Raw genomic sequence first — 243,226 nt, forward strand, 5'->3', positions numbered from 1 at the left:
TTAGAAATGCGCCAGGAAAAGTCTGTTTTCCAGACAGTTCATGTACTAACTAAAGGGAAGTAACTCTTTTTGATCAAGGAGTTACTTCTCTTATGCCGACTAATTCTTCAATGAATCTAAATAAAGGAAAATTGTCTGTGCGTGTGTGTGTGTGTTGAGAGAGAGGAATAGAGTTGGCAGATTAAGGAGAGGGATTTAGAGAAAGAAAGAGACATATAAATAGAGATTGAAGTTTTAATAGAAATATGTTACACTCTTGCCCCAGATGACGTTATGTATCCTTGCTAATTATAAATAAATGTTTGTAGGTACAAAATCTTTAAAATGACATTAAATAGTTCAAATCATTTTTATATATTTATAAACTTCTGAGGAATGTCTTTTGTGAACCCTCATTCATGAAGAAGACATTCAATAATCAATTACATCTGAAAAATAAATTTTCAAAGTTCAAATGTTGCTGGATGCTAAAGGAAAATAATGGTTTAGGTTAATTTGTGAAGATAAAAAAAATGAAATAAAAAAAAAATAAAAAAATGGTAAAAAGTAAACACAGCAACCTAGACAGAAAACGCCTGCTGAGTTTTTAGAACAAGTCTTTGTAAATGATTTTTATTACAATGATTTCATGTGGACTGAAGAAATAACTATATTCCAACATGCCATGAAGCTGTCTGACAATTTCAAAATGATTAAATGGATTAACAAGCATCGATTAATAATCAATTCTTAAAGGTGTGAAATCTTCAACTGATATGTACATTAAACCATTATTCGCAATAAATTGATGGTTGGAGATTAAAATAAGTAAACTTTCCTTATTAACAATTAACTTTATAATTTGTATGATAGAGTGACGACTTCTTTCAGTTTAAATTTTTAAATAAAACTCGACATTGGCAGCCATTTTCTTTCTCTGTGTCTATGCATTATCAAAAAGATATTAAGTTATGTAAACAGTGTTGGAACTCGTATTATTTGGATTCATCAGACTACTGTTCTCATCTTGAGTGTGATTTTTCACAACGTTTTTGTCGATGTAAGGAACCAGTGGTTAGAGTACTTGGAAAAATCAATTGTAAATATAATATTCTACTGAAGATTGAAGGTTCAGTTCTCAGTTTGGGTGACCAAAAAATACAATGGTGAATTATTTAGGACCTTTATCCAATCATGGCTGATGGAGCAAGAGTATGCTATCCCCATGAAGTAAATAAAGGATTCCGTTCGAAATTCAATCCAAATTCCCTGGGTTTGACAGAAAAATTCCCGAGTTTAACAAGATACACCTGAAGATCAGAGGTTAGATTGACCGAAACGTGAAAATAACACTCAAGATGAGAACAGTAGTCCGATTAATCCAAATAATACAAATAACCAATCCTCATCTCAAAAATTCAGAAACATGTTGAAACTTGCCTTAAAAAAATGTAGTTTATAACAAAACTTTGAATGTTCCAATACTCTTTATAGAATTCAAATTTTGTTTTTGGATTATTCAAATAACTACTCTTATCTTTGGTCCTGGATATGACCTTAAACTATATCCAGTGGTGAGGCCCCAGCTTGCGGGCTTTGGGGGAGTGTGGGGCCACCCTTTAATTACCATTGCTCCCAGGTCCACTCTGACCCGGAGTGGTAGTACCTGTTAGGGTCCCAACTATGGGTTAAATAGAAACTGACTTGAAAACAACAAATATTCTATTAAAAAAATCTTTCTTCAAAATCTTTGGGTTCGGCATTAAATAACCTGAAAAGGGTTGATATGCCGTAAAACAAAAACAACCAACCAACTCTTATCTTTGTTATTATATTTACAACGTTTTAAATTCTTTTCAAACTCATTTGAACTGAATGAATATTTAAACTGAATCATTTACTTAATCCATTGGGGGGTGTAGATTATCATTAAGGAGAAGTCTTAAGTGGCACAACGGATAAAGGCGTTGATTGAGAATAATCTACCCCCATGGATCATATAAAAGGGTCAGTTTGAAATTACGTATCGGTTCTAGAATTCATAAAGATACACAGGAACAAGGTTGTAGGTTGCATCAAGAGGCTAACAGGTGCCACACCTTGCTCAAGGGTGATCTGAAATTGCAATCAGAGATATTCATTTTCTAGAGTTACTTGCTTACTTGAATACATACAGCGCTTAGTATTCCCAAATGGTGACCCATCTGGTACTGGCCAGGCTCAATGTCGCTAAGTTAACTTCAGTGATCTAACGAGAACCAGTGTATCACCGTGATATCCGTATATGATTTTTAATGTCACCATTATTTGTCATTTACTAGGTTCTGTTGGTTGATTAGTCTATCTCTATTTACTTCCCTTTTCATGCAGTGGCAAGGCTACAGTTAGATACAAAATCGGTGTTTAATGTGAGGAAAATCCAGCTCTCCAAAAAGAGTAACCTTTGATTAGAACAAAAATAAAAATTACTTCATTCTAGAAGAACCACCTGCTTCACTGAGGACAGAACAAATACTACACTATGAATGTAAAATTTGCAAAAATATTCAAATACGAGACGCATTAAAAAAATAATGCTTTCTATATTTTTATTCTGCCCAAATGGATGAGAGGGGATTACAAATTGCATTGTTATGATGAATGAACTCGTGTATTGATGATCTGAAAGTTTCTTCTCTATATTGCAAATATCAGCTGTGTGAGACTCTAACAAAGCAGCCCTGTCATGGACGTGCGTCAGAAGCAGAAATGTCTCATTGAATTCCGCCATGTAGAAAAATTGAACAAATTAATATTCACTGGCGCCTGTTGAACGTTTACGAAGCCAATGCAGTTGATGTTGGCACAGTTAGGAGATGGGTTTGTCGATTTCAGAATAGCGAAAGAGATATGAGTGACAAAGCGCACTCCAGACGCCCATGCACAGCCACCACCCCATAGCTGAGAATGATTGTGATTATATAGAAAAATAAATTCTAGAGCACAAAAGGTCGCCTGTTTTAATAGTACTACTTCCGGTTCTGTAGGTCTTTAATTTTTTGTTAAAAAATACGATGCATTACTTTTGAAATGGCTCTTTTGTACATCTAAACAAAGTAAACTAAAAGCCATCAAAAGGGGACAGGAGGGAGAGGGTCGCGGTCATCTTTTGTCCATCCTGTTCTTACCTAAAATCATTGCAGTCACTACAATACCACATTTACTCTAGGCACTATCCTACTTAAGCTATCTCAAGTTGTTGAAATTGTATTTTATTTATAAATAGTGCATCAAATGGATACCATAATCCTTAGTTTGTTGCACGTTATGATAACACAGATTCAGTACAACATTTCGTCCAGAACTGCCCAGTTGTTTCCAGCAAAATTTCTAGAGTAAATGTGATATTGTGGTGACTAATTCTTATTAATTCTTAACTATGCATCAAACGGATACCATAATACTTAGTTCATTGCAAAGGTCTATACAAAATTTCAATTTCAGCCAGATCGGCCTAGAAAAACTAGGACAGACAGACTAAGAGAAATATGATATAGATATGTACCAAAATTCATTGATTTTGGTTAGTCAATCTGTCATGCTTTAGTTTAAAATTTCCATCTATAAATAAGTTTCATTTTTAGTCAAGTCTGTGTATCTCATTAAGAGGCTCTGTCTGTTCGTCTGTTATGAATAAATTTAAAACAGAATTTTTATCAATAAATATGCTGACTGAATGAACGCATTTTTAGAATGTATTTATTTAATTTTCATGGAATGTCTATCTTTATCTTTTTCAGGAAAATTACGAGAAATGCCAACATATTCGATTAACCAAATGGCGACTGGTTTTCTCACTTTTGGTGGTCTTTTAATGGGTTATGGTGGCTTTGGAGATATGATCTACCGGTCAGAAAGACAGCGTTGGCTTGGTATTATGAGATATCCAGGTAAAGAAATGTTAAAGCTATTATTTTATTTATTTTTTTTTTTATTACATTTTCACCCCAAACAAGGCACATTGCCACTTTGTTGTAGAGGGCTACTATCAGGGACATACGCATCAGGGGTACTGTGTAGGAAGTTGGGCAGCAAGATGTCGGTTCACGTTACACTTGAACTTCATGTCAGTACAGTTGGGGAAGCAGGGACCCGGAAGAGAATTCCAAAGTCTAGCTGTTCTGGGGAAGAAACTACTGGAGTAGAAGGCTCTCTTGCATCTACGGATCTCTACTGTGAAGGGGTGGGATTTAGCTGCTTGTCAGGTTTGTCGGGGGTATTTATGTCGAGGGGGCACAAGTGCTTGCAGTTCGTCAGAGCATTCACCGTTAAAGTACTTGTAGAACAGGCAGATGTGACAGAGGCTGAAGTTTAGCTGACAGTTCAGGACCTATCAGATTGGTGACTCTCTTTTGAACCTTGTCTAGGAGCGAGAGACTAGTGGCAGATGCACCAGCCCAAATATGACAACAATACTCCATACATGGGCGAATGGTGGCCTTATAGAGGTATAGGATACTTTCAGGCGTTAATAGCTTTCTAGCACGCTAGCAAGAAACCACCTTCTTTGCAGCAGTCCTGGCAATGTTCTCAATGTAATTGCTCCAACTCATGTTTCCTGTGAACGTTAGGCCGAGGAGTTTAAAAGATGTACTTTCAGATAAAGAGTCATTGGCCATTGCTATTGGCGGTAGGGAAGGTTTCTTGTAATTATTGAAGGAAACAAGTCTTGGCAGCATTGAAGGTGACCATCCATTTTTGTCCCCATTCCACTACGGATCGGTCTTCATCTAGTGTTTCTGCCATTTTTTTAGATATGTGTTCATTTGTTTGCCTGTTGTGTCTGTTATAGAGCATGGTGTCATCAGCATATATACCCATCTCACAGACAATTTTGTTAGGGAGGTCATTTATGAATATTAGGAATAACAGAGGTCCAAGGATAGACTCCTGAGGCACTCCCACATTTATATCATATTGTTTAGATGTACGATCGTCAAGGACAACCTGAATTTTTCTCTTATCTAAGAAGGATCTAATTATGTTATGTATTCTTCCAGTGATGCCGTATGATCTGATTTTCTTGAGAAGACCCTCATGCCATACCTTGTCAAAAGCCTTAGATATATCTAGAGCTACCGCTCTACCCTCCCCCGCTTTGTCCAGTGAATGGTATATACTTTCTGAGATTAGTTAGGATGTCTGCTGTGGAACGAGCTTGCCTAAATCCATATTGTTGGTCGGTCAGAAGTTTAGCATCTGTAAGGTGATGGACTAGAGCTTGGTTAATTATGATCTCATATATTTTGGTGAAAAGTGGAAGGAGGCTTATGGGGCGATAATTTATTGGGTCAGTTCTTTCGCCAGAATTCTTAAAAACTGGCACTACAGAAGCAGTTTTCCAGCAGGCAGGAAAGCAAGATTCATTAAGGCATTTGTTGTAGAGTTTGGAGATAACTGGAGCTACTTCCCTTTCCATGCGCAACATGGCGCTACAAACATCCCGATATTATACAAATGTTGATGGAGCAGCTGCTCTAAGCGCTACCAAAGAGTTAGGGCTCCTGTACAACCAGTCGGGAACAGCAGCCAGGAACTGTCTATCTGGTACCCTCAACCCTCAGATGATGGTCAACCCAATCTGCTTGCACTGGCATTATGTTATTCAAGCACTCCCAAGTGTCCAGTTTAAGAGATGGGATGTGCCAGGAGTGGGGAAAAACAGTGTTCATTACCCTAGTCAGGAAACAAGATTGACCACAGAGTGTTTCTGTCGACTCCCAATGGTTCGACCTCTAAGCCTGGCTAATAGACAAAGAAGGAGTATAGAAGCCAGGCGATAGTGCCTTAAGCAGTTTAGGTTTGCAGACCGGTAATTTGCTTGAGTCACCAGCTCTAGGAAGGTTGTCATCCAAGACTGAAGAGGCCTTCCTCCCCTTAAGTTTAGCTTCAGAGTTTTCCTTCTCCTAGACGGATGACCTGGGAAGATCTACAGGTCCATCAGTACCGAGAGGGCTTGCCCTGTGCCTGGGTCCTAATCTAGGTATTTCTGTGACCCCGTGTGGGTGGTTAGTGTTGTTACTGGGTTAGTTTATAAAGGTTATATATCTACTGAGAAATTATACTCCTCAAAGTGATTACGGGACAATGCTATTTCATTGTTTGTTACTGGAGGAGGGGGTGAGTAAGAGTTCATGCAGTGGAAGCAGCTATATTTGTAAACAGGTTTGTTGGAAGGAGTTAATATGGCTTAATGTTTTTTTCCTTTAAATTTATAATTGAGGAAAAAATAAATAAATAAATAAATAAATAAAAAATAAAAGTAAAATAAAATAAATTTTCCTTCCTTAAACATATTTATTTATATTTTATTCCTAACACATATTTATTCACTTTAGTATTAATTAACTTCATGTTATCACTACACAATTTTATTCCTATTAACTACTTGTAATCATTGAAACGGAACTAACTGATAAGAAAAAGTAAGATGAAGTTAATGCTATTACAAATCAAACTAGGCATACATATGTTCACTTTTATTGTTTAGATTACTTGCTGAAACTCTCATCTATGCAAAGTAATATATTATAACAAAAGACAAAATTAAAATTGTCAGTTTTAAGTTGGAATGTAATGTAATACATGTTTGCACACGGGACCCAACACGTTGTAGCAGAGTATGTCGCAAGAAATAGAAGACAAGTAATAACTCAAGTAAGTTTTTTTCTTTTGTAACAACGGCATTTATTTCGTGGTACTTACCTGAATAAAACGTGAACATCTTCTCTCGCGTGATTGTGCTTATTTTTTCTGACCTCTGCCCTCTCTAATGTCATCCATGTCTCGAACGTGCTCTCATATGTGCTCCCAAACATTCTCCTCTGTCTGTTGCACATGTTCTTTTTTATAGTCTTTTTCTTTATCGTCATACGTATGCATTTGTATACATGCTCTGTTACAATAATGAAAAAGGTATTTATCAAAAGAGAAATGCTAACCCATACATGATACATTAATTTCACCTCTTGATTCAAGAAATAATAGAAATGTGTTAGTAATTAAGAGGTCAAATATTCATGTGTCTTAATGGAGAAACTGAATGTTAAATTTGTTGGTACGGCCATTTTGAAACGACAATAGTGTCTTTGTGCAATGCCAAGAACCACAACAGCAATTAATATAAATTGTTACAGCGAAAGAAGAATATGAAAGCATGCATGCATAATAAAATGTGTATTTTTGGATGTCATTGTTTTTTTTTTCTTTCCCTTTGCAAAACTCAACCATGTTCTGCAATGTTAAAAACAAAATCAACAATTTTCCTCTTCAAAACAACCGAATATCATGAATAAATATTTGAAAATATAAACAACTTGAAGCATAAAAACTTTTTTCAATATTACTGAATTCCGCATTAAATAACCTTAAAAGGGTTGATATGCTATAAAATAAAACAATCAAACCAAACGCTATAAATAAATATTTGAAGATACAAAGAACTTGTAAAGCATAATAACTTTTCCAAAATCATTGAATTCGCCATTAAATAACCTGAAAAGGGTTAATATTCTGTAAAACAAAAGAACTAAACCTAAACACCAAAACTGAATGAAGAAAAGGATATATCGTGCTGAAATCGAATCCAAAGACTTCTATCAAGAATTGAGTTAAGAATTGTCATAATAAAAGAAAGAAGCATTATTATAAAAACTTTTAATATATTTTTACCTACTTCTGTATATATCTATGTATATACGAGGGGTGTGCAATAAGTAATGCCCCTGACAACTTCCCATAGCAGTAGAGCAACGAAACGTGGCACAGTTATTAGTTTTTCTCTACATAGAAACCACCCAGAGTTATGCATTTCTCCCATCGTTTGATGCAGCTCTGGAGACTGTTTTTGTAGAACACCCCAGGTTGGTCCTCCAACCACGACGTGACTTCAGAAATCAAGGCTGCATCATCTGGGAAACACTTTCCTTTCAAAAACAACTTAATGGCTGGGAAGAGGTAAAAGTCAGAGGGTGCAAGGTCAGGAGAGTAGGGAGTATGGGGCAGGATTTCATAACCACACACCGTGCTTCTGATCTGGCAACATGCGAGTTGTGGACCGGGTAACTTTGCTGATCTTGCCCCGCCTCTTGATTTTTATAGCTTCCCTTCATTTCCTCAAAAGTGAAGCATAATAGGCTCCCGTAATTGTGGTACCCTTTGCCAGGAAATCTGTCATTACTACTCCGTCCTGGTGCCAGAAGATTGTGAGCATGACCTTGCCAGCGGAGGGCTGCACCCTTGCCTTCTTTGGAGGTAGTGAGTCCAAGTGCTTCCACTGCATTGACTGGGCTTTGGTCTCTGGATCATAGTGATGGACCCAGGTTTCATCCTGTGCAATCAGTCTTTTGAAAAACTTTGATTCCTCTTCTTGGCACATCTCCAAATTCATCCTCGAGCACTTGACGCATTCTTGCTTCTGGAATGGTATGAGCAACCTGGGAATCCATCTGGCAGACACCTTATACATATGCAAATGGTCATGAATGATAGTTTCCTCAGACCCTGTACTAATCTTGACATCTTGGGCTATTTGGCGAATAGTAATGCGCTGATCTTCCAAAATGGCAGCCTCAACTTGACGGACAGATGCCTCATCAATGGCAGATGCCTCATCAAAAGTCTCCTGCGGTGTGCATCCTTTCAAATACAAAAACCGGATCACTGCTCGACATTCAACAGGCTCCATTTCACACATGACTCAGTTCAAACAAACACCTGTAAAACAGAAACTACAATTAGTTCAGGGCTGTAATTTGCCACATAACCCGTAGAGATATAAAACATTGCACATGCAAAATTTCAGTTAGATCAGACAACTGGAAGTGGGTCAGGGGCATTACTTATTGCACGCCCCTCGTATTTTACAAGGTTAATTTATTGAAATGAAAGTACATTGAATAATCTCTTTCTTTTTCAATATCAAGCAAATACACAAATAATGAGCATTGTAGTCATCAGACGATTTTTTACTTGTGTGTCACTGCTTATCAAAGGTCAAAAGGTCACTCAAGGATAAAAGTTTACGAGTATCAGATGGCTACTGACAACACTGTGATTATCGGTAGTGGTAGAAATTGTCTAGAATTTGATTATTTAAGAGCGCGATTCAACAAAAACTTGTTTATGTTAGGCTTGAAACCAACCATGTTATAGTAAGCTAGAAAGCAACCCTGTGGTATTGTGTTCCACAGACGGGCAAGTCTAGAAGAGAAATTTTGTTCATGGAATTTTGATTTAGTTTTAGGTACAGATAGAGAGGAGACATTGTTGACAGTGTTTGTAGGTAGACAATTGTTTGTTGTGAATCTTTTACAAGAGGGTGTGGGACCAAAGATTGAAACTCAGTTGAGCACGTGATATGAAAATAACGATAGAGCTACATCTCTTCTATAAGAAAGAGGTAGTAGGGAGAAGAGAACGACATCACCAACTAGATTTCGAAGCCAGTTTTGTAACTTATCAAGGCAGGAAGAGATGCTCTGAAAAGCTCCTCCCAGATTTGTCAATATCCACACAAAGAGGCTTAAAAGAATAAAAGCATTAAAATAAATGAATTCGAAGGTTGATTAAGTGTATTTTCTCATTCAAAATTAATTTTCAATTTTTTTTTTTTTTTTTTTCTGTAGTTTTTTTGGTGAGTGGAATATTTACCCTGCGAAAATTTGATGCTGAAATCGAATACAAGGAGTTCTACCAGGAAGCAACACCAGAAGAGGCAGAACAAGAACAGAGAGAACAGGAAATAGAAGAGGAGGAACATGAAGGGGAAGAAGAAATTAAACAGAAAGACAAAGAAAAGGCCAAAAAATACAAAGAGAAAGAGAAAGATGCCAAAAAAGCAAATAAAGCACAAGAAAAGGCAGAACGGAAAAAGTAAGACATTTTTTCTTTTCAATCTTTTTTATATATAAAACTACTTTTTTGTTTTTCATTTCTTTTTTAGTTATTAAGGATTAGATGGCCTCTCCCACTTGCTATCGAATTTATTTAAGTTCTATTCACTGCTTAAAATCATTAGAACGAAACTAATCAATAAGAAAAAATAAAACTAATCAATAACAAAATACAAAACTAATTAATAAGAAAAGGACAAGCTAATCTTTGCTCATAAAAATTAAATTTGTATGCATGATTATTCTTTCCTTTTATATTATCCGTTATTTTAAAGATTAAGCCTCCTATTTTTTGTCTCATAAAATGAAATTTGCATACATGATTATTCATATCATGAGGCAAACCGGGCACATATTTGCTTTTATCATAAATATTTTTTTTTTTTTTTTTGCAAATCGAAATAAAACTTTTTGTCATTGTTCATTATCCCTCATTCTTTTATTTCTTTGTTCTTTTATTCCTTTGTTCCTTTGTTCTTACTCCCTCATTCTTATAACGTCGTTCTTTTTCACTTTAATCCTTCATTTGTCAATCCTTCATTCTTATATTCCATTCATTTTTTCCATCATTCTTTTATTCCATTCGTTTTTCCATTATGCTTTTATTCCATTTTTCTTCTGATTCTTTCAAATTGCTTCATTACTTTTGCACATTTTTTTTTGTTTTTGTTGCTGTCTGTTATTTTATAATACACAGCACTCCTCACACTTTAATATGCTTTTAAGAAGACAAGCAAAGAAGTAGCGTGTGAACCACCTGACATCCGGTCATAAGAGTCTGCTTAGATAGCCATTAGCATTACATAACCAAATATAAAACTCCATTCTTTTGTCTTATAATTTTCTCAGAATTGGTTCATTAATTTTTTAGAAAATTTTGCATATTATAGTTATAGAACAATAAATGCAAAAAATGATTTTTACAGAAAATTTTAGTATTGAAAACTAAAATATTTTAAAATAGCAAAAAATGTAATTTTTTGCCAATTTTTCATGAAATTTTCTTTTAGTTTTTGCTCAAAATCCACTAAAAATTGAGATTAATGGTTATTTTCCTGAAACAAGTACTGATAATGCCAGGAGAACGTTTATTTTTAAAAAAAGTCCGTTGAATAACCAAAATTTCACTTTTTCATAAATATCTAAATTTTGTATTAGTTAACTCCCTTTAGCTAATCCCTTTAGACTAACATTAGCCTGATTATCTGCCTTTTATTATCAACAACTTCCTGTAAGGTTGGCAATCAATAAACAACCCTATAACACGGCTCTATGTTTTCAACATATCTATCCAAGCAATTCTAGTGAACTAACGTCATATATCATAACAATGCTTATTGAATTTTCCCCCAAAAAATGAACAAAATTTTTGATTGATTGTTATTCACATTATTTAAATAGTAGTCATCACAGGAGAAGACAACTCATGTTTTACTCGTTTTTAAGTTAAAATCACAAATTTAAATGTTTTATTTCAATATTTCGATTTGGAAATAATAGGCAATCCTATGTTAAGCAATTGAGTTAAAATTTTGTTAATTCTTTTTTTATTGCCATGCAAATGATTACACTTAATTATAAAGAAATTGATTGAAAATTCAGCAGTTCACTTGTCACAGCTATCATAAAAAGTATTCTCACGTCAGTGTTGTGTGTGAGAGCTGGTTATTTAGTTACAAAAACAAACAATTCATGTCGCGGTCATTCTCATTGGATTTATAATTATGATTCCAATAAAAATTACTGGCTCTACCAGATAAAGTTATTTGAGCATATGTGTTTCCTGACCTAAAAATTTACCAAACATTGAGGATTTTTTTCCTTCCCCTTTGCAAACCTCAATCATGCTCTGCAAAGTCAAAAACAAAAACAATTTTATTTTACAAAACAACCAAACAAAACACCATGAATAAATATTTGAAGATATAAAGAACTTGAAGCTGAAGTGTTAAAATTAAAGTTTTCCTTTTAACTGCCGAAAACTGTTAAATATTCTTGCAAAAAAAAAAGCTTTTCTTCTTCATCTTCAACGTTCTTGGCACACACAACAAACGACAATCCTTTTTTTCTTCTCGCTTTGACGTTCGTAGAAAATCTGTGTTTATTTCTTCCTGCTGACATGCAACTTAACCGTGCTTTCAAAACAAACAATCTTCCCTAACGAAAGAAATAATGGCTTTTTATATGCTCATGCATTTTAATTTGCATATGTCACCTTTTCGTTTCCTATCAGTCAGGTTTCGAGTTTGAGTGTCGGTGACTTTTCACAATACGCACACGCCACCTTTGGATGCTTGTTTTATATGACAATTGTTATAGAAGCATAACATGTTTTAACAAAATGATTTGATTCAACAGCAAATAAGATGAAAAGAGTTGATATGCTGTAAAACAAAACAACCAAACCAAATTTAATAAAAAGCTGATCTTCTTTCTGACATCTGAAACATTCTCATTTGCAAGAATAAGAAAAGTTAAGACTAATAAACATGAATTGAAATCCAAAGTTTTAGATTTTTCCATCATGTTTTATTTGTAATTTTCTTATTCATATTATTTGAATATTTTGATCTGTTGTCTTCATCTTGATTCATTAAAATGTTGCTTAAGAGATATTCTACAGTAAGGTTATAAGTTTAATCCCTGATTCAGATACGGCACTAATTTTTTTCTTTTCTCGATTTCAGAGACATATTGGATTAAGTGTTTTATTGAACTAAAGAGTATGAAACATATTCCCACACTTATACCAGGTTCTTTTACTCAAAAATGTAGAAATTCATAAACAGACCAAAAGATTGTTTTACATATACTGGGAGACCTAGTATAGAATTTAATACAATATGGGAACTATTAATTATAAAAACTGGATAAAGTTACAATTAAAAAAAGTGTGTATATAAACCCTGTGTATCGCTTTATTGCGGGTCAATATTTTTTTTAATTTTGAAATTGCTGTGAAATGCAGAGAATTGTTATTTCTCTGAGTTTTGTGGAATTTGAAAAAGTATTTTGAAAATTATGCTAATTTCTCTATTTTCCAAAATGCCTAGAAAGGGTCGCTTGACAGCTAGTGAAAAGGAACGTGTTGTTGCAGGCCTTGCAGAAGGTTTATCTCTCTTAAATCTAGCCAAGAAGCTTGGAAGCGATCGAAGAACATTGTCTTCATTCGTTGAAAATCCAAACATCAAATCAAGGAAGGACAAAAACACAAAAAAGTCAGTTTCTTCTCGTGATGTTAGAAAAATTTGCTGTCAACTTATCAAGCAGCCAGGCAGCAACAGTGCTGCTATATTTGACAAGGCTGGAATACCTTCCTTGTTCAGAAAGACATGCTGCAATGTCTTAAACGAAATTGCAAGAAGCATTAAGCCCATAGCAAGACCTGTTTTAAACCAAACTTATAAGAAAAAATATTTGGCTTCGGCTCAGAAATACATGAAAACCAGCTTTGAAAATGTTCCTTTCACCGATGAGACCAGAGCAATCCTTGATGGACCAGATGGGTGGGCCAAAGTTTCTCTTGGATTTCTTACCCCTCATCGAGTCTGTCATCAACAGGGAGGTGGAGGTGTCATGTTTTGGACTGAAATAATCTATGATGAACTAATTGAACCATTTTGAGTGTTAGAAAGTGTCAAACTGACAAGCCAGTCTCATATTTTATTTTTAAATGAGCATTTGTCGCAATGGCTTGATGACCTTCCATTGACACATTGATTTTTATGCACGACAATGCACCATCCAATTCAGCCAAGGCTATGACATCCTACCTTAAGTTATTAGGCATCAGTGGAGAAAATTTGATGACATGGCCACCTTGTTCTCCGGATATAAACCCAATTGAGCATCTCTGGTCAATAATAAAGATGAAAGTTTATGAAGGAGATGTTCAATTTTCGTCAAAGGATGAAATTTGGAGGAAGATTTTGGAAGTTTCCTATAGCATCACATCATCTCAAATCCGCCAATTGACATCATCAGTTGACAAGAGGCTATTCAAAATGATTTTGAAGCATGGGAGTTATGTTGATAAATAAATGTTTCCTTAAACAAAATAATGTGAAATTCGTTCTTGTTTTTTGTTAATATTGTTACTGGATATGTTCTTTATTTATAAATAGAAATATGAAGTTAGAATATTGTTTTGTTACTGAAAATATACATTTTAGACACTTAAAGTGATACACACTTAAAGTTACCAGAAAATTAAAAAAATCAGCATAACTTTCAAAATATTTATTCAAATTCCACAAAAATCAGGGAAATAAGGTACTTTGTTAAAATATTCTAGTGTACCAAATTTCACTTCTCTGCATTTCATAGCCATTTCAAAATTAAAAAAATATTGACCTGCAATAAAGCGATACACAGGGTTATATATATAAGTTAAAAGAATAAAGTGTAAAGTTACATAGGAACTTTCTGGAATTATCAAATCAATAAGGGTTACAGTAAAGGAAATAGGAGAGAATCCTTTTTAGGCCATGAAATTTCAAAGCTAAACGCTTCTCATCAGAATAGGATAAAATGTCGGCATCATACAAAGATAAAGGTAAAAAAACAACACTGACTTTAAAAACATTCAGATTAGAAATGGAAAAATTATAATTTGTGGGGTAATATTATGGAGACAAAAGAAAGAAGAGTATGAAAGAAACAATAAAAAAACATTTTTTTAATTTGAAGCAAATTTTTTTCCAAAAAATTAAATTTTTTTTTTTTTGCTCCTCTTAATAGGATAGTTTTTTTTATCCTGATAGGTTCAACTTATTGCAAATTTATTTTTCAGTTCAATTTTATTACTATATATGTGTGTGTGTGCGTATGTGATATATAGTTATAAATAATAATATTGGGCATCTAAAAAGCAGAATTGATTTAATGCTCTCATAATTCATACTAGAATTGCCTGTAAAGGCCCATGGCTTAATTGATAAAGTGTTTAGTAAAATTTAGTTGTAAGTGAAACTCTTTTGTAAGTTGAAGGTTTAATCCAGTATGGACGATGGTCAGAATACAGTCAAGAACATGCTCCTCCCATGAATTAAATAAAGGGTTCCGTTCAAATTCCTTACAGATTTTCAAGTTCGACGCAGATTCCCAAGGTCACTAAAATATATCTGGAGAATGTCAGTGGTTACATCGGTCGACACATTGTGAAAATAGCACTCAAAATGGGAACAATAGTTCGAATAATCAAAATGATATGGAAAATTAAATATTAGTCTTAGTTTTGAATAGGAAGCCATGTTTAATTTCAGAAAAGTTTCTGATGGGTAGCTAATCTGTACAAGTTCTGGAGATGAAAAAGAGTTTTTGATGGGTTGTTGATCTGTATAAGCCTTTGACTTTAAAATTTTGCAAGCAAAACGCAAAGATCGTATGTGAACATAAAAAATTATATGAGCAGGAATTCAAATGATCCAATATTTTTATGGAGAAATTCCGGTTTCTGATTGGTTGCTAGCAGTTCCAATCGCCAGTGTCTATAATAGAATCTTCGAATTTTCTTTAATAAGTCATTTAATAAAAAAAAAATATTGAAACTAAGTATATCTTTACAGCAGTGGGAGTAAAACATTTTAGAGGTATTAACCCACAATTTTTATTTCCTTATTTCAGAAAATTGTCAAGGATTGTTTCTCACTTTCACAGCAAAGTGGTTGGTTATTGTATGCGATAATATGTATTTGTATGGGATAATATGTATTTGTATGCGATAATATGTATTTGTATGTGATAATATGTATTTGTATGTGATAATATGTATTTGTATGTGATAATATGTATTTGTATGTGATAATATGTATTTGTATTTGATAATATGTATTTGTATGTGATAATATGTATTCATATGTAATAATATGTATTTGTATGCGATAATATGTATTTGTATGCAATAATATGTATTTGCATTTGATAATATGTATTCATATGTGATAATAAGTATTTGTATATGATAATATGTATTTGTATGTGATAATGTGTATTTGTATGTGATAATGTGTATTTGTATGTGATAATGTGTATTTGTATTTGATAATATGTATTCATATGTGATAATATGTATTTGTATTTGATAATGTGTATTTGTATTTGATAATGTGTATTTGTATTTGATAATGTGTATTTGTATGTGATAATGTGTATTTGTATTTGATAATGTGTATTTGTATTTGATAATGTGTATTTGTATTTGATATTTATTCGTATTTGATAATATGTATTCGTATTTGATAATATGTATTCGTATTTGATAATATGTATTCGTATTTGATAATATGTATTCATATGTGATAATATGTATTTGTATATGATAATATGTATTTGCATGCGATAATATGTATTTGCATGCGATAATATGTATTTGTATGCGATAATCTGTATTCGTATTTGATAATATGTATTCGTATTTGATAATATGTATTCGTATTTGATATGTATTCATATGTGATGATATGTATTTGCATGCGATAATATGTATTTGTATGCGATAAAATGTATTCATATGTGATAATACATAATAAGCAGATGGAAGAGTTTTGCTTAAATTATATCTTAAAAAAATTGAAAAGCATTTTATTTTTTTAAATGTTTTAAAATTTTTCATAAAAATTTCTTTGTTTTTATTTAGTGAAGAAAACGGTGTTAAAGATGATATGGTCGCATTACCTGCAGATCCTGGTAAGTAAAATGCTTAATGCTGCATTTAAATACATTACAGACCAGTTATCAGCTCTCTGCACTCCATATTCAAAAAGAATGTGTCTTTTATAGTGTCAGACCTGACTGATAGGTTAATTATCAGTATTTATGAACAACTAGAACACAGATAAGATATGCAGAAAAAGTATCATGACAGAACAGCTTATGATTTACCAGTATTTGCCTTTGGACAATATGTACGTAGACTAGATAACCAAATGGAGAAATGGAAACCAGAAATGGTTGTGGGTAAATATGCAAAACCTATATCATACATCCTTCAACTGTGAAATGAATCTTTAAAAAAACAAAAAAGAGTGTAGATAAGATGGAACATTCACCTGTAAACAGGTTCATTTTAATGATCACATCAGTTCATCACAAACTGGACACACTAATACGAACAATATCTCACTCCAATTAACTCCAAAACAATCAACATATAACACAAGAAGAAGTGACCGTGAAATACATAGGCCCAAAACGATATAAGCAACAAATATTGTACATAAAAATTATCTGAACAATGTTTACTTTTCTATCTGGTAAGAGGGATGTAATAATATCATGTAACTGTAACTCTTTGATGTAGGAAAACCGGTCTTGGGTGCCTGGATATGGGTAAAACAACATGCGTGTTTCATTTTTGTTTGTACGTTAAATAAATCATCAATCTCATAACAATGTATGTGTTACAATTTATCATGCCTCAATAAAACATTATTACAGGGCGTGGCCACAATTGTCTGAACACCAGTTGTATGACTGGGCAAATACGTCCTTCTCCTTCGAAGTTCTGTACAAAAAAAGAGAGAGCAAGACAGAATCAGAAGTCACCTTACATCCTTTCAGTTTTGATATGATCCCCTTTCCCAATTCGGTTGTGGAAAGGGAAGACAACTCGTCCTCTTCCTTAAACATAGTATTCAACATGATTTCCTTCCTAATTTTATACTTTTATAATATTAGAAAAATTAAACCCCTAATACGGTTCACAGATCAACGAATTAAAGAGTCAAACTACCAGCTACAGATTCTTTGGTATTTTGGCTGGTACAAGTTCCCTAAACATGATTCTAAAAGGACTTTAAACATGATTCCCTGGGGAAGTGCAAGAATCCATACTTGTGAAAACTCCTACTGTTAAGGAACAGTCATATGTTCTTGTAAATAAAAATGAGATAAGATAGCCGAGAATTCGAACCTGGAAAGCTAGGTGTGGAATTAAGAATTCCGATCATAAGTTTAAAATAAATAATACAGATATGTTATTGAAAAGGAATGCGTTGTTAGTAATGTTATTGAAAAAAGGAATTTGATGATTCAATTCTGTTTATGAAAATGAAATTAAAATTAGGAATTTAAAACGAAAATGATAAACATATTTGTAAAATAGGTTAGTCGGAAATGAGGTTAGAGAATTTTTCTTTGCAAGCATGTGTGGTCGATGCACGTGTTTTTGGCATGTTTTAAGCAACATGAGGCATGTCAGGCCACGGGATCGATATACACATTGTTTGGTCATGCAATGACGTCATGAGTAAGGGATGAGTTCTCAACATAGTTAGAGCTTTAGGAGAGTCAGAGAAGTCAGACAAGTTCGGACAGACAGAGCTGACATCTGCCTTGGAAGCGAAGGTTAGAAGAAGGAAATAATGTAGAAACTTTGAATTCCTTGATGCAAAGCCATTGACCAGTCGAATGGAATAAATGAACATCATCATATTTTGTAACTGTCGTCTTCATGTTATGTCATTCAACAACAAAGGTATTGTGAATTTGTATTATAAGAACTTTGTGTATAATCTCATCTAAGAATGTGTCTCTATCATCTTAAGAATGTGCCTCCCTCTCCGTATCAATAAATAATGAGTGGTCCTTCATTATGATAAAAGACTGAAAATCCTCATCTCAAAAATATATCTGTTAAAGATAATGTTTATAGAAACACTCCCAGAACTATCAAACAGTATAAATGTCAATCTCTCTTCTATCTATCTCTTCTATCAATCCCCTCTCAATGTGTATTACATGTCACTGTCTGTATTAAATGCACCCTCTTTATATGTACCCTGTCTATGTCTCCAATATTAACAAGCAACAACAAATATAACATACGTCATCCCTTCTAATATAACTCCTATGCAATACTACATCTGGTCTATCATTGCATTTTGCATACTATCCCAACTAAGGTGTTGAACGCCATTGACTACCTATGACATTCTGGAATACAAGTCTCTTTGCCCATTTTAATTCCAACTTATGAAGGACCTCCACATGTATTCTATGTCCATAGGTCTAATTGCATTTATTGTGCCAGAAATAGGTTCCAAAAATTCATTATTTAAGGACTCCACCATTTGACCCTCTATGGTCAGCATTGACATTGACAACACAAGTGACAAAAAAAAACATAAAAAAAGCACAAAACCAACAAAAATAACGCATAAACAAACCAAGCAAAGAAAAAAGGTATCTGTTAGAAGATAACGGTATATCGTGTGTGTGTTTGTGCATTCAGTAAAGGATGAAATTTTCTTTTTTTTTTTTTTTTAATCAGTTCTCTCCTCTTAGACTAATCCAATTTTGGGTGATAATGCATATTTATTTATCCAAACGAATTCCTGTTTTGAAAGTAAATGATGGCGAAAACGAAAGAAGAAATTGGGGAACATAATTTGGCAGGGTTGCCAAATTTGTTGACACCGTTTACTTCATATGACTTTCAAAACAATAATTGTTCAGATAAGTAAATCTGTATTATCCCCCAATTTTGTTTTGTTAAATGCGTTTGTGCATTCTTTCCTTTTGTTTTTCAATATGCCTGTTTCATGCCCTGACTTTGTGTGTCTGTTAATTGTGCACAGGAATGTCTTAGAAAAAGAAATCTTACGTTCTGTATTTTTTCTATAGTAATGTTAAAACTCTTTGCCTCCCTCTCTTGCATTCTCTCTCTTTCTGTTCATCACCCCGCCACTTTTTCTACTACTTATCCTTCTCCACTTTCCCTTTTTTCTCTTTTCCTTTTTTTTTCTCTTTCCATCCGCCTCTTTCTTTTTCTTTAAACCACACACCATGAAAAATTTGTAATGTTGTAGATATAAAATAACAGGTAAAATTGCAGTATAATTAACAATCGAGGATTCGTAAATAAAAAAAAATGAAAACAACTAATTTATAACAAACGAAGTACTTTATTGACTTGTATACTTTTAACATATTGAAACTATAAGTTCTTTTTTATTTATAAATTTTATTTCTATGATAGTTTTATCGACAAGATGGCAACCAAAGTAATTCTTTTACCTTGCTAAACTTAGATAATAAATATAGTTTTATGGGTGTATTTGTTTGGGAAATGGCTAACCACTCTGAATTAAGATTAATAATAGGGGGTACTCGTAAGAAGTGGGGTTTCGGAGGGGGGTACTATGTTTCAGCATAAATTTAACTGAAATAAAGCCACCTTTTGGTATGATAAGATATACGAACATCGAAAAAATTCTGAAATAAAAAAAAACTTAGTTTTAGCATGTTAAAAGTATGCAGGTCAGTAGATAATTAAATTCTACTACATTTGGTGTAAGTTATTTTTATTGTTTACAATTTCTCAACTATACTGCCTTTTTACATAACAAAAAACTTATATTTTAAGACATTTTAAAGACTTTTAATTTAAATCTATTCTTTTATCTTTTTTTAGGCTGGGTGAAATTTGCTGGTAGTTTTGTTGGCATCTTTTTTTTCTCAAGTCTTGAGAACCTTCCACATGAAGATCAATTTTCTGAAGTGTCACTTTGTAATAATACAATGGAAATGCTCAAGCTCGGATTTGAAATGATGAAAAAACTCAAGGTAAGTATGAGTATAATGAATTTTTAAAAAAATCATGCACTCCAACTTAACACAAATTGTTTACGAACCCACCTGTATACCTGCCACTGAGACAGTATGCAAGTCTTCTAGACCTTTTTCTGACAACTTGTTGAGAACTGTGCTCATCTTCCGTTCTGTTTTCATTGAGATCTTCTGATCACTCATTTGTCTCTGTTAAGATAAAAACAAAATGTTTATTTAATAAACTCTTAGATGTACCTCTTCATTGTACACTATATCTATATTCTATTGTTGATTGGGATAACTTCCAAACATTTATATTATTAGCTATATCTCTGCATTCAATATTAAAAAAAAAGTGCCCTCTATAGTATCAGACCTGACAGAATGGTTAATTATCGGTATAGACTGCTTCATACCCTCTAAGAAATTCCAGCAAAATCTTAACAGGCAATTATAGTTCACTCCAGAATGCGCCACTGCCATTGCATATAAAAACCACCTTTTCCATTGCTTTCAACGAAATCGTGAAACTGAAGCCACCTTTAGGACTGCCAGCAACCATTTTAAAAGAGTAATAAAGAATTTGTATGTTCAGTACATCAAGTCAAAAGTAGCTGAACAGCAGCTTGGTTCTCACCAGTTTTGGCAAATAACAAACAGGGTCATGAACAGAGGCATGTTCTTTATCCTAACCGTTATCAATGAACCTGAAATAATTTCGTCAGCATCTCACAAAGCAAAATTCTTTGCCAAGAACTTTGCAGCAAATTCTACCCTTTGTGATCAGGGCTGCTTACCCCTCGTGTTTTCTTCTGTGACTGAGAACACACTATGCAACATATCTTTGCATGATGTTGCATTGCTTATTAAAACTCTTTATTCCAGTAAAGCAACTGGCCCTGATGGCATTCCAATAATAGTACTTAAAAAGCTTCAACCAGAACTAGCCCCCATACTTATGAAGCTGTTTAAGTGTTGCCTTAAAGAGAAATGCTTCCCAACACCCTGGAAAACTTCATCAGTTTGCCCTGATTTAAAAATTCTGGAGATCGATTATCTGCCTTTCAATACAGATCAATCGATCTCCTGTGTGTCATGAGTAAGTTTCTGGAATTGGTGATGAATAAAAAAAAGTGGTCAATTATCTCAGCAAAAATAGCCTGCTCAGTGACATGCAATATGGTTTCTGTTCTGCTAGATCTACAGCTGATGTTCTGACTCTAATATCCCACAGGATTAGCAAATCTCTCGATGAGGGCTTCGTCTCTAGGGACATAGCTCTTGACATATTCAAATTTCCTAAACCATGTAATCTCAAACTTGACATATTCAAATTTCCTAAAACATGTAACCTCAAACTTAAGGGTAGTCATTCCTATGCTCTACCCTGTTCTCTCTTTCTTTTTCTCTTCCTGTTTGCACACTGTATTTTGTGCAATGTGTTGGTGAAGTTGTCTATTTTATTGTTCCAAAAATCCTTTCCCAAAATAGTGTCTTGTAAACATGATACAGTTAAGTAAATTCTGCTTCTTATCAGTTGTAAGAAACTTATCTTGAAACTGCTTTTAAATTCACCGTTTTTACAGATTTTTGTATGAAAATTATTTCTTAATTTCAGGGACATTCCCTGTTTTTCTTGTATTTCTTTTCATTCTTTTTATACTATTTGCTTCTTTTTAACCTCGTTATAAATCTAAGTAATACGCCATATATTAACCTGCTCCCTCCCTCATAAAAATAAATACCTCCTTGGAAATCGATAAAAATTATGTACATGAATGCAATATTCCTTCCAGGTCCCTAATCCTAACAATAAGTAGCATATATATATATATATATATATATATATATATATATATATATAACTGAAATCCGTTACCCATCTTGTACCCTTTCACTTTAATAGACTCTTAGTGAGAAGGATTAAATAAAAATAAAAAGGTTATTTGAATTTATATTAGTAAAATACTTAGTTGTGTATTTTTTATTTTCAATGAAGAGTAGACAACGCATTGTGGATGCATTTTTGGACCCCCGTAACTCTTTCTTCTTCTTTTTTGTCTCTCAATCCTCCTTTACAATGAGCAATATTTCTGATAAAAAGAGAAGAAATAGCTGTACACAGAGCCGGCAGTGTTTTTCCTGAGCAGTTGCTTGAGATGTCTTTATTTTCTCTTCCTATTGCTATCCTTGTGACCATGTCACTAATAAGGGTGCTGGGGGTAAATGTTTTACTTGGGCTGACGTTATCCACCTAATAATCAGGGACCTGATCTTTGGATTAACCCCTAAGGAGGCCTATCAGCAGGTGCAAAATACTGGGGCTACTGTATTGTCATTTGTTGAATGGATTCTGAATCATGCAGTAGCTTCTGGTGGGGCCTCTTGATGCCATATTAGTGAGTAATGTTATGAATTTTCTTCTTCATGGTTGCAAAAAACATTTTTCATTCCTTTTTTTCTCTCTGCTCTTATGTAACAACTCTGCCACGCTTTTCCACATGTTTCAATCCTCAAAAATGAAAAACCACAAGAAACAAAACAAGATTAAAATCAGAATTCCAACTATAGACTCTTCCCCCCCCCCTCTCACTACCAGGCCTCTTTGGTTGAAATCCAATTACAGGAGACTAAACCTGATCTATTGTTCCTGTGCAAAACTGGCATTGGGCCTACTATTTCCCTAGATGAGTTTGCAATTAAAGGATACTCAATCTTTACATAAAAAACCTGCCCCCCCCAAATCGTCATGGACATGGAATATGTGCCTACATTAGAGATAGCTTTTTATGTAGTAGCGACATCTCCAGAGAAGATCCTAATTTGCCTTATATGTGCTTCAAAGTAGCACTTACTCACAGCACAGTGCACATATTTAACCGCTATCGACCCCATAATAGCAGAGTTACTATCATTGAGAGTATTTCTGAAGAAATTGACCACATTCTCCCTCGGCTGACATTTACGTCTGCGGAGACTTCAATGTTCACAATGTTGAATGGCTAGTCCATTCAAACAAGACGAATGATGAGGAGAGGTACTGTCATTATTTTTCGATTGCGTATGACCTAACATAAATTGTTAAAAAACCCATCCGTATGCTTGACTGCGACAGACAATATGCAAGTCTCCTTGACCTTTTTCTTACAACTTGTCCATAACTGTGCACATCCTCCGGCCTGCCTCCTTTGGGATCTTCCAATCACTCAGTTGTCTCGATTAAGATCAAAACAAAATGTAATAAACCCTCAGATGTACCTCTCTATCATACTGTATATCGATACTTTATGACTAATTGGAATAACTTCCGAACATTTATATCAGCTATCCCTCTGCACTCCATATTAAAAAAGAATGCCTCCTCTATAGTATCAAACCTGACTGAATGGTTAATTGTTAGTATAAGGTGGAACGATAAAATTTTTGTCCTCGAAAAAACGACATGATTCCATTTCTGTTTGATGAAAACAGGTTTTCTTTTTTGATGCAGACCATCTACTTGTTGGCCAGTTGTGTACAAATCTCAAGAGCGATAGGAGTCTTCTATCATGTCTGGAAGTGACACAATGTTCAATGAGCGAGATTGGAGATGCACCACTATACAACTCATGCTCTCTACCGATTCAGGTTATGATAACAGAACCATTGTTGGATTACCACGAATAACAGGGATATGCCCAAGAAGATAAAAACAAAGTTTCAGGCCACGGGCATGGTCTTTGGTGTGGTTTCAAGTGAGAGCCACATCATGCCACTTCACATCTTCAAAGTCAGCTTGAAAGTCAACACCAAAGTGTACCTGGATGTGCTGAAGAATGTGGTGATACCCTGGTGCAATCAGGTGACCGCTGGCAGATCCTGGGTATGCCAGCAGGACTCAGTGCTGGCCCACAAATCCAAAGATACCCAGAATTGGCATCAGAAGGAGTGCTATGCCTTTGTACCCTTCTCTCACTGGCCTCCCTCCATGTCCGACCTGAACCGACTAGAGTACTTTGTTTGGTCATACGTTGAGAACATCACAACATAACCTCCCACAATACTAAACCCAGCCTGATTCCACCATCCACCAAGTATTTGCCGAGCTCCTACCATGCTTGTGGAAAAGGCATGCTCCCAGTTCCAAACCCATATCATAGCAGTGATTGAGGCTGAAGACGGCTGCATTGAATAGATGTCAGCTCTACTGCATAATCAAATTACCTGAATTGATTTTTTTAATAAAAGTTTTAAAATAAAGCTGTAATGTTGTTTTCTTTAGGGCGACAATTTTATCGTTCCACCCCATATAGACTGTTTTGGTACTCTTGCATAATTTGACCCGGATTCTCGGGAATTCCTGTCAAGCATTGATTGGGCGAGACCGACAATCATCGGTCCAAGTCAAGGATTGTAACAGATACCGACTAATTAAAAAACAAACAAACCGGGGAAAAAAATACAAATGCAAATAATCGAAAATCAACAAAAAAAAAATACCTTTAAAGGACTGGAAATATTTTTATTTTTTATCTTTTTTTTTGCAAAATATTTATCGACAAAAAGGTTTTTTTTTTCTGTTTTCTTCAAGAAAAGATGAAAGTTTTTTTACCATAAATTGTTAGGTGTAAGTTTTTGGGGGATTTTTTTAAAGACTTTTTGTTCAGTCAAGTTTTTTGGGGGAGGGGGGGGGTCCACAGAAATTTTATATATATTTTTATTTTTAAGAAAATATGTAAAAATATGTTTACGAAAAGTGTAAATTGTTAGATGAAAGTACAGGAAAAATTTAGTTTTTTTTTTTTTTTTTTTCAAGAAAACAATATTTTTATTTCATTTTTGTTTTATGGCTGTTCGTTGGCGGCAGAAGAACTTTCTCAAGATGAGGATATTTCCTAAGGAATCTTTTACTTCAGTTGACTGTTGAATGGCCATTGACTACAAAGAGGAAGGGAAATGAGATGTAAAAGGAAATGGAAGGAAGCTTTCCAAGGACTTGGTAGTTTTCGGAAATGTGACAAAAGGATAGTTTCCAAATTTTTGTCTCCACATAAATTCAAGTAAATATGTACCCAGAAGCTCTCTGTTGGTTAGGGTTAGGGTGTCGCATTCGTGTTTGTTTTGCTGTTTTGCTTCCTTCCCACATCTTCTCGATGTGGTTCGTTGTTGCCTTCATCGTGAGGTCAACAAAATACATACTTATGATTCACTGTCCTTCTCCTCCTATTTTGTTATAGGCCTTCCAACAGTTGGCTATACGACTGTAGTCCCCAGCAGACTATATTTGTTTATTATTGGGTTTTGATGTTTCAATTTGGTACGGTCACCAAAAAACCCTCCTTGTCGGTAATGTAAATAAAACATAAAAAAGTCAGTTTAATGTTTCAACATTGAACAACGCTTGGCTGAAACCGATGATTGCCGGTCTCACCCAGTCCATGCCTGACAGGACTTCTCAAGAATCCAGGTCAAATTATGCAAGAGTACCACCATTTCATACCGTCCAAGAAATTCCAGCAGAAACTCAACAGCCAACCATAGTCCACCCCAGAATGTGCCACTGCCATTGCACACAGAAATCATTTTTTCCATTGCTTTCAATGAAATAGATGTGAAACTAAAGCCACGTTTAAGATTGCCATCAATCATTCGAAAAAGATTGTATTTCTATGCTCAGTATATTAAGTTTAAAATAGCTGAGCAGTGGCTTAGCTACCACCAGTTTTAGCAAATAACAAACAGGATCATGAGCAAAAGTGTTTCCTCTATCCCTACCATTATCAATGAACCTGAGGTAATTTCGTCAGCATCTAACAAAGCAAAACTCTTTGCCAAGAACTTTGCAGCAAATTCTACCCTTTGCGATCAGGGCAGCTTACCTCCCATATTTCCTTCTGTGACTGAAAACACACTATGCGACATAAAAATATCTGTACATGTTGTTGCCAAGCTTATAAAAACTTTGATTCCAGTAAAGCAACTAGCCCTGATGGCATTCCAGTCACAGTGCTCAATAAGCTTCAACCGGAACTAGTTCCCATGCTTGCAAAGCTGCTTAAGCATTGCCTTAAGGAGAAATGTTTCTGGAGATCAGTCATCTCTCTCTCAGTACAGACCAATCAGTTTCCTGGGCGTCATAAGTAAGTTGCTGGAATCTGTGATAAATAGAAAAGTTGTCAGTTACTTCAGCAAAAATAGCCTGCTCAGTAACAATCAATATGGTTTCGGTTCTGCGAATCTACAGTTGATGTGTTAACTCTAACATCACACAGGATTAATGAATCTCTCAATGAAGCTTCGTTTCTTGAGCAATACCTCTTGACATATCAAAAGCTTTTGATAGATTATGGCATAAAGGTCTGCTTCACAAGATTGCTAGCTACATAATAACTGGAACTGTCCTCTCTGTTATTAAATCCTTTTTCTCTTATGGACTTATGAGTTTATAGACAGAAATCAGAAACTCATATTATTAACAGTGGCATCTCTTAAAATTCCATCCTGGGCCCAACTCTTTTCGTGATCTTCATCAATGATCTCCTAAATCAGAATCATTTGTAAACATTTATGCAGATGACATCACAATCAATGACAATACTTAAAAGGCCAGCAATGACCAAGATCTTTCTGATTCTCTCTCTTCTGAGCTTGAGCATGTGGTGCAATGGGGAAAAAGGTGGCTGGTTAATTTTAATGCATCCAAAACCGAGTTTCTCTCTTTTCATCATAATTGCTCTGACCCCCATGAAACCCCAATTGAAATGAATGGTTCTCGTCTTAAAGAAGCTCTATGTCTAGACAAGCTTCTAGGACTGACCTTCACTTCTGATCTGAAACGGAACACATACATGAAATCTGTTGCCAAGATCGCTGGAAAAATGTTAGGTATCTCACTTGTCGTTGGCCTTGATTTGATAAGTAGTGATTCTCTTGTTAAAATAAAACTTACCTTGCCTCAATATGTAAATACACTATTCACTGTACAGAGTAGTAGTACTAGTACAGTGAATAATGTATTTACGTATTGACTCCTCATTGGACAAAATTTTCAAATAGCTATTTCTTGCAGTCAGTCAGAATTCCAGTGCATACTATAAAAAGGTAAACATTTCTTCCTCTTTTGTTCTAGCGACAACAGACACGCACACAACGTAATCTTGCCAATGCTACTTTGTATTCGTCAGAAGTTACTTCACTTGGATTGGAGGAACAACCTTTGGAGAAAAAAAACATGCGTAGTTTAAAAAACATAAGCGACAAATTGCATGTAACGTCGTTGGAACAGCTTTAGTTATACATATGTACTAGCAGGCCACCTGACGTTACCGATTATATTTTAATTAATGCAAATTTTTTATCTATTATAAACAGAAATACAGTTAGTATTAAATAATAATAATAATAATAATAAAGAATCTAAGGAAAAGTTGTAATTGTTACATGGAAGGGGAACGACTCCTAGGAATGTAGAACAATTGTCATTGTTCTTAGAAATAATTAAATATAATAATTGTGTCAGAGTTAGGTATGAACAATGCAAGTTAGAAATTATGATAAACAAATAGGTTAAAAATGGAACACTTCAATTTAGGAATTTCTTTGTTCGCTAAAAGTGTGTTTGGACATACATATGGAAATCCACGTGAGTGGATCACCTGGCAGGCATGCCTTTGACGTCATAAAGAGAATTCCTTATATATGGAGAAGGGGTTCGAATTAGCAAGTCAAGAGGGACAGGCAAGCAATAATCAGAGAGACAGTCTGAGAGTCAGAAGCCCTCTCGGAGGCGAGGGGGGGGGGGAAGATAGGACAATAGAGATCAGAAAGATTTTGAATTCCCGAACATCACCATCCAGATGAGAATAAAACAGATCCATACATTTTGTAAACATAGTCTTTGTTTGTCGCCATTCCACCAAAAGGAAAAGGTAAATGAACATTGTGTAACACTCCTTTCAAGTATTATGTGTCTCCATCATATCTTTCTCAGATTGTGTTAAAATATGAAATCCCTTCTATGATACACAACATGTCTTTTTGGTGCCATTTAAGTAAAATGGTTAATTGAAATGGAATATGGAGATAAACTTAGTAATTGTGCTACTAGATTAAATATAAGTATTAGAATAAACAGAATAATATATATATGTGTGTGTGTGTATACGTATGTATATGTATATATTGCACACATATACAAGTTATGTAAAAAAAAAAAAAGGCTTATTATCAGGCAGTTTGCATTTAAATTGAGGCTAAGTAATTTCAAAGTTGGAATACTTAAATTTTTCCTTATGTTTGCATTGGAAAAATAGCTCACTCTTTGCATTAATTATATTCTTAGATTGAGGTGATGTTATTATAAGCAGAGGTTACAAAATTTTGAGCCGGGGGTATATGATTTGAATTTACATATGATATCCCACTTAATTGAGAAACGAATATTCTTAGAAGTAAGTTTTTTTAAAGGCGTTCCCTGGTTACTCTCTGGATTATTGTTATTTAAAAATGATGTATGGTTGGATATTCTCAGCTTTATTAAAGTGGAAGTCGAACCGATATACATGTATGTTTTGGGTGCAGTGCAGCTATTATTACTGTTATTAATTGTTCCAAGGTTATTACGTTTAGGGTGAGAGCAGGTTGCATTGTTCGGAATATCGTTGTGGAATTGGTTGTCATGGTTATTGTCATCAGAATTGGCTGGCGAAGGAATGTTCCTATTCGTATTGTAAGTGTTGTTATTTGGTAAGCTTATTGGTTGGGAGGGGTTGTCAAGTTTATTATTATTTGAATTATAGGAGCTTTGCACTTGTGAAATATTAATAGTGATGGTTTGGAGGGATTTAGATGGTAGCTCAGTTACAGCACATGAATAAACCACATTTTATGAATACAGTTATTGGCAAGAGGGCAGTCATTCTTTTTTTGGCAGTTACATTTGGTTTTCTTAGCTAAGAGGAAAGGGATTACCTGTGCATCTTTAATTTTCTTGTTATTAGATGCCATAATAGTCTGGGCTTAATTAGGCATTGTAGAGTAAGCTATATTAACAGTATTTTTATTAATCAAAGTACTCTACCTATGTGAGTACTTAAAAGATTTTTCAACAATATTGAAAAACTCCTATGCGATATTAGTATTTACATTAGAGCTGAAGGGGGGAGTAAACCAAATATTATTTCTTCTCCTCATTCTTTTTCTCTGAGTATATTTATCTATGTTAGATGAATGGCTGGCGTGATTATGAATATTGGGGTAAACGTTAATATTGGTATTACATGTAAACTGGTGTTTTTTTTTTAGTTTGAGACATATTTTGCATAATTAATAAGGATAGTTGGCAGGTTTCTTCCCCATATATCCTGAATTCCTTAGTTTTATTGTAGAACATGAAGTTTTAATCAAAAGTCTTTTTGTTGGTTGGTAGATATTGATGGTTTTAATGATTGAGTAAGCATGATTAGAAAATTTGTGAACATATATCTATAAAAGTGAAATGTACATTTCCCTATTAAACTACTCCGTCAATTTTCAATCTACAAACTCGAGATTTGACATAAGGGGTATTGAGATTTGAGAAACTCTTTTTAATTGGTTTTCGGCCAGAAATTTACCTGTAAAACTTTACCAAACTCCTCCGCTAATTTTGGATCTAAACACTTTAAATTTTAGATTTAGGTTACGTGGACATGGATCAAACTTTTTAATTTAATTTGAGCCCAAAACAATAAATGTTAAGGGATAAAAGTTGGGGTCAAAGTTTTAAAAAATTTGACCGCTGCGGTCTACCAAATTACTCAGCCAATTTTTGGTCTAAGCATTTGAAATTTTACAAAAAGTGTAATCAGACATAGGGCAAGCTTTTTAATCGGTTTTTGGCCAAAAATTTGGCTGCCAAGGAGTCAAAGTTCAAAAGATTTGACCTTTGTAGTTTCTAGCAAACTATTCAGCCAATTTTGGGTCTAAACATTTGAAATTTTACATAAAGGGTATTCAGACATGCAGCAAGCTTTTTAATCAGTTTTTGGGTAAAAATTTGGCTGCCAAGAGGTCAAAGTTGAAAGAGTTGATCTTTGAAGACTCTTCAAACTCCTCCGCTAATTTTGGGTCTTAACACTTGAAATCTTAGATGTAGGTTACTTGGTTATGAGTCAAACTTTTTAATATATATATATATATATATACATATGCACATAAAGTTATGAATAGGGCCCAAGCAAAACCAGGCTTAACTGCTATTATATATATATATATATATATATATATATATATATATATATATATATATATCTTTTTGTTATTTCATGTATATGCACATATAATATAAAATTTGCTGTATTTACACAATGCATTTGCTCAGTATGTGAGTTGAGCTTAGTAGATGTATGAAAATATAATGTCAATTAAACTATACAGAAACGTTCATATTAAATCCTCAAAGGAAATTATCTGATCAAATATTTTAGCCAAGTGATTTCCTTCAGGAATAAATATGAACTTTTCTGTGTCTCTTATATATATATATATATATATATATATATATATATATATATATATATATATATATATACATACTAGCTGGCAGCTCGGTGTTGCCTGGTCGTACAATATGCTTAAACATGATATTTTAATTTATGCAGATTGCATATGCATTATTATAGAATCAATCCTCTATTGGTTATTATATATTACAAGAAATAATTGTTTGTTTACAATTTCATATCAGCTGATATTTGGGTTTGACAATGAATGCTGATATTTCGGAGAAGAAACCTGCCAACTATCCTTATATGCCCTGGAAAAATCACTTCTGATTAATATTTAGTTTTAAAACATGCAAATGAAAAAATGATTTGGAGCGATTTTTAAATGGTTCCTCTACTTTTATTATACATAGAACTCATTTATAAGAAAAGAATTAATATAAAATGATGAGGTACACCCAGGCTTGAACAAGGGATCAATCGGACGGTGTTCAAATGCTCTACCTCTCAGCCATATCTCCAGATTATAATAAATCTGGGTTGTTTTTTTTAAGAAGAAATGATTTGCTAAGATTCTATTATCTTCTATGGCCAGTGTAACATAAAATATTCCCCTTTAAAAATTATTGCTTTTTATCTATAAAAGAGAAAAGCTATTTTTAAGATCAGATTTTTTCGATTTTTGATACTTATCGGATGAATTTCTGTACAAAACATATCTAAGAACACTGCCAGACATAAAAATTATCTTTGTGTGATATTTGCAAAAGATAGGCTCAACCGTTTCGGAACCTTTGAGAAACTGACTTTTATATAATAGTAGAGATATATATACAGATTGAGTCATGGGAAACGGATGTTTTTCGAATGGTATGTACTCTAATTGAGTAAGAGATAGGGAATGCGGAAGTAGTCTTTAAACCTACTTAAGATGCCGTTTAGTTTGTTGTTATTTGTTTATCTTTTATGTTAAATCTTGTTTAAGTTAGTTATTGATTTTGAATTGCTTTTCTTTAGTAAATGTTTTCATGTACATTATGAAATTTTTGCTGAAATATTCGCAGAGTTTTGTCTTCCTTAAAGACATCCGTTTCTGGTGACTCGCCTTGTATATTACGATCATTTATATTCAAATAAACATCTTATTTTTTAAATATTATTTATTTTATGACTATCAATAAAAGTATACCTTGCTCTGTGTATTATTGAGCACTATTATGTAAACAACGTTAAATTCATTGGCTCTTATCTTTGAATATTTTTAATCTGAAATATTTATGGGTGTGTGATAAATTCTATTATGTTATATCTCATACCGTGTAGTATTGTTGAAATAACTTCAATTGCTGATTTTTCCTTTCCAAAAACAAATAAATTTTTCCTGCAACAGTTGCTTCCTGGTAGTGGTTAAACAAAAATCCCTGTAGACTTCATTTCCTTCCTCTCTCCCCTCTTCCATTTCTCACACCATTTTTATCCATTACCCCCCCCCCCCATCACATGATCTGTCAACATGTGACTCGGGTTTGGTATAAAAGCTCAGTCAATCTTCATGGCGTCTCTTTTTCAGATCCCACCTGAAGGTGAGTTCATTATTGTCGTTTTTATGTACAGCCACACAAGGCACTAACACGTGGACGCTTGCTTCTTTGATGACTATCACATTCCCCCTTGATCTCATGATCACAGACTACATTGCGGGGTTAATCTTTTATTCTGCTTGCTCTAGTTTTGGTTCTGCTTCGTCAGACGAACTATAGCCAATACTCTCTGGCAGAAGGGGTTCACTGATCGTGTTTGTCAGCAGCTCATCACATGATGATTCATCGCTCTCCTCTGTAGTTGTGATGTATCTCGGCAGCCAGGCAAAGGTTGCGCACATGGTGTGGGGGTTCAATCAGCTAAGACTTCCTGCTGACTAATCACCCCAGATATTCATCCCTGTTTGAACTTGGTGGTGCACCAGTTTCCTAGAGGTTTTATCCAGACTTGATCCCCTACCCCATATCTGTTGTGTGTTTCCTCGTCGACTGACTGTGTAGTGTCAATTCCCTTTATTCTGAGATGGTATGTGTGTATATCATTGGCAGGCGTTGTTGTAGGCGACTTCCCATCCTTTGGCGTGATGTTATATCAATACGTGGCTTCAGTAATAGCGCAGCAATTCTCTTAATGCTGTGATGACTCCTCTCAGCAATGCCATTTCCTGATGGCACATGAGAACATTGCAATTGTAGTCGGGTGCTCCATTCGTCTAACAGCTGCCAGACTTGTTGGCTGCAAAAAGCAGCATCGTTGTCCATCAAGACATCTTCCAGTGCACCTCACTCAGAAAAGTTGGATGATAATTGGTGAACAACATTTGCTGAGTCCTGTCTGGTCATTTGTCACCATACCGCAAAATGTGTAGGTCCACAATCAATAAGCATTAAAAAGGGCTTACCACTTTAATGGGTAATATCCATCGTCACTCATTGCCATATGTTCTAACTTCCAATCATCCTTTCTGCCATTGCTCTAGTACAGGATCAATAGACTGGCATGCTTTAGAGTGCTTGACAGCCTGCCTGACATCTGCCTTTGTCACTACTGGATCCATGCACCTCGTAAAATACAGGGTTCTCTTGATACCTGGATGTCTGCTCTTTATTTGGCATGGGCTAATTGTACCAACTCCAACTGCAAAAGATCAAACAGTGTGCTCCATGCTCATTTTCACGGCTTCATACCATTTGTGAGGCACATGGGTTAATTGATCAGCACGATTACAGTGTGATGCTACCAGCGTTGCACTCACCGATAGCCCGTACTCAGAGACCAGACTCATCAGCATGTCTAGTCTTCGCCAGATCAACATTTCACTGGCCACCTTAGTACAAATTCTTGTTCATCCTGAAAGTGTCAGACACCAGTAGTAGACTAAGATAGAATCTGTGTACATGCACAATTTTTTGGACTGCGATTATAGCACCAGATTTGTACCTTTTACAACAGCGTCCAATTCTGCCAGGTTGATATGCTGAACATCACTTACGGGTCGCAGTCAACATGCGCCCTCAAACACGTTTCCTTTTTGCTCTAATGAGACTTACACATTTACATCATCACCATCAATGCACCACTCCCCACGAACAAGGTCCTTCTCATTCATTCTCTCCTGAGTTTCTATTATCATTAGATTTAGGAGAGCATCATCAGGTACATGATGCAGACTGTACATCCTCATTGATGTACACATTGTCAATGTAGGCTGATGTTGCGTCTTCAATGGTCTTTCCTGTGACAGCACACATTGGCGTTTCTAAAAAGTGCATGTGTAACCCCCACAGGGCAGCTCAGATGCACAGGCTTGGTGTTGAAATGCAGCTGTAGCCGATACCTGTTGCGTCACCTGTATTTTCGTCTAGTGGTCGAATTCATCTCTGTCACTGTCGTCTGCTCTCTGGTTCTGGTTTGAATCAGCTTCCAAACGGTCACCTGGGCTGTTTGAGAAATATATTGCATTCAACAAATAAATCAAACATCGGCAGTCTATGACTTTATTCTGGCATAGACACGCGTTTTAGTATCCATTCCCCGATGGGGGGGATCATTTTGATTATCCATCAAGAAACAGACGTATTCTGTTTAAAACGACATCAAACCATTATCATCATCATTAGAGTCCAGCCGTGCAAATTGCCCTGAATTTGTGTCAATGGGGCACCCAGACTACAAGCTGTTCTTTAATCAACTAGCAAGATCTCCCGGCAACGGTCCCCATCGGGTCACACATGCACCCATCACATTCAATGACAATTCCCCCCCAGTGCCTTAATTGCATCATAAACTAGAAATAAGTTGAACCCTACCAACACATTAATTTCTGCGGCCGCACCGGACTCCGTATGGATCTTCACGATATGTGAGCAGCCTGAAGGAAAGCTGAGCAAGTTAGAGTTAGGGTTTACCTATAGTCATTGTTGGTTGCGCCTCACATTTTGTCCAGGGAGCAAAGCGGCACTAATGTCTTGTCCCCTAATGCATTTCCCGCACAGTTTGGGACTAGGTATCCAATACTGACGCATTGGAAGCAGTGTGTGCATCCCCGCCCCCTGTCAGAGCAACTTTTAGCAAAATGACCCTGCCGGCTGCAGCAGAAACATCATCCATTGGTCGCAGGGTTCAGGCTAGGAGTTTCCTCTGTATTATTCTGGGCTGTCTGTGCTGCTATCACAACTGATGATTTCTAATGATGGCTCGACTGCGTTCCAGCAAATGTTCCAGGGGTGTTGCTGAAGTGTTGGTGGAGGCTCTTAACAGTTGCTTTACACAGGTTGGAAAGCCGGTTACAAACACATAGGCATATGTCCGTTCTGATACGCCACCATCAAAGGGGATTGCAATTTTTTTCAGCTCTGCAAAAAAAAACATCCACAGTTTCTCCTAACATGAATCTCCTCAAAGCGAATTTCTCATAAGCCATACATGGATCCATGGCAAATGCCTTGTACAGTGCATTTTTAATTGCAATCAAATCAGTCTTCTTGGCAGCACTAAGTTGTTGATATACACTCAAGGCGCCTCCAGTCAATCTCAAGAGAATCACCGTGTGTATCTTCTTTACTTCACAAAGGTTGTACGTCAACTCGATCCTTTCAACCCAGTCAACAACAGACGTGGACCCGTCAAATTCGGGTATCAGCTTCAAATCAAACTTGAATTCAGTCATTGTCTTCTTAAGTGAAGAAAAATAAAATGACTGAAAAAATTCACAGGGAAAGAAAATGGTGCTGTTAGCAACAGTCAGCCAAAAACGACTGAAAAATGGCTGAAAATAGCTTGTTGAGATAACTTCAGTTACTGATTCCCCCCCCCCCCAAAAAAATTAATTAATTCCTGCAACAGTTGTTTCCTGGTAGCGGTTAAACAAAAATCCCTGTAGACTTCATTTCCTTCCTCTCTCCCCTCTTCTGCTTCTCACACCGTTTTTATCTATTTTTTCTCATCACATGACCTGTAAACATGTGACTCGGGTTTGGTATAAAAGCTCAGTCAATCTTCATGGCATCTCTTTTTCAGATCCCTCCTGAAGGTAAGTTCATTATTGTTGTCATTTTTACGTACAGCCACACAAGTCACAAACACATGGAGACTTGCTTCTTTGATGACAGTCACAAGTATATCATAATATGGAATAGTAAAAGAGTATGTTTAACTATATCCTACAAAGTGGTCTGCACATAATGAAAGACTTTCACAGACTATTAAGCATTTACACATTGTTAAGCGAACATTCTTGCATACAAGTATATACTTCTTCATTAAGAAAGCAAGCAGAATTTGTTGAACTACATTTTAGAATTAGGATTATTCGGACTGTTGTTTTCATCTCAAATTCTTAACACTTTTTTTATGCTTGGGTGTCTCTGCTTATCAAGGCCCAAAAGCCACTTTAGGATAAAGTTTAATTATTGTCAGATAGACGGTGAAACAACATCGTTATGATCAGTAATGGTGGAAATTGGATATGGTTTAATTATTTAAGAAGATGGCTCGACAAAACTTATTTATACTAGACTTGAAAACAAACATATTATAGTCAGCTGGAAAACAGTCCCGCGGTATTGTGTTTCATACAGTTCTAAGAAAGAAACATTGCTTATGGAATTTTTGTTTAGTTTTAAGCACAGATAAAGAGTAAGGGAAGTTTTTGACAGTTGTTGTAGTTAAACGAGTATTTGTTACTAAATTTCTACAGCTCAGTTGAGCAACTGGCATGAAAATAATGGTAAAGCAGAGGTAGACTCGTAATGTGAGAAAGACAAAGTAGGAATATGAAATGATCCTCGCCCACTAGATTACAAAGATGGTTTTGTAATATGTCAAGGGAGGAAAGGGTACTCTTAGCAGGTTCTAACCTTCTTCAGGCGCATCTTGTCAAACTCGGGAATCTTTCTGTTGAACTCGCAATGGATAAAAGTGCTAAGTATAATCCATTCTAAATGACAGTCTTCTGAAGGTTGATGGCTCAATCCTTGGTGCGGGCGAGACTAAGAATATAATTATAAATTAGTTAAGATTCTTACTCTGCCATGGCTGATGAAATGAGAGCAAGTAACCTCCATAGATTAAATAAAGCATAAAGTTGGAAATTTTGTACAGATTTCTGAGTTTGATAAAAAGATCTCTGCATTCTGTGCAGATTTTTGAGTTTAGCAGAAAGATGCAGCTAAAGAAGGTCAGAGGTTTCATTAACTGAAACGTTATGAGAACAGTAGTTGAAATAATTCAGGCATGCTATTACATGCACACACACACACACACACACACACACACACACACACACACACATCTTTATATGTCTGTCTGGTAATGTACAGATACGGTGATCTAGAAAGAAAATGGCTGCCAAGTTGGAGTTTATTTAAAAACTGAAAGAAATCCTTACTCCTCATATAAATTATGAAAATAATTGTTCATAAGGAAAGTTTGCTTCACTCAAAAAAAAGAGTTTTTATGTATTGAATGACAAAACCCATCATTTAAATATTTTCACCTCAAACCATCAATGAACGGCAAATAACAGTTTAATGCACATAGTAAATTATAAGTAATGCACCTCCAAAAGTTATCTATTAACCAACATTGGGCGATCCATTAAATAAATGTATTATTGCATTGATTTGTTGTTATTCCCTTTTGTTTCCAGACACCTCCTGATGCTGTTAAGTCCTTCAAAACTCAAAGACTACGTATCAAAATTCTTCGGAAAACGGAGCAGCAGGAATGGAGCAACATGGAATTGTCTTTGAATTGTGATGGTGAATCAATAATCATGACACCTGATCCATGGATTGATATCAGGTAAATAACATTTTTGTTTTCCACAGTTAAATGAAATCAATCGATAGAATTTTTTCTTTTATGGAAATTGCTCCAGACAAGGTATGAAACCACTTGATGTAAGGAATCAAATGAGCTGGAACAAAATAAGCAGGGAAGAAATCAGACAATTCTGAAAAGCACATAGTAATAGTATTTATAGAAAAGACTGAAACGAGCAACATCATATCTGTTATAGAGAGGTTGCAGAAGAAAGTGTGTGGCCAATCAAATTACAGATACGTTTCTACACGTTATTAAGAACCTCCAAATGAGATAGATTGATCAGCCTACATAGTCTGATAGTGGATTTGTAGAGATAGAGAATAGCCCCAGGTGTGGGATATTGTTTAGAATGATAAAGAGAACCGACTTTACAAGAAATAGAAAGAGCAATGGATCTAATATATGAAATCAAAACAAAAGATTTGTTGAGAACGAAAAACCAGGAAATTTCAGTCGTATTTTGTTCTTTAGTCCTCACATTCTGTAAACGGTGTTTAAAACAAAACGGAAAGAATTGCTGTTTTCTAGGTTGGAATCTTTTGTCCTTATCCTCGAGTGGTCTTTAAACCTAGATAAGTGTTAACTTTCTAGTAAAAAGCAAATAATCATAAAGACCAAGTATTTAACCTTCACATGAGTTGATGTACTTGTATTATGTTAGTGTGTACTTTTTCCATTTATCTTAACTACTAGCAGGTCACCTGGTGTTGTCTGGTTGCAAAATATGCTTAAATATATTTTAATTTATGCAGACTTCATATTTATTTTATAGATCTAATACCCTATTGATTATTATATTGTACCCAATATATAGTAGTAGCCTTGTTGGTGGGGCATCGGAATACACTGAATGCTCTCTTGGATAAGGTATAAGTCCCTCAATGGGGCCACCTGTTACCCATGGGTGGCGACGTGATGCTTTAGGATGGGATCTTAGTGGTTGAGGATCTTAGGGGTCAAGGTTAAATACCTTCACTTCCCAACACACCACTTCGGCTCTTACATGGGCTAGATGGACAGTCAGATAAGCCTGATTTGATCAATTGAATGGCCAATTTAAGCCCTAACATCTACTACCAAATGAGCTCCCAATGAGATCAAAAAATAAAACATCAAAAAAGTGAAAGGCTAAATTGAAAATGTTTCTCTCTCAAGAAAAAAGGAAATAAAGCAAACTGTCTGACAACTTAATCAAAAAATAGACATTCAATGTCAATCGTCATGTGGAGAATATATGCCTAAACATGACTGCAAACCAAAACATTTTTTTTTACTAAATATTTGGGTGGTGTAATAAATACGGAGACAGATGCGTTGGGAGTCTCATATGCATAAGTATACTGCTTTGTGTACCCCTGATCTGTCAACGTGAGTGCTATTTCTCCTTGGCAAATCTCAATAACCGGCTCTGGAGTGGTAGGAAGCACTGGCAGTAAAAAAATAAAAAAATAAATTACATGATGCCCCAAAATAATAAGTCCAAATGTGCTCTATCCAATTCAGATAAAATAATGCGGGTCGGAATTCCCCAAATTCTATGTATTAGAATCTAAATCTAAACTATCACTTTTTCTTATTGAAAAAATTCTAATTAATAAAATAAAAACATAACAGTAAAAAAAAAAAAAAACTAAAGATGGAAAGTTTTTGGTAGAAATCGAGACAAAAATTCAAAGTAAGAAAATAGGAAAAATGAAAATTTTTCATGGCATCATCAATATCAAAGTCACACCACATAAAAACGTTAAACTAATCAAAAGTAGTTAGAAGCAGAGAATTATCCCTCGCTAACACTGAAGAAATCTTGTACACAATGAAAAATCAAGGAGTTATTGATCACAAAAGATTATACGTAAAGAAAAACAATGAAAATATTCCCACAAATACACACATTCTTACTTTCAATACTCCTCAAATTTCCCCCCAAATCGAAATAAGATATATTATTGAACCAGTAGAAATATACATCACTGATCCGTAAAATGCTTCCAATGCCAAAAATTTAGGCATCAAAAAGACAACTGCAGAGGTTACCTAGATACGCCAAATGTGGCTCAAAAGAACTAAACTATGATGAAAAAGAATGTCATGAAATGTATTGTTAAGAAACTCACCCAGCTTTCTCCAAAACATGTGAATGATGGAAAAAAGAGAAGGAAATTTTAGGAGTTAAATATAAAAGAAATATTCCATACCCTGAAGCCAAAAATAGTCGAATCATATACTGTAGACAAACTCTATGCAAAAGCAGAAAAATCAAACACCTCCGTTAAATAGATACCTTGAACTTATTGAAAAACTAGAACCAAACGAATATCCTCTCGATTGTCTGCTTCCAATTCATTTTGTAATTTTTGAAAAAATTTAATATTACACCATCAAAAATTAGAGAAAGCAAAAACTGAAACCAAAAAGAATCTAATAAAGTACTAATTACTTCCCAAACCTGAACCAATGTTTCTCTTAAAAACCAATATTTCCAAGTACAAAGCTCTACAAAACCACATATTAAGCCAGAAAAATACTCAACCACTTTAAAGAAAGCAAAACCATCTAAACAAAAAGGTAAAATAACCACTCCAATAGAAAATAAAAAAAAGCAAATTGGGAAGAATATAAACAAAAAAAATGCCACCAAAAACTCTCAGAAGAAAAAAAAACTCAAATAAATCTATTGAATATTTTTCTGAAACATTAATAGTCATCACACCCAAACGTATACCACAAAGAAGAAGAACTAACAAACAGCAAAGACCCTGGTTTAATGATGAATGCAAAAAGCAATTTGCCTATGTAAAACTGCTTTACAAAAATTCAACTCTCAACTAACGAAATACAATCTAAACCTCTTTAAGCAAAAAAAAAAAAAGTAATAACTCGCAAAATCACCAGAACATCAAAGGAAATCATGGAAAAATTACATTAACTCAAACACAAGCCCAAAATAAGTATAGTACATGAGATGGAAAATTTGGGGCAAAAACTTATCCTCACCCTTAAAGCATCTCTTTCAAAACAACATTAAAATAACAGACTTAAAATATAATGAATCTTTTCAACAAAACTTTTCAAAACAATTCCTCTAGCAAAAATTACAGTCAATCCTTCCAAAAGACAAAAAGAAAAAGAGGTCAAAGACTAACCAACAGTATCATGAATAATCGGCAAACGACGTCAAGGCTGGCTCAGACATATCCTAAGATTGGCCAGTGAATTGCCAACTGAGTGCTTCAATAGACTCCTCATGGAAAAAGAGAAAGACCAAAAATGAATTGGAAGCAGACAATCGAGAGAAATTTAATTAAAATGGGAAGAAGCTGGATGGATGCTGTAGATCTGGCTTCAGATTGAAAACGATGACAGACTTTAGCTGCCTCACATGTTGCAGGAAACTTACATGACTTATAATATTGGGTAACCTTGCTGGTTTTAAACCTTCCATGCATGATTTTTTTTACATGAATTCTATATATGTAACTTTTCCTTAAACTATATGTTTTCAAGTTGACCTGACTTCTGAAAAGGTCCATAATGGAGGCAATACATATTCCTCAATACCCCCCCACCAACTCTCACAAAAAGAAATATAATTAGTCAACTAAAAATTTATGATAATTTATGATAATTTTTCTATTAAACAACAGTATGCATGCAATTATTATCTTGTTTATCTTTTTCAGTATTCAGCGAGGCCTCATCCAAGCTTTCTGCTACTGATTCTCCTCATCAAACCTCAGCATGGATGAACACCGCAGTCAATGGTGTCTCAAAGACTTTCCCTTTCTTAAGTACCATAAAAGAATTTCTATCAATGTCTTGTGGCAATATCTAAAACCTGCCACGTCAGAATATTTCGTGGGGGGGGGGGCTATATAGAATTTTACAGGCTATATAGAATTTGTTATTTCTTTCTTTTTTATATGAAAGTAAAAAATCTGTTAAAAAAAACTGACAAACTTATCACCTTTTTTATTTTATTTGTTTTTTTAGAAAAATGGTGGGGAAATTGAAAATAAGCAGGACAAAAATTTTATTTGTTTAAATCATAAAAAATAAGTTTCTTTTATACAACAGGGTTGCATTCGACAATTCATATTTTCCTCTTGTAAAGAGCTACATATGAACCATAATACGTTTGCCTTTAATCTTAAATTCAAGCAAGAAATTGGTTTCTTATACACAATTAAATGGGTCCAAAATCACTTTTGAATTTTGAACAGTGACAAAATAAACAGATTGCAGCCATTTTGTTTCTACTATTATATAAAAGGAACTTTGTGTGTGTAAATTCGTTCTGTATGGACTCCAAACGGCTGGACAGATTTCTTGGAAATGTCACATGAATATATTTGATGTATCTGGAAGTGTTCGTAGGTAGGTTTTGTATCAGAATACATCTGATAATTATTGAAAATTAATAATCGAAACAATCCGATTGAAGAAAATCTGATTTCGACTAAAGTTAACACTTTTATACAGCCTAACATCACAAATGCATTTGAGAAGTTTTATTACTGTACCAGCAGGAGGGATCAACCTATAAATTCAACTCTAGATTCTTTTATAAAACAGAGGCGAGTTCAAAATGAATGTTTATTTTGAGAGCAAAATTGAACCATACTTTACTTTTGTACGTTTAACTTTAATTCAAGTAATTATGTAAAATATTTTTTAAATCAACAGTAGGCTCTTTGATAGGACAGGGGTGCATTTGAAATGAATGTGTCACATCAGAGCACAATTGAACTATGATAATTGACTTTTGCATTTTATACTTTAAATCAAGCCATTATTTAAAGATTTTTTTTATAAAATCAACAGTAGGTTCTCTACATTGCAATGTAGACTACAACATATTGTGAACTAAGTCACTTTCGAGGAGACATGTGAAGACTGCAGAAGGGTGGGGTCTTTAACTAGAGCAGACAATCAATCGATTTGATTTAAAAATGGGCGATTTCACCGATTTCAATAACAAAAGTATGAGAGGGTGGAATATTTGTTAATCTTTATTCATTCCCAGACAACATCGGGCTTTTCTGCTAGTCGATTAATAATGGATAAAATGGCTGACATTTACTAAACTGTCACTGTCCCAAATTTAAAAGCAATTATTGATTATGAAGACAATTTCTAGCTTGAATCAAAGTTAAAGTTAAAATTTAAGTATTATAGTTTATTTTTGCTTCTAAACTAAAACATAATTATCTGTATGCGACCCTAATTTATCAAATGATCATTTTTTTTAAATTTCAAAACACTAAAACCATTTCACCCATGCATTCTTCGTAAATAGTTTAAAAATTGTAACAGTTTTACTTTTAATATTTCTTTATGGAAGTCTGACACAAACGCTGACTCCATGATATTATTTTATCATGTTTAAATCTAAAATCTCATATAAATACTAGCAAGTACAAGCAGCATTGCCTGAGGAAAATTAACTTAAATATAACATTACAGAATAAATGTACTTATATATGCTTTAAAATCACTTTGAATATTGTTTTTCTATCAAATTTTGAAACATGGTTGAAAAAAATGTTTGTAGATCGTAGAAATTCTTTTACTTACAATTTTCAGTTTTTAAATTTATATAAACTAGTAATTCTTTACTTCTATTTTTTTAGTTATTTTATCTAAAGAGAAAAGTCTAAGTTTTGACACTCCATAGAATAAAGAATATATATATATATATATATATATATATATTTGTTTGAACATTTGATGAATGAATAAATATTGAAAATTTTATTTTTCATCATTTCAAGTTGTTACATATATATATACATATATATATGTGTGTGTGTGTACAAGATTCACTCCTAAACTAATTAATCGATTATTATGAATTTTAGAACACAGCTGCTAAGGTCCAAATATGGTTTTATGCAAAGAGGCTGAAAAAATGGCAGAAGTTTTTATTTTTATAAATATTCAATCAACAATCAATTTGTGAAATTTTAACAATTGATATTAGACATCAATTATTAAATATGCCACAAATTTCAGTTTCTTTTAGGTATTTGAAAGGGTTGTTTTGGGGAGTTGGAACCCCCTCCTCCATTCGAACATTCAAATATATCGGATTTGAATTGAATTTAATCCATCATTTAACACTAATTATGTAAGATTATCTGAATTTCAATTTCTTAAGACCCCTTAAGTTTAAAACTTAAATTTTAGACATTTTTTGTAATCAATTGGACTTTGATCAAATTTGGAACAAGAATTCTAGACATAAGGTTTAATAGTATTACATCTTAATTTTTCGTAAGAGGCATAAACCTCTTCTGGTCTGGAAATTGATTTTCTCCATCCTGGGACTGGTATTACTTATATATGAGATTTCCCCTATTTCAATTCATGGAATATGCTAACAAAAAAAAATAAATAAAAATAAACTTCAGTACTTATGCAGAATAAGAGTCATGTTTTTGTCAGAGTTTTCCAGGAAGGTTAAGTAAAATACCGAAATGCCAAGCCAGTGAAATCGCAGCAGTCAACGTCATTTAAAAAAGCATTTATTTGCTATTATTGGTCTATTATTTTAAAAAATAAACAACTAAATATTTATTTTGATTTAAACAAACAAACAAAAAATCACAAAGAAGAAAAAAACCATGAAAATAATCAAACATTTTTGTTTGCTATCAATTGTTTGTTATCCAAAAGTAAAATTTATGATTTTTTTCCCTCAATTTTAATTTTCTTGAAATTCCATAAAAAATTTTCAATAATTATGCATTGTATTTTATTTGTCACAAAAAAATATTGTTTTCATTTTTCAATTAATTTTTTCATTGCATTATCTTTGAAATAACAGAAATAATATATTTTTCATTGAAAAAACTGAGCAGCATTTGTGAAAAAAAAAAATCTAAACTTTCGTTTGGTACCTCCTAGCGTTTTATGTAAACTGCCCAGAAAATTCTGACAGTAGCACAGTCCTTATTCTTTTTCATCATTCATTATCTGTCATTTCTTGGTTTATGTTCTAAAAAAATTAATGCATTTTGTTCTTCTGGTTGTCTACGTAAACATCGAATCTAGTTTTGCAACCCAATCCCCGCAGTCTGGTGAGTGCTTTTAGCATGTAACCAAAGAGTCACCGAATATATCCAATGGAGATTGCAATTATTTTGATTACTAGTTCTGTTTTTTTGTGACACTGAGTACTTTTTGATAGCCACTTTTCGCCAGACTAATTTGTTTAAATTAGTCCAAATATAGATATACAGGGTTGGAAAGTAACTTTAAAGAGAGTACAAAGTGGAGCTTGGGTTTACTTTCATAACTCTTATCTTATTTTGTCTTCACATTTTATGAGTGAGGTTTCTGATAAAAAGGGAGAATTTGTTTTCTGGATTGGAATTTATCCATCTAGCACTTATTGTTGGCTAGTTTAGACCTTTAAATAGTATTTTACTTTTAACTCCTTACATAAAGTGGTGTCATACGTTGTATGGAGCGATTTCCATTTAAAAAAAAACAAAACAAACTCCCTATACTTGAAATTTATTACTGAAATATAATTCTTAACAAGAAATGAATGGGAGAGGATAGTTGTGAGGCTGCCTCTTTATTTTGTCCTTTAGTCCTCACATTCAATGAGTGATACTTTTGATGATAGGAAAGATTGTTGTTTTCTGGGTCAACTGTTGTTTTGAGTTGATGATACACAAAGATTTTAAATCCTCTCATAGTATTTATCATCATTCATTTGTCAATCTATCCATCTCCTTAAGCCTAATCTTCAAATGGGTTTTTAGACTTTATAAATGTTGATTCATTAGTAAAACAAGAAAAAAGTTACTTGTGAAATCATTGGATGCGGTTCCCAGGCGTCTTGAAAAGGTATTATCGAATGCTGGCACTCATATTGAATTCTAAATAAAACGTTATGCTATATAGTTTTTTATTATATCTATTTCTTGTAAGAATTATGTTTCAGTTATAATAAATTCCAAGCACTTATAATACTTCAAATGAATAATTACACATCAAATAAATAGGAAGTTACTTTCCAATCACCCTATATATATACATAGGATTGCCATGTATCCCAATCTTATAGGAAAATGCGCCAGCCATATTAAAAATATGATATCTGAAAAAAGAGATGGCATTTTTTTTTATAAAACTGGCTCTCACAGTGATAATTATATATATTAAAAAAAAGCAGAAATAACACTCCCATACATCTGCCACATATCCAAATGACGTCCAAATGACGTTGTGCACTCAAAATCTCTTTTCGCATCCTTAAGTAAAAATTAATCGTTCAAGCCGATGATTAAGTATTAAAGAACCAGAATTCTCAGCAATCAAATAATTGGGCTAAAAAAACAAACAAAAAAAACAGGAAGTGCTGGCACAATATTAACGATTAGCTTTTTCTGGCCTTTTAGGGCTATGAAGAGCAAATCACAATTCTAAATGTACACACACAAACTGACAAAAAAAACAGCATACGCACAATGCCAAATTCTCTAACATCGTTACAAATACATACATTCACTTCTAACACTGGTAACTTTTCTAAATCTGCATTTTCCACAAAATAAGTGCCCAACATGAAATGAATAATTATTCACATAAAATAACTTGTAATATTGTATGCATGCATAAACATCTATTTTTACTTTTCTTCTATTTTAGTTATCAGTATGGGTCTTAGAACATTTTCTAAGATGCAACAATGGTCTACACCTTATCAAAGCTAAGATTCATGCTTCTATACACACACACATACACACACATGGGCGTAATGCAACAAGGTTTTCTCTGTATAGGTCGTCATTTGTTTTGTTGATATATGAACACCGATGATGGCCTAACAAAGAGGAAAAAAAGCACATATATGGTAAACTTAGTATGTATCTTAGTATGGGCCGAAACAATTGTTTGCTCTAATAAATAATAAAAGCTGATTGTTCGATGAATTCATAACGAGTTGTGTTTCCTGTATTCAAAGTGATTGACATAATAAAAAAGTATTTGTAGCTCTCGCCTTGCACTTTTTAATAGAACTTTGTGGTCCCAGCGATCATCAGACAGCTAAGAACTTCATCAGTGTGCTTGCTGATTTCGCACTTCTCGCTTTTCGGGTTATTTATAAAGTTAAGACTTATAAATAAATAAAAAGTATTTGTGATTTAAAAAGAAAAAAAAAGTTAAAGCAAAAGAAAAAATCCCGGACAACACTGGGTAGGTATAGTTAGAACCGTTGGTAGGAAGAAAAACCAACTCAAAATCTGTAACTTGTAATAAATGAAAATCTTCATATCGGCTTTAAATGTTTAGTAAATTATTTGCGGTGAACTCCCTCCCCTCCATTTAGCCACCCTTGTCTAGCTCTTATTGGTCATCCATACTTCCTAGCGTACTCTGCCCAGTCAACAAAAGTCGTATTCTAGGTTAAATTGATTAGTTATATTACTTGACTTATTCTGAATACTGTCCTCATCTTAAGTGTTATTTGCACAACGTTTCAGTCGATCTAACCTCCGACCTTCTTAAGGCGTATCTTGTCGAACTCAGGAATCTTTCTGTCTGAATCTGCACGGAATTTTGAATGGGATTCTTTATTTAATCCATGGAGGTAGCATGCTCTTGTTCCATTAGTCATGGCTGGCTAAAAGTCCTAAGTAATTTGCAATTGTATTTGAGTGTCACCTGCACTTAGGATTGAACCTTATATCTCCAGAAGGGTGTAACTTACAACTGAGTTAATCAAATACTTTATCCACTATGCCACGAGTCTTTAAATAAATTGATAATCTTGGAGTTTAATTTCTATGTCAAATGGTTCAGCTAGTGTTTTATTTTATGAGTGTTTTGTGAAAATAGTCTAAAGAAAATACATTTTCTCAAAAAGATATGGTAATGTGTTTGGCAAAATAATGATAAAAATGAGCACAAACAATAACATGTTAATTTTTACACTCTCTCTCTCTCTCTCTCTCTCTCTCTCTCTCTCTCTCTCTCTCTCTCTAGATGAAATTGAAAACCGTACTATATGAAGCAACTTTTCTTAAGTAAAATGGTAGAGGAAATCCCATCTGGGTATTAGTTTTTGTTTAAATAATAATATCCTAGGGTTTGTGTTTACGCCAGACATACATTAGGCACCTCCAACGCGCGCCACAGTTTTAACCCCCCTGTATGTCACACGATGTAACTGTAATTAATTTATTATCATCCTAACTTTTTTTACTATTTAAAAGAAGCTTAAAATAAACTGCTAATATTTTTTAAAATTTTTTACAGCTTACAAAAATAATGAAAATCCGAGACAAAAATCGTAGCCTTTTGGCCAAGATCAAAGTGTAGTATCTGACTTCAGACGCTGCACTTCCATTTCTTGTTCTCTTTCGGTGGAGGAGCAGTCCTTACCTTTTCTCCATGTTAAAAAACGACCCTGGTGTCTAACTCTGTCCCGTGGGGAGGCATTGTAAATAGGTACGTTATCGACGCATTAAAACAACGTTCCTATGTAGTAAGTAAGGTGTTTTAAGCCGTTGACACACCTATGTTTTAAAAATCTAGCAAAAATCAAATAATAGTCATATTTACCTGAAATTTTCGATATTTATTCATTGTTAAATAAACTTACATATTAAAAGTAGGTTTCGTTAAATATATTAGAGGATTCTTTTTTTAGGTGTTCTACCCCCCCCCCCCATATTTCATGTTACGAAAACTGAAAAAAATAAATGTAGGTCGATAAAAATTTCAACATTTTTTAAAGCTGGAAAGATCAAATAAATAAAAAATAGTTATATTTATATAAAATTCCATAATTTTTTTTTCATTTACCTCAAATTTGTAAATAAAATTGGACTAAAAATCATTAATATTATGTTAAAAAAAATAAAATTAACAATTTTTCTTGATTTTTTTTTTTTCTCGGTAACATAATTATTTGAATTACAACAAAAAACCGAATTCTAAAAAATAATTATTTTTAAAAAGCTTTAAATGATATTAAATTCAAATATTACGTGATATGAAGTTTAAACCGATTTTTTATATAACAGGTTTCTAATATTAAAAAAAATATATTCACATAATATAATATATGAATCTTGAGATAATAAAAATTGTAAAAGAAAAATCGACCCCCAAAAAATTCGTTTCGATTTGATTATTTAAAATAAGAGGTTGAAATCAAAATTTGCGCTTTTTTTTCAAAAATATACGGTGTTGGAATTTTTTTTGTACCAATAATGGTGCATCCCCCCTGTTTACGTTTATCATTTTTTATCTGGTTCTTATATATGATTTTTTGTGTTTTGTATCCATTATGATTTTTAGTTTCGTATATTTTCGGTTTGTACAAAACTCCCTTTAATTTGGAGAAAAGAGAAATGCTAGCTCTGTAATGACGTCACGAGCTCAGTGCGTATTTCGTTCTCTTTTGAAATTCTGCTGTCATGGAGAGTGAACGTGTTCATTGTCCGGCACTGCAAATGGAGTTTTGACGAGCCCTCCTTCAAAGAAGTAAACCCGGCAAGAAATTAATACCCGGCTGTGACGAGACAGACTTCTGGAAACTATTTACGTGACTACGGTTTTGCACGTATTTATTTTACAAGGAGTGGAATTTAAAGAAAATACCTTTTACATACAAGGTATTATGGAATTTCCTATCCGGACAAGCGACGAGGTCTTGCTCCTGTAATACATGTGTGTCTACGGTTTTCATGCAACATGGATTTTTTTTGCTTAAAGTTCTAAAAGAACTTTAAGCAAAAAAAAGAAAAAGGCACGTGCCTAACTGGCTTTCAATTGTGAGTACGCTCCTAAAATTAATTTCATATGCGAGTGTGATTAGGAGATACTACTATTTTGTATATTCTTGTTGTATTCATTAATAGATACACACAACTTCTCTATAAGAACCAGCAGTGTTGTTATTTTTTCATTACATGCTACTTTTTTCATATGCTACCTTGGCGTTTAAGTTTAATGCCCGCAAAGGGAAAAATTTGCAACTTATTGTAAATAAAGTTCCTTCTTCGTTTCAAATCAAGACCTTTATATTTTATTCTTTATCCCCTCCCCCTATTTTGTTTCATGCTTTTTTTTCAGCTTAGTTACTTTAGCGTCGAATTTATCTGGAAGCAGGATAAATTCCGACATTTTGCAAATTTCTCCCCTTTATGTAGAGGTAGTTGGAAAGTTTCTTCTTTTGTTTGAAAGCATTAGGTAAACTTTGTCCCATATTAAATGCATTAGGCAAATTTATTATTCCCTTTTTTATCGAGATACGCTAGTTCTTTTAGAATTTTCCATCCCTCCATGTTGCATGAAAACCGTAAACACACATGTATTACAGGAGCAAGACCTCGTCGCTTGTCCGGATAGGAAATTCCATAATACCTTGTCACATAAAAGGTATTTTCTTTAAATTCCACTCCTTGTAAAATAAATACGTGCAAAACCGTAGTCACGTAAATAGTTTCCAGAAGTCTGTCTCGTCACAGCCGGGTATTAATTTCTTGCCGGGTTTACTTCTTTGAAGGAGGGCTCGTCAAAACTCCATTTGCAGTGCCGGGCAATGGACACGTTCACTCTCCATGACAGCAGAATTTCAAAAGAGAACGAAATACGTGCTGAGCTCGTGACGTCATTACAGAGCTAGCATTTCTCTTTTCTCCAAATTAAAGGGAGTTTCGTACAAACCGAAAATATACGAAACTAAAAATCATAAAAGATACAAAACACAAAAAATCATATATATAAGAACCAGATAAAAAATAATAAACGTAAACAGGGGGGAATGCACCATTATTGGTACAAAAAAAATTCCAACAACGGAAGCCTGTCAGGACAAGGATTTGTAGACACATGTATCAACAGAACAGGTTAAAATTAATTTGATCGTCTGTCTAGTTCGTTATTAAAAATCTATTTGCTTTACAAAAGGTAAGTTTTATATTATTTTTTATACATTTTTATTGTTGATTTTTTTATTGTATATTTTATTTATTCAGAAATTTTTGATACATTTATAGTTTAATGTATAAATTTTGAATTCTTTGCGAGCTTTTTTCTTATATCTTCAAATCATTAACACGGACTAGTTGTTTTTCGTAATATATGAGAAATTACTTTTTTGTGAACTTATGCACTTATTTCTAATTATTATGCACTTATTTCACTTACCGTTCTAAAATAATAACGATAGTGAAATAACGTTATTTGCAAATAAATTTTATAGTGCTAATGCTCTTCCATAGAAATTACAATAAACACACGAACTGATGACGTCGTGTTTTTTGTTTAGAATGATGACGTAGTACACAACAGTTTGGAGGTACCTACATACATAAACGTCAAAGATGAGTAGTTTTAGTTTCTTTTGTTTTTAACTAAAAATTTAAATATGAATAAAAATGATAAGGTTGGTTTCAAGATTCGGAGCAAAAATGCACAGGTGCTTTTATTTATTCACTTCTGGGTGACACTTTCTCTCTCCCTCTTCTCTTTCTCTTTTTTCTTTCTTCCCCTTCTCTCTCTTCCTCTTTTCTCCCTCTCCCTCTCTTTGCCTTCTTCCTCTTTTTGCCTCTCCTTTGCTTTCTCCCTCTCTTCTCTCTCTCCCTCTTTTTTCCTTCTCTCTCTCTCTCTTCGCGTTCTCCCACTCTCTCTCTTCATGTTCTTCCATTCTCTCTTTCTCTGCCTTCTCCTTCTCTCTTTTTGCTTTATCTCTCTCTTTCTCTCTCTCTTTGCCTTCTCCCTCTCTTTCTCTTTTCCCTCCCTTAGCCTGCTTCCTCTCCCTTTCTTCGCCAATCCCTTTCTCTTTTTCGATAATACCTCTCGATTTTTCGCCTTCTCCTTTCTCTCTCTCTCTTTCTCTCTCTCTTTCACCTTCTCTCTCTATCTCTCTCTCTTTCATATTCTCCTTCTCTTTCTCTCTCTTTTTTACCTTTTCTCTCTTTCGCTTTCTCTCTCTGAAATCTTCTTTCTCTTTTTTAACTTCTCTCTCTTTCGCCTTCTCTCTCTTCGCCCCCTCTTTCTCTTCTCTCTCTTCGCCCCCTCTTTCTCTTTACCTTCTCTCTCTTCGCCCCCTCTTTCTCTTTACCTTCTCTCTCTCTTTCCCATTCTCTAATAAAGCATACTTTAGTAAATTGTCTTGGAAGATCTTAAAAGATGAAAGCGAATCTGTTACAAATATTACAAGAATTTTATTGAATATATAATTTTTGTTATGTTTAATTAATTGAATATGTATGGCATAAGGGTCTACTTCACAAGATTTCCAGCTACGGTATAACTGGAAATGTTTTCTCAATCATTAAATCATTTCTCTCCGATAGGCTCATAAGAGTAGTGGTAGATGGACAAAAATCGGAGGCCTGCAATATAAATGCTGGAGTCCCTCAGGGGTCAATCCTGGGCCCAACTCTCTTCCTGATCTACATCAATGACCTCCCTAAACACATACTTAAATCATTCGTTGACATCTATGCTGATGACACGATCATCTACGGCAACACATCAAAGGCTGTAAATGACAAAGTTCTCTCTGATTCTCTCTCCTCTGATCTCGAGCGCGTGGTTCAGTGGGGGAAGATGTGGCTGGTTACCTTTAATGCATCCAAAACCAAACTCCTATCCTTACATCATCGACGCTCTGATCCCCAGCTGGCATCAATTGTGATGGATGGCTCTCGTCTGGGTGAGGCCCCGTGTTTTGACAAGCTTCTTGGTTTGACCTTTACTCCTGATCTGAAATGGAACATGTACATCAAGTCTGTTGCCAAGGTCGCTGGAAAGATGGTGGGATCCTTCTACCGCTCCAGAAGATATCTCACTACTGATGCAATTCTCAATCTATATAAAAGCCAAGTACGTCCAAGGATGGAATACTGTTGCCATATCTGGGCAGGAGCTGCTAAAAACAGCCTATCCTGCCTTGACAGAGTACAAAATAGACTTTGTGGCTTAGTGGGGGATACCCTTTTCTCTACCCTGCAACCTCTCTCCCACAGAAGAGACGTTGCGAGCCTATCCTTGTTTTATCATTATTTCCATGGCAAGTGCTCGTCTGAACTCCAATCTCTGGTCCCCCCTCGCCAATCTTTCACGAAAAACACCCGTGTAGCTGAATCCACTGTGAAAAATTTCCCCCACTCTATATCTGTGCCTTAATCAAAACACGGATTCCATGAACAAAGCTTCTTTCTTAGAACTGCATGCCTGTGGAACTCTGTTCCGTCTGCTTGCTTCCCTCTGGACTACAACTTGGATGTGTTCAAGTCCAACGTTAACAAATTCCTAATGAACCGCCCCCTTAATTAAACACTTCATCAAATCTCCACACTAACGTAATGTACTTGCAATAACCCTTATCCCTGAGTGGCTTCCGGGCCTTGATAAGTGGTGATCACTGTGTAAAAAAAAAAAAAAGAAAAAAAATTGTAATGTTACTCCTCTGATGAGCGTTACTGAAAATACTTTTTCAGAAAACTAATTTAAATTACTAAATTGAATCTTGGCTTCAATTAGCTACTAGACCACCCATGACATATTGGTTCAATATTTTTATATTAAATATTTAAGAACAGAAAAGTCTATCAGGCACGTGTACACAATATGATTATGTAGGGAAATCAAATCTAGCAATTTAGAGTTGGGGATATGCGTTGCATGAGGAGATATGTTATGAGAATGGTACGATAGGTACTAATGTGAGTCTTAAAGATAAGCTTAAATCTCATAGTATCATAGGTAGATTAAATATAGACAATATAGGAAGATGTGTTCAGAACAGGAGATTTTTTTGGTATGACCATATTAAAAGAATGGATGAGAGTTCTTGGATTAGTAGATGTAGAATAGTTATGCTAGCAGGGTGGGGGGAGATCAAAGAAAACATAGGAAGAAGCATTTGAGAAAGAGGATAAAGGCAGAGATAGGTTAGTTCGGACGTTAATTTTTAAATGCCATCCAACACATGTCAGCATGTAAAACGAACGTTAAACCGAACATGATGATGGTTTAAAGCAAAATTTTGAAATGCCCAAATATTTATGAAATTGTCTTGTGATGTCATAATAGAGCCTCACCCCCTTACCTCTTTCTAGTCTAGTTTAACCTATAAAGGGCAGTTGTCTGTGTGTATGTGTGTCATATCCTTTTACAAGTACAAAACAAAAACCCACAAAGTTGGTATATTCTTGATCGGTGTTGCCTGGGATGAATAATATCTAAAATTTAGAACAGAATTATTCATTCTTTGACTAAACTTGCACAGGATGCATTAGGAAGGGTCAGTTTTTCGGAACGTTCATGTACAAATTAGAGAGAAGTAATTATTTAATTTACGTCACCTAATTCGTCTATGAACCTTTATAAAAGAGAATTGTCTTTTTATATGTCTATGTTTAGAGAGAAGAATAAGCTGGGTGGAAGAAAACGAGGGGGTGGCGAGGTGTGGACAGAGAAAGATAGAGAGAGGTATGATAGAAATTTTAATAGAAATGTTACACTTGTAATAGAGTACATATGAGCGCATATGAAAATATCAGCAGTAGCCCCCCCCAAAAAAAGAACATATGCAAATTAGAAAGTGTGTGTGAGCTGACACAAAAAGAAAAAGGAAAAAAACAGGACACCACATGGTCAAGAAAAGAAAAAAATTGACACCAAAGGAGATGACCGTGTAAAATGAAAGAAGAAAGAGTGCGGTCAAAAAAAAAAAAAATGGATGTATGAGAAATGGCTGTCTACGGTCAGCGTGTACTGGATCAGAAGTGAGTGACTTTTAAGGTGGTGTCGAGACGAGAGAGTAATGACAATAAATCCTTTTTTGTTAAAATAGAAAAAATGCCGGATATTTAGTTATTGTTTGTTTATTCCTGGATGCAACATTACACACATTTGTGCTGAGCAACGCCAAATAGCCTTGCTAGTCTTATATATAACTAGTTATACTTACCTGGTGTTGTCTAAGAGTGTTTTTACTTTTTTTATATAATACTTTTTTTTAACTATGTCGTTTCTTTTGTATCATTTGGATTATTCAGACTACTGTTCTCATCTCATCTTCAGTGAGTTCTTATTGGTGAATGTTGAACATGAAGTCTAATGTCCTTAGCTTTCAAATTTTTCAATTTCTTTAATTGACAAGATTTGACCTTTTTAAATTCTTGCTTATATGATAAATCTAGGTATTCTTAGATGCGGATTTTATCATCAGTCAGTGATAGACTTTCCAGGAAGGGGGCGAGGTCATTTGAGATTTTGATCTGTAATTAATATTTCTTCCAAGATGATAACAGTAATCCAAATAATCCAAATAATATGAACTACCAATCCTCATCTCAAAAATTCAGAAATATAATGTCGTTTCTTTGTTCCAAAGTAATAAGTTATTTTTGGTTAAGCATAATTTTGAAAGTTAAATGCAATTATTTCAGCAGTTTTGTTAATATGTAATTACATTTTAACTGTTTTGTTTAAACTGTCATTTATTTTTTAATAAAGGTTTGCATGATAAATATAATAGTTATAGCATCGTTTGGTAAAAAAAATTAATTAAAAAAAAACCTTAATGATAAGTAGTTATTGTTTATTCACATAGTGTTGTTTTAATCTGTTTAGTCAATAGGAGTTGTAAGAAGTTGATTGTACGAAATGTACGAAAGGGGAGGCCACTCTATATGACCTCGGAATTGCAATATCACATTTAACAGAAAAACGTGTATACTTTTTGTTTCTTTTGTATAAATAACATGAGTTTGAAAGTAGAGGTTTGTAAAAGAAAAAATAATGGACACTAACATTAATATTAAGCAGTTCATAAAATAGTAACCATTTTCAGAAACTAATATTTATTTATTAATCTTGTGGGATTCATTTATTGAGTCTTTTAGCTTATTTGCTTCAGATTACTGGACACCATTTACATACAGATATCAAGTGGCTTAAACATTTCTCTGGGACTTTGACGTTTCAACAATTGATTTCAAACTTTTATTTTCAAGAGTACATGGTCATTTTCTACCATTTTCATGTGGCTATCATGATGGCCATAGAATTTCTGAAACTACTTTCATACTGTCTAATTACTTGTGAATCCTTTTTCCCATGCTCTGTTGATATTGATGTATGCTTAGGAAGCAGTATGTCAGTTTGAACTCCTGAAAGAAAAAAATATACTTAATTATTAAGGACTCAGATTTAAAATTGCATTCTGAAATAAATTATTGGAATTTTATTGAAGAGTAAACATTAATTATTGAGCATGTAAAATTGTAGCAGTATTACAAGCAGCAGCAGCAGCTACAGCCACCATTATGATTTTGAGTCTGTGCTTAATTCTTAACTTCTTTTCTGGCTTGCCCAATCAGAGGCTATCTCAAGAAGCTGAGTAGACAGTGGGTTAATAAAATGGATCATCTGCTAGATTTCTCGTTTTTTTTTTTTTTTTTTTTTTTTTTGCCAGGGCAAGGTACTGTCAACAATTCAGCCTTGCTCAGATCAACACCCCAAACTCTCCTGGAGCTCAACAGAAACCTTACAGTCTTCTGGCCCCGGGTTCAACTTCATTAAGAAGACCTTAAAATCCAATATGGCGACAACCAATACATATGGGCTTAATAACAAACACATATACCTACATAACTGATTACACATGGCTTGACTGGCACACTACAAACATTCCATATATGAACACCTTTCCTTACAAACAGGATATTAATATATATATATATATATATATATATATAAAGTGATGGTTGTGTAGTTCCAACAAGAGAAAAAATGTATATTTAAAAGAGTGTAGCCATCAACAATTGTGGGTTTTTTTTTAAAGGTTTTCATCATATTTTTATTTTAAAATATTTTTATAACGCGTTTCGAGCTTAGGGTGTGCTCTCTTCAGATATTTTCGTAAAAAGTTTTTCTTTAAAATGGGAGTTTGTAGATATGCCTCCGCTGATATTAAATATGTTTTTCATAGTGATGCGATGCGTGTGTTCAGTGTTCAGACGTTCTATCTCCAACTTTAAGTGTTCACAGTGACCGGTCAAAGTTAGTTTCAAAGAGTGTTTTTTAGTCCATATGGTGAAGGTTTTTATGGCTTTTTTAGATTTCTTTTTAAAGACTTTCTTTCCCCATGTATAGCATACACTCACACACAATCACATACGCATACATATACATTCATGTACATGTACACATGCACACGCACACGTACGCAGGCACACACACATACACACACGTACATACATAGAAATATATGTAGGAGCATACATATATACACATATACATACCCACCTACACACCCACACACGTACTCGCATACATCCACCGCTAACAATTATTTTTATTTTTTATTTTATATATATATATATATATATATTCTTTTTTTTTCCCAACCAAAACACGCATGTATATATGCGCTTAATCATTCCGACATACGTACACGCACCCACACACACACAAGTAAGATGGAGAATAGGTAGAAGATATATATACACACACACATACACGCACATACACACATATATGTACACACATATATGTATGTGCACATACACTCACAAACATCCACATACTATGTAGGCACACACACATACACACACACATACACACACACAGACATATGCAGGGGCTCACACATACGCGTATATCCATATCCACACGAACACATTTACCCACTCATACATGTGCATACATATGTATATATATACACATACACACACATACATACGGATGTGTATACACTTATCCACCCATATATATATATATGGGCACATGCACTCACAATCACACACACACATACATATTCATACATTCTACCTTATGTATATATTGGTTGAAGTTTCCTTTCCAATCCATGCACATATGCATACATGGATTCGGTCACCCAAACGTAAGTGCACGTATACATACAAACAAGATGTAGCATAGATAACAGATGATATATAATTATACACACACGCATACACAATCATATGTGCACACCCACGCACACACACATATACACACGCACACACGCGCGCACATACACATACATACGTTTAATTTCTAGTTGTTTGTTTATTTAAGAGAAATGGTACTGTACTGGGTATGGGCGCGCGCACCCGCGAAAGTGTGCGTGTGCCTTATTGTGCTTTTTTGTTGTTTCGTGTGTGAGGGTGCACACCTACCCAAGCATGCATGCATGTAAATGTATTTTGTGTTTTGCCTATTTATGTGTATAATTATGGAGAGATGTTTAAGGCGGGGTTAAACTTTGCTATGAAATTTTTTTCTTGAGTTAGCAAGTAGAAGTAGTTGTCAGTTTGGAAGATGGGCATTATCTCGAATCTGCCTCCACTGCATGTGTGTATATGTTGTGATACATGTAGGTGTCTATTTTCCGCGATTTTGATGTTGGATCGGTGTAGGGCTACTCTATTACTAAGGTTTTTTGTAGCGCCTATGTAGGATTTATCGCATGCTGGACATTTTATTACATAGATCACGTTTTTTGAGGTGCAATCTAGGTTTTTTTTAATTTTGAATGTTTGTATGGGGTTCGTAAATGTGTATGTGTTTCCCTCTAATATTATGTTACAGACTCCACAAGTTAAGAGCTACATAAGGGACGACATCCATTTTCTTACTACCTTACCACATACAGTAGAAAACGGGACACTATTAGTTACATTTGACGTTAGCAGTTTATATAGTAATATACCCCATGAATTAGGAAAAGAAGCAATACTATTTTGGATCAACAGACACGCACAAACACTACATCCCAGATTCACAAAGCAATTCATTATCGATAGTATAGACATAATTCTAAATAATAATTCCTTCGAATTCAACAATACCAACTACATCCAAACACTAGGTACAGCAATGGGAACGAAAATGGCACCGACTTACGCAACCCTTACATTAGCCTACCTAGAAGAAACCTTATATAAAAAAATAGAACAAAAATTTGGCCACAGCACTAAAATACTGTTTGTAGAATCATGGAAAAGGTACTTAGATGACTGCTTCATCCTATGGAAACCCACATGGGGGGACATCACAGACTTACACACCATACTCCAGAACCTACACCCAAAAATTAAATTCACCATAGAACAAAGCTCTACAGAATTACCTTTCCTAGACATACTGATAAAGATTAAAGACAATAACATTATCACAGACATTTACCGCAAACCTACAGACACCCAACAATACCTACACTTTAAAAGTCACCACCCTAAAAGCTGCATAAAATCAATTCCCTACACCCTAGCACGTAGAATCTGCACCATAATCACGGACAATAACCTTCGAAAAATCCGACTCAAGGAACTACGAATTAATTTAAGAAAAAGAAAATACCCATCACAACTTATAGACAAAGGGATCCAACTTGCGACAAATATACCAGTAGAAGATTTGAGAACCCCTAAAGAACGAAACAAAGAACAAATCCTAACATACGTCTCCACACACAACACAAACAACCCAGAGCTTTTCACAGAGATAACGAAAAACCTCGTCCTACTTAACCAAAACAGCAAACTAAACAATTTCCTTAAAACAACAAAAATAATAAAAAGCAAACGCCAACCCAAAAACCTAAAACGCATTCTTACCTCATCCAAACTCAATCAAGACGCAACAAAAGGAGTCACAAAATGCAACAAACAACGATGTGGAGTCTGCAACATAATATTAGAGGGAAACACATACACATTTACGAACCCCATACAAACATTCAAAATTAAAAAAAACCTAGATTGCACCTCAAAAAACGTGATCTATGTAATAAAATGTCCAGCATGCGATAAATCCTACATAGGCGCTACAAAAAACCTTAGTAATAGAGTAGCCCTACACCGATCCAACATCAAAATCGCGGAAAATAGACACCTACATGTATCACAACATATACACACATGCAGTGGAGGCAGATTCGAGATAATGCCCATCTTCCAAACTGACAACTACTTCTACTTGCTAACTCAAGAAAAAAATTTCATAGCAAAGTTTAACCCCGCCTTAAACATCTCTCCATAATTATACACATAAATAGGCAAAACACAAAATACATTTACACGCATGCATGCTTGGGTAGGTGTGCACCCTCACACACGAAACAACAAAAAAGCACAATAAGGCACACGCACACTTTCGCGGGTGCGCGCGCCCATACCCAGTACAGTACCATTTCTCTTAAATAAACAAACAACTAGAAATTAAACGTATGTATGTGTATGTGCGCGCGTGTGTGCGTGTGTATATGTGTGTGTGCGTGGGTGTGCACATATGATTGTGTATGCGTGTGTGTATAATTATATATCATCTGTTATCTATGCTACATCTTGTTTGTATGTATACGTGCACTTACGTTTGGGTGACCGAATCCATGTATGCATATGTGCATGGATTGGAAAGGAAACTTCAACCAATATATACATAAGGTAGAATGTATGAATATGTATGTGTGTGTGTGATTGTGAGTGCATGTGCCCATATATATATATATGGGTGGATAAGTGTATACACATCCGTATGTATGTGTGTGTATGTGTATATATATACATATGTATGCACATGTATGAGTGGGTAAATGTGTTCGTGTGGATATGGATATACGCGTATGTGTGAGCCCCTGCATATGTCTGTGTGTGTGTATGTGTGTGTGCCTACATAGTATGTGGATGTTTGTGAGTGTATGTGCACATACATATATGTGTGTACATATATGTGTGTATGTGCGTGTATGTGTGTGTGTATATATATCTTCTACCTATTCTCCATCTTACTTGTGTGTGTGTGGGTGCGTGTACGTATGTCGGAATGATTAAGTGCATATATACATGCGTGTTTTGGTTGGGGAAAAAAAAAGTATATATATATATATATATATATATATATATAAAATAAAAAATAAAAAATAAAAATAATTGTTAGTGGTGGATGTATGCGAGTACGTGTGTAGGTGGGTATGTATATGTGTATATATGTATGCTCCTACATATATTTCTATGTATGTACGTGTGTGTATGTGTGTGTGCCTGCGTGCGTGTGCATGTGTACATGTACATGAATGTATATGTATGCGTATGTGATTGTGTGTGAGTGTATGCTATACATGGGGAAAGAAAGTCTTTAAAAAGAACCCTAAAAAAGCCATAAAAACCTTCACCATATGGACTAAAAAACACTCTTTGAAACTAACTTTGACCGGTCACTGTGAACACTTAAAGTTGGAGACAGAACGTCTGAACACTGAACACACGCATCGCATCACTATGAAAAACATATTTAATATCAGCGGAGGCATATCTACAAACTCCCATTTTAAAGAAAAACTTTTTACGAAAATATCTGAAGAGAGCACACCCTAAGCTCGAAACGCGTTATAAAAATATTTTAAAATAAAAATATGATGAAAACCTTTAAAAAAAACCCACAATTGTTGATGGCTACACTCTTTTAAATATATATATATATATATATATATATATATATATATAACACTTTTTTCTTCTTAACTAATGGGAGCATTGATTTAACATGGTGTGGACTCTGTTTCCATACTTATGTCCTTTACTAACACCTTTCTCATTCATTTCTTTTATTTACATGTTAACAAAGGCAACTCAATAAAGTTGTTTTAAATGTTAGGATAAAACTTTAAAATCCACTTATTCTATAGAATTTTGAAAAGAAAAAACCTACAAAAATTAGCTTTTTAAAAGTCTAAATATCGGTTAGTATTTCTGAACTATTATATAAATTATATTATATCTACTATTATATAAAGGAAATTTGTCTGTATGTATTTGCATGTCCAGCTAAGTCCCAAACTACTAACAAAAGACTCACAAAGTTTATATTTGATGTTGTCCCAGATGTATAGCATCTAAAAGTAAAACAATTTATCCATTCTTTGTGCGTCAACTGGACCAGGTTTCATCAGGGAGGGGCGACAGTTTTCAGTAATTTTTAATGTTATCTATTATATAAAGGAGAGGTGAACGATGAGTGGGGAAGAGGACTGTGGGAAAACAGGGAAGGAGAAAGAGAAAGATATAGACGGATTGAAAGATCGAAATTTTAATATAAAGAATTTATACACACTTTTCAACCTTTTTATTTTGTTTCTTTATGGCCCTGGTTAATACCGGGTAACCCAGACAGTCATAAATAAATCGTAATAAATATTAAAACCAAAAAAAGTAAGACTAAAATAGTTTTTAATTTAAAAAAATAATCTGTGTAGTTTGGTAGATTTTGCTCTGACCTGATTGTAGAAAGGATTTTTGAATGATATTTGATTCCATGTGGGAGAAATTTGGAAGTTCCATTCGTTGACAGCTTTGGGTGAAGGGTGGGTTCAAATACAGAATTTTCAAACGGATATGATCTTCTAGTAATATTTGTATTCTTTGAACTACTGTTCTCATCTTGAGTGTTATTTTCACAACATTTCAGTCGATATAACTTCCAACCTTTTTCATGTGTATCCTGTTAAACTTGTGAATCTTCAGACTTTTGCATGGAAATTCTGTGCAGATTCCCAAATTTGACTGAAAGATTGTTGAGTTTGAGAAGATACACCTGAAGAAGGTTGGAGGATGCATCAACCAAAACTTTGTGAAAATAACACTCAAGATGAGAATAGTAGTCGGAAGAATCCAAATGATATAAATAATCAAACCTCACTTGAAAAAATTCAGAACCATAATGAGCCTCTGGATTCTGTTAGTGTGTGGATTGTATAGGGGATCAGAAGATCCATGAACAATTGAGAAACTGTATTTGAAGGGGAAGGATTATTTGCCAACTGATACATCTTGTTTTTTTCATTGCCTCCAAAACAACAAAAAACTACAGTAGTGTAAAACTATTACAAGTAAAGATAAATAGGACATCAACAATATGGTATGAATTCGATTTGTTTTAGTGATGCGACATGCAGGAATGTGAAACTTATTGACTTTAAAAGTACATGAAATGTATCAATATCTAAAATAAAGATTGTGTTATTTAGTATTCGTTACAAAATGAATTGTGAATGTTATATATATATATATGCACATAAAGTTATGAACAGTACATAGGGCCTGAGCACAGCTGGGATGAACTGCTATTATATTAAAAAAAAAAAAAAACAACTTAAGTGAAAACTTTTTATGTAAACTTTTGAAATATATTTATTATATATAACCATTCTAAAAAAAAAAATTTATATATATATATATATATATGTATGTATGTTTGACTCATGTCCAGGTAACCTACATCTAAAATTTCAAGTGTTCAGACCCAAAATTGGCGGAGGAGTTTGGTAGAGCCTGCAAAGGTCAACTCTTTCAACTTTGACCTCTTGGCAGCCAAATTTTCACCCAAAAACTCATTAAAAAGCTTGCTGCATGCCGAAATACCCTTATGTAAAATTTCAAATGTTTAGACCCAAAATTTGCTAGAGACAGCAAAGGTCAAATCTTTTGAACTTTGACTCCTTGGTAGCCAAATTTTCGACCAAAAACTGATTAAAAAGCTTGCCTTAGTCTGAATACACTTTATATAAAATTTAAAATGGTTAGAACAAAAATTGGCTGAGGGGTCAAATTTTTTAAACTTTGACTCCAATTTTTACTTCTTAACATTTATTGTTTTGGGCCCCAAAAAAAGTTTGATACATGCCTAAGGAACCTACATCTAAAATTTCAAGTAGTTTTGTAGAATTTTCAAAGGTCAAATCGTTGAACTTTGACTCCTTGACAGCCAAATTTCTGGCCGAAAACCGATTTAAAAAGATTTTCCCAAATCTCAATACCTCTTATATCAAATCTTGAGTCTGTAGACAGAGTAATTTGGCAGAGAAATGTACACACACAGACAGACGCACTCACAGACAATATCACTTTTATAGATATATAGATTGTAATAAAAAATATTTTATAGTATATACATTGAAATGTATTTTAATGAAAAATATTTTTTAAAGATTTCAAATTAAAAATTATATTTTCATTATAAAAATATTTTTTTTTAAATATCAAAAAGTAAACACTATTTTTTATGTAAACTTTAAAAATATATTTTCAAAGTAAAGATTAGTTTTTTTTTATGTAGAGTTTTACCATTAAATTAATATTAAGCAAGTATTAATCAGAAGACTTGGCAAGACTTCTGCTAAACAGAAAGCGAGAGTCAAAAAGAAACTGTTTTATTTAACTTAAATAGATGTTTTGGTGGTCTTTTTAAGAGGGCGGAGGGCATTTGACCAATATAAGAAATGTTGAGAAATATTCAGAAATTGAATGATCTCTACCTGATCACATGACATTCCAGCTGTTTGATAAGGGAATAGAAAGAAATAGATTCTTACATATACAAACTTACATGACATAATTGTTCCTCTTTCCCTGGTCAGAAGAATCTCTACCCAGAAGAATAAAAGAAAATTTGAATGCCTACTGGAGAGAACTTGAATGCCTACTAGACACAATCCTCGAGTGTCTAAGGTCTCTCTGTACAAAGGTTTGTCAAAACCTGACGTGAGGATACTTTTCCCTAGAAGTAAACCCTGACCAAATATTCAAAATCACATTTCGTATTCGCAGTTTAAATAAGATCTCCTTTCTATGGCTAACCCACATTAACTTTTACGAGGAATGGTATACTTTCTCCAAGTGATGTTACCTCAAGTAACAGCACAAAGCTGGATACTCCACCAGACTAGATAAATTCTTGTCCTGGAATTCAGTAAGACCAAGCGACTAAAATAAAAGATATACAACAACGTATGAAAATGGTTAATTGGGAAGAGGAAATTTATGTTCTCAATTTATGTTTTCAGTTTCTTTATTAATTCAGTGTTTGAGAGATAAAGAACTTTAATGGAACATTTGAATATCTATGTATCTCATATAGCGTTCAAGTGTTAGCCCCAAGTAGTGGGCCATTTGATTTCTGAGGACGTCGACAAGTAAAATAAAACAAAAAAGAATGCTAAACTGAATTATTTAATTCCAATGAACGATACTGTTGTTTTGCTTTGGGTGATTTCTTTTGTTGCAAGATGTTCTTGTGTTTGGAAAAGTACATTCGTTTTCTATCATATTAAGACATGCAAAAAACTTAAACATTTTGAATTGAGTTTCAGAAGCTAAAAAAAGTAAAATAAGTTTACATTACTTGTATTCATTGGACTATTGTTCTCATCATGAGTGTTATTTGTGCAACGTTTTGGTTGGTTTGGCCTTCGACCGTCTTCAGGCATGTTAGTTATTGCTTGGAAAAGAAAAGAAAAAAGTTACTGGCTCCATTGATATTTTTGTATTCTTGGAGTTAGTTTCTGTTTTATGGCTGTGGTTTCGTACATGTAAAAAAATTGGTTGATAAAGGGGAGGCAACTCTAATAAAGATCCTTCCATCACCAAAATTTTAAAGGTGTACAGTTTTTTCTACAATTAGAGGCTCTCAAATGCTATTAATTTCTAAGCTTGGTCTGCTTAGTAATTTTTCTTATTTTAGCATATGTTGCCTCTTTGAGTCACCTTGCTCTCATAAAGGGCAATATCCAAAACCTTGCCACGGTGTGCACACCATATATAAAAGGCCTGTCCAAAAAATTTTTTGAAATATGCTGTCCATATGACATCAGATCAATATTCAAGAGTGATTCGACTCTCAAAAACACATAGTATGAGTCAAACCCCCAACCGAAGTTTTATGACAAAAAACTGTATATGAGATTTCATGCAAATGTGGAAAACTATACAAAGGCGAGACTGATTGCCCTCTACAGGTAAGGCTAGAAGAACTCCGTAAAGCTGTGACATGGGGGAGGTCGAAAATCAAGACTAGTTAGTCACATATGAAAAGAAAAAGGAACACACTTCCTTTTTGTGGAACAAGGTCAAAATAATTGACAGGGATACAAGATGGAAAGTCAGGCAACTCAATGAGGCAGCACATATGCTAAAAATTATTTTTTTAAATTATTAAACAGACCCAGCTTAGAAATTAATAGCATTTGGGAGTCTCTAATTGTAGAAGAAACAAAAAGTGTACATCCTTAAAATTTCAGTGATGAAAGGGAGATAATCCCCATATCGATCTTTATTAGATTTACGCCCCCCTTTGTCAACTAATTTTTTCACAAATCTGAAACCACAGCCATAAAACAGAGACTAACTCCAAGAATACAAAAATATCTATGGCATCAGTAACTTTTGTCTTTTCTTTTCTAAACAATAACCCACATGCCCGAAGATGGTCGAAGGCCAAACCGACCGAAATGTTGAAAATAACACTAAAGATGAGAACAATAGTTTGATCAATACAAGTAATACTAACAATCAGCTCTCATGTCCAAATTTCAGAACTTCAAAATAAGTTTGCCCTGCAAAAAATTAAAACAATGTATAAAGGAAAAGAAAATGTCATAATAATAATAATAATAATAATAATATATAAAGATATTTTAACTTAAAAACTAATAATTGATTTTTTAAAATTAGTATTATGTTTTACAGCATATCAACCTTTTCCGGGAGTTTTTAAAAATCCTAAAAAAGTTTATGAATTAGTTGTACTTACTCAGCATTATCTGGGAGTTTTTTTTATTTTATTTTTGCTTTGCTCGTTTTCCAACCGATTTTGTTTTTTTTTTTTAATTTCTTGTAAGAAAATAAGTATAGCTATGGTAAAAGCAATTCAATGAAGGAATGTTACTTAAAAACAATCAGTTTTGCAATGAATGCTAATTGCATAAATATTTAGAATGTTTTTTTTTTTCTTAGCACTAAATTTTTTAAATAAGATGGTCGTAACAAATTAGCCAGCCAGCCAATGAAGAGAGAGAGAGAGAGTCGTAGTTACACCACTTATTAGTCCGTGTTGTTAGAAACAATAAATTTACATTTGATCAATTTCTTAGATTTTCATCTTTTAATCCTGATCCATATTTGATTCTTGAATGAAAAAAAGGAAGTGGAAAGACTCCTCATTCTCTAGTTTATATGTACTCTTCCTCTATTCACATAAATCATATATGAGGAATCATTCGCAATAGGAATAGTATTTTAGCATTAGATAATCCGAAAGTGTTGATATGCTGTAAACTGGATAAATGACTTTAGAGATTAACTTTCTTTTTCATATCTGTTGAAATCTCAAACTATAAAAAAAAACAAAAAACAAATTGGTTGTTTATTTTTTTTATTTGAAGTAAAAAAGGACTGTTTGTTTTTTTGTTTTGTTTTTGTTTTTTCTAGTTTGAGTATAACTCTACTCTGATTTTCGATATCTGACTCTCAATGTTTCAATAACTTGGCCTTCGGGACAAGATCAAAGTGTAGTATCTGTTCTTCAGATGCTGCACTTCAATTTCTTGTTCTCTGTCAGTGGAGGAGAAATCCTTCACGACTGAGATAATTTTTATTTTTGTTCCTTTTCTCCACATTAAAAAACGATCCTGGTGTCTAACTCTGTCCCGTGGGGAGGCATTGTAAATAGGAACTCTTAAGCAATCGACTTGGTTTTTACTATTGCAGGTCTCAATTGGTAGAAAAACATTGGTAATTTCTTGCAGGAATTCTAAAACCTTGATGTACAAATCCATTTCAACCCTATGCCTCACCCTCAACAGTTTTCCGCAAGGAGAATTGTTTTTCATAAATATTTTAAATCTACAGATCTTCAATCTTTATAATTTCTTTCTCGCTTTCCTTCTGTTTATAGGTATTTCATTAACTATGTCATAACATCATATATTATAATGATATTATATTTTTGCATAATATTTTTTTAATAATGAAACAAGGAGAAACCTGGAAACAATTGACAAACAAATAAAAAAATTAATTTCATAAATTCTAACTATTATGACGGTGGCCTTGATTAGTTGTGAATAAGCAGAGATAATCTCAGAAAATCATTATAAAAGAGAAAACAGTACAATTACTAACGTTTGATTTCTTGTCAAGGAACAAAAATGTTTTTGACTGAATAACTAAAAAAACATTTCAGCCTCCAGAAAGCATTAAATATAACCTACTTTTTCACATAACAAAAAGAAGTCCGTCAGATTCTCAAAGTCCTTTATTTTATTATTATTTTTTACACCAAACAAGGTGTATTGCCACTTGTAGGTCAAGGGCTACTAATTGGGATCTTGTCTACATGGGACTATGTGAGGAGTTCAGCAGCGAGATGTCTGTTCACATTACATTTAAACTTCTGTAGCTTGGTACAGTCAGGGAAGCAATAAACAGTGAAGGAATTCCATAGTCTTGCAGTCTGAGGGAAGAAACTATACGAGTAGGTTTTCTAACATCTAGAGACATCAACAGTGAGGGGTGGGATTTTGCTGCTTGTCAGAGGGCATAAGTGCCATAAGTTCATCAGAGTACATTCTATTAAAAACAAGCACGGGGATACAAACAAAATTGTAGCGATAATACAGGAGTTAGAGATTGGTCAATAATGTGGGACCTATTAGATTGAGGACTTTTCCTTTTTTTTTTTTTTTTTTTCTGAACCCTGTCTAAGAGGAAGAGACTAGTGGTAGATGCACCAGCCCAGATGTGGCAACAATGCTCCATACTTGGCGAATAACTTTGAGATATACAATACTCTCACATGTGAGTAATTTTCTAGCACAGTGGAGGGAGCACACTTTCTTTGCAGCAACCTTGGCAATGCCCTCAATGTATTTGTTTGAATATTAAGCCTAGGAGTTTGAGCAATGAGCTCTCAGGTAGTGTTATTAGTCATGGAAATTAATAATTGAGACAATTTCTTGTAATTGTTAAAGGAAAAAAAGCTTAGCCCTAGTAGCAGTAAATATTACCATCCATTTACGTCTCCATTCTACTCTGCCATGACTTTGGATATGAGTACATTCGTTTTCCCCTCATGTCTTCCTTGTTGTTGATGCATTCTCCTCTACAAAATAAATATTTAATTCTGAATAGCCAACCAATTACAAAAAGTATTAGCTGGTGTTATTTACAAAATAAAAGGATATTTCAAGATATTTCATCAATTACATATTCTCTCTGGCCTGATAAACCTTTAAGTAACAGACACTTTTTGAGAGTCACCGTTATTTTTCACCAACAGATATGATTATACAGTTAAATTGTTCTGTTTTTTTTGTTGTTGTTAATTATCAAAAAATAAATAAACAAATTAAAAAAAAAAAAGGTTTTATAAAAATGAAAACAAAAATAAAAGTAAAGACTCCCAGGCAGCACGGCATAGGTACATCTATTCTATTTAATAAAGTTTTGTTTGTCTGTGTGTCCATTCGTCTAAAGTTATTTATTTCTCTTACACAGTAGGATGATATAACACAAGAGTGGGAAAGTGGGATTTTTATTTTGCAAAGGAGTCACCACTTATCAAGGCCTGGAGGCCATTCGAGGATAAGTGTTAATAAGCATACAGTAGATTTGGTAAATTGAATTACTTAAGGGGATGGCTCATCAAAACCTTGTTTACATTGGACTTGAAGACGACCATATTGTATTCAGTTGGAAAGCAGGAAAACGGAACAGAGTTCTATAGGCGTGCAAATCTAAGAAAGACGCTTTGTTTATACAATCTACGTTTAGGTTTAGGCACAGATAAAGATAAGATTTGATTTTGAAAAGCCAATGCCCTAGAAAAAGAGGATGCAGCCCTGTCAACATTCCCTGGCAAGAGTGCCTTAGACGATTAGCAATAAACTAACTCCTCCTATAGAGTGAGAAAGCAAAGCTTGAAATGGTGGGCCTCCTAGGACTGTGCAGGATTAGAATCATACCTCAGCCAACAAAGAATAAGCCATTTCAACAATGGCCTGGACTCTGATTGCTTTGGAGCCGAGGGGAAACCCCCAGCTATGTCCATTTGTCTGAGACCTATGGACACCTAAACAGTTGAACATAGAAAGCTGAAAATTAGTAGGAATTATCTCTTTCCTATGTATATTGTTTGTTATAAATTAATTTCAATGTTATAGTGCATCACCAAAATTAGACCATTTTCAATCGATTTCATCGTACCTGTGAAAGCTTGCTTGCTTTTGGGAGTGACGAAGAAAGCAAATTCCGATGAAGGGGAGAAAAAAAGAGTAGCGATTATAGCCATTTGCTTTTTAGCATTCGTAGGAATCGCTTCATGATTCAGTTGTCACAAGTTCATGTTCAAATATACAAGGTAACCTGGGAGGAAAAAACTAGAAGGAAAAAAAATGAGAAGCCTAAAAATAAGAATGCCTGCAATGGGAGAGCATTTGGGAGCCTTTGTGTGCTATGAAGTGTAAACCAAGGTTCTTGTACTTGAAGTTTACTGCTACTGTATTTACAGTAAACTTAAGCCTTGTCAAAATTTCTTTTATTCGAAACTCCCTACAAAGTAAATGCAGAATGCTTCTTGTCGAATTGTATTATGTAACTTGTACAATAAAACGAAGATTCTTTTTTCTTTCTCTGTTTATTTTTTTTTTTGTCTTTCTTATAATAATAATATATAAATTACATATTCTCATTCATATTTTTTCGTCTAATAATAATACATAAAGTACATAATAATATATAACATTTGAATAACACTGAGCGCCGTGCATTATTAACCGTTGACATTTTTTTTTTTTTATAGTTTAACCATATATTATTAAAGAAGTAAAATTTGACAACGAAAGAAAACCAAAATACACTTCTAAAATATTTTTTCTTTTCTTCTTTAAAAACATAAATTAGACAAAAGGGGGGAAATAACGGGTGGGGTAGAAAAAAATCTGTATTAAGACATCTTTCGGCCGATACTTTTCAAAATGAACGTTGGCAAGGGGGGGGGCATCGCTTAAAAACGTGGTCAAAAGACGATAAATTACTAGCGAGGGGAGGGAAAAAAATTTTTTAAATATTAAATTAAATTTTTTTTTTTAAATAATATATAAATTACATATTCTCTCTGGCCTGATAAATCTTTTATTAACACACACTTTGAGATTTATTGTTATTTTTCAATAATGTTTGTTGTTAAAAATCAACATTCATGAAATTAAACACAACCCTGTTGCATAGTTCACTATCAAAATGAAAACTTGATATTTTTTTTAAAACTAAACTAACTCTTTTTTTTTTATTATTATTTTAGATTATTTTGTGTATGAAAAATGTTTTTTTTTTATTAAAGAAATTAAAATTAATTGATCATGTGTTTTTGTTTTTTTCTTTGGAAATGCAAAGAAAGAAAAATTGAGTCATCATCATTGCAATGAATTTAATGCCAGGTGTTTTTATTTGTTTTGTTTTTTCTTAACCAGCACATTTGGCATAATAGTAAGAATGTTCGTTAATAGGTCGGTGGATGTGGCGACTAGGGTTCAGTCCTCTGTTGAGTCATATTAAAGACATGTAAGGGATTTTCACTAATGCCTGGTATCACAGCCCTGGCATGAGCATAGATAAATATTTCCCAACTCTTCGCAAAAAAATAAAATAAATGGTATCAGTAATTAGTAATATAAAGATCAGTTTCAACATTTAATATAGAAATTTATTGAAGAAAACATCGTTTTATTGGTGTATTTTTTATATGTGTGTGCTGTGTCAACATGACAGAAAAAATTCAGTTATTAAATTATTTACAAGATGTTCATAGTTCTTGGAAATAAATGTTAGATTTTTAGAATCATGCATAGTCGTGAGGATTTAATGTTACATAGAGTCAAATAGAACTTGAGTAAAAGAATTGTAACAACAGATAAAAAGAGAAAACCTCCTCTGACTGAGGAAATCATGTTTTTTTAGATAAAATATTTCTTTTTTTTTTCTTCTTTAGAAAAGGAATTAAAATTTGTTTTATTAGTTAGTTCCAGTAGTGTTGTAATTTTGCTCGATAAATGTAACCGAGTCAATTGTCCAAGTAGTTATTCTTCTTCGCTCGAAAGATGAGTAATGTTGAGCGGCAAAAACATATTGTTCCTTTTAGACGAGTCGCGTGTTTTTGCGCCATGTTGCTGGAACAACAGGCAAAGAGAGAAAAATGCGCAAAGTCATGTTAGTGATTTTACGTCAACGAGACGGGGTCGAACAGTGAGTTGCTCATTCGTGGTACTGCATTCTGAACTGAACTCTGACTCCACTGATATGGATTTAACGTGCCATGTCTTTTATACGCTTCTGGGTGGCTCCCAGCAAAGGCTGTTAGAAAAAGATTTTAGAAAAGTGTTTTCTTCAAGCGTTGATGGAACAGAAAGTGGACACCCTGTCACGTGATATTGCTTTGTCTTACGTCCGCACGAAGAGACACAGTTTTACTTTTTACTTCTACAGAATTTGTGTGGGTGGATACAAAAAATGTACACGTAACTGAAATGTTATTTATCCATCCATTTTAATGTCTCTGGCGTACTTTAAAAAACGGTACTTGATGCCCCCTTGTTCAACATTTAGCATTATAAGAGAAGTGTTAAAGGCAAGTGAAGTAATCCTGTGAATTGAGTAACGCCCTCCCCTACATCTTCAGGTCGCCCTTGATTATAGTCGACCATTTAGCTTTAGCTTTTTTTATGTATATAAAAAAGAAATAGAATAAATTCAAGGAATATATTTAGTCATAAATTATATGGCGACACTCAAATATCACACTTTTCCAAACATCAATGTCGGGTCTGTTTTGTTTGTGTTTTTTTGTTTTTTTAATACATGGAGTCTAGGATCGGCAATGCAGAGGCAAATCGGCCATTTGTTGATTTAGCCACTTGGTCAGAAATATAAAAGGTGATATCATTTGTCCACTGCTAACAGTCTAGAGTGAAAAGCATCTAATGGTTGTTGGTACTCCTGACAAAGGAGGGATTGGACCTAGTAATTCACTCCTGTTCGTCTGCTCGTTTGTTTGCACTTTTCTTAATAACCATGCCTTGGATTTTTTTGGAAATTTTGCATAAATATTAGTCATGGTGAAAATAAATTCTTGCTAGAACAGATTTTCTAGGATAATTCTGATTGCCCCTAAGGGGCCATTATAGGGGGTAAAATTACCCCAAAAATTGTTTGTTTGCACTTTTCTCAATAACCACACCTTGAATTTAAAAATATTTTTTTGCACAAACATTAGTCATGGTGTAAGTAAATTTTCGCCAGAACGGATTTATTCACTCCTGGCGAGGGACCTTGCATGCTCAGTTTGTTCCACCTAAATACATTCTTGACAATCATTGTAACAGAGAGTGGTTATTTTGGTGGCCTCTTTCTCTCCAACTGCAGTGTATGTCTTGAGTAGTCTAAGAAGATCTATCCTCCCTGGCCTTATCTTCCCTTTTTGGGAAGGAGTTAGTTTAATGCTAATTTCCTTAGGCGCTCTTACCAGGGAATGTTGACAGGACCGGCAGGCTATTTTTAGAGGTCAGTCTGGCTCTTCAACTTGGGTGCTAGTTTTCTCCACCCACTTTCAGGCCTTATGCTACATCTTCCTGCCACAGGAAGGAAGGAAGTAGTCCAGACCAATTCTGTTACAAGTAATCGATCTCTGCTCCCTTCTCTCTCTCTCTCTCTTTTTGTCCATGTGACCGAGACAAGATCTCTTCACATATTGATAATCCACTTTTGATATACTCATGCATTAGAAAGTTTGACATGTGTTCTTATTTTTTGACTAGCAGGGAGACTGGACGTTGCCCGGCATTGAATGATATTTTTTGTATTTTTATCGTCATCGGAATTGATGAAATCGCCCATTTTTTTTATCAAATCGACTGATTGCCTTCTCTAGTTGGGCACACATTGTGGTGCACATGATTCCCTGCAGTGACTTAGTTCACAATATATTGTATCTATATTGCACTGTAGAGAACCTATTGTTGATTTTATAAAATTATTTTTATATACAATGGCTTCAATTTAAGTGTAAAATGCAAAAGTCGAGTATCATGCTTCAATTGGCCTCTAAACAAAAACATTCATTTTGAATGCGCCTCTGTCATATCAAAGAACCTACTGTTGATTTTATCGCTTGTTCAGTGATAATGGTTTGAATTTAAGTTTTAAATGAAAGTCAAGTATTATAGTACAATTGTGCTTTAAACAAAAACATTCATTCCAAATGCGCCCGTCATATGAAAAAAGTTATTGTTAATTTTATGCCAGGCCTTTCGGCTTGTGTCGAGACAAAACTTTTCAAATGCACTTGTGATATTAGGCTGTGTAAGGTGTTTACTTTGGTCAAAATGTTCCTTCTTTCATCAGATTATTTCGATTACCGATACTTATTGAAGACATTCTGATAGAAAACCTATCTAAAGTATCTTAAAGTTATACATATTACAAATTACTCCTGACCTGAAATGGAACACATACATCAAGTCTATTGCCAAGGTCGCTGGAAGAATGGTAGGATCCTTCTACCGCTCCAGAAGATATCTCACTGCTGATGCAATTCTCTACTTATATAAAAGTACGTCCAAGGATGGAGTACTGTTGCCACATCTGGGCAGGAGCTGCTAAAAACACTCTATCCTGCCTTGACAGAGTACAAAATAGGCTTTGTGGCTTAGTGGAGGATGCCTTTTTCTCTTCCAACAGCAGAGTCGTTGTGAGCCTGTCTTTGTTTTATCGTTACTTCCATTGCAGGTGCTCGTCTGAGCTCCAATGCCTGGTCCCCCCTTGTCGATCTTTCACAAAAAACACCCGTCTAGCTGAAACCACTGTCAAAAATTTTCCCCACTCTTTATCTGTGCCAAAACCAAAACGTAGATTCCATGAACAAAGCTTCTTTCTTAGAAGTGCACACCTGTGGACCTCTGTTCTGTCTGCCTGTTTCTCACCTGACTACAACTTGGATGTCTTCAAGTCCAACATAAACGAATTCCTGATGAACCGCTCCCTTAAGTAGGCACTTTATCAAATCTTAACATTGACATACTGTACACGCAATAACCCTTATCCCCGAGTGGCTTCTGGACCTTGATAAGTGATGACCACCTTGTAAAAAAAAAAAAAAAAAAAAAAAAATGGAGATTTGATATCTGTATGAAGCCGAAACTATACTATTACTATCATTTTAATGTTTAATTTAGGAGTAGTGTAGTATCTGTTCTGTGGCCGTGATATCCTCCTCCCAGTTTTTATTTTCATTTTACAAGTTAGAAAAGTTATAAATATTCTTACATGGTAGTCATCCACTGAGCTCGGTTTTAATTGTTTTAATTAAGATAAAGTGAGTTTGCAAAGCCAGTTAAATATAAAAGAATAAAAATAAAATCTCAAATTTGTCTCTTTCTGCTCAATTTCTCTTTGTTTTTTTATGCTCCATCTACTCGTTAAATAGTATTATTGCTTGCAGTTATATAACCCTTTTGTTTATAAGAGATTATTCTAGTCTTTGGTCCTGTGTATAAGCTTAAGAGACATCCAGTGGTGATCCCACATTTAGGGATGTGGTTTTACCCCTTAGTTACCATTGCTCCCAAGTCCATTTTGGCTGGAAGTGGTAATACCTGTTAGGACATCTGGTGCTACTACCTATCTGGTTCCGTGCTCAAAAATGCACCAAACATTGATGTTATTGTTTTTTTTTTCTTCCCCTTTTGCAAAACTCAATCATGTTCTGCAAAGTAAAAAAATAATAATAATAATTTTCACTCTACAAAATAATCAAATCAAACACCATAAATATTCTAAGACATAAAGAAACTTGAAGAATAAAACCTTTCCCCAAAATACTGGATTCAGCATTAAGTAACCCGAAAAGAAGTTGATATGCCGTAAAACAACCAAACCAAACTTTTGATTCTTCCATTTATTTATTACTTTTGACAGAGAGAGAGAGAGAGAGAGAGAGAGAGAGAGAGAGAGAAGGGGGTAACAGTGGGTGAAAACTGCAAAAAAATGAGTGGGGAAGAGTCAAACAGTGAGACAGGGTGAGAGTAATAGACTGTAACTTAGTAAGAGACAGGTTACTTGTTTAGTAAATTGCAAATTAGGATTAACAAGGACAATCAAAATAGATCGCTTTAAACATAACTCAATCCAAAAAAACAAGAAACATTCTCACATGTATTTTACATGACTTAAATAATTCAGAAAAATGTCTGATGGAAACAAACGTTGATTAATTCAGATTCATTATTATTGGCTCACAAGGAGCTTTCACACAGGTCATCAAAGATCTCTCCTGGAAAACAGCCTGTGATGTTCCCTGGAAGCTGAGTGACAACAAGTCTCTCCAGATTTTCTATTACTCTCCAACTCTTTCGATAACATTTGCAAATAAATTTGAATTATCGCAACGGCTGCTTGCCATTGAGTTCTCGTTGGCAGCGGCCATTGGTCTTTACTGGAATTTAGTGGCAATAAGCCTTCCCAAGGTCCCAGTTCTCTTCGCACTTATACAGTGGAGGTCTGGTCAGTGCTCACTCCTCAGTCTTTCCTTCCTCCTTGACTACTTGGTTATTCGGTCTCACTCTTTTTTTGGTGGGGGGGGGGCAGTGATGTGGTAATAGGGGGGATGGGGTGGGGTTTGAGAACTTATAGATATGCAGCTTCAATGTTCTTGGTTCCATGTAGCGCTTCATGTTTTGTCTCTGTAGCAGTTTGTCTGCTCGGCGCTTGTGGTTCGTGTGTGTTAGTCTCCACATTCAAGGGTTTTCCTTAATATTTCAGCTGTTTATTATTATTATTTTATAAAAATATACATATGTTTTGTATTTTTTTTATTTCTTATATTATTCTTAAATTTTTGTGTAACATCAGATACAGTTTTAGAGGCAAGATTATTTCCTTTGAAGATAATTGGTTTGACACTGGGGGGCAGTGCAATCGTGTAATTTGGCACTTTTGTGTCTCCCATGTAATTGTGAATTAAAAACTAACCTCCTTCTTGGCATCTTCAAACTAAATAGATATCTTTCTTCACTACTGTTTTTCAGCAGGAGATGAAACTCCAAATACATTTTTTTATTTTATGGAAATCGCTCTAGACAAGGCACGAAACCATTTGATGTAAAGAACTAACAGAACAAAAGATGATTATTGCAAAAACATGAGATACTTATTTGCCACAGCCTTGAAGAAACTAAGACTATAGTTAGGAGAAAGTCAACAGGAGCAGAGTTTCACAGACTGCAGTTCTTGGAAAGAAGTTACTGGAATAGGAAGCTGTATTATGATGAGGTATCAAAACAGCAAATTGATGGAGACCACCAGACTAATATGTCCAACGAACTGGAACAGAAGAAGTCGGGAATAGATCTGACAAGTCTGAATGAAGAACACATGCAAAAAGACTGAGACTAGCAATGTCATGTCTGTGAGAGTTTGCAAACCCTCTGACTGCCAATTCTAAATTCTGTGGATTTGCACATTTTTCAATGGGAGGTCATGGTGGTCAAGTGGTTAAAGGCACAGACTGATGACCTGGGTGTTCCAAGTTCAAATCCAGTTCGCTCCACAAAAATCATTTTCGCTTAGGATGTTGGCAACTTTCTGTAAGTACCCAATGTCCTAAAATAATTCTGACTACAAAAATATCGGGGAAACCAATGCCAACAATAGAATCTTTGGATTCATATGATGCTGCTGCTGCTGATCTTTCAGCAATTGATAATTGCAATAGGACAGATGATGTATTTCTCCATTTAGAATCCATGTTTTTTATTCAATGTTATTTTTATTGCTCACAGATTCATGCATTTTCATTTTTTTAACATAGCTTTGGGTAATGGTGCATATTGTGGACCAAATGTATCTCAGCGTTCGCTTGGCTTTGGCCAGAAGATGCCAAGCAACGGCTCAAGTTTAGCTGCTGTCTGATATAACATGCCAATCAGCTAATTACAATATGAAAAAATATATTTTTGTATAAAAAGTACTTTAAAAAAAAAAAGAAAGAAGGTACTTATGTACTTATGTTACCGTGCTGAAATAGTAACGTTATTATTTAGGAAGCCATTCTTAACATGAGGAGGAGAGAGTGTTTTGTAATTATTTTGTACTTTCACCTAACAATTTAATAAAAAAAAAAAATCATAAAACGTGAATTTAACTCGAAAATACTATTTAAAAAAATAGCATGGTAACATAACTGCATAAGCACCAAAACCAATTTTGTTTCCAGTTTTCCTTGACAAAAAAAAATTTTAAGACAAAAAAAAAATGGCAAAATATATTTAAAAAAACAAAAAACATTTTTCTTTGAATCTTTTTTGAAAACATTTCCATAAAATTATTACCCCTCCACCCCAAATTATTTTTTGCTTCTAACATTTTCTTTGCAGTTATTATATTTAAAAAAAAAATGAATAATAAAACATCAAATTACGGTAGGTCGTTTTCTTTTCTTTTTTTTTTTTGATTATTTTTTTTTTGGTTTCTACATTTTATATTTATTCATGTTGCTATTTTCTTTTACATAGTGTTGTTATGATTTTGTCCGCGACGCTCAGCATAATCCGGCTGTTGACATCATGTTCCGACATCTGTCATATAAAACTGACATAAACATCAAATGTATTTGTTGACAACTGTTTTTTATCACAACATGTGTGTCATATACTGAATATTGTAGAACCCCGGAATACGGTTGCCCCCCCCCCCGGGATACCGTTTTTTAAAGGTTACAATATGGAATAGTTTCTTGTTTTTCTAGCCTCGCCTTACCGTGTTATTAATAATGTTATTTGATTATATACATGTGTATTATATACTGTACTGTGTTTTGTTACTAATTTTTAATATGTACTGCATAAAATTTTGCTTAGGCTCCACTATATGGCGATTTTAACTTACGATCCCAATCCCAGAATGGATTAATGCTGTATCTCAGAGTTCTACTGTCCAATAAATATATAAACATTGTTATAACATGTACAATGGGGAAAGAGGTGGCTTGTTACTTTTAAGGCATCTAAAACCAAGCTTTTATCTTTACATCATCAACGCTCATATCCCCATCTGGCATCAATTGAAATGACTGGCTCTCGTGTTGGGGAGGCCTCATGTTTTGACAAGCTTCTGGGCTTGACCTTTACTCCTGATCTTAAATGGAACACATACATTAAATCCATTGCCAAGGTCACTGGAAAAATGGTGGGATCCTTCTTTCGATTCAGTAGATATCTCACTGCTGATGCAATTCTTAAAAAAAAAAATAAAGGATGGAGTACTGTTGCCACATCTGGGCAGAAGCTGCTAGGAAGGACTTATCCTGCCTTGATAGAATTCAAAATAGACTTTGTAGCCTCTTTCTCACAGAAGAGATGTTGCAAGTTTATCTCTGCTTTATCGTTATTTTCATGGCAGGTGCTCAATTGAGCTCCAATCTATGGTCCTCCTTGCCAAACTTTCACAAGAAACACTCGTCTAGCAGAAAACACTATCAATAATTACCCCCACTCTTTATCTGTATCTAAACCTAAACGTAGATTCCATGAACAAAGCTTCTTTCTTAGTATTGCATGCTTATAGAATTGTCTTCCGTTTTCCTGCTTTCCAGCTGACTACAATATGGCTGTCTTCAAGTCTAATGTAAACAAGTTTTTGATGAGCAGTACCATATAAGTTTACAAACTTACCGAATTTCCATTAATAACGATTTATATATTGTCCAATTCCTACTGTACACGCTTTAACCCTTATTCTCGAGTGGCCTCTTGGCCTTGATAAGTGGTGATGCCTATGTAAAAAAATAAAAAATAAAATAACATGCGAAAGAATAAAATATTCTCAACTTATACTTGCAACTATTTATGAATTAGATGTCAAATATTGACAAGCATAACTGATGACGTCATAAAATATTTGACAAGAAATGTAATTGGGTACTAAGTGCAAAGCAATTTGGTCAATGTGGCCTGGTTGTTCCACTGAAGATTTACCTGCAAAGAATTGCTTTTTAGGGGTATTACCCACAACCTCTCCATGTTAAGAATGGCTTTCGGAATAAACACCCCCATCTTCCCCATGTTAAAAACGGTTTTCGGAATACCCCCCTCCTCATATTGAGGACGGCTTTCAGAATACCTCCTTTGCAGATAAGTTTTCAGTGAGACGAACAGGCCACATTGACCAACAGTTTATTTCAGTTTACTCATGTGTAGGGTTATGACAACAGCATATTTTTATCATTGTTTTGACTCTGGAGTATATATCCGACACAGTTAGACACAGTTAATCAACCAAGAACCACATCACTCTATATAAAAGCATATAAGATATCATCGGATACACACTCGAGAGTCAAAACAATGAAAAGAATATGCTGTCGTCATAGTCCTACTCATGTGTGACATATTTGCATTAAAAACAATTTAAGATTTAATGAATAATAAAAGCATGTAAAATTAATGTTAGGCTTTTTAGGGGTTAGTCATATTTTTAAGTTAAAAGAAAAACATAGCTTTGCTGGACATTGAAGAGTTCCCAGCTCAACCGAGCAGGTTTTATTTATACTTGTGTGGACATCACATCTACTTCCTCCTTTGTATTCACATTGTTTTCTTCTCCTTCCGAACTGCTATTTGCATAACTTCAGGGATTTCTTATTTGATGTTTTATTTATCTTAGCACTATATTCCTTCTCCTTCTTCTCATCGCGTTCTCTCTCATGTTCTACATTTTTCTGCTCACCTCCCTCCTCCTCCTCCCTCCCCATAGATCGTTGTTGAAAGAGAAGTCGTCATTGTTTGGTTGTTAGGGAGTTCTGTCTTTGGAGATTCTTCTATTTGCGATCTGTATCATAAAAAAAATGTGTCACCTTGCGTTATAATTGCGGATTCTCCTCTGCATTCTTTTTCTCGCCATGATGTTGGGTGGTAAACTGGCGTTAGCTTATTGTGTTTACTTTGTTTAAGTAGTATGACATCTCTGGGTTTTGTGTTAGCTTTTTTTTTTTTTTTTTTTTTTTTTTCAGCTTTATTTTTTTTAGATCCGTACAGTTTTTCAATCTGTCTTTTACTTTTTTTTGTCTTTTTACTGTGCTGTTCTCCAGGCTTGGATTTCAGGCCTCTTTTGTAATTTTAGTATGCTGATGTTTACTTCCCTACCCATGAGTAGCTCAGCTAGAGTTTTCCATTCATGACATATAGATTATTTTGGTAATACATTAGGAATTTTCCTAAACATTTTCTCCAGTTCCTTCCTTCTGTGTTCATAACCCAAATTGCTTTCAACATGGTTGTGAAGAACTGCTTGATCTCTTCATTAGCTCGGGGATGATAAGTGGTTACCTTTTGGTGTTAGATACCCCATTCTCCGCAGAAGTGCTTAAATTCTGATGGTATGAACTGTGGTCCATTATCTGAAATTATAATCGCTAAAATGCCACGTGTATAGAAACACCTTTAGATTGTTGATATGATTGTATTAGCCCTAATGGATTTGGTAACAAATATCTCAGACCATCTTAATCCCACATCGATTATTCCAATTACATAATCCCTGGTAGGGAAAGGCCCATAGATGTCTATGTGGAGCATTTCCCAGAGGTCTTTTATTTCGGTCATATGTACCAGGTGTTGGTTTCCCTTTGGATCTAATGTTGTGCATGGGATACATCTGTAACAGAGTGTGGACGTGTGTATGGTGGCTGTATGCAAATCCTGAGCCACTTGCAAAATGACGTCACGATAAGGAAAAAGAAAAAACTATAAAAAGAACATGTGCACAGATTGACAATGACGTTCAAGAGAAAAGAGCACAATCACGTTTAATTCCGGAAAATACCTGAAAATAACGGGGAAAAAAAGTGAGTCAAGTTATTACTTTGCTTGTGTTTCTTGCAACGTACTCTACTACAACATGTTGAGTCCCAATTGTTTACATGCTAATGCATGCGATAAGCCGATGTGTACTACGTTACACATGGGCTTATCGCATCCTCTGTCTTTGTCTCCGTTGTATTAACCAAATGACGATAAAACAAAATGGTGTTAGAAACCCACTCAATAAATGTCACTGTAACATTTCCTGGGTGGTTTTCTAACACCATTTTGTTTTATTTCTTATTTTGAAGTGATTATCAAGTCTTCAAAGACATTGCAGCCATCTTTACTTGTTGACCGCCAGCCTTCAACATTACTCGTTTTCGAACCAAATAAACATTATACATTAAATAAAAACACTAAAAACTTATCCAAAGATAGAAAGTAACTTATTTTGCCTTTGATAACCTTTATTCGTTATATATTTGTTTTTTGACAACTTTTTCGAATCTCTGTGTATAGTAAAACAAACCCGAGTATATTTATAAATTGATGTTTAATGCTTATTGTTTAAATTTCATAAAACTCAGAGGTATAGGAATGTTTACGAAACAGTTCTTTTTTACTCTCAAGTTTAAAAAAAAAAGTAAAAAATGATTTCGTATTCAGGGGAGATAATTCTAACATCTTCTCAGCAAGGAAGGTAATTGCTTCTTGGCGCGCGTCCCTCGTTATTTCAATAATAATAGACTTATATTTGAAGAAACTAAACGATAAAAAAAGGAATGACGAATATTACCACGAAAAGAAGTAAGTAAAAACAAGTTTCTATTTTAGTTTAAAGAGTTGGAGATAATCTTAAAATTTATCATTTTAATCGTGAAATAAATGTAATTTACCACTTCGAAGAAAATTTAAGATTAAAAATGATATGGAAATAAAAATTAATGAAACAATAAGTGTTTAAATAAAATCATATTTTTACAATAGACATTTTAAAATTGAATAAAATATATTTCACTCATTATGTTTGAAATGAAACGCAACGCAATTTTATTATTTTTTTGGCCGGGGGGGGGGTATTCAATCATAGAACTTGTATAGTTTTTAACAGGTGCTTCTGCAGTTTAATTAACCGTTTTTCTGTAAGTAACACGCCGACGTTAACCAAGCAGAAGGACCGTTTAATATTTCATGAAAAGGTACTAGTGCACTTATTGATCCGTGCTGGCTGAAATAATGTTATTATTTAAAAAGCCTCTGGTAAAACTTGCGGAGAATGTTCCGTTTTACGGTTGTTTTAAAAATGAAACGGAACTTAAATTTCGTTACGTTTTAATTTTTAAACGAAAAAAGTCAATTTGGTATACCTTTTTATTATTTTTGGTAAATATTCAAATACGTTACAATAGAACACCGACCACTCTAATTTGGTGTTTTAGGGGTAATCGAGGTCACTGACAACGAATCTGATACTCAAACTGGGGGCAAATTTACCGTTTGTATGGTATTAAACCCTGAACCCACGAACTACTTTCCACCATTTTACAGCTTCCGTTTACGCTACGCGCGTGCGCGACAGCATAAACGACGGCTTACTTCACCTAGCAAACTGCCTTCTCACATGGCTTACCAATCTTCCGCGGAAAATTTAAAATTAGATGAAAAAAAAATGGTAAATATCCAGATCCGCTACTACAGAACACCGACCACTCTAATTTGTTTTTAATAGGTAATTGAGGTCGCTGACAACGAATCTGATAGTCAAACTTGGGGCAAATTTACCGTTTGCATGGTATTAACCCCCGAACCCACGAATAACTTTCCACCATTTTGCAGCTTCCGTTTACAACCGTCCCCCCCCCCCAATGTAAACAGAATTTTTGCGAAATGTTAATCATTACTCTGCTCGATAAATTTCGGCACGTTACTTACGGAAAAACGGTTATGTTTTTGTAAACTGCTCATGAAAATGCCCGCGAAAAATTCCTCCGCAATGTTACAAGTCATTTTACGCTCGTGCGCACGTGAACGCAAGAACCGAATTACGTGAACATGCGATGCGTGCGTTGTGATATTTATTTTTTTACTTACGGAAACTAATAAAATGCTAATTTTAAAAAAGAAAATAAATGATATCTCTTTGGTCTGTGCGCATGATAACTTACGCCATTATAGCTGATTTTATAAAGAAAATAATCCATTGGAAAAATATTAATATCTCCGAAACTATTAATTTGCGACGGATACGGTTTTCAGATTCTTTTTTAGCACACCGAAATCTACAAAACCAATATATTTTTATCTACTAGTTCGAGTTCACGCTTTTTCTAAAATAATATCATTTTCGAATTTTCAAAAATATATTATAGCACTTTTTTGGTGGAAAATTTAAAATTAGCTGAAAAAGAAATAAAACAAAAGGAAAGCACTCCAAGTTGGGGAGGGGGGGGTAATTTAATTGTTTTTTTTTTTTCCTGGAACATAGAATTTTCAAAAAGTAACGCACACCGCACCGCACCGCACCGCACCGACATTTACAAATTAGAACAAATGTTAAATGGTGTTCTAATTGGTAAATGTCGGTGCGTTAGTGCGTTACTTACGGAAAAACGGTTAAATAAACTGATGGATATTTTTTTTTTTTTTTTTTTTTTTTTTTGCCGGAGTTTATGTAATTATTAACAGGACAAATTGGTGAAAAAAACTTTTTTGCCGGATCAAACAAAATGAAAGCAAAATAAAACAATTTTGTGCTTATGCACTTATGTTACCCTTATTTTTTTTTAATGGTTTAAGTGCCTCTGCCTCCCCTAATGTTTGAAGAGTTTCTAATTGTTTTTAAATATTTGGAAACGTGCATAAGCACCAAATTTTTGTTTTGTTTTCATTTTGTTTGTTTGTTAAATCCGGCAAAAAAAAAAAAAAAAGTACAGTTAAAAAAAGGTACTTGTACAGTTTAATCAAGACATAAAAAAAATGAAAATATATAAAAAAAAAAAAAAGGTTGTATTGTACGTAGTGGTGGTGGTGGGACGATTAATCGGAATCGTTAATCGTAAGAATCGTGTATTTTGGGAGGCATCGGAATCGCATCGTTAAAAAATACCTTAATTTTCCGATTCCTTCATTACGATTCTTTTAGTCTGATGTTGAAAAAAAGAAAAAAAATTCCCGATATTTCTAACTGCAAGAGAGAAATGTAGCATGTTATAAAAAGAAACCAAAGAAATTCATTATTAACAGGGCAATGCTTAGTGCCCCCTCCCTTACAAGGTTCATTCATTCATTGTGATCAAAACTACAAAAGAGTTAACTTGAAAAGAAGTATGCAGGGGGGCAGGGCTCTAAATTGCGAGTAAAAATTAAAAAAAAAAAAAACGCTTATCTTTTTGGCGACTGTTTTTTTTACTAACAAATCTTCTAATAGTGAATGAAAATGCTTTTTCAACTTATATTTTCTTAAAACGAGCAAAGTCAAATTATTTAAACAGTAAAAGGTTTAATAGAACAATATACTTTTTGGCACATTTACTGAGTGTGGACCCAAGCAAAAATTTTTTTTTTTGCTTAAGTACGCATGCGCGCAATCGTAAGTCTGCGGCCAAAAAAAAAGTCAAATACACATTGAACACAACAGCGATTTTCTGTAGATGTACCAACAAGTTGAGATTTTTTTTTATCCAAAAAGTGAAAGAAATGTGAAATGAAATTTTTACAAGTCAAATTTTATTTTAAACAATATACCACTGCGATATATGCAGCAACACATTGTCAAAAGCGTCTTTGCCACTTTTTCCGTAAACCTCCCTCCATAAAAATTCGTCCAAATGGGACTCCACTGTACTGGAGTGCACCCCCATCATTGTTTTGAATTTCGTTTTTGCGTTCTTCCAAAAACATTCCACGTTGTTGGTGTGCACGCCTGATACTGGATCGACGAAGTGTTGAGAATGGTTCACTTGTTTGTGGATGTACCTGGGGTGGACATTTATCTGGTCAATTGGAGTATATGCTCTCCAACTGTCGGAATGTATGGTAGTTCCTGGTTTTATGTATTTGGAGTCTTGAAAAAAGTTCCGAGAGATAAAATCGCTGTTGAGGTCAATGTGTATTTGACTGCACTTCCGGTTTTTTGGCCTTTTTTTTTTCCGCAGACTTACAATGGGTACTTGTGCAGTTTGGCCACCACGAGGAATACAAACTTAAAATATATTAAACTGTTTCTTCTTCATTAAATTGATAGATGAAGTATAGTTAATCCCCACCCACCTCATGTTAAATAACACAAAAGTAAACTTTGTGACACAACAGAAAATAAGCTTTTAATTTATAGCTTTAGCAGTATTTGGCGAGTTCCGACAGATAAAATCGCTGTTGAGGTCAATGTGTTCAATGTGTATTTGACTTTTTTTTTGGCCGCAGACTTACGATTGCGCGCATGCGTACTTAAGCAAAAAAAAAATTTTTGCTTGGGTCCACACTCAGTAAAAAGTGCCAGTAGTCGGCTTCTTTTGAAGTTTCAAAAAAACCGACCCCATACCTATCTCCTCCAAACCTAAAGTTATTAAATAACCCCTTCGTTAATTTAAGAGGATATTAATTCAGTTCAGTCAAGTTTTTTTTTTTTTTTTAATTTCATTGAAATAAAATCCATTTTTTAAATTTTTTTCTCCAGAAAGATAAAACCCTGAATTTGATTATATTAAAAGCAGAATAATATAATCTTTTTTCTAGAATTTTAAATTGAAAATTAAAAAAAAAGTGTTTGACGCAGTTTTTTGCCGAACGAAAAAGAAATTAATATATATTTTTTAAAAGGTGTTGTAATCAATTAATTTTTGTCTAAATAATATTTACGATTAATTAAATAATTTAATTTTAAAAAGTATTTATCAATAGAATTTTACTTAAGACTTATAGTTTAGCAATATTGAACCGCATCAACCATGTGTGAATTGAACACAGTCAACCAAAAAAAAAAAAATTCAAAAGATTTGCATTTCATTATGTAAACTTTTATACATTGGTTTCAAAAATTAAATTCTATAAGTTTTTTGTTTTTTTTTGTTAACTACTGGTTGGTACAATTTACCGCTCCATCCCTTTATATTTTTTTCTTTTTGTCTTTTTTAGCGGATTATTTTCAATTAATTATCCAAATAAGTGACTAGCGTTAAAACAAAATTTAATAGTAATTAATTTGTTTACAGATAAACTGAATTTTCTAATATGGCCTCAAAGTCCAAAAAAAGTCTTGCATGGAAACTTTTTGAAGTTGAAGATCATGAGTTGAAAGCCATTTGCAAAGTCTGTCAAATTAAAATATCGCGAGGAACAAAACCATCTAACATTACCACAACCAACATGTTAAAACATTTAACTATGAAGCATCCAAATGAATTGGAGGAGTAAAATAAAAAAGAAAAAGAACAAAAAATTACCAACTAGTCACTCAGAGCAGTTTTATTAGTGAGGGTCGAAATAGCAGTGTCTTTTTTTTTTTTTTTGCCTAAGTCACCAATTTTTTTAACCTTCCTTAACTTCAAAGAGTAAATACAATATATACAACTAAAAAAATAATTTTAAAAAATGCTGATTCTATTCATGAAAAATTCTTTTAACTAGAAATTAAAACTTAGGTAAAGATAGCTGACTGACAGCAACAGGAGCACTAGCGGTGTCAGAAATTTTGTGAAAATAGCGAATAATTCCACCCCATCTTTCCAAGCTTATAACTCCTCGAAAAATGCAATTCAAGCCCTAATTTTTTTTTTCAATTAAAGGAGCAAGGACCAAGATTTCATTAAAAAAAAACAAAAAAAAAAACGTGTTTTCTTTTTTTAAAAAGGTTTTAAACTTCGGACTTTACAGGTAAAATTCTACGAGAACAATATGTTCTTTTTGTTTTAAATTTGAATATATTATGTATTGACCTTTTCTCTTCAATTTGTGAGTAAATAATTATGTACTTAAGCGAGTCTAAATTAATTATTATTAGACATTTACAAAATGGGAGGCGTGAATTATTCGACCCCCTGTCTTTCCAAGCTTATAACTCCTCGAAAAATGTAATTCAAGCCCTAATTTTTTTTTCAATTAAAGGAGCAAGGACCAAGGTTCCATTAAAAAAAAAAAAGAAAAAAACAAATAACGTGGTTTAAAAAAAAGGTTTTAAACTTCAAACTTTACAGGTAAAATTCTAAAAGAACACGATGTCTTTTTTTTTTTTAAATTTGAATATATTATGTATTGACCTTTTCTCTTCAATTTGTGAGTAAAGTAATTATTTACTTTCCAGGTACTAAATTAAGTATTTACTTTTTAATAGACACTTAAAAATTGGGATGGCGGGGGGGGGGGGGTCGTGAATTAAAAAAAAAAAACGTTTGTCTAAAATATTATATTCGATTTATTGGAAAGAACATAAAATTTCACACTGACCCTGAAAATATCGTAAAAATAGAATCAATAGAAAAATTTTGATAGATTTTTAAAGTTTAAAGATTGAAAAATATTGAGTTCGGAAAATTCATTACTGTTTTAAAAAAAAAAAAAAAAAAAATATTTCTATTACTTTTAAAACAACTGTAATAGTTTATTTTGGAAGTATAACCCACTTTTAACAGAGAAATTCCGAGATTTTTATATTGTATTCGCAATTTCGTGTTAGGGGTGTCAAAAATTCCTACAAAAATTCTGATACCGCTACAGGAGCACTGGTTAACTACTGAACCACATGGAAAGGTGTGGGGGAGGAAAAAAGGAAATTAAAGGATGATAATAAATTATGATAACCGTCTTTGAAAGGCACTAAACTCCTAAAATTTACTTCTTTAAAATTTTAGGCCGCATTCCCCGGCGATTTTAAAGCACTCTCTCTCCAAAAAAAAAAAAAAAAAGATTTAATTTTTAAGTTTGGGAAAGATATATTTATTATAACCGAATTACTGTATGAAGACTGGATCTACTTTATTGGACATTAATTTGTGAGATAAGTAATTTTTCAATATTTAATGTTTTTAAAGTTTCAATTATCAATTAAATTTTAATTGCGCTTTTTTTTTTCAATTTATTTATAAAAAAAAAACAGGGTTTAAAATGTATTTTTCAAGGTAACAAGCTTCGAAATAAGTCTAATTAAAAAAAAAATCACTTAATTTTTAATTTCGACAACCCTGAGAATTTAATTATCAAAAAAATATTGAAATGTGACATTTTTTTTATTTAACATTTCTATTAGTTCAATTAATTTTCTTTCAATAATTCATTTCACTCAACAAACTTCACCATTTTTTGTTTTATCTTTTTCTGTAATTTTGGTAACTATTTTTGCTCAATTTTATCTAGTATTTCATTTGTTTTTATAGTGGTATCATTTTTATGTGTTCCTTTGATATACCCTATTTCAAAATTAGTTTGGCTAAACTTATTCTTCACGTTAGAAACAACGTGTAAAAGTAATGAAAAAGTAAGAAAAAACAATAGGTGTTAACTACTCTTTGTGAATTATGGAGGTCTGAAGAACTGCCGTCACAAATACAACTATCAATAGCCAAACAAAAAATCGTTTTTGAAATTCCTTTACTTGTAACTTTTCGCTATACCTACCTTTTGGTATAAAACACAAAAAACTTTTGATTAATGGTATTTCTCAAATATGGTCGTTAACTTTGGAAGGGTTATTTTGTATCTACAGCGCCATGTCACGTGGTATATTGTTTTTTTCATTACGCACGTTCATTTATAAATTATTAAATTAAATATTTATCTTTTTTTATATTTAATTAGTATATATTTTCTTTCTCTTCCGCAATATTTTTTTTATTTAATTCATTAAATCTGTAAATTATGAGGACCAAAATAATGAATCGTGTTAATTTATTCTCTAATTTTCTTGTTTTTGTTCTGTTATATAAATTCTATTTTATTTGTTTTTGCTCTGAAGGATAAATTCTATTTTCTTTGTTTTTTTTCTGTATTCCAATTAAGTAAAATAAATTTTCTCTAAAATAAATTTTGCTAATTTTTCCGTTTAGTTTACTATATAATAATTTTATTTAAACCAAAACACGACGGTATAGACATAAAATATCTCTTCCAAAGTTAGGGAACATATTTGGGAACTACCGACCATAAGTATAAAACTACCTGGTATATTTCAAAACAATAATTCCCTAGGAATCGGAATCGTACTTGGTATCGGAATCGTTAATCAATATTTTCCTGGAATCGGAATCGTATAAAAATTAGGAATCGTCCCAACACTAATGTACGTATCCGTTTTGAACTGAAAATCTCTGGAAAAAAAATTTCACTTAATTTGATCCAGTAGTTTTTTTTTTGTTTTACAGCAGAAAAAACATGTTTTTATGACAGCACGTTGAAGGCGAACATCTTGGAGTCTTTTTTAAATTTTTGTTTGTATTTTATAAACGCCACGGGAAGATAACTCATTTTAAAGCGCCGACAATCCCTCCCCATCTTTAATACTAGCTTTTCTTCCTAAAATTCAAACCTTTTGCTCGGTATCATAAATTGTTTTTTCGCTGTAAAACAAAAACTACTTGATGAAATTAAGTGAAATTTTTTTTCAGGGAACTTCATTCCATAACAGGTACGTACAATTTAAACTTTTTTTTCGGTATTTTCATTTCTTAATGTCTTGATTAAACTGTACAAGTGTAATGTTATGACCTTTTTAGGCTGTGATCATAGCGTAGTATCTGTTAACTGTGGCAAGCGGGGTCAAGGGTCAAAACATTATTGTCATTCTATTATTATTAATTGATTTGAGCGACGGATGGTCGATGAATCAGTTATGATTAGAAGAATAAACAATTAAATTGGGAAGAAATGATTGATATGTGAATCGCAAAAGGAATGTGAAAATAGAGAATATATGTAAACATTATTTTGGGGTTTTGAATAAACAAATAACTAGTTGTGGACATTAGGTTGGTCTGAGACACGTAATTAGGTGACGTAATAGAACACGTGATGTAGTTAGTTTTGGAGAGATTCAGAGAGTTGAGAATTGACCACCAAAGCGGACAGACGTCTAGACAGGGGTGGACAGACAGTTAGGAGCGGGCTGTAAGAATAGAAAATGTAGACGAACTGCAGATCCTGTGAAAGATTTGTCTTTTTCTCTCTTACTTTCCCTCTCTGTCCTGCTCCACGAATCCTAAGACCTCGACATGACAAATCTCAAAAAAAAACAAAAAAAAAAAACACGAATAAACCTAGAACCCCATCCTTCAACGTAGACCCCTACTACCAGGTCTCCTTCTCCAACATCAGGGGTCTACGTTCCAAGAACCTTGATTCCAGTAAAGCAACTGGCCCTGATGGCATTCCAGTTATAGTGCTGAAAAAGCTCCAACCAGAACTTACCCCCATACTTACAAAACTGTTTAAGCGTTGTCTTAAGGAGAAGTGCTTTCCAACACCCTGGAAAACTCATCAGTTTGCCCTGTATTTAAGAATTCAGGTGAAAAGTTATCTCCCTCTCAGTACAGACCAATAAGTCTCCTGTGTGTCATGAGTAAGTTGTTGGAATCCATATTAAATAAAGTAGTCAACCACCTCAACAGAAACAACCTTCTTAGTGACATACAATATGGTTTCTGCTCTGCAAGACTACAGCAGATGTGCTAACGGTTATATCTCATAGGATTAGTGAATCTCTTGACAAAGGCTTCCTTTCCAGGGCAATTGCTCTTGACATATCGAAGGCCTTCGATAAGGTATGGCATAAGGGCCTACTTCACAAGATTTCCAGCTACGGTATCACTGGAAATGTTTTCTCAATCATTAAATCATTTCTCTCCGATAGGTTCATAAGAGTAGTGGTTGATGGGCAGAAATCAGAAGCCCACAGTATTAATGCTGGAGTCCCTCGGGTCCATTCTGGGCCCAACACTCTTCCTGATCTACGTCAATGATCTCCCAAAACACATACTTAAATCATTCATTGATATCTATGCTGATGACACGACCATCTATGGCAACACATCAAAGGCCGTAAATGTCAAAGTTCTCTCTAATTCTCTCTCTTCTGATCTTGAGTGCGTGGTACAGTGGAGGAAGAGGTGGCTGGTCACTTTTAATGCATCCAAAACCAAGCTTCTATCAACGCTCTGATCCCAATCTGGCATCAATTGAAATGAATGGCTCTCGTCTTGAGGAGGCTCCATGTTTTGACAAGCTTTTTGACCTTTACTCCTGATCTGAAATGGAACACGTACATCAGGTCTGTTGCCAAGGACGCTGGGAAAATGGTGGGATCCTTCTACCGCTCCAGAAGATATCTCACTACTGATGCAATTCTCTATCTGTATAAAAGCCAAGTACGTCCAAGGATGGAATACTGCTGCCACATCTAGGCAGGAGCTGCTAAAAACAGCCTATTCTGCCTTGACAGAGTACAAAATAGACTTCGTGGTTTAGTGGGGGATGCCCTTTTCTCTTCCCTGCAATCTCTCTCCCACAGAAGAGACGTTGTGAACCTGTTTTTGTTTTATTATTTCTATGGCAGGTGCTCGTCTAAGCTCCAATCTCTGTTCCCCCCCCTAGCCAATCTTTCACGAGAAACACCCGTCTGGCTTAAATTGCTGTCAATAATTTTCCCCACTCTTTATCTGTGCCTAAATCCAAACATAGATTCCATGAGCAAAGCTTCTTTCTTAGAACTGCACGCCAGTGGAACTCTCTGCCGCTTGCCTGTTTCCCACCTGACTACAACTTGGATGTCTTCAAGTCCAACATAAACAAATTCCTGACAAACCGCCCCCTTAAGTAAGACACTCTATCAAATCTCCAATACTAATGATTACTACAATGCTATCTCATTGATTACTGTACACGCAATGACCCTTATCCCTGAGTGGCCTTAGGGCCTTGATAAGTGGTGACCCCCATGTAAAAAAAACATTTGAGACAACTGTAATAAATTTATATTATAAGAATATAAAGAGTTGTTTTATGGTTTCACAAATAAGAACAGATGTCTCAATTGGATGGTGCTGATCGCTTCATGGTTCATCACAGAGCAGCGGGAAGCTACAGAAGAACTCAAGAAAATGGTATGAAGCATATATTCTTCTTACATATGAACTGTAAAAATATCCCGTGTGATAAGTCTGATACAACATGATTCAGTTTACACGTCAATATCATGTCCTCCTGGCTAAACAACATACATACGATTTATACGGTTATTATCTGTCTGTTAAAAGAACAATATCTCACATCCACTAGATAACTTATGACACGTTTTAATATATCATCTCCTCCAATATAAACCAATATACAACACAAGTACCAAAAAAAAAAAATACCGCAGGTATCGTAAAACTTTAATTAAACTTGAAAATAATATTCACCAATTTTCCTGTTAATAATTACATAAACTCCGGCAAAAAAAAAGAAATATCCATCCAAAAAAAAATACACGCGCAAAAATTCTTTCCCTGTAAAAATAATGATTTCCCTCTCAATCGAACAACGTTCAACATCGGAGCCGATGCGTATTTCACTAGTAGGGTAGTATTCGTGTACGTCGGCCCATTTTTTTTTTTTTTTTTTTTTTTTTTTATTCATAAATTTCTGCGTAAATGATCTTCCATAGAAATTGACCCAAACTTAGTTTTGACCAAACTATGGATAACCTACAAACTATAGTAAACCTACAAAATGATGATGCCACTACTTAATGTGTATAATGATGACGTTCTACACAACGGTTTGGAGATGCCTAATGAATGATTATGAATTTATAAAAAATCCAGTGTTGCTTTCATTACGAAAATGGGGTTTGTATTACTGTACACATAGATTAAAAAAAGTTGTCAAAAAAACAAATATATAACAAATAAATGTTATCAAAAGCAAGATAAGCTATTTTTCTGGTGCCCGTAAAATTTGTCCCTTTTTGCTAGGTAGGAAAACTGATCCCTTAAAAAAAAAATGTCCAAAATTTGACAGAACGACAATAAATGTTGATAATTGATAAAATTATAATTTTAAATAATGCATGGGTGTATTTGGTATGAGAGAAGAAAAAAAAATTAATAGTATTAAAAAACCAAAGCAAAAAAAATTAACAAAGAAGAACCAAATCTCTCCTGGTTTTTAAAAAAAAATAATTTTGTTTTGTTTTTTGTTATATTTTTTTTTATTACTGCAAAAAATATTGTTAAAATAAGAAGAAAAACAAAAATAATTAACTAATAAATAAAAAGCAAAACATTTTTGCTGGGAGAGATGCTGTGTTAAAAATCTCTTGTCAACTCCTTTTTAAACTTTATTTTTACTTCAAAATTGTTAAATCAATCATTAAGAGAAAAAGTAATCAATAAAGAAATTTATTAATCTATTTTATCGAAAACTCTGCTACCGTTTATCAAGAATTTTTTTAATTTCATTTTTTGTTGTTGTTTATCGATTTGTTTTCCGAGGGAGATATAGTTTTTAACCCCCTGCCCTCTCTCTCTAAATTATATTTAAAAAATATTAAAATTTATTTTCTTTTTAAAAGTAAATCTCCCTCAGTATTTTCTTTAATTTTCTAATTTTTTTTTTTTTTAGCGATTATCAAGACCCCTAAGATGTGATACCCTCATGTCGGACATTATTTCTCATTCTCTCACACTCGAAGCTACTTCTTTTTTTTTTTTTTTTTATAGATACTGAATAAACACTTCAAAATAAATTAAACCACTAACTTAGCCAGCTAGGTAGAAAAATCGTTTTGCCCTTTTAAAAACAACAGTAAATAAGTAGAAATATATTATGCGGTCTGTAGTCTCAATTTTGAATGAAATAAACACTTTAAAATAAGTGAAACCATTAACAACTTAGCCAGTTGGACACTTAGAAAATAGATTTTATTTTTTTTAAAAACAACAGTAAACAAGTAAAAATATTTTTTTTAAATATTATGGGGGGGGGTATAGTCTCTTAAAAACAATATCTCCTTCAAGAACGGTCATAAAATGTGTTTTCAATCGATATTTATTACATTAAGGGACCAGTTTTCCTACCTAGCAAAAAGGGACAAGTTTTCCTAAATTCATTTTTCTACCTAACTGAATAACTTTTTAGTGTTTTTATTTAATTTCACATGTTTATTTGGCTTGAAAAACAGTGTTTACCGATGTATTTGAAAAATGCAAATGGCGGCGAACTGTGTTGATTACATAAGTTTGGGAAAATGAGTTAAAATTAAAAAACTGTACAAAATACTGTTAGAAACCCGCCGAATGTTACAGTAACATATATTCATATTCAACACAGTCCGTTGCTATTTGCATTTTTCAAATACATCGGTAGACACTGTATGTTTTTCAAGCCGAATAAACACTTTACATTAAATAAAAACACTAAAAAAATTATCCAGTTAGGTAGAAAAGTAACTTATCTTGCTTTTGATAACATTTATTTGTTATGCATTTGTTTTTTGACAACACCCTTCGAATCTATGTGTATAGCAATACCCCCCCCCCAATTTTTTTAATTAAAATTATATTTCCTTACACAGAGTTTTAAATGTTTTTACAACTAGGCTGGTATTGTTATTGTATCAAAATGTATTAATATTTTTCAATGAGTATTTCCTTATTTATAACTGACATATTTCACATGTGTTTTGTAGATATTTTCTACTGAAGAGCATAGGTTATAAAGAGTTTGCAACTTGTGGTGTTATGATAAATCATGAATGATTACATAAACCCTTTCTGCCTATTCATGTGACTTTTTATAGCCAAGTTAACCAATCAAAGAAGTTTGTAATGACTACCATGAACATGAAAACAGTCAACACTCACAAAGAAACGTTATTTTATTTTTGCTTCTGCAAATAAGTAAAATCTATTCTTTTGTGTTGGGCATCATTTTTTTCTGATATTCTTCCATTCAGTAAAAAACAAAATCAACTACTTGTTGATTTTTGCGCAAGTTCTTGTATCCTATATTGACATCATTCTTGATTGCTGTAGCAACTATTGCAAACCCACTCCTCTTCATCTGGTGGAGCCGCACTGATCCCAACGTATCTAAAATGGAACCAGTTTTCACAGCGGTCGCAACAGATCATATTGGGGAGCTTGATCCTAACATTTTCTTTCCTGTTGTTGAATATAGATCTTGCTTGCGTTCTTGAAGAGAGAGCAAGTAATATTCGTTTGAACTCTTTGAGTAGCTCATCATGATTTCTTAAGGCAGTTCACCATCGCTAACTATTGATATTTCTAACTTGAGAAGTCCAGGGTTTTAATCTGGGTGAAGAAAGTGATTGGGTGCAATTACCTCCAGTTCCAAGCTGCTTGGATTCACATACGTTAAAGTTCTTTGTTTCTTTTTTTTTTTTTTATTACATTTTCACCCCAAACAAGGCACTTTGCCACTTTGGTGTAGGGGGCTACTATCAGGGGTAACATCTACTGGGGTACTATGTAGGGATTTGGGCAGCAAGGTGTCTGTTCACGTTACACTTGAACTTCTGCACGTCAGTACAGTTGGGGAAGCAGGGATCCGGAATGGAATTCCAAAGTCTAGCAGTTCTGGGGAAGAAACTACTGGAATAGAAAGATCTTTTACATCTAGGGATCTCTACTGTGTGGGGGTGAGATTTAGCTTCCTGTCGGGTTTGTCGAGGATGTTTACGTCGTGGGGGCACAAGTGCTTGCAGTTCGTCAGAGCATTCTCCATTAAAATAGTTGTAGAACAGGCAGAGGGGTGTAATATTTCGTCGATGGGACAGAGGCTGAAGCTTAGATGCCAGTTCAGGGCCTATCAGATTGGCGACTCTTTTTTGAACCTTGTCTAGGAGTGAGAGACTAGTAGCAGATGCACCAGCCCAAATATGACAGCAATACTCCATACATGGGCGAATGGTGGCCTTATAGAGGTACAAGATACTTTCGGGTGTTAGTAATTTTCTAGCATGGTAGAGAGAGCCTACCTTCTTTGCAGCGGCCCTGGCAATGCTTTCAATGTAATTGTTCCAACTCATGTTTCCTGTGAACGTTAGGCCAAGGAGTTTAAAAGATGTACTCTCAGATAAAGTGTCGTTGGCCATTGCTATTGATGGTAGAGAAGGTGTCTTTTATTTATTGAAGGAAACTAGTTTAGTCTTGGCGACGTTGAACGTGACCATCCATTTTTGTCCCCATTCCACTACAGATCGGAGGTCATCCTCTAGTGTTTCTGCCATTTCTTTAGATATGTGTTCATTTGTTTTCCTGTAATGCCTGTTATAGAGTGTGGTGTCATCAGCATATATACCCATCTCAGAGGCAATTTTGTCAGGGAGGTCATTTATGAATATTAGGAACAACAGAGGTCCAAGGATAGACCCTTAGGGCACTCCCGCATTTATATCATATTGTTTAGATGTATGACCGTCGAGGACAACCTGGATTTTTCTCTTATCTAAGAAGGATTTAATTATGTTTAGTATTCTACCAGTGATACCGTATGATCTAATTTTCCTGAGGAGACCCTCATGCCATACCCTGTCAAAAGCCTTAGATATATCTAGAGCTACCGCTCTGCCCTCCCCGGTTTTGTCCAGTGAGTGGTATATACGTTCAGAGATTACAGTGAGGATGTCTGCTGTGGAACGGGCTTGTCTAAATCCATATTGTTGGTCAGTCAGAAGTTTAGCATCTGTAAGGTGATGGACTAGAGCATGGTTAATTAAGGTCTCAAATATTTTGGCAAAAAGTGGGAGGAGGCTAATGGGGCGATAATTTAATTGGTCCGTTCTTTCTCCAGAATTCTTGAATACTGGTACCACAGAAGCAGTTTTCCAACAGCCCGGAAAGCAAGATTCATTAAGGCATTTGTTGTATAGTTTGGAGAGAACTGGAGCTACTTCAGCTGAGCACTTTTTTAATAGCACAGCTGGAATGAGATCGGGTCCACATGCCTTTGAAGTGTCAAGGTTTTTTATGATAGCATGCACCTGAGCAGGGGTGATTTTCAGATTGTCTAGCGTAGCGTCTGTCCGCATAGGAAAGTCAGGTAGGGGGTGGTTGAGAGGGTCCAGTGTGGAGTTTGAGGCAAACCGACTGGCAAGCATGTTAGCCTTGTCGGTTGCTGAGCAAACAACCTCATGATTGTTGGTTAGTGGGGGAATTGTTGATTCCCATTATTTACTATACTGTTGTAGATTTTCCAGAAGTCACGAGTTCCTAATTTTTGTGTTTCGATGCGTTTTTTAGTGGTTTCCGTAAATTGTCTTTTAGCTGTCACTATTTCTTTCTTTACGTTACTTCTAGCTTCTATATACTTCTGTCTGTTTGAACTGGACTTATGTCGGTTAAGTCTGCGGTATGCATGCTGCCTTTGAGCAATGGCAGTTGCGCAAGTTGAAGTACACCATTGAGGAGAGTGGGGCTTGCTATAAAATTTCCGCATGAGGGCATGTGCTTCTATTGCAGTTTTGAACCATTCAGTGGTCTCATTTGCGCACTGTTCAGCAGGAAGAGAAAAAATATTTTCCAATGGGGCATCTCTGATAAGATCTCTGATTGCTTCACAGTCAGCCTTTTTATATTATCTCATTGTTTTGAGCACTGGCTCTTCAGTTTTGGGTCTAGAGTTTAGGGTGATTTTAACCATTATCACTGCATGATCAGCGTTCCCAAGTGGGCTATCGGCATTCGTTTTACAATCATCAGGAGCTGTGGTCAAAAATAGATCTAGAAGTGATGCGTATTGTTCTTGCTGGTCAGGGAAATGGGTTGGAAACATAACAATTTGTAATAGGGAGTGAGATATAGAGAAGCAATGTGTTGTGCTGTGTAATTAGAGAATCCAAGCCAGTTTTTGTGGTGAACATTAAAGTCACCAAATACATGTACTTGTGCACTAGTGTCGAGGGAGAGTGCTGTGTTTATGCTGTCAGAGACTTTGTTTATTATGGTGCAGTCCTGGGTCGAGGGAGAGCGGTAGAGAAAATAAAAGTAGCTAATGTTGTGTTTCATGTTAAGTCTAAAGCACATAAAGGCTTGATCGTCCGATTCTAGGTTTGTTTCTCTAGTTAAGGGAAGGGTATTACGAATGTAAACTCCAAGTCCGTGCATATGTCTGTCAGAGTCCTTACGGCAGAGTGGGAAATATCCAGTCATGTTGAAGTAGTTAGAGGGGATGGAGGAGTGTAGGTTAGTCTCACTTAGTGCTAAGATATCCGGGGTATTTGTTAGGAGAAATGCTTCAACATCAGCTAAGTTGTTGTTCACTGCATGTTGGACATCTAAGCTAGCTGTCCACAGCTCAGATTGACTGTAAATGGATCTTCCAATGGTTTTGTAGAGGCACTCCTGAAAAGTCTTTATAATTTGCTCCCAAACTCCTCCGTACCAGGCAGGATGAAGAGGAATTCTGACATGCTTTGTATTGTTCAGAAGACGTCACTTTGTCTGCAGATGTCTTGAACTTCTTGTCTGGCGAGCATGAGTGGTGCAATTCCATTGATTGCCATTTGAACTCTGGCTCGTAGTGGTGACGCCATGTCTTGTCACTAATGATAATAGGGTCCAAGAATCCATCACCTTCAGCTTCGTATTGACTCAACAAGTAATGTCAGTGGTCGCCCCCCCCCCTTCTGCCATTGATGAGGCATCTGTCCAACGCTGGCATTGTGAATTCAAACATGGCCGGAAGTATGTGGAAACAGCTCCCAGACCTGGTCGCCTCCCTTCTGCCATTGATGAGGCATCTGTCTGTCAAGTTGAGGCTGCCATTTTGGAAGATCGGAGCATTACTATTCGTCAAATAGCCCAAGATGTCAAGATTAGTACAGGGTCTGTGGAAACTATCATTCATGACCATATGCATAAGGTGTCTGCCAGATGGATTCTCAGGTTGCTCACACCATTCCAGAAGCGAGAATGCGTCGAGTGCTCGAGGATGAATTTGGAGATGTGCCAAGAAGATCTTTTCAAAAAACTGATTACACAGGATGAAACCTGGGTCCATCATTATGATCCAGAGACCAAAGCCCAGTCAATGCAGTGGAAGCACTTGGACTCACCACCTCCAAAGAAGGCAAGGGTGTAGCCCTCCGCTGGCAAGGTTATGCTCACAGTCTTCTGGGACCAGGACGGAGTAGTGATGATTGATTTCCTGGCAAAGGGTACCACAATTACAGGAGCCTATTATGCTTCACTTTTGAGGAAATTAAGGGAAGCTATCAAAATCAAGAGGTGGGGCAAGATCAGCAAAGGTACCTTCCTCCTGCAGGACAACGCTCCAGTCCACAACTTGCATGTCGCCAGATCAGAAGCACGGGCGTGTGGTTATGAAATCCTACCGCATCCTCCCTACTCTCCTGACCTTGCACCCTCTGACTTTCACCTCTTCCCAGCCATGAAGTTGTTTTTGAAAGGAAAGCGTTTCCCAGATGATGCAGCCTTGATTTCTGAAGTCACGCCGTGGTTGGAGGACCAACCTGGGGTGTTCTACAAAAACGGTCTCCAGAGCTGCATCAAACGATGGAAACAATACATAACTCTGGGTGGTTCCTATGTAAAGAAATACTAATAACTGTGCCAAGTTTCGTTGCTCTACTGCTATGGGAAGTGGGTCAGGGGTATTACTTATTGCACGCCCCAAAGTTCAAAAATGTTCATAACTTTATTTTTAGTCAGATTTAAAAAATTTAAAGATTCTTTCTTAGATCAAACTCTTTGTGTACCATTATTGATATATTTCAATCAGTTTAATTTTTTTTTTTTCATATATATTGTTACAAGAATATGATCACCACAACCACACATTTATTGGTTGCTACAGGAATTATTGCTATCAATCGGAATAGCGGGATCGTTTATCAAAGTTTACTTTTCTGGATTCACCGTATTCTGTCTATGCCTGTGCATGTTAACAGGATTACCTTTTGAAAGGTGTGACTCTTCGCCACATATGGTCATTCGCTATGGAGAAGATGTTGCAAACTGCAAAATGGACTATTTTTATGCATCGGTGCTGAGTGCATAAAAAAGATACAAAAACGACAGACATGCAACTTTGTTTGTATAATTTATATCAACAGCTAAGACATTGAATGATTCATAGCATATTCCCTACTTGGTCCTTTCAAGCTAGGTTTCCTTTTTCAATAAAAACGTTCAGATTAGATTATGTAAAAACAGATGGAAATAGAATAGGGCAAAAATTTTGTTCATTAAAATTTTCCAATAGGATATTTTTTAAAGGAAACATAAAACCCTTTATTACATGCCATGTTTTCTTAAAGATAACTGTTTTTATATGCTTCGAGACATGTAAGACAGTGCATCATTATTATATTTGAAAAGAAAAAAAAAAAGAACAAGTAAGGAATATGTGAAGAAAGAAAAAAAGGACACCTTTCCCTTGACATCGGTTTGACCTTCACAAATTGCACACATTGGCTCTGTAAACAAATATTGCAACAAAGAAAACTTTTTAAACCAAACTTTATATTGCTGTATATGTTTTTGAATAATATTAAAAATGAGTTATATTATTATTATATCACAACTATAAAACTTTTTAAACCAAACTTTAAATTGCTTTTTATTATTTTTTTAAATAATTAAAAAAAAAAAAAAAAAGTTACATTATTATATTGTGACAATAAAACATTTTAAACCAAACTTTATATTGATATATATTTTTTTGATAATAATAAGTTAGGATTACTTTTTTATTATATTATATTATTTACTTGCGGCCAAGATTTTTTTTGCTTTTTTTGTAGAGTGCGTTTATATATTTACATAATTTCTTTATAAAACATTTTGTGGATAAGAGGATTTTCCCTACATTAAAAACTGACGTAAGAATTTAGATGCTGAGTGGAATCCTTGTAAACGGTTTATTAAATCAATATTCAGGTGTGTGATATGTTTAAATATGTTTTGTTTCTTAAATTAAAACTGGCCTTGTATTTAACTTTGCCCTTGTGGGGGAAGCAAAAAATAGCAAAGTTTAAAAAAAAAAAAAAAAAGTTATAAAAAGATTTGTACATTGTGATACTACACATCATCTTTATAAAAATAAGTCATTTGAAAATAATGTAATTTTCAAATCTTGCTTGTTTCTCCTTAACTTACGACTGATAGGAAAGATCAGCGTCTTAAATTTACAAAATTCTTGTGTCAGTTTTTAATGCAGGGAAAATCCTTTTTCCCGACAAAATGTTTTGTAGAAAGTTATGTAAATATATAAACACATTCTAGAAAAAAATCAATCTTGGCCGCAAGTAAATAATATAACTCATTTTAAAGACATCTTGCTGCTCTACTCTGCAACTCCTGTCCCCAATAGTAGCCCCTTACATCAAAGTGGCACTCTGCCGTGTTTGGGGTGAAAACAGAATAAAAATGTTATTTAATAAAAAAGCAATCCAAAGTTTTGTTTAAGTTTTATTGTCACAATGTAATAATATAACTAGTTTTTTATTATTTAAAATATATACCGTATATTTCGGCGTATAAGGCGACCGTCATATAAGACAAAGTACAAAATTGGAGCAAATTTTAATAAATTTATCATAGATCGGTTGTATAAGACGACTGCTAAATCACAAAACCATGTTTGTTTAGTATAGGCTAGAGATTGCAACACCCGGTATCTTATGAAATATTACTTTTTAAAGATGATTTTTTTAACCTTAAGAGTCGTCTGAAATATACAGTATGTCAATACAGTTTGAGAATTTAGGACACTGATCTCTCCTGTCAGCAGTCAGTTAAGCAGAAACAAATGAGATTTCAGAATTACATTATTTTCATGTAACTTTTATTTTTATATAAAGATGTAGTGTAATATCACAATATACAAATCTTTTATTTTCTATAAAGAAAAAAAATCTTTGCTATTTGTTTACCTCCTCACAAGGGCAAAAAAAACTAAAGGTTATAAAAACATTTCTAAATAAAATCATGTATTTTATTAATATTATCGATTATCAGGACACTGATCTTTTCTGTCAGTGGTCAACAAAGAAATCTCTCTACACTGAGGTAATTTTATCAAAATGATATAATAGATAATAAAATATATGATTTTATTTAAAAATGTTTTATAACGTTTAGTTTTTATTTAAAAATAAGAAAAAAAACATTGCTATTTGCTTGCCTCTCCACAAGGGTAAAGTTAAATACAAGGTCAGTTTTTATGTAAGGAACAAAACATATTCAAACAGATATCCCACACCTGAACATTGATTTAATAAGCAGTTTACGGCGATTCCACTTGATGTTCTAAATTCTTACGGCGATTTTTAATGTAGGGAATATCTTCTTACCCACAAAATGTTATGTAAATATATAAACACACTACATTGGCCAAGATCAAAGTGTAGTATCTGTTCTTCAAATGCTGCACTTCCATTTCTTGTTCTCTTTCGGTGGAGGAGCAGTTCTTCACGACTGAGACAATTTTTATTTTTTACCTTTTCTCCACGTTAAAAAACGACCCTGGTGTCTAACTCTGTCCCGTGGGGAGGCATAGTAAATAGGTACAAGTAAATAATATAATAAATAAAAAAAATAATAAAAGTAATCCAAAGTTTGTTTCACAAAGTTTTATTGTCATGAACACGTTTTTATTATTATTTAAAAAAATATATATCAATACAAAGTTTGGTTTAAGTTTTCTTAGTCACAGTATTTGTTTACAGAGCCAATGTGTGTGTGTGTGTGAACTACAAAGGTGAAGGTCAAACCGGTATCAACGGAAGTCTTTTTTTTTTTTTTTTTTTTTTTTTTTTATTCTTTACAGTGAAGTGAGTCAGGTTACATATTCACTACTTGGTACAAAATAAACAAAAAAAACTATTAATAAAAGAGAAATAATTGTACATTTTTAAAGATTAGATATTACATTTTGTTAACATTCAAATTTTATTAAAATAAATCTAAAAAGAATGAATTATTACAAGTTCAAATTGAAGGAAATTTCACTATATCAATTTTTGCTTAAACTTTTGTTGAATTTTTATTTACTTTTTTGCACACTGAATTGTCTGGTTTGTGATCCCTACTTATAGAAATGCTTGGGTTCATCTAAAACCTGTCCTACCATTTTCTAGAATCATCACCTTAATAAACATTATTTCTTTTCAGTCTCCAAACAATGTAATTTCTATTACCGCAAAGGCGACCTGATGCCATATGAAGAAGACTTGAAGCATGAATTTAAGCGTCACACTTCAATGGCGGTTGAGGACCTTCCACCGTGGACACAAGAGTATGGTTCGCGTACTAAAAGATCGATATCTCGTTCCATAAATGCCTTTTTAAATAGCGAGCTTGGTGGCACTGTCTACCTGGGTGTGTCAGATGCAGGTGTTATTAATGGTCTAAAATTAAGTCTTTTTCAAAAAGACCACCTGAGGGTGAATCTGGACAATCTAATGCGGCGTTATAAACCGCCAGTCTCACCTGAACGTTACCAGATCCATTTTGTACCTGTGGTTCCTTCAGATGCATCTGAAGCCGATGCTATCAGAATCTTCTCCAAAGTTCAAAAAGAAGAGCTATCCTCAGATGAGCGTAGATGGCAGAATGGCCACCTTTGTCAGACTTATGAAAACTGTTGGTGCATACCTGAGCGCCAATCTTTGTATGATTCAACCCCATTTCAGGATTACGTGGCAGAGATAGAACTTAAGCCATGGGATCCAGAAAAAATGAAATGGAACTATGTGACCCCAAATGTTAATATTCAACCTTTCTACTCTAATGAAGAAGGGAATGTCTTCATTCGGACACTGGCCAGTAATGTGCTCTGTGATGATCAGGAAATTGTGAAAAGAACTCGCAGAAAAGTTGCTCAGTTCTACAATCTCAGAATTAATTCCATCAAAGAACAAATAAAACAATTAGAATCTTGAATTGTTTTTGCTTTTTAATTTTCTTTTGGCTTTTCCTTATTACTCAGGGTTAGTGGTACGATTTAAGAAAGTTGTTTTTTGTTTTTTTTCTTACTTTTCAGCATGGTACAAAATTTATTTCCCAATACAAAATAAATTTTTGGTTCACAATTTATTTTTAACATGAACAAATGCTTGATTTGTGTGGCTTACATTTTTAGTAGTGCATTCTTCAGAATAAATTTTAACACTAACATACAAGATGGAGGCATCAATCTTGTGTGCAATTGATCAGTAAATATGATAAAGAGTATTTCAAGATACTAAATTTTTTTTTTTTTTTTTTATACATTTCGACCAGATTAAAAGAAATAACTATGACTCAATAAATATGTGGCCTAACATATGTAATGAACTGGGGTTAAGGAGATAGCATTTTAAGAGGTAATTAGATTTAAATTTAATTGCAGATGGTGACGGGAAGTCTTTCTGGAATTTATTTCTCCTTTTCTCATTAAATCATAATTGCATCTTTTATTGACACTATTTGATCACATAACTAGAAAAACAGAATATCTTTTGACAAATTTTAGAATTGAAACACCAATACTTCAATTGCACTTTACTGTAACATGTTTAAACACTCCATTCACAAAAACCACTCAACTATGGCAATCCATTAACAAATAAAGTCTATACAAAGAGTGATGAAAATTATATTTATTACAGAAAAAAAAAGTTTCAAAAATAAAATTACAAACATAAATATACAATGGATCAAACACAGTACACACAAAAATAGGTTCTCTTCATTCTAATAGTAACAAAAGAAACAATGGAAACATTTTTTAATGAAAACTAAAGCAGTAACTGGATTAATAAAAAAATAGTTTAACAATTGAAAATTTATAAATCTGTCCTGGCAGAAAATACTTTTGTTTTGGGCTTTTTTTTTTTTTTTTTAAATTAAAATCTGTATTTTTTAAAAAAGTCGTTTTATTTTTCACGTTCTCATTATTCAGTTGTAGCCGCATCTTCTTCATCTTCCATTGCCTGCATCTGATCTAAAGTCTTCTGACCTCCTTTCAAGCGGATAGGGTCAGGCATTCGGAAGATCTTTGCTGTTGGACACACCACATAACTAAAAGGAAAGAAAAACAGTGTACCTTGAGACAAATTGAAGAAATGCAGCAAAAATCAATTTTTAATGTATCCATTCCTATCAGTTTGAATAGCATGATTCAGTACTACTGTTCAGACGACAACATGGTTAAAAAAAGATGAAGGTAAAAAAAGTGAGGGTAAAGAAGATCACAGAAACTCATGTACGGAATCACATGGTTTTACAAACTAACTCTACTTTCCTCCTCAAAGCAGGCAGCAAGTAGGGACTCTTTCAAACCAATTAGTTTCATTGACTAAAGAGCATTTAACAAAGATTTAATGTTGACAAAGGAATTAGTGTACATGTGATGAAAACAATAACAACTAACCTCATATTTTGAGGCGTGAGGAAAATAAATTGTCTGGCTCTTTGTTCTTTTGCAACTTGCAACATCATGTCCATACACACCCGACGATTCACCATGTCCTGAAAAAAATAAATAAAATTAAATTCTTGAATCAAAATTGGAATAAGGGTTCTAGACATTAGAGATAGTAGCATTGTATGTGCTCTTTATCTTTATAAACTAGCGGGGGTACCCGGCGATGCCTGGGTGTTTTGAGGTGTGTGTGGTTTTGGGTAAATCCAAACTCCCGGGTAGGGGGGGGGGGTGAAAATTAAAAAGATTTGGTAGGTGAGTATGAGGATCGAACCCGAATCCTCGATGCAAAGTTGGAAATTAAAGTGTGAAAAAAAACAAAACGTGCGACGTTAACCATTGGGCCACCGCGACATACAACGGAAACACGTTTGAATTTATTTATTTAACTATTAAAAACAGGTGTCCGCAATAAGTTAACTCTGCGGCTTCGATTTGACCTAATTAAGAAGGTCAAATAGAAGTCACGCAGTTAACTTTTGCTGCGTTTGTTTACCCAAATTTGACTGCCCCCCCCCCAACAAATGTTGGGGAGGGGGAAACCAGTTCCCAATTGTCCAGATAGAATAGCAATTGTCTGATATACAACATTGATCAAAGCTGATTGCTTCTGGACGTTTCCCGGTGCGATTGCTGGGAATACTGCCTTAGGTTTGAATTAGTTTCGCTTTTTATATGAAAAAGCCGAATCAACACACAAGAAGCCAAAATAGCAATAATTTTGTAAAAGTCGACGTAAATAAATCTGGACGCAACGCGCTTTCCCAAATCGTAGATATTATTATCTAGGACCTATATAAACAGTTGTAAGCGATAGTAACGAACCTGGGACCGTGTGCGAGAAAAGCCTTTGCCAGACATACACGAAATGGTCACATACATTTTGCCTTTTATATATATAGACTAGCGGGGGTACCCGGCGTTGCCCGGTAGGATCGAACGCGAAGCCCTAAGGCGAAGTTTGAAAATAAAATCGGCCAGCCAGAATGAGTTACTGAAAGATGTTTGAATTTATTTAAGTAAGAACCAAATTGACAGGTGCGCGCCCGGAAGTCGTCGAGCGTTACGACGACGACGTCAATGACCAGGTTTGTTTGTTATAAGCAAAGTAAAAAAAGAAAACAACGTTAACACTTAAGCGGGGAAAAAAAAACTAACGTAAGGCAAATGAACGATGAAAACAGAAAAACGAACATGTGAAAAATGGCTTAAATAAGCCTGTTTTGATATTAAAATTTAAAAAATTGGTGGGTACCTGGGTATTTTTGGGTGTCACTAAGAATAAGCGAAGTAAAAAAAACAGAAAAACGAACGTTACGTGAAAAATGGCTTAAATAACACTGGTTCAATATTTAAATTTAAAAAATCTCACACCACGATTCGAACCCAAAACGTTTAGATAATGAACCAACGCGTTAATCAACTAACCTAATGCGACGTACATGAAATTTGTTCAGTTTTCAACTATTTAAAGTAAATCAGGTCATGACATCATCTGACGCATGCGTAGAACCGGTTGAGAAAAAACCATTAACCTATGAATTTTAATTTTAATCATATAAATGAAATTAAAAAATTAATCTCCATTTCGACGACGTTAAGTCTCTTCAGAGGTTCAAGATGATTTCACTTATAATAACTCTACATATGTATTACATTGGTTTTGAATGCATATAAAATAAAGAGCATTTAGCTGTTTTTCTCACTACAACTCCAATATTAAGAAAAAAAACACATAAACTCAGCCATGTTTTGTCAAAAAAATAATATCTAATAAACTTTCTATAAGTGAAGATCTTTGCGAATTAAAAAAGACAAGCCTTTTAATAATAACATTAATTAATAATAATAATTAATAATAACATTAATAATAACATTAATAATAATTAATAACATCAATTAATAACAACAACAATAACATTAATTAATAACAATAATTAATAATAATAATTAATAACAACATTAGAAATAAACAAAACAATATGGTATTATTATTGTAATATTTCAAAAGTTAACAAAAATAAAATATTTTGAATCTTAATTCGTTTATTCCTCATGGTTTTTTTTTTATTTAAATAAATAGTAAAATAAATGAAATTGCAAATAATTTCTAAATTAGGTCATTACTGAGAAATTTAATTAAAAAAATTAGTTTAAAGTATAAAACCAGTTATCAATAGCATCAACTAAAAGGGCCATAAAAAAATAAAATAGAAGATATCAAATAGTGTGTGTAACATTTGTGCTTCCAAAGCAAACACTGAACATAACGCACCTTACTCGCCTCTAGAAGAAAAATTTCTGTCTTTTTTTTATGTAATTTCATTTTGGGTTACTACCTGCTCTATGCAGCATATTGAACACTATAGATTATGGCTCTAATGCAACATCAACAAAAAGACAGCTTTTTTTTATCCCAGGCAACACTTAAAAATTAAGGAAACTTCCAGAGCACTACTAAAACCAAGTCCCACCTCTAGAATAGAAAACAAACAAAAATATAAAATTAAAGAGGATGCCATTAGCTGGAATTGAAACTAAAATCAGCAGTCATTCATTCTACCAACTGAGCTAATTGCAACAATCATTAGAAAATGTTAACAATTAACATATTTATTAGTTTTCACTGCTTAGAAGAGAAAGAAATGTACACATGCGTAGATGTAGCACACTAATGAAAATATGATGAAATTTGACTACTGATCTGTCAATACAAGGAATTAATCTTTTTTTTTTCTAAATTTTAAATATACATCCAAGACAATACCAACTCTGCAGAGTTTTGATTTGTACTTTTTTTTTTAAGTCTTTGCAAGATATACAGACGTTTGGCCTTTGTATAACAGATTTAGTTGTACAGAGATTATGAAATGAATTGGAAAGAATGTCCAGCAAATAAATGTAAACTTTTTTAGAAGGGGAGGGGGGTATTTACACTTCCATCAGATACGATAAATATTTTTTCCATTAATCCATGTCATAAGTAGTCCATTCTTGAACGCTATAACAATTCTATAAAGGTATTTTTATTTTAAAAAAAGTGAAAGCATTTCACCATGTTTGTCTACTCACCATAAAGACATCAAACTCATCAAGACAACGGAATGGTGATTCTGTTCCTCCCCAGAGAGCTAAAATAAAGCAGACTGTGGCAAATGACCGCTCGCCACCAGACAAGGATTTCACATTTTTGCCAGATTTGCCACCTTCAGATCTTTTCGGATTCACCTACAGTTAAAAATAAAAATAAAGAAGGGTAATCTATTATTTAAAGAAAAGTTGTGTGTCTGTGTCAAGCTGAAACTCAAAAATCACTTTTTTTTTTCTTTTTATAACAGTCAATCTTTTAGGAGTTGACATTCTGAATAAGTTTTTAATGTTTTTGTATATTAATTTGTTAATGTTTTTTTTTTTTTTTTTCAGTTGCAAGAGAAAGTGAAATAAAGGATGATAGAATGAGGAGGGGGGGATTGATTATTTTGTTTCATGGCATGTCAAGTTTTTGGGTTATTAAATATCGAATTCAGTAATCTTGAAAAAGTTTTTATGCTTTTCGTCTTTTATATCTTCAAATATTTATTCATGATGTTTGGTTTGTAAAGGAAAATTGATTTTTTGTTTTACAGTTTTGCAAAGAGAAAGGGAGGAAAACAATAACATTAATGTTTGGTGCATTTTAGGTCAGGAAGTTGGTATCTTCAGATAGAATAGGTGGTAGAGAGAGAGTGAAGGGTGTGTGTAATAAAACAATATGTTTGGTCAAAGAAAAATACAGGGCAAACCATTATAGCAAGAGAAAAACCCAAGTACAAATGTGAAGAGTGGGACAAGAAGTAATTCTTTGATGAAATAAAAGTCTGCAACCTCCTCTACCCTTTCCATCATGAATAGTATGAAGTATGGTAAAATGAACATAATTACCAACAAGACGAGACAAAGTAGGAAGGAAAAGAAAAATATAGGTAACAAAAGAAATAGGTAGAAAGATAGACAAAAGAAACTTGATATAGGATGATTTATCATTAATAACAATGGATCCAAGGTATATTTAAATTTGGTTTGCAGGGATCGCCAATGACTTTTAAGACTTTGCAGGAGGGTGGGGTGACAGTCAACAAATTTTTCAATGACAAATGATTGATGGATAACAAAATTAGACTTAACGACAGTGACAATCAATGACACAATGATCGACCAATAACAGTAAGAGTTGAGAATTGGACTTAACAAAAGTTGCAGTTCAGATGCAGAAAAAAGCAGATTGTGGCTTGGGCCAGTTTCGGGAAAACTTTGGGAGATCAAGATGAACTGACAGCAACTGACTTACCCAGCCTCGACAGAATGTACATATGAACTAGCGTGTAGAGTTGATGGGGAACACACACACCCAGAGTCCAACTGATATATGTGTAAAACATCGGAGTCTGTGTTTTATTTTGCTTTGCTCATGTTATTTTTAAAAAATTTTTTTTACACTTGTGAGCCTATGCACTTCTCAACGGTCGCCAATGCATAAAAAACGACAACACTGCCATAAAAAGATTAGATGAACCAAAAATCCATGGCACAAAACATTGATCAAACTTTTCTTTGAAAGAAAAAAAAGAAAGAAAGAAAAAGAGCATATTTAAGCAGAAATCCTAATTTTTGTGAATTGAAAAACAAAAAGTGGAATTGTAGGGGCACTGCTTATTAAGTCCCAAAGATTACTCAATGAAAGGAGTTAATGAGTGTCAGGTGGCCTGTGAGATAGCACTATAAACTATGTTGGGGGGGGGGGTAGATCAAAACAAAATGGAAACTAAATAATAACCAAAGTAATAACCCAGTTTAAATATTAAAAACAGAAAAACAAAACAAAACAAAAAAACAGCGAAAAGTTTTTGGAGGGAGGTAGGCTCGAACCCGAAGCCTTAAGGTTAATAGTCTGATGACTTAGCGTGACGACACGAAGGTAGGGATTTGAGAAGAGCCAAAAATAAACGTTTAAAAATGCAGGTGGTTGAATGCTAACGTATGGTTTTCTAGGTCAAACATCACGCCGTCATAGTAGTAGTAGTAGTAGTAGAGGAAGCGAATTTTGTAAGATAAAAGTCGCTGAAATAGAAGATATTTACGACGTCGTTTCGTAAATTGTAGATATTATAATCTAAGGAGTATACAAAAAGTTCTAAGACATAGTAGCCCCCTGGAGAACTCCCCCCCTCCCCAAAAAAAGTCTTTGGCAAACATGCAGAAAAAACACGCACACTAACACACATTTTGCCTTTTATATATAAAGATGTGAAAAGGAATGCAGTAAATTTTCTATTTTAAAAAGGGAATTTCTAGAATAGTGGCTCCTCCAAGAAATATGGTTTCTCTTTTCTAATAGGTGCACAATTGAACCATATTACTTGACTTTAACTGATATAGGCAATAATTAATGTCATTTTTGAAGTAGAGCTATATAAAAAAAATGAATAGAAAAATATGTACTTGTTTAAGAAGATAACATTGCTGATCAAAACTGAAACATTATCAGTCCTTACCTTGACATATATTAAGATAAAAAAAAAAAAACTAAACAAATTTGCAGTGGTAGGAAAGAGAGATAGGGTGGGGGCTAGTGACATAGGTGGTTAAAAAAAAAGAGAAAAAAAAATCTTACAGCGATGTCAAGTGTTCCATTTTCATGATCAAAACTCAATTGCCCAACATACTGACGACTATGCAGGAAAACCACAAAAACCTGCTTCATCCGAAGTGCAATGACCAGACGACACGACTTGTACGCTTTGTCTCGAATTTCCATCACCTCATCAAGATGCTGCAAACAGACGGAAAAGAATCGCAAAATGTATTAATAAATTCTTGTTACATTATACAGCGTTAAGAATAAGAAATTACATTTTCATCAGAAATTTTGGATATCTGCACAGAAATTGAAGTTAAAATATTGCTTCCCTTTGATTTGATTATCTACAAGTTATTGCGAATTTATATGCTTAAAACAAAGTCTAACTTGAAGTTATCTCCTTTCTTGATTTATTATACTCATAGGATCCTGTAGAAATTCCACAGCGCTTTCTATATCATCTGTTTAATTTACCTTAATTAATAATATTCCTTTTGAAATAATGTCTATCAAGATCAGACTTTCTATAAAAATAATTATTATAATAAGCTACATATTTTTTTAAAAATAAAGAAACAAATGTCTATTTATTTATTTAAAAATGTAGCAATTCTTTTTAAAACAGTAAATATAGTGTTTTCTTATAAAAATAACCGCAAGCTAAATATTCTTCGAATCGATAAAGCAAATGCCATATTTTATAATTTATTTAAAATTTTATTGCTTTAATTGACGAGACAATATAATTTGACTTGGGAACAGTTCATTTTAAAATAAGTAAAGTCAGAATTAACTTTAGCAACGTCAGATTAATCACCAATTACCATCTTTGCTGAGCAGATGATCTCATTTTAAATGATAGTGTGGATCTCAAATGAACAATAGAGGTGACAAAGCTGAACCTTGGTTGACACTGAGTAATATTGAAGGTAGCTGAAATTCCAGCAGGGCTGCACACACACTTCTTGGGTTTTAATACAACTTGATCCAGTTGACCAACTCTTTAATTTCATGGTAGCACAAAGTATACCATACGCATTTATGCAGTACTTGTTCAAAAGCCTTTTTAAGGTCAAGAAAGGTCACATGAATTGGTTTTTGTTTTACAAGAAGTAATCATGCTGTGTATACTTCATCAGTAGTACTAGTTTTTCACAAACCCACCTCTATCATTATTTTCATGACATGCTTGACTGAGTTTCACCTTATACCCTCCTCTCGCCAAACATTAACAATTATTGTTGTCAATTTCTTCTACTCTCTACTTGCGCCTAAAAATTAAATGCAAATTCCATGAACAAAGTTTCTTTCTTAAAACTGCCCACCTGTGAAACTATATACTGTGGATTGCTTCTCAGTTCACTACAACATGATAGCTTTCAAGTCCAATGTATACAAGTTCTTGTTGAGCCGTTCTCTTAAATAATCAAATTTTACTCAATTTCCACACCTAATGATCGTTACAGTATCTCTTTGACTACCTGACAAACTTTTATCCTGAAGTGACCTTTGAACCAGAACAGCCATTATTAAGGCTGAGTTCAACTTTCTGTTGGACTTGTCGGCCAATAATTCGTTCAAAGAGTTATTTCTTTTCACTGATAATCTCATTGAAAAGCTGACAACTATAAACTGGAATGCAGGCAACATGACTTCTGCCATTTCATCTGGTCTTGTTGCCTTGCTTGCCTTCATCTATATTAGAGCTGCTTCCATGCTGATTGATTGTATTGAACTCCAAATAGGTGAGGTGATCATGACAAGCTCCATTATTGATGGATGGGTAAACTTTTTAGTTAAGATATTCTCAAAGCATTTTTTTCAGAATTCTGTGGCCAGTTTTTGATTGTGGGTAATCCCTGCTCATCATTTACACCAACAATATCTTCGGTTTGATGATACAGGATCCTAATTAAGCAGATGCTACATACTTGCAATCATGCGTATCAAATTGTCGGTATAAATCTTTGTTACAGCAATACCTTTATTGGATGCACATCTTATTTTCACAATATTCCTGCTCGTTTTCGTTTGTCTTATCCAAAAAAAAAAAAAAAAAAAATGGAGCCATTTCTTTGCGCAGACCTTATTCCTCATATCTTCATGCCATATCCACATGTCTTTGTCAATCTACCTCCTGCTTGACTTTGTCTTCCATTTTATTCCTTCTGTAGCATTCATCCATATTTTTTTCTACTTTGGTGGTCTCAAGCAGAACTTGTTGACTAGCAGTTGTCTTGTATGAGATAGCATTTGCATTGAACATGATGATCATGTCACATTTTCAGGTAAGTATAAAATCCATGTGTGATGTTGAATTTCCACTGTTAGAAGTTTGGAAATGAGATTGTGTTTCCAGTAACACGTATTCACAATACTGAGAAGATATACTGTGGCAAAGTTGAGCACTCCCTTACCATCTTAATTCATGTTGGCATATTCATGATCACCATAGCAACCATAATCATTGCTGGCTAAACTCACATGTCCATTCAGATCTCCTATGATTATGAAACAGTCATTTTGTAGTACTTCTGACACCTTCTCATTAAGTAGGGTTCAAAAATCTCTGTTGGCTTCAAGTGAGCAACCTGTTTGTGATGTACACGCACTGGATATGTGTATGCAACAGTTGGATGAAATGATGACACCAGATAGTCATCATATTAATGAACTTTTACAATAGTATTCCAGTATCATCTGGATATGATGTTTCTAACACCATTGATTGTTTTAGTTTTTTATTGTAAACAATTTTGTAGCCACTGATCAACTAATGTGATTTTATCCCACTCCATCTTGTTTTTTGGACAGTACAGATGTTGATGGATTGTCTTTTAAGGACATCAGTGGATCAGCCCGTTATTGCACTCACATTCAAAGTAGCAAACTTGACAGTCTCATCCTGTCATGATTGCGGCATTCATCCGAGTCAGTTGAGCCAACTCTTTCCAACAAGTTCACTATGTCCTGAACACTGACTGAGCAAGTACAGCAATCCAAGGTAGCTTCTGTTATGAGTGAAAGCCATTTGCAGTTCCAGCGACGGATCCAGTAACGGTAAGGGCCCAGAATAATTCAGCATGCTGCTTCACCGTCCTGAGCCAAGTTTCTGCGACGTTTCTTCCAGCTTTGTGGTGATGTTTGGCCAATGACTTCACTTGAAATCATCTGGGTGTCAATAAAGGGCATGGCTAAACTAACAAAGGCGACTGGCAAGGAGAGATTTTTGGAGAGAGTGGATCTTGCAATGAGTGCGAATTATACTATTGAAGAAATACTGCTGCCAGTGAACATGGAGGATTTAGTGTAGCAGTGATGATTGAATACCTCCAATTTGCATAGGTCACTTGCTCACCTAGGCTAGCAGTTGTTCTCTCTGAAATCAACAGGAGACATTTCTTAAAAAGATTTTTATGTGCGTTGAAACTACCAAAACTTGCCAAACTTAAGCTTCTAGCAATTTAAATAAAGCCACATTGTAAGATGCAGGCATTTTATTTGGAACATTTTTAAGGAGATAAATAAGAGCATTTATCAAATAGAAATTATGATAGAAAAGAAAAAAATATTTGCTTACATTTAAAAACTTTTTTAGTGATGCAACTTCTTTTTTAATTTTCCATAAAGCTTCTTTTGTCTCATGGAATCTCCGGGTTGTAAGATCTCGATCACCTTGTCTAATCAAAAGAAAAGAAAAATCTTAAGAAGGTTAAGTTTTTTGGGCCCATTTCTTGGTGGTTGTCTTTCAAATTAATTCACATGTAAATAATTTCAGGGTGCTTCTATCAAATAGTAAGACTTGAAACAGATGCATTTCAGGTTAAAAAAAAAAAACAGTCATGTACCTGTGTGTAATCTTGAAATTAGTATCAATTCCCAAAGTTTTTAAAAAATCTGATCAAGTAGATGTGCTAGATCTATTTCACAAAAAATAAAACATAATCACTGGCAATTGGACATTTTCTATTTTTTTAATGATAGATTTCAAGGAAAGCAAGGGAGATAAGTTTGTCATACTGAATTCGTCGCACAACTCTTTCACATTAAAACATACAATAAAACGATAATTTGATAAATTCTACTTTTACTCATACTTATTTTTCTACAGGTCCATTTTTCTTCATTTTTGAAATTTATACTATTTTGACATGACAATTAAGTACGTAATAGTGATTTTACCTGAAAGGTATCCGTTTCAAACCCCATTATTCTGGAGACGCATCAATTTCAGAAATGGAAAATCCATTATATTTAAACTTTATTTTGACAACTTAAAGAACACCTTTTGGTACTCCTTGGGCGTTGAGTTCCATGGCAACCAGCAGAAAAATTTAATGGTCGCTCCCTTAGCCCCCCCCTCCAATCAAGGCTAACGCATTCGCACATAGCATTTTTTTTATTTACTTACGTTGCCGTAGTAACTAAACGATTATTTGTCACTTTTACAAACATTTATTTATTTTGAAAAAAAAGTTTTACTCTTTATGAATATTAAAAGAAAAAAGTTACTAAACATTTATTAATAATTTCTCACTTTTACAAACATTTGTTTTTAAATTTCTTTTTAAATGACGACTTTTATTGATTAATAAATCTACTTCTCTGCAATGGACACTGAAAACCTTTTTTTTTTTACTACTATTTGTGGATGGGTATGCTGACAATAAATATCAGTTATATTTTGCAAATATTTTTCAAAATAAGAAATAAAACAAAATGGTGATAGAAAGCCACCCAATAAATGTCTGGATAATATCGGATTTCAGAATAAACACCATTTTTTGGGAGGGAGGGGAATATTTGCAAAATTTAACTGATATTTGTTGTCAGCATACCCATCCGCAAATACTATTAAAAAAAAAATGTTTTTAGTGTCCATTGCAGAGAAGTAGATTTATTAATCAATAAAAGTCATCATTTAAAAAGAAATTTAAAAACAAATGTAAAAGTGAGAAATTATTAATAAATGTTTAGTAACTTTTTTCTTTTAATATTCATAAAGAGCAAAACTTTTTTTCAAAATAAATAAACGTTTGTAAAAGTGACAAATCGTCTAATTACTACGGCAACGTAAGTAAATAAAAAATGTTACGTGCGAATGTGTTAGCCTTGACTAGGGTTGGGGGACTAAGGGAGCGACCATTAAATTTTTCTGCTGGTCGCCATGGAATTCAATGCCCAAGGAGTACCCGCCTTTTACTTTTCTTTTCTCAAAAGTTTTATTTCATATCAGTAAGAAACATTTCTATTATAGCATAATTATATTGACACATTTGTTCCCGTTTGATCACCACTGAAGCAAAGCGACATCAAGCCTGACAAGTACTAAATAAGCGACTATTTGGGAAGATCAGGTACGTGCCCACTACTTATCTCACATCATTTCCAATCAGCCTGGACTTTTCTTTACCGCTGGAATCAAACAGGAAAGGTGCGGCTACAGATTGCACAACCCTTGCTTGACAAATACATGCATAACTACCACTAGAGGTATCCATTGACTCCCAAGACTGAATGGAGGTCATGAATGATGAAAAATTTTTAAAAGTGGAATATTATTTCTAAAAAACTATTTATATAAATAAATATACAAGTTAGAAAAGCATTTCATCCAAGGCATGAAAATTGTTAAACAAAATGTTTTTACTATAGGCTTTAAAAATAAAGGTACAAGATTCAATTTGAAATTTATTTATCTTCAAAATGCACTTTTATAAATTTTACAAAGTAAGGTATAAAAATTTAATTTAAATTGAATCAAGAAATCACCTTGGATTTATTTTATGTAATGTACATTATGTTGCACTTTTAAAAAAATCATTGAAAATTTTATATCTATATCATTAATTGCTAGATGAAAGATAATGTTTTTAAAGTGCACCAAAATGTACATTACATAAAATAAATCCAAGGTAATTTTTTGGTTCAATTTAAATTAAATTTTTATACCTTACTTTGTAAAATTTATGAAAGTGCACTTTGAAGATAAATAAATTTCAAGTTGAATCTTGTACCTTTATTTTTAAAGCCTATAGTAACAAGGCCGATAGCCATTAGTCGCGTGCTCTTGTGTAATGCGTGAATGTAGGATTGACATGAAATTCTTAATGATGACCGAAAAATGGGCTGAAATGACTTAAATAAATAAAAAGTAAATGACTTTAATGAACTTAAGGATGACTTGAATGCTTAAAAAATAACTGGAATCATTCAAAAACAACTTGAATGATCTGGAGAATGACTTGAATGGCTTTGAAACTGACTGGTTGTAAAGTGGGTGATCATTTTACATTAAATTAATACAGAAAAGTGATCCCCCACTTTATATCAAAAAAATTATTTGATTTAGGGAACTTGAAACGCTATTTTCGTATTCAGGAACCCCGAAAACCAATAAATGGTGATATAATAAACATAAAAAGAAATAAAAAGTACATGTGTTACGGACCGACTGAGTGACTTATAGAGTTGCTTGCACACAACTAAAAAAACTATTGTGTTATGCATTTTAAAAAAAACTATTCTCCGTCGATCGGTCCGTAACACATTTACTTATTAGTTACAAACAAGTGCAGCATTGGTTAAGAACAGATACTACACTTTGATCTTAGCCATATGGCCAAGGAAAAGTTACATTTTGGACAAGTTTAAAAAACGTCTAATGGATAGGTAAAATTTATGGGGCAAAAAGTGTCATTATTTGCAATTTTTGTACATTTTTGACCCCTTGGAATGCTGAATACCAGTGACAATGGACAAATATTCAGTACATAATGAGAAAAATGGAGATGAAAATTTCAAAAGAACTGTATAACTGGTTACGGTCAATAGTAGTCCTCGCCAGCGAACGTCTTTGTTATTATTATTATTTAAAACAGTTTGTGTCCTGCTCTTTCACGCGAGGACTAATATATAGGAAACAGTTTGTACTCCCACTCAGGCATACACATCATATTCAGAGATATTGCTAAATATGATGACCTATAAGAATCTAAAAGGATATGGTAAAACTCCCTGGATATTCCCCGGATGACCACACCTCAATAACATGGAAGATGGATGAATGTAAGAAAACTAAAACTTTTAATCACATCATTCAGAGCTAAATTAAAAAAAAATTCTATCGTCTATTAAACAAAACGATTTAACTTAAGAAAAATGAAAGGGCAAGATTTGTGTTGAAATCATTAAAGATTAGAAATTTACTTTTAAAAGTAACATTTTTTTTTTTTACAACAAAATGGCATTCTATTTCTGATTATTTGAGATGAGGATTGATAATTTGGACTACTGTCCGCAAGGACTTGTGGCATAACAGATGACTTGGTAAAATTTAGTTGTGACACTCCAGTGTGGACAAATACAATTGCAATTTATTTAAGACCTCTACCTGGTTATAACTGGCAAAAAATGAGCATGGATTAAATAAAGGGTTCAATTCAAAATTCTGTACAGATTCCAAAGTTTGACAAGATACACCTGAGGAAGATCAGAGGTTATATTGTCTGAAACGTTGTGTTAATAACACTCAAAATGAGGAGAGTAGTCTAAATAATCCAAAAAGTCCAAACAAAATTGTATATAACGAACCTACAATCATGAAAATAGAGGTGTATCCATTAGGATGGGGAAGTTACCTCGATTGAAACATTGTGAATATAAGAAACAAGAGGAGTACAGAAGTTAAAATAATACAAATCTTGCGTAGTTTGGGCAATGCCAAGTTAACTGGACGACTATTATGATCGTTATTGATTTGTAAATAGAAACAGGAAGAAGGTTAAAAGCAAAATAAATATTTGAAGATAAAATTATGTTAAAGTTGTTCCCAAAAATGTTAACGTGGTGAAAAGAATGTTAAGAAATGTAAACAATTTGTGTCTTTAGTCATATGGAATTAATGATGTAACAAGATAGTTTGAAAAAATACACATAGTCAAAGAGTTTTGTGCTAACGAGTTGGAGAGAACAGATGGAGAAGTTCACAGAATCATTCCAGTGGACACACCAGAAAATGTAGAGATACAGCGTGCCGACTTTGAGAAAAACGAATAAAGGCCATCTAAAAATATGTTATGCATTTCCTTTGAAGGAAAGTGTCTTCAATTACAGAACTTCACGACAAAAACAATTGCCGGAATAAAGAACTATACAAAAAAGTATGTGAATTGTGTAATTGAATATGTATATCCACTCGCACCCCTAAATATGAACATTACACATTATTTAGATGAACACTTTATATACACACAAGTATATAAGATATACGTTTTAATAAAAATATGCATCAAGTGCACTTGGAAGCCAAATACAACGTAATATTAGGAAAATAAACAAATATTTTACTTGTTTGAAATTTATCACAAATATATTTCAGAGGTATACTCCATCTTCAGTGTGCTGTTTTGTTTCTTTTTTCCTTTTCTTCTTCCTTGCCATGTTGTAAATATGAAGAAAGAAGTTTGTAAAGAGCCGCGCATTGTTTCTAGCGGTTGTATTTTGAAATGTTTGAACTGTGCGTAGGCAACACGAAAATAACATCAAAGAATGAGAGTTCATATAGAAACGTTTTAATTTGAATAAAATATGCATCAAGTGCGCTTGAAAGCCAACACTGAAGATGGAGTATACCTCTGAAATATATTTGTGATAAATTTCAAACAAGTAAAATATTGGTTTATTTTCCTAATATTACGTTGTATTAGGCTTTCAAGCGCACTTGATGCATATTTTTATTCAAATTAAAACGTTTCTATATGAACTCTCATTTTTTGATATACGTTTTAGATAATCTATACAACACATATGCTTTTTAGACACAAGCCATACATACAAGAGGAAAATTATAACCATTGGGTGATGCACAAGCCCACAAGTATACAAGATATACACACACACACATATATATATATATATATATATACAAACTCCAGCTATATAACACAAATTTGCAATATTCAGCTACAAAATTACAAAATAATGTTTGTCATATTTTTACTGCCAAAATGTTTTTAAAAACCTTGTCATTGTAATTGGATGGATTGCAATTGTTTTATGGTATATCAACCCTATAAGAAAAAGACAGAGAGCAGTGCTTGCACTAGCTGAAGATCAGCAAGTGATTTTCTTGTGGTCACAAAGTTCAAATCATTTCATTAAAAAATTGTCCATTTTCACAGAAGATATAATTCTAAAGGTGAAATGGACAAAGAATACTTATAATTACAATTAAGTTATCTCCCTTTCTTACTGCAGATTCCACTGAATTAAAAATAGAATAGAAGGATAAGTTTTTGTGCATACTATTCTGAATTTTCACTGTTTGTACGTTTCTATTTATAGTGGGGCAGATTGCTGAAACAATCTTTCACTTGGTGCTTGTATCACTAAGTGAATATTGAGATAAACTGCCCCACTAATAATTGCCTCCCCATGAGGGCAGAATTACACAAGGTCGGTTTTTACTGTGGAGGAAATCCAGTTTGCCAAAATGGGGCATTCTGGATAGAAACAAAAATAAAAATTGTCACAGGCATGAAGGATTTCTCTGCCACTAAACGAAAACAGAAGACACAAAACTATCTTTGCTCTCTAAAGTTTTAAAGATTTTATTTAAACTATTTTAGGAAAGAGTCTATCAGGCATGTGTACAAATCTGATGGAAGTGAAACTTGGCTAGTGAGGGTTGAAGACATGCATTGCATGGAGAGAAATGATATGAGAAGGATACAATGCATTTGTAATGCAGATCTTAAAGAGAAGCGTAGATTTGATGATCTCAGAGGTTGTTTTGGTTGATTTGTTTTACAGCATATCAACCTTTTTTTAAGTTATAATAATGCCGCATTCGGTAATTTAGGAAAAAAATTTTATGTTTCAAGTTCGTTGTTTTGTTTTATGGTATATCAACGCTTTTCAGGGTCAATCATTTTGTAAAAGATTTTATGCTTCAAGTTCTTTATATCTTTAGATATTTGTTCATAGTGTTTAGTTTGATTGTTGTGTAGAGAAAAATTGTTTTTGATTTTGACTTTGCAGAACATGATTGCTTTGCAAAGGAAAAGGAAAAACAATAACATCAACATTTAGTGCATTTAAGTCAGGAAGCCAATATCTTCAGACAGTCTGATCGGGAAGCACCAGAGATGAAAATTAAACCTAGACAATATAGAGACATGAATAGAGAACAGGAGATCAACAATATAGTCACATTGAAAGAATGGATGAGAGTTCTTGGTTTAGTAGACGTAGAACAGTTAACAGGTCAAGTTTACAGGGAACGTCCAAAGAAAATATGGAAGGAAGTGATCAAGATAGACTTGCGAGAAAGAAGGATAAATAAAGACCTAGCCAGAGATAGCCAAGAAATCAATTTCTAAAAGCCATTCAACACATGCCAGCATATAAAATAGACATTAAACTAATATGTTTCTGCATTTTTTTTAGATGAGGATTGATAATTCTGCAAAGACATGTGGCATAACAGATAAAGTATTTGGAAAAACTTAGTTGTAAGTGACACTCTTCTGGAGGTTGAAAGTTCAATCCTCACTGCGGGCGATATTCAAAATACGATTACGAATTACTTAGGATTTCTACCCAGTCATGACTGATGGAATGAGAGCATGCTACTGCTGTGGATTAAATAAAGGGCCGTGTTTGAAATTCAGTGAAAATTCTTGAGTTCAACAGAAAGATTCCTGAGTTTGACAAGATATACCTGAATAAGATCGGAAATGTCATTAGTTGAAATATTGTGAAAATAACATTCAAGATGAGAACAGTAGTCCAAATAATACGGACAATATGATTATTTTCAAACCTTGCTCTACTGAGAAACTCGATAGAGATAGGTATTTCAGCCAGTAAATGTATATATCACAAAAATAAAAACAAATTATCCTGAAATGAAGGTTGTACATATTTCTTTTAAACAAAATGAATAATGTCAGACCTTTTTTCTGTGGCTTCAACACGTTTGTTAATTTCTGTGATTTCACTTTGAATATTTTCAGTTGTACGACGAGTTCTGATTCGCGTTGGACAAATTAAACAAGCCTTTTCTTCATCCACCTATAAAAATAAATTAAGCTCATTATTCACATCATTAGGATTGGTGTAAGTGGCAAATAACATACAAATACTTAGAACATTCATACACAGATGGCAACATAAGATGAAGGGTGAATAGATCAGCATACAGAATTTGATTAAAAGAGATCAAACATGGATTTTTACAAAAACAAATGTACACATATCCAATGCAATGACAGAAACCATAGAAAATTACCTGCAGTCTGTAGTGGAACAGGGCCGTATGATGGATGGTAACATTTAATGCTACTAAGACTAAGTTTCTTTCCTTAACAATTACAAAAATCTTCCCAACTATCGATTGCCACAACAAATAACACCCTACCTGAGAGCTTTTCATTCAAACTCCTTGGCTTAAAATTAACTGGCAACATGAACTGAAATAAATATATTGAAGACATTTCCAAGGCTGCTGCAAAGAAAGTGGGGGTTTGTATTACTGTACACATAGATTCGAAAAAGTTGTCAAAAAACAAATATATAACAAATAAATATTATCAAAGGCAAGATAAGTTACTTTTCTACCAAACTGGATACATTTTTTTGTTTTTATTCAATTTAACCTGTTTATTCAGCTCGAAAAACATACTGTGTTTACCGATGTATTGGAAAATTCAAAATGGCGCCCGACACTCTCTTTAACATGGTAAGTTTGGGAAAAGGTGTTATAAATAATAAACTAGATAAAATACTGTTTAAAAAACACTGAATATATGTCAAGTTAAGTCACGGTAACATATAATGAGCGAATTTCTAACAGTATTTTGTCTAGTTTATTATTTATAACATCTTTTCCTGAACTTACCGTGTTAAAGAGAGTGTTGGCCGCCATATTGAATTTTCCAATACATCGGTAAACACTGTATGCTTTTCGAGCTGAATAAACATGTTACATTGAATAAAAACACGAAAAATATATCCAGTTAGGTAGAAAAGTAACTTATCTTGCCTTTGATAACATTTATTTGTTATATATTTCTTTTTTGACAACTTTTTCGAATCTATGTGTACAGTAATACAAACCCGAAAGTGGGTTCCCTCTACTATGAAAGAAAATTACTCACATCTGACAGTGTCCTATACTTCTACAAAGCCATCATTCACCCATGCCTGGAGTATTGTTGCCACATCTGGGCTGGTGCATCTACTACTAGTCTCTCCCTCTTAGACAGTCCAAAAAGTCTCAAATCTAATAGTAGGTTTCACACTATCAGCCAAGTTCCAATCCCTGTTCCATGTTGCATTCCTCCGCCTGTTTTACAAGTACTTTAATAGAATGTGATTTGATGCACTTATAGTACTTGAGTCCCCTCGATGTACATACTCCCAAGTAACTCGACACGCAGTAAAATCCCACCCCCTCACTGTTGAGATCCCTAAATACCAGAAAACTTTCTACTCTAATAGTTTTTTCCCCTCTCAGACTGCTAGACTTTGGAATTCCCTCTCTGCTTCCTGCTTCCCTGACTGTGCTAACATGCAAAAGTTTAAATGTAATGTGAAGAGACATTTCTCTATTCAACTCCCCATGATCCCGTTAAACATGATCCCAAATAGTAGCTCCTTACATCCTTGTGGTAATACACCATGTTTGGGGTGAAAAAAAGTTTTAAAAAAAAATGATTTAGTTTAAATAAAAAATTGGAAAGAAAGATAAACATATAACTGCTTATTAAGTAAAATTTTGATTGAAACAGAAACTATTTCTCAGCAAATGATATTGTATGATCTTTAATGTCATTAAATGGCTTGTTAAGTGTTAAAGTTGAATTCTTATTTGGTTATGATCAGATGATAGGAAGTGACCCCTAAAGTCAGACAGCTTTTGTGTATAAGTTGAAACAAACAGAGGCAGAAAAACTTGGCAGTATGTATAGAGATTGTTATTGTTAGAGAGGAGAAAATAGGAAATTTTGAGAGAAAAAAAAGATAATTTAATATACTAACAACTGATCAACAAAACCAGATTGTCACTGGCAAGAAAGGGGAACGGATAAAATTCCCTAGCACTTATAATGTGAGTGGGAGACTGAGAAAGGCAGAATTATCAACCTACCAAAATTACCCTAATAATTTGTTGATATCAACAAAATGGATTGTTTTCTATAAAGTTAGAAATTGAGAAATAGAATCCACTGCAAATCCATTCAAAGAATTTTTCTGCTTATCTACCAGCCTTGGCATTTAAAAATCCATGGATCGAATCTTGTGGCTTTAAACAATTATTCAGAATCCCAGTGTTATGTTTGGAACAAATTGTTTTCTCTCAGAAATTTCAACATAATGGCGTGTGTGTGTGTGTGTGTATATATATATACATATGTGTGTGTGTGTGTATATATATATATATATACACACACACACATATATATATATAAAGAGAGAGAGAGAGAGAAATACATTGATAAGTATCAAAAATCAATCTTCGAAAAAATCCCATTAAAGAAGTAACAATCCAATTTTGATCAAAGTTAACACTTATACAGCCTAACATTACAAGTACATTTGAGAAGTTCTACCACTGCACAAGCAGAAGGGTCTGGCATATAAGATCAACAGTAGATTCCTTAATAAGACATGAGCATGTTCGAAATGATTGTTTTAATTTAGAGCACGAATGAACCATGATACTTAACTTTTGCATTTTAAACTTTAATTCAAGTCATTAACTCAAAAATAATTTCATAAAATCAACAGTATGTTCTCTACAGTGTAATGTAGACTACAATAAACTAAGTCACTGCGTTGCAACACATGAGCTTCCACCCAGTGCACCATGATTGTTTCCCAATTAAAACAGGCAATCGATCAGATTGACAAATGGTTGATTTCACCGATTTCAATGACAAAAGTATAGGAAGAAGAAACATCTGTTAATCCTTATTCAATCCCAGGCAATATTGAGTCTCCTTGCTAGTTAGTATATAAAAGTATTATTCTTTTATGGCAGTAAAGAAACTTATTTTTTCATTAAATTTACTAGTGTTTATGGTGTATACAAGCATGTAAATGAGATTACAGTGCTAAAAAATAGTCATTTTTCTCTAAATGCTCAGAAATATTGGATAGTAGTTGAATCAACAGAGCGAGAGAAGCAAAAGAAATAGATAGTCCAGAGGGAAATGGGTGACTTGTTTAGTTAATTATAAATTACAGCTAAAAAAATGTTTGGTTACAGTTCAGAATTCACCCATATAAAAAAAAAAAAAAACTAAAAAAAAATATCTGTATGATGTACATATTTGTGACGAAATGAAAATATCATATTCCAAAAATCACAAATTGATCAGGTAGTTTTATTTATATAAATAAAATCATTTTTAAGCTATTAATGAAAATTCATAGACATTACAACATAAATTTTGCAAGTTTGATTAATTGAATTATCTCTCCTTGTTTTTGTTTTTTTAGATTCTTTTCAAAATAGTAGGCAAGACAGCCGCTCTTCTGTTACGCATAAAATATGTTTTTATTATTTAAAACTGAAGCTACTTAATCAATTTACATGATTTTTAGAATATATTTTCGTTTTGTCATGGGTACATACATTATACAGACTTTTCTTTCATTCTTTATTTTAATATAGGGGGAATTCTAGATAAGAATCCAGATTTTTTTCAAACATAACTCAATCCTAAACCTAAGATATATTTTAGCATTACTAAAGTATATAAGAAAAAAACCCTTAGAAAAACAAACAAACTCACATTTAGTATAATATATACAACTCTTGTCTGAATACAAATCATTTGAAATCTTTTCTTGTTACCTTGATTTCTGTTTGTAATTTATCAATCTGTTTATTAATCTCATCAATTTTTCTCTCCTGCTCTTTCTTTTTCTTCTCGTAATGACTATGATGTGATCTGGCCTCATCATATTCTGTCTGAGCACTTGCATGGTCCTCCTGCCAAGAGTAAATATCAACATACATTGAACATCATCAAAAACATTTTAATAAAATTAGTTATAGACATATAACAATTTCACCCAATTCAATAATTCAATAACTTAATGACCAAATCATACCATGATAATTAAATGTTCAAAACTGTTTCTTTTAAAACTATACAACATTTATACATTTAAAAGTATAACCATAGTGTTCAAATTTTCCTCCTCTTTCTTTTGTGTCGTGTATTTGTGTACTTTGATCTCCACTCTCTCTCCTGACCGGATTTTTGTCCTAGTTGTTAATGCATAGACCACCACCATTGACCATTTTCCATTCTATTTTATTGTGCTGAATACAGTAGGTTGATTTTTCACCTTTAAAAAAATATCAACTTGCCATGTGAAAAAAAGGTGTGCATTAGTATAATAAATAATGACACCAAAAATTTTTTTTTTTTTATTTGTACCGTTATTTGAGGAAATTGCTTAAAAAAAATCATCATTTTTGCAACAAGTTGGCCTATAAATCGGTTAGAGAACTTAACTATTTCAATATTTAAACCAGAAAAGGTTGTCATTTAATTTCATTAAAATAAAGCAAATAAACAATAACTAAAATTAAAAACTGAACTACCTCATCCCATCACCTGCTTCATCATGCTGCTTTTTACCTCATTAATTAAGCTGATAATATTTCAAAATTGTGAAATAACAGCTGATTATTTTTTGTTATAAATGAGACAAGTTAAAAAGCAAAGAAATGTATAATGCTGGGTTCAAATTAGGTAATCAGTTAATTTGTAAATCAGTTTTAATTTGAATTCTTGAAAAATTGGGATTTGACAATGAAAACCAAACAAAATAAATTTCTTTACTAATTGTCAACCTCAACATGTAAATTATGAACAATAATAAACTTTAACAAATCTGTCTGTACAATGATTACAATGCTATGTAATATTATGGACAAAGGAGGTGTCGTTTTATGACACAATACTTTTACAATTGTCTGTCATGATTGGGAAGTTTCTGCCATTATTTTGACTCACATGTAAAATCTTTAAGCATGTGAGGGTAAATTTGGAAACTTCAGTTTTGCGTTATTCAGAGATTACTGCAAATTTTCATTTTCAGAAAATCCTTCTGTAAATAAAGATTCATTCCAATGTGTAAAAAGTTAATTAGATCAGACAAATGCTTTCTTTGAAAATTAATTATTTTTTGTTTCAATCTTTAAATTTATTTATTAGCTAGCTCACAATTTTAAGACCAAATTAGAACAGCAATTAAAATGATTTGATAAATCAACACAACCAATTTAGTCAATTTTATAAGAAATGTTTACTTAACTAATGGCTCAAATTTTTTTTTTTGCTCACATTATAAGTTCATCTGATTTTTTTATCAAATAAAACACATTTTCAGGCAGTAAAAAAAAACATTATGCTGTAGATTTTTTTAATGCAATACATTTTTATGTGGCTGCCTTTTTTTATCCTTTTGATCATATTGAAAATATACAATTGATTATGGGACTTTTTTTTTATTTCAATCTCAAATCATCTACCTGCATGTATATATATCAATAATGAATTTAATGAGATAAGTTTTCTAAGCATTTCTTGTGAGTAAGCAGCCAGTGTCCATAAGCACATTAGCCTGATGACCTAAGTTAACCATATTGCCTGATTTATAAGCCCAATTTTTCAGGCAGGGTCAGACTTTCCCCTAAATATTGTTTATTATATATTCTAAGAGAAATCTTTGGTTACAGCTCAGTTTATTTCCTTGATAAGAAAACAAACATTCAGATGATGGCCAACTGATATAAATGTTTGTGGCAAAAGTAATGCAAAACGTGATATACACAAGCGATGGCGCCTCTGTTTTTATCCTGTTGAGTGATGGAATCAAGAAAGGAAAGAAAATAAAAACTTTCATCTATAAACGGCTTATTAATATAGATATAGCATTAATTTACATATGAGGACAATGACTGCTGTGAAAAAGAATGAAGGAAAAAACACTGCACTGTGGTTTTTTTAGGGGAGAGAGAGAGATAGTGAGAATGGTCAATGAAGATCACAGTTGAAGTTGAGAGTTAGCAAGAACGAGTTTGGATGAATATTTAGTATTATTATTATCTTTAAATCTTTCATTCATTGAATGTTTCATTCAATGTAATTTGAGGTTAATCATTGTATTCCTGTTCACATAATTTACTTTGTTGACCAGTGGAGGTTATAGGATTTCTTGTGGTTCAATCAATATACCTAAAAAGAGCTCTAAAAAGAAGTTCATTTTCTTGCAATAGCAACTAATGATATGTAATCTGCATTTTTTCCTCCTAAAGTGTTACAAGTTCAACTTCACAACTTTTGTATTAGGGTTGTCTATTAAAGTAGTCAAAAATTCTTTTATACAATAGAATGTATTTGATATTTCTTGTGTCTTTCAGCTTAACATGCTAAATTGAATAGTTCTCTTCTTTAACAATGTATTTGTATTTTTCTTGCTTTTCTAGATCCTTGATGTCAGTATTTTCATCAAGCTGTATGTTTTTTCTTTGGAGCTTCTTCCCAGTTTTGATGGAGTACTTGGCACATTTGTCCAGACCAAACTTCACTCCGATATCCTTGGAGCTATGTACGACCTACAACAATTTACTTCAGTATCTGAGCTGAGATACAGTTTGAGGTAATCGATGAAGAGCAGGTGGTTGAAACTTTTATTCGGGTCTTGTTGGCATTCCTGGCTCAAATTACAAGCACTCCAGCTTTTGAGCAGCTTGTTTAGCGGATCTATTGTCAGGCAAAAAACAAAAGTAAAGGACATAGGCTACCTTCTTGAAAGATCCCTCTTTGGATCTTGACGATTACACTAACACAGATGGACTGAAATGTTAATTCTATTTTAAATTAAATATTTTATATTTATTTTTATTAATGTTTATTTGATTTATTGAGAAAAGCATAAATATTGCAATTTAAAACATATATTATGAAATGTATTGATTATATTTAGTTTCTCCCAGAACTGATCAAAATTTTAGCAACTTATGTTAATGAGGAGCACCGGTTCAATGACAGAATTTATGATTATTTTAATCTTTACATTCATTTTCTTAAATAGCTACAAAGCTTTGAAGAAAAATATTTTGTGTGATGATCCTTTATGGTAATTAACAACTTTCCCAACTCAGGACATGATATGATTAGAAAATAAATCTACCCAAATACTCAAGTCAACTTTTGTTCTTTTCCTTCCTCATTTTTCAGTTCGTTATATGGATCCATTAAGTATATGCCATGGTCTCCATTAAATCAAAAATAGTATCGAGCACTATGTTTTTTGTTTTATGTTGGAATTGTATTGGAAGTTCAAAGTTTTGAATTATAACAATCATATCTTAAATACATTGCAGCATTATATTGTCTTAATGTCAAGATAACTTGATATGTTTTCCCTCATTTTAAATATAGCAAATACCTCAATAAGTCCCAGGCCAAACTAATAAAACAACATTTGATGAAAATTCGACTTCATTTATAGTCTCCTCCTAGGATGATGCACTTCTCTAGCAAGTTGATTTGGTGCAACAGTTTGTCTTAAAATATAGCTGATATTATCTATTCATTAGAGCCAAATCTCTTTCTCTGGTGAATTCTTTTAAGGGCTACAAACAATAGTTGCTGGGCGTCAGATCTGGAAGGTGTGGAAACAATTTGAAGTAAAATTTATGTAGTTTGAGCCCCATTTTGTCAATTTCTTTCTACAAACACACTAACAATATTATATGATATTCGCTATTGATGATTCTTCCTTTCTTAAAGTAATTGCTGAACAAAATACTGAAGCCAAAACCTTGCCCGCTAATGTTGGTATCTTTGTTTTGGATAGTTTTCAACTGCTGCTGTCGTCTTAGCTGACAACCAAGTTGACTCTGGGGTGAAGTGGCGGATTTATGTTTCATCCATTGTCAACTACTGATGCAAAACCTTTTTTTATTGCTTGAAACAATTGCAAACAATGCTTTCAATCGTCAATAGATGATTTTTAATTGACTGTGAGCAAATGCTGCACCCACTTTGAATTCAGCACCATTTGTGTTTGTATGTATTATTGCATATCGCCTCAACTACTGTTTCCAATGGAGTAGAGTCTTATCAAGCCATTTTTTGATAACATTGACACACTAGTTCTTGTTAGATCACAAAAGTTTAGCAACTTGAGCCTGACCAATACAAGATGGGTGAGCATTTGGGAATATCAAGCACTTGTAGGAGGACATTAACACTTTCCTGTAAAACTGCAAAAACCTAACATACAGAGATAACATGTGACTGAAGACCATTTATGTATTTAATATTTCAATGACACTTCCTTCTTTGGAGGAAGCTGGTTCAATCCACCTAGGGTGAATACTGTGTCTTTTTTGCTTGAACAGTATTTTTTTGTATCAGAAACCAATGCTTTATGAACACATAAAATTCAGATATTACAATTGTTTAAAAAATTTACAACAGTAGCTTTACTTAAATAACTAATTTGCAAAACTAATAATCTGATTGGGTCAGAATTTTGACACTTGCTATTTGAAGGTTAGTACTTTATAAAATTAAAAAAGATACTTTTTTATAAGTGGTGCCATTTATGTTAGTGACTTACTGAATGATGTGCTAATATATTTTATTGCAATTTTTTCATCATGAAATATAAAACCAAAGAAAACAATGAAATTTGTTAAAAGTGAAAACAGAAAGAATACACTAAGTACCCCCCTCAAAACTTTATCAATGTTAAAAATAAAGAAACAAAAACAATAAAATTAAAGCGAAAAGAAGAATCCCATTCTGGGTGACAACTGACCCTGAAGCTTTCCAGCTTGGCTGATAATTCTCGAAGTTTATGCTCCTTAGACCGAAATTCTTCTTCTGCTGCTTTAACTTCTGCCTCAATTGTATTTTTTTCTTCTCGGAGTACAGTGAACTTTTCCATCAATGTTTTTAGGTGTTTAGAGATCTTTATACATTCCTCTTCCTAAAAAATAATTTTAAAAAGACATGTTATGCAATATAAAGTTTTTTTATGCATAAAAATGGATTGAAATATGTCTAACAAAAGCTGCAATTGAGTCCCCCAAATAATTTACCATGAAATTGTAGAAGTGATTATAACTATTTTCCTATAACAGAAGAAATATTATCCAGGGGTGATTTGCTTATATGTAAACAAATCAAGGATCTGGGGTAGTAATGTTCTTTGCTGAATTACATGAAAGAGAAAAGTCACCCAAACAGAAAGTTTTACGTTGGCAGCATTTTCGCTCTCCCCTACTTTGCCTCTGCAGGCAAGTTGGGAAAACAGCTATTTCATGTCACTAGGTTAAGAGTCTAGCTCATGTAAACAGCACCGATAATTTTTTTTTTAATTCTTATTCACTCCAAACGAGACATTATTGCCACTTGGATGCAAAGGCTTACAATTTGGAACCATGCCTGCAGAGGCACTATGTAGGGTTTTGAGCAACAACATATCTGTTCACATTACATTTAAACTTCTGCAGGTTAGTACATTCAGGGAAGCAGGAAGCAGGGAGGAAATTCCAAAGTCTAGCAGTACGAGGGAATTGAATATTAGAGTAGAATGCTTTCTAGCATCTAGGCATCTTTATAGTGAAGGGTGGGATTTTATGGCTTGTTGTATCAGGGTTATTTATTTCAAAAGCGCACATGCTATGAATTCAGCAGAACATATTCCATTAAAGTACTTATAAAACAGGCACAGGGATGCAACATTGTGGTGATGGGACAGGGATTGGAGCTTGGTTGATAGTGTGGGATCTATTAGATTGGAGACTCTTTTTCGGACACTGTTTAAGATGGTTGTTTTGTTTTTCTGGCATATCAAACCTTTTCGGGTTATTTAATGCCGAATCCAGTTATTGTTGAAAAAGGTTTTTATGCTTAAAGTTCTTTATATCTTCAAATATTTATTTGTAGAGTTTCATTTTATTGTTTTGTTTAACCAGTTAGGAAGCAGGGGAGATAAAATAAGAAAGGGAAAAACGGCAAGAAGGAAGAGTTGAAAAGGGGAAAGGGTGGTTGTTATTTTTGTTTTTAGTTTTGCAACAGAACATAATTAAGTTTTGCAAAAGGAAGTAGAAAAACAAAAAGCATCAATGTTAGGTGCATTTCGTCTCAGGAAGCCAATATTTTCAGACAGCCTGATCTGGTAGCACCAGACACTGTCTAAGAGGGAGAGATTATTCTGCACCAGTGGTAACAATATTCCATGCATGGGTGAATGATAGGTTTATAGAGGTAATAGTCATCACCATCGCTATGAGAAATAGATTGCAACTTTCAACAAGCAAACACCTAAACAACCTCTACAAATATTTGCACCAACCAATTTACTCTCATATGAAGCAAGCATATAAATACTTTTCCCTCTTATCTTTTTTCTTTCACATGTTACGAACCAAGAGAGACCAGTGATTAGGCATGGTCTCTTGTACAGAAACGATAACTCTATATGTTCCTCGCAACACATGATTAAAAAATTTTTTTTTAAATAAAACGATATGTCAGCCATGAGATTTACAGCTTTTGTGACACGTTGTCAGATTCAATGTCAGTTCTCCTTGCAAGGTATCCAAGACGCACGGATGGCAAAAATGGCAAAATACATGAACAACCACAATTTTTTAAGAATATTTCTATTACAGTAGATGGTTCAATTTTCCAGAATTTATACACAACAATCAATGGACTGAGAGAAGAGGCAAACACAAAGAAAAAAATAAAATAATCATGATATTATGAGACATGATTGATGTAGTCAAAATAAAAAAGAACATTTAAGTATGAATGTCATTGCAAAGTTTGCTTAACTGACCATGGGGAGATAGTGGGGTGGATATTGGGGTTGGGTGAAAGACAGCACAAAGTACTTAGCTGAGTGACATAATCAGCAACCCAAAAACAAAATATAAAAAAAAAAAAAAAAAATGTCCAGTCCTGAAGTTTCTAAGGTATAAGGAGGTAATGGTACAATTCATATACTGTTCAATCTATCATTCTCTTTATTCCCCATTCTATCCTTTTCTTTTATTTTCGGTTATATTGGTATTGTCCTTCTTCTTTGAATGTCTCTCTCAGTTTTTCTTCATCAAATAATCGTTCAAGGTTAGGCAGCGAACCAACTATTTGTAATAGTTTTGTTTTTCATGAATCCTTTAATCGCTTGGTGTTGATTGCGATCTCATCCTTATGATGTAAGCTGATCCATCAAATTGTAGTTAGACGGTTTCGTAATCGTTCACCATATATATATTATATATCCAATTGAAACAAAGCCTGTTTTACAAAATCTCTTTGAATTCCTGTCATTCAAACATTTAGATGATTACATAATCCTTTGCCAGATCCTAGACTGAAGCAATGTACATTTCGCAATATCCATTTTGTTACTTAATACCCAAAAACTGAAACTTCTTTTCAGTCATCTCTATGTGAGTTGACGGCATGCTGGTTGATATACTGCAGATTAATATTATAACTCAGCCAATGAGATGTAATGCTTTTGAGCGTCTGTTGTGCCTACTGATGCATAGCACGATTCTCTGAAAATCGTTTTTGTTGTATGCAGCTTTTACCCTTCCTATTAACACTGTTCCATTCTGCCTTCCTTGAATCACCTGCTTTCATTATAATCATTTCTTCCTTTCAACTTTTGGGAGGAGAGAGAGAGAGAGAGAGAGAGAGAGTGAAAGCGTGAGAGTTTCTTTGTCTAGACTGTTTCTGCTTCAGCGTTAGTTTGTGGATAGATGTAGAAATGGGATATTGGCTGATTGTCTGGTAACTCTAAAGAAGGGGGGGTGGCTGACCTTTTCTGCATTATAGCTCCGCTATGATTTTATGTCACATACCCAATAAATTGTTGTTACTGTTACAACCGTAGTTCATCATATTTAATCTGTGGTCGGATCATGAATACATTATTTTCAGTCAGAATGTCGTACATTCGATCGCTGCCCACAACACATGCATGTCACCAATCTCATGTTAGGATCTATGCAAATTATTTTCGATTACCATGTTTAAAAGACGATTATGGAAAAATAAATTTCTAAATTTTTACTTATGTACTAAAAAAAAGATTCTCTTTCTCCTATTATACCTTCACTGTAGAATAAACACTAACTTTGTAACCATGGTAAATGAAATCCTTAATTTCTACATTAGTCAGTCGAAACAGCAGTTTACATTCTAAACAAGCCAAACATGCAGGGTCTCACTCCATGAGTGAAAAATTTACTTTCACCATAACTAATGTTTGTGCAAAATGTTTTAAAAATCCAAAGCGTGGTTATTGGGAAAAATGCAAACAGATGACAGATGAACAATTTGGGAGCAATTTTACCCCTATAATGGCCCCTAGGAGGGAAACCACCAGAGTTATCCTGGAAAATCCGTTTTGGCAAAAATTTACTTTTATCATGATTAATGCTTGTACAGAATTTAAAAAAAATTCAAGGCATAATTATTGAGAAAAATGCGAATGGACGAACGGGAGTGAATTACTAGGTCCAATCCCTCCTTTGTTGGGGACATATAATGGATTTAAGCTACACCAGCTATGAAATCAGTGTCAATCAAGGTATAATAGCAAATGGAAGCCACTATGGTGCATTAAAATAAAAATTATTTATTTTTTTACTCTTATTCACTTCAAGTAAGGTATATTTTCACTTAGACGTAAGAGGCTATTATTTCGAACTATGCCTTCAGGGGGACTAGATAGAGAGTTGAACAGTAACACATCTGTTTGCATTACATTTAAATTTCTGCATAGTTGTAGTCAGGGAAGCAGAAAACAAGGAGGGAATTCTAAAATCTAGTTATTTGAGGGAAGAAGCTATTAGAAAAGATAGCTTTTCATATCTAGGGGCCTCTATAGTGAAGGAGTGAAATTTTGCTGCTTGTTGGGTCAGTCATAAGTATTTACGTCGAGGGAGCATAAATGTTAAGAGTTCATCAGAGCACATCTCATTAAAGTACTTGTAAAACAGGCACAAAAATAAATATTGCAGCAACAGGACAGTGTTTGGAAGTTGGATGATAGTGAGGGACCTATTAGATCGGAGACTCTTTTTTCAACCCTGTCTAAAAAGGAGAGACTAGTGGTTGATGCATCAGCCCAGATGTGGCCACAAATACTCCATACATGGACGAATGATAACTTTGTAGAGATACAGGATGTTGTCAGATGCAAGTAGTTTTCTAGGATAACAGAGGGAGCCCACTTTCTTTGCAGCAGCCTTGGCAATGCCCAATATATTGGTTCCAATTCATGTTGACAATAATCATCTTCTAAACATGATAATTAACAAAAATCCGCAAAGAGGGGTGAATTTCAGTATAAATTATGTGAGGATTCAAGTGTGATTCTTTCAAAACCTGCATTATCTTTTTGGAAAGTCAAACCAATTCCAGCATAAATCATGAAAAGATAGTACTGTATTACATAGAACTAGAAACATTACATGAGTGATCCGAGACAAAAAAAAAGCACATTGTAATTCAGGTGATCGCTCATCCCCCTCTCAGTACAGGCCAATAAGTCTCCTGTGCATCATGAGTAAGTTGCTAGAATCTGTGTTAAATACAGAAGTAATCAAACATCTCAACAAAAATAACCTTCTTAGTGACACTCAATATGGTTTCCGTTCTGCTAGATCTACAGCAGATGTCCTTACAGTTATATCGCATAGGATTAGCAAATCTCTCGACGGTGGCAATCTTTCTAGGGCAATTGCTCTTGACATATCTAAAGCCTTTGATAGGGTATGGCATAAAGGTTTACTTCATAAGATCGCTAGCTATGGTATAGCTGGAAAAGTCTTCTCAATTATTAAATCATTTCTTTCTGATAGGTTCATAAGAGTAGTAGTTGAGGGGCAAAAATCAGAAGCTCACAGTATTAATGCCGGTGTCCCTCAGGGATCCATCCTGGGCCCAACTCTTTTCCTGATCTACATTAATGATCTTCCAAATCATATCCTTACATCATTTGTAGACATTTATGCTGACGACACTACCATTTATGGTACCACATCTAAGACAGTAAACGACCAAGTTCTTTCCAATTTTCTCTCCTCTGATCTTGAGCACGTAGTACAATGGGGAAAGGAGTGGCTGGTTACTTTTAATGCATCTAAAACCAAGCTTCTCTCTTTACATCATCAACATTCTAATCCACATTTGTCATCAATTGAAATGAATGGCTCTCGTCTTCAGGAGGCCTCAAGTTTTGACAAGCTTCTGGGCTTGACCATTACTCCTGATCTTAAATGGAACACGTATATCAAATCTGTTACCAAGGCCGCTGGAAAAATGGTGGGATCTTTCTATCGATCCAGTAGATATCTCACTGCTGATGCTATTCTCTACCTATATAAGAGCCAGGTACGTCCAAGGATGGAATACTGTTGCCACATCTGGGCAGGAGCTGCTAGAAAGGACTTGTCCTGCCTTGATAGAGTTCAAAATAGACTTCGTAGCCTCGTAGGAGATGTCCTTTTCTCCTCCTTGCAACCTCTATCTCACAGAAGAGATGTTGCGAGTTTGTCTCTGATGTATCGTTATTTTCATGGAAAGTGTTCAACTGAGCTTCAATCTTTGGTCCCCCCTCGCCAAACTTTCACAAGAAACACTCGTCTAGCTGTAAACACTATCAATAATTTCCCCCACTCTTTATCTGTGCCTAAACCTAAACGTAGATTCCATGAACAAAGCTTCTTTCTTAGAACTGCACGCCTGTGGAATTGTCTTCCGTTTTCCTGCTTTCCGGCTGACTACAATATGGTTGTGTTCAAGTCTAAAGTAAATAAGTTCTTGATGAGCCGTTCCATATAAGTTATTAAATTTACCAAATTTTCATTACTAATGATTACTATATTGACCAATTTCTACTGTACACTCTTTAACCCTTATCCTTGAGTGGCCTCTGGGCCTTGATAATGTGGTGATGCCTTTGTAAAAAAAAAAAAAAAAAAAAAAAAAAAAAAACATGAAAACATAAGTAATAATAAATATAAGGGTTTTAGTTGTAAAACACCAATAAAAAGTTAAGTTATACGATTAGATTTATTAAAAACTATTTATTTTGATGATAATTGATGTACAAATGGTTAACACAGTTCTTTCTAACGAATGGAATACTGTTGCCATATCTGGGCAGGAGCTGCTAAAAACAGCCTATCCTGCCTTGACAGAGTACAAAATAGACTTCGTGGCTTAGTGGGGGATGCCCTTTTCTCTACCCTTCAACCTCTCTCCCACAGAAGAGACGTTGCGAGCCTATCCTTGTTTTATCGTTATTTCCATGGCAGGTGCTCGTCTGAACTCCAATCTCTGGTCCCCCCTCGCCAATCTTTCACGAAAAACACCCGTCTAGCTGAATCCACTGTGAAAAATTTCCCCCACTCTATATCTGTGCCTAAATCAAAACGCGGATTCCATGAACAAAGTTTCTTTCTTAGAACTGCACGCCTGTGGAACTCTGTTACGTCTGCCTGCTTCCCACCGGACTACAACTTGGATGTCTTCAAGTCCAACGTTAACAAATTCCTAATGAACCGCCCCTTTAAGTAAACACTTCATCAAATCTCCACACTAACGTAATGTACTTGCAATAACCCTTATCCCTAAGTGGCTTCCGGGCCTTGATAAGTGGTGATCACTGTGTAAAAAAAAAAAAGATTCAACCGCATTGTTAATTACTACATTTCAGCTGTTTCTCTCTTCTGCTTTAGTCTTGATCTAGAATCTGACAATAGTATAATTTCTACTTGATCACGTAAGCTGTTTATGCCAAAAAGAGAGTGATCTAGAGTCATTGCTGTCATTTATCCAGACATATGACATATTAAAACCAGAGTCATCTCTTCAATGGTCCCCTTGAACCGATGATAATCAAACCAGTCAAATTAACTTTGCAGTTGGTAATGTCTTATTTATTGGACCTGAAGAAGACATTGTTGATTAAATATGTCCATTTGGTATACACCGTTTGACTGTACTATCCTAGGATTCACAACCACAGATAAGGATTAAGACTAGCAGCTGCACTATTTCAAACATGTCTCATATTTATACACACTTGGATTTAGCACGTACTGGTGGGAATGATAATGATACTTTGGTAAGGCTGACTATACTGTAATAATTTCAAGATTAAAATAAAATCTTAATTCGTACATACCAAGACTAGGACATCAACAGGTTCAGGATCTTCAATCATATTAAGTTCTTCAACTTCCTGTGAATAAAAATTTTAAAAAACTTGAATTATATAACAAGATATCTTATCACTATTATAAAAAATCTCAATATATAAATGCCAATATCCGTGTGTTCCTTATAAAAAGAAAGGTTAAAGAATCTACATAAAAAGTAAAAGTGTATTTATATGTAACACTTCCCAGAGAAAATGATCCCAAATTTCTAAGTGCCTCCCAAAGGGAGCAATGTGGGAAGGACTTTCTTAAAACTTAAAATATATATTATTTCAATGAAATTTTAAATCATGTTTAAAAGCAGAGTACTTAAATATGTTTCAGTTTTAATAATGGTGATACAATAATATTGTGGGGTCTGAGTGTGCCAGACGTCCATAGAATGGAAATATTTTTAAGTATGGCAGCAATATGTGAAGGATACAACTATGGAATTTCCATAGGTCTCGTTAGTTTATTATCATTTATTTCTACAAAAAAAAAAAAAAAAAAAAAAAAAAGGTTATGAAATTATTAAAAAAAAATAGCTTACCATAATCAATCTTTGTATTGTCTCTCCAAAACGTCTAATTTCATTTTCAATCATCCGCTCCTCCTGCATGTTTGTGGTCACCCGAGATGTCAGCATATTTTTACGTTCCATTAATGTTTTTGTTTCGTTGATTTTATCTTTCAATCCCTGCTCACAGTTGGAAATCACATCCTCGACATTTGCAGAAAGAAACTGCGCTCGTTCTTTGTTGCTGGAATAATAACGATAATTTGGTTCCGGATAGATCTGGTCCCCTTCCATGGTGAAAGCTTCTCTGATGCCTCTCGTCTGTAAGTTACGCATCACTTTTCGCGCTTCTTGTGCAGTTTTTATGAGAATTACATGTTCAATACCCCGCTGATCAATCAGGCAGTTTCCTACGACAGGATCCTTTATTTCTAATATATTAAGGACAGTCGAGTAGATACAGTTTATGGGAGCCTTTATACATGAAAAAGAAAATTAAAGATAAATTGAAATTTAAAATATTATTATTTAAAGAATAACTATATAATTTTATTTCAACATAACTGCAATATAGAAACTAACAAAGGATACAATTAAGTGTTTTTCAACATAAAACATGTTTATTAAAACATTTAAATCTCCATGTGCTTTCTCTCAATGCACTTTGCTAATCTTTCAGACTGAGTGGTATACTTTCCCTGCACAGCTTCAACAGCAATTAAGCTATAGCATCTTGAATTTATTCCTTAACTTTAATGATACCATAGAAATATACGATTTACACTTTTGAATGATACATGAAATAGAGGAAGTGCTGAAGAATCAACAAAGTTACAAGCCAAATATTTATAATTATGGTGTATGCGTGTTTCTCATCTCTACGTGACTTGCACATATTACAAACAAAAGAAAATATATAGCTATGACAGGTCCTGTATTATAAACAAACTCAGTTCTTTATAACATACTTATAGTAGATCCTGTACATTGAATTTTATTTCTAAAACCAGTTCAATTTTCATTAGTAAAATTTACTTTAAAAAATTAATAAAATTGTCTTAATTTCTTTAACTTTGAGGGTTTCAGTTCATTTCATGTATACAGGTTCAGCCATAAGTCTTGCTGAAGATAACTGACCTAAGAATTATGGTCATGTTAACATAGCACTCATTGGTTATCCAAATGGGGATGCAAATAATTAATGGGAATAAAAGTTGAAATCTAAATGAATTTTACAATTGGGTGTGGAGGAGAGAGTTATGGGTGTAAAGAGAGCAGCAGAATTTATTTATTTTTTACTAAACGCAACCGATCAGTTTTTTTACTAAACACCACCGATCAGTTTTAACTAAAAAAGCAAAAATTAAGAGGAAGACATCAGGGAAGAAGACATACTCTCATCATTAATCTTTTGAAATCTCAGTCTTCAGATGATCAGTTTTTAAAGAGAAAAGAAAGGCAAAGCCAAACAAGATGGAAAGAAGAAAAGAGAAAAAACAAAGAGAAAGAGAGAAATACAATTTAGTTAAATAGTGAAAGAAAAAAATTAAGAGGTAAGTTTCTAGCAATTTGACAAAAATCAGTTTTGGAATCTTAAGTAAATGTGTTGAATTTGTCTGAAATTATTATTTTAACTTAAACCTTTATTGATTATTACTGCATAACCAATAAAAGCCTGCTTAATTATTTCCATATGTGGTCAAGTAATTATCTTTGGCAAGACATATAGTGAGCTGATATAATTACCATGATGTTCTGTACGATATTTGAAAATTAATAAGTGATGGAGAGGCAGAGTAATGAAAACTGACTTACATTTCTGGATACATTGTACAGTGTTGACTGCAAAACAAAACAAAAAATAATTTAGAAAGCCATTCTTAACATGGAGAGAGGGCATTTAAAAACGTCAATTTTTTTTTTTTTTTTTTACACCGTGGTCACCACTTATCAAGGCCCGGAAGCCACTCAGGGATAAGGGTTATTGCAAGTACAGTACGTTAGTGTGGAGATTTGATGAAGCGTTTACTTAAGGGGGCAGTTCTTTAGGAATTTGTTTACGTTGGACTTGAAGACATCCAAGTTGTAGTCAGGTGGGAAGCAGGCAGATGGAACAGAGTTCCACAGGCATGCAGTTCTAAGAAAGAAACTTTGTTCATGGAATCCACGTTTTGATTTAGGCACAGATAAAGAGTGGGGGAAATTTTTCACAGTGGGTTCAGCTAGACGGGTGTTTTTCATCAAAGACTTGATGTACGTGTTCCATTTCAGATCAGGAATAAAGGACAAACCCAGAAGCTGGTCAAAACATGGGGCTTCTCCTAGACGAGAGCCATCCATTTCAATTGATGCCAGATGGGGATCAGACGTTGATGATGTAAAGATAGGAGTTTGGTTTTAGATGCATTAAAGGTAACCAGCCACGTCTTCCCCCACTGAACCACGCGCTTGATATCAGAGGAGAGAGAATCAGAGAGAACTTTGTCATTTACAGCTTTTGATGTGTTGCCGTAGATGGTCGTGTCATCAGCATAGATGTCAACGAATGATTTAAGTATGTGTTTAGCGAGGTCATTGATGTAGATCAGGAAGAGAGTTGGGCCCAGGATTGACCCTTGAGGGACTCCAGCATTAATACTGCAGGCCTCTGATTTTTGTCCATCGACCACTACTCTTATGAGCCTATCGGAGAGAAATGATTTGCTTGCTTTATAGAATAATTAATATAAATGAGGGATGGAAATGATTAATTTGTGATTTTTGGTGTATGATATTTTCTTTCCAGCATGGGTATGTACATTATACAATTTTTTATTTTTCCTTTTCCAAGGGGCGGGGAACAAGTAACCTTTTTTTTTTTAGTTACTAACGAGTCATCATTTGATAATCAATGACTCATTAATAAATTTAAAAAGAAATACAAAAATATGAAAAAAAATATATATAATTAAGAAAAGCATGTTTGAGTCTTTTATAGTCAAAATTAAATAACACTGATAGTAATAGTCAGCTAATATACTTCCTAACTTGCAGCATGTCTGCTACTGGAAGCGGTGACAAGGCAAATCAGTTCTTTTGCTTTTTTTCTCTCACACCTATATTTCCCCCTGTGTATGCACTCTTTTTTTATTGTGTTTTTCCGATCATTCGTTTTTTATTTAATAATCAATGAAAAGTTTTGTCGGTATTATTTTAATTAAGAATTATTGAAATTAGTTTTTGTTTTTTTTTAAGAATTACTGAAAACACTTTTTGCATCCTTTTTTTTTTTCATGGAATTATTGAAAACACATTTAAAAATTTTAATTAAGAATTACTGAGATGAGTTTTATTTTTTCAAAGAACTATTGAAAACACATTTTGCATTCTTATTTTTAAAGAATTATTGAAAACACATTTAAAAATTTTAATTAAGAATTATTGAAATTATTAAAATTGCGAATAAAGACTAATTGTGTTATTTTCATCTGTATAATTTTGTTAATTTTTATTGTATATTTTCCATTAATGTTCTTTTCTTATATTTTATTTCAACAAATCGCTTCACAATAGAAATACTTAAGAACAATAAAATTGAAGGGACTGATTTACTATGTCACCGCTTCCAGTAGCAGACACACTGGAAGTTAGGAAGTACGTTAGCTGACTATAACCACACCAGTTTAGTATGTACATTACATTAAATTTTTACCCAGCCAATGCTGGGTCACTAAATTCTTTCATCCTGATTCATAACTTCGAACAAAAGTGAGCAGCAGTTTATTGTAAAGATGAAGTTTAACTGATCAAATGACTGATAGACGCACACCACTTCTTAAAGATGCAATGTCTGTGGCTACAAAAAATATTGACACTTAAAATCAAAAAAAAGTTATCTACCCCTGTGATCACTACTTCTTGAATAGCTCAACTTTTGTTTAGGTGAAAACCAATAAGTGTGCCTTTAAATATTTATGAAATAGTGACATTTTTTGCTTACTTGGCGTTCATTTTTAATCTTTGTTGGTGGAAAACCAAACTTTTCCTGGGATCACCAGTTTTTGTTTCATGACTTTTTGGGGTTTGGAGCAAAACTAAATGGAATTTCAGATTTTTCCAAATAATTTACCATTTTAGGATAAAAACAAGATTAAAAAAGAAACAAAAACATCTAATTCAGTCAGTTTCCAGCATTTATGCTCGTGTATAACTTCAAGCAAAATTTTGTGAAAAACTAATGAAATAATGTTGAAAACTGAACACTAGTGACAAAACAAGTCCTATCTGATTAACATCAGAAACCAAAAAAAGAAGCCAAGCTCAATTACAAATACAGTAATCCATATGATAAGACATATGAGTACTTTTTTAAGGTTTATTGGTTCCTTCTTGTCAGAGTAATTTTCAAACTATGTAATTTGTAGAAGGATATGATATAAGCAAAGAAAGAAATGTGACCAAAGTCAAGTGTGTGGGATATATACCATTTTCTAAGTTTTTCACTTGAAAACAAAAGAATAAATAAATAAAAACTAAAAACTGAAGTACAATCTGTCCAGAGAGCTTCGTCATGTGATTGAAAATAGAACTTTTGCCCAAGACTATTGTATTAACACATATGTGGATTAGCAGGTTATACATAATTACATTAATACACCGGTTCTCATTAGAGCACCAAAGTTAAGCATTGTCAAGTCTGGCCAGTATCAAATAGCTGGCCATTTGGGAATACTAGGTGCTGTATGTAGGAGGGCATTGACACCTCTTTGCAAGAACTACAAAAGCCTAACATCATCATCTCCCTTGATCAGGATATACATGCAACTGGGGACCGCTTATGAATTTGATATCCTCTAGAACTTCCTACTTTGGAGGAAACTGGTTCAACCTGCCTAGGGTGAATACTGTTCCATCATCATCATCACTTGCTAAAGGCATCTTTAGGACTGAATTTATTTTTACAAGGAGATTTCACCATCCTCACGCATACAAAGCCTGGTATTCTCAAATAATCATCCATCCTTTACTGACCAAACTCAACATCTTACTAGCTCTATGTGTAAACACAATTAGTACCTATTTATCCTCCATTAAAGGATATAACACTAGATGGAATCAAAACAGTATCTTTATCATCAGGTTTCTGATCTAACTATTTATCCATACTTTATGGCAATAAATTCATGAGAAAAAACATGGTGTGTCTGCATTCACCATGAGTCGGTTGAGCCAGCTCCTCCATCTGAATTCTCTGCATCTAGTATAGACATCACCCAGGCACATCAGTTTGAAGCTACGGTCGACATCAGGTCCAGCCATTCATAGTTCCAGTGGCAAACTCCATAGATATGAGAACACAGGATAAGATTGGCATCCTGTTTCAATGTGGCAAGCCAGATTTTCAGCTGACCACCATGTCGTTTCTTCTAATCCTGGAGTGGGGTTGGGTTGATGGTGGCATGGATGAAGTCATCTGATTGCCGGCGCAGAGTGTGACCAAACCATCGGACACGTCTCGAAAGGAGAGTCTGTTCGAGAGATGGTATCCAGCAGCACGAATGGATGGTGGTGTTTGGGATGAATTGATGCCAGCAAACCCAAAGGATGCGGCATAGACATTGGTGGACAAAAACTTCCAGTCTGTGCAGGTCACAAACTCGTACTGGCCAGGTTTCACATTCATATAAGAGAATGGTGTGGACATCTTTTTAACCATTTTTTTCTTTAAATGGTTACAATTTACTTTAATGAAATGAGAATGAAATGAAGGGGTGTGAGAGGGGTATATAATAATTCATTTTTAAGCTTATTTTAATCTCTCACATAAACAGGTAGTTCAGCCTGTATGAAAAAAAGTTGTCAAACGTGTCCAAACCTGAAATTCACTGATAATCACAAGTGGTGGTCTGAAATCAGGACAGACTTCTTTGAAGATTCTTTCCAACTGAACGGAATCAGCATGATCATTTACACAAAATGCAGTGATGAGAGATTTGAGACAATTTTCAACAGCCAATGCCCAATCAGGATCTTTCAGCTTTATCCACTCACCTGAAAAAAAAAAAAAAAAAAAAAGTTAACAGTATCCTTACAGGTTTCTGATTATATGATAATTATTTCAGGTTTCTTAAATTAGTCATCATCTCAAATTAGAACTGTTTATATTAGAACAAGTCCAAATGCTCAACTGAGATACCTGAACTTTTAAAACAGTTCCAGACTTAAACAATTTGGTTCTTGTCCAAGATTCCCCATATTAAAAACATAAATAAAGAACAGTCCATATGATATATGTACCCATGACGAAATAAAAATATCATATTAAAAAAAATCAAGTAAATTGATCAAAGAAAATCATTATTAAGCAATTAATGGGAATTTGTATGCATTACATATTTAGTAAGTACGAATCATTGTTGAGTTATCTTCCTTGGATTTTTAGATCCCCCCCCCCAAAAAAAAATGAAAATTTTGATTCTCATCCAAATTTCACTCATATTAAAAAAAACAAAATTGAGGAAAAATCTGTATGATGTACATACCCTTGATGAAACCAAAATATATTCCAAAAGTCACTTACATTGGTCGAGTAGTTTTATTTGTAAATATAAAAAAATCAAATTTTATAAGCATCTAAAAAAGTGACTGCCATTTTAAAAAAATCTCAAATAACAAAGTAACTCAACAATTCATACTTACAAGATTTGTTGTAATGCCTATGAATTCCCATTAATTGTTTAAAAATGATATTCTTTATAAAAATAAAACTACAGATCAATTCACATGATTTTTGGAATATGATATTTTCGTTTCATCATGGATATGTACATTATACAGACTTTATTTTATTATTGTTTTTTTTTTTTTAATATAGAAGGAATTCTGAACAATCTGTACATATTTTAACTTCATTTATTTATTTTTTTAATTATCCATCAAAAACAAGGCAGGTTTTTTTGTCAATTATCCCTTTTATAATTCACTAGCGTGTACTGTCGATGCCCGGTGGAAATATGCCTCCCACCCCACCCGTAAAAAAAAAAAAAAGCAATTAAACTACAGTTGTTAGTGGGAGTCACTGCCGGCCCAGTAAAATAGCGGGCAGTGACGCCCAGGGAACAAAATGAATGTATCGTGCTGAAGTAACAACGCTAGTATCTATAAACCCATTCTTAACAAGGACATTTGATTATGTGTTGTGATTAATTTGTGCTTTAACCTAACGTGTCAACATTGAAACAACCAAAAAACACTGTTTCAAATCTGAGCAACAGCTTCCCTAGACTTTATTTTTTTCCTATCATAGAGTACAAGCTTAATTTTCAAATTAAAAAAGAAATTTAAGGTAGTATTTTTAATGACTGTAATAGTTGGGGAGCAATTTGTTATAATAAAAAACAATGAAATAAAATAAAATGGAACACATACTTATTTTGCCACGTCAGATGTTAATGCTGGCCCTAGCCATGAAATGTTTCTCCTTTTCTGGTGGTAAGATGTATACAATTTTTTCCAAGATATCTTGTTAATGTGGAAAGCTAAGCGTGTAATCTATGATAAGCAACATGGAAATGTGCAAACAATTGAAAAGAAATAATGTAAATGCTAGTGGCAGCATTAACAACAGGAGTGGCTAAAAAGTGGGTGTTCACTGTAGTAGAATGTTATAATTCTAAATATAAGCCTGCAAGCGCTGATAATCGCTTGGATAATTTACTTTACATATAAGTGTAAAATAAAAAAAATTATGTTAGGGGCAGAACTGTTCAGATCCACCAGTTCTTTTCTTTTTTTTTTAATTAGTTTACAATCTGAAAGTTATATGTGTTTTAAAGGTTTTAAAAAAAGTAAACATGTCCAATTAGCTGATCCTAATTGGGCTGGCATAAATATGAGAAGTCAAATATTAAAAAAAAAAAGGCCAAATTGATAATTATAGCCAGATTTACACAAATAAAAAATAAAATTGTAAAAACAAAGACTGTGTGCATAAATATATAAACATTTATGCATTTCACATGTCATTATTGAGGATGGGAATGTTTGTGTAGATGAGTGAGGTTAGAAACTGATGCATTTCATATATATTTATATATTGAAAAGTTTAGCTTCTAAATAATCGCGTCTTATTTATTACAATTGGTTCTGAAAGAAAAAGAAATTACAAGATTTTATTAAAAGAAAAATTTGTGGAAAAAATTTGTTTGCAAAAAATAAATTTGTTGTATTTTGTTCAATAAACTTTTGGAATTTTTTTCAGCATAAAAAAAAAAAACCCCGCAAATATTTGGAAGCTAACCTGTTTAATTTAGTCCAGAGTTAACATGTTCAATATAGCTGTAATTTCTGAATAGTATTAATGAAGGTAATGTTCAAGGTTTAAAAAATAGTTAACATGGTTGTTTCTCACCATCTTTCACATTCACCTTAATGTGACGGCATTTCTAGGTTTTCAGATAATCTGTAAACGAATAGTCCTGTCATAAACCAAACAAGCCACACACATGCGTGCATTGTTTGGCTGACAATCGGAAAGTATAAAGTTCTTACATAAAAACAAATTGTCATCAACAATTGTACATGTGATAATGAGTATAATAATACCAGAAAACCTATAAATCTTCTCAAGTTGCATGGAAAAGATCAAATAATTTACAAAGAAACTTTCATAGTTTTCTAATTGCTTTTTTTAGTAAAAATCTTAAGACATAAATATTTGCAAGCTAAAGTCTTCGATATATAAATATGTATGTAATGCGCCAGTTTGAAACATCGCCAATCTACAGTGTGTTTAATGTTATAAAAACACGGTAACAAGGGGCATTTATTTTTTTGTTTTGACAAAGACGTTATATGTCCTTTAGTAACGCCATATTTTACTGTTAGTAAGCATTCATTTATAAAGTGTAGAATTGGATTTTGTAATATGAGAATATATAGAGCTCAGCCAATCAGAATGCATGGACTTTGGCGAAGGAGCCATTATTATTTATGAATCGTAAGTAAAAAAATTTGTTTGCAAAAAATAAATTTGTTGTATTTTGTTCAATAAACTTTTGGAATTTTTTTCAGCATAAAAAAAAAAAAAAACGCAAATATTTGGAAGCTAACCTGTTTAATTTAGTCCAGAGTTAACATGTTCAATATAGCTGTAATTTCTGAATAGTATTAATGAAGGTAATGTTCAAGGTTTAAAAAATAGTTAACATGGTTGTTTCTCACCATCTTTCACATTCACCTTAATGTGACGGCATTTCTAGGTTTTCAGATAATCTGTAAACGAATAGTCCTGTCATAAACCAAACAAGCCACACACATGCGTGCATTGTTTGGCTGACAATCGGAAAGTATAAAGTTCTTACATAAAAACAAATTGTCATCAACAATTGTACATGTGATAATGAGTATAATAATACCAGAAAACCTATAAATCTTCTCAAGTTGCATGGAAAAGATCAAATAATTTACAAAGAAACTTTCATAGTTTTCTAATTGCTTTTTTTAGTAAAAATCTTAAGACATAAATATTTGCAAGCTAAAGTCTTCGATATATAAATATGTATGTAATGCGCCAGTTTGAAACATCGCCAATCTACAGTGTGTTTAATGCTATAAAAACACGGTAACAAGGGGCATTTATTTTTTTGTTTTGACAAAGACGTTATATGTCCTTTAGTAACGCCATATTTTACTGTTAGTAAGCATTCATTTATAAAGTGTAGAATTGGATTTTGTAATATGAGAATATATAGAGCTCAGCCAATCAGAATGCATGGACTTTGGCGAAGGAGCCATTATTATTTATGAATCGTAAGTAAAAAAATTTGTTTGCAAAAAATAAATTTGTTGTATTTTGTTCAATAAACTTTTGGAATTTTTTTCAGCATAAAAAAAAAAAAAAACGCAAATATTTGGAAGCTAACCTGTTTAATTTAGTCCAGAGTTAACATGTTCAATATAGCTGTAATTTCTGAATAGTATTAATGAAGGTAATGTTCAAGGTTTAAAAAATAGTTAACATGGTTGTTTCTCACCATCTTTCACATTCACCTTAATGTGACGGCATTTCTAGGTTTTCAGATAATCTGTAAACGAATAGTCCTGTCATAAACCAAACAAGCCACACACATGCGTGCATTGTTTGGCTGACAATCGGAAAGTATAAAGTTCTTACATAAAAACAAATTGTCATCAACAATTGTACATGTGATAATGAGTATAATAATACCAGAAAACCTATAAATCTTCTCAAGTTGCATGGAAAAGATCAAATAATTTACAAAGAAACTTTCATAGTTTTCTAATTGCTTTTTTTAGTAAAAATCTTAAGACATAAATATTTGCAAGCTAAAGTCTTCGATATATAAATATGTATGTAATGCGCCAGTTTGAAACATCGCCAATCTACAGTGTGTTTAATGCTATAAAAACACGGTAACAAGGGGCATTTATTTTTTTGTTTTGACAAAGACGTTATATGTCCTTTAGTAACGCCATATTTTACTGTTAGTAAGCATTCATTTATAAAGTGTAGAATTGGATTTTGTAATATGAGAATATATAGAGCTCAGCCAATCAGAATGCATGGACTTTGGAAAAGGAGCCATTATTATTTATGAATCGTAAATTGTAAAGATTATGTTAGGTCTATGTATTTATGAGCTAGTTATGACTAGTGTAATCACAGAATCTGTGGAATATGTAGAATTCGTTCCAGTGACAACTGGGAGTAGTGGTAAGACTAAATATTTAGAGAGAAAAATAAGGACTCCTTCTTCTAAAGATGTTGTGATTGTGATGGTGCTGCTCGTAGAATGAAATGTAGCATTTTATTATCACAACTGAATGTGTCTAAAATGGTGTTCAAAAGCTACATAAGATAGTGGCTATTAGTCTAGATGTATTGGATTTGTATGCGGCATCTGTTGTTGCAAACCTACAATATTTTAGTCCAGAGAAGAATTTCTGCAGTCATTTTATATATATGTAGATGAAATGAATTTGAAAATATTATCAGTTACATAGGTTTGAAATTTATTATTATCCCAAGTATTATTGGTATTGACATTGCATATACACATGTATATTTGTGCAGAATTGAAGGAAAATAAAATAAAAATCTAAGTTTGCTTTATTTATTTATATTCTGCCCAGTTTTACAAAGTGAAATTTTACTTTCAAATGAAATCATTTATATTCATTAGAAAAAGAGTTCTTTTTCTCTGTATTCATTTCAATTTGAAAATTTGAACACAACATAGAAATAAACTTGTGAAAAACGATTCTTTTTATGTTTTGAAAATAGTAATAAAGAACACACTATTGCAAAAAGTTTTTTTTTTAAAGTGACTTTTATTTAGAATTAAACATAAAAAACATCAAAGTTTATCACACTATATAAAAAACTCATAGAAAATGGGAAATTATCAGTATACAAAATGTTAATATTCCATAGCGGGCCTAAATATTATCAAAAAAAAAGTAAAATAAACAAAGTTGGATTCTTTCTTGTTATTGTAGCAAAATTCAAAAATTGAAATATTGAATTTCAAGTAAAACCAATGGTATCTACTGAATTGTCATGTTGCAGCAATGAAAATATCCAAAAATTATAAAAAACGATAAGGTATGAAATGTATTATTTACTAGCAGGATCTGTTAACTGGCATTGCCCTGATGAAGTATGCCCCACCCTCTCGCGAAAAATTAAACTATGGTTGTTGTTGGTGGCCAATCCCCAACCTCCTCATGTTAAGAATGGCTTTTAGAATAGACAGCCTCAACCTCCTCATGTTAAGAATGGCTTTTAGAATAGACGGCCCCAACCTCCTCATCTTAAGGACGGCTTTCGGAAAAGACATCACCCAACCTTGCTATGGTAAGAACGGCTTTCGGAATAGACATCCCATTTTATGATTGGAGGGTTGTCAAAGTATTTGCCTCAAACTTAACCTTGATATTCATTGTCATCATCCCACCCGCCTTGATATTCGTTATCAGTACACCCCCCTCCAAAAAAAAAATTGGGGGAGTGGCAGTGTCAGGCAGAGAGAAGTAGATTCGTTTATCATGCATGTGCACAAATCTGGTGGCCACTGAATTACAGTGCGTAATGCATGTCTTTATAACTCAAAAACTACTTGTCACTACCAAAGTTAAAAGAGAGTGTCTTATTCAGCATAAAAGTCATAATATTAAAGGAAATTGTCGAGGTGGGGCTAAGATAAAATTTTACCCCCCCCCCAAAAAAAAAGTTAATGTCTGAATAGTGTCATAATGAGTCCAGAAAAGAGAAATAAACAAAAAACAAATATATAACAAACAAGTGTTTTCGTAGTCAATGTAATTAAAGATAAAGTATTAGCTTAGCAGCGTAAATTATTTGACAGACAGAAATTAGAAAAACTATTTATTTTTATATAAAACACATTAGACCCAAAAGCTGAAATGAGACCAGAAAAAATTTAATTATTATTTGTTCATCAATTTTATGAGAGTAAATGTATGATATTCGAGGCCACTGTATTGCTTAAAAAATTTGGTCTTTCTAAGGTTTGACAGATTGGCCTTTTTAAGGTCAAATTTGGCCTTTTTTACATTTTTTCATGAAACAAAGTTTTAAGTAATAGTATAAAAATGCCAAATTTGGCTATATAAAGGTCAAGGCCAAATTTTAAAAGCAATATGGCAGCCTCAAATGTCATAAATTTAGTCGAATAAAAAATGATGAGAAAATTAAAAAAATGTAATTTTTTCTGGTTTTATTTCAGCCTTTGGGTCTAACAATGTGTTTTATATAAAAATAAAAAGTTTTTATGATTTGTTTGTCTGTCAACAAGCAAAAACAAAACAAAAAAATAGGATCGTGTAAGGTTTGTAAGCGGTTGACACGATAAGTAACATAATTCAAGCCTAGGTAAGTGTAGGAAAATATATAAATACAAACAAGAGTAATGGTAAATGTTAAGAAAAATATAATAAGAAATGCCCACTCCCAAAAAACAAACGCAAACAAAGAAAAAAAAATAGCGTTGTGTAAGGGTTGTGAAGACACTCCAAAATTGAAAAATAAACAATGGTACCTGTGCGTTCATTTATGTATGAAGAAGTGGATTCTGGAATGATAGAATTGGCTGGTCTCAGCCAATTAAATGGAGTGGATTTTGAGAAGGGAAAATTTATTATTTTCAAATTGGGTAATGGAAAGATTATGTTATGTGTATGTAGCTAATAAGCAGTTATAATGGGTGTAATGTAAGTATCGTAGGAAAATGTAGAATAGGTCCTGGTGTCAACTGGTAGCAATGGGAGGACTAAATATTTATAGAGAAAAATAGGGACTCCTTCCTCTATAGATGTCGCGATAGTGATGGTGTTATGTAGCATTTTATTATAACGACTTAATGTGTCTAAAATTGTGGTTGAAAATTACATAGGGTAGTGGCTAATAGCCTAGATGTAATGAATTAGTATATGCATCTACTGTTGCAAACCTATGATACTTTGGTCCAAAAGGGAATTTCTGCAGTCAAAATATTATATAGGAGATTAAAACAGTTTCTAAATTAGCCAAAGATTTTCAGTTTTCAGAAAAGATTTAGCTCCCTTTTGTTATAATTCGCACTCTCCAGATTTTTAATTTTTTATCAAAACTCAATTTTTGCTAATTGTCCTTGAAAACTATTTTCATTAATAATTAATTTTCTACCTTATCAGTTTTTGTAATTTTTGGATATGTTCATTACTGTGACATGACAATTCAGTAGATTCCATTGATTTCACTTGAAATTCAATATTTCAATTTTCGCTACAATAACAAAGAACCATGAGTTGTTCTTGTGAAAATACCATCAAGAAAAAAAGCTACTTAGAATCCAGTAATTATTTATCAGATGCATTAGGAATATATAGATAAAATTCTTACATATTTCATAAAACAGACCTAAAATACATGCCCATGTAAATTCATTCTCTTACCATTATTTCTGAATTTATCATTTATTCTTAAAATTTTAAATTTTCAACTCATTTAGATAATTTTCTGAAAAATATATTACATTATTAGAAAAAAAAAATCTAGATATATTTTAACTTTGTAGGCTAAGATTCAAAATATGTCTGTAAAAAAAAAAAAAAGTCACAAATTCTTTATTTATAAAAATTCAAAATATAATAACATGAGCAGGTTTAGAGTTAGTGTTAAGGTTAAATTCAAAATAATTTCTCAATATTTTCAGTTTTTTATTTAGCACAAAATATAATTTAATATTTGGAGATGAAGATTATCACATAGTTTAACTTTTACGTTTTCTTTGTTAATTTTTTTCAGAAGGAAAAACTCACCAATTGGGCCAACAGGTTTTCTATGAAACTTGCCACGTTCATAATCTTGGTGTATCCGAGCAATTACATCTGGAATGCGGGGGCCATACTTCTTCAATTTATTTTTGCCTGCAGATCGTAGGTTAAACAGTTCACGCTGATTATCTTCAATTGCAGTCTTCAGATTACGCATTTCCATGCTTCAAGTGGGTGGAGACACAAAACAAAAACAATAAATTGAAAGCACATTCAAAGTTGGAAAAGGCTGAAAAAGTTATTAGTCGAAATACATGAAAATGTCAGTCATGTTTACTTAATTTTTTTTTATGACAAATTAATCCTGATTTTGTGATTTTATATTTTCAGTTTGTTTGTTTCCACTTCCCCCCCCCCCCGGAAACTACTGATCTGATTTGGCTGAAATTTTGTATGGACTTTTGTTATAATAAAATGCAATGGACTAAGTATCATGGCATCCGTTCGTTAGGTATTAACAGGGATTGGTCACCACAATATTACATTTACTCTCACTTTTTCTTGTAATTACTTATCCAATCTGGTTAAAATTTTGTATTGACTTTTGTTATGCTAAGGTGCAGCGAACTAAGTATTATGGTATCTGTTCGATGCACAGTTACAGATTAATAGGGATTAGTATTTAATGCAAAAATGAGAATAAATTTGAGAATATTTGACAATTAATTTAACATAAAGTACTCATTCTAAGTCAACAGACTATAACTTTTGCCCATTTTTGACAGACTGAAAAGTCTGGTCTGTTATATATTTCCTTTATATTCTCAAAAAGATACAGTAATTTGTGAAAAAATAAATGGCACACAATGTTAATGAGAAAATTTATCAAGGTGCATGATGGATATATATTTATATGTTGATAATAGTGAGAAATGAGGATGTAGAGAAAAAGACAAATTCTCATCTTATATCTATAACGGATATTTAAGCTTGTTGTTGACAATTACAAAAAGTAAAAAATGATTGAATGAACTAAACGCAAAAGCTACATAAAATAAGAGAATGTATAAAAAACATTTCATGAAATCTGATCAAATTCAAAACTGCACCACTCATGCAAAATGTAACACCACACAGAATCATAGATTCTTCTAAAAAGTTCTCTTTGCTGGATGAACACATTCTTTGATGGCCTGAGGAAGAATTCATCTGCAAGTTGGTGGCCTCTATTGCATCCAATAAATCAATCAAAGACGAAAATAATCAATGTCGAGAAAATAAAGTCATTTTTAAAATCTTCAACCTTGGACAAATAAATTTAAAAAGAAAAAGTTTTATGAGAAATATCTTTCGAATCTATCAGCCAAATAAATACAGGTCCTACACTGACAGAAAAATTTAAAAAAAAAGAAAGGAAAATGCTTTTGAAGGGCTACTGGTGTTGGCCGAAGCAAAAAATAACACTTATATCTCTTTAATCGTCTTTCCATTGTGCTTTCTTTCCCCATTCCCACACCCCTTTTTCTCCGCTCAGCTTCTTTCTGGACATACACATAACTCTTTTGTATAGAGTTGAACTTTGACCCCTTGACAGCCACTTTTCTGGCCAAAAACCAATTAAAAAGATTTTCTCAAATCTCAATACTCCTTATGTCAAATCTCGAGTCTCTAGACAAAAATTGACAGAGTTATTTGGTAGGGAAATGTACACTGACAGACATTTTCACTTTTATAGATATATAGATTAACTGAATATATTTAAAGAGGGAGATGAAAAATTTACATAAATTTAAAAAGGATAAATAAAAAAACATTGACAGATAACAAAAAATAAACAAGCTAAAAACAGATACATTAAACATTAAAAAAAAAAAATACATACTCGACTCGATATACATCGTTTTTATGCTTTAAAACTGCTTCATGAAACAGATCCTTCTCTACATCTTTTGTGTGTTTTTGTTGTTTTATTGTTTCAATCTTCTGTTTCAAATCTCGGATCTTTTCCTCTCGTCTGCGCTTTTCAGCTTCATAATCCAACTGTATTGAACTAAAAAGAGAGAGAAAATAAATAAATTCTATTTATGAACTGTACAATATTTTTCTGAAGTACCCGAATGAGTGTTTGGATACTCAAGTAAAAGATTGTGGACAATCAGCTATCAGAGAAAAAGAAATTCCTCAAATAAGTAAATTTTACTCTTGAAAAAATAAGTCTACAAAATGGATGACTTCAAGGCAATTATTGTTTACATGTTCCAACAACAGAAAACTGAAGAAAGGTTGATTCAACAACAAGAAATACAAAAAACAGGAATTAATTCTAAAAATTTGACCAATAAATCACACACTAACACAATATGTAACACCATGGAGATCTTTACCTACACTCCAGATGAAGACAAACTGTTCAATACTTTCTTTACGAAGTATGAAGACCTTTTCAATATAGGTTGCAAAAACTGGTCTGATGCAAAAAAAAATTTGACTACTTTTTTTTAAAGTTAGGAACTGTGCAACACACCAGATTCGTAGATTACATACTTCTTAAAAAGACCACGGATTGTGGAAACTGTGAATTTATAATCAGAACTTTTCAGCCCCAATACATAACTGTTCTACAAAAGGTGGAAATGTTTTCATTTGGCTAAGCAGAATGATAAAGATTATTTATTAATGTCATTCGTAAACAAGCACTTTAGACTAGCAGAATTGCCAGCAGATGATTTTAAATATCTCATTTTCGCCCAATGACTCGTGTCAGTAAAAAATGCTGAAAATAAATGAAAAGTACGGGTGAAACTCAAAAGCGAACTCAATCTAAATACAGAGACTTGCAAAGGATTACCAATAAGTTATAAGTGAAAAATAATTCTAAAAACAGAGGAATCTGGCATAATATACATCAGGAAAGTAACATATACATCCAAAAATTACTCCTCTAGAAAAGAGTAAAAATATATCCAACTATATTCTCAGTATAAATAAAAAAATTACTCCCTTGAAAAAGAGAGAAAAGAAAATAGTGACCCACATTTCCAAAACTATTGGACCATACAAAAAAAAAAAATACATTACCCCACGACCATGTTACCGATGTGGAGAATTACATTGGAAAATATTTGCCTTTTTCAGAAAAAAATTTGTCAAAATTGCAACAAGCTTGGTCATAAATGTTTGTATTGTAGAAGCAAATGCAAAACAAAAAATAGAATTAGATAAAATCCTACAAAAAGTCAGACGAAAATTTACAAATACATAATAGTCAAGATATTTAAAAGAACAGTGAAATTAAAGTTGGACACTTAACAAACCAACTTTGCAGATAACACTGAAGTCAACTCTCACTGTGACAGCAACAAAATAAATTTTATTGGGGAATTAGATTTACTAGTAAAATTGAACGTGACTATTAAAAAGTAAAAGTTTTTGTACTGAAGAATTCCAAGAATTTATTTAGATTGAACTCGATGAACAGTTTTAACATTTGGAATGTATCAGCCAACATTGTTAATCAGAAAATATGCAAACTGAAGAAAATCCAACAAACCAAACGTACCATACGAAATCCCTTCAAAATTAAACTAACTATGAAAAAACAATGAAAGACTTATCAAAATGAAGTGCATGAAGCAAATAAAGGATGACTTTGCAAAGAATAACATGTATAATTCAAGACAACGTCGAGAAATAACGCCGCAATAATTAAAAAGTAAGCAGAAAATAAAAGCGTCACAGATTGTCATAAAATGGAAGTTATGTTTGAACACAAACAAAAAGAGGTTTGAAGCATTAAGTAACAAGCAAAAACTTTTTTGTTGATGGGATTAACCCTGAGGAGAGAGAAAAGGTATATGTTTGATGTTATAGATTGTTGCTGTAAAGTCTGAATCGATGTGTGTGATGGGTGCAGCTTTTGAATAGAGAAACTTAGTTACATCTTTGGAAACATTATTTTGTAAGTTTAATTTGAAAATTTTTAAAACATTCGGTTTTCTAAATTTTCAAATTAGTTTACATCAATATTCTTAAAGTTACACTTGTAAACTAACTTGTATATTGTACATGTCTTTTTTGACTTTTTGTTTTGCTTTTATTTGTTACCATGCAAATCTTTTTATGCAAATTTCTTTTCCTTTTTCTTAAATATTTTGAAAGATAAACATTATAGTACTATTTGGTCATTAATCTCTTCTTTTTTATTTTAATCACCCATCCAAAACAGGATCTTTTACTTCCTTCATTATTCCTGTTATATTTGATTGAATGAATTTGAGAATAATTTACATAAAATTACCAATATTTCAGAAGTAACATGAAATTTATCCTGTTATTATTATTCAAAGGTTTCTTAATATAGACATTATCTGCATGCATATATAAAAAATTGAAGGAAAAAAAAATTCAAGATTATTTTTTTTTATTCATAATTATGTAAAAAGAACAGTTTCACTTAGATTTCTCATAGCATAAGTTTTGTAAAATTGATTTAAAGTGGTTTCATCTGAGATGGGAGTAGGTTTAAAAAAAACAAAAATTTCATTTTGATCATTTTAAGAATTAACCTCTTCCCATTCACATTATTTTTTATTACCCAGTCAAAACAAAGCCATTTTTTTATTTGCTTAATTATCTGTTTTATATTTGATTAAATTTATTTGAGAATATTTTGTTATAAAATTGTCAATATTTTAGGAGTTGTATGGGTTAGAAATTTATCCTGTTATTATTATCCTGACTATCCTCGGTATAATCATTACACGCACACGTATATCTATACATAATTGAAGAAAAAATAAAATCCAAATTAATTTTTTCTTTTTCATAATTGTACCAAAAACGATTTCATTTAGATTTCTCACAGCATTCGTTTTGTAAAGTGAAATTTTACTTTCAAATACAATCATTTACAATCATCAAAAAAAAAAAAAATTATATTTTGAAGATAATACAGAAATAAACTAGTAAAAAGGAATTCCTTTCATCTTTTGAAAATAGTAACTAAAATATCACAATCACTGAAATAGTTGGGGTTTTTTAAATAATATATATAAAAAAGTTAAAAAAACTGTCTACATTATTTTTATGCTTAAATTATATTGTTACAGCATTAACATTTTCTTTTGTCTTTCCCATGCAACAGGATCCATACATGATTTCTCTATGCACTATCACAGGTGATCAGAATGAAATCCAATAATTTTAAGATCTTGATACAGGATATCCAACCACATTTTCCCACCTTTCACTGTTTTTTTCCATGATATAATCACTTAAATGCAGTACATATCTGTACCAGAGTAGACAATTTTCTCTTCTCATCTCCACGATATCATAAAAAACTTAGAGACCTCCAAAGTGTATGGGCCTGATCTCATCCCTGCTATACTAATTAAAAAAATGCTCAGCTGAGCTGGCCCCATGTACTTTCCAAATTCTACAATAAATGCCTTGCTGAATCTTGCTTCCCTAATAGCTGGAAAATAGCCTCTGTAGTATCAGTATACAAGAATTCTGGTGAAAAAAAATGACCCTCTCAATTATTGCCCTATCAATTTCCTCGCCCTCTTCGCTAAAATCTTTGAGACCTTAATTAATCAAGCACTAGTTCACCACCTAACAAAAGCTAATCTTTCTGACAAACAGTATGGATTAAGGCAATGATGTCCTACTGCAGATATTTTAACAGTCATCTCTGAACGCATATACCATGCACTGAATAAGGCAGTCGAAGCCAGGGATGTAGCCCTTGATATATCCAAAACCTTTGAAAAAGTCTGGCACAAAGGACTGCTAATAAAAATTAAATTATACAGTATAACTAGATGCATACTAAATATGATTAGATCCTTCTTAGACAATAGGACCATCCAGGTTATTATTGATGGACGTACATCCAAGCAGTATAACATGATGCGGGAGTGCTTCAGAGGTCAACCACTGAACCACCATTATCCCTGATATTAATCAATGACCTCCCCAATAATATTATGTCCAAGATGGGTAAATTTGTTGATAATACAACTTACTATAAAATGCACAAGGGAAGAACGGGTGTACATAAATCTAAGACAATATCAGAACCATTGGAAAATGACCTCCAAATCGTAGTGGAATGGGGATGCAAATGGATGGTAACATTTAATGCTAGTAAGACTAAGCTGCTCTTCTTTAACAATTACAAGACGCCTCTCAAACCACCGATATCTATGACAAATAACACTCTACCTGAGAATTCTTCCTTCAAACTCCTCGGCTTAACATTCACAGGCAATAAGAACTGGAACAAATATATTGAGGACATTGCAAAGGCTGCTGGAAAGAAGGTGAGTTTCCTCTATAGAGCTAGAAAACTACTCACACCCAAGAGTATCCTGTACCTTTACAAGGCCACCATTCGCCCATGCATGAAATATTGTTGCCACATCTGGGCTGCTGCATCTATCACTAGGCTCTCCCTCTTGGATAGGATCCAGAAAAGGATCTGCAATCTAATAGGTCCCACTTTGTCAACTAGGCTCCAACCCCTGTTCCATCGATGCAATGTTGCATCACTATGCATGTTTTACAAGTATTTTAATAGAATGTGTTCTGATGAACTCATCGCACTTGTACCCCTCGACATACATATCCCCGACAAACCCATTTAGCTACAAAATCACACCCCTTCACTTTTGAGGTTCCTAAATGCTAGAAAACTTTATACTCTAATAGTTTCTTCCCTTGAACAGCTAGATTGGAATTCCCTTCCTGCTGTCTGCTTCTCTGACTGTACTGATTTGCAGAAGTTTAAATGTAATGTAAACCAACATCTTGTTAATCTTTCTTAGGCATAGTCACAAATAATAGGTCCTTATGTCCAAGTGGCAATATGCCTTGTTAGGGGTGGACGTGAGTAAAAGAAAAAAAACAATTTGCCCTCATTTTGTCAAAGATCTGCATAACATCAGAATAGTGGTGAATATCAATTCAAGCTGGAAGTCAAATACAATACCTTCATCTCCACAACTTATAGTCTTCTTTTATGCTTTGTCAATGGTCAGAACTCAGAGCCATACAAAGCAGCAGATGTTACCACCACCAAGTAGATTTGGGCATGGAGTTGATCACTGATCTGTGGATAACAGAAGACTCCAATGGCAGTACACCATTTTAGTCATGCAGCACTGATTTACACAGTGATTTTACTAAGAATACTGCAGTCATTGCTAATAGTTGAACTGGGATATTTTAAATCACCTGCCCTGAGAAAATCTTGGCAATCTGGGTCACTATTTCACACATCATAATGAAATAATGTTACAAACGAAAAAAAGTTTTATGAAACAGACAAAATGCAGATTAAATTAATTGATTACCTATTTTTAATTTCATTTATTCTTTCTTTGATTTTTTCCATGTCTTGTTCACTGGTTTTAATGTTCATCTCTAATTTCTTCAGATCTGCCTAAAAAAAAAAAGAAACAAAAACAAATAGAATTCAATTAATATTACCAAATTTTGTAAAACAGTCAAAATGATGGGTATAATCTCTTCTCCTCCCAGAAGTTGATACTGTTTTTAAAAAAGTGGGTTTATATTTGCCTTATTTACCAAAGCTGTATATTGGTGATTGGAGAGATGAGATATAAAAATACCACAATTTCAATATGTAGATACGACTTGAGCCACCATTTCAATATGTAGATACGACTTGAGCCACCATTTCAATATGTAGATACGACTTGAGCCACCATTTCAATATGTAGATACGACTTGAGCCACCATTTCAATATGTAGATACGACTTGAGCCACCATTTCAATATGTAGATACGACTTGAGCCACCATTTCAATATGTAGATACGACTTGAGCCACCATTTCAATATGTAGATACGACTTGAGCCACCATTTCAATATGTAGATACGACTTGAGCCACCATTTCAATATGTAGATACGACGAGCCACAATTTCAATATGTAGATACGACTTGAGCCACCATTTCAATATGTAGATACGACTTGAGCCACAATTTCAATATGTAGATACGACTTGAGCCACAATGAAATACATACGACTTGAGCCACAATGAAATACATACGACTTGAGCCACAATGAAATACATACGACTTGAGCCACAATGAAATACATACGACTTGAGCCACAATGAAATACATACGACTTGAGCCACAATGAAATACATACGACTTGAGCCATAATGAAATACATACAACTTGAGCCATAATAAAATATATAGATACAATTTGAGACACAATTATATAGATATGATTTGTGCCAGAATTAAATAAATATGATTTAAGACACAATGAAATAGATATGATTTAAAAAACAATGAAATAGATAAACCTTGAGCCACGATTAAATAGATACAACTTGAGCCACAATTAAATAGGTACAATTTGAACCAAAATGAAATAGATATGATTTGATACAATTTGAGCCACAATTAAATAGATATGACTTGAGCCACAATTAAAGATATGACTTGAGCCACAATTAAATAGATACGACTGGAGCTACAATTAAATAGATACGACTGGAGCCACAATTAAATAGATACGACTGGAGCCACAATTAAATAGATACGACTGGAGCTACAATTAAATAGATACAACTGGAGCTACAATTAAATAGATACGACTGGAGCCACAAATAAATAGATACATCTTTTTTGTAAAAGGGAAACAGGATGGCATTGCTCCAGTCTTAAGGGAGTTTTGGGTTTCTCAGACATGGGTAAAAAAAAAAAGACCATCTTCTCGAGCCGCCTTACTTTTTCAGTTTTTTGCTGTTGAAGTAGTTTCAATAACAAAGAGACACACAAACAAGGCCAAATCAATGTGGATTTCACCCAGGCTGAGAATGATGTACTGACCAAATTTTCAGTCTTCAAAGAATACTTGAGCATCGCTGGAGATACCAACAAAAGACTGTTTCAGCAAAAATACTATCATGTTGCATTTGACTCTATTGATCATGGAGTCCTTTGGAAGATTATGCCTGCCAATAGAATGTTCCCACAATTGCACAATCAAATCAAAGTCTATCTATCCACCTGCATTAAAATCCACATGTATGGTTAAGATTTATCTTTCTTTGATATTCACTCTGGCATTTGACAAGGATGTGTTGTCCCGCCTGCACTCTTTAATTATGCCATTGATCAAATCACATTGAACGGCCTGGCTTTCATGGTGTTTGTGGCCTATAAATATTGTATCTTGACTATGCTGATACTATCCCCATAGTTGGTGAAAGTTTCACTGACATTTAATCAGCCATTATACGATATAATCTTATATTTCAAAGATCAGCATGAAGATAAATACCAATAAGACAAAGTTACTGACGACAGGTATCCTTCAAATGAAAGACAGCCAGTTGTCCTCTACATGGAAACCCTTAAAGAGATCGATTGGTTCAAATACCTAGGCTCCATCATCACTGCAACATGTTCAGAGAGGAAGACATCCTCAACTGCATCAACAATGCCTGTACCGCCTTCTATTGAGTTTGGTCACAGCTCTGGTCTCAAAAAGAAAGGTTTTACCAGATGCTCACCTGCATTTCTCCTTTATGGCTGCGAGATTTGGCCTCTATGGACAAGTGACCTATGTAAACTGGTGATATTCAAGCATCACTGCCTACGCTGCATCCTCCGTGTCTGCTGGCAAGTTTTTCTCCACCACTATAGTTTGCACTTGCTGCAATATACTTCCCCAAAAAATCCTAGACGCCTTTGTTGGTTCGATCACATCCTGTCAACACCTAGGTGACTTCATCTGTGAAATCATCAACAGAGCAGCACCACCAGGCTGGAAGAAACATTGCAGTGACTAACTCAAAACATGGCTCAGGACGGAGAAGTAAGATGCTTAACTGATTCTAAGTCCTCATTTTTATAGAGTCTGGCACTAGAACCATGAATGACTTGCATTCATAATGGAAGCAGTTTTGGATCACCATGTCTGATCAGCCAGTGTTTGAGATGTGATAAACTTGTTGGAAAAAGCCGGCCCAATTGACCAAGGGTGAATGCTGCAACCATAACATGATTGTGAACCCATTAGACTTAGCTCAAACTTTCAAATTTTAAAAGGACTGACTTCAGTTTAAAAATCTTCTAGTAATATTCGATATATATATACTATATATTAGTTAATGTACTTTCATTTACAAGAAGGATATGATTTTCAAGGCTCTGTAAATTGAACAATTCTTTTTTCTGATTAGCAAAGTCAATATATCGTGTGCTGAAAGTTTTAGGAGAGAGAAATGAGGGGATAGGAAGAAAAGAAAGGGAGAGGATAGAAACAAGAGAAAGAGGGGGGCAGAGAAAGGAAAAAAGAGAAGGGACAGAGAAAAGAAAAAAGGACAGAGAAAAGAAAAAAGAGGGGACAGAGAGAGGAAAAAAGAGAGGAGAGAGAGAGGAAAAAAGAGAGGAGACAGAGAGAGGAAAAAAGAGAGGGGACAGAGAGAGGAAAAAAGACGGGACAGAGAAAGAAAAAAGAGAGGACAGAGAAAGAGAGGGGACAGAGAAAGGAGAAAGAGAAGGAGAAGAGATAAGAAAAAGGTAAAAAAAATATAGCGTTTTATGTCTTTACCTGTTTAGCTCTCAATTTATTTTTATATCCAATTAAATGTTGCTTCCCCGCCTTCAAATCCGGAAGAAGATGTTTTTCATCAGTTTCCAATGTTTTTGATTGTTCACTCATCTCATCCATCTTGCTTTTTGCCTTTTGTAATTTTGCCTACAACAAAACAAAAACTATGATAAACACAAAAACACAGTTGGTATTTAAAGCAATATAGTAAAAAGAGATTAAACTTTTCAATTTATTTTGTTTTTCAGAAATTTACAATATAGAAAACATAGAAAACCGTTTTGTTACATATTTCATCCAACAAATGCCACCCTTTTTTTTTACCATCATTCATTTAATGCCATCTTAAAATGTTATTACTTAATTTGATCTGGCAATTTGTCGCAGAAATATATTATCTACTAAACTGTTGACTAAGAATGAATGCTTTATGCCAAATTGATGATTGAATATGGTGAAATTTTTGCTCAGTTTTGTCTTAAATTCTAATTCCTATTAATTCCTAACTGTGCATTGAACAGATACCATAATATTTAGTTTACAGCACCTTATCATAACAAAAGTCCATACAAAATTTCAGACAGATCAACCCAGCAGTTTCCGAGAAAAAGTGAGAGTAAATGTTGTATTGTGGTGACTAAACCCTATAAATCCCTAACTGTACACTGAACGGATACCATAATATTAAGTTGACAAGAAGGTTTTTGCAGAAATTTTAATTTTGATTTCAAATTATGTATTTTCAAATAAGTTTTCATTATAATACCTTTACGCTATGTATCATTTTGAATAACGTTTTTCTATGTAATTATTTAAATTGTTTTAAAACAATTATGTCCTTTTTCAGAACGTTGAATACAAGATGAAAAAAAGCAAATTCGCACAATTTTCTTATTTCAATTCAAGCTAGGCTGAAAAGCTGCTGAAACAGGTATCAACAAAGTGTTTAGCCCAGGAACCACTACTAAACGCACAGCACAATGGTGGTTTCAGAAATTTTGTTGCTGCGATGAGAGTCTTGAAGATAATGAGCGTAATGGTCAGCCATCGGATGTTAACAACAATCAATTAAAAGCCTTAGTTGAAGCCAATCCATGCACAAATGTTCGAAAACTTGATTCTGAATTAGATGTACTGTATACAATGATTTCCAACCACTTGAGAGAGAAATGGGAAAGACAAAAAAATTGAACGACAACCAAAAGAAACACGGTTATAAAGTGTCATCTTCCCTTCTTTTACGCACAAAGAATGACCAGGTTGTGACTTATGATGAAAAGTGGGTTCTTTACGACAACAGGCGGCAATCAGCTCAGTCGTTAGATGCCGACGAATCTTCATGATACTTCCCCAAATCCGAATTGCACCAAAACAATGTCATGCTGACTGGTGGTTTGCGACTGGTCTCATCCATTAGTTTTTTGAATGCAGGCGAAACCATTACGGCAGAGAAGTACTGTCAACAAATGGATGAAATGTATCAGAACCTTCAACAACACCCAGCATTAGTCAACAGAAACAGCCCAATTCTCCTCCACGACAATGTCTGATCGCACATTGCTAAACTGACCCCCCCGCAGAAGTTGAACAGATCGGGCTACAAAACTTTGCTTCATCCGCCATACTCTCCAGACCTCTCATCTACTGGCTACCACTTTTTTAAGCATTTCGACAACTTTCTGCACAAGAAATGCTTCAAAAACCTAAATTCTAAAATCTAGCAGTTCAAAGGAAGAAAATATAGTAGAAGGTTTCCAGAATCTAGGGACCTCAACAGTGAAGAGGTGGGATTTTCCTGCTTGTCAGGTTAATCAGAAGTATATACGTCAAGGTTTTAATTTATGCAGATTTCATATTTATTATTATACAGCCAATTCTCTATTATATTGTACCCAATTCCCGGCAACCTCTTCTTCACACAAGAGACGTCGCCAGCCTGTCTCTGCTCTATCACTATTTTCATGGTAGGTGCTCGTCTGAACTCCAATTTATGGTCCCTGCTTGCCAAACTTTCACAATAAACATTCGACTAGCTAAAACCACTATATACGATTTTCCCCACTTTCTATCTGTGTCTAAATGTAAATGCATATTCCAAGAAGAAAGCTTCTTTCCTAGAACTGCCTGCCTTTGGAACACTGTTCGGCTGGCATGCTTCTCGGTTAAATACAACATGTCAACCTTCAAATCTAATGTAAACAAGTTCCTGTTAAGACCATTTATTGCATCGACAGTGAGCTTAAAATGCCAAATTCATATTAACAATAGAAGAACAGTAGCTTTCTAATATACTGATCATAAATAATCAAATTCCACCCAATTTACATTATTAAGGATTACTTCACTACCACCTTGCATTCATTAACCCTTATCCTCGAGTAGCCTTTGGGCGTTGATAAGTGGGGAAGTAAATATATATATATATATATATATATATATATATATATATATAGTGTTATAATGGAATAATTCCAGGAGGAAATCCGGGTATGAGAGCTCAATGTGGTAAACAGAGCAATAACATAAAAATATAACACGGAAATTACATAATTGTCGATGCAATAATTTATTTCAACCTTATGGTATTTTCAACATCTAAACTAGACAATTACATTTTTGATACATTGTTGATAGTATCAAAAATGTAATTGTCTAGTTTAGATGCTTGAAAATACCATAAGGTTGAAATAAATTATTGCATCGACAATTATGCGTTTCATCTTTATTTCGAGACTTCCTCTGGATGAATAAAGATGAAACGTTGATGAACACATAATACGGTTTGTTCCTTTTTATTTCTCTATTTTGTCAGAATACTATTTCCATTATTTTCATCATATATATATATATATATATATATATATATAGTAGTGATTTCAAAAGTTGAAAAAAAAAAATGACTTTGGTGTCATCAGCTAGAATCAAAAACAAAGCATGTAACTCTCCAGTCTTATATGTTACCATATAAAAGACCAACAGATAGATATCAAAACTATTAAAATAAACCGATATGAACATATAAATGTATATTTGCGCATACATAGAGAAGCATTTTCAATTGACTTGTGCCTGCCAAGTTCCAATTTTATAAATTTTAATCCTTTAGTAGTTATTTTTACCGACTAAAAACCAAAGCGAATTTGTTCCACAGGTCCAAATTCTCTATCTATCAAGTTTTGAATCTGTAGACAAAAAAATTAACAGAGTAGAGATGTCACTTTTATATGCATAGACAGATAGGCCTATACCACCTGTTATTTATAGAATCACTTTTTCAAATCTTACAAGAACGATTTCAGTGATTTCAAAGTTCATTTCATCCACATCTTCTTTATCTATAAAGTTGGGCCATTTATGAGATTGACAGTGAGCTTAAAATACCAAATTCATATTAACAACAGCTTTCTAATATACTGATCATATGTATATGATCAGTTGATTTTTTTTGTTTTAATGACCATTTTCATTTTATTATAACACATAGTTCTTATGTATGCATATTTTTTTTATATCATGGATAGAAACTTAGTATTTTAAGTAAAGTTTTCCAGTCTTTTTTGATCAATTCAACAATTCTGTTACGTATTAGGAACCCTATGTCAATAGCGATTAAGTCAGCTAGTGTGAATTTTGACAAGGGTCACACTGGGTGCACAATAATAATCCAAATCTGCAAAACAGAATTGTTCCCAGGGTTGAACGAAGAATGTCTGACATTTATAAACAAAGCAGAGGTATTAATTGAGATGATGAATGATGTAACGTTTTCAATCTGAGGAAAAAAACAAAGATTTTCAAATCCGTCTGCGGTAGCTGCACAACAAAGATCACCAGTAATGGATATCTGTGGAAACCGATCGGAAGAGATCAAATAATGCAAGTCTGCCACAGGTTGCATAAGGCAGTTGGACAATAATGTAGAAAACTTTGATAATCGCTAAGTGCGAAGTGACCTAATATCTGTCCACATCTCACCATTTCAATTAAGTTAACTAAATGATTATTCAATTCGCTCCAAAAATAAAACCTTTAACAAACTCTCAGCAAGCGTCTCCCTATGTCTTTCCCCCATGCAAAAAAGCTTTATTTGCATAGCAACAAATAGACAAAACTGTGACGATGAAGAAAAGTGGTGGCAGACAAGGATGATAAAAGGATGCATGTGTGTATAAAGAACATTTTTGGTATTGAAAATATCACATATTCTTGAACTTGCGATCCACTTCGACATAGATTATAAATTATAATTGAACCCACCCCCATGACACACATGCAACGCACAGAAATTCCTTCTTTTTTGCTATTAGATGTGCCTGTGTTTACTTTTCTGGTCGAAATCAGTCCACTATATGGTATTTCTACTAAAGAGACAGTCTACACATTTTAAAAGAATGGTGACTGGATTATAAAATATAATAAATATGATATAGTTTCAATTTAAAACAATACAAGATATCACTAACTTTTATATGCAAAAAAAAAATTAGTACTGAAATGATACTGCATGGGTAAAACAGAATACTAACCTTCAGACACATCTTAAATTAGAGAAATCAAATTAAGTTAATTAAATTAAAAATTAAGGATTTGTCCTATACACATAAAGATGCTACCAGATCAAACTGTCTGAAAGTATTGGCTTCCTGATTTAAATGCACTAAACACTTATTATTGTTTTTTTTTTACATTCCCTTTATAAAACTTAATCATGTTTTGTAAAGGGTAAGGCAGTTTGGCTTACAGAGGTATTTAACATGTTATCTGTTATGTTTGTTTGAAGATTAATACCAGTACTCAACTTGAAAGTCCACTAGGGTTACATTATCCACACAGAATTCTGAAATGATTACCAATCTATGAATATGCTAACAACATAGAAACAGTTCAAAGGGAGTAAAAGTCGAAAACAATAAACAATAAGTTTATTCTACAAAACTACCAAACCAAACATAATGAATAAATATTTGAAGATCTAAAGAACTTGAAGCATAAAAACTTTTTCACAATTACTGGATTTGGCATTAAATAACATGAAAAGGGGTTCATATGCCAAAAAACAAAACAACCAAATCAAACTAAACCTCATAAATAAATATTTGAAGATATTTAAAAAAAAAACTTGAAGTATAAAAACTTTTTCTAAAATTACTGGATTCAGCATTAAATAAACTAAAAAAGGTTGATATGCTGTAAAAAAAATAAATAAAATAAACCAAACCTATACACTTTAATCACACAAATGAAATTCTAAAATATTTCTTAGTTTTGCCATGTTTGAAAAGAAAAGGAGAGAAGCAAAGAGAGGGAGTAAAGGAAGAAAGGCGGAAAAAAGAAGGTGAAGGATAGGTAGAGGAGAAGGTAAGGGAAATAGTAAGAGAAAGTAAAGGGCTGAGAAAGAGAAGGGAAGTGAGGGAGATGAAGTGAGAAGGAGGAAGAGAAAGGGTTGAAGATAGAGGTATTTTATGACATCACGATGTACTTTTGACTTTTTAAGCCTTGTAAAAAACAATGATCAACCAATGTCAAAAATTAAGAAACTATATATAACAAACATTGGATCAACAGGACACAGGTGATTTAGTTGAAAATAGTATTAATTAAAGAAAAGAAAAAAAAAGACTATTTATACTCGTTTCATCTTTCAGCTTGTTCTCATCTTGGCCGAGGACAATAGAGCAACATTCATAAATAGTTTATCCAAATAGTAATGACAGTCAAAAGTAAATCATGTTGCTCCAGCCCCTTTCTGAAAGAGGAGGTAACACAAGTGCACTTGAAAAGGTATCGAAGTACAAAAACTAGGTATTTGAATGAAGTAGGAGATAACTTTAAATTCAAGGGAAATAAGTTTTCTTTTCTTTTGCTAAGAAAGGCTTGTGAACCTACCGTGCTCTCCACAACCATACGCTCAAATTTAGGCATTCGAGCTTCTTCAGCTATTTTTGCATTCAAATGAGGCTTCAACGACTGAAAATCAAGAAAAAAATGTTTTATATATAGTTAGTGGAAGCTCAATTATTCTAATCAATTTTTCTTTTTTGTACGTTATTTTTTATGTTATTCTAGTTTGAAAGTCAGTTTCAGTAGTTTTGATCTTTTCCACTCATGGTTTTTCTAATTAACTTGTTTGTCAGTTTGTCGCATGTGTCCGTCTCCATAAGACTTTCTTCCAATTCAACCTCCTGTTCTCTCCACGGTTCCTTTTATGTGTCTAATATGGTCTCATTTGCATAGAAAGAGCAAAAGTCTGCATTATTCATGCATGATGGTCAAGTAGAAAAGCAACTGCGAGTCATTTTTTTTTTTTGTCAAGCGATCGAACCCTACAAAGCATACAGACACATTATTAAGGTAAGTAACAGTTTTCCCTATGGTTATTTAACTTTTCTTTAAGCAAAAATAAATTTGTAAACCCGTGAATAAAACGTAATGCTTGATAGTTTGATTTAGCATCCATATATCAAAATATTGACTTATTTTGTGCTACCATAGTCAAAGGCTTTTAACATGTTAGCTATTATGTTCATTGCATTTGAAGATTAGTTTTGGTCCTCGATTGTAAATGCCATTAGGATAACATTATATGCACATCACCCAGAATTCTTAAATGTTATTCATCTAAGTATATGCTAACAGCATATAAACAGTTCAGGGGCAGTAGATAAAGGCAACAGAGAGCAGACTTTCATCTATTCCCTATTTAAGAACAGATTCAACCTATTTTGATCTCTAAAGATATTTGTCATTAATATTTTGGGGCTTGTCCAAAATTCCTCCAATATTAAACAAAAATGAAAACATCTGTATGATGTATGTACCTGCAATTGAAAGAAAATATCATATTCCAAAACTCATGCGAATTGATGAAGTAGTTTTATTTTTATAAATAAAATATTTTTAAGCGATTAATGAGAATTTGTAGGTATTAAAACTCAAATTTTGCAAGTTTGAATTATCTCCCTTGTTTTCTGAGACTACTCTCAAGATAGCATTGTGAGAGAGTAGCTCCTCAGTGATAAAATTCGATTTTCTTATTTAAAAATAAAACTACTTGATCAATTCACATTATTTTTGGAATATGATATTTCTTTTCATCATACAGAGTTTTCTTTATTTTGTTTTTTAATATAAGGGGATTTTTTTTTTTGAAAACCATAACCATGAGTGAAAAGTTTATTTTAATCTCAGCTTTTAAAAAATTTAAATTTTTCTTGTTAAAGCAAAATGTTTATACTTTTTTCCTTTTCATTGTTGGATGTTATAGTTGGACTTTTTGTGTAAGAAAAAATGATATTTGTTATTGTTTTGGTTTGTGCAGTAGTCATGGTAACAATATAGATGTAGTGCAGGATGAGCTGAAAAAGACGACTGGCAGCTTATCATCTTCCATTCTGCAGCCAAGAACAGATCCTGCCTATGTCTTCAGAAAATTCATGTGAATGTTACAGGATGCATTTTCATGCCAGCCCGAGATCAGATAGACTGTTTAAAAATAGTTATACTAATACGATTGTAAAGAAGCATTAAATCTAATAAACAAACAAACTTTCATATTAAAACGAACTGATTACAAAACAAACAATACTTACCTCCTCTTTTTCTATGACCAACGACCAGGCCATTTCGGATTTGAGGTTTTTAATTTTGTCTTTCTGATTTTCTAAGGCAGTAAAAGCTTTGTATTTTTTTTCCCATTCTTTCACTTCAGATTCAAGAGCAGGAAATGACTAAAATAAAAACGAAACATTAGCATTATCTTTTTAGAAGTTTATTATTATATTTGACAAAAAATTTTACGAATATCAAATCATATGACTAACCAAGAAGCAACTGTCTCATAACACCATTTTGAAAAATTTCAAAAAAAAAAAAAAAAAAAAAGAAACAAGGGAGATAACTCAATATTATTCGAACTTGTGAGATTTTTTCTGTAATGTCTACAAATATTCATTAGTCGCTTAAAATGTATTTATTAGAATAACACTATTTGATCAATTCACACGATTTTTCAAATACTATATTTTCTTTCCATCACCGATATGTAGAGCATGCAGATTTTTGTTTATTTTTTTAATATAGAGAGAATTCTGGACAAGCACCCAAATTTTAATAACATAAAATTTTATCCACATTTGTACTATTAGTAAGTGGAAAGATTAAACAAACAAACAAAAACTATTATATAAATATTTAATTATTTTACATCTGCATATACGTCTTGATATATTTTCATGACAGATTCTATTCAACACTTGAGATTAGAGTGGATGAAGAAGTAATGATAACTAAAAGGTAACTCCCAGCAAAAAGGAAAAGAGAAAAAAATTGAAAAAAAAAAAAGAAATTTCAAAATGTAAGTTCTTATTACTAAATATATTGAAATCAGATTTGGCCTATTTTTGCACAAAATAGATTTGCAAGTGTATAAAAGTTGAAAGTTACGTATACTTAATGACTGGGCTATGCCAGGCGTCCCTGCTAGCTTAGATAAATACTTTTGCAGTTGTAACAAAAGAGATACAATAATATCAGAGCATCTCTATTTGCGCTGAACTTTTACAGAATGTCAACATCAATATAATTACATATGAATGAGTCCCCTGTGGAATTTCCACAGGTCCCGCTAGTATTATATAGATTGTTTAAAAACTGACCTCTTCTTTTTTAGATAAAATCTCTTTAGCAGAATTTTTTTGTAACTTCACTTCAGCATAATCAGCCTGGATTTGACCAAGTTGTGTAGCTTGCAAGAAAAACTGTGAAAAAGAGAAAAAAAACAACAAAGATTAAACATATTGTTGCTTACATTAAACTAAAGTGCAGTATTTATAGAGAGGTATAATAGTTTTCTTTAATACACCTATTATGATAATCCTGACATTAGATACAATATTAAAAAGTTGAATTGTTAGACTGATGTTTTATCATTCAAGTTTTCATGGAAATCCATGAAAAAGAAATATGAAACACTTACACGATATTTATCTGCAGGATTTTTGGAATGTAGAAAACTTCGGCTAACTTCTTGATTGAGGATCACAACCGGATTGTCAACTAAAATGTTGAAATAATCCAAAATATTTCGTAGTTCTTCCCTCTTGTTGGAAACGGTAGTCCCTGAGAATGAAATATCAACATATACAAAACTACTGATCATTCAACATTGGATGATACATCAATTGAAACAGGAAAAATTTTCCATTAAAAAAATAAAGATAAAATACTTTTATGTATTTTATCTTTATTTTTTTAATAGAAAATGGAAAATGGAAATAAAAATATGTTTCAAAAAAATTTTCCATTAAAAAAATAAAGATAAAATACTTTTATGTATTTTATCTTTATTTTTTTAATAGAAAATGGAAATAAAAATGTTTCAAAAACATTTTCCATTAAAAAAATAAAGATAAAATACTTTTATGTATTTTATCTTTATTTTTTTTTAATGGAAAATGGAAAATGGAAATAAAAATATGTTTAAAAAACAAATAAGATTTAGAAATATTTGGTTTGATTTGTCTGTTTTATGGCACATCAACCCTTTGGTTATTTAATGATGAAAAACAATACATATTGTAAACAATTCATTGTATGGGATTAAATTGAACACAATTTGCTATTTTTAGAACTAAAGGGGAACTGTGGTTTCATGCCTTTCCTCAATATTAGTGCATAATTACACACAATAGATCTGTGTAGATAGCGGATTCAATAACCTAAATTGGCATTCACTAGGTCAATCAGATATCATTTGCATTTTGGGAATGAGGAAGATGTTAAAAATTAACAAAATAGTTTACATTATTTTGCCCAAATTTTGTCAAAATAAATTTAACATAAACCAAAACTAAAAACTTCTGGAATTAGTGAAAAATATCTCTTTATATAGAACTAGTGGGGAGTACCCGGTGTTGCCCGGGTGGAAGAGATTAGCACAAGGATGAAGCAATGTTAAGAATGGCTTCCACATGGTTAAAATAAAAAAAAAAGATAGAGAGAGAGGTGGGTAATTAGTTTTCCATGCTAACCATTAGGCCAAACAGGATAGTGAATTCAATGAGTTTGGTAATTAATTTTTACTTGAATGGAGGATATTGGCACAAGGACGAAATAAAAAAATTAAAAAAAAGATAGAGAGAGGTGGGATCGAACTCGAAAACATAGGGTAATTAGTCTTCCTCGCTAACCATTAGGCCAAAGAGCATCGTGAATTCAATTAACTTAAAAATCATAGGAGTTGCCACACATGCGCAGAAATGAACGTTGCTTTTAAACCTGGGAAGGGGCTAGGTAAGTTTCTTGCTTTATTAAATGTTGTTTTTAAACCTGGCTAGGGGCCAGGTAAGCTTCCCGCTTTATTAAATGCTGCTTTTAAACCTGGCCGGGGGCCAGGTAAGCTTCCCACTTTCTGTCGTTTGCGTTTGGATAATTTGCTTTATTAAACAAAAAAGACAAACAATCACGAGACGACACGGTGGGAATTTTTTTTTAACTTGATCAAAAATAGGAAAGAAACGATGTCCGTTTGCAAATCTCAGATATTATGATCTCGGGAGTATACGAAAATTTACCGACAGCGGAACCTTGATCTGAAAAGCCTTTCGCGGTGAAACACAAACGCTCGCACCCATTTTGTCTTTTATATATATAGATAACAGGGGGTGCCCAACGTTGCCCGAGTGTTTGTCGATGTGTGTGTATGGCAAAAAAAGAAAAGGTTTTGGTAGGCAGGTAGGCTTGAATCCGAAGCCTTGAGGCGAAGTCGAAAAAGAAAATGTGACATGTTACCGCTATACTAAGAGGCCAGAGGAAGTGAAAATGGTTGAAATTAAACGGTTAAAAAAGGCAGGTGCTTAAACAAACGTCACGATCAAACATCACACCGTAGAGAAATGAAATCACGCAGAGCCAGTTAAGCTTGAAGCTTTCTGCGTATTTGTATGTTTCCTAAGATGTTGGGGAAAACTCAATAAAAAGGGGAGTGTCTAAATGAATAACAATTGTCTGATATGACGGGTTTCCCCCAGATTGATCAAAGCTGATTGCTTAATGGACGTGGAAGAACGAAAGGCCGAGAACACGACTTTGCTTTCATAGTTTCGCTTTTATAGACGATAAACACAAACAAACGTGCAAGAGGAAGAAATAGCGCAAATTTTGTAACATAAAAGTTACTCAAATAAAAGATAGATACGATCTCCTTTTGTAAATCGGAGGTATTATAATCTAGAAAGTATATAAAAAGTTGTAAGAAATGGTAAGACCCTCCTCCCCCGAAAAAAACCTTTGCCGGACATACAAAAAAGTGCACACACACACATTTTCTCTTTTATATTATAGATTAATGGTTTTGGAACTTTATTGCTTTTTTGTTTTGTTTTAACTATCTTTGAAGGCTCGGGGTTTACTTGAAGATAAAGATTAATTAGATAATCACTTGGATAATGAACAATACCATGAGAAGATTGGAAACGCTGGGTTGAATAGGCAGAATTTGATCATTTAAGAGAATGATTCGACAAGTATTTATTGACAATAAAGTTAAAAACGATGGTGCAATAATTAGGAAAGCAGCCCCATGATATCGTGTTCTACATATGGGAAGTTTAGGAAAGAGACTTATCTTTGTAGCTACAAAAGGATAATAAGAATGATTGACAGGGTTTGGTTTAAGTTTTAGTCACAGTTTCAGATGCAAAGTTGGTTGATTTAGTCGTTATAAATGAAAGTGACAATTTAAAAAAAAAAACTGAAAATATTTTGTATTGATGTTAAAGTGGTGATTATGTAAAACAAACAGGTGAATCATAAAATATAATATGTAATGTCTAGCCTTAGTAGGTACATAGTATGAAAAATGAACATAATAAACAATAAAAAATATTTACCTGAAGAAGATTTAATACGATAACTACTGGCACCATCTTGTTTGAATTTACGTTCAATCATAATACGGTTGCCATAATTTTCAGGTTTGTATGCGTCAGGACCCTCATTACTCAGGTGGATGATTATCTCCGCACACCTAAGAATAAAGATACACAAAATTAAGTACATTTGCTCCCCTATGTCTCCTGAATTGAGCTCTCTGGTAAAGAGATATCCCTGGCTCCCACTGAGCATTAATACATAGCTCTTGATAAAAGAATAGAGCACTCTAAATAGACAATAACTGTGAATATATAAATATTTATAGATTTCCCTTACATGTGGCAGTAGTTTATAGCACAGTAGTAAAGTAATGGCACTCAAGTGCCGATAAGACGATCAGGTTTCAAATCAAAGTTTTCATGTTCTGCTCATTTCTAGCCACATTGAAGAACAAAAAAAAAATGTCCAAATTGTTAGCAATCAATGTTTTATAGAAAAGAGAGAATGTTTATAATCAGTTATTCTACTAAAGTTATCTGTTTCCTTAAAGTTTTCCATATCTATTTTAATCACACAAAATACATGCTAAAATATTCCTTAATTTTAACATTGATGTATGCTCGAAAACCTTCTATATTATATTTCTCTATATCTATCTGTCCGTTCCACTTTTTTTCGGAATCTATTGTGACAATCTGGATGAAATTTTGTATAAACCTTTGTTATGATAAGATGCAGCAAACTAAGTATTATGGTATCCATTCAACACATATATTTAGGGATTTATAGGGATTAGTACTTAATGCAAAAATGAGCAGAAATTCTGCCAACCACCAATTTGGCATAAAGCATTCATTCAATGGGCTATAACTTTTGTCTCTTTTTTAACGGATTAAAAAGTCTAGTTATTTTTATTGTTCTAATTAGCTATACTTTGCAAAATAACTCATCAAATGATCCATCTCTTACTAAATTTCTATCACTTTCACCCTCTCCTAATATATGTTATGTGACTCTCCTCATCGCTTTTATTCTATGTTATCTATCAATCTAATTTCTATCACCATTTCTCTCTCTATTAGCAGTCGAAAATAATAAAGAAAAGAATAGTTCATTATAAACAATACAGAATATCGTACCACACGTTAATATTATTTAACCCAGTTGAAGGAGGGAGGAAGGGAGAGAGAGAGAAAGATCCAAAATTTTAGTAATAAATGAATAACAAAATACTGCCTCATTCCTATACATATCAACAACGCATATGAATTTGCCCTATTGTATTTCTCTCATTAAATCTTTCATTTCACTCTCTTACCACCATCTGTCTGTATGTACGGCATCTTTTGTAGGAAAGATGCTGATTGCTCTGTCTTTTTTAATCGTACATTTCCTCTCGTGTTCTTCAATACGTGCAGATTCAGCAATTGTGGCCCCTTTGTGGCTTCCAGTATGCCAGGAAAATCTATTTTGGGCTCGGGTTTTCCATGAGTTGCAATACAACTGAACGATTTCCGCTGTCCTCCCACAGTTCTTTTTTCTTAGGGCAGCTCACCGTAAAGGAGCTGTTTTGAGAATCTTGAATCTGAAATGCAAGTTACTGACTCGCTCAAATACCCTGACACTGCTGCAGCATGGTGTGTGCTAACAGGAGGCTTCACCGGGCTAAAATCTCTGTGTCTGGTATCTTGTCTTGCCACTTGATTTTCATCAATTTACAAAGGCAGGTCATGTGGAAATGATTCAGAAAGATAAGTATTAATATCGAGATAGAAACAGTTACATATAATAATTTTATAACATTTACAGGAGTGAAAACTAGCATTACAAGTTGATTTTCTCTTATTTTTGTTATTTTATCAACTTGCATGAAAAGAGCTATGTAAAAAATACTTAAAACCGTTTGAATTATCCAAATACCATCAGTAGTTCAAAAGTTATGAGAAATTTAAGTGCCAAAATTTAGACTTTTTCGTGGACATTTTTCTTTATAAAAAGTGGGCTAAATTATGGACCTCAGCATTTCAAGAAATTTGGTAATTTCGCCACCATTTATTTATTTTTCAAGCTATTTTCATGAAACTTGGCACTCTTAAAAATCGTAAAATTGTGTGCTCTTTCTGATTATGAAGTCAAATCTGATGTATCTCTTTACCATAAGCCATGAATTATAAATTAAGATGTACAACTTTCAAATTTTTTTTAACTAGCACATGGTATCATACAGTGGGTGTCTATTCATGAACAAAACTAAGTATTATAGTGGTATTTAAATATAGCTTTATTGAGAGCAGGCATTTTCCTTCCTCCTCACCAAAGGAGAGCTTAATTCGGGGTGCAGCCACTGAATGCTTAAAGAGCTTCATGGCCGGTATTTACTACTCCCATCAAAGAAAAAAAAATTGAGTAGATATAAATTAATCTCAGAAATAAATCAAAGAAAATTTTTCATATAGATTTTGGATTTCTGTAAAAGATGGAAATTCCCATAGTTGACTAGAACTTATGCATTTTGGGACCAGTCCAATTTTCAATTTTGTAAATCCTCTCTATCTGGTCCAAAATCTACCCCTATTTTCTGAGATGCAACCATAAATCGTACTCTACATGAATCCTTGATGTAGCTTTCATAGTACCAGGATACCAGAAATCCTTATAAGCAACAACTATATATTCACCAGTTGATGGTAATTTTTGTCATTTCTATTCTGTTGTTTTACTGAAAATTCAACTATGTAAACAAAGAAATAAAACGGTAATTTTTTTACCTTGCTTCCACCTTAACATTTAAAATGATTACTTCTATTGGTTTTAGGGTATGCTGAAAACGAATATCGCATTTAAATTTTCTGCAAATAAGTAGTTTTCCAGATATTAAGCAATGTCATTTCTTATGTTATTGCTGGTGGACATCTCGTTACACGCGAGCGCGCAAACATATCCCCGAGAAACTATGTACAAACGCACATACCAAGATGGTCATCAGCAATAACATAAGAAATGACATTGCTTAATTTCCGGAAAGCTACTTATTTGCAAAAAATTTAAATGCGATATTCGTTTTCAGCATACTCAAAAACCTTAAAAAGTAGTTTTTAAAGAAAAATGTTAAGGTGGAAACAAAGTAAAAATTTACAAAATGCATCACAATGAAATTCTTTATCGAACTGCCTAATTATTAATATTATTATTATTTAGATATCCTCAGTTAAAAAAAACGGGTTTGTTTTACAGATTCGAAAAAATGGTCTTGACAATGAGTTAAAAATAAATTCAAGTTTTACAATATATTTTATTTAATTATTGGGTGAAAGTACAGAATAGTTAACAAAACACCCTTCCTTCCCCATGTTAAAAATGGATTTTTAAATAATAACATTATTATTTCAGCATGGTAGCATAAGTGCACAAGTACCTTTTACTTGTTATATACTTGGGTTTTTTTACCACTAAAAAACACAATTCTATCTTAAGTACAAGTAAGAAGTATAAATACAATGTTAAGAGAAACGACTGTATTTCGTACATTTTGTTGATTTTTAACGCTTTTAGTACATGTGTACTAAAAGCGTTAAAACAACAAAATAGTATTGTTTGGAAATCAAATTTGAAAAACTTGAAAATAATTTTTTTTTAAATTGACGAACTCAGAATAAAAAATGGAATTGATTTTTCTACTTTCAAAATGAAAGCAGAAAAAACAGTGATGAAGTGACCTTGATAGCGATTCCTCGTTAAGCGGATTTGAATTTCTATAAAAGATAACATTTTAAAGAAATTTCCGCACAATTAATAATTATCAAATATTTACATATTATACATGAAAATAATTCTGAAACTATTATCTTTATGAAAATTGATGATATATACCGATTTATCTTATCAATTTTGAAATATTCTTTGTCAACTTTGCTTGGTCGTAACTTTGCTTCCTGTGGTCGTAAAAATATAAATCAAAGTCCAGTAGAGATGGACTTCTATGCTTATATAGCCTGTAAAATTTCAGTCATATCCAATCAAATTTGACCCCGTGCATATGTATCCAAACGTAATGTATAAAATGTAAACGTTGAAAAAACAATTTCCCTTTTTGCTGTCATCATTTTTGGAGCATAAAAACATTGAACGCATAAAAGAAAAATAAATTAACATGATTAGAAAGCTTATTCTATTCTCTTTCCAGCAATGTAATTCTTTTAAAAATTGACCCACAAATAAAAAATATATAACTTGTTGAAGCACATTAGGTATGTAATATTGCCGATGTCCACGAAAATACAGCATACGCTTGTAATGCTATCAAAATAGCTGGGCATTTTGGATCTTGTGTTCTTTTTTTCTACCGATAACTTGATGTACTCTATTTCATTCAAGTTTTATTTCTGGTGTTTGGTTATTAGCATAATGTCAGATGATAAGCTTTCTTTTTATTAATACTACTACTATTACTAACAGTTATGTCCATCCTGTAGAGGTCAATTGACAACAGGTTACCTTTAACTAATAACAGCTATCTCCATACTGCTGTTCAGTTTTGTTTACTTTTTATCAGAAGTTCAAAGTCAAATAGAAAACCATGGAAAATATGACAATTTTATAAAAATATTTTCAACAATATAAGCTTTAAACGATCAAAGCAGTTTAAAATTGTTTTTGTTTTTTTTAATTTGACAATTCAAGTTACATATGGAAAACAGCCGAAATACTACAAGAAGAAATACATAATTTGTGTTATTCGAATGGTTCCACTCTCATTTTGCAGGTCTGCTGGCATCATTTTGTCTCCAATAGCCAAACGAGGATGCAATGCAAAATCCGGAATTCATCCACGAAGCAATAGCTCTAGAAGCACTAAGGTTGGTGAAGATGCCTGGGAAGCTAACTAAAGACATGGTTACACACCATGCCAACATTGAACCTAGCTCCAGTTCACAAGTCTATGGTGTTCGCCACTGATCCTAGGATTGGCTACCCATCACCATCTTGGCCACTACAGAGTGTCATGCATGGTTAATGTTCAACTGGGATACTGCGTGTTTTACAGGAGACAGCTTAACCATCTTGGGTGAATGTCACCTCAAGTCTAGAAGTCAAGTTTCAGTAGCACAATGGATAAAATGTTAATTAATAACCAGTTCTAGGTGATGGTATTCTGGAGGTTAAAATTTCACTCCTCAGTATTGACAATACTAAAAACAATAAAAATTACTTAAATCTTGTGTTCAGTTTGAAATTCTGTAGTTTAACATAAAGATTCTGTGGGTTGTTGTAATTTGCATATCAAGCAGTCTAGACACTGGAATGAGGGACTATAAGGCTGGCAGTCAAGATGGTGAAAATTCAGGAGAACCGGACTGAACAGGTCGGAACTGAGAATGTTCAAATGCTGACAAGAATCCATTTCTTTTTTTTTTTTAATTAGAAGCTATTTCGGCCTGAAAAATAAAGTTACTGCAACCGAGACGAAATTTGAAAGCCTCAAGGAAGGGAAAGATTAAACGAGTCACATCTCAATTTGAAAGCAAAAGATTAAACGAGTCACGTCAAACAGCAAAACTTGAAAGTATTGAAAGAATGAGAATATTAAATGGCACACGTTGAATTTAAAAAAATTGAAAGCATTTAAAAATGGAAAGATTAAAATGATTTGCAGCGAACTTTAAAAATTTAAAGCGTTGAGAAAGGGAAAACTTAGACGAGTTGTGGTCAGAGAGGTGAACAAAGAAGCAAAAAGGAGAGAAGAGAGAGTGTCCAGTGATCGTAGGGTCGCTTTATTGACATCTTAAGTGTAAAATCAAACAGCCACATCCGACACTGAGAAACAACCCGAGGCTGAAGTCGAGATTACTGAGGAGAGGCCAGCAACCATTGCAAAGAAAATAATAGCCTCCAAAGTATCAGGGACAGTAAAATAGATGTGATTTTATTAATCGGGAAAATACAAAGGACAATGTCTTTGTACACCAGACAGCTATAATCAAAAACAACACTAAGAAATATCTGAGGAATGTTGGAGACGGTGAAAAGGTTGAGTTTGACGTCATCAAAGGAGAAAAGCGCAATGAAGCTGCCAATGTTACTGGATCCGGTGGAAATTATGTGCAGGGTAGCAAATATGCTGTAGATCGATGCAGATATTCACAGCAATGGTAGAATAGAAGGCACCATGGTGCTGACAGGGAGGAAGACAAAAGATGATGTTGACAATGGAGACAGTGGTGAAGGAGGTGAAAGCGGAGATGATGGCAGCCAGCCACCAATGAGGTGTAGACCCTAATGGAGACGGCCACATTTTTTCCGTGGTCCAAGACATGGCATGCCACCTTGTAGCATCCCTCAGGATGAGCATGGTGGAAACACTGGAGATGGTGATTCTCAGATGCATGGACAACCTCCCTTCTGTCAGTAATGCTCCTTCTATCATAGGTTTTATCACCCACCCATGCACCCTTACTTCCAAGGAGGTCCACTATGAGGACTCACAATATAATGGGGTCAAAGTGGACCACCTCCTCCCTGGCGATGACCCAGGCATTCTAGAGGTGGTAGTAGCAGCTTTATATGAGGCAGATGGAGATCACGAAGTGGGCATACAGGTTCTAGGCAAAGACATCACTCCGAAGGGGAACCAGCAATGAATGATAGTGGTGGCCATAAAGGAGACAATTCTGGCCCAGGTAAATCGAAGAGGGTGGCAGTTCTGTCCCAACCCCATATCAGTCAACAACCGAAGTAACTCCAGCAGCTGCTTTCCAGGTTACTGCTTAGACAACTTTAACATTGCTCCCCAGGTTTCTGTTGGAAGATTTTAACGTCCCTTTAGTAGCAAGGATCTGAGTGGGCTAGGTAGCAAGACTAGCAAGGATATATGAGTGGGCTAGTAGAGAGATTAACAAAGTTTTAAGTTTATGAGATGATTTTCAAGGATCAGGGGGGAATGTGGTTTGAGGTAATTTGCATATCAATGAGGCTAGACACTGGAATGAGGGAATATAAGGCCGGCAATCAAGATGGCCGGAGTCGAATTCCCGAGAACCAGACTGAATGGGTTGGAACTGAGAATGTTCGAATGCTGACAAGAATCCATTTCTTCTTTTTTAATTAAAGATTCACAAGTTCAACAAGGAAACAAGAAGTTACATTGGAAAAATCCTAAACAAAAATAATACATAAACATAAAAAAAATAAAGATATATTGAAAAAGTTTTGTTCCCTACTGTTTTCCTCTTTTGATGAATCCTTTCACGGTGCTGCCTCGACTTGTGGTTGATGCTTTTCCGCCAAGACCTAAAATAATAGCAGTCACTACAGCACTCTTACCACCTGCAAGTTAAAATAGAAAAACAAAAATAAATTTGCAAACAAAAAATAATCATAAAATTACATATCAAATTGATGAAATAGATCCCTTAAAAACACCTAGAAAACAGTTTATTAAAATTAAATGTTTTTCTGTCTGGAAGATACGAGTGTTAGAAGTGTGTATGTCTATGTTTGTTTTCTATCAATGTTAATATGTGTGTGTGTGAGTTCAGGAGGTATTGTAGCATTGTGTGTATATTTACTTAATCATTGATATGCCAGTGTATTAATATGTGTGGAAGTGGAGTAATTGTAATGTTATTTTGTTTCTGGGTCAATTATCTTTCCATGTTTTTGGTTATAGAGTTGTTGTTTTATTAGAAATTTCATATAGGCTCGTGAAGTGACAGGGAATTATTTTCATTGGTTAAGTGTACAGTTAGGACCTTTAGGTGAAATGATTTTTCTTCCTTCAGGAGCGGATATAGCACAAAGCTGGATATTTGATGGGGAAGTGGAGAGGAGAAAAAATGGAAAAAACAAAAATTAGTAAAATATGCTGACATTCATTTATTCATTCAACAGAATGTACAAGACTCAATTCCCAAAACAGTGAAAATAACTTCAAAAGAGTGATTTATCATCTGATCATGTTGCAGAATCCCTGTTCCAATAACAACAGCAGAGAAATGATCTTTGAAATATTCAGTGTTTACTTGGTTAAAATACTTAATACTGATTAAATCAAAATAGTCAATCTCGATTGGTTGCCTATATCAAACTTCAACCAATCAAAAAGAGCCAGCTCCTGGAGCATTTCTATATAAGCAAATGCCAGTACTCTGTCCTCGGAAAAATGCAATGAGAGACCCAACTGGCCACAGGAATCTATGTGATTCACAATACAGCATAAGTAACTACTACACATATTTTTGGTATATAAACAAACTTTGACTTGGCAACTGGCATCTCAACAAACAATGCAAGTCACGGTCATAGACTTCTAAATACACAGACAATTTCACAAGTTCCATGTATACAAGGACAAAAACACTTTAATAATTCCATATCAAATCATCCAAAACAATGTGAAAATATCATCGATGCCTCTCAGATTTTAAGCAGTTTCCAAACTATTGCAATTTTTTAAATTTTAGGTATGTCACAAAAGGCAGCAAAATTGCTATAAATAAATCCAAACCCAAATTTATCACAAAATTCGTTTTTCATTTTGCAATAGTTAATTTCATGCATAGACAGAAACCTACAAGTTATTTATAAGGTACATCATAGCATGTTTTCAAAACATCAACCAAACAGCTCTTTATGAATTAAGCTTTGCAAATGCAGCAATCATTTAATCATAATCTTCATCACAGATTCTGTGAGTCCTTCCATTAGTTGTAATCGTTTTTTATAGACATAGCAGTTATCATCACCTTCTAACCTGTTGAATGTCTTATGTGGTTCATAAAAGTGCATGAATTGGACATATTTTTTCATATTATTTCTCCCCAAATAATGCGCAGTGCCACTTTGATGTAAGGGGCTACTATTTGGGGCAAAATTTACAGGAATATTATATTGGCTCCATAATATGAAATCTGCATTAATTAAAATATCATATGTAAGTGTATTTTATGACCGGGCAGCCTGCTAGTCTCTTGAATCCTCTTATTTGATTCTTGCTTTTTGTGCAATGCATTCCTACAGGTTATTCTCTAATGGATTCTTAGGCTTGATGATCATGTTATTCTTCTCCCTCTTTTATATTTTTTTTATGTTTCTTATTCTTGTCTCTTTCTAAACCTCCTTATTGAGATTTTATGGTATCATGGCAATTTGTACGAAATTTGAACCCTACAAGATTCACAAATTTAAATTTTATTGGATTATTTTGAAATACACTACAGAAAAGTTAAAGCCCTAAATTTTAACCAACTACCACCCCCTCCCCACACACAGTTTTAAAATCAAATTTTGTTTTAGTAGTTCGAGTCGTACATATTTTTATTTTAATTTCTATACGAGAATATAAAAGTGCTACAACACTATTCTGTGTGGTGAATTAATTTTACTATTAACTAGAATTTTAATAAAACCCAAGAAATAATTTCTTTTGCACAAGCAACATCGAATATTCTTATTATTACATATTTATAAAGTATTCTTCTTATTACATATTAATAAAGTATTCTTCTTATTACATATTTATAAAGTATTCTTATTATTACATATTTATAAAGTATTCTTATTATTACCTATTTATAAAGTATTCTTATTATTACATATTTATAAAATATTCTTATTATTACATATTTATAAAGTATTCTTCTTATTACATATTTATAAAGTATTCTTCTTATTATATATTTATAAAGTATTCTTATTATTACATATTTATAAAGTATTCTTATTATTACATATTTATAAAATATTCTTATTATTACATATTTAGAAAATATTCTTATTATTACATATTTATAAAGTATTCTTATTATTACATATTTAGAAAGTATTCTTCTTATTACATATTTATAAAGTATTCTTATTATTACATATTTATAAAGTATTCTTATTATTACATATTTATAAAGTATTCTTATTATTACATATTTATAAAGTATTCTTATTACATATTTATAAAGTATTCTTATTATTACATATTTATAAAATATTCTTATTATTACATATTTATAAAGTATTCTTCTTATTACATATTTATAAAGTATTCGTCTTATTATATATTTATAAAGTATTCTTCTTATTATATATTTATAAAGTATTCTTCTTATTATATATTTATAAAGTATTCTTCTTATTATATATTTATAAAGTATTCTTCTTATTATATATTTATAAAGTATTCTTCTTATATATTTATAAAGTATTCTTCTTATTATATATTTATAAAGTATTCTTCTTATATATTTATAAAGTATTCTTCTTATATATTTATAAAGTATTCTTATTATTACATATTTATAAAGTATTCTTATTATTACATATTTATAAATTATTCTTTTATTACATATTTATAAAGTATTCTTATTATTACATATTTATAAAGTATTCTTATTACATATAACGTATTCTTATTATTACATATTTATAAAGTACTCTTATTATTACATATTTATAAAGTATTCTTATTATTACATATTTATAAAGTATTCTTATTACATATTTATAAAGTATTCTTATTACATATTTATAAAGTATTCTTATTACATATTTATAAAGTATTCTTATTATTACATATTTATAAAGTATTCTTATTATTACATTAGTAATACACACGGACGAAAAAACGCTTTGGATAATCACAGATTTCAAGGTAGTTCTACTAAAATAGCCATATTTTTTAAACCAAAGCACTTCAAGTCTTCAAATTACTACTGTTTTGTTCGGAAATGAATATACTTTCAAATGAATTAATAAATATGAATGTACATTATATATTTTAAGAGTTTTAAGCAAATAAAGTGATAAAAATGTGAACGTCATAAAATGGCGTTTTCGGTAAGGTTTTGTAATGACCCCCCCTGTTTTCTAAAGGTCCGTACCGTGATTGTATGAAGAATTTCGTCATGAAATTTGGGAACCAATTAGAAGAGGTGTTAATCTTAATACTGTCAAGTGTCCGAAATATTTTTGACCATTTCTTTTTTTGTCGTGTTAAAAATAAGATTTTAATATGACGAGTATTGAACATTTTGAAAAAAAAATTCTTCGGACACCCAGTAGTAAGTAAATCAATCTTTTTACTATCTTTATCAATTAAAAGTATTGTTTTATGTTGAGTAGGACCGCGGTAATTGATAATTTAAAAGGACCTACCCGAAAAAAAAAATTGTTTCTTTTTAATCGAATTTGGTCAAATGAAGTTTAAGCAGCAGCAGCAGCTCCAGCCTGTAGAATCAGCGATAGCACAGTTGTAAACAAACACGCGTTCTTTAATTTTTATTCAAGAACGAATTAAGAAAAACATGAAAATATGAATATAAATGTTCTTATGTTTAATTAGAGCTATTTTGTTATCAGAATAACATTAGTTTAGAACTATTCGGTTTTCAGAATATATAATAACAACAATCCTAACCAATTCGGCATTATAAATCTGTTGCAATTTCTCACAAATCTCGTCAAATTTAAAAACATGGTTAAAAAAACAAAAACTTTTGTAGATATATAGCTTGCATGCACTTTTATTCTTTAAATTAGTTTTGAACAGCGAATTAAAACAATGTTTTACTGCGAACAGCCACAAATTTTTTTTTTTCAAAATCAAAATAAGTATCAAAATCTCGTTTATACATAGATTCGAAAAAGTTGTCAAAAAACAAATATATAACAAATAAATGTTATCAAAGGCAAGATAAGTTACTTTTCTACCAAACTGGATATATTTTTTGTGTTTTTATTCAATGTAACATGTTTATTCAGCTCGAAAAAAATACAGTGTTTACCGTGGAAAATTAAAAATGGCGCCCGGCCCGACTCTCTTTGACACGGTAAGTTTGAGAAAAGGAGTTAAAAATAATAAAAAACTATACAAAATACTGTTAAAAACTCACCGAATATATGTCAGCCTATGTCACGGTAATTGAGCGAGTTTCTAGCAGTATTTTGTCTACTTTTTTATTTTTAACTCTTTTCCCCAAACTTACCGTTTCAAGAGAGTCGGGCGCCATTTTAAATTTTCCAAAACATCGGTAAACACTGTTTTCAAGCTGAATAAACATGTTACATTAAATAAAAACACTAAAAAATTATCCAGTTAGGTAGAAAAGTAACTTGCTTTTGATAACATTTATTTGTTATATATTTGTTTTTTTGACAACTTTTTCGAATCTATGTGTATAGTAATACAAACCCTCAAAATCTATATCAATATTCTTGAAATTTTAAAAGCAGTTAGAAAACACATCAAACTACAATTAGGAAGCTTTTTATTTCGTTATTTTTTTTTCTACTTATTAAGCGAAAGATATTTTTACAACCTGCTCCAGCGTAGTATAAACGGCCTATGGAATTAACACCTTCAACCTCGAAAATAGAAATCAACAAATTTTTGAACGCTCTTTTTGAAAAAAAGCTCTCTTAACTTCACCTCTAATACAAATTATGTGTGGCAAGTCTCCTCCTAAAACACTCTTTAACCCTAACAATAACACTAAGTTCGAGTGGCAAGCCTCCCCCCAACAAAATACCTCTGTAAGCCACATACAAGCATCTAAAACAAACAAACAAAAAATAGATCCTTCCTTAAAGAAAAATACACATAAAAATAAATTGGTTAACTGTCCTAAAATGCTAGAACGGCCAGGAAATGATGAATTATTTTACATTAAATTTTTGTGAAACTAACCGCTCCCCCCTCTAATATTGTTTTTGTTAGCTTTGTCTCTGTCAAGTTTTCAGTATGTTCACACATAATTTTCCTTAGCCCTACAATTAATTCAAAGTCCGAATGGCAACCCTCCTCATATTCTCATTGCATAGAAACCCTCTTAAAACTACACATAATCATCTTAAAAAAAAAAAAAAAAAGCATGCATATTTTCCCATAGAAAAAAAAACAGTTAACTGCCCTAAAATGCTAGAATGACCTGTAATAGGAAATTATTTTACATTCAATTCTAAAATAATTTGTTTATCTTTCATTAAAGTTTTTCATGGCATTTTATACATAATTTCCTAAAAAGGTAGAATCACATTTTGGAGGGGTGGTCAGAAGGAGTTGAGTGGGGTTAAACAGAAGGTATTAATCTACAATAATACCAAAGAAATATTGCAATATATTCATTTTTAAATGGTCTTATGTTTAGATTTAAGTTTTTTGCACATAAAGCACATTACAATTCAACTTTGAGTTCTCCAACTTCTTTTCTGTTTATGGATACATGGCATTTTTAAGGAATTGCTGCATATTTATGCACATTTACTGCAGATTATTTGGAAACCATAAACTTTGGGAGATTTTCAGTTGCATATTCTGATTCCTTGTACAAAAATACACTTATATGGTAAATTTCATTTCTTAGTCTTGTGTTTTAACAAAGATATGACATTTTTACTGAAAAAGTAGTGTAAAAAATGTGACGAAACGCATATGGTCTTAAAGAGGGAAAAATATCCAAACGTGTGAGGCACAAAAATAGCCATAACTTCCTTAATTTTAATCAGATTTAAAAAATTTAAAAAGATTCTTTCTTAGCTCATCAAGCTCTTTCTATGCATACCAATATTGAAATATTTCAAGCTATTTCAATTTTTTCATGTGTATTGCTAATTACATATTTAGAAAGTATTCTTCTTATTACATATTTATAAAGTATTCTTCTTATTACATATTTATAAAGTATTCTTATTATTACAAATTTATAAAGTATTCTTATTACATATTTATAAAGTATTCTTATTATTACATATTTATAAAGTATTCTTATTACATATTTATAAAGTATTCTTATTATTACATATTTATAAAGTATTCTTCTTATTACATATTTATAAAGTATTCTTCTTATTACATATTTATAAAGTATTCTTCTTATTACATATTTATAAAGTATTCTTATTATTACATATTTATAAAGTATTCTTATTATTACATATTTATAAAGTATTCTTATTATTACATATTTATAAAGTACTTACTTCCATTTCTGCCAATTATGAAGTTGACATGAGGTCCAAATTTTATATCAAGTTTGTTGTGGCACATAAAATTTTTCAGGATAACTCTTTGAATGTTTCCAATCTGGCATTTGTCCTGAAGAAAAATAAATTTAATCAGAAAGAAAGTAAATCATCAAGAATACAACTACAAATAACTTGGATGATAATGTATTAATAATTAGTAAAACACATTTAAAATAATTGAAAAATGCTGAATTAATAAGATATCAATCATCACAAACTGGCAATTTTACAAATCAGTAGATTAATCGAGCTAAACATATTTATCACGTCAATTCCTACTTTGCCAGCTTGCTATCACCGTACAAATTTTGCTCCTTGAAATACATGAAACATTAATAATAAACATTTCATTCAGAACTTTCTTGTAAACATCAAACAAGATATTTCTCATTTATTTATATTGACTAGCAGAAACTGTGGAAATTCCTCGACAGCATCTTTCATATGTAATATACAACTGCTGGGCATTCTGTGAGAATTCAGCATTAATAGATACCCTGCCATATTATCGTAGCCCTTTTGTTAAAACTGTAAAAGTATTTTACATAATCTGGTTAATGTAGTGTCAGAATATATCTGGTTATGACAATTTATCTCCAATATCCCTATAGGAGTCTGTGACATATTTCCATTGTATGGACGCCCTGCGCAAACAGAAACCCTATGATATCATTATAACATCTTTAGGCAGAACAGATACTACCCTTGGATCCTAGCCAGAAGACGAAGGAGATATATTTTAGTTTCACGTACGGTCCAAAAGCAACATTTTATTTTTAAATTGCCTCTTCGGTGATCAGATCTTATTTATTAAAAAGGAGAATATAAGGTGATTATATATATAAAAGGCAAAATGTGTGTGACCATTTCATGTATGTCTTACAAAAGGCTTTTCGAGCACACGCTCCCGGGTTCGTTACTATCGCTTACAACTGTTTATATGGGTCCTATATCATAATATGTAGGATTTGGGAACGCAGGTCGTCTCTAGATTTATTTACGTCGACTTTTATGAGATTCGCGCTGTTTCGCTTTGTCCCCGGTTCGTCCTGCATTTGAGTATAAATACAGTGAAAAACGTTGTTCTCGGCTTTTGCTCTGCTTTCCTCCCTTCCCAATATCATCTGGGGTGAAGTGAAAACTAAAAATAACGATTGCGCGATGACCTCATTTAGCGTCGTCCTGTCAATCAAACCTCTTTTAGCTTTATAAGCTTTAACTTAACACGTTAATCAATTACTCTCACTCGTGGTCGAGACCGTTAAGTATTGGCATTGGTTTCCACCTCCGCGTCAAAGCTTCCGGGTTCAATCCCTCCTCCTGACCAAAAGTTTTTTTTTATTACTTCGCTTATTCTTTAGTTTACCCCCCCCCCCCATACACAGGTTTATTTATGCCATTTTTTTCCGTTTTGGTTTTGGATTTTTTTTTTTTTTACATCGTCTTTTTTATAATATTTAAGCAGGATTATTAATTACCCCCCCCCCCCTCATAGACACACCTACAAATACCCGGGCAACGCCGGGTACCCCCCCCCCCCCCGCTAGTATACCATGAAAATTAAATTAGTGTCTCTATATACTAATTTAGTGTTCGTAGTATGTTATCACCCATTTTCTTTTTTAAAAAATAGGATCTCTCGATCAAATAATTTATAATCCGGAAACCATAACATACGTATGTTAAAGGTACTACAGTATTAATATATAGATAAGCATCAAAATTTTGATAGTTTTGATACAAATTTATCTTTTAGATATGTCCGCAAAAAGAGAAATCAATTTGCCTTTTCAACTGCAATTTAGAAAACGATAATGTTATGAAAATTCTTAGGAAACATTAGAACACAAATGCTAAATATTTGTTCAAGAAATAAAACGACAGGTAGATTTGTTACATTATAATTAAAACATTTATTGAATAAAAAAAAAGTTAATTGATAAAATGTCCTTGTTCAAAACCAATATGCAAATTAGTTAACATTACAACTGATATTGCATATGCATAAACAGTATAAAAATAAATGTTGAATGTTGTGTAAAGTTAAGTTGAAATATTGCGTTATACTGTTTATGCGAGACATGGGCTCAACTTTTGCATTGATTCATTTCGATTGGACGATATGTTTGGTAAGTGAGAAGCAAAAAAAAAAAAAAAATGAAAAAGGTTCATACGGTCATTGTCGGTCCGTACACAAAGTCAGGATTCTGTGAAGCAACAGATGTATTTCCATCAGAACTATTGTCATCATCTATTGCTGGAGGAAATAGTGGATCGGGAGGGGCCCTGGACCTTTTCGTTCTCCGCAAAGTCACCTCTTCCTCCTCATCGCTGTCGTCCTCAACATTCACTACCCGTGTTCGTTTTGGCATCTGGAATTAAAACGGCAACAACATCAAATAATCATTTGAAAACTTTCACAAAAGTGAAATAAATTTTAAATAACTCGGATGTTAATAGTAATTCATATATTTTATATTCGTTATATATATTCTTCTTTGCATCTGATTAACTTTTTCTTGTAAACTACTGGGTCAATCTGGCTGAAATTTGTATGGACCTTTGTTATAATAAGGTGCAGCAAACTAAATACTATGGTACCCATTCAATGCACAGTTATGAATTAATTTGATTGGTATTTAATACAAAAAATGAGCACAAATTTTACTGTATTCAACCATCAATTTGGCATAAACCACTCATTCTAAGTTAATATGCTATAACTTTTGGCCGTTTTTAACGGGCTAAGAAGTCTACTTTCAATAGTGGGGCAGATTGCTGAAACAATCTTTCACTTGGTGCTTGTATCACTAAGTGAAAGATTCTTATGAAATATTGAGATAACCTGCCCCATTACAAGATAAATTTCTTCTATAAAAGAATTGTGATTGGAGTTATTTGTTTTTCATATCAGTTCTTGGATACGTTATTTCAAATTAACTGAATAAAACATCATATGTAGCTGTTGATTGCAGAAAAGTATAACACTCTTATAATTATTAGTCATACTAAACAAATTTATTAAAACTTTCCTTTTTGACAATAAATATAGGAATAATAATCTATCTATATTTATTACCAACTCTAAAAGCAGAGAGTTTGCATAATGGCCTAATGGATACGACTGTGAACTAAAATGGCAACTATGCAGATTTTGAATTCTTTCAGTGTATTATCACACTAATATTCTTGTGAAAATGTATGAACCACAATTTAATTTTAGCTGAGGAAAAAAATAGCAACTTGTGTTCAATCAAATGCAACAAATAATTTATGTGTAAAATAACGAAAATATGGACTGATGTGTCATGCAGCATTTTTGTGCACCACCATTGGTTCTCGTCGGGGTATTGGGAGATTTCAATCTCAGCCAAGAGGAATGTCCACCAATGTGATGTTCAGTCGATCCTCTTCTAAGGCTTCTAAACATGACTAATTAGGGCAAAAAAAAATTGAAAATCTTTGACAAGGACGGCCTCCAATGCATTCTGTGTTGTCTCAGCTGTTATCCTCTGCCAACACCTCAATCTGAAATCTCTGCCAACAGTTTTGTTGCAATTATGTCTTTGATGGTTTAGGCATGCAGCTTGTCATTCAGAAAGGGAATTCATTCATGACATGATCTTCTCTATGTTTTTCCTGAGTGGAGCAAGCATATCAATAGGCAGCTGGGGATCTGGACAGCAACCATCAAGGAGAACTTGGCTGAACTCTGCAGGTGGTTGGCCTTTGATAGTAGGATCATGATTGATTAACGGTTACCTTAGTTTAGAATGTGGTGCAGGCCAAGGAAAAAGCTGGCTCAACCCGACCAGAATGAACATCATTACAACAACAAAATAGACAAACCCAAAGTAATATCTGTTTTCATCTGTTTATAAGATTATATAAAAACGACATTCGGTAGTAACGTGGCCCATGAGTCATGGAAAAACCGATTCATTCAAATTATTCTTTCTTTTTTGATATTGCGTTTCCATCTACAAATTAGACAGGAAAGTAACCTTTCTATAGTAATTGTCTGTATTTTTGAGATGAGGTGTTTTCATTGATTGAGATTGTCGGACTGACTTCCTCATCTTGGTTGTTATAGTCACTTGTATTTTGTATTGAACTGGGGAACCGTTTGTTAGGAGTCTTGAACCCAACCCTTTATTATTATTATGGGGGTACTGTGTTCGGACTCCAGCTAGGCTCTGGGACATAGTTGCTTATTCTCTGTTTTGAATGTTACTTTTCACTGTCTTCGTTCAGGATTGAACTCAGCACCTTTGAGTAACTGTAAACTTTGATACAACGTCTCGGACCACTCGGCCATATGTCACTAGGACAATTCTTAGTTGGTTTTTGTTAATGTTAAACCTATGTTGTTATTCAAGGTTTTCTCTCTCTATCAGAGGTGTCCAAATTGCATTCAGCTCTAGGTGACTATAACAACCAAGATGAGGAAGTCAGTCCGACAATCTCAATCAATAACCTTTCTATGTTTGTCTCTTTCGTGTCGGAATCAACATCTATGAGAGATGTGGTCAAAGAGTATCTAAGATGCGTAGCTGAATCAGATGTAAACTCACTCCATACAAAGATTCTAATTGCAGCAGAGGCACTTTTGAATAATTCCTCACTGTTTTTGGATAATTCTGAGGGAGATAGCTATTGTAATAAAAGATCCATTTATTTTTCATATGAGAATTTGGGACGCTAAAACAAATGCAGAACATTTAACATTACAAAATCATTAATAACAAAAAAGAAACTGATATTTAAGCTTGACGATAAATGTCTTGGAAAAGTAACTTCTGATTAATTGTAAGAAAAAAATGATCTGTTTTCTAACTACTTTATTTAATGTAACAAAGTTCTCACATTATAAAAATCATAAATAACACAAAAAAAAAAGAAAATGCAAAACTAATTGCAGAGGAATTGTCGTTTTTATTAAAAAAAAAAAAACAACTACTTTATTTAATGTAATATTGCAATGAGGTTTTCAATTTTATATAAAACTAGCATGGGTGCCCGGCGTTGCCCGGGTATTTGGAGATGTACGTTGAGCAAAAAAAAAAAAAAAGAAAAGTTTTTTAACTTTGACTCCTATTATGATCCCTTAAAATTTATTGTTTTGGGCTCAAATTAAGTTATTAAGTTAGATCCATGTCCAATGAACCTATATCTAAAATTTCAAGTATTTAGACCCAAAATTGTCAGAGGAGTTTGGTAGAGTTCTCAAAGGTCAAATCGTTAAACTTTTACCCCTTAATCGCCTAATTTCTGGCCGAAAATCGATCACAACAATTTTCCCAAATCTCAGTACCCAGTATATCAAATTTCCAGTCTGTAGACTTAAAATAAACAGAGTTATTGCGTAGGGAAATGTACACACACAGATACACAGACAGACAGACACTTTCACTTTTATAGATATATAGACAATATTGCTCCCTGATCCAATTCACTATTCTTGGGAATATTTGTTCAGCTGCAAATGGAACACTTTTTCTGATATACCCAACAATCTGGTATCTACATAAAGATATCAATTTTAATTACTTTTAAATTTTAGTACTTTTAAAAGTACTTGAATCTTTAATAATAAAGCATATAAATTTTGTTGTCAATTATTTGTAAACGTTTTGGTACTAGTGCACTTATTGATCCGTGCTGAAATAATAATGTTATTATTTAAAAAGCCATTCTTAACATTAAAATTATTCTGTCCTTTCACCTAACAATTTAATAAACAAAGCATGGTACTTATGCAGAGAAGCTACCATGCTGAAATAATGACGTTATTATTTAGAAAGCCATTCTTAAAATGGGAATAGGGGTGTTTTGTAACTATTCTGTACTTTCACCTAACAATTTGATAAACAAAAGTTAAACTTAAGCAGACAAGGAACAGTACTGAAGCATTAGTATTATTATTTAGAAAGCCATTCTTAACATGGGGAGGGAAGATGTTTTCTAACTATTCTGTACTTTCGGTGCCAATGCAGAGAGTGATCCGCGCTATTTTTTAAATTGTATTTCCAGATTTAATTAAAGTTTTATGATATGTTTTTTTATTCAATTGTAAGGTTAAAGTACAGAATAGGTACAAAACACCCTCCCCTCCCTACGGATCACTCTCTGCATGAGTACCGATTAATGTTTTTTTTTTTTTTACCGTAGTTTCTTTTTTTTTTTTAAAGAAAACCTTTTTTAACAAAAATTGAAAGTACACGTTTTTCTTTTCTTTTTTTACAGAAGTTGTTTTTATATAAGAAAATATGAATGCTTTTTCTTTATTAAAAAAATTGGGTACTCATGCACTTATTGATCTGTGCTGAAATAATAACGTTATTATTTAAAAAGCCATTCTTAACAAGGAGAAGGGAGGGTGTTTTGTACCTATTCTGTACTTTAACCTTACAATTGAATAAAAAAACATATAAAACTTTAATTAAACTTGGAAATATGATTTAAAAAATAGCGCCGATCAGTAAGTGCACTTTGATAGTTTGGGTATGAACAGTATCATCATCAGGATTGACTATGTTTTTCTTGCAGACAATTGTGGCATGCTGATGAATACCATTCTTAAAGGTTTCTAATCCATTATAAGCTGCCCATCCATCCGAAATTATTCTTATTCCCAACAAAATCCATGAACAAATTATTGGGAATAATTTTTCCAGAACCCTCCATTCAACCGCTATAGTGTTGCCTCCATTGCTCCCTCTCTTCCACTGCCCAGAATACCAAATGTCATCTTTTATTCTTACTTGATTATGAATTATCATTAATCAGAAGTGACTTTTCCAGGACATTCATCATTAAGGGAAAATATCAGTGTACATAATATTGTAAACAGATATGGAACTTAATGAACGAGACATATATATATATATATATATATATATATATATTTACAATTCCTCAAAGTTGCGTTTTTCAAGATGAAAAAAAAAAAAAACAATTCGATGCTTATGTAAAAACGTTATTGTGCTATTTTTAAATAGTATTTTCAAGTTAAATTCAAGTTTTACGATATCTTTATTTTATTAAATAGTTATGTGAACATACAGAATAGTTGTAAAACACTCTCCCCTCCCCACATTAAGAATGGATTTCTAAATAAATTTCAACACAGTAACTTCTCTGCATAATAACCAACAAATTCTCCAAAATTAGCGACACGTTTATTTTTTTTTGTTGTTATTAGTGTGTAGAGGACTAGGATATATAAATCCTAATCCCGTTACAAAAGAAAATAATGAAATGAATGGAAAGAAGGAAACAAAAACTCAATTGCTGGATAAGATAAACGTGCCGTTTATTTACTGTTGAAAGAATGAATGTTTTAGGTATAACACGTGTTCATGTCCGCACGGGTGTAACCATCATTTGTTGCGGGACTGGTAGTATAGAAGGAAAAAGGAAATGTGTGTTCATCTCACGTTTGGGTCACTATCGTTTGTTCGCGCATGAGAAGAGAAGTGAGTGATGTAGTGGAAAATGGGAATGATAGTCCAGCGTGTAGACAAAGAAAAGGATAGAGAGTTGACATCAGTTAAACTGTGCGCCATGTTAGCAGTCAGCTACGCGAAGGTATTCTCAGGGACAAGTTGTATATATAGAGAGAGAAAGAGTGAGAATGTCAATCCAGTTCATGGAGAGAGAAAGCGTATAAAGTGTACGTACGGTCTGTTAGCTTTTTGGTCCCATATAGTAGCAAGTGGCGTGAGGCATGGGCGTGCGCCTCCCTTACGGGAGGTGGCTGGTTCGCCGAACCTCTCAGCTCGAGAGCTGGTCCAAAAAAGGGCTGGAAACAGCTTGTCTCTTGCTTTTATAGTTGTTTCCAGTGGTCTTTTGCGCATGTGTGGATTTCCTTTGAAAGGGAAGTGACATTGTCCATGTGTGCGTACATGTGCGTACATTAGCATGTGTGTGTATATACATGTGAATGTGAGTGTATATACGCGAACGTGAATATATGTACGTGTGTGGATGTGCGTGCGTATGTATATGACAAGTAATATGGCTTCAGATGTGAACGCATATTTTTGTGTGAGACTAGAAAAGGCTTGCGCAAGTGTTTTTTATAATGTTAAAACTTTGTTACATTAGACAAAAGAGTTGAAAAACAAATCATTTTTTCTTACAATTAATCAGATAGGTAGAAGAGTAAATTATCTTGCCTTTGATAACATTTATTTGTTATGTATTTCCATTTTTACCACTTTTTTAAATCTTTGTGGATTGTAAAATAAACCCATTTTATATTTATTTATTTGATTATCCTCATCTTCGTAGTTGTCATGAAACCACTACTACAAAGATGAGGATAATAGTCCACAAATTAATTAACAAATATACAAATTACTCATCTCAAAGGATTCCAATGATAAAATAACATACCATTTAGTACAGATCTGATGATGGAAAACCAGATAAGAACGAAAAACTTGGATTTAAAACAAAAATCCAACTTTGCCCCCCCCCCGTTGGGGCTCATGGCACAGTGGATAGAGGCATTGAATCTCTATGGTTCCAGAAGATATCGGTTTCAATCCTATCCAAAGCTGGCCAAAGGATTAGTTGGTGAGACAAAAAATGAAAAGCAGTAATTAGTGAGGATACAGTTAAGAGACTCAGAATTCCTATCCCGTCACGGTTAACCACCTGACGAAGGCTAGAAGAATTGTTGGCCGAAACGTAGTGAAACAACAACTATGCAGATGAGTCCGCAAATAAATAAATAAATAAATAAATTATACAAATTACTCATCTGAAAGGATTCCAATAATTAAATAATAATCCCATTTTTTCTAATTAAAATACAATTTTGGTTATCTTTACGATTACTGTTTTCACATAACTTCCGGTTACCTCACTCCAGATTATTTAAAACATGTTGTTTTAAGCAAAAAACAACAGTACTTAATTAATTGCCATGTAGAAAATAGTAATGTATCCAAAAATTACGAAAATCCATCGGGTAGAAAATTATTTATAATTAAAAGTAATTTTTACGGAAAATTGGGAGAAATTACATTTTCCCTAGATGTAAACACCTTGAAGATAGAGAATACAGGGGACATATCTCACTTTAATGGCGAACTTTTTTTAAAGACCACAGCGATAGACTTTTTTTTACTAAAAAACAAAATAGCAATTGTTCTACTCGATGAATTTTCGTAATTTTGGGATATATTACTATTTTCGACATGACACTTATGTAAGTATTGTTGTTTTTGCTTAAAACGACATGTTTTTAAAAAAATCGATCTATCGACTCGCACAGATTTTTTTTCTTAATAACGTTATGAGAAAGACTTCCTTTATCTATTCTGTACTTTCACCTAACAATTTAATAACAAAGGATAGTTAAAATCAATTAAAAATAAAGGAACAATAGGAAGTGAAGTGGAAAAACATTAAATATAATATTTTATTATTATTATTATTATTATTAAATTACTTAGTGACACTTATTGGGTGGATTTCTGTCAATATTTTGTTTATTTTTCCAGTTTGGAGCTATTATTGACTCTCCGAAAACGGCATGTTTTCGTCGGCCATCTTGATTTTCGATTTTACTTACCACCTTTTGTTTACTGACACTTTTTGTTTTTGAATCGAATAGAAGCTTTAAAATACATTAAAACATAAACAACTTATCCAGGTTCGGAGAAAAGTAACTTATCTTGCCTTTAGTAACATTTATTTGTTATATATTGGAATTTTTTACCCTTTTTTATTTTGGTTTGTTGTCTATTAAATATCCGGTAAATACATTATTTTCATTCATTTTTATGACATTTCACTTTATTATTAATTCCTCCAAATAGTCTGAAAATCGAAAGGAAATATATCCTCCTAAATTCCTGGACGAAAGAAAGAAATATATATATTTCAAGCGTCTTTGAAGGTGGTTACAAAAACAAAACAAAAAAAAAAATGGACATTTTCTTTTAATAAACTTGTAGGAAAAACGTAGTTTTTTTGTTTTGTTTTTTTTTAGTCTGAATCGCAGCGGGGTTAAGGTACACACTTGGCCTTTCGCATGCAATTAACTCACCTTGAAGAGTTGGAAGAAAAACAAAACTGTTTGCTTTTTTCTAACTGCTCGAAGAATTAGCGCCAACTAATTGTAAACAGAAACGTCCGTCATTGCCGCCATAGATGTCACATGGTACCGGTGAATGGTTAAAATATTCCCGTGTTTCAATTACCCCCACCCCCGGGTTAACAAAAAATAATTTTATTTATTTATTTTAATTTTGTAATTATTGTTGTTTAGTGCTATATTTTAGTTGAAGTTCAGAAACGCGGGTAGTCTATCTTTATTTATTTAATTAGATCTTTTTCCAGCTTGATTTATGGTAGTTTCGTTTCTACGTTCACAAAATTGTTTTTAAAATTTTTCAATTCCTTGGAAAAGGGTATAATGTGGTTGTTTAATTCTCTCACAACTCAAGAACTTAGATACCAGGGTCGGAAAGTGGGATTGAGAAGTCAGCATCTACGAGAAGGGCACTCTGACCTGCAAAATACGCAGTTAACACTCAGACACAGCTAGAAATGGCTAGCATTCACTACACAGCTCGCCCTCGATACACAGCTCGCACTCACTACCCGGCTAGACAGTAGACACAGCTAGCATTCACTACACTGCTAGACACAAGTATCCTACACTACACAGTTGGACAGTGGACACTGATATCACTTACTACACGGTTAGGCAGCTAGCATTCACGATGATGCCAAATAAAAAAAAATCCAGCTTTAATTGTATTTTACATTTCTCATTTAAAAGTGATGACATTTTTCCATAAAAGTCGACCGAATAGCATTTTAAGTTCTTTTATTAAAAAATAACACCTTTTTAAAGAAAATACAATCCGATCACATTTTAAATTCTTCATTTAAAAGTGACAACTTTTATCTAGAAAATCCAACCGACTCATAGTTTAAGTTCTTCATTTGAAAGCAACTATTTTGTTTTCCAGAAAATACAACCGAATCGTATTAATTCTTCATTCAAAAGCGACAAGTTTATTCTAGAAAATCCAACTGAATCACATTAAATGATTAATTTTGTTAATGTAAATGTTGTTTAAATCTTTATTTATAAAATTATTCGAGTAAAAATTTGCAATCGTGATTTATCAGTTTTTAAGACCAAGGTTGCAGGTGATGGAATCTCTAGAAGTCGAAAGTTGTAGAGTATCACCGGGACCGTTAAAGGTAAATTAACCTTATCTCTGATTTGCAAAAGGTTTTCACCAAATCACATCCTCACCCATATACAATAAAAAGGCGGGAATAACTTCAGAAAAATAACCCAACAAGAATCTGAGATCACTGTATTGGAATGAAATAACATTTATTTACATGTTTAAGAAACCGTGATTTAAGTTGTTCCAACGTTAAGGTTTTTGCAACGAATGTTCATTAGGTAGGCTTAGCTAATAAGTGTCTATCGTGGAAAAGGCATGAAGCTTAAGATTACTGATTTTCATCAACATGTGGTTATTTTCTAAGGAGGAAAAAAGTCATTAAGATAAGTGACTTGTGTGTGTGTGTGTGTGTGTGTGTGTGTGTGTGTGTGTGTTTGTCACATATGAAAACAGCTGTTCGAAATAACTTTGTTAAAAGAAGGATAATTCTCGTTTGATATGGTAACTTTCTGTGGTGAGAATTTAAGGTGAATGATGCGCACAAGGTCATGTTGGGTGATTTAACGTCTCACAAGGACGGAGTCTATTAGACCTGAGTCGAGCTGGTGACATCTGAAGAGAAAAACTGATTTGGTTTTCACTGCATTCTAGGCGAAACTGTTTTACGTCTGAATAGACGGAGTCCACGCTGAGGACGGGCAGCAGTGATGTTTACTCATAGAACTGCATCCTGAACTGGTTTGATTTTCACGGGCAGAACCTTATATACGCATATTCTAAAACATTCTAGTCTGTTTGTTGTATTACTGCATGTGGAGCACAACGTAGTTCCTTTATTGCATGTACACAGATGGGCAAATAATGATGTTGTGTCTGCACATACTTCATACACGTGTGTGTTGAAAACAGTGCTTGCTATGAGAATGTCTCTTCCAAAGATTTGTTCGGGTCATATGTACCGGTCGTTACATGTCTACAAATCCCTTTCAAATTTTGAGGAATTGCAAAAAAAAAAAAAAAGATTAAAATAGATGAATTAATTGCTCTAGAAATCAAAATGCATTTATATATATATATATATATATATATATATATATATATATATATATATATATATATATATATACTAGGATGGGTGCCCGGCGTTGCCCGGATGTTTGGAGGTGTATGCTGATCCCCCCCCAAAAAAAAGCGGTCAATTTTTTTAACTTTGTCCCCTATTATGACCCCTTAAAATTTATTGTTTGGGGCTCAAATCAAGTTATTAAGTTAGATCCATGTTCAAGGAACCTATATCTAAAGTTTCAAGTGTTTAGACCCCAAATTGTCGGAGGAGTTTGGTAGAGTTCTCAAAGGTCAAATCGTTGAACTTTGACCCCTTAACAGCGAAATTTCTGGCCGAAACAGATCACATGGATTTTTCCAAATCTCAGTACCTTGTATATCAAATTTCGAGCCTGTAGACTAAATATTAACAGAGTTATTGCGTACGAAAATGTACACAGACACACAGACAGACACACACACAGACATGTTCACTTTTATGGATATATATATATTTCTGTAGAAATATATTTTCTTATACATTGTAGAAGACTAGGATATAAATACCCTAAACTCGCTACAAGAAAAAATAATGAAACGAATTGAATGAAGGAAACAAAGAACTCAAATGCTGGAATAAAATAAACATGTCGTTTATTTTCTGTTGAGAAATGAAAGTCTTGGGTGTACAGGTGTTCATTCAGCCATTGACGACTACGCGCGTGGAAGGAAAGGTGAATGCAATAGAGAAACGCGAAGTGGCAAGGCGGCCTGTAGAAAGAGAGGGTTAAGCTCAGTAGAGCGTCGCGCACATGTCTGTTTTGATGGACCAAAGCCGAAGGGGAGATAGAGTGAGAAAGTCAATCCAGTTCATGGAGAGAGAAAGCATATAAAGTGTACATACTGTCTGTTAGCTTTTTGTTCCACATAGTAGCAAGTGGTGTGAGGCACGCGCGTGCGCACGCATGCCGAAAAGGCAGGCTGTTGGTCTATAGACCATCCAGCTAGGAGGCTGGTCTGAAAAGGGAGAAGCTGCTTATTGCTCTTTCTTTTATAGGTGTTTCCGCTGGTCTTTTGCGCATGTGTAGATTTCCTTTGAAAGGGGAAGTGACGTCCATGCGTGCATGTATGTGCGTACGTTAGCGGGTGTGTGTGTATATACACGTGAATGTGAGTGTATGTATGCGAACGTGAATATATGTGCATGTGTGGACGTGCGCGCGTATGTTTGTGTGCGCATATGTATGTGACAAGTAATATAACTTGAGATGTTTTTTTTTTTTTTTTTTTTTTTTTTTACACAGTGATCAACCACTTATCAAGGCCCGGAAGCCACTCAGGGATAAGGGTTATTGCAAGTACATTACGTTAGTGAGGAGATTTGCTGAAATGTTTACTTAAGGGGGCGGTTCATTAGGAATTTGTTAACATTGGACTTGAAAACAACCAAGTTGTAGTCCGGAGGGAAGCAGGCAGACGGAACAGAGTTCCACAGGCGTGCAGTTCTAAGAAAGAAGCTTTGTTCATGGAATCCGCGCTTTGATTTAGGCACAGATATAGAGTGGGGGAAATTTTTCACAGTGGATTCAGCTAGACGGGTGTTTTTCGTGAAAGATTGGCGAGGGGGGACCAGAGATTGGAGTTCAGACGAGCATCTGCCATGAAAATAACGATAAAACAAGGATAGGCTCGCAACGTCTCTTCTGTGGGAGAGAGGTTGCAGGGTAGAGAAAAGGGCATCCCCCACTAAGCCAAGGCAGGATAGGCTGTTTTTAGCAGCTCCTGCCCAGATATGGCAGCAGTATTCCATCCTTGGACGTACTTGGCTTTTATATAGATAAAGAATTGCATCAGTAGTGAGATATTTTCTGGAGCGGTAGAAGGATCCCACCATCTTTCCAGCGACCTTGGCAACAGACTTGATGTACGTGTTCCATTTCAGATCAGGAGTAAAGGTCAAACCCAGAAGCTTGTCAAAACACGGGGCCTCACCCAGACGAGAGCCATCCATCACAATTGATGCCAGATGGGGATCAGAGCGTTGATGATGTAAGGATAGGAGTTTGGTTTTGGATGCATTAAAGGTAACCAGCCACATCTTCCCCCACTGAACCACGCGCTCGAGATCAGAGGAGAGAGAATCAGAGAGAACTTTGTCATTTACAGCCTTTGATGTGTTGCCGTAGATGGTCGTGTCATCAGCATAGATGTCAACGAATGATTTAAGTATGTGTTTAGGGAGATCATTGATGTAGATCAGGAAGAGAGTTGGGCCCAGGATTGACCCAGGATGTGAACATGTGTTTTTGTGTGAGACTAGAAAAGGCTCGCGCAACATGTATACAAACATGTATACAAACATGTATAATAGTATATACTTTGTTGATATTATTTTCATAAGTATGTATACAAAAATTAGAATAGAACATTTTTGTAGAAGATTCATAAGTTAATTAAAATTGTTGGTACGAATAGTTGGGTTTAATGACTTTGATAAAAATTCAATATGACGTAATGGAAAAATAAAAAGGTATTTACTTCTTTATTCTCTTCCAATTTTCGGATTTTAATTATGTCAAATCCCACTTCAATTTCTTTTGACGGATTGATTGTTGCTATTTCTTCTGATGAGTTAAGGGCGTAATAGATTCACTGATTGATATAACAATTAAGTGATTGATTTTGCGCTACGAAACAGATACTGTCAAGAATTGTATAAGTTAACTGAATTAAAGAAATAAATTATAAGATAGTCAACATCATGCATTTTGGAATATAACTTTTTGTCATTTATTTTCTCTCTCTCTCTCTCTCTCTCTCTCTCTCTCTCTCTCTCTCTCTCTCTCTCTCTCTCTCTCTTACACACACTCTCTCTCTCTTTATATATATATATATATATATATATATATATATATTTATATATATATATATATATACATATGTATATATATATATATATATATATATATATATATATATATATATATATTAAAAATAGATATGGAAAGAGTTAATTTCGAAACATCGCTAAAAAACATCCCCACACCCAGCAAGCATAGCTATATTATTAAATTAATCCAAAAAACAGATGAACTAATACGCCGAATGCGATGGCGAGCAAATTTCTTCCTTAAAAATGAAAACGTAAACAAAAAAGAATCCTATGGTTTTAAAACCCTTAAAAATGCGAAAACAGTAGACCTTTTGATAAACTTTGAAAATGACCTTTTAAACGTAATTAAAAACTTAGAATTCCACAATCAACCTAACAATTTCCAACGGAAACTACACAAAATCGTTAGAAAAATAAACAACTCTAATAAAATCTTTGTAAAAGCAGATAAAACTAGAAACTTTTATAAAATAGATAAGCAAGAATATAACAAACTAATCACAGAAAACATTACAAAAAACTAGACACAAACGAATGCGACTACATAGATATAATAAATACTAAAAGTAAACAAATTACCGATAAATTAAAAATTAGCGATAAAGTTGGCAAATTGAAACCTAGAGGGGCATACATTCTGCTTAAAGACCACAAATGGGACTTTAATAATAATCCCAGCACCCGCCCAATAAACCCAACTAAACCAGAAATAGGTAGAATTACCAAAACAATACTTTCTAGAGTAAACAAACAAATCAAACAAGACCTAGAATTAAACCAGTGGGCAAATACTGCCGAAGCAATCACCTGGTTTAAAAATATAGAAAACAAAGATAAATGTACGTTTATACAGTTTGACATCATAGACTTTTATCCCTCGATATCCGAAGAACTTTTTAACATTACCCTAGAATTTGCCGAGGCATACACTGATATATCCTCGGAAGAAATCAACATCATTAAAAAAATGGAGAAAATCAGTTCTAATAAATAACAATAACCAATGGATAAAAACTAAAATGAAAAATTCGTTTGATTTGGCGATGGGTGCCACGGATTCTGCAGAGGCATCAGATCTTGTGGGATTATTCATTCTATATACCCTCACAATCATATTCGATACTACGGATATTGGCCTATATAGAGATGACGGACTAGCTATAATAAAAAACTCCAACAAAGTCAAGGGAGAAAACTTTAAGAAAATCATACACAAGAAAATGAAAAAATTAGGCCTAAAAGCAGACGTATCAGCTAACATAGAAATAACAAACTTCCTGGATGTCACGTTAAATTTAGAAAAAAACACATATGAACCATATAGATAACGCTACTCCAATTTAGGTAAACCCTAAGTCCAATCACCCACCATCAATTATAAAACACATTCCTAACTCGATCGTAAGTAGACTCAGTAATAACTCAAGCGATGAAAATGCATTTAACAGGTCAACCAATATCTACGAAACAGCCCTAAATAATAGTGGATACAAAAATATCGATATCAAATATAAGCAACAAAACACCAATAACTATAATAAAATTAAAAATAGAAGAAAAAGATCTATAATTTGGTATACGGCCCCATACAATCAAATGTTAAAAACAAAACTTGGCAAGAAATTTCTAGATCTTATTGAAAAACACTTTCCCGCAACCAACCCCTTACACAAAATCTTCAATAAAAATACCTTAAAGTTATCCTACAGTTGTTGCGAAAATTTAGAGATGATAATTAAAGCACATAATAACAAAATACTAAATAAAAACAATGTAAACAACAACAAAATAAACAATAAAAAAGTAAACATCATGACAAAAACAAAACTAACACTAGCAGAAATAATAATAATAATAATAATAATAATAATAATAATAATAAACCAACCCTGGACAAGAACAACCATACTAAAAATAAAAATACTAATAACGAACAAGATAAATGCAACTGTAGACACCGCACACTTTGCCCAGTTCAAAATATATGTCTAACTAAAAGCGTAGTTTATCAGGCAATAATATTTGCGAAAGAAAACCCGAATAACAAGAAATATTACGTAGGCATGGCTTCCTTAGATTTCACAACCCGATACTATGACCACAAAAGTACATTCAACAATAAAAAACACAGTATAAAAACAACACTAGCGAATAAATACTGGGAACTCAAAAAAAGCGGACATTCGCCGGTAGTCGAATGGAAAATAATAAGACAAGCTACCACGTGTAGGCATCTAGACGACTCATGTAGATTATGCCTTCATGAAAAATTTGCTATCCTGTACTTTAAAGAACCCCAACATCTATTAAACTGTAGAAGAGAAATAGCAAATAACTGTGTTCACAAAATAAAATTTACTCTAGGATAGCGATACAAAATAGTTTTAAAACTAACTAAAACAATAGAAAATAAACAAATAAATAAATTAAATAAACATGAATATACATAAACAATCACACATATATGTATGTATGTATATGTGTATATATATGTGGATATATGTGTGTACACATATGTATATTTATATATAAACTAACAATAAAAAAAAAACACTAACCTAGTTTTAAAACAGATCCTTTGTCCGATAAAATGCATGCCCATTGGCTGATAGGAAGGGGCGCAGTGGATACTAGAAAGCTGATTGGCTAACTAAATCCTCAATAGAAGAGGACCATATAAAAACGATAAACAACCACAGAATTCGCGCATAAGCCTGAGGAATCCTAGAGTGGATGAAATGCAGAATATTCAGTGTAGCTTAATCGCCATATATATTTTATAAATTATTATATATATATATATATATATATATATATATATATACACGAGCAAACAGTTAATAAAACATGTTAAAAAACACTTTGAAATGAGTTAAAAACATATTGAATCGAAAAAGGAGACACTAGATAAGTGGATAGTTCTTAATCCATAGAGTTTTGAAGAAATACTTTCCTTCTCATCAGAGGGTAGGAATTAGCAAAATGCGGGATCGGATTTTGCATGCAAAAGTATTTGATGAAACAACAAGTAAGTCAAAGATCTTACTTGATAACAAACAAAGTGAAGCAGAGGGAATATGGTGAAGAAAAAGGAGATTATGAATGGATAGTCTGGTGGAAGATAAATAATCCAGTTACGGTAAAATCCAAATATATAACTTATATATATATATATATATTTGATTGGGATTTTTTAAACATTCATTTTACAACGTTATACTATTTGGTTTTTGTTTGAATAAGTCATTGCTTAATAGTAAAAAACAAAATATGTAGAGACGCGAAAACACACACATAAACTCGAAAAGCAGTGGCAAAATTTTATTAATATGGTGATTTATAATTTTATTAGTTTTTTCAGCCTGTTAAAAATGGGCAAAAGTTATAGTACATTTATTTAGAATGAGTGCTTGATGTTACGTTATGTACGCGCAAAATGAATGCCGATGCTCAAAATGTATAAACATTTTGACCCCTCCCTTTACTTAAAAATTCACCAAAAATCAGGAAATTAACCAATTGTAATGAAATTTTCAGTATTTATAAAATAATGATCACGAAATATAATGAACCCATTATTTTTATTTAAATCTTAATGGAAATGTATTATTTTGTTTAAATAAAAAATACCTTTACTAAAGTTATGGTTTTCTGTAGTAAAAAAAAAAAAAATGAATGAATTTATTTTTGCGTTTTTTATGAAAATAAAGCATCGTAAATTATAACAATTTAAAAAAAAATGATTTCATTTTTACAAGAACATTACGAAAAAAGCCCTTAAAGTCCATATTAATTAATTCAATATAACTCAAAGAAAAACTAATTTCTCGAACTACCGATATTACCATTGAATTAAGCATGGTTTATTTAATATTTTCACACAAAAAAATGATAATAGCAAAAATATTTCTACTTTTTTTTTTTTAAATTAGAGATTTCGCATAATTTTTATATGTAAGATTTTAATAATTTCCTTGCTCGCATGAATGTGAAACTTTCGGCATAACATAATTTTTATATAATCTTGAACAATAATTAAAAAAAAAATTAATTTAAAAACAGGAACATAAAAAATAATTAAATTAAAAAAATGATAAAACTGATACAAATGTTCAGGATAGGAATGTACAGATGCATGTCTGGGGAAAAATAAAGAAAACCGGCACCCCTATCTCTTTTTAATATCATGACCTCATTTGGAAACAGCGTTTCGATTGACTGTAATTTTGGGTTTCAGTATAATCGTTTTACAAAACATTATTAGTTGCGATTTTTGCAAACCGCATAATTACTCGCTTTTAGGGGGTTGATTCAGCTATTTTTTTGTACAAGCAAGGTGTTGTTTTTTTAATTTAATTCAATATCTTAGGATTTTACTTAACTAATTATCTTTGAAATAGATCCAGAAAACTAATATTTATCTTTTAAAGGATTTTTACAATGAATTTAATTAACTTCAAAATTTAGCTGAATTGGTTAGCTCACTGTGAAAACATTTTTCATATTTTTTTTTTTTTTTTTTCACGTGTAAAAATATTTTTTTCCTTTTGGAAATTAACTTTAGTCTCTAATCTTTCAAATACAATCTTGGCCTTCGGGACAAGATCAAAGTGTAGTATCTGTTCTTCAGATGCTGCACTTCTATTTCTTGTTCTCTTTCGGTGGAGGAGAAATCCTTCACGACTGAGACAATTTTTATTTTTGTACCTTGTCTCCACGTTAAAAAACGACCCTGGTGTCTAACTCTGTCCCGTGGGGAGGCATAGTAAATAGGTACAATGAAAAAGTAGTCACAATCCTACAAAAAAATTATGATAAATTGGCTTTCAAGACTAGCCCCCTCCCCCCCATCTTTATTCGTCCATTTTGCCCGTACCTATGTTACATTGATAGTTGAACATAATTAAATCTGTGTTCATTTTTGCATTAAATCCTATTAATCCCTATTATTTTTGCATTGAATCCTATTAATCCCTATTATTTTCTGTGTCGATACCATAATACTTAGTTTCTGTACTTTACCATATAAAGGTCCATACCAAATTTCAACCAGATCAGACCAGTAATTTCCGAGAAAACTTATAGAGTAAATGTGTTTTTTTAGTGAAAATCTCTAACAGTGCATGAAACAGATACCATAATATGTAGTTTACTGTAATAACAGAAGTCTATACAAAATTTCTGTTAGATCGGCTCATTAGTTCCCCAGAAAACTTCTCGAGTAAATGTGTTATAGTGGTCACTAATCCCTATTAATCCCTAACTGTATATCAAACGAATACCTTAATACTTTTTTTGCTACACCTTATCATAACAAAGGTCCATACAAAATTTCAACCAGATCGACTCTGTAGTTTCTGAGAAAATTTCTAGAGTAATGTGGTTACTCATCCCTACCAATCCCTAACTGTGCATCAAATAAGTACCATAATATTTAGTTCGCTGCACCTTATCATAGTATTGGTCCATACAAAGTTTCAGCCAGATCGGCCCTTTGGTTTTTGAGAAAAACGTGGAACAGATAGAGAGATTAAGAGAAATATCATAGAAATTTCCATAATTGGTGGGACGAGTGTAATTTTTGTTTTAACATTTTTTTATTTTAATAAATCAAACTGTGCCTCAAGTCTTAAAAAAGCTAGTGAAACAATAGTGGATGAGAAGAATAGTTTGTGACAATTGATTATTTGGACTGGATGAACGCCGAGACTTTTGTGTGCATTAAAGGCGGGCAACGGCAATAAGGCGGAGAAATACTGAGGACTAGAACACATCAAAACGTCAGCTGTTTTCAGTCATTTTCCTTCTTTTTGTTTATCGATTTTTGTCTGAAAAAAAAAAAAAAAGGCTGTATTGAACATCTGTTACTAATATATAATTTTTTTTTTAGGTTGGCTGCAACAGTTCGAAAGATTTTAGTAGGCTGTTTGGTTTCTGAGAAAAATTAAAAGTCATGGTGTTGCAGTATGATTTTATAATACCCACTTGACGCCCCCCCCCCCATTTAATTTTTGGTGCACAGTAATAATGGTACGGTGAAAATGGAACAGGCAAAAATGGTAGTAGTGAACAAATAGGAAATTATGACACAAAGCAAAGAAAAGTGCTTGTCCAGAATTTTTTTTTTTTTTTTTACAAAAGAATCACCACTTATCAAGACTCGGAGGCCACTCAAGGATAAGAGTTAATGAGTGTACGGGACAATATCATAATAATAGTTAGTAGTGGAAATTTTGTAAATTGAATTACTGAAGGAGATGGCAGATAAAGAAAAATATGTATGATGTACGCCACCGTGACAGAAAAAATATCCTACGCCAAAAGTCATGTAAAATTATCAAGTAGTTTTATTTTTAAATAAGAAAATTAAAATTTATTGCTAAACTACGAGTACTGATCTTGTAACACCATATTGAAAACAGTCTGGAGGAAGAAGGGAGACAACTTCAAATAATTCAAATTTGCAAGATTTAAAAATCATTCTAAACATGGGAAGGGGTGGGCATTGGAAAAATTTTAATTTGCTTAAAAATGATTTTCTTAATAAAAATAAAACTACTTTATCATTTTACATGATTTTTTGGTGTACAATATTTTCTTTTCGTCATGCGTACATACATTACATAGATTTTTCTTTATTTGTTGTTTGTTTAGTTGTTTAATGTAGGTGGAATTCTGGACAAGAACCAAAGAAAATAGAGTAACCTTTTTCTCAGGCAATTCCAATCATACCCCACAAAACATGACTGCGACCACACTAGTTTTTGTTATATATTATATTACTAGTTGCTAACTATAATAAGAAACAAGCCTAATAAATAAACCAAGGGTGGGTATAGAAAAATTTAGGTTTAAGTAATGAATAAGTGACACACAATATGGTTTCCGTTCTGCTAGATCTACAGCAGATGTGCTTACAGTTATATCTCATAGGATTAGCGAATCTCTCGACAGAGGCAACCTTTCTAGGGCAATTGCTCTTGACATATCAAAGGCCTTTGATAGGGTATGGCATAAAGGTTTATTTCACAAGATCTCCAGCTATGGTATAGCTGGAAATGTCTTCTCAATTATTAAATCATTTCTCTCTGATAGGTTCATAAGAGTAGTAGTTGATGGGCAAAAATCAGAAGCTCACAGTATAAATGCTGGAGTCCCTCAGGGGTCCATCTTGGGCCCAACTCTTTTCCTGATCTACATTAATGATCTTCCAAATCACATCCTTACATCATTCGTAGGCATTTTTGCTGATGACACTACCATCTATGGTAGCACATCTAAGACAGTAAATGACCAAGTTCTCTCCGATTCTCTCTCCTCTGATCTTGACCACGTTGTACAATGGGGAAAGGAGTGGCTGGTTACTTTTAATGCATCTAAAACCAAGCTTCTATCTTTACATCATCAACGTTCTGATCCCCATCTGGCATCAATTAAAATGAATGGCTCTCGTCTTGGGGAGGTCTCAAGTTTTAACAGGCTTCTGGGCTTGACCTTTACTCCTGATCTTAAATGGAATACATACATCAAATCTGTTGCCAAGGCCACTGGAAAAATGGTGGGATCCTTCTATCGATCCAGTAGATATCTCACTGCTGATGCAATTCTCTATCTATATAAGAGCCATATACGTCCAAGGATGGAATACTATTGCCACATATGGGCAGGAGCTGCTAGAAAGGACTTGTCCTACCTTGATAGGGTTCAAAATAGATTTCGTGACCTGGTGGGAGATGTCCTTTTCTCTTCGCTGCAACCTCTATCTCACAGAAGAGATGTTGCGAGTTTGTCTCTGCTTTATCGTTATTTTCATGGAAAGTGTTCGAAGCTTCAATCTATGGTCCCCCCTCGCCAAACTTTCACAAGAAACACTAGACTAGCTGAAAACATTATCAATAATTTTCCCCACTCTTTATCTGCGCCTAAACCTAAACATAGATTCCATGATCAAAGCTTCTTTCTTAGAACTGCACGCCTGTGGAATCGTCTTCCGTTTTCCTGCTTTCCAGCTGTCTATAATATGGTTGTCTTCAAGTCCAACGTGAACAAGTTTCTGATGAGCCGTTCCACTTAAGTTAGCAAATTTACCGAACTTCCATTACTATTGATTACTATATTGTCCTTTTGACTACTCTACACTCTTTAACCCTTATCCTTGAGTGGCCGATCGGCCTTGATAAGTGGTGACGCCTATGTAAAAAAAAAAAAGAAAAAAAAAAGAATAGTAATAAATAAACCAAGGGGCAAATTTTAAAAATTTAAGGTTAGTCCTAGTTTTAAATTCTTTACTTTTAAATTTAAATATAATTTTCTTTTCAATTTGACTATTTAATGCGTTCTATGTATTTTATTTTAGATTTTGATTAAAGTTATTGTTAGATTTTCACCTATATTTTTCTCGTGTGCCAATTTTCCTATTTATTTACTTGTGTCCTTTTTTAACCTCCTCCACTCCTCCAGAGGCAGAAGATAATTTAGTATATGCTTGTTCGTTATGATACCATTCTCCTAGGCATTTGAGGAAGGTAGTGTAGTATTTGTTCTGTGGTCATACCTTTTCCTTTGGAGGGGGTTAGTATTAAAAGTTAGGGTTAGGGTTATGGGCAGCATAGTAACAAAATTTTCATTAGTAGCAGGCATTAAATCAAAAACACCTAAAACCACTTTTTAAAATATTTGGATCTTTGCTATGCATTTTTATGACCTTATTTTTAACTGCCATTTTTATTATCGAAATTGGATATACAACCCCCCACCCACCCCCGGAGTATCTGCTTGTCTGTTATGATACCATCCTCCAACGCAGTACTTCCTCCTTTGGAGTGAGAAGGCCAGTGTAGTATATGTTCGTCATGATACCTATCTCTTAGGCATTTGAGGGAGATAATGTAGTATGTGCGAGCCCTTTCTAGTCTCGCACAAAAGAACGCATTCACATCTCAAGCCATTTTTCTTGTCATACACATACACGCACACAAACATACGCGCGCACGTACACACATGTACATATATTCACGTTCGCGTACATAAACTCACATTCACGTGTATATACACACACGCTAACGTACACACATGTACGTGCACATGTACGCACACAAGGACAACGTCACTTCCCCTTTCAAAGGAAATCCACACATGTGCAAAAGACCACCGGAAACAAGTATAAAAGAAAGAGCAATAAGCGGCTTCTTCCTTTTTAGGACCAGCTTTCCAGCTGGTCGGTCTACGGACCGACAGCATGCCTTTTCGGCATGTACGCGCACACGCGTGCATCACACCACTTGCTACTATGTGGGACAAAGAGCTAACAGACAGTATGTACACTTTATACGCTTTCTATCTCCATAACCTGGATTGACTTTTTCTCATCTTTCTCTCTCCACGAACTGGATTGACTTTCTCACTCTATCTCCCCTTCATCTTGGTCCATCAACACAGACGTGCGCGACTCTCTACTGAGCTTAACCCTCTCTTTCTACAGGCCGCCTTGCCACTTCGCGTTTCTCTATTGCATTCCCCTTTCCTTCCACGCGCGTAGTCATCAACGGCAGAATGAAAACGTGTACACCCAAGACTTTCATTTCTCAACAGAAAATAAACGACATGTTTATTTTATTACAGCATTTGAGTTCTTCGTTTCCTTCATTCAATTCGTTTCATTATTTTTTCTTGTAGCGAGTTTAGGGTATTTATATCCTTGTCCGCAACAACCATCTCCATTTTTCTTTTTTTTTTTTTTTGTTCATCACCTTCGCTTTCCCTTACCTTAAACAAAGGACACGATTGGCTAACACGAGCTACACGTATGAACATATCTGGGTTCAGTGAATTCATTCACCTACCCTTTCTCTTTTCATCATCGATTTCGCTACTCACGTCGGAATTTAAATATATCAACAAAACGCCAACAAAACAGGCAATTGACTTTTTACTTTTAGATGAAATTAATTTAAATAGAATCAATACACTCACAATCTGCTTTTGATTGCATAAATTTCGTACTAGAATTAATTAGAGTCGTTCGTTTGTCTTATTGAGAGCGACACCACTAAGATTACGCTGACCAAATGAATACAGCTCGTTTTGGCCCAGTCTGGCAACTCGGCTAGGGTGTAAGAGGAGGCTCCTGAAGTGACGACTGACGCTACCAGTCACATCGACCAAATCCACCAGCACCGAGGATTCCAGCAGCAGCAGCAGCGACAGCAGCCATCTCAGCAGCAGTTCAAACAGCCCTTATCAGGGCTAATAATTTTTTTCACGAATGCGATTCACTACTGCTTGCTTCCTGAGACCCACCAGAAGTGAACTTCACTCCCAGTTTCCAGCGCTTCCAGCTCACTCCAGCGGCTTCCTGCTCATTCTCGTAGCCTTTCCAGCCCTTGGTGCCTCCAGCTCACTCCTGCAGCTTTCCGGCAACCTCGCCTGCACCTTGCTCCTCCGGCCTGCATCTCTCTTGCAATTCGCACCTCTGGTCTGCTACCTTGCTCGCACCTTGTTCCTCCGGTCTGCAACCTTGCTTGTACCTAGCTCCCTGTGACTGTCTGTTCCTTTACACTGATCCCCCGTTCTCAGTGTCGTTCGTTCCCTAACACTGATCGTCTGTTCTCAGTGTCGTCCGTTCCCTTACACTGATCCTCCGTTCTCAGTGTCGCCAATTCCTTAACACTGACCCCTACACTCTCAGTGTCGTCCATTCCTTAACACTGACCACCTCATTCTCAGTGTCCACCGTCTGTTTCTGGATCACCCTGACGTCCAGCCGATCATTCCAGACCCAGCGAGCAACCCTGAACCACGCTACGTCTAGAGTACCTGTTCCAGATCTCCAGACCTTAGCCTCCAGTGCCGTGCGACCTTCCAGGCGACCAACATCCAGATCATACGATTTTTCGCTTCCTTTTTGCTTTTTACTTTTTGCCTGTGTCTACCTTGTTAGTTGTTGGGTCGATTATCCCCGGATGACCGGTCCCGCAACACACCTCCAATCGTATTCAACATGTCGTCTGTACTGACTGAAGAACGTTACTCTCTTTCCTATCTGCTTTGTGAAAACAACATACTTTGCATGCTGACTATTCCAACACTGACTTCTACACTTTTGTTACTAATTAAAAATAGAAAACAAAAACAAATTACGAGTTCACAACATCGACAAAACTTGAAGACAATTTACGTTCTCAACTTCACAATGATTCAATACTCGTTAACATGTATGGATAGCCATTGCAGCAGTAAATAAAATATACATCTAATAACAATCGACCATTTTCCTGTTGCATAAACTATTATGAACCTGCCTAAAAAGTTAGAACTAATACGCCGAAACATTAATGAAATTTTTTCAGCAAAATAAATTGTGATTAACGAGGGAGTTACACATTATAAACTGATACAACAGTTCTAAGAACATTGCTGATCAAGATATTGTTCATTTTCTCTCTTTTGATCTGGAAAATGTCCCGCAACGAGGAAAAGGTTGCTTGTTGTTTTTAACTTCTCTAAAACAAAGCTTATTTCCTTTTATATTTGTTAAGAGTAAATACCCTGTCGACAGAAAAAAAAAAACTCAACTAGAGATTCACAGAACATTACACTTTGACTCTATCCTGAACATCGAGTAAAAGTGTAATTTGTCTTATTCCTATAATTCTTTTTTTTATGTTTGCAGAAATTTGAGAACACTTTATTTGACAAACATTTCATTTTTTTTTCTAGAAATCGCTCAAGTCAAGACATGAAGCACAATCAATGTCAAGAGCTAAAAAAATATAAAATGATAAATATTACAGGGATAGCTTCCAACCTAGAAAACAGCAATTCTTCCCTCTTTGTCAGAAACGTCCCTCATGGAATATGAGAATTAACAGACAAAATAAGGTGATTGGGAGTTACGAGGCCGCTGAAAGTAAACTCAAAATTCACTTTCTATTCTCCTAAATTTAATTTACACCATAGGCATAAGGGGCTACTTCAACTAGGAGCCAGATTCAGGGAAGAAATCCTTTGTGGGGAGTTGGGTAACAAGATATTTATTCACATTACATTAAAATGTATGCATATTGGTATAGTCGGAGAAACAAGTAGGAGAGAGAGAGAGAGAGAGAAAGAGAGAGAGAGAGAGAGAGAGAGAGAGAGAGAGAGAGAGAGAGAGAGAGAATTCCAAGGGTAAAGGATTCGAGAAAAGAAGCTATCAGAGTAGAAAACTTTCTGGCGCGTGAGAACCTCTCCCTCTACTCTGAAGAGATGGGATTTTGCTGCTGGGGCTTTGTTTTTGTTAACTATTAATATATAGAGGTCCATTTCGCATCTGTAAAAGTGTTCTAGCCCACTAGTAGTCCACTAGTGTAGCCGACAGTAGTAGACATTAACTTGCTGATTCCATAGTTTACATTGGCAAGCATTGGACCACAATGCACATTATTCAAAGCTTTTCTAATTCGAATATAAAATAAATTCAATACTTATTGAAAACAGTTCATTGTAGATGACTATTGTAAAAGATTCATGTATTCGTTTTAAGTCGGTGAAACAAAAGGAAAAAATCAGACGTAAGAGAAAAACCCTAAAAATCGAATTTATTAACAAGGTCGTTTCTATAATTTCTGTTTTTCCAAATTGCCATGAGAATGAGTACAACTCTGTTAATTTATGTTTATTTTGTATTATATAGCAGAGCGCCATTGACTTTTGTGAAAACGAGGACGGGCAAATATGGTAACAGATGGACGCTAACGGTCGCCATTTTGTTTGAAAAATGAATTCATTCAAGCCGAAGGCAGACGTTTTCAAAATTTAATGGCTTTATCTTCATTTGTATTTGTGATTTAATCTTATTTTCACTACGATTACATTTTTATTTTCTTGCTCACTAAGAGTTATCACACGAGTTGTTACAAGTGATCGTTCGCCGATAAAAGAATTTTTTAAATTTTATTTTACTTTACGCTAACGATTTAACTATTTATGTACAACAAATTAAGCACGACAAATGTCCGACAACTGCTCCTGCTAATTCTGTAATTCGTATGACATTTAGACATGACAAATTATGGCATGACAAATGCCTCCTGATTTTTTTTTTTTTTTTTTTCATTAAAACTCTTTGTAAAAAATAAATGATATTTTTCAGCAGACTTAGGGGAATATTAAAAAAATGTATAAAAAACATAAAAAGAAAAAATATTCATTTACTTATTTATGCCCCCCCCCTTGTAAAAAAAATAAAGTGCGATTGTTGTTGTTGTTGTTGTTGTTGTTGTTGTTGCTGCTGCTGCTGCTGCCCAACTCCCAACCTTCTCATGTTAAGAACGGCTTCCGGAATAGACACCCATAATCTCATCATGTTAAGAACGGCTTTTGGAATGGTCACTCGCAACATCCCTATATAAAGAATGATTTTTTGGAATAGACACCCCATCTTGTGATGAGTGGGTGTTAAAATATTTGTTCCAAATTTAATCTTGGTAATCACTGTCAGGATACCCACGCGCAAAAACTATGAACAAAAAGAAAGAAAAGTTGTCATTTTAAAGAAAAGTGTGTCTATAATTAGTCTATAATCAAACACCTGCATAAAATATTGGGGCGTCAACTTAATTTTAAGCGTCTAATGCCTAAAACGAAAACTAAACAATGCGCATAAATATTAAAGTTGTTTCAGGGTTTTGTGTCTTTGTATTTGTAGGGAGGGGGTATCTTAATGCGTGCATAGGTATAGAAATAAATATAAACAAGAAAAAAGGGGGGACGCCCCGTTATAAAACAAAGAATAACAAAAATATAGCATCCTTGTCATTTAGATAACGAAATTCGAAATCTGAAAAAAAACAAAAAAACAAAAAAAAAAAAACAATGCTAACCGTAAATCTTATTTTTTTTGTTTCAGAGATTGTTTGTTTGTAGTGGAGGGTAGTTGCGTGGGGATACGTAAATTTCTGATTATGAGTGGTTAATATTTTTGTAAAACGATTGCTGCGGTTAGAGAGAGGCGCTATTTTTGTAACAAGGTGTGTATTCCGGAATAATCGATTTTTCAGCTCTCTGGCAATTCTCATTGTCTGAGACTTTAGATTTAGAGGGAAAAATAAGAACTACTTTGTTTAAAGATGTTGCGATTGTGATGATGTTGCTCCTAGGATGAAATGCGGGGGTTTATTATAATGACTAAATGGATCTAAAAATAAGATAGTGGCTAATATTCTAGACACAATAAATTTGCATGTGGCGTATGTTGTTGCAAACCTACGGTATTTTGATCCAGAGGGAAATTTCTACAATCAAAATATTATGTAGGAGATAAGTCACTCTTCTACCTATCTGAATAAATTTTTAGTGTTTACCACCACCGAGTGAGCGCATGAATACAAAAAAAAAAGGGGTAAAGGTGCAGCATCTTTCCACTCTCAAATAAACCTAGGAGATCACTTCTCTATATTAATTAAACGTAAAATGAGCTCCCACTTTTTATTGGGGGTTGGTCAACATAAAATGGGTAATTGTAGCTTGGTAGACCAATACAAAACCTACCTTAAAAAACTTCTTTTCTAGGATTTTGAATGCGCTGAAAACTTATATCGCATTTAAATTTTCCACAAATAAATAGTAATTCTTTATGTTATAAGTGGTGGCCATTGTTGCATGCACAAGCGCGCGAATATTTTTGCCGCATCTGTGGCAAAAATAGGCGTGTGCTTGTGTAGGTTTTTTTTTCCCCCAAATTGAATTTAACTTTAAAATATTCTCCCAAAAATGTATTTTTTCTTTTAACAACCATTTTCTATTCTGACACTGACGGCATTATTGTGAAAACTATTTTTTTATTTTATGAAAGTATTTATTGTAATTTAAAATGTCCGCCATGTATTCCTGTGCCTGTGAAATGTCATGTGACTACGTGTGTACGCAAGCATACATTTCAGTAAGAAACTGCTACTACATGCTCGTGCGTATCGAAAAAGAAGGCGGTGAAATGGCGCAAAATAGTTTCAAGGGTCAGATGTTAATACCGTGCAAACAGTAAATCTGCGATGGGTTTAAATACCAGATTCGTCTTCAGCAGTCTCGATAACCCCGAAAAACACAAACTTGGTCGACTTTGTGTTACAGTTAAAATAAACATTTGCCGATATTTTTTTAACATTTTATGGAAAATATTTTTATTAAAAACGTATTAATATTTATTGAAAAATATCAAATACATATATATATTCAACATATTGACACTATTTTGAATAGGAGTAAATGTGGTATTGTGGCGAGTGAAATGATTCAAGCTAAGAGTAAGATACATTATGTAAGATAGAGGATGACCAACGATCTCCACTTTCTCACACTTTTGATCACCTTGTTCTATATTATATTTTTTAGCAATAGATAATTCAAAGTGTAGTACCTGTTCGGATACTACACTTTATCTTTTCTGCCTTCGGTTAGTGAAAAAGAAATCTTTCTAGACTGAGACAATTTATTTTTATCCTAATTTAGAATGCTCCTTTCTGGAGAGCTGGATTCTGTAAATTATAAACCAACCTTGTTTCTAAATCTGCCTCATTGCGAAGATAAGTAAGTAGAATGACGCATAATGAATAAAACCCGTAACAAAATCATTTCCTTCTAAAATGAGATTCTACTTTTTAGGTGATTACGTGTAACTGAACATTCTAAAAAAAAAACAAAAAAACTTGACACAAAAAAAGAAAAAATGAAAATAATTATTTTAGAATTTGAACTGAGGGATCAGTTTCTTTTAGAAATTTAATTTTTTACCACAAATCGCAAGTCTCTCTGAAATGATCATAAAACCACACGCAATCATTTTAAAAAGTTAAAAACTACCTTAGAACAATAGGAAAGCTAAGAAATTCGTTTGTTTGTTTGTTTGTTTTTTACATTAAATTTATATATGAAACTCTAAATTCTAAAAGAATTCATGTTTTCCTTTCTGACAAATTTTCAGGGTGTCCATGCGTAATCGCCTGAAAAGACTCTCGTCCCCGGAAAACTCGTCCCCGGAAAACTCGTACCCGAAAAACCCGTACCCGAAAAACTCGTCCCTTTTTGCTAGATAGGAAAACTAGTCCCTTATTGAATAAATATCGATTGAAAACACATTTTATGACCGTTCTTGAAGGAGATATTGTTTTTAAAAGATAATAAGTTGTTAGTAGTTTCACTTATTTTAAAGCGTTTATTCTGTTCAAAAACGCGACTACAGACGCATAATATTTTTTTTTAAATATTTATGCTTATTTACTGTTGTTTTTAAAAGGGCAAAATCGATTTTTCTACCTAGCTGGCTAAGTTGTTAATGGTTTAATTTATTTTGAAGCGTTTATTCATTTAAAAAACAAACAAAAAAATCTTTATTGATTACTTTTTCTCTTAATGATTGATTTAACAATGTCAAAATAAAAAATTTAAAAATGAGTTAACGAGATTTTTAACATTTTAAGCATCTCTCACGCCGCCAAAGAATGTTTTGCTTTTTATTTAATTAGTTAATTACAATTTTTTTTCTTATTATTTTAACGATATTTTTTTTTGGGGGGGGGCAATAAAAAAATAGTAAAAAACAAAACAAAATAAAAAAAATTAAAAACAAAATCAGCGAGATATTCGATTCTTTTTCATTACTTTTTTTTTTTTTTGTTTTTACCAGTTTTCCTATCTAGCAAAAAGGGACAAGTTTTCCGGGTACCAGTTTTCCTTGTACGGGGGTTTTTGGGTACGAGTTTTCCGGGTATAAGTTTTCTGAGGACGAGTTTTCCTAAATTTATAGTAAAATAATCCATTTAATTTCTATATTTACATGAAAATACAAGTTTAAATATGAAACAAAATATAAGAAAAACATCTTAGTAAAATATATTTTCAATTTTTTTCAAATATTTTGTTTAAAATATACACTTACATTTTTGTTGGCAGACAAATTTTCGATCTTCGTCTTGTATTTGAGTCTTATCAGTGGAAAGAATATATCTCAACTGACAAAATTGCTTCAATTAAAACCATGAATCGTTTATTACTCTATTGGCTTTATGACCTAATATCCGCATATTGAAAACTTGCTTTTATGACAAATAAACACTACTTAACGAATTTAGGAAAATTCGACCCGGAAAACTGGAAAATTCGTGGCCAGAAAACTCGTATCCAGAAAACTCGTACCCGGAAAACTGGTTCATTTTTGGTAGACTTGAGAGTGTGAGAGAAAGAGTCCGACTATGTGTTGTGGCAAAGTGAGAGAAAGATAGAGTCAAGCAATGGTCTTTGATGTGCGATCAAAACTGTCATTACAGCTACTGAATTTGCTCAGCGAGCATTCGACTTGCAACTTGTCTTTCGGCTGGTGTCGAGAGAAGTTTTTCTTGCCTTTTTTATTTCTTTAGAGGCTCCTAGAGGCTTGCAAAAATAAGTTTTTAAAATCGAGCCCTGGTTCGTCAAAAATTCATATTTTTTACGAAAAAAATGTGCTTTCAATTACGTCGGTCATTTCTCAAGTGTCCTGCTTTTTGACCCAAGGTTTGGTATGGGTGAATGCTGTAATACTCACGCAAATGAATTTATAAATTTTAATGTGTGTGTGTGTGTGTGTTTCTTAGAAAAATAAAATAAAAACAGCACACACCCTAACAATAGGCGCCGCTGCATACTGCAGAAGTGCCCCCAAATGACGTTTAAACAAAATATTTCTTATATTATGAAATAATCAAACAAATATTTTATTCAAAATACTTAATTTAGTTTTAACACTAACATAATAATTTAATAAATTATTTTATATAATTATTTAATATTTGATAATACAAGAAATGTTTTCTGTTTTGTTTCGTAATAACACAAGAATTGTTTAAGCTAAATAAATTCTTCTAAATAAAATATTTGCTTTCTTTGATAATACATAAGTGTTTTCTTTCTTCTTTTGTTTCGTAATAACACAAAAAGTATTAAAACTAAAGTATTTTTAAAATAAATGTATGGTTTTGGTTTTCGTGTCTTGACTCCATAACTCCGTAATCAAGTTTATTTTTTTAAACAAGAGTAGACAAGTAAAAATAATTTTTAAAAACATTATGGGGGCATAAGACACCTTTAAAAACAATATCTCCTTCAAGAACGGTCATAAAATATGTTTACAATCGATATCTATTCAATAATGGACCACAATTAACACTTTATTCACGTTAATCTTTCAGATTAAAAATTTCTTATGACTTTGGGGATCAGTTTTCAATTATAACGTTCTACTAAATTGAACATATACTTTGTGACCATCACCGAGAAAAAATATTGCTACAATATTTTTGTCAACCATAATTTCTGACGATAAGTCATAATTTTTTTTTTTTTTTCATCTGAAAGTTAAGTTTGTACTCAATGAGATTAACATGAAAAAAGAAAAAAAAATGTAAATTGTGGAATTTAGAGGGGGTGGGGGATTTCATAAACGTCCACCGATTCTCTTAGTAAACGAGAGTTGTAGTAGCCCCTATATTAAAGTAGGACTGAGTCTACATTGGGGTTATTAGGCAAAAAACAAAAATTATTTTTCACTTTTGAATTCATAAAAACTATTTCTTTTTATATAAAACACATTTTTACAATTTAAGCCTGAATTACATCCATATAAATTATCATCTTCATTACTTTTCATTCAGTTTGTAATTGACTACGTTACGCCATTAACTTTTTCTTTTTTAGATACTTTAGATACCTTAGCACCAACTACACTATTTCCTTTAAACTGACGACTTCTATAGGTTTGAGACTATGCTGAATAAGACAATCTATTTTAACTTTGGTGGAGGTAAGTAGTTTTCGAGATATAATGACATGCATTATGCACTGTAATTCACCGTTCTACACGCGCGTGATTTAAAAAGTGTACTTCTCTCTACATGACATTTCCACCCACCCCCACTTTTTTTGGTTCATAGTCTTTGCGGGTGGGTATGCTGATAACATGTATCAAGATTGAAATTGGGGCAAATACTTTGAGAGTCCCCCCCTTACTCATAAAATGGAGTGTCTATTTCGAAAGCCGTTAGAATAGTTTTTAGTCGTTTACTAATAGATGAGTTCATTTTAGCATCACATAATTTAGGACGCTGAAACCAAACATGATAAAAAGAAAGCTGCATTGTAATTTTTTTAATGTAACAATATGTAAATAATCCTAATCCAAATAATGCGAAATGGCATAATTTACAAAGCTGAACCAATGATGCGACAGTATTTGCAGTAGATGTAAACATAACCTGAGGTAGCTGCACTAACTTATTTATATGAAAGTTACGACTATTTTGTTTGTGTAACTTTAAGGTAAATGTTATGGTTAATTTTTGTAAACAGAAGTATGTAAAGTAGGGGAAAAGCGACGATAGGAAAGTACAAATGATTTAAAACAATGTGTGGCGATTGAGCGCTCATAATGATTAAAAGCTGATGTGTTCGTTTTTTGCATAATTGTGTATAATCCGGAATAATATTATTTCATGGTCGCAGCCAATGAGAATAGGTGGAATATTAGTGGGAAAAAATCATTATTTTCGAATAGTGAAGTGTAATAATAGTTGTATGCGCATGAGTGTTTAATCCAATTAATAAGGGTGTCAGCTCAATATAGTTATAATGGTTATATATTACCCGATCTTGACTGGGAGAGTGGGAGAACTTTTCAGGTAGAGGGGAAAATACAAACTACTTCGTCTATAGATCTTGGCAATCGTGATGATGTCGCTCGTAGGAAGTAAGATAGGATTTTAATATAACGAATAAATGTGTCTGTAACGGCGTTCAAAAAGTTACGCCAGATGGTGGGTAAAAGTTTAGACATAAAAAATTTGTATGTCGCATCTGTTATTGCAAACTTTCCGTAATTTGGTCCAGAGGGGAATTTCTGCAATCATAATATTATGTACAGGATAAAAGTGATGAGTAGTAATAATAATAATAGTAATAACAAAATAATAATAATAATAATAATAATAATAACAACAACAACAACAACAACAACAACAACAACAACAACAACAATAATAATAATAATAATAATAATAATAATAATAATAATAATACTAGAAGACCAGGAAACTCATGATGATGCACAATGCACTACACCCGAAGGATGATATTGACTGACTATATGTGAAAAGGAAAGACGGAGGAAGAGGACTAGTCTGTATAGAAGACTATGTAAATAACACAAAAGAAGGATTAGAAAAATACATAATGCAGAACACTGAAAGAATAATTACTTCAGCAAGAGACACGGAAGAAACAAACTATATAGAAAAAGAGACAAGGAAATAAAAATGGGAAGAGAAACAAAACATGGACGATTCGTAAGGTTCAAATTATTTATCAAGTGAAATATAAGAATAAAAAAAATTTGCCTTTAACTTGAAATATTATGAAATAACTTATATAGATGTGAAAGTCCAGGAAAAAAATGTCACGTATGCGCAGACAACAGCTAAAACGATTAGTTTCTTGTTGATATGGAGGCTACTAACTGACAAAATTTCCTTTATTAATGATTTTAAATATCGTAATTTGTAACCCGAAAAAAGTAATATTTAAATTATTTTTATTAAATTCCTCTTTATTCAAGGAAATATCAATTTTAAATTCTTAAAACATAGCTTTCCTTCAATTAACTTTCGTAAACTTATTTTCAATCTAAAATTTTTATATGGACTTATAAGCTAAGTCACATTTTTATTTATTATTAAGAGATTGTAAAACATGCCGTGCACAAAGAAATTTAATTAACTCTCAAATCATAATTTTTTAGTTACTTGGTTTAGAAATTATATTTTTGTTCTGACAAAATAAACGAGTAATGCTACGATTTTTACCAGCGACGCGCGGACATTATTGGGTCATCGGCCTTCTGTAGAAAAAAATTATTCACGTTCGATTTCTAAATATATTTTTTGATAAAAACGGCATCGATTAAAAAAAATTTTTTTTTGTTATTAACAATAAGATTGTCGGTTTATTCATAATAAAGTTTAAGAGAGAATGCTTCCACATTGTTTCACGCGCTTTGAAAAATTCAATCATAAAAAAAGAAAGAATTTCGGAAATCATTTGAAATTACACTGGTAAAAAATGTCAAATTTCCCCAAAATCGATAAAAATCGTTAAATCGGCAACGTTAGTGACCCAAAATTAAATACATTTTATTTCATCATTCCAGTATATTTTAATAGATCACCCGCCCCAAAATTCTGATAAAATCGCGTGGGGGGGGGTCAAATTATGAGATTTTTTAATAATATTATTTTATTTCCGTTTATGTATAGTTCAGCATAAAAAAAATAATTATTTGACTTTTGAGAGAATTTAAAAAATCGGGTTTTCATTATTTACGTCAAAATATGTAGAAATAACATGCAGTTCCAGTTTTTTCGTTTTTAGTTTTTTGGGGAATTCTTTAAAAAATTCACCGGTTTTAGTGCTTAATATAATGACTCTTATATTAATTCGTCTTTTCATCCCAAAAAGTGTTACCTCAGTGTGGTTCATTGAAACACACCTAATACTACACGATTTTTCTCTATACCGCTTGCTTGACCCCTCTCCCATCATTCGTATGTGGATTCAACACGTATTGTTACCAGCTGTTACCAGGATATGCCCCTATGTGTATCTCTTCTCCCTCTCTCTTCCTTAGTTTCTTTGTCTATCATTTTCTCGCTCTATATAGCGCCTGCTTCCCTCCCTTCTATCTCTCTCTCTCTCTCTCTCTCTCTCTCTCTCTCTATATATATATATATATATATATATATATATATATATATATATATATATATATATATATATGAATGTATAGCGACATATAAATTCTTATGTAAAACAATGTGTGTGTGTGTGTGTGTGTGTGTGTGTGTGTGTGTGTGTGTGTGTGTGTGTGTGTGTGTGTGTGTAAGAATAAAAATTTAAGACTGTAAAAATATTTTTACATGAATTTATTGTTCGATAGGATACTCAAATAAGATATATTGAAATTTCCTTAATCCACGGAGTTTCAAAGAAATGCGTTCTTCTCAGAGAGAAAAGATATTAGCAAATGAATAATATTACGAAGCTATGAATTTGCTGATATTGACATTAATTAAAACAGCATTATATGAAAACTAATCATAAATAGAAAAAAAATTAAACTTTTTAGTACAAAGATTTTGTAAAATGAGGGAATTTTTTTTTTAATTTTAGAAATAAAGTCACTAAACCCTCATATACGTATTAACAAATTTTATTAATGCAGGTATATTTTGCTAGAAATGTTCTATTTATTAATTAGTAAATTTATTATTTATAATTAATTTATCCATATTTACCCAAATAACATCAATGATTACAATCTATTACACATTTATACATATACGAAACTAAAAAACAAAAAAAAAAAAAACTATTTTCAATTTCCGGTTGTATTAAATTATTTAAAACCATACATAATTAATCTCTTATTACTGTTATAACTAAATTAATTATTACATAAATTATACTTCTTTGTATTTCATAATTATAAAACTATAAATTTATTTAGTTGAAATTTATGAATTTACTCCTAAAATTTAAAATGGCGTAATGAAAGAAAACTGTAAGGTATTTGCAACTTCTCTTCCAATTTTCGGATTTTTTAATCATATTCAAACGCATTTTATTTCCTTTGCTGGATTAATTGTTGTTATTTCTTCTGATGAGTTAAGGGCAAAATAGATTCTCTGATTGATATAATATAATATATAACTGATTGATTTTTTGCTACGAAACAGATACTGTCAAAAATTGTAAGTGTCAGCTGATATAAAGGAATACATTATAAGGTGGTTAACATCATGAAATTTGGAATATAGACTGTTGTCATACATTATATATATATATATATATATATATATATATATATATATATATATATATATATATGTATATATATATATATACTAGCATGGTTGCCCCGCGCCGTCCGTGTGTTTGGAAATGCACATTGAGCAAAAAAAAAAAAAAAGTGGTAGTAGGAAGGCAAGCTCGAACCCGTACCGGGAAGGAGGAAAAGAACAGGAAAAAAACCCTGACGTCTATGCTGTTACGACCACCACCAAAGCGGAAATGACATTTTTTTTTTAAATTAAGGCTAGACAATCGAAAGGAGAGGATGACTTTAAAAAATATCGGCGAAAAAAGCGACCCCATCCTGTAGAAAAGTTCCCAGTTGAAAGTGAAGATATTAATGTTTTTAACCAATATTTTCATATTTGTCGTCTGAAAAGTCTGATTTTAAAACAATACTGATCTTGGTAAAATCAGTCGCCTCTGTCGAAAGTTTAAGGCAGACATGCAAACATACATACATACATATACATACATACATACATACATACATACATACATTTATTTATTGGTAACTAAAAATTTTTGACCCAAACCGATTAAAAAGCTTACCTTATCTCTGAATACACTTTATGTAAAATTTCAAATGTTTAGACCAGAAATTGTCTGAGTAATTTGGTAGAGACCGCAGAGGTCAAATTTTTTTCACTTTGACCCCTATTATGACCCCTTAACATTTACTGTTTTGAGCTCAAACCAAGTTATTAAGTTAGATCCATGTTTAAGGAACCTATATCTAAAATTTCAAGTGTTTAGACCCAAAATTGTCGGAGGAGTTTGGTAGAGTTCTCAAAGGTCAAATCGTTGAACTTTGACCCCTTAACAGCCAAATTTCTGGCCGAGAATGGATTACAAAGATTTTCCCAAATCTCAGTATCCGGTATATCAAATTTCGAGTTTGTAGACTAAAAATTGACAGAATTATTTCGTAGGGAAATGTACGCACACAGACAGACAAACAGACACACAGATACCCAGACACGTTCACTTTTATAGATACTAGCATTTTAGCCCAGCGTTGCCCGGGTGTTTGGAAGTTTATGGTGAGCAAAAAAAAAAAAAAAAAAAGGCGGTCAATTTTTTTCACTTTGACCCCTATTATGACCCCTTAACATTTACTGTTTTGGGCTCAAACCAAGTTATTAAGTTAGATCCATGTCCAAGGAACCTATATCTAAAATTTCAAGTGTTTAGACCCAAAATTGTCGGAGGAGTTTGGTAGAGTTCTCAAAGGTCAAATCGTTGAACTTTGACCCCTTAATCGCCAAATTTCTGGCCGAAAACGGATTACAAAGATTTTCCCAAACCTCAGTAGCCTGTATATCAAATTTCGAGTCTAAGACTGAAAAGTGACAAAGTTATTGCGTAGGGAAATGTACACACACAGACAGATACACAGACACATAGATACACAGACACGTTCACTTTTATATATATATAGATACTAGCATTTCAGCCCGGCATTGCCCGGGTGTTTGGGGGTGTATGCTGAGCAAAAAAAAAAAAAAAAGAATAAATTTTTTTTTTAATTTGACCCCTATTATGACCCCTTAAAATTTATAGTTTCAGGCTCAAATCACTTTATTAAGTTAGATCCAGGTTCAAGGAACCTATATCTAAAATTTCAAGTGTCTAGACCCAAAATTGTCGGAGGAGTTTGGTAGGGTTCTTAAAGGTCAAATCGTTGAAATTTGACCCCTTAACAGCCAAATTTCTGGCTGACACCCGTCACATCGATTTTCCCAAATCTTAGTACCCGGTATTTCAAATTTCGAGTCTACAGACTAAAAATTGACAGAGTTATTTCGTAGGGAAATGTACACAGACAGACAGACACACAGACACACAGACAGACAGACAGACAGACAGACACGTTCACTTTTATAGATATATATATATATATATATATAACCCGTATCTCTATCAAACTACTCTATCAATCTATGGTCTACAGACTTAAAACTTGATATATAGGAGATTCGAACGTGTGGAACAAATTTGATTTAGTTTTTTAGCTGGAAAATAGCTGCTAAGGGGTAAAAATTGCAAAATTGTTACTTGGTAGGTGTAAGTTGACTAAACTTGTTCATTCTACACATGAGTAAATATACATTTATATGCTTAACTACTTTAATCTTTAAAGTTCTTATATGTATATGGGCTTAGATACAATGGTAACGAATAATGCCGGAGAGCTACACATTTTAGTTTCAATTCTAACTGATAGTAACCAAGTCATTTTTAATATATTTTTAAATCACTACTATATATTGGGCATAATATAATAAACAATAGAGAATTAGCTCTATAATAATAAATACAAAATATGATATTTAAGCATTTAAGCATATTTTACGACTGGGCAACACCTTTTGACTTGCTAGTATATATATATATAACTACTTCATTTACTCACATAAATTTAATATACGAAAGTATAGATTTATGCGTAAACTTTAAGTATTTACTTCAAAAGTTCTCAATACGTAGGTAGAGCTAGTTAGTGATTTATAAAATATATATGGCGATTAAGCTACACTGAATATTCTGCGTTTCATCCACTATAGGATTCGTCAGGCTTATGCGCGAATTCTGTGGTTGCTTCTTGTTTTTATATATGTTGAGGATTTCTAGTTAGCCAATCAGCTTTCTAGTATCCACCGCACCCCCTCTTATCAGCCAATGGGCATGCATTTTATCGAACAAAGGATCTGTTTTAGAACTAGGTTAGTGGTTTAAGGTAGATCTTTTCCTTCCTTTTTTTTTTTTTTCAATATATAAATATACCTATGTGTACACACATAAATGTACACATTTTTCATGGAGGCATAATTTACATAAATTTGCTATCCTGTACTTTAAAGAACCTCAAAATCTATTAAACTGTAGACGAGAAATAGCAAACAACTGTGTTCACAAAATAAAACTTACTCTAGGATAGCGATACAAAATAGATTTAAAACTAACAATAACAATAGAAAACAAACAAATAAATAAATAAAATAAACATGAATAATATACATAAACGATAAATAAAATAAACATGAATAATATACATAAACGATCATATATATATATATATATATATATATATATATATATATATATATATATATATATATGTATATATGTGTGCACGTATGTGTGTACACATAGGTATATTTATATATTAAAAAAAAAACAGTTGAGTATTAATGATCAAGATCTCACTGATTCCCTTCTTTATCTAGAGTATGTGGTACAATAAAGAAAAGTAGCTTGTTACTTTTAACACTTTTAAAACCAAGCTGCTCTCATTTCACACCCAATTATTGGATCCCTTTCGAACACATTCCATATGACTGCTCCTTTGTTGATTAAAACTCAATCGTTTTCAAATCGAATGTCAAAAAATTGTTGTCATGGACCGGCCTAACAGTAATCAAACACAGTTCGTACTATTGGTTATTATTAGTACACCCATAATGCTCCTTATATTTTTTATGGTAATCATTCTTCTTTAATCAACTCTTACCCTCTAATGGATTTTGACCTTGATAATTGGTAATCCTGATATCCAAATAGGAATTTGTGTTGCATGTTCGAATTTATGTTGACAATGTGTTCATGAAGATTGCAAGGAATATTCATTACATGTGAAAATCAAATATGGCTGCTGACAAATGTGCTTTTGGCGCAATTGCTGTAAAAGTTATAATCCTAGAAATAAAATCCTAATGTGAATAAGAAAAAGTTTTGTCGAGTTTCGTTAGGGAACTTCACATATTTTATTTCTCAGGAAATTGTAAATATTTTGCAGCAGAGACAAATTTGATAATAGAGAATTTTTCCATATTCACTCGTGTAAATTCGTACTTCAAGCCTTTTCATTGATTAATGTTTAACTTTCATTCCAATAGCTTAAACATGGCTACCGGGAGAGATATGAGTAGATACTTTATTTTGTAACATTAAACTTTATTTCAAAGTAATTTACACAAGAAGAAAATCGAAATTATTCTTACAGTAGAACCCCAGAATACGGTGGCTCTAGAATACGTTTTTTTCCAACTTACCATGTGGAATAAGATGTTTTTCCGGACCCTGGTTACAGTATTTGGCCCGCCTTACAGTGTTATTTATAACGTTATTTGATTATATGCATATGTATTATATACTGCATTGTATTTTGTTACTAATTTTTAATGTCGTATCCCGGGGTTCTGTATTTAAATCATGTTTTAGTAACAAAATAAGATTATATTACAAATAACAAAATCGACTAATAGCATTAATAGCATCACGCTCGATGCAGATGGAACCGGGCTGTTTAGTTATGAAAAGATAATTGGTGATAGAAAAAAGATCTCTTTTTGTTTATGCATTCAATAGTGTCGACCGAAGATGGAGGCATTTATCGGATTTTTTTCATTGATAGCATCACTTCCGGTTAATTTCGTTGTAATTGTTTTAAACGAAATAGGGTTTTCATTTATTTATAGAGAACGGATGAGAGGGAACAATTAAAGATCGAAGCTCGATTAAACGAAAAGTTTCATTAAACATAAATTCGACTACATGAGTGAAAGATTAATTTGTGCTTCGTTTTTATAATCATTCTCGGAGCAGTCCATTGTAGTAGATATGGGGACGTAGGTTGTAGAAATCATTTAATACAACAGGGGGTATTTATAGTTTCGTTTCTTTTTATACTTATATTCTTTATTCACTCCAAACAGGGCTTTTTGCCACTTAGACGTAAGGGGTTACTAATTGGAACCATATCTACAGGGACACTATGTAAGTAGCTGAGCAGTAAGATGTTTGTTCACAATACATTTAAATTTCGGCATGTTAGTATAGTAAAGTAAGCAAAAACCGGGAGGGAATTCCAAAGTCTAGCCTATGGAACTCTTTCTTATTTGTCTGCTTTCCAGATAACTACAATATGGTCGTCTTCAAGTCCAACGTAAACAAGTTCTTGATGAGCTATCCCCTTAAGTAATCCAATTTACCAAATTTCCACTACTAACGATTACTAGTATGATATTGTCCCATTGTCTCATTAACCTTTATCCCCGAGTGGCTTCCGGGACGTGATAAGAGATGACTCTTTTTTAACCCCCCCTCCAAAAAAAATAAAACAAGTTCGAAGAAATAAACTGTTAGAGTAGAAGGGTATTTACGTCGAGGAGAGCACAAGTGATACGAGTTCATCAGGCCACACTCTATTGAAATACTTGTAAAACGAACACATGAATGCAACAATGCAGCGATGGGATAAGGGTTTGGTTGATAATGCGGGACGTATTAGGTGGAAGTGTAGTGGACTGGTGGATATATTATACATCCACCAGTCGTACAAAATAGGAGAAATGATTTGAATTGGGAAAGGAAAAATGAATTGTTTTGAGGAAGGAACGTACAACGCGTTTACTTGAATTAAACGAACAGGAATTTATTTCGTGAAGAAAAAAAATGAAAGAAAAGGGTACAACACGTGTTCATGTCCGCGTTCGTCGCTCGCTGTTTACTGGTGAGAAGGAAAGTCTATTGTCATAGAGAGAGAAAGGGAGAAAGTCAATCCAGTTTGGTGTGCATCTCTCGCTGTTAGCCGGTGAGAAGGGAAGTCTGTTTTAGTATATATAGAGAGAGAATGAGAAAAAGTCAATCCAGTTTGGTGTGCATCTCTCGCTGTTAGCCGGTGAGAAGGGAAGTCTGTTTTAGTATATATAGAGAGAGAATGAGAAAAAGTCAATCCAGGCCATGTAGAGAGAAAGCATATAAAGTGTACATACTGTCTGTTAGCTTGTGTCCCATACATAGTCGCAGGGGACGTGACGCGCGCGGGCCCCCTGAAAGGGGGGCGAATGTTCCGACGACCGCTCAGTTCGAGAGCTAAGTCGAAAAAGGGTTGGAAACAGCTTGTCTCTTCTTTTTATAGTTGCTTCCGGTGGTCTTTTGCGCATGTGTAGATTTCCTTTGTAAGGGGAAGTGTCGTCGCCCATGTGTGCGTACGTGTGCGCGTATATGTGAGTACATGTGTGTACGTTAGCGTGTGTGTGTGTGTTTGTTTGTGTGTGTGTGTGTGTATACACGTGAATGTAAGTGTATGTACGCGAACGTGAATATATGTACGTGTGTGGACGTGGGCACGTATGTTTGTGTGCGCGTATATATATGACAAGTAATATAGCTTGAGATGTGATGCGTGTTTTTGTGTGAGACTAGAAAAGGCTCGCGCAGAAGGCTATCTAAGAGGAAAAGATTAGTGGTAGATGCACCAGTCTAGATATGACAACAATACTCCATATATAGAGTCAATAAAAAAGAGATGATTTTTTTTTCATTTAGATTATTTCTTTAAAACGGGATTTTTTTTAAAAAATAATAATCGAAATATTTTCTCGTTTTCTATTAATTCGGTTTCGTTGTAACCAGTTTACTCAGGCGAAACCATGTAGTTTATTAATAGTTTCGGATTTTTAAGGTTTTAAATGTTTAATGGCGGAAATCGTACGAATAAAATAGATAAATTGCTGATATCGATAAAAGCAAGCTGATTTAAATATTTTTCAATAATACGGTATTATTCAGCATTGTTGTTTTACGTGTGAGAAATTCTCTCACATTGGTTTTGCTCCTGGCAGAATGAAAGAAAACCAATCAGAAAATTACAACAGGCTCACCTTTTAAACTTCAACGTAAATTTTATTAAAGCAAAAAGATCCATGTTGCAAAGAATGTGTCATCGTAATGGGCCGGTAACACACCAAAGGGGTAATAGTTTATCTTCGAGAATGCTGGGTACAAAACTCTGCTGACAAAGAACGCTGCAACAGGTTGAAGAGTTGAGTGATATCTTCCGTGATGGATACTGTAAGCCCGGTAGCCTCGAGGAGACCACTGTAGATAACCGTCCAAACGCCGGACAAGACATCAAACTGTAGATCTTAATTCCATTTTTGACAGACATTATATTGTAATGATGAAAGTCAATTGATTCACAGAGCACAACAGCGTGTGATAATATATAAATCGCCTAACATAAGGGCATTGGTTTTTGCAAATGAAAATAACATTTCGCCCACATTAAGGCATCAATACGTCCCAAAGAGACAAAGTCATGTTGAGGTTGCAAGCCTCAAGTGAATTTTGGGCGTCCATCTTCAACCCATGTCTGTGTTGAAACTGGTGGTCTGAAAGGATAAATTTAGCGCCAAGAACACCATCGGCAGTTAGTAATAACAGGAAAGCTGAATGGTTCAAACAAAATCGTGGGCGGACAAACCTACCAATGAGGAGCCTGCTTATTTCTGCAGAATTTCTTACATACGTCTTTTAATTCAAAAACAAAAAATTGCCGACCAATATATATAATGTATATGTAGAATACAGACTGTGCTGAAATAATAACGCTATTATTCAGAAACCCATTCTTAACATGAAGAGAAGGAGGATTTCCTTTTTTAAATATTCTGCTCACCCAAGAATGTAATAAACAAAAGATACCGCAATTGAATTTAACTCGAATACCCTATCTAAAAGATAGCCCGGTAGGCACTTCCAAAATTCACCACAGAATTAACCTCCTACATGTAACACGATGTAACTTTATTATAACTCAATATTATCAATATAACTTTTGTACCATTTAAAAGAAGAAGGGCAAAATAAACTAGCAATAATTAAAAAAATATATATATTTATCGTACGAAAATAATGAAATTGCGAGACGAAATCGTGTTTACATAATTGACGCTTTAAAAATAACCTCCGCATGAAGTAAGCATTCCGAACGTGAAAACATATCCGTGTTTAATAAATCTAGCAAAAGTCAACTAATGGTCAGATTTTCATGAATTTTTCGATACTTATCCATTATAGAATGAAAGTACATATAAATACTGTTTCTGTAAAACATATGAGAGGGAATACTTTTTAGTACGTGCCCCCCCCCATTTATTTTTTCGAAATTTGAACAAGATATTTTTTAATTGATCGAAATTTCTATTTATTATGAAACAGAAAAGTTCAAATAAGTAAAAGATATTCATTTTTTAAAGTTTAAATACACATATTCAACAGAAACTTACTTTGAAGTAGCAATTAAAAAATCGATATAAATCTAATATTATTTTTTTTTAAATAACGTTTTTTCTAATTCATATATATTCTATTGCCAAGAAAAAGAGACTTCCTAAACATTAATTAATAATTAAAATTTCGTTATTTCAAAATGTTCCGTTATAAGATAGATTTTTAATTGATAGTGTTTAATTTTTTTTTAATATTAAGTTATAATATAAACACGACTCTAGGCAGCTATTTTATCACCAGATTAAAACCGATTGAAAACTGTCATTGCACAAAAATAAACATTTTGTAGATCACTCCCATATCTAGTTTGTTTCTTTTTACCAAATAAAGTATGGAAACCGGTAATTAACCAAATCAACAGTCGTACATATTTAGTAAAACCGTATTTAACATTTAATATACAAATGTTTATAATATTATTGATCATTAAACTATGCAAATCTTAAAACCTAACAAAATTATGACACAGAATATTTATTAATTGCAGTTTGAAGAAGATAAACAAAGATTTTTTAAAAATCATTAAGTCGCTTTTGATGCTCCATACTTCATATAGTTAACACAAGTCTGACGTCACGGGATTATGTGCTCCGTTCTTCACAATCGTTTGGCAATAAATATAGCACGGCTAGTATTCTGCATCAATGTATTTTTTTTTTTTTTTACTTTATTTTTGTAATTATTTCTGGATATATCCGTGACGAAAAGTATTATTTTTCTATGACTTTGTCTAAAAATAAACTTACACATTTCACAGTACAACATTAAACAGATCGTTTGATAACTCAATCCGCATAAATCGTGTGTCTTTATTTATAAACATCAGAAAGTATAGTGGATCGAAAAGTTGTGCCCAGAATATTTCGGTTGGAATAAGCTCATCATGTTGCAAGCTCCTGCTGATGGTTTTAATATTTATGTAACATAACACATATGAGCGCGTATGAGAGCGCCAGCAGCAGCCAAAGGACGGATGGTAAACGATTGTATTAGCAACAGGAACAGCGTTAGGCCGCCTATGCAAATTGGCAAGTGTGCTGGTGCTTACGTCTAAAGAAAAGGAAAAGAAAGGACCAAAGAAAGGTTGAGAGGAGAAAAAGTCGACACGGAAGGAGACAGGCGTGTAAAGTGAAGGTGAGAATGGGCCGGCTGTGGCTAGCTAGCGGTCGAAAGAAAGAGAAATGCGAATCAGGTTAGATGGACATGTGGTAATGAGAGACTTTTTAAATGGTGTCGAGACGGGGGAGGGGGGTTACGGTAATAAACAACCTGAGTTAAAAAATAAAAAAAAAGAAAGAAAAGCCGAGTCGGATTTATTTATTTTTTTGTTTGTTTGTCCATTTGCGATGTTACATGGATACAACATCGTATGGCATATTTGTCTCACACGAGTTATTCGGAGTAATATTTATTTGACACGAACACTATGTGTCCTGTTCAAAACGCTAAACCTCGCTGGATGTTATTGTGGTGAGTGATTTAATACTTGGACGTAGAAAATGTATGCCTTTTTCTAATATAATGTGTGAATGGCTCCCAGCAACTAGGCGCTAATATTTTAATTATCCCGTCTTAAGCAATAGATGGACATATTCTTTGGTTCTCCTCATCAGCTCAAAAATATTTTTCTCTTTTTTTTATGTGAATTCAACTCATCAGAATTTTGTTAAATATGCGCGAACTTCGCAAAGTTTTCTATTAAATAGTTTTATTACAAAAGTGTCAAAATGAACGCATTCCTAGTAATAAAACAAACAATAAAACCTGCTTGCAAGCAAAATCATTTTGTGTAGTCTGACATAAAGCAAAAACAACAAAAAAAAAAGCGTTAGTTCCAATAATATTTTTTCTATTATCTAAGAAATTAAAGGAAATTAGGATCTCGGGTAGAAAGAATATATTTGGAAATAGTCCGTGTAGGCTAAACTAATTATAAGAATTCCTATTTTATTTAAAAAAAAAAAAAAAAAAAAAGCTAGCAAGATTATCCGGTGTTGCCCGGGTTAAAGTGTAGGTTAACAGTTAACATCATATGCAATATCATATTAAAGAGAGTTTACTTTAACGGCAACGGTGATGTTGTCAGCTATCTTCCCCATTAAGCTAATCAGATATATGCTGATGTACATTATCTAACGTTAAAAAAATAGATTAATTTTGTTGTTTAACATGTTAGAAAAGTGTTATTAGCTTCTTTAGGTGGAAACTAGAGACGCAGAACTACTTCTATTATGCTCATACGATACAAGTGAATACACGTATACTTAAAGTACTCTCCCTTATATATCTTCATTTTACAGACAGATGTTAACACATACATAAAGGTGTTGACCTTTATATATACAGAGTGACCTCCCCCCCAAAAAAAAAAACGGGCCCCAACTCTAATTAGGCCTCGTTTCTTAGTGTTTTGTCCGAATAAAATGAAACTTTGATCATGATTAGTTTATTATATTCAAAACATCACATCAAAACATCACATCAAAACACTAGGGTCTTTGGCCTTTTTTTCTCCGTTCTACAGCATATGTTCTAGATGGCCTCCATTTAGCTCCGTGCATTTCTTGAGGCGCAGCACGAAGTTGTCCATGACGTTCCTACAGGCCGAATTGGTAATGGCTCTCATCTCCTCCCTGATGGCTTCCTTGAGTTCCGTGATTGTTCTGGGTTTCCCTACGTAGACTCTGCCTTTAAGATAGCCCCAAAGAAAAAAATCTGGGGGGGGGGGGGCTTAGGTCCGGGCTATGGGGTGCCCACTCAAAATCAGTCTTGAGACTAATCACTCGGCCTCCGAAGTTCTCTTTCAGCCAATCTGGGGACAGGTTTTAGGTGTGAGAACTTGCTTCATCCTGCTGGAACCAGAACTTGCTCATGAGTGACGGGTAGATGGTCTGGAGCTCACTCTTGAAGGTTTTGAGGACCTCCACATACCACTCCTTGGTGACTGTCACTGCTGCGCCAGATTCTTCGATGAAGATTGGTCCGATGACGCCTCTAGCCGAGATTGCAGCCCAAACCGTGCACTTAGGAGAGTGCAGGGGCTTGGTGGCTACTTTATTGGGTCTGGAGGACCCCCAGAAGACATTTGTCTTGGAGTTCGCCTTTCCATCAAGATGGAAGTGGGCTTCATCTGAGGTCCAAAGGAGGTTAAGGAAACTTGGTGTCTCCTCGATCTTCTCGAGCATCTTGACTGCCATAGCGCTCCTCTGCTTCTTGTCTGAGGCTGTAAGGGTCTGCAGCATCTGTATTCTGTATGGGTAAGCCCTAATATCGTTCACCAGCACTCTCCTGCAAGTCTCATACCGAGGGACTGACTTCGCTTATGCACAGAGCGTTTCGGACTCTGCTGGAGAGACGCTCTCACTCTTTCGACCAGCTCGGCTGTTCGCTTCTAGGGACGTCCCGAGTGGCTTGGACGGTTTTCCCTGGCAGCGTTGAGGTTCTCCACGGCCCATACTTCTCAAAGTGGTCCACCCAGTTCCGAATTCTGCTTTTGGTTGGAGTCTTTTCACATTCAAACTGACGCATGAAACTGTCCTGGGTTTTCTTAATCGAGCCTGTCTTGTAGTAAAATTTAACACAGTGTATTCTTTGTCCCAGCTCTCACTGGGGTCTTGGTGTATTCACAGTCGTTGATTCTGCCATGTCCTGTAAAATAAGGGCAATCGGTAAGTAAATAATGGAGATATCACATAAAGTGTACACGGGGCCCGTTTTTTTGGGTCACCCTGTATATATATATATATATATATATATATATATATATATATATATATATTGGTTCCCTGATTTATCGGAGAGGGACCTATGTTTTCTGTGGCGTCCGTACATATGTCTGTTAATTCAGACGATTGCCAGATGCCACAAATTATATTTCGTTAAATAGATGTGCACAGTAAAAAAAAAAAAAATTTTTCGAAAATTCCCGTTGCCTCCCCAGGGGCTCAAAAGAGGAAAAAAAATGACCCAAAATGACCAAAAATGACACATTTTGCCCCATGACTTTTGATCCATTCTTTAGATTTTTCTGAAATTTAGCCATTGTTCTTAATAAAAATCTAGCATGGGTGACTCTGGCAAAATTCTGGTTCGCATCCCCAGGGACTTTTAGTGCTAAAAACGCCCCTTTTTGTCCCTCTTTTTTTCATATTTCTCAACAAAAACTATATAGTGATTTTTCACGGTGGTCAATTCAAATATACATGTGCTAAGGCCTAAAACTGCGCCGTTATCAATTTACACTGGGACTCGGCGTCCCCAGGGACTCAAAAGAGGTGAAAAATGACCCAAAATGGCCTAAAATTATATTTTTTCGCCCATAGCGTTTGATCCATCCATTAAATTTTCCTGAAACTTGGCCAAAATGTGGAGATCAATGTTCTTAATATAAATTCAGTATGGGTGACCCTGGAAAAGTTCTGGTTCGCATCCCTCTGGGACTTTTAGGGCTAAAAAAAACATGCCTTTTTGGAGCTCTTTTTTCATATTACTCAAAAACTTGATATGTATGTCTATATAGAGGTTTTCCATGGTGCTGAATGCAAATATACATGTCTTAAGGTGTGAAACTGCACCGTTTGTCCATTTTCACTGGGATCCAGCGTTCCTAGCAGCTCAAAAGAGGTTACAAATGTCCCAAAATTGCAAAAAATGACACTGTTACCCCATAACTTTTGCTCCATCCATTAGATTTTTCTGAAACTTGGCGAAAATGTGAAGACACTGTTGGCCCTTTACACGTCTCACATTTATCATTTCTTCACTATTTTTTATGGTATCATCTCACATGCAGAACCAGAGGGGGACCACACATGCACGACTTGTTATTTATTTATTTAGGCTGTGAGAGTTATTTCCCGTTTAGTCTATGAGAGTTATTTCCCATTCAATTTTCATAGACGAAAATGGATGTGTTTTATACTTCTATAAACCCAACATGCGATCCACTTTCAGGAAAATCGTAACAAGTTAGAATAATTAGTGTATCTTAAATAATATGTAACTAAACCCTCCGCCCAACAATAATGTCTCAAACTTGCAACGCCGGGTATATAGAGCAAGTATATAATAAATTATTTTCTTCTATTTCTTTTTTACCCTTTTTTTTTTAGTTGTTATCAAACACTTAGAAATAGTTAAAAATGCCCCTTCTTTATAGTTATCCCCTTATTCTAGTCCCTAAGTTTTCTTTATCTCTCATATATATGTTTTCAATACGAAATAAGTTTTAAAGATTTTTTTTTTAATATTAAAATATTCAGAGCAAATACTATTAAACAATCTAGGGTTTGAAATTGGTCGGTTTCAAATAACTTTTTCACTTTTTTCCAATGTTTTAATTACTGAGGTGTTGCAGACAAAATATTTAAAGGTATACACACAATGTACAATAAGCTTGCATATGCGTACATCTGTGCGTGTCGACGTCGCTTTCTTTGCTTGTCAGCATTGTGCATACGAGGTAGGGGAGGGGACACGTGCACATGTTGCGACAAAGTCGATATTTCAACTAAATGGACGACAAACACAACGTTTGTACTTTATTTAAAGCATCCCACGCTAAATTTCCAGATTTTCTTTTTCTTTTTTGTTAATTTCCTTTTTTGTTAATTTCGTTTTTTTTTAATATTAAAAAATCCCTTTTTGTGTTTGTTTGTTGTTATACGTCTTTTCTTTTAATTAACGACATGTCTCCACTTCGACTAGATAAACGCCCTCTTTACACTACCTCTCTCCAACTTTCCCCAGATATCTCCCTCCTTTCCTCCCTCTCTAGTTATACAGTACACTGATATGTGTGTGTGTGTGTGTGTGTGTGTGTGTGTGTGTGTGTCTATATATATATATATATATATAGATAGATATATAGATAGATAGATAGATAGATAGATTGATTGATACACACACACACACACACACACACACACACATGTGTGTGTACCGCACAATCACGTTGACACACCGGTTCTCACCAGATCACAGAAGTTAAGCAACGTTGAGCCTGGCCAGTACCAGATGGGTGACCATTTAGTAAGGCTAGGCGCTGTATGTACCTTTTGGGAAGGTTGGGCGTGGGGCCAGCACCCTCACCCTGTAAAAAGAACTCAGTTGCTACAAAAGCATCTACAAAGTTGTAGATGGCCTATGCCTCTTAGGGGTTCAAGGCTATGGATGGATGGATATATATATATATATATATATATATATATATATATATATATATATATATATATATATATATATATATATATCCATCCATAACCTTGATATATATATATATATATATATATATATATATATATATATATATATATATATATATATATATATATATATATATATATATCAAGGCTATCCATTTACACACAGACACTTGATTTGAGCTCAAAACAATAACTTTTATGTGGTCATAATAGGGGTCAAAGTTAAAAAAAATTACTGTTGTTTTTTTTTTGGCTCAATATACACCTTCAAACCCCCGGGCAACGCCAGGTGTAAATGCTAGTATATCTATAAAAGTGAAAGTGTCTGTGTGTCTGTTTGTCTGTCTGTGTACATTTCCCTACACAATATCTCTGTCAATTTTCAGTCTGCAGACTCGAAATTTGATATACAGGGTACTGAGATTTGGGAAAATATATGTAATCGGTTTTCGGCAAGAAATTTGGCTGTTAAGGGGTCAAAGTTCAACGATTTGACCTTTGAGAACTCTACCAAACTCCTCCGACAATTTTGAGTCTAAACAATTGAAATTTTAGATATAGGTTCCTTGGACATGTATATAACTTAATAACTTGATTTGAGCCCATAACAATAAATGTTAAGGGGTTATAATAGGGTCAAAGTTTTTAAAAAATTGACCTCTGCGGTCTCTACCAAATTACTCAGACAATTTCTGGTCTAAACATTTGAAATTTTACATAAAGTGTATTCAGAGATAGGGCAAGCTTTTTAATCAGTTTGGAGCGAAAGTTTTAATTAACAATATATAAATGTATGTATGTATGTATGTATGTATGTATGTATGTATGTTTGCATTTCTGCCTAAAACTTTAGACAGAGACGACGGATTTTTCCAAGATAAG

The 243,226-nt window shown here is 33.4% G+C and overlaps 4 protein-coding genes and 1 pseudogene across 10 annotated transcripts in view; 3 read left to right on the top strand and 2 right to left on the bottom strand.

Annotated features, from left to right (window-relative positions):
* Nucleotides 1-41,808, top strand: part of LOC145291514 (ceramide kinase-like protein) — a 149,812-nt gene extending 108,004 nt beyond the window's left edge. For 4 of the 6 annotated variants that reach the window (XM_080137492.1, XM_080137507.1, XM_080137516.1 and 1 more), the window contains exons 8-13: nucleotides 3,759-3,908; nucleotides 9,645-9,891; nucleotides 16,549-16,598; nucleotides 20,326-20,477; nucleotides 37,617-37,771; nucleotides 41,476-41,751. In XM_080137492.1, the coding sequence (XP_079993618.1) occupies nucleotides 3,759-3,908; nucleotides 9,645-9,891; nucleotides 16,549-16,598; nucleotides 20,326-20,477; nucleotides 37,617-37,771; nucleotides 41,476-41,512 (791 nt within the window). In that variant the 3' untranslated portion in view covers nucleotides 41,513-41,751. Of the gene's footprint in view, nucleotides 1-3,758; nucleotides 3,909-9,644; nucleotides 9,892-16,548; nucleotides 16,599-20,325; nucleotides 20,478-37,616; nucleotides 37,772-41,475 lie in introns of all 6 variants that reach the window. The other 2 variants (XM_080137485.1, XM_080137500.1) reach the window with 2 other exon arrangements.
* Nucleotides 41,809-77,930: 36,122 nt separating this feature from the next.
* LOC145291554 (schlafen-like protein 2) lies at nucleotides 77,931-104,359 on the top strand. Of its 2 annotated transcripts, none has more exons than XM_080137593.1 (2): nucleotides 77,931-78,083; nucleotides 103,589-104,359. In XM_080137593.1, exons 1-2 carry the CDS (start codon nucleotides 78,059-78,061, stop codon nucleotides 104,356-104,358), a joined length of 795 nt encoding a protein of 264 aa, XP_079993719.1. In that variant the 5' UTR covers nucleotides 77,931-78,058; the 3' UTR covers nucleotide 104,359. The 2 variants fall into 2 exon arrangements, with proteins under 2 accessions (XP_079993719.1, XP_079993707.1); XM_080137581.1 differs by lacking the exon at nucleotides 77,931-78,083 and adding an exon at nucleotides 82,120-82,271.
* Nucleotides 104,360-105,037: 678 nt separating this feature from the next.
* LOC145291548 (structural maintenance of chromosomes protein 6-like) lies at nucleotides 105,038-200,276 on the bottom strand. Its single transcript, XM_080137566.1, has 25 exons — nucleotides 200,119-200,276; nucleotides 192,230-192,427; nucleotides 190,011-190,125; nucleotides 183,263-183,368; nucleotides 176,063-176,199; nucleotides 173,149-173,291; nucleotides 172,829-172,930; nucleotides 171,764-171,901; nucleotides 170,061-170,141; nucleotides 164,175-164,321; nucleotides 160,928-161,016; nucleotides 155,452-155,619; nucleotides 153,615-153,793; nucleotides 145,147-145,322; nucleotides 141,108-141,134; nucleotides 139,326-139,766; nucleotides 138,760-138,816; nucleotides 131,359-131,529; nucleotides 126,365-126,502; nucleotides 122,456-122,574; nucleotides 115,079-115,178; nucleotides 111,532-111,690; nucleotides 108,954-109,109; nucleotides 105,831-105,928; nucleotides 105,038-105,478 (listed from the first exon to the last, which is right to left on the bottom strand). Exons 2-25 carry the CDS (start codon nucleotides 192,425-192,427, stop codon nucleotides 105,352-105,354), a joined length of 3,372 nt encoding a protein of 1,123 aa, XP_079993692.1. The 5' UTR covers nucleotides 200,119-200,276; the 3' UTR covers nucleotides 105,038-105,351.
* Nucleotides 117,964-118,132, bottom strand: LOC145243199 (U2 spliceosomal RNA; annotated as a pseudogene).
* Nucleotides 181,844-182,454, top strand: LOC145302640 (Y-box factor homolog; the record flags this gene model as incomplete). Its single annotated transcript, XM_080144669.1, is given in 3 exon segments — nucleotides 181,844-181,956; nucleotides 181,958-182,230; nucleotides 182,232-182,454. Coding segments are annotated over 3 exon segments (609 nt in total), but the record flags the coding sequence as incomplete, so codon positions are not given.
* Nucleotides 200,277-243,226: the final 42,950 nt, after the last annotated feature.

The sequence above is a fragment of the Euprymna scolopes genome, chromosome 2, assembly GCF_053919585.1.
Source record: "Euprymna scolopes isolate OS-2025 chromosome 2, ASM5391958v1, whole genome shotgun sequence".
In the NCBI taxonomy this organism is placed as follows: Eukaryota; Metazoa; Mollusca; class Cephalopoda; order Sepiida; family Sepiolidae; genus Euprymna; species Euprymna scolopes.

Bases quoted from the DNA above. Each gene is read 5' to 3' on its own strand.
- LOC145291554 (XM_080137593.1), top strand. From the start codon at position 78,059: ATGAATAATAAAACATCAAATTACG. The intron at 78,084-103,588 runs GTAGGTCGTTTT...ATTTCTTTTCAG, and splicing joins TAATAAAACATCAAATTACG to TCTCCAAACAATGTAATTTC.
- LOC145291548 (XM_080137566.1), bottom strand. From the start codon at position 192,427: ATGCCAAAACGAACACGGGTAGTGAATGTTGAGGACGACAGCGATGAG. The intron at 126,503-131,358 runs GTCAGTTGTCAC...TACTCTTGGCAG, and splicing joins CCAAGCTGGAAAGCTTCAGG to GAGGACCATGCAAGTGCTCA. The intron at 122,575-126,364 runs GTAACAAGAAAA...TTATTTTTATAG, and splicing joins AATTACAAACAGAAATCAAG to GTGGATGAAGAAAAGGCTTG.